This window comes from Bubalus kerabau, chromosome 21, assembly GCF_029407905.1.
Source record: "Bubalus kerabau isolate K-KA32 ecotype Philippines breed swamp buffalo chromosome 21, PCC_UOA_SB_1v2, whole genome shotgun sequence".
NCBI lineage: Eukaryota > Metazoa > Chordata > Mammalia > Artiodactyla > Bovidae > Bubalus > Bubalus kerabau.
The window spans coordinates 11,353,319-11,641,676 of NC_073644.1; the positions used below are offsets into that span (position 1 = coordinate 11,353,319).

The window sequence follows — 288,358 nt, forward strand, 5'->3', positions numbered from 1 at the left end:
TTTATTCAGGGATATTTTTCCCTCAGTGAGAAACAGTAGAAATTGGCAGCATACCAAGTAGTCTGATTCAGCAAGAATGCACCTGGCAAACTCCAGTAATTTTATTTCATCCTTTAAGGTTTTTTGCTGTGAAAGCTATCATGGGTCACATAGTAGCTGGAGACAGGGTGCTCATGCAAATTTGATTTTAGTTCTTAACTGTCTTATATCAACTATGTTGATTCTTTTTGTCCGTATAGAAGCCATATGTGTCTCTTGGCTATATGAGTCATGCAAGCAAGACTTTTAGTTATCTTCCTGTATACATTCCTCTCTTTGTAGAATTAAAAACTAAGCCTACACGTAGGGGTCAATGGATAGATAGTTGATTTTAAATATAGAAACACTGTTTTAAATACAGGGTTAAGTTCCATAAGAGACTGAGCTTTAAAATACATTTATACAGGCATATTCTAAAAGTCAAAACCCTAAAAGCATTATCTGTCATGACTGTATACAGTAGTTCAAATATTTTCACCAGCTTTTGGCTAATATATAAGAATGAGCTATAAGTCCTCACAATAATCAACAGTAAACTAAAATGTATTGGGTTCCTGTACTGTCTTAACAATTAGGCTACATTTTTTATATTTTTATACAATTTCACTGTCAAAATAATTCATTATAGTAGATATGATATTCATATTACAGATAGAGAAGCAGAAGTTAAGATTAACTTCTTAAAATCTTGCATTTTCTAAGTAATCAAGTATGTTGGACTCTCGAATCTTTGCTTTATGCCCTCAGTTTGTTATAGAAAATGTGATACAGTTGTGAGACTGAAAATTTTTTGTTTCATGAGCATAAAGACTGTGACTCTGAGATTCATCTATTTTTTTTGGAAATATGATCCTTAAAATGGCCACATAAGATAGTGATAAACACCATCCCTTGGAATCCCATTATTTCTTCGCTGGAAGAAGTGCAAATTCAGTTAAAGACTCTTAGTTAGCAGCACCACCAGTAAAGCTGAAAATGACAATATGTGTGTCACAGAATAAGATGAATGAAACCACAGCCTCAACAAGACAAAAGGCTGCTAATAGTTCTTAACATTTCCAAGAAGAAAGTTGAGTATGGAATGGTGGTTTAAAAGTTAAACCTTTCAAGGTTAGTTGTTTTTTTATTTTTTAAATGTGTATGAGAGTGATGGTAACATTTAGAGGGATTTAATGTTATCAAAAAGAGCAGGTAATTCCTTGCTACGGGGAAGAGAGGATTTATTTCTGGCCAAAGGGAAAGAATGTTGATAAATATTTTGGTATTATACTACTGAGGAAAAAGGTGTCAGCTGATCAAATTTTGAATAAGCAAGCCAATCTTTGCTTTATGGTCCTTAAAAAAATGTGCCCAATAATGCCATAACTAATAAAGTTATTCTTAAGTTTTATCAATATGAATTGAAAACTTCCATGCCAAAAAATACATTGATTTCCAAAATCTTTTTTATAAGAAAAAACTTAAACTGAATATAATTTGTTGCTGTTTCATTAAGGAAATCTCCATTTATTTAATGTAACTTCCCTTATGAAACTTTATGCTTTTAAATAGATCTTATGTAAAAGTAATATAGAATGTGAAATTTCTAAAAATAAAAATTTGATATAAATTAATGCAAAACACCAGGATTAACAATGTAAAGGATGATAAAATACCATTTATTAAAATTACTAGTCACAAACCTGAATTCCATGCTGTTTATATTTTAACAGCATTACCTAATGTTTTTCTGGCTTGAAATTTTAATGTTGAAATAAAAGCTGTATACATTTTTGTATGTTTATTAAATGTAAATTTTGTTTAAAAGCAAGGTAGAAAAACAAAATCATAGGTGAGAAGCTGAGTCTAATTTTAATGGAGGGTCATATCTACGACAGATTGTTTTCATTAGTTAGAAAATATTCTGAATCAAAGTAGGATTTTTTATTCAGTGGCTACAGTGTCACAGGGATACCTCTCATAAAAATAAAACTGAGCATCAGATTTCCCACCATTCTTCCTCATACGGCAGGGTCTTTATACTGGACCCAGAGTTATTGTGTAACAACATGGATAGAAAATGAGCCATGGGGTCTGGAAGACATGGACTTGGAAGTCCAGCCCACAGTGTTCTGTAGCTGGCCAATTCCAGAACATTTGTGAACCTTGATTTATTTGTCTCCATAACATAATAGATAATAACCCTATTCCATGAAACCTACTGAGTTCAGTGGGCAGCACACAGAAGGAATTAAATAAGGGTGGCTATTTTTAAAGCCTGTTGCAAAGTAGTCTTTTTATATGATGAGATCACCTTGCTGCACAGGCATTTCATACCTATGGCAGGTGTGAAATCATACAAAGGACTAACTTGGTCATTAGGTGAATTCTTAGTATGAATCCTTGTTCCCAGGTCTTACCATATAAATACATTTTTGTGTGAGTCTTTCTAGTAGAATATGTGTAAGTATAAAGTGAGCTTTATACCTGTATTTGGCATGTGTAGCTGGAAACAATTTCCAGAAAAACCTTTTGGGTCATCTCAAAGCTCAGTGATCTAAAGGGAAGGCAGATCTAATGGAAGCCATGATTGTCTATTGGTTAAGCAATATACGTATAGTCAAATACCAAGTCAACTGTACTCTGCTTTCAAAGTAATATATGAACAGGCTTATAAATCTTTTAAATGTCATATAAATGTGTTATGCCACATGATACAAGATAAAACATCTGCTTTTCCAAGTAGAATAAGATGATTAAAATAATTCAATATGATAGATCCATGGTACCCTTCATAAATATTATAGAAAGTGAAATAAAACAATAAAGTTAACTATTGAGACCCTAATATAAATCATTAAACACACAGAAAAACTCTCAACAAGTTATTGAACATAAGTGAAGGGGGCTTCCCTGGTGGCTCAAATGGTAAACAATCTGCCTGCAATGCAGGAGACCTGGGTTCAACCCCAATGTAAATCATTAAACAGACAGAAAAACTCTCAGCAAGTTATTGAACATAACTTCACCTGAATTCTTAGCTTATCTGAAAAGAGGAAATCTGCATGGAAGAATATCAGTTGACACTTGTGATCTACAAATAGCGAGGTTGTAAAGGTAGCAATTCCATAGAGGAGAACCACTAACAGAACCAAGGTAATAACCACAAAATGGACAGTATTTAAGCTTTCCTATTCTACTTTTTTCTTTGGCTGTGCCACACGGCACGCAAGATCTTAGTTTCTCAACCAGGGGTCAAACTCGAGCCCCTGCATTCAAAGAGTAGAATCTTAATCACTGGACCACAAGGCAAGTCCCTTTTCTATTCTACATTTAAACTTTGCAGAACAACAGTCTTACAGCCAAAGGCATCATCTAAAACAAAAGAGAAATGTTAATGCACTTAAGAAGCCAAAGCATTAATAATGTAGACAAATATAATTTCTTTATTGCCTTCATGAGTCAATGTCAAACTAAATTTTGCTGTAGCTTTAGCATGTATGTGCTCATGGAAACAGCTAGTGTCTTATGTAGAAAACATTCTCCAACAGGGAATATGGCACAAGTAACCTGGAGGACATCCTGAATTTTAGATTAGCTTATAATTGTCTATTTTGCAGATATATATCTAACTTTAGATTTTAGCTCTCTCAAAATCACTTGTCAGAACAAAACGTAATCTTATGCATACATATAAACAGCCTGCTTGTGCTTTTGAATACATCATCGAAGCAGGAGTAAAGCTGTTAGTCAGAAGATGGGCCTGGGACCCTGAGACAGAGGTGCTGTGGGTTCTAGTTGCATGGCGAGAAGAGATACGTCAATGCAGAAGCGGTGGTGTCAGAACACTGCAGGAGTTCCTTTTGGCCTCTCTATTTTGGATCTCAAATGACAGGTCTATTGAACTTAAACTTTAATTGGCATCGTACAGTTTCTTTGAAACCATTCAGTTTAATACCAGTCCCGAGAGGTAAGAAAGTAGAATAAGAAATGTTAGATTTAGGGATGATGTTGCTATGGTCTGAATGTTTGTGGCCCCCAAAACTCACATGATGGAATTCTAATGCCCAGTGTGATGTATTAGGTGGGGCCTTTGGGAGGTGATTGGGGCAGGAGAGTGGAATCCTCACGTGTGGGCTTGTTGCTTAGTCGCTCTGCTGCTGCTGCTGCTAAGTCACTTAAGTCGTGTCCGACTCTGTGCAACCCCATAGACAGCAGCCCACCAGGCTCCGCCATCCCTGGGATTCTCCAGGCAAGAACACTGGAGTGGATTGCCATTTCCGCTCAGTTGTGTCCAGATGTTTTGTACCCTTAAGGACTCTAGCCCACCAGGCTCCTCTGTCCATGGGATTCTCCAAGCAAGAATACTGGAGTGGGTTGCCATTTCCTTCTCCACATAAGTGGGATCACCGCCTTCTTAAGAGAGACCCCACATTGCTTCCAGCCCCATCTCAACCCACGAGGAGACAAAGACGTTTGCCTTCCCCTGACCATGTGGGCACCTTCATTTTTGACTTCTGTCTTCCAGAACTGTGACAAAATCACATTTTGTTGTTGTTTATGAGCCTCCCAGTCCATGATCATTGTTATAACAGGCTGAGCATATTAAGGCAGAAATGGAGGTGGAGTTGTTGAACGTATTTTCAGGAATGAAAGCAGAAAGAAAATGGGATGGGATATATTGATACTTTGTGCTAGCTGGTCTTCCCCACCCCCCAGGATAGAAACAAAAGCATGAAAAAGGAAAAAATGATTTATTTTTAATGATACTAATGCTCTATCAATTTGATCTTACCTTATTTCTTTATTAAGTTTCACTTTAGATTGAAGAAAACTCTACTCATATTGTCACTAGAGTGTTTTGAGCGCTAAGATCTTTTCTTAATTGGAGGATGATTGCTTTAGAATGTTGTGTTAGTTTCTGCTATGCAATGTGAATCAGCTAGATGTACATACGGTCCTCCCTCTTGCGCCTCCCGTCTACCCCATCCCACCCCTCTAGGTCATCACAGAGCACCGAACTGAGCTCTCCGTGTTACACAGCGGATCCCGATTACCTAGCTGTTTCACACATGGTAGTGTCTATATGTCAACCCTGTTCTCTCAAGTTGTCCCACTCTCTTTTTCCCCCACTGCATACATAATTCTGTTCTCTACATTTGTGTCTCTTTTCCTGCCCTGCAAATAGGTTCATCAGTACCATTTTTCTAGATTCTGTGTATGTGTTAGTCACTTATTTGTGTCCAACTATTTGAGACACCCCTGCACCGTAGCCCACCAGGCTTCTCTGTCCATGGGATTTCCCAGGCAATAATACTGGAGTGGGTTGCTATTTCTTTCTCCAGGGGCTCTTTCCAACCCAGGGATTGAGCTTGGGTCTCCTGCACTGCAGGCAGAGTCTTTACTGTCTGAGCCATGTATGATATTTGTTTTTCTCTTTCTGGCTTACTTCACTCTGTAAAACAGTCTCTAGGTTTATGCACCTCACTTCAACGGACTCAAATTCATTCCTTTTTAAGGCTAAGAGTCCATTGTGCATATGTACTACAGCTTCTTTATCTATTCATTTGTAGATGGACATCTAGGTTGCTTCCGTGTACTGGCTATTGTAAATAGTACTGCTATAAGCTATAAGTACTGTGTCTTTTTGAATTGTGATTTTCTCAGGGTACCCAGCAATGGTTTCGCTCGGTCCACTAACTAGATCTTAAAGGTTTCCAACACACATGCAGAAAAGGTAATTATGTGAGGTGATGGAAGTGTTCAACTAACCTTATTGCAGTAATCATTTCACAACATACATGTGTATCAAATCATTCACATTGTACACCTTAAAATTCCACAATGTTACATGTCGATTAGATCTCAATAAAATCTGGATTTTTTTTTTAAGTATCTTTTGATACAAGAAATATTTAAGTTTGTTTGATGTTGATAGCTTATGGTGAACAGTGTCGGATTCATGATCTCCAAGGAAGAAAATTTAGCTTTGGGACTCGAGACCAGGCTTGACCACTCAGGGTTCTTGTGTGGCACTTTTATTACAGGGAAAAGGGGCAGAGAAAGCTTCTGACATAGACATCATAAGAGGGTGGAGAGTGCCCCCCTCTCTAGTCTTTAGCAAGGGAATTATATACTTTTTAATTAGTTATTACAATAAATCAAAAGAATGTCTCAAGTTTGTGAAAATTTTACCAGACCCACTCCCACGATTTACATTTTAGAGTAACAGGATTAGAATTTAACAATAGAAAGATCCTACCAGACTCCCATAATTTACTTTTGAAGATATCAGGATTAGTCAGAAGGTTTTCAGGAAGGAGAAACTGTCCTCAAGCAGGATACACTGTTGTTATATAATCCCTAGTACAGAGTTTAAACTGAGTTGTTTGTTGTATAATCATCAGTTCCAGGCTTAAAGGAAAAAAACAAACAAAACAAAAACTGTGACTTATATATATTTATTTATTTATATATATTATATATATTATATATATATATATATATATGTGACTAATACTAAGAAATGTAGAGAGAAAAAAAAAGTTCTTTCCTCCTCCTTGGGAATTCCAGACCTCTCTCTCCTTGGGGACCCCTGGACTTCTTATCAACCTGCCTAGGCATTGACTCTCTCAATGTTAAGGCTATATATTTTGCATAAAGAAAAGAAAACTAGGAAAGGAATCGGTGTAGTAAGGCTGATTCTGTAAGGTGGAGCAGGTGAGTTGTATAAAGATTAACAATGTCCTGTGTTCTAATGGGACATCCACAAGCTATTCCTTCCTTTGGTTTGATCCAGATTACTTGAATTATTTACTTTTTGTAGTTCTGTTGCTATTTTTCTCTGCCTCCCTCAAAAATAATTTCTGTACACTCAGTCATGGCAGAGTGTAATTTCCTTACAGATGGGAGCTTGTCTTCTGAAGAAATTAAAACACACTGAGCAGACTCTCACCCATAATAAAAAGCTACCAGAAGGTCTAACTGCAGTCACATACTTAAGGAAGTAGATGAAGCATCATTTCCTCTTTCCGCTTAGTATGTAAGAATCCAGAATAGTTTCTTGCTTCATGACTCTGAATATAAACATCATTTTCCTTTACAAAAAAGAAGCCTACGAAGAAAAAAAATTAAACATTGCTTTTCAAAACACTTTTTAGTGGTGGACATTTTATTAGTCTTGGGATGAGTGTTTTACTTCCCTTGAATTGGGAAACCACTCTTGGGGAATTTGAAAATAATTATTTCAATATAAGGGTGTAGAGCTCCTGAACTTGCATAATTTCCCATGAGAAAAATTAAATCAGGATTATGTAAGTAGATCACTACAAGTCCAACTGGTCCTGAGGCATTGCCTGGGAAGAAGTAAAGATGCCTTCCATGAGCCACAAAAACAGGCTGGCCTCAAGCTCTGCTCACCCCCAACAGTCTTACTTCAGGGATCATTTGGAGTAAGACCACAAATATATAAACTATCCATGGTGTTGAAAAGATTTAAACATGAAAAGCAATAAACTATTTTACCAAAACCCAACCATAGAAAATGAAAGGGAAGAAAATCACTGTATTAAAAGCAAGAGAGGTTGGATAATACCTAATCCATCTAGACTTGGCCTTCAGTGGAGCCAAGTGATTCGTAGAAGAAAACAAAATCAGCAGTGAGGCTAGGATTATTTGAATGAATAGCCTACATTCATCAAATTTTTCATATGGATGGTCATTTTTCCTTTCCCAAGACACCCCAGGAGGAATTATTAGAAGCCCTTTAGATTCCCTAGCCAAACTATAGTTCTCAGCCATGATATTCTCATGTTAGTACAAATAAGATAAACCATCAGCTAGCTTCTCCTCTCTCACTATTGTCTATACAGTATACTGATACTTTCTGTCCAGCACTCAAATAGTATGGGATCTTACTCATATTTTCATCTATTTTTTTTTTCCTTCCTGCCAACCCCCCACAAGCTCCCCTCACACTGACTCACTAAAACACCCAAACATCAGTGACTGTGTCTATCTCCTCTGTCCCCAGAGTATTCTTAAGTTAATAATGAAAAATTAGAACAGAAATTTATATGCATAGATGTTTATTGCAATAATATGGACAATATTTAAAGATTTGAAAGAAAAATGTTTAACAATAGAATAACTTCCAATAATATATTCATACCACCAGGGAAGAACATTCATACCTTCAATTCAGTTCAGTTCAGTCGCTCAGTCGTGTCCAACTCTTTGCGACCCCATGAATTGTAGCACACCACGCCTCCCTGTCCGTCACCAACTTCCGGAGTTCACTCAAACTCATGTCTATCGAATCGGTGATGCCATCCAGCCATCTCATCCTCTGTCATCCCCTTTTCCTCCTGCCCTCAATCCCTCCCAGCATCAGAGTCTTTTCCAATGAGTTAACTCTTTGCATGGGGTGGCCAAAGTATTGGAGTTTCAGCTTCAGCATCATTCCTTCCAAAGAACACCCAGGACTGATCTTTAGAATGGACTGATTGGATCTCCTTGCAGTCCAAGGGACTCTCAAGAGTCTTCTCCAACACCACAGTTCAAAAGCATCAATTCTTCTGCACTCAGCTTTCTTCACAGTCCAACTCTCACATCCATACTTAGAATATTATAATCTAAAAATGGTGTTTTAGTAATTTTAAATAGCAAAATATTTAAAAATAATTTTGTATAAAAATCAGGGTCAAATCTGCATAGATAAAATTGTGGTTATATTATGTAATCATGTAACTAGCATATAGATGTATATTTAGTATATGCATAAGTCTAAGAGTGTTTGTGTGTGTTGTATAGAACAGACATTATATACATGAGTATGGACTCCAGAGTCTGGCTGCCTGAATGTGAATCCCAGATTTGTCACTTAATAAGCAAATTACTTAAGCTCTCTTTCCCTCAGTTTAATCCTTTTTGAAATGTGGGAAATAAATACACAGTTGATATTGAGATTAGATGGCTGAATTCTACTTGTTGTTTATTTGCCAAGTTGTGTCCGACTCTTTGTAACCCCACAGACTGCAGCACAGCAGGTTTCCCTGTCTCTCATTATTTCTTGGAGTTTGCTCAAACTCATGTCCTTTGAGTCAATGATGTTATCTAATCATCTCATCCTCTGTCACCCTCTTCTCCTGCCCTCAGTCTTTCCCAGCATCAGGGTCTTTCCCGATGAGTCAGTTCTCTGCATCAGGTGGCCAAAGTATTGCAGGTTCAGCTTCAGCATCAGTACTTCTATGCAGAATTCTACTTAGAACAATGCATAACAGAGAGTAAATATTCAATTCTTAGCACTAGGATCCTCCAAGTACATATACACATTATAAGTACCCAAAATGAACCTATGCATACACATAGACACTTACAAAACTATGCAAAATCGAGCAGAGAGTTATCAGTATTTCTGACTTTTGAGATTGTGAATAACTTTTGTGATTACATGTTTTTTCTATTTTCTGTGGTTTTCTGGAATGTGAAAATATGCTTTCATAATCAAAACCAATTTTGCGTGGTATTTAAGAACAGATGGATTGAGTTACACACATATAGTACATATGCTTAAAATACAATATTGTATTAAAAATACAATACTGCTTAAAGCAATGCTCAGCATATAGGATGCCTTATAGAAACATGTATTAAGTTAATATAAATGGTAAATTGAGGAAATGGACATAGTAATTAGTAACTAGAGAATATTTAGCCCAAGGGATCTGCAAGAAAGGAAGTTAAAAATGGAATCGTGGAAGGTGAAATCACTCAAAGACTTAAGTATATATTTGATAGGCAACATCAAAGAAGCTTGTACAAAGTCAGAAAATCTGTGACAAGAAAAAAATAAGCTTCATGGCCAAATTTAGATTCCATATAAGCTAGGGAAAATAAGATCAGAGTAAATGGGATAAATTTGTTTGAAAGAGGAAAAACTTTTACATGATCCTGGAATAAGGAATACAGGGTTGGGTGTCAGTATGTAAAAATTTGTATTTTAAAAAGCAAAAAGTAGTCCTGTTTTTAATTTTCTGAGGAACCTGCATACTGTTTTCCATGGTGGCTTCACCAATTACGTTCCCAGCAACAGTACTGTTTCCTTTTCTCCACATCATCGCTAATGCTTATTATTTCGCGTCCTTTTGAAAATAGGCATTCTGACAGCAATGAGTTGCTATATCATTGTGGTTTTGATTTGCATTTGCTTGATAATCCAGCAATTCCACTCCTGGATATCTATCCAGAGAAAATGAAAACAGTAATTCAAAAAGATATATATGCCCTGACATTCATAGCAGCATTATTTGCCATGGTCAAGATATGGAAGCAACCTAAGTGTCTGTCAACAGATGAATGGTAAAGATGTGAAACACACACACACACACACACACACACACACACACACGTATTACTCAACCATAAAAGAGAATGACACCTTGCCATTTATGACCACATGGATGAACCTGGAGGGTACTATGCTTAGTGAAGGAAGTCAAACAGAGAAAGACAAATGCAGTGTATTTTCACTTATATGTGGAATCTAAAACATAATACAAATAAACATAACAGAAACAGACTCACAGAGAACAAACTAGTAGTTACCAGAGATGAGAGTGAGTGTAAAGGGTTGACAAGATAGGTGAAGGGGATTAAGAGGTACAAACTACTAGGTATAAATTAAGATACAAGTATATAATATATAGCACAAGGAATATAGCCAGTATTTCATAATAACCTTATAATCTATTAAAAAAAATGTCACTGCTATACCCCTGAAACTAAAAGTAATAGTATAAGGCAACTCTACTTCAATAAAAATAAATAATAGAGGCGTTGAAAATGAATAATCCACACACTCTGAGAAATCAAAAGCGAGGTGGGTGGGTGCAGGTTGCCTCTGGAGAAGGGCGAACTTGCAGAGAATGCTGGTGGCTGCAGGTGGAGACCGTGGGGAGTGGGCTAAGGATGGTGAAGACACTCATCTCTGATAAAGGTCAAGTGAGGACCCTGGTCTAAACCAACATACTTCAGAAGTGGTAACTCACGGATATATACATATATATGAAGAAAAGACATGAAGGCAAGGCTGGACTTTCACAGGGTGGATCATTTCGTTCCCACTTATATTTCCCTGATGCAGTTATTCTGTAGCTAATTAAATAATAGTTTCAGGCTCTCAAATACCTCATATGATTCAATGAAAATCTAGCAAAGTTTGAAACTTTCTCAATAATTCTATTTGTTGATATTACTAACAGTATAATATATATTTTTATAACAAGCAAGTATCTTATTTTACATTTAATCCCCTGTTCAAATAAGTTTCTCTAATATATGACTAGTTATGAAAGAATTTCAGGAATTAAATAAAAAATATCAGTTGGCCATTACAAGTTTTAATATACTAGTATGATAAAGTCTCTTAGTATCCTAACCAATGTTTATTAGATCTGTAAATATAGTGCTAATAAAATCCACCACATACCATTGGCCCCTCAATGAAAATATTTGTGGGAACTCATAGGTCCATGAAATTACATCTGAAAATTTTATTAATGCTGTCAACATTTCAGATTTTTAATTTAATATTTTTAATTTAATAAAAACACACACTAAATTTTAGATTCTATGGCAAAACCTTAAAATTTAAATTCTGTGGCCAGAATTAATATTTGATTATATGATTTAAATGGATAAGATATTTATCTTTATATACCCAAAGGTAATATATTTATTAAATTTAATAAATTTAGTAAATAAAGCTAACATAATGAAATGAGGTATAAGCAGATTTGGTAGTGTAAGTTGATTTTAATTCTTAACTATCTTAGAGGAGTTAAAAGCAACTTAGCTAATCTTCTTTCCTTTTCTCCCTCCCAGAATCATATCTTGTTCTTTATTTCTGCACTAGCAATTCTATTACAAATAGATAAATGAGGCATGAATATTATAGCAATTTGACTGACCTTATTTTCCATAAAGAGACAAAAAAGTAACAAATACAATAAAATACAATTTTGTGGGAGTTCTATCAGGAATCAGCTGGCATTTATGAGCTTGGTATTATTTTCAACCAAAGGGGAAATTCAGATTTGTATGGGTCTCTGAGATTTTTCTGCTTACAGTTAAAAAATGCAAATTCTGTCAACTTCCTGCTTACACACGTGCAAACCAATCCAAATAACTTAAACTACTTCCTTTTTATTTAATCTCTTTTCAAAATGGGAATTTCTAAAAGCAGAAGACATGTTCTTAAAAGTTGAAATGATGTGTCATCATTAATTTTTGCTATTTGAGGTTGTCAATTGCATATGTCATAGAAATGATTAATCATCAAAATTTAATAACCAGAAGTAAACACGGAACATCAACTGTGCTACTAGAAAATTATCTGTGATTGAATCAATATTTTTGTCTTCACATTTGAATGTGTAAGCAAGTTTTACAGCCAGAGTTCTATAGTGTTCTTGACAAACGTGGCAATAATAATAAGATAATATTGTAAATCTTTAAGAGCTGTGTGACTCTACTACTCAGTTTCCTAGACATCAACTCTGAGGTGCCAATTGATGATATAAAACTCAAATACAAACGTGCAGTATCAATGTCAAAGTTAAATCTTAAATCATGAAAAACACACCAACAATGGAAATCACTTAAAATGTAAAATTCAACAGAAATAGTATAGCTCATTGACATGATCTGCATTTTCTCCTAATCAGGACAATTTCAATAGAAACACTTTTTAAATTATAATTAAAGTTATTTAGCATGTAGCTATGGAAGGAAGAAAATACCTTATGTAAAACATTTAAATAAGGAAGTGGAAGTCTACACATAAAGGGCATTTTCAAACTGCAACATATGGAATTTATCAGAAAAATGAAATTAGAATGTACAGAGTTTCAGCTTAATTTTAAAAAGACAAAAATGTACCAAAAAGATGTTCATAAATATTATATAATAGATTGCAATTTAACAGTATACATTCTAGATGCCTTAAAGGATGATAGAAAATACTTAGGTGCCAATGGTTTATATTAGAATTGAAGAACAACATAGAATCTAATTCTCCCATATCCTGCATAATTTTTAGTTAGCTTAATCTGGTTATTGTGAAGAGTTAGACACTTACCCTTGAATTCAAGGCCATTTCTCTTGTCTTTAGAAGTCACTATGGGTACAAAAATGGGGAGACATTCCCTTAGATCAAATGCTGTCCTTTCACATTCTGAAGCATATTTCTATGCAAAAATATATCAGTGAACTAAGATATTATAAAAATTAGGATAATATATAGAGCAGTATTTAGTATTTGGAGGACATAAGTAAATGGGAATACCATAGTAGACCAAAAATATGAATGATAAATTATATTAATCCATCTATAGAAATAAGTTACATACTAAATATGTATATAAAGATCTTTTGTTTAAATCCATATCTTTTACCTGCCTCCAATCCTTTAATTCTTTTCACCAAGTTATGCTTTTATATGTTAAAAGAATATCCTGGCTATTGTAAACAGTACTGCAATGAGCATTGGGGTACACGTGTCTTTGTGAGTTATGCTTTTCTCAGGGTACATGCCCATTAGTGGGATTGCCGAATCATAAGGTAGTTTTAGTTTTTTAAGGGGTCTCCATGCTGCTCTTCATAGTGGCTGTATCAATGTACATTCCCACCAACAGTGCAAGAGGGTTCCCTATTCTCCACACCTTTTCCAGCACTTATTGTTTATAAATTTCTTGATTATGCACATTCTGACTGTTGTGAGGCAATACCTCATTGTAGTTTTGATTTACATTTCTCTAATAATTAGTGAATTTGAGCATCTTTTCATGTATTTGCTGGTCATCTGTATATCTTTGGAGATATGTCTATTTAGGTCTTTCACCGAATTCTTGATTGGGCTGTTTTTTTTGATACCGAGTTCCATGGGCTGCTTGTATATTTTGAAAATTAATCTTTTGTCAGTTGATAAGTTTGCAAAAATGCTTTGGATCTAATGGAAGCAGAAGATATTAAAAAAAAAAAAAACAGGTAGCAAGAATACACAGAAGAACCACACGAAAAAGATCTTCATGACCCGGATAACCATGATGGTATGATCACTCACTTAGAGCCAGACATCTTGGAATGCAAAGTCAAGTGGGCCTTGCTGCTGCTGCTGCTAAGTCGCTTCAGTCAGGTCCAACTCTGTGCCACCCCATAGATGGCAGCCCACCAGGCTCCCCCATCCCTGGGATTCTCCAGGCAAGAATACTAGAGTGGGTTGCCATTTCCTTCTCCAACGAACAAAGCTAGTGGAGATGATGGAATTCCAGTTGAGCTATTTCAAATCTTAAAAGATGATTCTGTTAAAGTGCTACACTCAATATACCAGCAAATTTGGAAAACTCTATAGTGGCCCCAGGACTGGAAAAGATCGGTTTTCATTCCAATACCAAACAAAGGCAATGCAAAAGAATGTTCAAAGTACCACACAATTGCACTTATCTCACACGCTAGCAAAGTAATGCTCAAAATTCTCCAAGCCAGGCTTCAACAGTATGTGAACCATGAACTTCCAGATGTTCAAGCTGGATTTAGAAAAGGCAGAGGAACCAGAGATCAAATTGCCAACTTATCATCAAAAAAGCAAGAAAGTTCCAGAAAAACATCTAAAAGACGCTTACTCCTTGGAAGGAAAGTTATGACCAACCGAGATAGCATATTCAAAAGCAGAGACATTACTTTGTCAACAAAGTTTCGTCTAGTCAAGGCTATGGTTTTTCCTGTGGTCATGCATGGATGTGAGAGTTGGACTGTGAAGAAGGCTGAGCGCCGAAGAATTGATGCTTTTGAACTGTGGTGTTGGAGAAGACTCTTGAGAGTCCCTTGAACTGCAAGGAGATCCAACCAGTCCGTCCTAAAGGAGATCAGCCCTGGGATTTCTTTGGAAGGAATGATGCTAAAGCTGAAACTCCAGTACTTTGGCCACCTCATGTGAAGAGTTGACTCATTGGAAAAGACTCTGATGCTGGGAGGGATTGGGGGCAAGAGGAGCAGGGGACGACAGAGGATGAGATGGCTGGATGGCATCACTGACTTGATGGATGTGAGTCTGGGTGAGCTCCAGGAGTTGGTGATGTACAGGGAGGCCTGACGTGCTGCGATTCATGGGGTTGCAAAGAGTCGGACACGACTGAGCGACTGATCTGATCTGATCTGATCTGCTTTATGCCAAAGCCTTTGTGTGGATCACAAGAAACTGTGCAACATTCTTCAAGAGATGGGAATATCAGACCACCTGACCTGCCTCCTGAGAAATCTGTATTCAGGTCAAGAAGCAACAGTTAGAACTGGACATGGAACAACATATGGTTCCAAATAGGGAAAGTAGTTTGTCAAGGTTGTATATTGTCACCATGCTTATTTAACTTATATGCAGAATATATCATGCGAAATGTTGAGCTGGATGAAGCACAAGCTGGAATCAAGATTGCCAGGAGAAATATCAATAACCTCAGATATGCAGATGACACCACCCTTATGGCAGAAAGCAAAGAAGAACTAAAGAGCCTCTTGATAAAGGTGAAAGAGGAGAGTGAAAAAGTTAGCTTAAAGCTCAACATTCAGAAAACTAAGACCATGACATCTGGTCCCATCACTTCATGGCAAATAGATAGGGAAACAATGGAAACAGTGAGAGACTTTATATTTGGGGGCTCCAAAATCACTGCAGATGGTGATTGAAGCCATGAAAATAAAAGACGCTTACTCCTTGGAAGAAAAGCTATAAGCAACCTAGTCAGCATATTAAAAAGCAGAGACATTACTTTGCCAACAAAGGTCCATCTAGTCAGTTATGCTTTTTTCAGTTAGTCATGTATGGATGTGAGAGTTAGTCTATAAAGAAAGCTGAGCGCTGAAGAAATGATGTTTTTGAACTGTGGTGTTGGAGAAGACTGTTGAGAGTCCCTTGGAATACAAGGAGATCCAACCAGTCTACCCTAAAGGAAATCAGTCCTGAATATTCTTAGGAGGGACTGATGTTGAAGCTGAAACTCCAGTACTCTGGCCACGTGATGTGAAGAACTGACTCCTTGGAAAAGACCCTTATGTTGGGAAATATTGAAGATAGGAGGAGAAGGGGATGACAGAGGATGAAATGGTTGGATGGCATCACTGAGTCGACGGACATGAGTTTGAGCAAGCTCCATGAGTTGGTGATGGACATGGAAGCCTGGCATGCTGCAATCCATGGGGTCACAAAGAGTCACGTGACTGAGCAAGTGAATTGAAGTTTGCAAATATTTTCTCCCATTCCGAGGGTTGTCTTTTCATCTTGTTTATAGTTTCCTTGACTGTGCAAAAGCTTTTCAGTTTAATTAGGTCCCGTTTGTTTATTTTTGTTTTTATTTTCATTATTCTAGGGGGTGGGTCAAAAAGGATTTTGCTATGCTATGCTATGCTAAGTCACTTCAGTCATGTCCGACTCTGTGCGACTCCATAGATGGCAGCCCACCAGGCTTCCCCGTCCCTGGGATTCTGCAGGCAAGAACACTGGAGTGGGTTGCCATTTCCTTCTCCAATGCATCAAAGTGAAAGTGCATGAAAAGTGAAAGTGAAGTCGCTTCGTCGTATCCGACTCTTAGCGACCCCATGGATTGCAGCCTAACAGGCTCATCCGTCCATGGGATTTTCTATGCAAGAGTACTGGAGTGGGGTGCCATTGCCTTCTCCAAAAAGGATTTTGCTGTGATTCATATCAAAGAGTGTTCTCCCTGTGTTTTCCTTTAAGAGTTTTATAATGTGTGACCTTACATTCAGGTCATACAGAATGAAGTAAATCAGAAAGAAAAAACAAATATATTAAAAGAATAGAAGTAATGACCACATGTGTATGTATATTTCTGTATGTCTGAAAACAGAACATTTAAAATTGTTTCAGGTAGCTGCTTTAAGAATGCTTTTAAAAGCATAGCTCCACTGAAATGTGAATGTGAGTTTCTTAGCTATACTATTAAATACAAGATAAGATTTAATGTACAATGTAGTTATTCATTCATGAGGTTGATGGAATTTATCTTTAATTTCCTTTTCTCACTGTACCATGAAGAAATAAACAGTCACAGGATAATTTCATATTTTACAACTTCTCATTCATGGAAACAAAAGATTTAGAGATATACAGATTATATAGAAAATAGCAGATTCATTCATTCACATTGAAGTTTGTCATCTCTAAATCAGAATAAGAGAATGATGAAGAAAATCTATTAAGAAACAATATTAATCAATATTAAATGCAAATAAGTAAGTGAGATGATTACTGGCTCATGTTCTTGTAAATAATGCAAGCATTTGTGTGCAAACACACATGGCCAAAAAAGATTAGAATCTTTGTTTGCTGTCTTGGAATTCCATCTTTTAAAATGTCAAAGCTTTCCTATCACAATATTCACTTTACCTTCAAAACTTAAATATAAGGCTTTACTCACGTCAGCATTTGGATTCTGAACTCAGAAATAAAAGAACAGAAATTGTGCTTTTGCTTCTATAAGTCTTATATACTATTACATTTTCAATCTGGATAGTGTAGGCTTCAAATATATGTTAACATACAAGTCTAGAATAATTGGTAAATCAACACTGAGGTAACATTTCCTTATTTCTACTCTCTAAAATGTCTTACTCAGTTTCGCCACCAAAAAGTTACCTTTTGCAAATGTTAAATACACAATATGACCTCTTTTATGAAATTTCAGCACAGAATTATCTAATCCAGCTGCCATGATAGTGTTTTTAAATAAAGGGAATGCAGTTAAGTATATAAGATTTCTTTAATGGTAAATTAGTATTTTTATATTAAAGAAAATATTTCTTATACATGTGGAATGTTCCAGACATTGTGCTAAGTGTTTAGTATAAACAAATGAGCAAGACAAAGAATATTCTTGAAATAATGGAATTACCTTTCTTTCTTTTTCTTTCTACCTACTTGTCCATCCACTGATCCATTTATTTAACTATGACATATATGTGTGGAAAACTGTTTATCAAAATAGCAAAAACATTACAGTCACAGAGGAAAAAAAAAGACTTGGTGTTTATTTATGTTCACTGTATTAAGTAATATAAATTGTAAGAAGACATAATCTCACCACCTGGCCTTGTTTTTAAATTTGTGATTTCTAAAATATCTAAAAGGAATGTTCACTGGAAAATGTTGTGGACATTCTTATAATATATTTGATTTTAATAGGAAATACTGTTCAGGGGTGTTTATCTATGAACAAGTCGAACACATTCTACTTGCTTGCTGTGCAGTTTTCCACAAGGTCAGAACATGGCTTATGATCTATGAAGCCAACATTCATTACCTTAATTATCATGGTTCTAAATGATTATCAATATCTGATAATGATTGAAGCCACTTCCTTTTTTTTTTTTTTTTGCTTTCAGAAATAGCATGCCTATTTTTGAAACTACTTTCTTTACTCCCTTCTATGTGAATATCAATACAATTTGATAAATTCCATGCGGATTTCTGTTGATATTCTGATTGGAAATGCATGAACTTAAAGATTAGTCTGGAGAGAAATGACATTCTTATTATAACATATTATCCATTGTTTTGGCTTGTTCAGAGCCATATTTTAAGTATTTTGTTCATAGATTTTGAATTGTTATTGGAATTTTTTCTTATTATCTTTAGTTAATTGAACTTTTATCAAGAAAATTTAACTTTTTATATAATGGGTCTGTACCTTGTCTTGGATATATGTTTTGTCTGTATATAATAGCACAATTGCCCCTTTCTTCTTGCTTATTCATCTACTGTGGTACAACTTTGAATAGCAGATTTATTGGTTATTTTTGCTATTTTGGTTTGTTTCTGAACTCCTAAGTTTAAATGATTCCCTGTAAATAATAATATTTGATATCTTTAAAGTAGAAATTCTAAGTAGAAAATGGAACTTCTCAGATATTCTTAGTTTTAACCATGAATATGGGTTAACATTTTAAAATTGTTTTATTATTTTTTATAATACTCATTCCATTTTCTGAGTTGAATTGGTAGAATATATTAATACATTTTTGATAGAGAACCTTTCTTGAATTCTGAGGATAAACACCATATGGTCATGATGAATATTTTATAACACTTCTAGGTTCCATGTGCCAAAATTATCGCTTAGAAGTTTCTCACCCATAATCATACATAAACCTGTAATTCTCTTCTCTTATACTATTTTTATCAAGTTTAAGTGTTAATAATTTCCTGTCTTATAACATATGTTAGGAAATGTGCTTTCGAATTTCTCTAAAATGTTTTTTTATCTGTTTCTTAAAGTTGATAAAACTCACCTATAAGAATAGGTTTTCCTACATAGCTTTCCTCCTTTTTTCTTGATGAGTTTTGTACAGACTTTTGATAATGATGAGAAATTCGGGAGATTCTTCAAGTGTCATGAATGTCTTTTCTCAAAACTTCTTCCCTTTGCTCTATAAGGGGGGAATTTGGTTCTTGCCACACTGAGTCATTTTCATTACAGCCCACATTTGGATCCAGAGACAGGCACACTCTTGCCTGCAGCTACACTGCTGTTTTACGTTTCTCTGTTGTTTCTGGCTAATGGAGAGTTTTATCTGTACCACTAAACATGCTTAGGTTTCTTAATGACTTTATAAAAACAGGTCTTATTTCTTACTGCTATGTTTAGAGAAAGCACGATCAATGTATAATCTTACCATAGCATTTTGAAAAGGACTGCTTACATATTCTCATGTCAGCATTTTACATATGAATGTGTAAATGATGGGTGCTATTAGATTTTAGTATCATAGCTAAAACACCATTATATCATATATGGTTTCTATTTTTACTCACCCAGAATCTTAAAAGGATACAATATGTAATTATACCACCAAACACTTCCATTTCCCCAGATTAATGAAGATCCATTGGCAGCAATTTGGAAAATGTAACTTACTGTGCTGAAGCAATAACTCATATAGTGACCCATAAAAGTTAATACAATTTTAAAAGGGTCTAATATAGTCTCAAAGAAGAGCTGGGAGAAAGTGGGTCACTCTGTCAGCAAACCCAACAAATACATCCCAAAGAATAGTGGTGATAAAAATGATTCAGAAACCGAGACCATGGTAACAAAATAATTCAGTTTTGCAAATTGCTTCATGCATATAGAAGCAAAGAACTGTGTCTATGATTAGTCTTTCATTTTACTTATTTTAAAAATATATATAAGAGCTCTTTAAAATTATTTATGATTACAGTGGGCAGTATTAGAACATTTCTCTTGAAAACTAAAAATGCTTTCAAATGTGTTTTCTCATTTGACCGTTTTACAATTCTGTGAGACAGAGTATAGATCTGTTTCTAAACCATGTACACACACTGAGCTAAAGTGCGTTAAGTAGATTTTCTATGTTACATGAGTTTTCTCATTCAAAACAGTTACTGTTTACTGTAATGCATACATACACACGAAGATTTTCATTTCTTTTTTGACAATAATGGGCAGATGTGAACATTGTAGTTAAAATTTTTCATGTATCTTTGTTAGTGTTAGCTAAAAGACTTTCCTTCCATAAATTTGTTTTTTTAAGTCTATATTTTGACTCACATTCAAAATTTCTTATAGTGCATGCAAATATGAATCATTAACTATGCACAGTGATAAACAGATCTAACATATAGTTCAAAGAATGCCAATGATGTTAAAGCATCCAAAATGGAATGTCACTTTGTAACACAGTAAGATGTAAGAATAATTTTCATTTTTAATTATGGCTTTAGTTTAATTTCAGAAGAAATATAAAAGGAAAAAAATGTGTGTATCATTGTCAGAATTCTTTTGTAAAAGTGAGAGACCACTTGCCATAAGATTATAAGTAAAACATTTCAATAGAAGGCTTAAATTATATAAATTTAAATAATTATATAAAATTTAATAAACTATATAAATTTAAAATAATAAGAATTGTCTGAAAATAGAATATAATTCCTTGTGAAATAGTCCCTGATTCTGTAATGAATAGTATAGTATAGGTGATGTTATCAAAGGAGTTATTAAATCAGCATGGTGGTTGGATAAGTAATCTTTATGATTTCTTCCAGTTCCAATTCTAAAAGAGTCTTTGAAAATTTTAATTATTAAACCTCCAGATGTTGACTTTGAAACCTCCTTCTTTCTGAAGTTAAATATTATATATTTTTCTTTAATTCAGTGAATGTTTCTGTAACACTTTTATATACCACGTACCATGTAATATCACTCGGCACAGAGTGGTAATTAAAACAAAGACACGATCCCTGTCTTCATGATGCTTACATATGGAAAATATTGATATTAAAAGCACACACCTGTATCTAAGTGGGAAATCACATTATGGTATGTGGCTTGACTAAAAGATTAGGATTCTGGGAGATTAAGAGTAAAGTTCTATGGGATCAGGAAATGTCTCACCAAGACAGTAACACTTAAGCTGTCACCTGAAACTGGAGAAAGAAGTCAGGGGAAGAATAATGAGCATGTCATGGTCATTAAAAAAAAAAATCAGGCTTCTAAAAGCATAGCTGTGGGTAAATTTTTGGAGATGCATAAATTTAAAAAAAATCAGTATTGCTGAAACATAAAGAAGAAACAGAGATGTGCATAGAAAACCATTTAGAAGGCTTATGTTGTCCCAAGTATTGGAAGGAGTTCAAACATTTATTCTTAAGTTTAATGAGAAGCTACTGAAAAATTTCACCCAGAGAGGGACATAATATGTTATATTTCTAGAATTCCACTCTCTCAAATATGTGCTGAAACTGGAGCTATGAGTTGAAAGCTAGTGTAGGAATCCAGGGAAGAGTTTATGATAATTTAGACCAGAGTAGTAGCAGAAAGATGGGGAGAAAATTTGAACATAAAAGATTTAATTGAATTTTCTGATTTATTGGGAGTGGCTGAAGTATATGTGAAGAACTAAGTTTTTGAGCGAGATGAAATACCTGGTATCAAACTTACCCAACTGCTGTAAATAGTTATAAAAATGGGACAGAATGTATAAAATATATATAAAAAGACATTTGAAAGCAATGGATTATGCCGTGAATTTTAGAAGGGAAGTATTTGAAGTGGGACCTACACTAAACCTTCACGTCTCACGAGGAACATTTTTCAAAATGCTGCATGGAGAAATAGAGCTCAGCAGAGAATACTGGTCTTAGTGAGTGCAGGAGACACAGATCAGAGTCTGGGACTGTGGGAGTGGCTGCGGTTTAGGTGGCAAAGTATCAGGAGAAAAGCAGAGAGACACACTCCAAACGTCTGCATAGAATATGTCGTAGGTCCTCTAACAGGTCCTGTGTGGACCATGTGCAAGACTCGATTCTGGAAGGTTCTGCAGAGAACAGATACTGAGGAGCTGAGAGCTTTAGAGATCTCACTGTTCTGGGGATAAGCTGAGGTTCCTTCCTGGCTGTACTGGAGAAACCTTGATATACACATTAAGACTTGCACTTGAGATACCAGAAACACTATTCCTAGAAGCAAAATCATGTAAGTTGTTGTTCAGTCACTAAGTTGTGTCCAACTCTTTGTGACCCCATGGACTGCAGCATGCCAGGCTTTCCTGTCCTTCACTATCTCCTGGAGTTTGCTCTAACTCATGTCCACTGGGTCATCCAAACATCTCATCCTCTGGGGATCAATTAAAGTACAGCGGTGCTAAAATGGATTAACACCAGACTCCAACCATGTCTTAGTCTGTTGAGGCTGCCATAATAAGACACCACAGGATAGCTTACAAACAACACACTTGCTGAGATACCTTATAATGTATGAATATTATACAATTTGAGGGCATGCAGTAAAATAATGAAATGGAAATGCACTTGAATTTGAGTAACTCAAAATTTAAATAATTCTGTATTTAAATAAGTATTTGTAAGGAATGCACTGTAAAATGTTATTGACATACATAACTTCCTTTTCCACACAATGTATTTCTGTTTTTCAGAAGACAGACATTCCAGAAATTCACCAGTCACAATCAAACAACTAGAACAGTGTTATGACTGATATTTTCAATAGAATACAAGTAATCTCTACAGAGATTATTTACATGCTCACATTTTGGAGGAAGGACACTACAGACAAACGTTAACAAAACAATGGCATATGCTTTTTATAAGCGGTAGGAAGGAACCATTTTAAGTTGTCCCAATGGAAGCCAAATTAATAATAATTAAGGAACATAAACTTTAAAAAGTTAATTCCAGACAATAAACTTCCCAAACAGGAAGGATCAGATTGTTAGACTGTGGGTCTCCATCTCTCACTTCTTCAGTTCTTAAATATGACAAAGGTCAGTTAAATCACAATAGCTGAACAGGGAAAATATATTTTCACCTTATGTCTTGATGATATCCATTTAGTATTAGTGAAAATACATTGTCAACAGAAAATAAGGGAAAAACCTATAATAACATGATCTCCAAAAATATATCTAATTGTGTTCAGTGATGACTGACCCAGAGACTTCTGCTCCACCATAGCTAGCTAAAACACAGGAAGAATAAACAATATGTTTCATATATGCATTCATTGAAAAATATTTTTAAGTTCTAAAGATTAACACTAATTTATATTAAGACATTCCTTCATGTCTCAATACAGAGCAGACAGTATGTGGTAGCTGTTGCTTCCTCAGTTATAACTGCAATTAATTACATATATTTGAGATTTTAAAATGTGCGTGCATTTTCCTATTACAGATGCCTAGAAGTATTATAATACTTCAGAAAACCATTTAGTTAGTCTAGTTTATCTAGAAGAGAAACTGACTGCTTTCTCTTATATGGAATATGAGAGTTAGTAGAAAATAAATTTTGCTTTTCCTCAAATGTTTATTGCTATTTCTAGAAGGAAAGGATTTAAATACTCTGCCTCCCAGCTTACTTCTGCACTTCAAGTGTGGTCATTAACCCTATTTGTCTATGAGGCAACAGTCATGAGGTAGTATAAATTGAGATGTATTGCTCTAAGTATAAAGTAAATATCAAAAAATTACAGCAGCCTTTTGTTATTAAGGTACAATTGACATATTAGTTTCAGATGTACAACCTCATGATTTAATATTCATATATATTGTAAAGTAATTGCCACAATAAATCTAGTTAGCATCTACAACTACACATAGTTAGAATTTGTTTCTTTTGATGAGAACTTTTAAGATCTATTTTCTTAGCAACTTTAAGTGTGCAGTAAGTGTGCAGAATTATTAACCCTAGTCACCATGCTGCACACTGCATGCCCACAATTTATTTTGCAATTGAAAGTTGGCACCTTTTGACCCCCTTCACCCATTTGACCCCTTTCCTCACCCTTAGAATCTGTCAACCAGCAGTCTGTTCTCTGTATCTGTGAGCTTCATTTGTTTAGATTCCCATCTAAGTGAGACCATATGGTTTCTGTCTTTTCTGACTTGTGTCATTTAGCATAGTGCCCTCAAGTTTCATCCACATTGTCCCAAATGGCAAGATTTTGTCTTTTATGAATACATAATAGTGCATTGTAAATTTGTATATACAGTGTTTTCTTTACTGCCTTATCCAGTGATGGACACTTAGGCTATACCTATATCTTGACTGGGCTTCCCTGGTGACTCAGACGGTAAAGAATCTGTCTGCAATGCAGGAGATCCAGGTTCGATCCCTGGGTCAAGAAGATCCCCTGGAGAAAGGAATGGCTACCCACTCCAGTATTCTTGCCTGGAGAATTTCATGAACAGAGGAGCCTGGAGGGCTACAGTCCATACAAAGAGTTGGACACAACCAAGCGACTGACACTTTCACTTCCCTATCTTGGCTACTGAAAATCATGCTGCAGTAAACATAAGGGTGAAGAAATTCTCTTGTTAGTATTTTCATTTTCTTCAGATAAATAACTGGAAGTAAAATTGTTGGATCACATGGTAGTTCTATGTTTAATTTTTTTGAGGAATGCTGTTATTACTTTCCGTAGTTTCTGTGCTGATTACACTCCTACCAGCAGTGCACAGAGCTCCCTTTTCTCCACATCTTTGCTGGCATTTGGTGTTTCTTGTCTTTCTGATGGTACCCCTCTAACAGATGTCAGGTGATAACTCACTGAGGCTTCTTTTTGCGGTTCCCTGATGATTAGTGATGCTGAATAGTTTTTCATGCACCTGTTGGCCATCTGTATGTCTTCTTTGGAAAAATGTCTATTCAGATACTCTGCCCATATTTTAATTGGATTGTTTGGTGTTTTGCTATTGAGTTTTATGAGTCCCTTATATGCTTTGGTTATTACCCCTTAACAGAATAATGATTTGCAGATATTTTCTCCCATTCCCAGACTGCCTATTTATTTTGTTGATGGTTTCCTTTGCTATGCAGAAGCTTTTCAGTTTAATGTAGTCTCACTTGTTTATTTTTGCTTTTGTTGCCTCTGTTTTTGGTGTTAGAATCATTGCCAAGACTAGTGTCAAGGAGGTAACTGCCTATGTTTTCTTCTAAGAGTTTTATTGTCTCAGATACTTACATTCAAGTCTTCCATCCATTTTAAGATACTTTTTGTGTATGGTGTAAGACAGAGGGAGGAGAAGGGGACGACAGAGGATGAGGTGGTTGGATGGCATCACCAACTCAATGGACATGAGTTTGAGTAAACTCCAGGAGTTGGTGATGGACAGGGAGTGCAGCAGTCCATGGGGTCGCAAAGAGTCAGACACGACTGAGTGACTGAACTGAACTGAACTGAACTGAAGACATAGGTCCAATCTCACTCTTTTGCATTTGACTTCCCGGTTTTCCCAATACCGTGTATGGAAGAGACTGTTCCTTCCCAAACATATATTCTTGGCTTCTTTGTTGTAAATTAATTGACCATATATGTGTCGGTTTTATTTGTGGGCTCAGTATTCAGTTCCATTGATCTGTGTCTGTTTTTATGTCAAAACCATAATTTTTTTTTTTGCTTACTATCACTTTAATATAATTTGAAATCACGAAGTATGATGCCTCCAGCTTTGTTCTTCTTTCTCAAGATGATTTTGGCTATTCAAGGTCTTTTGTGGTTCTGTACTAATTTTAGTTTTTTGGTGTGTATTTCTGTGGAAAATGTCAGGGGAATTTTAAGAGAGATTACATTGCATCTGTAGATTGCTTTTAGTAGGATGCTTTTAGTAATTTTAACTGTTAATTCTTCTAATTCATGATTATGGACTATCTTTCCATTTATCTTTTTTATATTTATTATAGGTTGATAGTTGGCAATATGTTGGATATGGTAGGTTGAGTAAAACATAATTTCAGAAGCTTTTTCCTTTTTAAAATGTGGCTCATATCTGGCTCACATTGTATTTCTGTTGCACGGTGACATTTGAAACTTTAATTTTTAATACTGAAAATAAGGAGAAGCAAGGATAGGTATTTTTCTGGTCAGCTCCTTTTCAGGAAACTCTTAATATGCTTTAGTGATGCTAATCTGCTGATCTACTCCATTATGGAAGCCACATAAAGTCTTAGAAATAAGAGCTGATGGTGTACATTAAACAATTTTCTGTACTTGTTTTTAAGGTAATTTATTACACTGTTTTATTATCTATTATTTGGTATTGACAATGCACTGCATTAAATCCCAAGTAACATTTAATTTACCTACAGCAACCGCAGTACAATTCTAGACCATAAACCATAGGAAAAAAATATGTCAGCAGTTGACTGTCATTGCATAACACACATTTATGGCTATAAAAGACTTTTACTCCAAGTACCAACTGGGATTATTATATCATAGTATAGCTGGGGTGGTATAAAGCATACCCCAAGGAGAGCCAAGTAGAAAACCTTGAACACAGAGGGCCTAAAGTCAACTATTTACGCCATATATCCTAAAGTCGTTCAGAGTCTTTTTCTTTCTTGCCAAGAGTTCCTGTCAAAATAGGAGGAGAGAATTATTCTGGCAGAAAAAAGATAGAAAGCACGGGTGGGAGTTGGAAGCCATTCACTGGGTGATAGAAGAGCTGACAAACTAAATGCTGCATGCTCCTCTGATATAAAAGGTGAAGCAAAAATTAAAAGTAGGACAGAAAGCAGACAGACTAAGTAGGGCTGTGTATGAGCCAGAACTACAGAGGAGGAAACCAAAGATCCAGATGATGCTTGGGTGGCCAGCTGGGTCCTGCCATTTCCTAATGGAAACCCTGTCTTCTCTCTATACCAAAAATTACTCTTTTCCAGTGCTGCTGAAATGCTTAAAGATTTTGTAATGTTTAATAGGTATTTTAATAGGAAGGTGTCAGAGTATTTCAAATATGACAAAGAGAGTGCTGCCAAATTGCTATAGATCTTCTTGCTTAAAAACCAACAGCTGGAACACATTTTATTCTTCCCCTCAGTCTCTCTGACTCACTGTTTAAATTGTCAAGGTAACTGTCATTTTGTGATAAGTTGAACTAGTGATGTTTTCTCTATCATTAGGATCACATGGTATGAAGGCTATGGAAATTTTAGAAAATGAATTGATAATAATGTAGGTACTTTGACCTGAATAAATATCTCCTCATATAAGAAAAGTTAAGTCAACAAAACACTTAACAGAAAAAAAAAATAACAAAAACAAATAAACAGTGAGAACATTTCATCCAAGGAAAAAAATATCAAGGAAAGAAAACGATATAATATTGTGAGAAGTTAGAATAAAATACAATAAATACCCAAAGAAAAGTTAAATTTTGAAATTCTATGTGTGTGTGTTTAATTCTGTTAGGAATCTCCTACAAGACGTGATGTGAGATGGCCTTTATGATGGAGATGGGACATTATTAGGGAAGCTGTTGTAGTTAATGACCAAAATGGTGGTGGGGGGGGGGGGTGGGGCAAAAAACTGTCTAACTTAAGAGAAAGACAAAAGCAAACCCATGAAACAGATTTTAAAATTGTCTTGAGTGCAGAACACTAGCAGCTATGAAAACTGAACAAAGTTGAAAAGCTGTCTCAGAATTCAGAGGAAACGACTATCTAAGAGTTAAAAGTGCATGGAGACTAGATTTATGGCCCAGGATGTGATCTATCCTGGAGAAGGTTCCGTGTGAGCTTAAGAAAAAGGTGAAATTCATTGTTTTGGGGTGAAATGTCCTATAGATATCAAGTAGGTCTAACTGGTCTATTGTATCATTTAAAATTTGTGTTTCTTTGTTAATTTTCTGTTTAGTTGATCTATCCATAGGTGTGAGTGGGGTATTAAAGTCTCCCACTATTATTGTGTTAATTTCCCCTTTCATACTTGTTAGCATTTGTCTTACATATTGCAGTGCTCCTATGTCGGGTGCATATATATTTATAATTGTTATATCTTCTTCTTGGATTGATCCTTTGATCATTATGTAGTGTCCTCCTTTGTCTCTTTTCACAGCCTTTGTTTTAAGGTCTATTTTATCTGATATGAGTATTGCTACTCCTGCTTTCTTTTTTTTTTTTTTTTTTTTTTCAGTTTCAATTCATTGGGAAAGCATTCTTTTTTTTTTTTTTTTTTAAATTTTATTTTATTTTTAAACTTTACATAACTGTATTAGATTTGCCAAATATCAAAATGAATCCGCCACAGATCTCTATTTGCATGGAGTATCTTTTTCCAGCCCTTCACTTTCAGTCTGTATGTATCCCCTGTTTTGAGGTGGGTCTCTTGTAGACAACATATATAGGGGTCTTGTTTTTTTATCCATTCAGCCAATCTTTGTCTTTTGGTTGGGGCATTCAACCCATTTATGTTTAAAGTAATTATTGATAAGTATGATCCCATTGCCATTTACTTTATTGTTTTGGGTTGGCGTTTATACACCGTTTTTGTGTCTCCTGTCTAGAGAATATCCTTTAGCATTTGTTGAAGAGCTGGTTTGGTGGTGCTGAATTCTCTCAGCTTTTGCTTGTCTGTAAAGCTTTTGAAACCCTCTTACACTGTTGGTGGGAATGCAAACTAGTACAGCCACTATGGAGAACAGTGTGGAGATTCCTTAAAAAACTGGAAATAGAACTGCCATACAACCCAGCAATTCCACTGCTGGGCATACACACTGAGGAAACCAGAATTGAAAGAGACACGTGTACCCCAATGTTCATCGCAGCACTGTTTATAATAGCCAGGACATGGAAGCAACCTAGATGTCCATCAGTGTATGAATGGATAAGAAAGCTGTGGTACATATGCACAATGGAGTATTACTCAGCCATTCAAAAGGATACATTTGAATCAGTTCTAATGAGGTGGATGAAACTGGAGCCGATTATACAGAGTGAAGTAAGCCAGAAAGAAAAACACCAATACAGTATACTAATGCATATATATGGAATTTAGAAAGATGGTAATGATAATCCTGTATGCGAGACAGCAAAAGAGACACAGATGTATAGAACAGTCTTTTGGACTCTGTGGGAGAGGGAGGGGGGGATGATTTGGGAGAATAGCATTGAAACATGTATAATATCATATAAGAAACGAATCGCCAGTCCAGGTTTGATGCAGATCCCAGAGGGATGGTATGGGGAGGAAGGTGGGAGAGGGGTTCAGGATTGGGAACACGTGTACACCCGTGGCGGATTCATGTTGATGTATGGCAAAACCAATACGATATTGTAAAGTAAAAAAAAAAAAATGATTACACCCATTTTATTTTGTTTTATAAATTCATTTTTAATGAATTAATGAAATAAAATCATCTTTAAAAAAAGTGCATGGAGATAATGTAATTGATACAGTGAAAAAACATGGCAAAGCAGACATCTACTGACATTTCTGAAGGAATAATTAATGATCTTGAAGTGGAAATAAAACAGAAAAATAAAAATACATCAGAAATAATATTGCATCTCATCTCTTTCTCAACTGAAATTTAAAGACTTGCACATGCAGATTAAATGTACTCTTCACAATTACATCTAACTTAAATCAACTATACTTCAATTTTAAAAAGCTACATCTAACTTACTAGCTACAAATTTACCTTGGAATAGTTCCTTTTCACAGAGTCAAAGAATAAGAGTAATGTTAGTACTTTTGTAGCAAAAAAAGGAGACAAACATTAAATTAATGACAGATATCTCTTGTATAACACCAGCATAGCAGAACAGTGTTTATTGATGACACTATTTTGTGAACCTAGAATTATGTTCAACCCCCAAATTGTTCTTCACATGTAAAAGCAACTGGAGCTGCTTATCCTTCTTAGACAAATTTATGAGACATGTCTCCCAGATTACTGAATGAAGAACCAAAATAAAGAGATCAGTAAGAGCCAAATCAAATGTCAGTTAAACTTTAATACTAGTTAAGAGTGCAAATAAAAATACTTAAATATGCTTTCATTTAAAAAATGCAAATACCAAAACATCTTAAAAGTATGGTCAACACAGAAAATATGAATCTGAGTCTGCTAAGTCACTTCAGTAGTGTCGGACTCTGTGTGACCCCACAGACGGCAGCCCACCAGGCTCCCCCGTCCCTGGGATTCTCCAGGCAAGAACACTGGAGTGGGTTGCCATTTCCTTCTCCAACGCATGATAGTGAAAAATGAAAGTGAAGTCGCTCAGTCGTATCTGACTCTTAGCGACCCCATGGACTGCAGCCTACCAGGCTCCTCCGTCCATGGGATTCTCCAGGCAAGAGTACTGTAGTGGGGTGCCATTGCCTTCTCCTGAGTCTAATCCCTGGTAAATATGAATTGGGAAGCGTGACACTTAGTCTAAGTTTAAATATATATGAAATTATGACTTTATTTAGCTGGATGGAAAAGATAAAGGAATTGTCTCTCACACAGATACCTCAATCACCTGAAAAGTGACATAAATTTAGGGGCCCAGCAATACCAAAGTGTGGAGTAGGTTGACTACAAACATCAAAAATGATGAGTCATTGATTTAAGTCTAAAGTGTAACAGTTACACGGGCTTCCCTAGTTACACGGGCTTCCCTAGTGACTCTGGTAAAGAATCTTCCAGCCAAGCAGGAGACACAGGTTTGATCCCTTGGTCAGGAAGATATATCCTGGAGGAGGAAATGGCAACGCACTCCAGTATTCTTACCTGAGAAATCCCATGAACAGAGGAGTCTGGCAGGCTACAGTCCACGGGGTCGCAAGAGTCGTACAATACTTAGTGAGCAGACAACAACAGTTATAAACTGAAAATCAGGGTAAATGTATTTAATAAAACTATAAATGTATATCTCTAGTTTATATATTTTTACTCAAGTAATTTCTAGACGGGCAGGAGGAACAAAGCCAAATATTAAGAAAGACAATTCTTCATGGTGGGAGGGGGATATTTAAAAATGTAATTTTATCCTTCACTTTATTACAGAGATATAATCACAGGGGTCAAGATTTTAAAAATAACTTAAATGACTTTTGTAGAAGTGAAAGCAAGAAATATAACTCCCAAGCCCAGTGCAGAGGAAAAAACATAAAAGCAATACTGTGCGGCATGATCCCTATAGGAAAACACAGAATGCGTAGACAACATCAAGCATGCCAAAGTCATAAAGAAAAGAATGCACACTAACTTGTGAGTTATGACATTTTTGTTACTATTTCAAAACCTGTAAAGGATGAAACATTGACTTCAAGTAACACCATTTATATTCTGTATAAAAGAGACACAAGAGTGGCTTTGGGGAAAGATAACATCTTACAGAAAACCCCAAACAAACGTTGGGGCCACCCCAATGTGATGAGAGAGGGAAAGAGTGGTTGAAGTTGTGGTGAAGAAGGGATTAAGTCTTCATCCAGTAATGAGTTCTCAAGAGAGAGTATAAAAAGAATAGTAGGAAAATCATGTAATATTGGGCTTTCTTTGTGGCTCAGCCTTTTCATACTGTTCATGGGGTTCTCAAGGCAAGAATACTAAAGTGATTTGCCATTCTGTTCTCCAAAGAGATCCAACCAGTCCATCCTAAAGGAAATCAGTCCTGAATATTCATTGAATATTCATTGGAAGGACTGATGCTGAAGCCAAAACTCCAATACTTTGGCCACCTGATGCAAAGAACTGACTCATTGGAAAAGACTCTGATGCTGGGCAAGATTGAAGGTGGGAGCAGAAGGGGACGACAGAGAATGAGATGGTTGGATGGCATCACTGACTCAATGGACATGAGTTTGAGTAAGCTCCAGGAGTTGGTGATGGACAGGGAGGCCTGGTGTGGTGCAGTCCATGGGGTCGCAAAGAGTCAGATACAAATGAGTGAACTGAACTGAACTGTGGCTCAACTGGTAAAGAATCCACCAGCAATGCGGGAGACCTGGGTTCGATCCCTGGGTTGGGAAGATCCCCTGGAGAAGGGAAAGGTTACCCACTCCTGTATTCTGGCCTGGAGAATTCCATGGACTGTATAGTCCATGGGGTTGCAAAGTCAGACATGACTGAGCAACTTTCACTTTCATGTAATATAGATATATGAGGATAAGTAGCAGGAAAAGCACCTAAGATACTTAAAAGTAGTGGGCTCTGGGTAATGAGCCTTTGATTAAAATAAACTTTTAAATTTCATGAAATAAAATGTCATAATTTATAGCTTCTGAGATGTGCATTTGCTTAAAAAGGCCTTCCCCAAATGACAACAAATGCTCATTTTCTCATAATACTTTCACTGTTTACTTTTGTTCTCTCTTTAAAATTTACTTGTAGTTTATTTTGTATGGTTTGTTATTGATGCTTATGTTACTAATTTAAATGATCTTAGGCAGAGGGCTACTGAACTCATTCTCTCTGTCCAAAATCATAACTCCATTTTGTTGTAATGAAAATATGAAAAATTTATTCTTTAGTGTTCAGCATTATTTTATAGGTATCATTAATATCACCAATGACATTATCGTTGCCAAACAGATTTAGTCAAGTTAAAGCATATTTTCTGTTTTTTTTTTTTGTAGTTGTTACAGAGTTTGAATTTTTAAAATATAAAGGGAATTTTATACAAGAGGGATTAATAATCCTTCCTCAGAGGCTTAACTGTAGTTCTCAGTGAGTGAGTGAAGTTGCTCAGTCATGTCCGACTCTTTGCGACCCCATGGACTGTAGCCTACCAGGCTCCTCCATCCATGCAATTTTCCAGGCAAGAGTACTGGAGTAGGTTGCCATTTCCTTCTCCAGGGGATCTTCCTAACCCAGGGATTGAACCCAGGTCTCCTGCATTGCAGGCAGACACTTTACCATCTGAGCCACCAGGGAAGTTCCTCCTAGTTCTCAGTGGATTCCTATAAAAGTTTCTCACATTGGCCAAGTGTCAGTAGAATGATATAATCCTACTGAAATCTGTGCTATTCATACTTTCCATCTAGATCTTTTCCAGTCTCTGAGATTGGGGCATTTGGCGGTACTGCCAAGCTATCAGGTCAAAAGCATTGATACCTCAGCACGGGTGTGCTGGAAAACACCCAATTACCTGGCAGTGGTCAACACTCGTCGACCTGTTTCCCAGTTCCCAAATGCTTGTACTAACTATTGCCATTTTGGGTGTGGTTTCTGAGATAAAACACCAGGTTATAAACGGAATCAGAGTCCCCAGAAATTATTCTCATTCCTACCATTTGATGGGAAATAAGTATAGTTGATCAAACCAATCAATCCTAAAAGAAATCAACCCTGAATATTCATTGGAAGGACTGATGCTGAAGCTCCAATCCTTTGGCCACCTGATGGGAAGAGGTGACTCATTGGAAAAGACCCTGCTGCTGAGAAAGATAAAAGGCAGGAGGAGAAGGGGACGTCAGAGGATGAGATGGTTGGATGGCATCACTGACTCAATGAACATGAATTTGAGCAAACTCTGGGAGATAGTGGAGGACAGGGAAGCCTGGTGTGCTGGTGTCCTTGGGGCTTCAAAGAGTCAGACATGACTTAGCAACTGAACAACAACAACAAAAGTACAGTTGATCCTTAAACAACTCAGATTTGAACTATGTGGGTCCACTTGTACAAAGAAATTGTTTGGTAATAAATAGTATAGAACTACAGGATCAGTGGTTAGTTGAAGCTACTGATGATGAGAAACCAGATAGAGAGGACTCACTAAAGTTATACATGGATTAACTCTAGAATTGTTCAAGGGTCAATTGTATTCTGTTATTCTTACATTTTCAAAAATTACCTCAATTTTTGTTACTAATGTGTGTACAATGTGTAGCCTCAGGGTGATTGTGACATTTGAATGAAAGTATTTTTTAGATTCCAAATAAGCATTCATACTTTCCTTTCATAAATAATGAGTCAGATTCTGGAAAACTTAATCCCCTCATACCACTGCAGGAATAACTATTAAAATTATATATCAAAGAACTGAATTCTATTCAACAGTTAGACTGAGAGCTGTTTCTTAGATGTCACATTTAATTTCAGAGAATTTAGGCCAAAATATTTAATACCTAGAGAAATTGTTAGATTTTGTATAAAAGCAGTATTTTCACTCAACCATAATATTCTGAGTTATCATTCACAGAGAATAAATAGACCTAAAAGCAAGCTAAAGAGAACTGATAAAATCTGATTTTATAACTGAATTGATCATACCTCTAAGAGTATAATGTTCATTCACAAAATTCCAATTTACGGATCTGAATACTATTATATATTTATTCTAAATTATAGCTTAATGTTAAAATGTCATTTTAGTTTTTAGTTCAGATTCCTCTACTTAATCATCTCTTGCCACAGAGTATTGCCCAGCATCTTTCTGAAAAATGTTTAATTTTGTTTAATGGTAACAGACAAATTGAAGAAACTGTTAAAAGTAACAAACTTAATTCCTTCTACTATCCCTTTATAGAAAACATTCTGAAACCTACTCATTGCCATTCTTCCTGAGAGCCTCTTACATTTATTTGTGGTGACCAGAACCAAACAGTATGGTTAGAATTAAATATGAAAGAAAAATGTATTACATGAATAAATTAAAAAAAATTATTACTGAAATCTTGGCCAATGAGAAACATTTCATTGATGTAGTTCTCATCTTTATTTAATATTTTTAATTTAAGCCTCATGAAATAATCATTAAACACATTGGCCTTCTATAAAAATGGCACAGTTCAGTTCAGTCGCTCAGTTTTGTCCAACACTTTGTGACACCATGGACCGCAGCACACCAGGCTTCCCTGTCCATCATCAACTCCCACAGCTTATTAAAACTCATTTCCATCGAGTTGGTGATGCCATCCAACCATCTCATCCTCTGTTGGCCCCTTCTCCTCCCACCTTCAGTCTTTTCCAGCATCAGGGTCTTTCCCAGTGAGTCAGTTCTTCCCATCAAGTGGCCAGAGTATTGGAGTTTCAGCTTCAGCATCAGTCCTTCCAATGAATATTCAGGACTGATTTCCTTTAGGATGGACTGGTTGGATCTCCTTGCAGTCCAAGGGACTCTCAAGAGTCTTCTCCAACACCACACTTCAAAAGCACAGTTAGCATACACTAAATTATGCTTGCCAGATCATAATTAAACAGGCTTTGTTGGAGATTCTTTTTTCTTGATTTATTGTAACACCTGACTTTTTATGGTTTTTTTTTCACTTTTTAATTGACATATAGTTGATTTACAGTGTTAATTACTGCCATACAGTAAGGTGATTCAGTTATGCATACACATTTTTATATATTCTTTTCCATTATGGTTTGTTGTTTAGTCACTAAGTCATGTCCAACTCTTTGTGACCCCATGGACTGTATCACTCCTGGCTCCCCTGTCCTCCACTATCTCCCAGAGTTTGCTCACACTCATGTCCACTGAGTCAGTGATGCATGCAACCATCTTATCCACCGTTTCCCACTTCTCCTTCTGCCCTCAATCTTTCCCAACATCAGGGTCTTTTCCAAAGAGTCGGCTCTTCACATCAGGTGGCCAAAGTATTGAAGCTTCAGATTCAGCATCAGTCTTTCCAATGAGTATTCAGGGTTGATTTCCTTTAGGATTGACTGGTTTGATCTCTTTGCAGTCCAAAGGACACTCGAGAGTCTTCTCCAACACCACAGTTCAAAAGCATCAGTTCTTCAGTGCTCAGCCTTCTTTATGGACCAACTCTCACATCCATACATGACTGTTGGAAAAACCATAGCTTTGACTATATGGACCTTTCTCGGCAAAGTGATATCTCTGCTTTCTAATATGCTAAGTTTGTCATAGTTTGTCTTCCAAAGAGCAAGCATCTTTTAATTTCATGGCTGCAGCCTCCATCCACAGTGATTGTGGAGCCCAAGGGGAGGGGAGGAAATCTATCACTGTTTCCACTTTTTCCCCATCTATTTGCTATGAAGTGATGGGACCAGGTGACATGATCTTAATTTTTTGAATGTTGAATTGCAAGCCAGCTTTTTCTCTCTCATCAAGAGGCTCTTTAGTTCCTCTTCTATTTCTGCCATTAGAGTGGTGTCATCTGCATGTCTGAGGTTGTTGATATTTCTCCCGGAAATCTTAATTTCAGTTTGTGCTTCATCCAGCCTGGCATTTCTCATGATGTACTCTGCATAGAAGTTAAATAAGCAGGGTGACAATATACAGCCTTGACATACTCCTTTCCCAATTTTGAACCAGTCTGCTGTTACATGTCTGAGTCTAACAATTGCTTCTTGTCCTGCATAAAGGTTTCTCAGGAGACAGGTCATGTGGTCTGGTATTCTCATCTCAAGAATTTTCCACAGTTTGTTGAGATCCTCACAATGACAGGCTTTAGTGTAGTCAATGAAGTAGATGTTTTCTGGAATTTGGTTTTTCTATGATCCAACCAATGTTGGCAGTTTGATCTCTGGTTCCTTTGCCTTTTCTAAATCCAGTTTGCACATGTGGGATTTCTCTGCTTACTTACTTACTTCTGAAGCCTAGCTTGAAGCTTTTTGAGTATTACTCTGCTAGCATATGGTTTATAATAGGATTATTGAATATAGTTCTCTGTGCTGTACAGTAGGACCTTATTGTTCATCCATTCTATATATAAAAGCTTATATCTGATAACACCAAGCTCCCACTCCATTCCTCCCCAATCCTCTCTCCCTTGGTAACCACCAATCTTTCTCTGCATTTGTGATGCTGTTTCATAGATAGATTCATCTGTGTCATACTTTAGATTTCACATATGTAATATCATATGGTATTCATCTTTTTCTGATTTACTTCACTTGGTATGATGATCTCTGTTTGCATTCACGTTGCTGCAAATGACATTATTTCATTATTTTTATGACTGAGTATATTGTATATTTGTAGCACATCTTTATTCATCTGTTGATGGACATTTAGTTTGTTTCCATGTCTTGTCTATTGAATAGTGTGACTATGAACATAGAGGTGCAAGCTATCATTTTGAATTATAGTTTTGTCTGGATATATACCCAGGAGTGGGTTTGTTAGATCATATGGTGATGCTATTATCAGATTTCTGAAGAACCTTTATACTGTTTTTCACAGTGGCTGTGGGTTCCCTTTTGCTTACATCCTCTCTAGCATCTGTTATTTGTAGATGTTTTAATGACAGCCATTATGACTGATGTGAGGTGATATCTCACTGTCATTTTGATTTGCATTTCTCTAACAACTAGCTACATTGAGCATCTTTGTCTCTTGGCTATGTGTATGTCTCCTTTGGAGAAATGTCTGTTTAGGTATCCTGTCCATTTTTAGATAGGGCTGTTTGTTTTTTTGTCATTCAATTGTCTGAGCTATTTGTATATTTTGGAAATCAAGCCTTTGTTGGTTGCATCATTTGCAAATATTTTCTCCCATTCTGTAAGTTGTCTTTTCATTTTCTTTATGGTTTCCAATAAAGTGCAAAAGCTTGTGAGTTTGATTAGATCTCTCTTTTTTTAAAATTTCTATTGCCTTAGGAGACTGACCTAAGAAAACATATGTATGATTTTCATTAGAGAATGTTTTGCTTATGTTCTCTTCTAGGAGTTTTATGGTGTCATGTCTTAGGTTTAAGTCTTTAAGCCATTTTGATTTTTGTGTGTGTGTGTGTGTATATGGTAAGAGCCCCCCAAAATAAAGTCTGACACTGTTTCCACTGTTTCCACATCTGTCTGCCATGAAGTGATGGGACCAGAGGCCATGATCTTCGTTTTCTGGATGTTGAGCTTTAAGCCAACTTTTTCACTCTCCTCTTTCACTTTCATCAACAGGCTTTTTAGTTACTCTTCACTTTCTTCCATAAGGGTGGTGTTATCTGCATATCTGAGATTATTGATATTTCTCCTGGCAATCTTGATTCCAGCCTGTGCTTCTTCTAGCCCAGCATTTCTCATGGTGTACTCTGCATAGAAGTTAAATAAGCAGGGTGACAATATACAGCCTTGACTTACTCCTTTTCCTATTTGGAACCAGTCTGTTGTTCCGTGTCCAGTTCTAACTGTTGCTTCCTGACCTGCATATAGGTTTCTCAAGAGGCAGATCAGGTGGTCTGGTATTCCCATCTCTTTCAGAATTTTCCACAGTTTATTGTGATCCACACAGTCAAAGGCTTTGGCATAGTCAATAAAGCAGAAATAGATGTTTTTCTGGAACTCTCTTGCTTTTTCGATGATCCAGCGGATGTTGGCAATTTGATCTCTGGTTCCTCTGCCTTTTCTAAAACCAGCTTGAACATCTGGAATTTCACAGTTCACATACTGCTGAAGCCTGACTTGCAGAATTTTGAGCATTACTTTACTAGCGTGTGAGTTGAGTGCAATTGTGTGGTAGTTTGAGCATTCTATGGCATTGCCTTTCTTTGGGATTGGAAAGAAAACTGGCCTTTTCCAGTCCTGTGGCCACTGCTGAGTTTTCCACATTTGCTGGCATATTGAGTGCAGCACTTTCACAGCATCATCTTTCAGGATTTCAAAGAGCTCAACTTTCCATTCCATCACCTCCACTAGCTTTGTTCATAGTGATGCTTTCTAAGGCCCACTTGACTTCACATTCCAGGATGTCTGGCTCTAGGTGAGTGATCACACCATTGTGATTATCTGGGCCGTGAAGATCTTTTTTGTACAGTTCTTCTGTGTGTTCTTGCCACCTCTTCTTAATATCTCTGCTTAGGTCCATACCATTTCTGTCCAAAATCACTGCAGATGGTGATTGCAGCCATGAAATTAAAAGATGCTTACTCCTTGGAAGGAAAGTTATGACCAACCTAGATACCATATTGAAAATCAGAGATATTACTTGGCCAACAAAGGTCCACCAGGTCAAGGCTATGGTTTTTCCAGTGGTCATGTATGGATGTGAGAGCTGGACTGTGAAGAAAGCTGAGCACCGAAGAATTGATGCTTTTGAACTGTGGTGTTGGAAAAGACTCTTGAGAGTCCCTTGGACTGCAAGGAGATCCAACCAGTCCATCCTAAAGGAGATCAGTCCTGGGTGTTCATTGGCGGGACTGATGCTGAAGCTGAAACTCCAATACTTTGGCCACCTCATGCGAAGAATTGACTCATTGGAAAAGACCCTGATGCTGGGAGGGATTGGGGGCAGGAGGAGAAGGGGATGACAGAGGATGAGATGGCTGAATGGCATCACCTACTTGATGGGCATGAGTTTGAGTGAACTCCTGGAGTTGGTGATGGACAGGGAGGCCTGGCGTGCTGTAATTCATGGGGTCGCAAAGAGTCGGACACGACTGAGCGACTGAACTGAACTGAACTGATATGGTAAGAGGATGTGTTGTAACTCTGATTTGCATGTGGCTGTCCAACTTTCCCGCTGCCACTTGCTGAAGAGCCTTTTTCCTTTCTGTATATTTTTGCCTCCTTTGGTAAAGATTTTGACCATAGCTATGTGGGTTTATTTCTGAGCTCTCTATTCTGTTCCATTGATCCATATGTCTGTTTTTGTGCCAATATCATGCTGTTTCAATTACTATAATTTTATAATGTAGTCTGAAGTCTGGAAGGGTTATGTCTCTTGCCTTGTTCTTTTTCTTCAGGGTTGCTTGGTAACTCTGGGTCTTTTCCACAGGAATTTTAGGATTATTTATTCTAGTTTTGTGAGAATATCATGGGTAATTTGATGGGGATCACATTAAATCTGCAGATTGCTTTGGGTATTATGGCCATTTTAACAATATTAATTCTTCCAATATAAGTGCCTGAAGATACCCTTCTATTTCTTTGGATTATCTTCAGTTTTCTTTATAATATTTTATAGTTATTAGTATATAAGTCACCTCCTTGGTCAGGTTTATTCTTAAGCATTTTATTTTGGGGGTGCAGTTTTTAAAAGTATTTATGTTCCCTTTCTAATATTTTAACTTCTATATGTTAATCTTTATCCTGCTACATTGCTGAATTTATCAGTTTTCGTAGTTTCTGTGTGGCGTGTTTAGGGTTTGTTGTACATAGTATCATATCATCTACATATAATGACAATTTTACCACTTCCCTTCCAATTTGGAAACCTTGTCTTTGTCTGACTGCTGTGACTAGGCCTTCCAGTACTGTGTTGTCCTGTTCCAGACTTTAGTGGGAAGGCTTTCAACTTTTCAGAACTGAGTTTTATAAGATACGTTCCCACTGTACCTACTTTGGTAAGAGTTTTTATCATGAACGGATGTTGAACCTTGTCAAATGCTTTTTCTGCATTTAGATGATCACATAGTTTTAGCCTTTTATTTATGTGGTGCATCACATTGATTATTCTGTGTATGTTGAACAATCCTAGTGAAAGTAGGATGAGTACCACTTCTTCATGGTGTATGATCCTTTATATATGTTATTGATTTGGCTTGCTAATATTTTGTTGAGAATTTTTGCATTTATAGTCAAAGATATTGGCCTGTAATTTTCTTGTTTGGTGATGTCTTTGTCTGGTTTTGATATTAGAGTCATGGTGGTTTCATAGAATGTCTTTGGAAGTGTTCCCTCCTCTTCAGTTTTTTGGATGAGTTTGGGAAGGATAAGTTCTTTGCATGTTTGGTAGAGTTCACCTATGAAGCCATCTGGTCCTGGACTTTTGTTTGTAGGGAGTTTTTAGATTACAGGTTCTATTTTATTTTTAGTGAGTGGTCTATTCAAATTACCTATTAGTGATTCATTTTGGTGGACTGTATGTTTCTAGATACTTGTCCATTTCTTCTAGGTCACTGAACTTTTTGACATATAATTGTTCATAGTATTCCCTTGTAGTTTTTTCTATTTCTGCAGTATCATTGCTGTGTCTCCTTTTTCATTTCTTATTTTATTTGGGTTATCTCTTTCCTTCTTGGTTAGTCTGGTGAGAGGTTTGTACATCTTGTTTATCATTTAAAAGAACCAGCTCTTTGTTTTATTGATTTTCTCTTGTTCTTTTAATATATATTTTATTCCCTCTCTGATCTTGATTATTTCTTCCTTTTTCTGACTTTAGGTTTTGTTTGTCCTTTTTCTAATTCTTTTAAGTGGTAGGTTAGGTTTAACAGGCATTGTTAACTCCATTTTACAGGTGAGAAAACAGAAACTTTAAAGGATGAAATGAATTGTTTAAATGTCTTATGCACGTCTGAGTTTCCAACCATCAGTTCTGTAATTCTGACAGGTCTAAAGTGAAAGGTCTTTTCCAATCCACAGACTTGCATATGACACTTAAGTTAATCATGTATTCATTAAAGCCACTGTTTCTCACCTATAAAGTAGGGATTCTAATTTCTATCTCATAAAGCAGGTAAGATAGTGCCTATAGGGTGAAAAATGAAATCCAATGTTAATATTTGTGTTTCAGCAGCCCTTTCTTATATCAGTATATTTTACTATGTGATTTATGCTTTAAATTTTGCCTGATTACATTCTCTTTAGAACCATTTTTATTTCTAACACAATAATGTAGAATTATATATTTGTTACTTTTGTTTATCTGAGGCATTGATGTAGCTGTTGAATAGGACAATCTCTTTCACATTATATTTGCCAAAGATTGATACCTCACTTTATGGTTCAAGCTGGACTGAGGAGTTATTTTCCCCCAACAGAATACATTCAAAGGTGAGATATGTTCAAATAAGAACAATATTACTTTCAGTATAGAAATTGTTTTCCTAGTTAAACTTACCAAGCTGCTTGTAGAAAAAATTATATTGGTCTGTTAGTTTGCTCTGAATAAATCTTTGTAGTGTTTTTGTTTCTTTGGTGGATATATTGCATATAATAGATGTATGAACATATCTCTAAAAATTATTCTTTTCTAACCAGTAGAATCTTCCTCCATGAGAGTAGAAATTTTCAATGTTCCTTCACTAGTTATGTTTCAAAATGAATATAAAATTTAGCCTTTATTTGAAGGTATAGAAACTAGATATTTGCAGGTAACATTAGAAAATATTACTATCTTCACAACAATTTATAAGGCAGAGAAAAATAGCCTGTGTACGTCTTTAGAAATGGGTCATGCCAACAAGATGAATATGTATTCAGATTAGAAACAGTATCATTCTCACGCTTTTCACTGTGTCTTACCTGAAGTTCAGCCACAGTGAAGAGAGTGGTACCAAGGTACCAAGTATTCTGGCCCGGAGAAGTCCATGGACTATAGTCCATGGGGTCACAAAGAGTTGGACACGACTGAATGACTTACATTTCACTTCACTTCCCAAGGTGAGAAGGTTTAGAGATCATTTCCTTCCCACACCAGCCACAGTTCTCAGTCTTAGAAGTAACCAGGGGCCAGGCCAGGGGGCACACAGAAGTTCTTTGCATTTTAGACAGAAATGTGTACAATGTGTATGTTCAGATCAGATCAGATCAGTCGCTCAGTTGTGTCTGACTCTTTGCGACCGTTGGACACTAATCTTTAAAGTCTAACCTCTAAAGCTCCTCTTGGGATCTGAAGACAATATCATATTTTCAAGTTTGATTTAAAGTAAGCTAACAACCCATTTCCTATGTTTCTATAAACCTCTCCAAGAGCACTGTCATAAGATAGAAATCACATATTCTGTATATATCATTTCATATTTGACATAAATCAGTGGTAATATGGAGAAGGCAATGACACCCCACTCCAGTACTCTTGCCTGGAAAATCCCATGGATGGAGGAGCCTGGTAGGCTGCAGTCCATGGGGTCACTAAGAGTTATACATGACTGAGCGACTTCACTTTCACTTTTTACTTTCATGCATTGGAGAAGGAAATGGCAACCCACTCCAGTGTTCTTGCCTGGAGAATCCCAGGGACGGGGGAGCCTGGTGGGCTGCTCTCTATGGGGTTGCACAGAGTCGGACATGACTGAAGTGACTTAGCAGCAGCAGCAATATAATAATAAACATTCCCCATTGTGATATCATTTTTTTTAGGTTGCTCAATATAAACTATGCTTCTGTTACTGTAATTCTGTTTTTAAATGTTTATATTTAAAACTGGTTGATATTACAATTAATGCAAAGGGGTATTCTTTAAAATAGTACTGAGGTTTCTTCATTAATGTGATTATGAGTGTTCTAATTAAAATATTTAGGTTTCAACTTTCTTTTATTCTGAGAGTTTTCTGATACGTACAATTCTAAGCATTTCCCTACAATGAGAGTTAATAATATTTAAACAGAAAATTTGACATTTATTTTACTGGTTAATGCCTATCTTTTTATATCATAATATTGTTCCTGACATTTTTCTAGTCTAATATATGGAGTTTCAGGTATATAATGTCAAGATCATTATTACTATAAATGCTGTCTAGTGAAAATGTGAATAATCATACAAAGACATTTCAAAATCAGTAAGAAAACATACCTAATAGGAAGCTAAGATTTATGTAGTTGAAGTCAAGGGCAAGTAGCATTAGTATTTAACATTTTTCTGGGAGGCATTTCCAAGATTTCTTTCCAGTATATTTTCTTTCCATAAAAATTTGCTTTCTAAATGTATTTTCTCTGGAGGAAATTGCCTCTTAAAAAGTAGAGTGAGATGAATAAACTAATATTTTTTGCATATTTATTAATGTCATGTGCTCTGTCAGATGTTTCTTAAACATTATTTTATTCAGTCCTTAAGGGGGTGTTCTCGAGTTCTACAATAAGTAACATGCTCAAGGTCACAGAAATAATAATATAGCAAAGTGTATCTGATTTAGCTGGAGGAATGTGGGCAGGGGCAAAGTCTAATCAGCTGGGGGCTAGAACTGTGAATTTTTGTAGATCTGATAATGCATATAGTGATTTTGCAGGAAGATGTTTTTTAAAGACATTTAATGGCACCCACTCCAGTACTCTTGCCTGGACACTCCCATGGATGGAGGAGCCTTATGGGCTGCAGTCCATGGAGTCACTAAGAGTCGGACATGACTGAGCGACTTCACTTTCACTTTTCCCTTTCATGCACTGGAGAAGGAAATGGCAACCCACTCCAGTGTTCTTGCCTGGAGAATCCCAGGGACAGGCGAGCCTGGTGGGCTGCCATCTATGGGGTCGCACAGAGTTGGACACGACTGACGACTGACATGACGTGATAAAAGTATTTGGGGATAAAATGTCATGATACCTATGCCAATAGAATCTGGAGGAAGGGGCACTGTGAAACTCCCCAGGACAATTCCTCAGGACAAGAGAGAGACCCAACAAACAATGGCCATTTCTCACCCCTGCTGAAGTATCAGGTATAGGAGTGAGGTTATTTTGGACATTCTAACCCCAGAGAGCTCTGTGGAATGCAGCTGCCAGAGTAAACCGCACCTCATCTACATGGAGGAGCAAACCCAAAGAACTGTGGTAAATGTATTAGGCAGTTAAATATTGGGGTTAATTCATGTTGCAGCACTAGAGATCTCAAACAGACATTGGTATCTGGACGTGAGATGCTGCCACAACAAAATAGGTGGCACTGGTTTAGGGACATTGACAAGTAGACACTGGAAAGATGGTAAAGAGGCTATTAGCGCTGGTGTAAAAGCAGTGAAGCCATTGCCACTGGAGACAGGGAGACATTTGTGCATTGTTGCAATGATGAGGAACAGTGTCATCTGTGAGCACATGGAAACTAAAACATGTGGTCAACCTGTGGGTCTAATCAGCAAGATTCCCAGGCAGAATGTCCAAGCCTGTGGGATGAGTGTTTGTAAGAGAAAAATAAGTGAAAAAAATAAAATTTTAAAGCAGATTTCAGAGGACATAGAGAAGGCAGTCTCAAAGTAGGAAATTGTCTCCAGGTAAAAATGAAATCAAATTGGCCAAACAATTTTTGTTAAGAACTAAGTGAGACTTAAGACAAGGCTTAATAGAACTTTACGGGTCGTGGGGCCCATCCTGGGACCCCACCCCTGGCAAGGGCACATGCAGTGGTCAGTGGAAGGCCACTGACTGGCCTCTTTGTCCCTGGGCCTAGAGGTAACGATACAGTCTTTTACAAAGAGACAAACTAGATGATCAGACAAGAGAAAGCTTTATTTACAAATCGATTAATAAATATTCATCCCCACTAATGGGAAAAGAGGAAGACCAGGTCCGCTACTTTGGAAATAGCGAGGTAGGATTACATAATGTTGTTTAAATAAATTTCTTTATCTAAAAACTAAACATAAATATGAATAAAGCAGTAAACTATACTTTATAAAAGTCTCAAATACTCCTCTATGTGCAATTTTGCGCTTTGCTTTTGTTCATGCAACTGAAAGGAAATCACAGCTTTATTTCCACCTGATTTATACCTTGATACTACTTTCCAATACTGGAGGACTTTTCCAAGACGTTACTGCAAACTATTTATCCAGATGAAAGTCAAAAGCCCTCTCAGTTTGAGCAACTTTGCTTTTCCTTAACGTCAGTCCCAGGTGATTCATTACTTTTCTGAGATTATTTGTATCAGTTGGAGTGTAAATCCATAGTATTTGACACCTCTGTCCACTTTTACCTTTTATGAAGAACTATCCCAAATTGATTGATATCTCTCTGGGCTGAAAACATTTTTCACAGAACATACCACTCCTACCATATAGATTATGCATATGTGTTTTTGTCTATCAATTACTTAAACCACTGCTTTACTTAAGTACAGTGATTCTCTTATCCACTGTCCAGTGAACTGAATGGCTTACAACTTATATTTTCTTACAAGTATTATAACTCCTTCTATTTATGTAAAATGTATTCTGAAAGCTCCTTTTGTCTTTCAGAAATTTTATTCCTTTAGAACTAAAGTTGATTTTGTGTGATATTTAAACTATCTTTATTATAATGTAACATTTATTAGGACAAATATTAATAAGAGTTAAGCAGCCTATATATTTAAGTTTATTTTAATGTTTCTAATATCTACATTACTTTTTTTTTTTACTGGAATATAATTGCTTTACAATGTTGTGCCTGCTCTATAATGAAGTATACATATGTCCCCTCCCTCCTGGGTCTCCTTCCCTCCCCACCCCATCCCACCCCTCTAGGTCATCACAGAGCACCAAGCGAGCTCCCTGTGTTTATAGCAGGTTCCCACTAGCTATCTATTTCACACAGGGTAGTGTGTATATGTCAATCCCCGTCTCCCAGCTTGTCCCAACCTGCCTCACATCCACATGTCCATTCGCTATGCCTGTGTCTCCATTTCTGCCTTGGAAATAGGTTCATCTGCACCATTTCTCTAGATTCCACATACATGCATTTATGTATGACATTTGTTTTTCTCTTTCTGACTTAACTTCATTCTATATGGATGGGCAGACTCTGGGCCATCCACATCTCTACTAATGAACCCGTTTCATTCCTTTTAGTGGCTGAGTAATAGTCCATTGTATATATGCACCAAATCTTCTTTATCCATTCATCTGTCATTGGATATTCAGGTTGTTAAGGAAATTACGAGGGATAAAACATCAAGATTTCCTTATCTAAGGTCCCAATCTTGAATTCAACATGTTTTATGAAATAATTACCGATTTTGTAAGTGCCTAAGTTTAATTTCCAAGTTTTCATTTGTTTCTTTCTGTTCATTCAAAGATCTCTGGAGCTTATGGATCTGATTCAGGAAATCATCAAGCTGAAAGCAAAATAGAAAAATGCTTCAGGTATGATGACTGAAATAAGAAAATCTCTAAAAACAAGCCTGTTTGTTGTGTAACACATTCTTAGGCATGAAATTATTTTGTATATATGCATGAATACATAGTAATATTATTTTTAATTATAAAATTAGTTCACATATTTAATAATAAACATCCACATGGACTCTAGAATATTTGACAGAATCTTTTCTATCTTGGCACTCTTGCCTTGTTTCTAACATGGGCTCCCCTACCTTATTATTACCATGACTTTGCAAATGGTTCTGTTTTCATGTGTGTATTTATACATATACTTAAGTATAGTATATACGTGTGTGTGTGTGTGGTAAGTTGTGTCTGATTCTTCATGACCTCATGGACTGCAGACCGCCAGACTCCTCTGTCCGTGGGATTTCCCAGGCAAGAATACTAGAGTGGGTAGTCATTTCCTTCTCCAGGGGATCTTTCTGACCCATGGATTGAATTCGTGTCTCTTGCATCTCCTGCACTGGCAGGTGGATTCTTTACCACCGCACCACCTGGTAAGTTCATAGGTACAAACAGAAATATCCTTTAAAATGTATTCTTTTAGTTGTTTTTAACTTACACATAAAAAAATGGGTATTATGCTGTTTATAATTATCTGATACTTCAATTGCTAAGACTCATCTACATGAGTGTCTCTCTGTAGCCCTGTTCTGTTTTACACAATTATACTGCACAATAATGCTAAGTCAGTAACCACCCTCTTGTTCACGAGTAGTAGACTGTCTGCAGCCTTGAGCTGCTGTGGACTTTTGTGTGCGTAACTCCTGATGTATATGTGCAATGTAGTCTCTGAAGACATATGTAGGAGAATTGTCAGGTTATATTTTTTAATGTTGAATTTTATAAAAGATAAAGCTAAAATGTCTCCCAAAACAGTTTACTAACTTACCTCTCAAAGGCAATTAGATGGTCTCCTGATTGTCAAGTACTGGGAAAGATGTGCTCAATGTGAGATGTTAAAACTTTTGCCAATCCTTGCTAAATAAATTATGGTCAATACCTCTTTATATTTTTATTGGTTCAGTGTCTTTCTTATTCCTATTCAGGTCTTCTGCTCATGACTCTGTTTGGAGCTCTTTTCTTTTTTCAACCTGTACCTGTTTGTGCTGTAATCTTGACACTAACCCTTTGTCAGTTGTAAGTGTTCCGAGTATCTTCACCAAGTATTATCAAGTTTACACCTTATTTTTTTCCATTTTATTTAAGAGAGCTTTGGATAAATAAATGTTATTTTACTAAACATTTATCTATTTTCTTTTACAGTTGGGATGTATTTAATGATGCTAAAAATACTTCCCTATTCAAAGCTTAGAAAAATATTAATCTATATTGTCAACTAAAATTTGTTAAGGCTTTGTATTTGTCATTTAAGTCCTAGATCAAGATGGGATTAACTTTTCTATATGGTATGAGGTATTGTATTATTGATACAATTTTATTTTTTATCTAAATAAGCATATTGTAATAGTCAGTTAGTTGTTAGCCTGAGTGGAGTTTCCATGGGGTAGGTTTTGGATACTTTTACTGTTGTCTTTTCTTCACAAGATCTAGCAACCATATTCATCCAGTTGAATATTTCAAAATCATCTGGACATTTTCATGGATATAGAAACAACTTTAAGACAAAAATCTTACCTCTCCAAAGACTGCTGAGCTGTGGCACTAGAGTAAAATAAGGTCAGTGTGATAATTTTGATTATTCTTACAATTTTATTAAATATGAAATCTTTCTTAGTATGTATTAAAGAGTCAAAATATTGCTAAATATGAAAACTGATACCAATTCTCCGATTCCTTGGCCAGTGTTATTCAAGTTAAAACATTTTAAACAGTAGAATTCTATAGAGTTGAGTTGGTGGTATTATCTTCCAGGAATAAAAAGCTATTTCTTTTCATAACTTCATGGAGTAATACCATTCTATAAAACTTTTCCTATCAATTATTTGTGCCCATGAAGTAAACATTGTTAAAGTATATCAAAATTAACTCTGAAATAATTTTTTTATTTCTGAATGTCAATCATTGACACAATTTTAGTAATACCCATACTCTTCTGACATCCACAATTTTAAAGTTTATTTTCTTACCATAAAAGTTCTCTCTTATCTAACCTGTGCAGGTTTTTGTGGACTTCGCTTTTTCTTGTTTCTACTTTATATAAATGTTGAACCAGAAAATTTTTTTTTACAGATCTTCTACATTTCTCTAATTCTCATTTTTCTGCAGTTAATGTAACATGTATTTAATATATTATGCTTATGTTGGATTTAATCACTGTATTTTACTTGAAGTTATTCAAATCAATAGTGTTATCTATTTTGTTAGAGAAATGTTACAGAAGTATTTATTAGAGTACAAATATCTATGTATTACTTAAAAGTTCTTACAAACTTTAGTTCAGTTCAATTGTTCAGTCATGTCCGACTCTTTGTGACCCCATGGACTGCAGCATGCCAGGCCTCCCTGTCCATCACCAACTCCTGGCACTTGCTCAAACTTATGTCCATTGAGTCGGTGATGCCATCCAACCATCTCATCCTCTGTTGTCCCCTTTTCCTGCCCTTAATCTTTCCCAGCATCAGGGTCTTTTCCAGTGAGTCAGTTCTTAGCATCAGGTGGCCAAAGGATTGGGAGTTCCAGCTTCAGCATCAGTCCTTCCAATGAAAATTCTAGTAGGCCCAGACTATTTAGCATATAGACTAATTTTGCCTCTTCAGTCTTACAACCAATTTCATTATTTAGGGAGGAATCAATGCTCAACATTCATGATTCATTAAATATTTTCTATCAGGATAAAAATGATAAGAATAAAATAATAGGCTAATAATGATTGACAATTATTATTCTGGACTATTAGATTATTTCATATTTTCATACCCTTCCAAATATCTACTTGGAAAAAAACCCATCTATTTGGCATTACCTGGGACAATTCCCAGATGACTTAATGAATCAATGAGAAATATTAGCTTCTTGTATTTTTTTCAGTTTATAAATTTTCATCTTTTATTCTACCCTTTTGGACTTTAGGAATGCCAATGTGGGAAAATATGAGAACTAACTGGACAACTTAATTACAGATAGCTATTATTAGATATTTAAGGAATATTTTGGTACAACAAAGAATAAAGTGTTGAAGCTGAAACTTCAATACTTTGGCCACCTGATGCGAAGAGCTGACTCATTTGAAAAGACCCTGATGCTGGGAAAGATTGAGGGCAGGAGGAGAAGGGGGTAGCAGAGGATGAGATGGTTGGATGGCATCACCGACTCAATGGACATGAGTTTGGGTCAACTCCTGAACTTGGTGATGGACAGGGAGGCCTGCTGTGCTGCGATTCATGGGATCACAAAGAGTCAGAAACAACTGAGTAACTGAGCTGAAGAATAAAGAGCTTAAGTTATTTATTATATTTGAAACTGGGATAATCGGAATAAATTTGTAATGCATTTTGGAAATGTATGCCAGAAGTGTTGACATTCATGTTTTTAAGAAGTTATCATGTATTGAAATGTCTGAAAAATAATATGAGACACACAAAAGCTCTTTTTGCTCAAATATTTTTCATTATGTTCATGAAAAAGTCAAATTGACCTGAATGGTTACAGAAAGTTTCATGTTTAATTATAGTTCATCATTCTGATAGAACATTTTGCTGACATTAAAATGTTTAACTAGGCTTCATAATGCTATTTCATGATATTTAACTTTGGTTAAAAAAAGCTCACAATATTATGAGTAATGCATTACATTTCTTGTATGAAATAACATATAAAGAAAAAACAAAATGATACAAAATACTGGTGGAAATGTTCTTCGAAATCTGTTAAATGTTATTTTTTATTGTAAATTTTATAAAAATTTAACTTTAAGGATGTTGAAAATGCAATGGAAAATGCCCAATGTGGAATTCAGTCCTTATCTCAAAGACTTGGTTCGCATCTGATTCTAATCACATGTGCTATGCTGCTTCAGTCATGTCTGACTCTTTGCGACCCTATGGACTGTAACCCTTTGTCCATGGGGATATTCTGGGCAAGAATACTGGAATGGGTTGCCATTCCCTTCTCCAGGGGATCTTCCTGACCCCAGGGATCAAACCCACATCTCTTATGTCTAATCACACAAACTAATCTACAACAAAGGAGGTAAGAATATATGATGGAGAAAAGAATGTCTTCAATAAGTGTTTCTGGGAAAACTGGACAGCTGCATGTAAAAGAATGAAATTAGAACATTCTCTAACACTGTGAATGCATGGAAAGTTGCTTCAGTTGTGTCTGACTCTTTGCTCCCCTATGGACCATAGCCCACCAGGCTCCTCTGTCCATGGGATTTTCCCGGCAAGAACACTGGAGTGGGTTGCCACGCCCTCCTCCAGGGGATCTTCCTGACTCAGAGATTGAACCCAGGTTCTTCGTCTCCTGCATTGGCAGGTGGGTTCCTTACCACTAGTGTCACCTGGACTCAAAAGGGATTAAAGCCCTAAATGTAAGACCAGATACTGTAGAACCCTAAAAGAAAACACAGGCAGAACACTTTTTGAGATAAATCACAGCAAGATCTTTTTTGATCCACCATTGAAAATAATGAAAACAAAAGCAAAAACAAACAAATGGGATCTAGTTAAACTTACAAGTTTTTGCATAGCAAAGGAAAAAATAAGCAATGAAAACACAGCCCACAAACTGGGAGAAAATATTTGCAAATGATAGGATGGACAAGAGATTAATCTCCAAAATATACAAACAGCTTATGTACCTCCAGAGCAAAAAAATAAATTTAAAAAATGGACAGAAGATCTAAATAGACGTTCCTCTAAAGAAGACATACAGATGGCCAAAAGGTAAGTACATGAAAAGATACTCAACATCTCTATTAGAGAATGCAAATCAAAACTACAATGAGGCATCACCTCATACTATTCAAAATGGCCATCACCAAAAATTCTACCAACACTGAATGCTGGAGAGGGTGTACGGCACACTGCTGATGGAAATGTAGACTGGTGTAGCCACTGTGGCGATCAGAACGGAGGTTCCTTAAGGAACTAAAACTAGGGTACCATCTGATTCAACAATCCTACTCAGGCATATATCCAGAGAAACCACACTTTAAAAAGATACACGGACCCCAATGTTCACTGCAGAACTAATTACAATAATCAAGACATGGAAGTAACCTAAATGTCTGTAGATAGACGAATGGATAAAGAAGATGTGGTACATATATACAATGGAGTATTACTGAGGAATAAAAAGGAGTGAAATAATGGCATTTGCAGCAATATGGATAGATCTAGAGATGATCATATTAAGTGAAGTAAGAGAAAGACAACTATCCTATGATATCACTTGTATGTGGAATCTAAAAAATGATCCCACATACAAATGATTCCACTACAAATGAACTTATTTACAAAATAAAAAAGACAATCCTAGAAAACACACTTATGGTTACCAAAGGGATAAATTAAGTTGTAATTAATATATTTATACTATTATATATAAAATAGATAATCAACAAGGACCTACTGTATAGCACAGGGAACTCTACTCTGTAGAATCTATATGGGAAAAGAATCTGAAAAAGAACAGATTAGATATATGTACATGTGTAACTGAGTCACTTTGCAGTATACCAGAAACAGAACATTTAAGTCAAATATGCTCCAATACAAGATTTTTTAAAAGCAAAAACAATCTAATTAAAAACCAAAATCACTATCAAATAAAAGTGACAGAAGTTATTTTCCTCATTCACAGTTATAAATTCTGATATTAAGTAAGGAATGAACTGTTGGTGAAATCTCTCAGAGACTGTGAGCTTCTTGCAACTGATGCACATGCATACACACACTTTCCCTGTCCCCACTTGTGCACCAGATGCCATCCTCTTTCACCTACTCAAGGTCACACATACTTTCATCAATACAGGGTGCTCTCTCATATATTATCCTGTTTTTTCTCTATTTGATCATTCCATCAGGGACTTTGTACTCACTGTTCCTTCTTCCTGGAACCTCTGTTCAACAGTTATCTGGATGATTAACTTTCATTAACATCTTCCACGTATTTATTCAAATCTGAGGCCAGACATCATATTTAATATTGCAGCCTGCATTGAAAACAAGAACACTGCTTTTTTCCCCCAGGAGTCATATGATTTATATATGAATTGTCTTGGTCTCTGTCCACTGGAATGAAAATTCCTTGCAAAAGGGATATTCATTTTATTCATGTATAGATTTCAAGTGCTTAGAATAGTTTTGCATGTATAAAAAGAAGAATAAATGGATGCTGGGTAGGCTAAAGCAACAGATGCCCTTCTACTTTTGTTAAATGTCTTTGCCAAGAAAGACCATAATTTGCAAATTCTATAGCCTTGATGTCCTGAAACTTCCATATACCAGATAAATTCAGTTCAATATTTATTGTTGAGTACATAATAACTGCATTGTTCCAATTGCTTCTCTGGTAAGGCCCCAACCAGTGTGGCTGAAATCTGGGTAGATTCCCAAAAATTTGTGATTCAAGAAAAATATGCTTAAACCATGTATACAAGCTTGATCAAAATGGCAATATAACAAGGTTTGGCTATAGTCTAAGACTTAGTCATATGGAGACAGTGACTTCAACTAAAAAGGACTTGCAATTTATGTAAACTATTTATCTCTATCCTTGAAAAGAGAAAAATGAAATAAAAACTAGAAAAGGAAAGCCTGTTAGATGCTGCAGACAACAGCTCATAGACCCATTTTTATTTTTACTATAAATCCTTACCTAAATCTAACTGGAAAGGATTGATAATCAGTTTTGATTAATCTTTCCATTAGTAATGGAGCAGGACTCATTCCTGTCACTGAACTGACATGTTTAGTATTGGGTCTTCTGGCCAGTCTGCTCCAGGGCATCCATAGTGGGGTGTCTTCATAAGCTCTCCAGTTCAGGATTTGATTAAGGTAATGAAGGATCGCACAACTTCAGGTAAGTGTTGTTGCTGTTCAGTAGCTAAGTCGTGTCCGACTTTTTGTTGGTGGGACCATAGCTCACCAACCTCCTCTCTCCATGGAGTTCTCAAGGCAAGAACACTAGCGTGGGGTGCCCTTTCCTTCTCCAGGGGATCCTCCTGGATGAGGGACTGAACGTGTGTCTCCAGCAATGGCAAGCAGATTCTTCTACCACTGAACCACCAGGGAAGCCCTCGGGTAAGTGACCTGTTAACAAATTCCCTAAACTCAACTCATGTAATGAAGAGTCTTTGTAAGGAATAAGTGAGTATGACAACTTGTTGACTGTAAATGATTAGTACAGACTAATTTTCCAGATATTTTTAATTGGAACTGAAATATTCTGAACCACTTAAGGAATATACCACAATATACTGTTTACCTGGAAAAAAAAAAGATCAAAATCAATAGGAACATTTTACTGAAACTTCTTGGTGATCTCTGATGGAAAGTGGTTGTTGCCTTTCAAGAAGTTTGCTAAATATATAGCTTATGTTACATGATTCTACATATTTTTCAATGTCAGAATTAATTTCAAGTTATGAAATATTGCTATCTATATGAAAATGATGAAATGATTTATTGCCTACTAGGCAATTGTCATATGTTTTAAAAATGTGAAACAAGTAAGCTATGCATTAATGTAATCATTGAAATATTTGTTGAACTTTGAGGTCTGTAAACGATAAATTTGCTAATGGGGTAAGGTAACAGTACAGTTGCTATAGGGTTCACAAAACTAATATATCTCAACTGAATAATAATTAAAGTCTTTAGAGCAAAAGGAATGTTCACTTTTAAATGAACAGTTCAACTGAGTAACTTGATGAAGTGACACATGGTTCAGATTTGAGAGATTTCCATTTTAAGAAACTATATTTTGGGAAACCTAGAGATAGTTTCTCTAAGTGGACCTTACAGTGAATGAAAGACAAAAATTATATTCCCAGTAATTTAAATCAGTTACTTCCCCAAAGGCTTTATTGTTATCTTAGTAACAAAAACAAACAGGAAAAAAAAAATCCAAAAATACCTACCAAGCCAGAATAATTTTCCAAGTGACTATATTTCCTTCTTTTGGGGAACACATGTGGATATATCTGTGAAAAAACCTCTACATTCCTAGCAACAACAAAAGTATAAAAACAGTAATAGAATTAGAAAAGAATAAATTTGGAGAACTGACACTTTCTGAATTCAGTACTTACTAAAACTGTAGTAATCAAGGCAATACAGAAGGACAGACATTTAGGTCAGTGGAATAAAAGTATATCAAGAGTACAGAAAAAAGGTACTACATTTAGGGTCACCTGGATTTTGACATGAGTGTTAAGATATTTCAATGGGATAAAGAATTATCTTTTCAACAAAGAGTTCCAGGAAAACTAATAGTCACAAGCATAATTTTGAAGTTGAACTCCTACCTCACCTCAGTTAAAAAAATTAACTCAAACAGGCTTCTCTAGTGACTCAGCAGTAAAAGAATCCACCTACGATTCAAGAGACAAGGGTTTGATCCCTGAGTCAGGAAGATTCCCCTGGAGAAGAAAATGGCAACCCACTCCACAAATCTTGCCTGGAAAAATCCATGGACAGAGAAGCCTGGTGGGCTACAGTCCATGGGGTTGCAAAAGAGTTGGATATGACTTAATGACTATTAATAAACAAGAGCTCAAAATGAGTCATAGACCTAAATATAAGATCTAAAACTATAAAATGCTAGGAAAACAGGGTAGTAAATCTACAGGGCATTGAAATATTCAATCTTCTTTTACACAAAACACCATGAGCACAAGTAACAAAAGGAAAAAATAAACAGACTGGACTTGATTAAAATTATTTCTAAAAGTTTCAAATGAAACTATCAAGAAGTTGAAAAGTTAATATAAATATCAGAAAGTATTTACAAATCATGTATCTGAGAAGGGGCTTACATTTAGAATATACAAACAGAACAAATCAATTTTTTAAAAATGGGCAAAGAACCTTAATATAAATTGTTCCCAAGAAAATCTACAAATAATCAAAAGTCATTAAGGAAATTCAAATCAAAACCACAATAAGACACCACTTTACTTCTATGAGTTGGTTTAATAAAATAAAAGATGAATTCTGATAAATGGTGGTGAGAATGTAGAAAAATTGGAACCCTCAAACATTGCTTGTGAGAATGTAAAATGGCACAGTCACTTTGGAAAAGAGTTTGGTGGGCCTTAAAAATGTAAACACAGTTACTATATGATACAGCAATTCCAAAGGAAATAAAAATGTACATTTACACCAAAGCTTGTAAATAAATGTTCATAGTAGCATTATTCATGGTAGCCAAGGAGTATAGCAACCTATATACTTATCATCTGAAAAAGGAAAAGCTGTAGTATAGCCATACAAAAATGAAGTATTGATCTATGCTACAGTATGGATGAACTTTGAAGACATTATGCAAATTGAAAGGAGTCGATTACAAAAGGCCATCTATTCTATGACTCTATGTGAATGTCTAAAATTGCACGGAGATAGAGAGTAGACTAGTGATTGCCAAGGGCTGGGGATAAAGTGAAGATGGAGAATGACTGATAACGGAAAGTTGGATTAAGTAATTGTTAGATAACGCTATGATTTACTAAAAGCCATGAACTGAACACTTCAAAGTGTAATTTTATGGTATATGAATTAGATCTCAGAAATGTTAACATAGACAATAAGAATAAATATGGCATATTCCCATTGCTGTAATATTTATATATTAGGCCAAACAAAAATTAATTCTAGGGTAGCTATAATAGAAGGAAGTCAATTGAATATATCCAGTAATTTCAGATCTCTTAAGAATGTTATCTTAAATAACTGTTATCACTTGAATCTAGAATATTTCATTGCTTTACCTCTATATAATGAACTCTTGAATTGGATGGACTTGATGCCTTAAAAGTCTAATAGTTATTAGCACTGCTTTAAGATGTATTGACCTACATAATCTTATGTGACTATTTATATACAAAGCATTCTATTAAACAGTTCATTTTAGCTCAGTTATTTTTCTTTTCAATAAATTAAAGCTGTATGATGGTCAGTGAGAGCTAAATGTTTGGCATCCTACCATGCTGATGAGTCTTAATTTATGCCCTGAGGGACCAATACTGAGAATTTGTTCAGAGTACCATAGCAACTGTAGAATCAAAGCCATGATATTATGTGACAAATTTGTAGTTGAGAGAACACTACAGGATTCCATTGGATCACCTGGGGCAGCAATATTACAAGTGTTTACCATGTAGCATCTTGATAAGGGAGACTTAATTGGTGTTAATTTTATCCAAATTACAGACAACTACAGAGCATCTATTTCCATAGAGTGGAATAGTCTCATCAAAATGTGTGACAAAACACTAAGAGTATTTAATTTGTAAGCAGTATCTCACAAGGGTTTTGATATGGATCTTTATTAAAACTGACTTCAAGTTGCATTAAATGACCAATATCTAATGTGCACAGAGAATAATAATATCTTGTCTAACAGCAAAGGAAGACAAAACATTGTCAAATAATATTAATTTTCATGACAACAGTGTTTGTATTGGATCAGCATCTTGAGGTATATATTTCCCACTTTCCTCTTTGAGAATCTCAACAGTTGAAAACATTATTAAAGTACCCAGGGGGCCAACAATCCTTCCTTCCCTATTGTAAGTTACTTAATTAACACACAACAGATGTCTACTTTCGAAAGAAGCTTTTCAAGAGCAGTGGACTATGTGCCTATTTGCCCTTGGGTATTGGAGTGAATTCCAGCATCATGAAACTTAATGAAGAAATGAAATTGCCATTTTCATCCAAAGTTTTAATCTCTTATCACAGGTATAGAATCAGCAGGTTTAAATCAAAACTAACGTTGAATATGGGTACAAAAATACAATTATTCTTCATTATTTTAACTAAAAGAAAAGGAAATTGCAGAAACATCAGTTATAGAAATGCAAATATGAAATGTGATTAGAACTGGAGAACTCTTAAAGTAATATAAGCATTAAGAACAAGAGAATTCAGTACAAAACCACTCAATTTTACCTAACATCATTTGAAAACTCTTCCTCACCTCTTTATACTCAAGCAATTTAGCCCACTTAAAACAGTGCCTGCCACCCTATCGGCCACATATACTGGTGACAATCTACTAGTAGTCAGAGAAATCTGTTTCTATTAATACAATAGAGTGTATTAGTGTGGTGCTGCTAAGTCATTTCAGTCGTATCCGACTCTGTGCAACCCCATAGACGGCAGCCTACCAGGCTCCTCCATCCTTGGGATTCTCCAGGCAAGAACACTGGAGTGGGTTGCCATTTCCTTCTCCAATGCATGAAAGTGAAAAGTGAAAGTGAAGTTGCTCAGTAGTGTCAGACCCTCAGTGACCCCATGGACTGCAGCCTACCAGGCTCTTCCATCCATGGGATTTTCCAGGCAAGAGTACTAGAGTGGGGTGCCATTGCCTTCTCCTGAGTCTAATCCCTGCTAGGCTCCTCTCAATACAAAGTCATTTTACAATCCCTAAGATTCTTACATGTTAAAAATATACAAAGTAGGTAGTCAAATATTTCTAAGTCTTAGGTTAAGACACATGCAGAGCTGAAGACATGAAAACAAGATTGAGATCAAGAAGCACAGCAGAAGGTGAAACCCAAGAAACACTGATTTTTCTAGAAGCCTAGAGAGTAAGTTACTTTTAGAATGGGATTGATTGTGTCAAATTACTATGATATTTTGAGGAAGATGAAACCCAAGAATGGAGCTCTGGCTTTAAAAATGTGGAGCACATTTGTGACCTTGACAAGTTTGCATTGGTAAAGAGGCAGAGATCAAAAGTATCACTGTTATGATTAGAGACAGAATGAAGGCTATGAAGATAAGAAGTTAATATCATACATCTCTTTCAAGGATTTGCTGTAAAAGGAGGGAGTAAAATGTAATAGTGGCAGCAATGAGGTATGTAAAGGAAGTTGGTTTATTTTAAACATTATATATGTAAAATCTTTATACATGCATATGTATATACATGTGAATGTATACATATATATGTAATTTATTATATATGTATATATAAAATATTATATATACATATTATTTATATGTATATATAAAATATGTAAAATATTTACCACATATAGAAATTGAGAAATTTCATCCATAGTACCCTGGGATTTCTTTGGAAGGAATGATGCTAAAGCTGAAACTCCAGTACTTTGGCCACCTCATGCGAAGAGTTGACTCATTGGAAAAGACTCTGATGCTGGGAGGAATTGGGGGCAGGAGGAGAAGGGGACGACAGAGGATGACATGGCTGGATGGCATCACTGACTCGATGGATGTGAGTCTCAGTGAACTCCGGGAGTTGGTGATGGACAGGGAGGCCTGACGTGCTGCAATTCATGGGGTCGCAAAGAGTCGGACACGACTGAGCAACTGATCTGATTTGATCTGACCAGGTATATAGGCAGAATATAGGTGTTCCAGTTGATATAAATTAGTTGAGTAGATGTGATGGTGAGAGTGCATATTCTGTATTCCACATTCCTGTTTGTCTTTTTCCCTCAGTAAATTCAGCAGAAAGATTATCAGCTCAGAATGTGGAGGAGTGAGGAGGGAGTGTAAAAGAGAGAGGAAGTGAAATAGTCATTTAGAAAAGTTAATGCTAGAACACTATAATGCTACTTGAGATGAATTTAAACCAAGACCTGTTAGCATAGCACTTGGTTCTCTAGTGCCATATGCAGCTGCAGACAAAGCAGAGGGTTGCATTCAACCAGAGCTTGAGTTTCACAAGTGAATGTGTGCAAAAGATATGCAGGCAAGGAGATGGAGGTATAATGCAGAGAAAGGATTATAATGTTGAGACATCACATTTACGAGTAAGGACTGAAATAAAAAATGGAGGTGGATAAATGACAATGTAAAGATAGTATCAATAGACTGTATACTCCAAAGGGTTGAAGTTTTGTGCTTGGTACTGAAAAAATTAAACTGGAAAGATAAGCTTATGTTTGGAGAGTCTGAGACCCTGAAAAGGGTGTAGTAATTGATGAAGGCAATATCAAGTGTGACCTTGGGAGTAGGCTGGTAATGTCGAGTGAAGGACAAGATAATCTGAAAGGAAGAATTTGAGGAACTGAGAGGGCACAGTGCTAAAAGCTGTTGTTTGGGATACTGTGCTCAGTGATAGAGTTAACAAGAATAGAGGAGTGACATCACCAAGATGGCGACAGAGGGTGTTTCTGATTTCACACCCCCTCACAGGATGAACCGTTGGCAACTATTCATGGACAAGGCACCACCAGAGAAAATCCCAGGACACAGGAATGAGGCTGAGGTGTCCCCTGCACCAGAGAGACCGAGACAGACAGTGTTGGAAGGTGAGAGTAACAGCCACACACTGACCACACTGCCGTGCCCCCAGGCTGGGGCAGTGCACGGTTCCTGTTACCTGAGGCCGTAATGGATCATGCCCTCTTCTCCTTTAGGAGATCTGCCCTAAAAACCCCACCCACATGACTGCAAGAGCATTTTCTGATGGGGATGACTGTGCACCAACTCCAAGGACTCCTGGATGCTTTAGACTCATGCTTAGAACACACATTTTGGATTTGTCTGGTGTAGACTCTGTACCAAAATGGTCTCAGTCTAGATCTGACATCATGGTTCTGACTTCCCTCCCTCCCCAACCTCCAGAGAAGCATTCTGGATCTCAGCTCTGACTCTGCTCTACCTTCTACTTCTCATTAGAGTCCTGCCCCATTGTATTCGGAAATATGATCACCTCTGAAACATACAATTCAGTTATTTGATGCACCGATTTCACTCCCAAAAGTGATGGCTTTCAATCAAATATGCGATTCCCAAGAAGGAACAGAATTATACTTCTTCCTTTCCTAAGCTAATCAGGTACTTGAAGCAAACAAAAACACCAGAACCCTAGTGTGCTTTTTTAAATTGATAACTTTAACCAAAAATAAAATATTTTCTGCTATTTAAAGCAATAAAATATGAAGCTATAGTAAGAACATAGATATTATATCTTTAGGAGATGGCTGTATTTATTCATCTTGCATTAAAAAACACTCAGTTTTCCTCCATGAAAGGAAAAAGAGACCTGTTTGTTGTGCCGCTATAAATTTTAGTTCTGCATAATAGTCATCATTGAAATGCTTCAAATTACAAATTTAAATATGCCTAATTTTCTGTGGTTTGTAGTTTATCTGATTTCTGAACTACAGCAGAGCCACAGAAATGAATAGTTATACATCTGGTTTGTGTATCTTTTTAAACTTCCCAAGTTGTTAATTTATTATAGCATGATGGAAAAATGACTTATAAGAATTTCAGTCTTAGAGTTCTTAGTGTTTAAATACAAGTAGTCATTTCTTTTTTAATTATTCCAGTTTGAGCAACTCTAAAAAAATAATTTAACTTTTCACATGAAATAATCAAAATGTCATAATAAATGACTTACTAAACATCTTTTAAATGACAAAACTTCAAAATAAGACAAGTTCAAATATCATAATTTTTATTTTAGAAAGTTAAAAAAACAGGCGTATTTGAAAGTAATATAATTCCACTCTTGACATTTGTTTTTACAAACATAATGTTAATATCCTAAATATGTCATTTTTCTCATTATGTATTCCGTATGAGAAAATTTTAAGGATTTTAATTCTTTTGACACAATAGAATGTCCCTTGTTTTATCTTACCAAAATATTTGGAATAGTTTACTATTAAGCTCAATTGTGGTTTTTGCAAGGCAAGAATATTCTGATTAGAGCAGAAAAAAAAAAAAAATTGTTCCTGAATGTTCCCTTTGAAATGGCTCACCAGGGACTTGAAACACTAAGTTTTTATCAAAATGCCTGGTAATCCAATATAGAAACCAAGATCCTAAAGAAAACTCTCTCTTTAAATGTTCATTTACAGAGAATAATATTGAATGCAGTGTTGCAAAATTGCTGTGCAAAAAATATGAAACTGTATAAAACCAGAGGATATATTTTTAACATGTATTTCAGCACCTGAATTGGTATCTTAACTCTTCTTCTCCACATCTGACTATGGTCTTGTCATTTACTCATTCAGATTTCTAAAATTACTGTAATTAAAGGTCTAATTTCAGGATTGTAGTAAGATTTATATGAGATAATAATTATATTAATATCTATATTAATGAATGAGTATAATTGATGTTTAGAAGTTTATAATTAGGATTAAATATTATAAGATATTATGTTAAATACTGGAACATTCAATTAAGCACTGTTATATACTGTAAGATTAAACACTGAATATTTGATCTGGGACAGATTAATTATGCACAATTTTTCACATTTTAGGAGATGGTGTTTTACTTTCCTCAAAGGTTTCATTAAATCAACTACCCCCATTTCAATGGTAGAATTTATGTAATTCCACAGATTCTTCTTCACAGACAAGGAAAGGGTATCCATCCCAGAGAGGCTAAGTGATTAGCTTGAGATCACACCACTTGTAATACACGTGTCTGTTTATTTCCACATCGAAATCCAATCCTTTATGTTGCCCACTCTACCATATGTGGTATCATATACTCAGAAACTAGATATGAGTAGTGTTAAGAAAGACAGGTGAAAGGATATACTCAGTCATGGATCAGAAAGCTACTACCTTTTATAAAATCATCTGCATCTCTTTTCACTTCACATGATTAAGATCCCTAGGCAGATGGGCTCAATAAAGGACAGAAATGGTATGGACCTAACAGAAGCAGAAGATATTAAGAAGAGAATGCAAGAATACACAGAAGAACTGTACAAAAAATATCTTCATGACGTGATTATCTTCAAGATAATCATGATGGTGTGATCACTCACCTAGAGCCAGATATCCTGGAATGTGAAGTCAAGTGGGCCTTAGAAAGCATCACTATGAACAAAGCTAGGGGAGGTGATGGAATTCCAGTTGAGTTCTTTGAAATCCTGAAAGATGATGCTGTGAAAGTGCTGCACTCAATATGCCAGCAAATTTGGAAAACTCAGCAGTGGCCACAGGACTGGAAAAGGTCAGTTTTCATTCCAATCCCAAAGAAAGGCAATGCCAAAGAATGGTCAAACTACTGCACAATTGCACTCATCTCACACGCTAGTAAAGTAATGCTCAAAATTCTCCAAGCCAGGCTTCAGCAATACGTGAACTGTGAACTTCCTGATGTTCAAGCTGGTTTTAGAAAAGGCAGAGGAACCAGAGATCAAATTGCCAACATCCGCTGGATCATCGAAAAAGCAAGAGAGTTCCAGAAAAACATCTATTTCTGCTTTATTGACTATGCCAAAGCCTTTGACTGTGTGGATCACAATAAACTGTGGAAAATTCTGAAAGAGATGGGAATACCAGACCACCTGACCTGCCTCTTGAGAAATTTGCATCCAGGCCAGGAAGCAACAGTTAGAACAGGACATGGAACAACAGACTGGTTCCAAATAGGAAAAGGAATATGTCAAGGCTGTATATTGTCACCCTGCTTATTTAACTTATATGCAGAGTACATCATGAGAAATGCTGGACTGGAGGAAGCACAAGCTGGAATCAAGATTGCCGGGAGAAATATCAATAACCTCAGATATACAGATGACACCACCCTTATGGAAGAAAGTGAAGAGGAACTAAAAAGCCTCTTGATGAAGATGAAAGAGGAGAGTGAAAACGTTGGCTTAAAGCTCAACATTCAGAAAACGAAGATCATGGCATATGGTCCCATCACTTCTTGGGAAATAGATGGGGAAACAGTGGAAACAGTGTCAGAATTTACTTTTTTGGGCTCCAAAATCACTGCAGATGGTGATTGCAGCCATGAAATTAAAATACGCTTACTCCTTGGAAGGAAAGTTATGACCAACCTAGATAGCATATTCAAAAGCAGAGACATTACTTTGCCAACAAAGGTCCATTTAGTCAAGGCTATGGTTTTTCCAGTGGTCATGTATGGATGTGAGAGTTGGACTGTGAAGAAAGCTGAGCGCCGAAGAAATGATGCATTTGAACTGTGGTGTTGGTGAAGACTCTTGAGAGTCCCTTGGACTGCAAGGAGATCCAACCAGTCCATTGTGAAGGAGATCAGCCCTGGGATTTCTTTGGAAGGAATGATGCTAAAGCTGAAACTCCAGTACTTTGGCCACCTCATGTGAAGAGTTGACTCATTGGAAAAGACTCTGATGCTGGGAGGGATTGGGGGCAGGAGGAGAAGGGGATGAAAGTGGATGACAGAGGATGAGATGGCGGGATGGCATCACTAACTCAATGGATGTGAGTCTGAGTGCACTCCGGGAGTTGGTGATGGACAGGGAGGCCTGGTGTGCTTGGATTCATGGGGTCACAAAGAGTCGGACACGACTGAGTGACTGAACTGAACTGAGTCGTCTGCTGTAGAGCAGAGTACCCCCTGGTGCCCATCCAGATGTGTCCACTCACCCTGTGACCTAAGGCCCAGATGCTCCTCTTCTCAGCCCCCAGGAACAACCTGCAACCAACACCCTGTACCGAAGCCCTCTTAGATCTGTGTGAGACTCTCCCTGGGGTATGGACCAGACACTGAGTTGACACAAGTTAAAACACATACACACGACACAAAGAACAAAATGTAAAAACAAAAAAAAAACAAAAAAAAAACAAAAAACATTTAAAAGCAGTCACAAAATCTCATTAAGTGGCTGCACATGGAAAGAAGGGGATGGGAGTGGGATGTCAGTATAAAAGGATATGTAAATACAGAAGACAGATTTGCATGAAGAATGAATGGTGCTGAGAAGTGAGACTAACTCAACCAAAGAGGAAGAAGAAAAGTGATTATTCTTTGCTGTGTTGTCTATTGTTGTCTTTTTTCCTAATGAGGTTTTTATACCACTTCCATTTTTCAGAGCATAAATGAGTGGAAACAATAGAACTGGATGAAAAATGCTAATAAAGTATCAGACATTGTTCAAAAGAAGAATAAAAATATGTTGTTGTTCAGTCACTAAGTCGTGTCTGACTCACTGTGACCCCATGGACTGCAACACGCCAGGCTTCCCTGCACTTCACTATCTCCTGAGTTTGCTTAAACTCATGTCCATTGAGCTAAAAGTATTGCCTCGAGTTAAGAGGAGAGGGAAACACTAACAAATGATCATGCTCGAAAGTGTTCCATATAACCTGTCCTTAAAACATGCTGATTTTACTAGGTTCTTATCACACGCTATATTTTCTACACACAAATTGAAAGAGTTTCAGCTTAGAATATAGCACACATGATGCATTTGGTTTGTTATTAAGTTCTAAAGGGGATTTTACCTTTTTTTTCCCTCCTAGTTTTTTGATTGGCAAATAAAATAATAGAACATAGTTAACACGAGAAAATACAATTTATAATATGCAGAGCATGAATCAACATAAGTATAAAGAATTCCAAAGCAAGGCAAAGCGAAAGTCACTCAGTCATGTCTGACTCTTTGTGACTGTAGCCTGCCAGGCTCCTCTGTCCATGGGATTCTCCAGGCCAGAACACTGGAGTGGGTAGCCATACCCTTCTCCAGGGGATCTTCCTGACCAGGGACCTAAGCTGGGTCTTCTATATTGCAGGGAGATTCTTTACCACTAGTGCCACCTGGGAAGCCCCAAAGCAAAGCAAAGTGAGGTATATATTATTTTGACTAAGGAGATGGAGCATTACTAAAGTAATGCTCAAAACTCTCCCAGTTAGGCTTCAATGGTACGTGAATCAAGAGCTTCCAGATGTTCAAGCTGGATTTAGAAAAGGCAGAGGAACCAGAGATTAAATTGCCAACATCTGTTGCATCATCAAAAAAAGCAAGAGAGTTCCAGAAAAACATTTACCTCTGCTTTATTGTCTATGCCAAAGCCTTTGACTGTGTGGATCAAAACAAACTGTGGGAAATTCTTCAAAAGATGTGAATACCAGACCATCTGACCTGCCTCCTGAGGAAACTTTTTGCAGGTCAAGAAGCAACAGTTAGAACTGGACATGGAAAAATGGGCTGGTTCCAAATTGGGGAAGGAGTACATCAAGGCTATATATTGTCACTCTGCTTATTTAACTTATATGCAGAATACATCATGCAAAATGCTGGGATGAAAAAAGCATAAGCTTGAATCAAGATTGCTTGGGGAAATATCAATAAGCTCAGATATGCAGATGATACCACCCTTATGGCAGAAAACAAAGAGGAACTAAAGAGCCTCTTGATGAAAGTGAAACAGGAGAGTGAAAAAGTTGGCTTAAAACTCAACATTCAGAAAACTAAGATCATGACATCTGGTTCCATCACCTCATGGCAAATAGATGGGGAAACAATGGAAGCAGTGACAGACTTTATCTTTTGGGGTTCCAAAATCACTGCAGATGGTGACTACAGCCATGAAATTAAAAGACGCTTGCTCCTTGGAAAAAAGATATGACATACCTAGACAGTGAATTAGAAAGCAGAGACATCACTTTGTCAACAAAGGTCCATCTAGTCAAAGCTATGGTTTTTCCAGTAGTCATGTATGGATGTGAGAGTTAGACCATAAAGAAAGCTGAGTACCAAAGAATTGATGCTTTTGAACTGTGGTGTTGGAGAAGACTCTTGAGAGTCTCTTGGACTGCAAGGAGATCAAGCCAGTTAATCCTAAAGGAAATCACGATTTCCTGATTATTCATTGGAACCTGAATATTCATTAGGAGGACTGATGCTGAAGCTGAAGCTCCAATACATTGACCACCAGATGCGAAGAACTGACTCATTGGTAAAGACACAGATGCTGGGAAAGATTGAAGGCAGGAAGAGAAGGGGATTACAGAGGATGAGGTGGTTGGACGGTTTGAGCCTTCTCAAACTCAATGGACATGAGTTTGAGCAGGCTCCAGGAGTCAGTGATGGATAGCAGCCTGGTGTGCTGCAGACCATGGTGTCACAAAGATTTGGACATGACTGAGCAACTGAACTGACTGAAGGAGATGGAAGTACGGGTCTAAGGCTTAAGGGGAAAGTAAAGCCCAGGAAGAAGCTATGTTATATTCTTTTAGATAGTAAGAGGGAAAGTTCAAAATTCTGAGTCTTTGGGCTTGTTTTCAGTTCTAAAAATACACATGCCAGAGTGGCACAACTTGGGATGCTGCTGCTGCTGCTAAGTCGCTTCAGTCATGTCCGACTCTGTGCGACCCCATAGACGGCAGCCTACCAGGCTCCTCCGTCCCTGGGACTCTCCAGGCAAGAACACTGGAGTGGGTTGCCATTTCCTTCTTCAATGCATGAAAGTGAAAAGTGAAAGTGAAGTCGCTCAATCGTGTCCGACTTTTTGCGACCCCATGGACTGAAGCCTACCAGGCTCCTCTGTCCATGGGAGTTTCCAGGCAAGAGTACTTGGGATGGCTTGTCCTAAACCCCTTTAGGGACAATCTACGTGGTTGGTAGGGTAAAGAAAGAGCAGGATCATGATAAATGATTGCAGGAAGTGGTACCCTTCAAACTATCCACAGAAAGAGGATTTATTAGGATTTAGATTAGCTGTGTATAGTGATGAGGATGCAAGACTTCTGCTCATGTTATAGTGCAATGATGTCTTTATTTTAAGGACACTTGAGACAGTTTTGGGCTTTCCTGGTGATCTGATGGTACAGAATCTGCCTGTAATGCAGGAGACCTGGGTTCAATTCCTGGGTCAGGAAGATCACCTGGAGACGAGAATGGACAGTTTTACTGAAAGCTGGCCCAGTTAGGGGCACAACTGTACTGGTCTTTGCCCATATATTCCAGTTGAGGTGTCAGATGATAAATAATTAAAATGAACACATAAATAGCCTTTAAGCACTGGAAGGAAAAGAAATATGGCCAATTCTTTCTTGCAGCCTATAAATACCACCATCTTGACACTGATTTTGCACATTTAACTTTAAACATTTATGTTGGGCTATCCCCAGGGACACTATAAACCTCTTCTGGGGAAGAACTCAGGTGTATTTTAACATCTAACACAGAAATTCAGTTCAGTCGCTCAGTCATGTCTAGCTATTTGCGACCCAATGGACTGCAGCACGCCAGGCTTTCCTGTCCATCACCAACTCCCGGAGCTTGCTCAAACTCATGTCCATCGAGTCAGTGATGCCATCCAACCATCTCATGCAGGAGGCAATAAATGGACTGGGCTGGTTTTTGCAGTTCAGTTCAGATCCTGAATCACTGGTCACCACTTCTGTCCCCACATGAACCTGAAACTGGCCACTTTATTATTTATTTTTAACCTTAACCTGAAACACTTACCACATCTTTTTCATAGATAAATTCAAATTTCAGTCTATCACCATTCTCACAGTCTTAAAATTAGCAGAGTGTAAGTTAATGAGATTTCACCAAAATATATTTAGGGCTAGGAAAGGTCTGTGCCCTTCCAAATAAAGGCTTGTTTAAAAATCAGCTGTTAATTTAGATAATTAATGTTCTGTAGGTTTGAACAAAGTGTCTCTCACATTCATCACTGCTGATGATATCAGACTTTTAGAAAGATACACCTTTTGACACCAAGAGCATTAAAATGCAAAGCCAGAATTAGCTAAACGGTAATAAGGTGATTAAGGTGATAATTACTAAGTGTAAAGCCACGCCGACAAATGCATTTAGCAAAACACTAGCATCTTGAGTGTAAACTTACATTGTTCATAGTATCTTATTCTTTCCACCTGTTTAAGTGATTTTCCATCTTTTGAACTTCTCTCAAAACTAGAAGATCATATCAATTAGTTTTGCAAATTACTATGATACAGGTACAAACTACAATGGACTAAAAGCCTGGTTTCTGTAGCAAGCCATTTCATTTATACTCTACTGGTAAAATCTGTTACTGTAAATGTGTGTATTTGGTGGGGACCAAAGTTACGAATTTGAATTTCAATGGTGGCAGTCTTTTCTCCTTAGAACAGGGGTTCTGATAAGTCATTAGAAAACAGAATCATTTAAGAAGTATTTTAAAAACACTCATGCAGAGGCCCCACCCATAAAAATTGACTTTGCTACTAGAGATAAGTCTTGAGTATTAATATTTTTACAACCCAATCAGAAATGAGCAGAAAACCTAAATAGAGACTTCTCCAAAGAAGATGTACAGATGGTCAAGAGGCACATGAAAAGATGCTCAACATCACTAATTATAAGAGAAATGCCAGTAAAAATTACAATGAGATATCACCTCACACCAGTCAGAATGGCCATCATCAATGTCTACAGACAATAGATGCTGGAGAGGGTTTGAAAAAAGGGAACCCTCTTGCTCTGTTGGTGGGAATGTAAACTGGTGCAGCTACTCTCAACAGCAGTATGATGGTTCTTTAAGAAACTAAGAATAGTTTCCATATGATCCAGCAATCCCACTCCTGGACATATATCTGGAGAAAACCATGGTTTGAAAGAATACATGTACCCCATTGTTCACTATAGTGCTGTATACAATAGCCAAGACATGGGAGCAACCCAAATGTCCACTGACAGATGAACAGATAAAGAAGATGTGGTATATTTATACAATGGATATTACTCAGCCATTAAAAAGAATGGAATAATACCATTTGCAGCAATATAGATGGACCTAAAGATTGTCATACCAAGTGAAGTAAGTCAAATATCATATGACATCTTCTCTATGTGGAATCTTTAAAAACAAAATGAACTTATTTACAAAACAGAAACCAATTTACAGCCTCAGAAAACAAAACAAAATGATTACCAAAAGGAAAGGTTGGGAATTTGACCTTGACATAAACACACTATTATATTTAAAACAGATAACCAGCAAGGGCCTACTGTTGGCACAGGAAACTGTATTCAATATTCTGTAATAAACTAAATGGGAAAAGATTTGAAAAAGAGCAGATACATGTATATGTATAACTGAATCATTTTGTTGTACACCTGAAATTAACACAACATTGTTATTCAACTATACTCCAATATAATTTTTTAAAAACAGATCTAAGGTTGAAAAAAATAAGATATTTCAAAGGGTTTTTATTGTGCAGACAAGTTAGACAATCATATTAGACTGTGACCTTTACACTAGGAATATATTTGATCTATAGCTGAGTACTTACACCAAATCTTAGTTCAGTGAAGAAATCCATGAACTCTTGGAAGCATGAAAGTCATCTCAAAGTTAACTGATTCTTCTTTCCCTTATCATAGAGCTTTTATCTGTCAGTTACCATAGGCTCCTTCTCATCTGCTTCGTTTGTGAATTGTAGGTATCTAGGACTTTTCCCGGAAAACGCAATGGCACCCCACTCCAGTACTCTTGCCTGGAAAATCCCATGGACGGAGGAGCCTGGTAGGCTGTAGTCCATGGGGTTGCGAAGAGTCAGACACGACTGAACAACTTCACTTTCACTTTTCACTTTCATGCATTGGAGAAGGAAATGGCAACCCACTCCAGTGTTCTTGCCTGGAGAATCCCAGGGACGGGGAAGCCTGGTGGGCTGCCATCTATGGGGTCGCACAGAGTCAGACACAACTGAAGCAACTTAGCAGCTGCAGCAGCAGGATTTCTCCGGTGGCTCAGACAGTAATGAATCTGCTGGCAATGCGAAAGAACTAGATTTGATCCCTAGGTTGGGAAGATCCCCTAGAGTAGGGAATGGCTACCCAATCCAGTATTTCTGCCTGGAGAATTCCATGGAGAGAGGAACCTGGCAGGCTACAGTCCATGGGATCACAAAGAGTCAGACACGACTGAGCAACTAACACTAAGGGACTAAGAACTACTTGATCCCTGATTTATATCTCTTTTAACACAGAAGAATCACTGAATATTTTCAAAGTCCTCTTACTAATAGAATCTATTATTAAAAAATATATAGAAAAATCAAGAGTAGGTATTGAGCTACAATAAGGGAATAATCACTGCAGATGGGACTGCAGCCATGAAATTAAAAGATGCTTGCTCCTTGGAAAAAAGATATGACCAACCTAGACAGCATATTAAAAAGCAGAGACATTACTTTGCCAACTAAGCTCCATCTAGTCAAAGCTATGGTTTTTCCAGTAGTCATGGGATGTGAGAGTTGGACTGTAAAGAAATCTGAGTGCCAAAGAATCAATGCTTTAGAACTGTGGTGTTGGAGAAGACTCTTGTGAGTCCTTTGGACTGCAAGGAGATTCAACCTGTCCATCCTAAAGGAAATCAGTCCTGAATATTCATTGGAAGGACTGATGCTGAAGCTAAATTCCAATACTTTGGCCACCTGATGCGAAGAACTAACTCACTGGAAAAGACCCTGATGCTGGGAAAGATTGAAGGTGGGAAGAGAAGGGGATAACAGAGGATGAGATGGTTGGATGGCATCACCGACTCAATGGACATGAGTTTGAGTAAGCTCCAGGAGTTGGTGATGAACAGGGAGGCCTGGCATGCTACAGTCCTTGAGGTTGCAAAGAGTTGGTTACAACTCAGCAACTGAACTGAACGGAATAATAATATATATAATATATAATAATAATGGCCACACTAAGGAAAGAGTTTAACAAAAAGAAGCAGTTTAAATTGAAGGTAAATCCAATTAACAACTTGGCAAACTGAGTAATTAAATTCTTAGCTTTATAAATACATCATTTGAGATTTGAACTTACTTTTGCAACAGTTAAGATGCAGTTAAGATTTTACATAACTGCCAATATTTCCACAGTTTGACCTGTCATTTATAGGCAAAGAAAATTAGTAATTCTGAATGTATCAAGAGCCATATTATAGTCATATCCTTTAACTCAATAATCCTACTTCTGTTCATTCAGTTCAGTCACTCAGTTGTGCCTGACTCTTTGTGACCCTGTGGACTGTAGCACACCAGGCTTCCCTGCCCATCAACAGCTCCCAGAGCTTGCTCAAACTCATGTACAATGAGTCAGTGATGTCATTCAACCATCTCATCCTCTGTTGTCCCCTTCTCCTCCTATCTTCAATCTTTCCCAACATCAGGGTCTTTTCCAATGAGTCAGTTCTTCCCATCAGGTGGCCAAAGTACTGGAGTTTCAGCTTCAGCATCAGTCCTTCCAATGAATATTCAAGACTTATTTCTTTGGGATGGACTGGTTGGATCTCCTTACAGTCCAAGGGACTCACAAGAGTCTTCTCCAACACTACAGTTCAAAAGCATCAATTCTTTGGCACGCAGCTTTCTTTATAGTCCAACTCTCATATCCATACCTGACTACTGGAAAAACCATAGCTTTGACTAGACAGACCTTTGTTGGCAAAGTGATGTCTCTGCTTTTTAATATGCTGGTTAGTTTGCTCATAGCTTTTCTTGCAAGGGGCAAGCGTCTTTTAACTTCATGGCTGCAGTCACTGTCTCTCACTGTTTCCATTGTTTCCTCATCTATTTGCCATGAAGTGATGGGACTGGATGCCATGATCTTAGTTTTTTGAATGTTGAGCTTTAAGCCAACTTTTTCATTTTCCTCTTTCACTTTCATCAAGAGGCCCTTTAGTTCCTCTTTGTTTTCTGCCATAAGGGTGGTATCATCTGCATATCTGAGGTTATTGATATTTTTCCGGGCAATCTTGATTCCAGCATGTGCTTCATCCAGCCCAGCATTTGGCATGAGTACTCTGCATATAAGTTAAATAAGCAGAGTGACAATAATACAGACTTGACACACTCCTTTCCCGATTTGGAACCAGTCTGTTGTTCCACATCCAGTTCTAACTGTTGCTTCTTGACCTGCATACAGATTTCTCAGGAGGCAGGTAAAGGTGGTCTGGTATTCCTATCTCTTTAAGAGTTTTCCACATTTTGTTGTGATCCACACAGTCAAAGGCTTTGGCATAGTCAATAAAGTAGAAGTAGTTTTTTTTTTTTAATTAATTTTATTTTATTTTTAAACTTTACAAAATTGTATTAGTTTTGCCAAATATCAAGAAGTAGATATTTTTCTGGAGCTCTCGTTTTTTCGATGATCCAACAGATGTTGGCAATTTGATCTCTGGTTCCTCTGCCTTTTCTAAATCCAACTTGCACATCTCGAAGTTCATGGTTCATGTACTGTTGAAGCTTGGCTTGGAGAACTTTAAGCATTACTTTCCTAGCATGTGAGATGAGTGCAATTGTGCAGTGGTGTGAACATTCTTTGGCATTGCCTTTCTTTGGGATTGGAATGAAAACTGACCTTTTCCAGTCCTGTGGCCACTGCTGAGTTTTCCAAATTTGCTGGAATATAGAGTGCAGCACCTTCACAGCATCATCTTTTAGGATTTGCCAAAACTCAACTGGAATTCCATCACCTCCACTAGCTTTGTTTGTGTTGATGCTTCCTAAGGCCCAGTAGACTTTGCATTCCAGGATATCAGGCTCTGGGTGAGTGATCACACCATCATGGTTTGCTGGGTCATGTAATCCCAGTTAGAAGACTTTTTCTTCCCAGTGGGGGATAAAAAGTCTGTACTTTTGAATCTTGAACTTGGAAGTTAATCATCCTATAACTTACAGTTGGCCCTATATGTCTGCACTTTTAACCAACCATGGACTGGGTTGTACTGTAATATTTACTATTGAAAAATATCTTCCTATTAAGTGGACCCACACAGTTCAAACCCATGTTGTTCAAGGGTCAACTGTACATGACAATAGTCATGGTAAAGTTATGTTGTGAAAAAAAAATACAAATGACATTCAGTAAAGAAGGGTTGGTTTATTAAATAATTTATATCCAAGGAGATAAATATTACACCCTTCCTTGAAATACCAAGTATGAAAAGTACACAGCAGCAAGAAAGCTAAGGTAACTGACTGAGTATATTATTTGCAAATGATGACTGCACCTCTGCATAAAATTGCCTGGGCATTTGAAGTTAATATACACTGAAGTAACAGGATACGATGGTAAGATAATAGCTGATTTTTTTTCTTTTCTTTTTCCTTCTTTATATGATATGGTATTGCTTTGAAAAATTTAAAATAGTCCTTGGCAAGCCTTATCTCATTCAGTCCTTCTGTCGTCTTAATACTAGTCATACAGTGTAGAGTACCCATGTGTCATAGTAATTGTTTATATTATACTCCTTGCTTCTTAGGTACTGCCTTTTTGGTCTCTACTAACTTTGGTTACTGCATCATTATATTATTCATCAGGCTGCTTTTCACACCATATTTATTACAGTGGTCAGTTATTTTGGTATTTTAATGTGGATATATATGTAATTATTTCTGCCTTACAGTAGTGAAGTCTCAATTAAATTTTACCATTATATAATGTAATATATATATTCACAAAAACTTCAATGAAATGATGAGAAAAGAATGTTTAACTTCTAATAAATACATGTCAAATTAGATTTGGGGGTAATTTGCTTAAAGAAAACCAACTCGTTCAAACAAAGAATTTTTTAATTTGCTCCTTCCTTTAATCAGACCCTGGGTTTTCTCTCATGGGCCTCCAAATATCTATTTCTCTCTACTGTATAGAGGATTAATATCTCATTTTCATTTATTTGAAATTTGTTGACTTGTGGGAGTCGGGAACTTTGTATTTGACAGTTCCAGTTAAACATTAATCTCAACTAATTGCAATTTGAAGAATTTGCTACTGTGAAATTAAAAAGCTCAGCAGTGAAACTGACAGAATTTTCTTTGCTTCTCAATGATAAGTCAAATTACAGAAATGTTGGCTGCTATCTAATGCAAAATCTTATTTCCATAAGGAATATTTTCATGCCCAGCCATCAGAAAGAGGGATGACCTTTAATCAGAGAAAAACTGAAGACTGACAACTGCAATTAAGTAGTCCAGATTACAGACCCATGAGAGTTGATCCTGCTTTGGATCAGTCACCCCTGGTGATCAGCTGGTTGGATGTAGAGGTGCAGAACATTGAACTATTTTATGTTTTGAACGTGTATTTCAACATCTATTTTTAAGTTTCAAACATGATGTCCAAATACTTATCCACAAGGAATTATAGTTCGAAAAGATTCTATTTCAAAACCCCACAAATTCCATTTGCCAAACAAGTCACGTGCCCACCATTTATGCTTGGGAACTGTATTCCTTGCACAGACGGGGCAACAAGTAGTAAAATACACACCTATACCCTTTCACTCCTTCCCCAAGAGAAATTACCCAAGCAACCTTTCAACCACAGCCTAGGCCTCGAAGATCTGCTCTCTATATTACATCTCGATATGCCTTCTCTTGTTCCAGAAATCTATGTGCTCAAAAGACAAGTAATTCACACCCTCAACATCCTACAGGGCAACTACGGCAAGAAAATTACAATATTTCATACTGATAAGAGAAATAGAAGCTATTTATAAAATCTAACTTGGCAGATATTTCAAGAAGCTCATATTTTGCTCATGGGGAAAGCTGTTGTGTTTTGCCTGGGCCTTCCCAGGTGGCTCAGTGGTAAAGAATCTGCCTGCCAATGCAGGAGACCCAGGAGACACGGGTTCAATCCCTGCATTGGGAAGATTCCCCTGGAGGAGGAAATGGCAACCCACTCTAGTATTCTTGCCTGGAGAATCCTGTGGACAAAGCAGCCTATCAGGCTACAGTCCATGGGGTCACAAAGACTCAGGCACAACTGAGCAACTAAGGCTAATGCATGCTGAGCAAGCCTCCTGATAACAGTTGCCGAGTCACTGCTTTTCTAATGTCCTTGGCGTTGTTCTGAAGTTGGTCTTTCCTCACTACACGTTGTGTCCATATTTGAATATGGCTCTGGACATTACTCCCTGTGTTCTGGTGTTGACATCATTGCTCAGCCCACAACCTTTGGAGGAACTGAAGGTTCTTTTAGATCTTGAGAAATCAGTCTCTCTTATTGCAGGCTGAAAACTCATTTGTCAGCATATTTTTCACAAAAGCTTACAGCCTTTTTGTTTTTCTTTTGATTTCAGTAAATTCCACAGGTCAGCTGTCCCATGTATAATTCTCTGGCAGACGTTGATTGTCTCTGAGCTACCGGTAGTTGCCTTGAATCTGTGGGATATTCTGGGAGAGGCACAATATGTCTTCTCCCTGTGCCATTTTATTCAACTTCAAGGGTTTACAGAAAATGACCTTAATGAAGAGCATTTAACAACAGGCTTGAAAGCCACACCACTGAATTGGCCCTTGCCTAGAAGCTCAACCTTAAATAATGTTCATTGCTCAAAGCCATGCTCAGTTTTCTGTCTCAGCGTTTGCAAATGAAAATCAGACCCTGGCAGTCACAGAAGTACTTAAATTTCTGTATTACCTTACATATCTCTTTGAAAATTCAACAAGTCTTTTCTGAATTCATCTTTCCTTTGGGCACTTGTCAAAGGCAATAGTAGCAAACAAACAAAAATATTAGCCACATACCTATTCATCTAAAAACCACAAGCTCATTCTGTCCATCATCTGCTTTCCAAGGCATTACAGAAAATAATGTACCAAAGCTTTTGAGACTCCACAAAATGGGTTGTCTTCATTCTCACCTGCAATAAGCTTTCTTACCACCTGCAGATAGCACCAGAGCCAATGTCATGTAATTTTAACAGGCCGTTTTTGTTTGAAGGACTATACCAGTCAGCCTTAGCTAAGTTTTCCTATAGTAACAAACAAATCCAAAATGTCAGTGGCTTACCACAATAAATATTGATTTTTGTTTTACCCATGTGGATCCATCTGGGTCCATAAGGGCTCTGCTCCATAGCCTTCCTGTTTCAGAATTCGTGCTGAGAGAATGATGTCAATTTTGGACCTGCTAGCCTCATGACATGAGAGACGGCAGGAAAAGATACATGGGAGAAGAGGCATGTTGGGTTCACAAAGCTTTGGATGGTGAGTGGCACACGGAGCTTCTGCCTCTTGGGCAAAGCAAACGTCACACGTGCCAAGACTGACATTGATGATGTGGAGAGACTGATGCTCTTACAGGGAGGGGCAACTAATATAAGCCTTCTGAAGACCACAGCTGTTTTTAACATTCCACAATTAGACGGCTGAATCGGATCTCTTGGAACTAGTACTTCATTAGCCCTGGAACACTGTGTATTATCACAGTTTCCTTCCTGATGATTCAGTCCCAAGCAATTTCTTAAAGCTGATATTGGCAAACACAAAGGTTTATTTACCACCTCCTGCAACAAATGCATGTATATCAAAACTATTCACAGGAATAAATGCTACAATGAAGTAAAAACCCCAAACCACTCTCTTGAGACTGCCTCTATTCCTCTTCTGACTTAGTCTTCCACAGTCCAGCTTCACCACCCATGTACATCATTAAAAAGAACATGTACATCTTCATAAAAAGAGACATCAAGGATAAAATGCCCATGGACAAGTCAGCTATAGTCAGATCAGGGGGTGATATGTGAGCCTCACACTGGTCAAATAATTCTATTTTCATGGATGTTATTAGATAAGAAGATCTGGTTTGCTTGACTGCAAACAGATTGGATGAAAAATTAAATCTTCAAAGGGGGACTGTGCTCTGTTATTGAATCACCCCTTGGAAAAACAATTTCCATTTTCTTTTTTTAATTTCCAACTGTTTGGCAGTATCTGCAAACACACTTTTTAAACCAGGGAACTAATTATTTTTGCCTCAAAAGTTGGCCGACAGGAGCAGACGCAGTGCCTGGAACCCCATCTGAAGTAGCTGCCGCCATGGGTGATGGATGCTCTCACACGGACAGGGGGCACTGTTTCTCTCAAGAAAACTCTCTGTGTTGTTTGTAACTGCAGCTGAAATCCTCCCGGTCACAGGTGTACCGTTAAGGTATCACATTCTTAAACATGCCATAGACCATTAGGTAGTTGACGTTTCACGACATAACTGAGGTGCCTACGTTCTTTGAACATCAGAAAGCACTGGAGAGGATATATATATATCATATCATAATCACAACATACATCATGTTTCTATAAGATGTAAAATTGAAGCTTAAAACACAAACTTTTTTTTTTGCAAAACAAATAGGAGATATTTATTATGTGAATGTGTAGGAAGGACAGGAGGGACTGTGAAAGGGCTATATTTTAGTAGACACATTTGCCTGCAATGTGGGAGACCTGGGTTCGATCCCTAGGTCGGGAAGATCCCCTGGAGAAGGGAATGGCAACCCACTTCAGTATTATTGCTGGAGTATTCCATGGACAGAGGAGCCTGACAGCTCCATGGGGTTGCAAAGAGTTGGACACAACTGAGCTACTAACACTTTTTGTTCAAAGAGTCCTAAGGATTTTGTTATTTGTTCAATAATCTCAGCCAGCCTTGTGGTTTTAAATATTGTGTATTAACACATGACTACCACCAGGTTTATATCTCCAGCATTAACTGCTCCTCTGGATGTCTCTATATATCTGATTTCCATTAAAACATCAAGTTTTGTGCTTAAAAAAAAGGACTATAACTGAGATAAACCTTTATATCAAGGCCAATACACAAATAACTTATTCTTTAAGCCTAAGCACTCACCTACAATCTTCAGTGTATATTAATCAAACAAATGTTCAAAATCAACCTAAACTTGATATGATAAAACTGCTATATTTATCATACTCATCAATATGAAACACAGCACTATAACAAATAAAATCTTCAAAAGTACATAAAAAAACATCAAGTTTTAATGATACCAATGATACCATGCCCACCCACACACACCCCCAAGCTAAAACATATTTGAAGCTATAGGGCATATGTAACAAGTGCCCAACTAACACTACAAAACAAGCATGTTGTCTATGTAATATTTTCCTCTTTCCTTATGCTTTTTAGTTGATTTCAAATTTAAAATGTGAAGTTTTTATATCAAGTAATGCCATTTGCTAATAAAAAAGAAAATGTTTTTTCTATGCTATCAAATGCTATTTTGAATCTATCTATAATGTGTTCCACTTAAAAAGTACCTTGTCTTCTTTTTGGTTGAGTCCGCATTTTAGTTCTTCTACTCGAAGTCTCAGTTTCTTTACTTCGGCTTCATTTTGATCCATGAGGTTGTTGGCATGAGTCAATTCTGCTGTCTTTGCCTGGTACTGTCTGCTTAGCTTACAGTAGGCATGCTGAAGGTCCACGAGTTCCTTTCAAAAGAAAACAAGGATCCCATTATTTATAGCTTGCTCTGATAAAATCAGAGGATGGGCAACTTCTTTTGAAAAAATAGAAGAACACTTTAGGAAGAATTCAGATGGGCATCTTTTCATCTGGAACTCTACCTTTCTGCAGTTAAACATTATGATTGTCATTGTTCAGTCACCCAGTTGTGTCCAACTCTTTGTGACCCCATGGACTGCAGCATGCCAGGCTTCCCTGTCCTTCACCATCTCCTAGAGTTTGCTCAAGCTCCTGTCCATTGAGTCAGTGACGCCATCCAACTATCTCATCCTCTGTCACCCTCTGCTCATCCTGCCCTCAATCTTTCCTAGCATCAGGGTCTTTCCCATATTTTCTATATTATGATTAGCATATAACGATAAGTGGAAGATGTATTTCTGTATGGCGAAAATACAGTGCAACTCTTTATGCACTTGAGTGAATGACCCATTTTTCATGTTATGCAAATTTAGTTTTTATGTATGTTTTCCAAAAGAAATCTTGTATCCATAAATGAAGAATAAGATGTAATAAAAATAAGAACAAGAACTGTTCATCTGATAAATCAGTCTAAGTATTAAAAGTTAGCAGACTATCTGGTTTTAGTTATTTCTTTAAGAACAAAGTTTTAGTGCTGCCGTATCCATGCCGAAAGCACGTGAATGTGGCTCAGGGATCTGAAGTAAGGGGCCCATCTGGGGATAAACCAGAGTGAATCCACCATGAAGGCACTGATTCCTAACCAACTTTGTTATAATCAATACTGTAAAGAAATGAATTAACAGGTTACATTAATTGGCTTCAGATTGGAATTAACATAGCTTTTCATTTTTAGTTCAAGTTTGCTGTGCAAAATTAACAATATTGTAATTGTTGAAAACATCTTTATTAATACTATGAAGAAAAAAAAGCCTCTAGTTCCTCATAATGTTATAGTACTTTAGGAAAGTCTCAGAACATTTCTTTAACTTCCTGAAAAACACTGTCATAGTACTTATAAAAATAATGCATACAAAATACAAATAATATATAATACACATAGAAAAGCACGTGAGAGGGCACTAGTTAAAATTGTATGGTCAAAAATTTTTGGGACAACTAGGTAGACAATTGGAGACCTTTACTTATATACTATTACTACCACTAATAAAAAAGAATCAGATTTAATAGTTTTAAAAAGCCATAAAGTATTGGAAAACACTGGACAAAAACTTAGATACTTTTTTTAAATTGCCAATGGGGAAAGGTTTTCTATATACCATCATGAGATCACAGAATAATAAATTTAATCATAATAGGTATACAGTGTGTGTATAGCTAATAAAATAGTCTGTCCTACACAGAAAATGCTGTAACAAGGGACAGGTCTCTTACTAATGAGTTATATGAAGTCTATACCAGTTAACTTCATATAAAATATGGAAGGTCAGAGTTCACATGAAAGCATACAGAATATGTTAAACATTGAAAGCCATTCATCCTCATCCAAAACTCAGGAAACACCTTTCCAATTTCTGTAACATACTGACAAGACAAAATTATAGAAATGGAGGAGAGATTCATGGCTGCTGGGGATCAAGGGTGGAGGGGAGGGCAGTTTCAGGCGAGCAGGGGACGTGGTGAGGGCAGATCAGGGATCCTCGTCTTGATGAAAAGTTCTGTGTTTTGACTGCATTGATGTTGATATCCTGATTGTAATATCCGACCATAGTTTTGTAAGGTGATACCATGGGGGGAACCTAGAGAAAATACACACAGATCTCTCCATACTATTTCTTATGTGAGTGCGTGCTAAGGTGTTTCAGTCATGTCTGACCCTGTGACCCCATGGACTGCAGCGTGCCAGGCTTCCCTATCCTTCACCATCTTCCAGAGTTTGCTCAACCTCATGTCCATTGCGTTGGTAATGCCATCCAACCATCTCATCCTCTGTCACCCCTTCTCCTGCACTCAGTCTACAATTATATTAAAAAAAAAAAAAAGTATAATGAAAGGAAACACATCAAGGTGCTGTTCCTCAAGTCTTCAGACTGGCAGGATTAAGTGTGATAAGATAATCTGTTGGTAAAACATCACAAAATCATGATTAATGGAAATATGTTGCCAAATTCTTTAAAATGAAAAATGTATGTAAACCCCAACCCAGCCATTCTGCTTCCAGAAATGTGTTCTACAGATAGACAACATGGTTGGGTGAGATGCTGTGTCCATGTAGATATGTAGTACAGAATTCTTTTTATGTTAATAGTGAATGATTAGAAACGAATGTCATACCATCATATAGAGCTGATTAAATAAAAAGCCATTAAGCCATTAAATATAATATGGCAGCCTCTTGTATATGGACATGATATCTCCAAATATTCTATTAAGTAAAGGAAAACACAAAAGAATGTGAAGCACATGTTATCACAGGGAAGAAAAGCTGGTGTGAAGTGAACTGTGTTATCACACCATTTATTACTGGCCGCCTCTCAGCCTCCGTGAGATTCAGAACTCCAGTTAGAACAGGTGAAAGTCCTGCAGAGGCGGGAAGAAGGTGTGGACTGCAGGGCAGGACCTGGGGAGAAAGTACTGACCGCTCTCAGGAAAAGGCAGAGAAGGGCTTCATGACAACCAGTCACCCATCACACTTTCCAGTGTCCCCTGACAATGTGAATATCAGACAGCTGAGAGACTCCTGGAATCTTGCTGCTGTCCTGCAAGGCCTGGCCCCTCACAGGAGTCAGAATCACAATCAGTGATATTTAAACCCCAGCAATGCTGATGGCAGCTGGAAAGAGACCTCGACAGGTAGCTAGACACCTGCTGACAGGCAGACCCACGATCCCTTCCCCTGCCTCACTGTAACAGTGCAGTTTATGGCTTCACAGCAGTGTTTTATCAAATGACACCCCAAACCACATTTATTAATAGAATGCAAACAGACTTCTCCTTTCTTCCCTTCAGAATACAATTTCCCAATGCCAAATTATATACCTGATGGTTTCACATTGAGATATGCAACAGGGAACACAGTTCTATTATTTGGAATGAAAATGGAGCATTTAATGACAGATTTTCTTGATCTGTCACAAACATAAAGAATCTGCCACAAAAATAATGCAGAGCTTAATGGAAGGGTTGTCACAAATTTGTAAAAGGATGGCTTTTTCTCAGGAATTATGCACCTAGTTGCAACTACCTAAATACCTTTGTAATTTAGTAAAACTATTTCTCCATCCATGCTGTGGCTTTAGGCTTGTACAGTTCACTTAATCTGGTTTAAATTGAATTAAGTAAACATAAGTGGCTTTTCAGGTGGCACTAGTGGTAAAGAATCTCCCTGCCAATGCCGGAGACTTAAGAGACACGGGTTCAATCCCGGTCAGGAAGATCCCCTGGAGGAGGAAATGGCAACCCGCTTCAGTATTCTTGCCTGGAGAATTCCATGGACAGAGGAGCCTGGTGGGCTACAGTCCGGGGGTCGCAAAGAGTCAGACAGAACTGAAGTGACTTAGCATGCACAAGTAAATATAAACAACCTTTGAGATGTGCAGATAGGAAGAAAGGAAAGAAAAACTTTGCTGTTGGCAATACAAATTCCCCCCAAGGATGTGTCATCCTTGTAGGTAGATTTGTGGCCTTCATGATCCACGGTGAGGCCATTTGTTCAGGGAAGGTCACCTTATTCTCAGGCCTAGGAGGTGGGTGTGTTAGTCAATGCCTATTCCCTGTGAGTGGTCCCCAAGCCTGCAGCATGGGAACTCCAGCCAAGATTTACTTAATTATTAATAGAAGCTCAGGACTTGGGACCCAGCAACACTGGGTGACAAGCCCTCCAGGTGTTTATGACTCAACACAAAGTTTGAGGACTGCTAGTGTATGCCTGTAGTAAGCTTTACTCTTAGCAGTAATTGTTTTAGACAAGTAGACAAAAAGTAAGTGAGCAATGAAATGTGAGCAGTCTCCTAGATGGGAAGAGGCGATGTAGAATTTTTAGCACTTAAAAGGAGGATACATGCCTGGGGGTACAACAGTCTGGGCCAGTAGGAGAATCTTGCTTACAGCTGAGGTCGAGCAAACCTGGCCTGGCCTGGGCACATTTCGTTATGAGAAAATATATCAAATGGTATCTACAGTCAAAATATTTAAATTATGTTCATAGGATACATTTTACTTTGTTCTAAAAAAGATTAAAACTGAATTTCACTTTGGGAGAAAAATATTTCATTATTAAAGATATTTTTAAAAAATCAGTTTAAAAACACACATATAAAAAGTCAGTTTAGGATGACGGTATGGTCAGTCAGGTCTGACTCTTTGTGATTCCATGGACTGTAACCCACCAGGATCCTCTATCCATGGAATTTTCCAGGCAAGAATCCTGGAGTGGGTTGCCATTTCGTCCTCCAGAAGATCTTTCCCACCCAAGGACTGAATCCTAGCCTCTTGCATCCCCTGCATTAGCAGGTGGATTCTTTACCATTACATCACCTGAAAAACCTAACTCCTAGACTATTTACGTAGGGTGAAAGACTTTACCCGCTTCCTGAGAAATCTGTATGCAGGTCAAGAGGCAACAGTTAGAACTGGACATGGAACAACAGACTGGTTCCAAATTGGGAAAGGAGTACATCAAGGCTGTATATTGTCACCCTGCTTATTTAACTTATATGCAGAGTACATCATGAGAAAGGCTGGGCTGGATGAAGCAAAAGCTGGAATCAAAGATTGCCGGGAGAAATATCAATAACCTCAGATATGCAGATGACACCACCCTTATGGCAGAAAGTGAAGAGGAACTAAAAAGCCTCTTGATGAAAGTGAAAGAGGAGAGTGAAAAAGTTGGCTTAAAGCTCAATATTCAGAAAACTAAGATCATGGCCTCTGGTCCCATCACTTCATGGCAAATAGATGGGGAAACAATGGAAACAGTGACAAACTTTATATTTGGGGGCTCCAAAATCACTGCAGATGGTGACTGCAGCCATGAAATTAAAAGATGCTTGCTCCTTGCAAGAAAAGCTATGACCAACCCGATAGCATACTAAAAACGGAGACATTACTTTGCTGACAAAGGTCCGTCTAGTCAAAGCTATGGTTTTTCCAGTAGTCAGGTATGGATGAGAGCTGGACCGTAAAGAAAGCTGAGTGCTGAGGAAATGATGCTTTTGAATTGTGGTGTTGGAGAAGACTCTTGAAGAATCCCTTGGACTGCAAGGAGATCCAACCAGTCCATCATAAAGGAAATCGGTCCTGAATGTTCATTGGAAGGACAGATGCTGAAGCTGAAACTCCAATACTTTGGCCACCTGATGAGAAGAACTAACTCACTGGAAAAGACCCTGGTGGTGGAAAGACTGAAGGTGGGAGGAGAAGGGGATGACAGAGGATGAGATGGTTGGATGGCATCACTGACTCAATGGACATGAGTTTGAGCAAACTCTGGGAGCTGGTGATGGACAGGGAGGCCTGGCATGCTGCAGTCCATGGGGTCGCAAAGAGTCAGACAGGACTGAGAGACTGAACTGACTGACCTATTATCACTAAATTCTTCACATACTTTCTCCTTTTCATATTTCCCCTATTCAGTTTCTGAGAGGCTATGCAAATGGCCTGGGACTAAACTAGCTCTAACAGCTCCCTGCTCTTTTCATTGTTTCAAAACAGTATCTCAGCTGCTTGGCTTTAATCTTGTCAGTCCTTATCTTCTAAGACCTCACAAATTCTTTGACATTTAATTCCATTAAATCATCACCTCGCCCATTTTACTTTCTGGAGAGAAACTGGTTTCTTCTGTGATTTTCAAAGCTATGACCTGTGCTGCTATAGACTCATACGTTTGTTTTCTTGAGATGAGATTCTCCCACTACCAGTTCTCTGTATATTCGTTGCAGTAAAGGCACTCAGGATCACAAACCATATAATCCCATGCATATGTTGTGTTTGATGCTTTTATCTGAAATCTCAGTTTCCCCTGTGGTTGCTGACAGGCCTTCAGCTGGAAGGCATCCAAATGGATATTCATTTAAAAAGTTAATAATTTGCATATTAAAAGAATAAGTCACTAATAAAGATCCATATGGACTTTTAGAGCAAGCTGATTCGAATATATTTTTAAAGGTAGAAATACATAAAAACCTGATGTGATATATTCATATTTTATTTTGGCAAGGAAACTTCTGAATAGAAATTAAACATATGTAAAAATATATAATACTAGAGAGTATTTGTCAGTATGTAATCCTCCATAAAGCCAAAGCTATAAAACTGAACAGTAAATAATTCATGATCATTTTATAAATCGATATGATTAATAATGTTGGGTCTCAATACAGAAAATAAGCATACACAATATGTTTGTATACATAGATTTTTGATAGGGTAACATTAGTTCCTCAGATAGAATGACTCTATTTCCAACAGTGTGAAAAATTTGATAGCAAGTTTAAAAATGGCTTATAAAATCATATATTAGTTTCTGCTCTTGTAAGTAAGGATATATTGCTTTCTGAAAGTGAAGTGTTAGTTGCTTAGTCATGTCAGACTCTCTGCGACACCATGGATTGTAGCCTGCCAGGCTCCTCTTTTCCATGGAATTTTCCAGGCAAGAATACTTGAGTGGGTAGCCATTCCCACTGAGAAGAACCAGGGGAGAAGAACCAGGGGCTCTTCCCAACCCAGGGATCAAACCTAAGTTTCCTGAATGGCAGGCTGATTCTTTACCAGCTGAGTCACCAGATAAGCCCATAGTGCTTTCTACCTAGCATTAATATTGTAGTTAATACATGACTATGCCAAAGCCTTTGACTGTGTGGATCACAATAAACTGTGGAAAATTCTGAAAGAGATGGGAATACCAGACCACCTGACATGCCTCTTGAGAAACCTGTATGCAGGTCAGGAAGCAACAGTTAGAACTGGACATGGAACAACAGACTGGTTCCAAATAGGAAAAGGAGTACGCCAAGGCTGTATATTGTCACCCCGCTTATTTAACTTATATGCAGAGTGCATTGTGAGAAATGCTGGGCTGGAAGCACAAGCTGGAATCAAGATTGCTGGGAGAAATATCAATAACCTTAGATATGCAGATGACACCACCCTTAATGGCAGAAAGTGAAGAAGAACTAAATAGCCTCTTGATGAAAGTGAAAGAGGAGAGTGAAAAAGTTGGCTTAAAGCTCAACATGCAGAAAACTAAGATCATGGCATCCTGTCCCATCACTTCATGGCAGATAGATGGGGAAACAGTGGAAACAGTGGCTGACTTTATTTTTCTGGGCTCCAAAATCACTGCAGATGGTGATTGCAGCCATGAAATTAAAAGACGCTTACTCCTTGGAAGGAAAGTTATGACCAACCTAGACAGCATATTGAAAAGCAGAGACATTAGTTTGCCAACAAAGGTCCATCTAGTCAAAGCTATGGTTTTTCCAGTGGTCATGTATGGATGTGAGAGTTGGACCGTAAAGAAAGCTGAGTGCCGAGGAATTGATGTTTTTGAACTGTGGTGTTGGAGAAGACTCTTGAGAGTCTCTTGGACTGCAAGGAGATCCAACCAGTCCATCCTAAAGGAGATCAGTCCTGGGTGTTCATTGGAAGGACTGATCTTGAAGCTGAAACTCCAATACTTTGGCCACCTGATGCGAAGAGCTGACTCATTGGAAAACACCCTGATGCTGGGAAAGATTGAGGGCAGGAGGAGAAGGGGACGACAGAGGATGAGATGGTTGGATGGCATCACTGACTCGATGAACATGGGTTTGGGTGGACTCCAGGAGTTGGTGATGGACAGGGAGGCCTGGCGCGCTGTGGTTCATGGGGTCGCAAAGAGTCGGACACGACTGAGTGACTGAACTGAACTGAATACATGAAATGTTGAAGTTTAACTGATTTCATTTTTTAAGATTTTCTTTTTAATGTGGACCATTTATAAAGTCTTTATTGAATTTGTTACAATATTGCTTCTGGTTATGTTTTGGTTTTTTGGCCATGAGGTATGTGGGATCTTAGTTCCCTGACTAGGGAACCCACACCTGCTGCATTGGAAGGTGAAGTTCTAACCACTGTCCACCAGGGAAGTCCCTGAAGTGAACTGATTTTGATTGTGCCAAGCTGACAGAATTAAAATGCATTTTCTTATATTAAATAACAAGTGAAAGGCTGGTAAAATGCATCAAATAAGCTCATTTGCATGCATCAATTTGAAGGAAAAACAAAATGAGATTGGCAAACTTTTAAGTTATTATGTTATTTTGTTCGATTTTTAAAAATAATCATAGAAAATTAGAAAATTTTGGCATCTGTAATTTCAAGCATGTATAACAATAGTGTATTGATATGTAGAGAACTTGAAATTAACAGTATAATATATGATTCAACTATACTTAAAAGAGAGAAGCACTTAGAAAATTGGAAATAACTTGCTCATGGTCTGTTGATAGGCTTGTTAGACTCCAGCTGTGAGTAATAATGCTATCAACAAGAGCAGATTCTCTCTTCTCAAAAGTTGACTCAGACACATTGGATGGTTATTACAATCAATTTCATCTACTTGAATAAAGAATTCACATGCTCATCCAAATTAGGTACATTATAAAAATATCTTGCACCACCTGCTTATTAGGATAAATGTCAGTATCTATTTATATCTTCAATTCTGACCTCAAGAAGTACAGAAATCAAAAGAATGTATATTTCTGCAGAATTCAGTGTTATCCGTAAACATGTATGATACTTGGTGACCTATAACACGTTTAAAATGAGAACATTTTTGTGGTCTTAAGTGGCATCTTTAGAGGGCTCACTTAATATCTTATATGTTAAATGTAAATAGAGTGGTTTTGGTGCTCTCTGTAGAACTGACACAATATCAGTCATTCATTCAATGAGCATGTACTGTCTACTATGTGCAAACGACTAGCATAAAAATAAACAAGGCAGAGACGATCTTTAACCTCACAGATGTTAGAATCCAGCAGAAATAATAGGTTAGACAATCAAACAAGCAAATTTTCCCATTGTGACAAGTACTAAGAGATAAGCCAATAAGTGGATAGGAGGGAATGATTTATGAAAGGTGGTTGATAAGCAGGAAAGACCTGGGGTGAGAGGATACTGTCCTGGGCCCTCCAGGGCCACCTTCAGGAAGGAGGATGGATTCCACCAGTTACTGGAAATGTCTCATCGCTGCCCTTTCCCCTTGGCTGTAAGAAACCTCCTTGCTAAGCCACACCCCCTTTCCAGGGCAGCCTGGTCAGGAGCTACTCTTCTCACCCCAATTTGTGATAGCTCCAGAGATCTATGCACTTCCCATTGACTCAGATGGTAAAGAATCCACCTGCAATGCAGGAGACCCAGGTTTGATCCCTGGGTCAGGAAGGTCTGCTGGAGAAGGGAACGGCAACCCACTCCAGTATTCTTGCCTGAGAAATCCCATGGACAGAGGAGCCTGGTGGGCTACAGTCCATGGTATCACGGACTCAATGGACATGAGTTTGAGGAAACTCTGAGAGATAGTGAAGAACAAGCATATGGCAGTCCATGGGGTTGCAAAGAGTCAGACACAAGTGAGTGAGTGAACAACCACCACCCAAGATCTATCCCAGCTTCAGAGGTACTCAGAGGTACTCCTGCTATCACTTTACCCTGGTCCGAGTTCTCTCTGCCCTTTGCCACCTGGTCTCTCTCTCCATAGGTGGTGTACTCCCTAATAAACTTCCTACATTTTGTTATCTGTCTCATAATCTTCCTTCGGGCTGGCACAAATGCCAACACTCATTTTCCTATGGCTGTCACTTGGGAAGATATGATTATAGTCAAAACACTGTATTATATACTCCAAGGTTGCTAAGAGACTAGATATTAAATTTTCTCACCACAAAAACTAAACAATTATGTAATATAACGTTGGTGTTAACACTATGGTGGTAATTATATTGCAATATATAAATGCATAAAATCAACACATTGTACACCTTAAACTTAAGTGAAATTATTAAGTCAATTACATCTCAATAAAAACTACCCTTTCTACAAAAGAAATACAGTACAAATACCATGGATGGAAAATAGATGATGGAAACTTTCCTGAGAAAGTTAAGCAAAAAGGGTGCAAAGCCAAGATATAGAAGCTACATGTGACATCAGTCTTTTGTATGTGTAGATGTGTGTGTGTGAGGTCCACAGATTGAAAACCAAACATTGGAGTTTGTGTGAATTCAATGCCATTCGTGCTTATTCAGAATGACAGGTAACTAAGCAACTGATCCAAAAAAAAAAAAAAATTGTTTGCTGAGCATCTACTAATCTCTTAAATAGTCAGTTATGTCAATATTCCCAATAATATTCAATTATTTTTTTGAAAATATAAAAAAGCTTCATTAACTTTGACTTCTTTTTAAATCCTAGTTTCCTCATCTGTAAAATGCATACAATAGCAATTTCACAGAATGGTAACCTATATTTTTTTTAACCATTTATCATTTATTTATTATTATTATTTTTTTTTACTTTACAATATTGTATTGGTTTTGCCATACATCAACATGAATCCACCACAGGTGTACACGTGTTCCCCATCCTGAACCCCCATCCCACCTCCCTCCCCATACCATCCCTCTGGGTCATCCCAGTGCACCAGCCCCAAGCTTCCTGTATCCTGCATCGAACCTGGACTGGCGATTCTTTTCTTATATGATATCATACATGTTTCAATGCCATTCTCCCAAGAATGGTAACCTTTAAATGACACAATAGGTGTAAGTCATTTGTGAAACATTAAATGTAACAGGATAGGAAGACAAACTGGCTAGGCTATGTTAGTTAATTATCAAATGAAAGAGTAAGGCGAGGTGTCAGTAATGCAGAGGGAATAGAACAACTCAGTGATTGCCACCAGCAGTTGGGTTCTTTTCATCTTTCTGCTTGGTCACCCTTAGCTCATATGTGGACTTTGTTCTTAAGCTTTATGTATTATAATCCCAAAATATCTGTTGAATCTTGCTGGGAAGCAAACAGGAAGTAAAGGAACAAAGATAAAAGTGGTTTTCTCCAAGTGAAATTTTGCCTTTTTTGTTGACAGGGCAACCTCTCAATGCTAGGTTATTGGGGGAAAAAAATGACCAGAAAAATTTGCACAAAAATACTGAGCAAAATAAAAATATAAAAATGTATTCAAAGTTAGTCATACTGTAAATGAACTGAGAAACAAAAAAAAAGCTAGGCAAGATTATTAAAGCACAGACAGTGGGAAATAAAAACATATAAAGAAATGAACAGTAGACTTATAATCTGCAGCAACAAGAAACTTTATTACAATAAATACAATAATGTCTTCAGTTGCTGAGTAACCTAGAATTCTAAATCCAGCTAAACTAATATGTGAGAGGCAGGGCAAAATCAATTTAATTTTAGGCAGAGACAGGGTTTTCCATCCACATTTTCTTGAGGAAAGAACTCAGACAGGATGTTCTTTGGGAATTTATCTTTTCACAGTTCTTGAAATTCATCAAATCCTTTCCTGTCTCAGAGTATTCAGAGATGCTTTTCCTTTTGCCTACAAAGAGCTTTTGCAACTCCATACTCATCTGCCTCCTAATTATCATTCAGGTCCCAGTTTAAATATGATTTACTCTGAAATGCTTTCTTGATTACCCAAATGTGAATAATGACTCAGAGTATTATTTTCACTTATAGTTAATTTCCTTTATAGTTTTTATTGCATGTTGAAACTTGTACCTGTTTTTGCATTTACTTAAGATTCTTTTATCCTACTAGGTAGTCTCTGGTGGCTCAGACAGCAAAGGAATTGCCTGCAATGCAGGAGACCTGGGTTCGATCCCTGAGTTAGGAAGATTCCGTAGAGGAGGAAATGTCAACCCAATTCAGTATTCTTGCCTGGAGAATCCCATGGACAGAGAAACCTGGTGGGCTACAGTCCATGGTGTTGCCAAGAGTCGGACATGACTAAGCAACTAACACACACAGTTAACATATATTTAATGCACTTATATATGTATAGAAGAAACAATTTAGCCAGGTAGGAAGGTGAAAATTAATTAGTTGTCAGGTCAACAGAAAACTGGAGCTCTAACTCAAATTTTGGAAATAATGAAATATAATACAAATTTTAAAGAGACAGTCAAAGCTGTTACTAACAGAAATATATGATCTTAATTTAACTACAAAAAGATATATATATATATATATATGTATGCACATACACATACAAAGGTGTGTGTGTATATATATATCTTTGTATATAAAAAGCAATCAATTCAAACTGTTGGATACAGCATACCAAATTATCTGAGGAAAATTGAAGGAATGAATTATTAAGGATAGAAATACTCTATTACAACAAAAATTTAAAAAATAGATTAATGAATAATTAGCATATTGGAAAACAAGCAGAATATTACAGAACGACTATGAGCTAACCTAAAGAAAATTTAAAAAAGAACACCTTGGAAATATTCAAAATTGGAAATGAACTGATATCTATATCAGATTAATAAAAATAGGAGTTATTTTGTTAAGCCTTGCCTTTCAGTGGGACACCGAGACTAAAGTCTGGCTGCTAAAATGTGGAAGGATGTGGTTTCTATCTCTTCTAGCTCTAAAAAGGAGACACCCCATGGGAACTTCCTTACCTAAGTACCTGGAACTGCAGGGCTATAAAATGATGGCACTAAAACGCTGACAATTACAGATTTCTGAGTCACTACATGGAGAAGACACACCAAGGAGAACCTCCTGACTTCAGTGGATTAAGAAATGAACAAAAAGTAGGCTTGTATCAGCTGCAGAGATCTGGGCAGTTGTCATGTGCTGTCCTAATTGGAGACGGAAATGGCAACCCACTCCAGTATTCTTGCCTGGAGAATCCCATGGACAGAGGAGCCTGGTGGACTGTAGTCCCTGGGGTCGCAAAGAGTCAGACATGACTGACCGACATGAATGTGTGCTCAATCGTGTCCAACTCTTTGTGACCCCTTGGACTGTAGCCCACCAGGTTCCTCTGTCCATGGGATTCTCCAGGCAAGAATACTGGAGCAGGTTGCCATTTTCTTCTCCAGAGGATCTTCCCAGCCCAGGAATCAAGCCCACGTCTCCTGCTTCTCCTGCAGTGGCAGGCGGATCCTTTACTGCTGAGTCACCTGGGAAGCCCATCCTTACCAAGAGTCTAGCACAATAATATTAAGTGAAACCAACTAACATCTTTAAAAATTTTTTGACTTAATTTGCTGGCAGTTTTAGTGCACATCAAAAGGTTCTAGGCTTTTAGTCATTTTTAAATTGACTCATTCTACAAAAGAAAAAAAATGTCTCTCAGATACACCATCAGGGTTACTAGGATATGGCTTTTTCTTTTTGTGGTCTTTCCCTTTTAACTGTATAGTCCATCAATTATCTGAAGAGTATAAAATAGGGTTTGGAACAAGGAAGGTGCTCAATCAATGATAAATGAGTGTATGAACAGATGAATATATTTACAATGTCTCATTGACTGATGAAGCAAACAAAATGTGTTTATGATTCTAGACTGCATGCAGGCTGGATTGTACAGTGCATGGGAAAAGAAAGAGGTTTTCTCTCAGATGGTGTGAGGCAAGTCAGAAGCAGTTAGGTGGTGTCTATCAAATCTGAAGAGGTTTGTACACAGCTGGTCCCAGGCCAAGTGAAAAGAAATAGAAGAAGCAGAAATGAACATGAAGAGTCCAGTCAGAAGGCTTCTGAGCTAATCTAAGAGGTGACTCGGATCATCCCCCTCAGGTTATGTCAATATATTTTTTATTTGGTTTGGCATAAGGATAGCGGCCAATAACCATCCAGCACCTGCAGGAATGAAACAGTGAATGAGAGGAATTGATGGACAGCGGCTCTGTTCCTTACAGTCGGCTTCCCAGGTGGCTCAGTAGTAAAGAATCTGCCTGAAACGCAGGAGATGGCAGTTCAATCCCTGGGTCGGAAAGATCCCCTGGAGGAGAAAACGGCAACCCACTCGAGTATTCTTGCCTGGGAAATCCCATGGACAGAAGAGCCTGAAAGGCTACAGTCCAAGGGGGAAAAAAAAGACATGACTGAGTGACTAAACAACACTGGTGACAGGTAATTATTTCCTTTTAGTCAGAGAACCAAATCAAGGAGAAAGTGACAAGAAACAAATATCAAGATATTCTATCTGGCAAAAATAAGGCCTCTGCATTGGTGTTCTAATGTACCTAGAAAAGTTGCTGAGAAAAACTGTAGGACCTAGTCAGTAAGAATATACTTACATTTATATTACCTTTATGTATGGGTTTGTATATGTGTGCATCCTGAGTATATCTCTCTTGCTGCTGCTGCTAAGTCGCTTCAGTCGTGTCCGACTCTGTGCGACCCCATAGACGGCAGCCCGCCAGGCTCCCCCGTCCCTGGGATTCTCCAGACAAGAACAATGGAGTGGGTTGCCATTTCCTTCTCCAATGCATGAAAGTGAAAAGTGAAAGTGAAGTCGCTCAGTCGTGTCCGACTCTTCGCGACCCCATGGACTGCAGCCCACCAGGCTCCTCCATCCACGGGATTTTCCAGGCAAGAGTACTGGAGTGGGGTGCCATTTCCTTTTCCAGAGTATATCTCTAATGTAACTCATATGCTGACACAAATTAGTTCTTATGACATGCTGCTGCTAAGTCACTTCAGTCGTGTCCGACTCTGTGCGACCCCAGAGACGGCAGCCTGCCAGGCTCCCCCGTCCCTGGGATTCTCCAGGCAAGAACACTGGAGTGGGTTGCCATTTCCTTCTCCAATGCATGAAAGTGAAAAGTGAAAGTGAAGTCGCTCAGTCGTGTCCGACTCTTAGTGACCCCATGGACTGCAGCCTACTAGGCTCCTCCATCCATGGGATTTTCCAGGCAAAAGTACTGGAGTAGGGTGCCATTGCCTTCTCCATCTTATGACATAGGCTGAATAAAAATGTCTGCTTAATAGCAGGTGCTAATCACCCATTCAATCTACACATAATAAAATTTTGTAATAGTTGGCAATATATTATAATATCCATAACATATCCTGACTCTGTGATATTTAAATATTTCCAAAGAATTGCAAATATGACTATTTAAACCCTAGAACTAAACCATCAGTTACAAATATAATTTAGTATTCATACAGCATTTCGTGTCTCTAGAGAACATACAGATATTAAGTTAAACCCTTAATGGTTAGTCACCAAAATTGTAGATGGAATCAGAAGTTCTTTTTCTATTTTACAGGCCCCCATGGGGGAATAAAGAGAGAGATCATTGACTCACCCTCAGTGGGGAATGCTCACTCCCATACAGTTTTTTCTTAAAGCCATGCACACTTAGCTAAGCAATGCTTTATAACCAAGTTTCCAACCTTCTCTCTACCCACACTGAGAGGCCTGTAATTGCACAAAGCCACAAATGTTCAGAGAAAATACTTTCCTGTGGAAAATGTTTAATTTCATTCGATAAATCAGGCTTTCTCCAAGTCCTCCGTGCAGCCCTTTTATATGAAAATGGCTCTGCACAAACTCTCTGGATAGATAAGGCTATTGCTTTTGCTCATAATTCTGGAGAAATAAATTATTTAAATAAAATAAATAGACTTGTGTTTTGAGATTTATAGACCCAATAGCCAAACAACTCCTCCTTTCATTTGCGTAAGAGAAAGAGCATAAGGGTCAATAATGGAGAGAAAAAGGAGATGATCAGAAAGGCCAGGAGACCCATGGGAATGTGCTGTGTGGCTCAGGAAACTCAAACAGGGGCTCTGTGTCAACCTGCAGGGGTGGGACGGGGAGGCGGGGGGAGGGGGCTCAGGAGGGAGGGGATATGTGTGTGCCTATGGCTGACTCATGCTGAGGTTTGAGAGAAAACAGCAGAATTCTGTAAAGCAATTATCCTTCAACGAAATAAATAAATAAATAAAAAGACGCGGGGAGTCAGAGGCAGCAGTAGATGTGACAACAGAAGCCACACAGGCAGATACTAGGGACAGGCCAGTCAGGAACAGAGGCATCTCTAGAAGAGCAAAGGGCAAGGAAGCAGGTTCCCCCTAGAGCCTTCCGGGGGGACTCAGGCCTGTTGACACCTGATTTTAGCCCTGAAGATGCATTTTTGGACGGTAAGAGGAGATCTGTTTGAGTCACTAAGTTTGTAGTGATTTGTTACAGCAGCAGTAACACAACACTGTAAATCAACTATATTTCAATAAAATAAATTACAAACAAAAGAAAGGCCAGTAAAAGAAAACCCTAACAAGTGTTCATAAAAATTAATAGGAAATAACTTAAGATAAAGATAGACAAAGGAAAGAAAATTCTCAGAAGAGGAAATCCAACAATCCAAGAAATGAAAAAAAAGAGTAATAAGAATGTCAGTACAGAAATGGTAAGAAAGACACTCTCTTACACTGCTGAAGGAAAATGTAAAATTTCAGGACATTTTGGGGAGGATAAGTTACCAAAATATATCAGCAGGTCTTAACTCGGTTCTAGATTTTATAACAAGCAAGTTATTCTAGGAAAATACTATATAATATACATATATATGAATGAATGTGCATATAAATAAAAGTTTTGTGTTAAAAAATATTCACTCTGCATTCCTCCTAACAATAATATGCTAGAAATACTCTATATGATAAGGTTCTTATTGAAGAAGTAATAATTAATCCTTATACTGTAATATTATGAGCATTTATATGGGAAGAATTTTGATGACACTGGAATAATGAGGCTAATAGAATGTGGAATAACAAAGCACAGTGTTTTATGTGCGTAAGGATTCCAATGATGTATGCATACACCGCAAACACACAGTAATAAGATAGACGTGAAACAGGGGTTTTACTTTTGTCCAGTTTTGCCTAAGACCTCAACCCTGAGAATAAAATATTCTTAAGTGCCTCTCCTTCTAAAACAAATGACCAGAAAGAAAAATAAAAGTGTGGTAGAAAGCTGGTCCCACAGCCATCAGGCCCTGCCCACCCGGAGGGTCTGTAAGCCTCCTGGGTGGGTGACGGGTGGGGAAGGAGACGCTGAGAAGGCCTGTTCCCCTGGCCCTGGGGCAGTTTCTTCCCCAAGAAGCAGAGTGGAGTTCCCTGCCCCATGTGAAGACAGCGCAGGGGTGGGGAAGCAGAGAGCCATGTCACATGTGTCACCTGGCGTCTGGGGGACAGAGTGATGCATACTAGAAAAAGTATATTGCCATGGAGCAGGGAGAAGGTGTCTCGTTGGCAACTGCCTGTGCTTTCAGAATTTCGGGAAAAAGCAGAAAGGCGTGAATGTTTGGGATGAGTCTGAATGAGTCGTCCCTGAGAGAGGAGCTGGAATTGCTTCATTAAAAAAAAAAAATCCCCCCACCCCAGCGGGATGAGTGAGATGATACCAGCAAAACAATCCCACAGGAAAGGGACTGCAGGAGACGGCTGGTCAGGGGCTGACTGAGGAGGATGCTAAGCAGAGAGAGCCGGCACAGAGCACCAACTCATAGCCTGCCTGCTCCTCTGTCCTTGCTTCCAGCCCTGGACCACAGCCCTGAGAAGCGTGAGGCAGACTGGCGAGGGGGAAGGAGGGACCAGCATCCTTGCCGTGGGGCCACCGGCCTGATGGCAAACAGGCAATGCAGCTCTGACCCCAACGTCTACAAATGCAGGGGATGTTCTTTCTTTTTTTTTTTTAACATTAAAAAAAATTGGAATATAATTGCTTTATAATGCTGTTAGTTTCTGCTATACAATGAAGTCAAGTCAGCCATATGATTACATCTACTCCCTCCCTCTTGGACCTCGCTATCTCCCCATTCTAGATCATCCCAGAGCAAGGAGCTGGGCTTCCTGCACTTTAGAGCAACTTCCCTCCCCTTAGCTCTCTGTTTCACACTGGTAGTGTGGACATGTCAATCCCAATCTCCCATCTGGCCCCACCCTCCCCTCCCCACTGTGCCCACATGTCTGTTCTCTGTCTGGTTCTCTATTCCTGCCTTAGAAACAGGTTCATCTGTACCAATTTTTCTAGATTCCACATCCATGTGTTAATAAGCGATACTTGTTTTTCTGTCTGACTTCCTTCACTCCATATGATAGATTCTAGGCCCATCCATGTCTCTACAAATGGCCCTCTTTCAATCCTTTAAGTAATATCCCATTGTACATATGCACCACATCTTATCCATTCATCTCTTTACAGATGGCCAAGAAGCACATGAAAAGATGCTCAACATCACTAATCATTAGAGAAATGCAAATCAAAACTACAACAAGGTATCACTTCATATCTGTCAGAATGGCCATCATCAAAAAAATCTATAAACAATACAAGCTGGAAAGGGTGTGGAGAAAAGGGAATACTCTTGCACTATTGGTGGGAATGTAAATTGATACAGCCACTGTGGAGAACAGAGCAGAGGTTCCTTCAGTTCAGTCACTCAGTCGTGTCCGACTCTTTGCGACCCCATGAACTGCAGCACCCCAGGCCTCCCTGTCCATCACCAACTCCCAGAGTTCACTCAGACTCATGTCCATCAAGTTGGTGATGCCATCCAGCCTCTGTCATCCCCTTCTCCTCCTGCCCCCAATCCCTCCCAGCATCCCCCTGGAGAAGGGAATGGCAACCCACTCCAGTATTCTTGCCTGGAGAATTTCATGGACAGAGGAGCCTGAGAGTGGTTGCTATAAATGCAGTGGAGAAAATCTGAATCACTTTCTTATACAGAACTTATTCTAACTCCTGTTACTTATGTTTACCTACGTGACTGGTAATAATCATCTCATTTGTTCTTTTTAAATTTTGATGCTAAAAACAGGAATTCGAGTGAATTTAACATCTGTCATCACTACCTGATAAATGAGCTTTATTTCTTGTCATCTGTGCAAGATGAACAGTCCTAAGTCTCAGGAGGGAAAAAGTGCTTATGCAAGTATGTTCCTGATTTCTATAGGCCACTCTAAGTATTCTCCCAAGTTCACAATTGAAAATTAGGCTACAGATATTGTTTTCATATTCTCTTTTTACATTTTCATGCTATAGCTATTCAACAAAACTCAGGCAAAGCTTATGTAACACACTTTTAAATATAACTCTTTACATACAATATTGAACAGGGTTCAAGGGTCCCATACTGAACATTATACACAGCATTCTGAGTTCTGGACTCTGCTTTATATGCCTTGTTTATATGAGCCTCCCAGGTGGTACAGCGGTAAAGAATCTGCCTGCCAATGTAGGAGACACAAGAGGCTAAGGTTCAATCCCTGGGTGGAATATATCCTCTGGAGGAGGAAATGGCAGCCCACACCAATATTCTTCCCTGGAGAATTCCATGGACAGAGGAGCCTGGCGGGTTACAGTCCATGTGTTTATAGCAACCATCCTCAGGCTCCTCTGTCCTGTTTATATGGCATGACTTAAACACACATTCTTTGAAAATAATTTGTCAACCAGCTATGTTGTCAACAGACTCACGATTTTTAATTTCAGTAGAATTCTGTTCATAATTTTTAAATAAGTGAAATATATTAGGGGTTATTTCAGTCGGTGTAAACCCAAGTGTTACACCTACAGATCCTAACACAGTCTAGCACAGTTACAAGAGTTCCCAATGGGGTATTTTGAGTCAGTTGTAGTAAGGTGGATGAACCCAGGGCCTGTCATACAGAATGACGTCAGAACGAGAAAAACAAGTATCAGATACTAACATCAGAAAAACAAGTATCAGAAAAACAAGCATCAGATATATATATATATGGAATCTAGAAAAATGGTACTGATGAACCTATTTGCAGGGCAGGAATAGAGACTCAGATGTAGAGAAGACTTGGACACAACAGGGGAAGGAGAGGGTGGGACGAATTGAGAGAGTAGCATTGAAACATACACGCTACCACGTGTAAAACAGACAGCTAGTGGGAAGCTGCTATCTAGCACAGGGAGCTCAGCTCAGTGCCCCGTGATGACCTAGAGGGGTGTGATGGGGGTAGGTTGAGAGGGCGGCTCAGCAGGAAGGGGATAGGAAACTACTTACAGCTGCTGCATGCTGTCGTACAGCAGAAACTAACATTGTAAAGCAATTATCCTCCAATTAAATTTTTTTTTAAGAAAGGTAAAAAAAGAAAAAGTTCCTTCTACCATGAAAATGGTATATTTCTGCCAAAGGCATAAATGCCATTACAGATGCAAAAGTAAGGCAATGATAAGTGCAATTCTGTTACAGAGGAAGGCAATTTTCCTCTAAACTCCTTTATGTGGAAAATTTTCTTGAAATGCTATAAAATCAATATCATTGGATTCATATTGCTTTGATTATGCCTTTGTGTTATTCTTCAGAATAATTTTCACTCTTTCAAAAATACAGCTGTAATCATTCCCCAGTCAATAATTGTGCAAAATCAGTTTTGTACCATCCAAAAATCAGACGACTAATTATCTAACATTTTATGAAACTAACTTCAACTTGTAAATATGAAATGAAGGTCATTTTAAGGCAAAAAAAAAAAAAATCAGTGAACAGGTTTTCTCTTGTCAATAATAAATCTTAGCTGCTAGTCAACACCTGGTAATCGAATATTTTAGGTGATCCCTCCATAATACATTTTTTCAGAGCTTTTCACTTTAGATCACGAAAGAAGAGGACCCTGTTATTATGTTATTTCACGTGTAGTCGAAAAAGAAATATGCACATCGTTGCATATGCAGTTGAGATGGAGCCAATGCATCTGATCATAGGCTGGTAAAATAAGAAAAGTTGAAAACACTTGCTTGAGCTGCAAATGTCCAACTACCCGCATTTTCTGTGAATTTTATAGGGTCAGTTCATCTAAGGTTAGGAACAGACTCTCCCTGCAGTTGCATCAAACCATTTGGTCCATTAAGACCTGAGTTTAGCTGCCAAGTGACATTTTTCCCTGCATAATGTTGTCTGGCGTCTGCATTAATCAAATTAACTGGTCACTTGCCAAATGTCCACTTCACTTTGGCACGGAGATAAAGACTATGGGAGTGAGAGAATGATTTACTAAATGTCTGAAATTTACTAAATGTCTGAAAGAGTTTATATATTTACCCAGATTACATAAATTAGACTCAAAAATAACAATCACCCGATTAGAGTTCCTCTCAAATTAATGAATACTTCCAATTCTAAGGAAAAAAAATACTAAAAATGGAAATTGAATATTCTGGACACAAATAAACAGATGATAAAACGCACTTATTTTAAAAACTGTATTTTTAACTTATGGTGCAAATCTTTGTGGTTTGTGATGCTAAGTAGAAAAGACATGAATACATTTAAAACTTTTCCTGTACAGAGTAGTTATGTACAATTTTGAAAGAAAACAGGTGTGTGTGTGTGTGTGTATATATATAAATATGATACATTATTTTATATGATTAAGAAATATTTGATTAAATTGTTGCTGTGATATTTCACTAGGTTCTTAGTCATTTAACAAATGTTGTTGATTGGCAACTATTCTTAAGACTGTAAACCAGTCAATACTAAAGGAAATCAACCCTGAATATTCATTGGAAGGACTGATGCTGAAGCTGAAGCTCCAATGCTTTGGCCACCTGATGTGAAGAGATGACTCTAATGGAAAAAATCGTGATGCTGGGAAAGATTGAAGGCAGGAGAAGGGGACGACAGAGGATGAGATGGTTGGATGGTATCACTGACTCAATGGACATGAGTTCGAGCAAACCATGGGAGATAGTGAAGGACAGGAAAGCCTGGCGTGCTGCAGTCCACGGGGCCACAAAGAGTGGGACACAACTAAGTGACTGAACAACAACATCACTAAAAGAAAAGCAAATCGGTCTTGTAACAAAAGAGGGGAACTTATTTGCAGTCTTATTTGTTTAAAATATAACTACCTAGTTTTTACCAAAAATAAAAAATTTAAGTGTACTAGAAAATAGAAATTGCATTGATAAGCAGATGGAGAACACTTAGAAGCATCTGTTGTCTTTTAGGAGGGTAAAGCAATTTTCTTCCAATTAAAAAAAAAATATGTTGGGGAAAAAACAGGAATACACAGTCCAAGAGAGTATGCTTGGCTATAAAAACATCGCAACCAATGTGTTTAGATATGTACACATGCATGTGTGTGTAATTCTTCAAATCACCATATCATATACACACAAATCCATATATTAATTCTGATAAATCATAGATTAAAATATCCATATATTGGACTTAGTTTTTTTCTTACACTGTTGGCAATATATAAATGAGGATAACATTTTTGAGATATTGAACTATAGCAGTTAAGCATCATATGCTTTCAGAGAAAATTTTCTAAGAAGTTTCCTCTAGAATAGGCTATAATCTTATCATCAACAGATAATGGTGATATCTCACACCACACTAACTCTTTTTCAACCTCAAAAGAATCTCCTTTCTGTTTGAAAAGTTCTCTGACCTCCCACTGGTTTTTTTGTTTTTGTTTTTTTTTCCTAAAAGATTATAGTTTCTACTCCTTTTCAAACTCCAGCTTAAATGTGAGCATCTCATCTCCTGGCCAGGATGAAAGGGTTATGATATAATCTCAAAAAACTCTATATTGGTTCCCCTCAATACACTAATGAAACAGCAAGCTTTGTGAAGCCAAGGGTGTCATGTATTTTTTCATGGCCAAGTTCTTTTGCTGCCAAGTTCTTTCACATAACACAAACAGTTATTATAGACACTAAAAGATGCTTGCTTTGTTAATGAGTTAATGGCTTAGTTATAATAAATCTTGTTTTCAAATCCCTCTGGTCAATAGGTCCCAACAATTGGGTTCAACAATTCCAGTATTCCCATGTCAGCAGTTCTCTGACTGTATCGAGACCTCTAAACCACCTTCAATAGTCAATACATTTTGCTTTACTTCCCTATGGCCTTCATATCTCTTCTTAACCAGTATAAGTGCACATTAGTTCAACAAAATTTCTCTCTTGCAAACAAAATAGTTTTTCCCTGAGTCTTTCTCACCACCGGTTTGGCCAAGTGTCAAACCAACTGTGCTGAACACTGCCCACTGCACATTAATGGAAGATTCATTTCTCTAACTTCTAAGATTTTGTCATCAAATCTCCACGTTCTCTCAGCCTCACTCTCACTAATCATCTAAGTGGATACAGCATGGAGAAATGGAAACAGACAAGAAGTCCCTCTTCTTTCTGCCCCCAAGTCCACTCCTGACCTGTATCTTTCTTTCTGTCTTCTCTCCTCTGACAAAGGAAGAAACAGGTATTTTGCTATTAAGACCACATACTCATGGTCTGAGGCCTTCTCTTCTCACCTGCAGCATCACTGATTTTTCATTTCTCAGGAGACTAATCCTCTTGAAATATATAATATTTTTAACACCTTTAAATATTTTAGGGATATATGTTTGATATATTTAAATATACTAAGATCTCTAGATCATTAAATATTTTAAAATATCAAAATGCCCTTTCAGAATCAACCTCATTTCCCTGCCATATTGCAACAAAACTCCCAGAAAATACATATTCACTGTACCATTGTCTTACTTCTAGTGACATTATCAATCAACATTAATCAGGGTTTACTGTCTCTTCTCCAGCAAGACAAGTCTTATCCAGATCACTAACATGTTACAGCTAGCCAAGATCCTGTCCTTGTTCTAATCCATCTAGCTGAACTTAAAGATGGCTTTGGTTCTTCTTAAAGGATATCTGCCCCTTGATTTCTGGGGCAGCTCTTTTGCCTGGTTTTCCTCTGTCCCCTTCTTTCGCATTTGCTCTTTGTTCTTTCTCTACTAAAATAAAGGGTGTGATGTGCACTAAATTTCCCAGCTTAACCTTGCAGTTAGTCTGAAGGTTAACTGATCTGGTCTAATAGTGTGTCAGCATGGTTCAGAGGTGGGTGCCGCCTCAGGGAGCTCGGAAGAAAATGTTAAGACGGCTGCTTCTCAGAATGGAACGGGGTCACTCTCAGAGGGTCCCTGAGTGAATAAGAGAAAACCAGACGGCCTCCACATATAGTGTACAGTGAGCAAGAAATAAGCATTTGTTTTGGTAACTCTTGAAATTCCGAGGTGGTTGTTATTGTTATTATCATTATTCACCAGCGCAAAGGCTGCCATTACCATTTTTAAAATGGGTAAGTTCTGTGCTAATTGCACGTCACTGTTATTATAAGCTTTGTTTCTTTCATCTCTTCCCTTCTCCTCCCTCCCTCAATGTCCATGCTGAATTTTACATTATTTCAGAGTTTAAGTGCACCTGTATTTTCATCCAAAGCAATTATAAGTTTCAAAGGACTGTAGCTAATCATAATAGAGGCTAAAGAAAATCATGTTATAGTAATTCACTAATTTATATAAAACCAAATCATAACTCTCCTTTTCAAAAAGTAATCAAGTACACTAAAAGGTTGTTGCTATAAATAGTATCTCATGTACTGTCACATCCAGAGTAAATTTGGCTATTAATGTGATCATAAAATGCATTTTCTAAGCTATTCAACAAATATTTCAAATAAAAATAAGCTTTTCCAACTGCATATGGAAACAAATTAAGTACAAATTGATAAATCCAAACTAAAATAGTAGCAAATTGAATTCATCAGTAAATTAAAAGATGAAAAAGAAGTGCTTACTCTAGGATGGCAGAAATAGATTATTACTATTAGGAGGTTTTTTAATTTATTCTATCAAATCCTAAATGTGAGGGGAAAATCCTATATTGTCTTAATATAAGCCTAACAGCATTTGATTAACTTTTTTTTAGCCATGGAGTTTATTGTTTGAATATCTGCAATTATTATTCTATACACAAATGTTAATTTCTTACGAAACTCTGTGTGCCATATTGCTAGGTTACTTCAGTCTTCATTTTGTGCCACATTTCCATCAAGAACTATTTCTCCAAATCATAGTCTGCCTGATTATGTGTCGCTGTTGTTCAGTTGCTAAGTTGTGTTCGACTCTGCAACGCCACTGACTGTAGCCCACCAGGCTCATCTGTCCATAAGATTTTCCAGGCAAGAATACTGGAGCAGGTTGCCATTTCCTTCTCCAGTGTGATTAAATTTTTTTAAGGATAGTTTGCACAAACATAAACTCTTTAGTATCAAACAAGCAGGAAAAAAATCCAAATTTCCAGCAAACATTAGAAAGACAGTCTTTTTTGCTTTGTTTACAAAAACAAATCTACATCAAAGGTATCACAGCTGCCTATGTTCTAGCACTGCATATACGTTAATAATGATCAATTTTAAAAGAACGATAAAAATTATTTTTGGGGTAAAAATTCCAAAAGCTATTGGCCATGGCCTATCAGTTTCTGAATCACTAGAATAGTATAGAAAAGAATATCATAGTAGTCTCAGACCAACACAACAAAATAAAAAGCCAATGGATGTGGATAAAACAACCCCTTTCAGCAATAAAGAAAATTCCCATAGCAAAACTGATTGTCCTTTACATTAAAAAGGAAATTTAGTAAAATAGTTTTCATGCCAACTTCTGACATAGCCAACAAATGTAAAACAAATGATTAAAAATCAATATAGTGACAGAGAAATTTGTTTAAAGAAAATACAAGGCTTTGTTTCCAGTTTTACTGCTTAGTCTTTAATATAAAGTCCTAATTTAGCACTGAAGCTATTCATTTTCCTTTTTATCTGTTTTGTGTGATCTCATATTTGTCCTATTTCATCAGGACTTCTTTTCTGCACCACCTTGCAGGTGTAAAATTACAAAATTCAAATGACTTGCACTAAAATTCAGTGTCAGTCCAAAGTATAAAAATTCAGTAAATTAGAAATAGGATATTTAGACTCATAAAGTCTCCATAGAGAAAATGTGTTACTCACTCAGCCATGACCAGCTCTTTGCAACCCCGTGGACTGTGGCCCACCAGGCTCCTCTGTCCTTGGAATTCTCCAGGCAAGAATACTGGAGTGGGTAGCCATTCCCTTCTCTAGGCGATCTCCCAAACCCAGAGATCAAACCTGGGTCTCCTGCATTGCAGATGGATTCTTTACCACCTGAGCCACTAGAGAAGCCCACAATCATCATCAAATCACCTCATCATCACCGTTTGTTAAAACAGAGTAGGTGGGAAGCTCAAGAAGGGGTATGTGTATGTTGCTGCTGCTGCTGCTGCTAAGTCACTTCAGTTGTGTCAGACTCTGTGCGACCCCAAAGACAGCAGCCCACCAGGCTCCTCTGTCCATGGGATTCTCCAGGCAAGAACACTGGAGTGGGTTGCCATTTCCTCCTCCAATGCATGAAAGTGAAAAGTCAAAGTGAAGTCGCTCAGTCGCATCCGACTCTTAGCGACTCCATGAACTGCAGCCTACCAGAATCCTCCATCCATGGGATTTTCTAGGCAAGAGTACTGGAGTGGGGTGCCATTGCCTTCTCCAAGATATGTGTATGCTGCTACTGCTAAGTCACTTCAGTCGTGTCCGACTCTGCGACCCCATAGACAACAGCCCACTAGACTCCTCTGTCCCTGGGATTCTCCAGGCAAGAGTACTGGAGTGGGTTGCCATTTCCTTCTCCAGGATATGTGTATATTTATAGCCAATTCACAGTGTTGTACAGCAGAAACTAACCCAACATTGTAAAGCAATTACCCTCCAATTTAAAATGAAAGAAAAAAAAATAATAGCTGGCCTAAAATACCAGGGAAAAGCTTAGAATGCCCATTTTCAACCCTAGTTTTTAGTGTTGCCATTTAAACTTTGGACAAGTATATATTTAAAAGTTACAAATATTAAAATATGGGGGAAAATCACCATTTTTTGCATGAGAGTATAAACAAGCCAACCACAGATTATAAACTGAACAATATGAAAACACATTAGGATCAATCTGATTATATGTTAGAAAAATATATACAAACCATAGCATTTCTTGTGATCTGGAACTGACCTGAGAGGAACTATAATTAAAAGAAGATACAATTAATATAAGCAAAAAAGGTATAAAATACCTAAGAATAAATTGAGTAGGAAATACATAGTTAATAAATAAAGAACCTTCTCTAAATGGGGAAAAAAGACTTGAATAATGTAAACAGTTATTAATGATGTATACAGACAATCTCCAAATTCACAAATTTACTAAACCAGTCAATCCTAAAGGAAGTCAACACTGAATATTCATTGGAAGGACTGATACTGAAACTGAAGCTCCAATACTTTGGCCACCTGATGTGAAGAGCTGACTCACTGGAAAAGACCCTGATGCTGGGAAAGATTGAGGGCAGGAGAAGTGGGTAACAGAGGATGAGATGTTAAGAGAGCATCACCAACTCAATGGACATGAGTTTGAGCAAACTCAGGGAGATGGTGAAGGACAGGGAAGCCTGGTGTGCTGCCGTCCATGGCATCGTAAAGAGTTGGACACAACTGAACAACAACATCCAAACTCAATTAATTTACAAACTTAATGTCAACCATATCAAGGGGATCATTATGGGATTTTCTTTAGAAACACAGAAGGATAATTTGAAAAATTAGCTGCTAATATGAGTTGAGAAAAGAACCAAGAAAATTGAGAGAAATACACTGCCATCCTCACTACGAGTTAAAATGTAGTGAAGTCACAGTATTAAAACCAAGTGGTATTATGACAAAAACAGACAGATGAGTTTAAAGAAAGGAGAAACCCAGAAATATGTCTAAATAGTCACAAGATTTATGTTGTCTGTTGCTAATGAAAGTAAATTAATACTTTTCAAGTGACAATTTGGCAATGCAAATATAACTAAAATGGGTCCAACTTTGATTCAGTGATGGAAAAAGTAATAATCAGGTATATGCTAAAGAGAACCTAAATATTAGTATCACTTATTGAGCTTTAGTTACATGCATTACTCTATGTGCACTATGGGGCTTCCCTGGTGGCTCAATATGGTAAAGAATTCGCCTGCAATGGGGGAAACCTGGGTTTGATCCCTGGGTTGGGAAGATGCCCTGGAGAAGGGCATGGCAACCCACTCCAGTATTCTTGCCTGGAGAATCCCATGGACAGAGGAGCCTGGAGGGATACAGTCCATGAGTTGCAAAGAGTTGGACACGACTGAGCAACTCAGCACAGCACATGTGCACTATAAGGCATCCATTATAAATCATTTTAAAATCATTATAATTTCAGAAGAAAATGCAATGATTTTATAAAATATTCCTTTTAATTAAGGTTTGTGATATTTTCTGTATTTTTAAAAAATTTCTACTTGAATTCACATTTTTGTTATCAAAATAAGAAAATTTAAGAGTTGTTTAAAAATAATAGAGTACTATTCTGGGAACACTTAAGTAATTTTTTAATGTTGGCACTTAAGATTTGTAAAAATGTGTTAGATTTTCAGTACAATATTAAGTTTCATTAGTAAAATAGTTGGCTGTTTTTGTACAGATTATGTGCAAAGAAATAGGGATCCAAAATCAATTATTTGAAAGCTAAACCAAACCTAAAGAGAAAATATTTTATACTTTATAAAATTTATGCCATTTAGCAATGAAGAAAAAAATGTCCTTTAACTAAGGAAAGGCAATTTTTTATAGGCAATGTCTCTTCAGAGCACACTTCTCTGAAAGGTATCTGGATTTCTACTGAATCTTAAGAACATAACACTTCAGTCATTGATAAATATCCCAGGGAAGAAAAGAAAACAATATTGATTATGAGAAAGTTTGAAGAACTGAGGTCCCATGGAGTTAGTCTATACAGATTCATTGAGGGATTTTTTTTTTTTTTTAATGGGCCACTTTAGGAGATGAGATGTGCTTTTCTTCTGTACATAATAGGTAAAGGGTTATTGAATTACTGAATGAAAGAAATCATTTGTATAATGGCCAAAGACAAGTGAGTGCAAAGTTTCTAGGCAACTGCTTATGAAATCATATTATGAGCTAACAATGATGGTACACAGAAAGCCCATCAACCTCAGGAAATATTCTCAAACCACATTCATGAACTTGGAAACAGACCTGGAGTTCATAGCCTTAATTTATCATGTTAGCATCCTCTCCACAAGACAAAAATATCCAACATATCCCAATGATACACTTCAAAAGACTCAGAATCAGTTTGACTACATCTATGATAATAACTGTTTGGAGATTAAATTAGAAAAATTAATTCAGAGAATTCCCAAACATTATTGTAAACTGCACAGTAGGTATCCGCTTCCCTCCTCCAACATTTGGTGACAGTCTAGATGCACAAGGCTTCCCAGGAAACTCAGTGGTAAACAATTTGCCTGCCGATGCAGGAAACGCCTGAAGTGCAGGTTTGACCCCTAGGTCGGGAAGATCCCCTCGGGAGGAAATGGCAACTCACTCCAGTATTCTTGCCTATAAAATCCCATGGGCAGAGGAACCTGGTGGGCAACAGTCCTTGGGGTTGCAAGGAGTCGGACATGACTGAGCAACTAAGAACTAGATGGAAATACAATGAATTGCTCTATAACCTTATCGTTTTCTTAAGACACAAGTAATAAATGAAGTATTTCATAACCAAACCTGCTTTCCCTTGACCTATGGAATGCTCAAGAGAAAATAGTGACTACAAACTTTAGCCACAAGAAGACAGGGGCATTCAAAATTCCCAGAATTAATTAATCATGAAAGATTAATCTCATAGTATAAAAGTATAAATAAAGTTGGCATTTGTGCCTTGGGTAGATGCTTGTTCTTCCCATTGTACTTTTGGGGCACTGCTTCTGGTAATCTTTCCACCATGACATGTTTTAAATTCATAATTAATTTGTATATCCCTGGAGGGATTGTGATGTCTTATAAACCTTTAAATTTCTCATAGCTTTTAGCACAGTGCTTTTCAACATAGTGTAGGGGTGAAGGACATAATTTTGACAGATTATATACATTATCTATTAAAAAAAAAAGCCTATCTAAATGTTTTAAATGATTTCTGTTAAATTTTACTTTTAATAATGATTTCTGGAAAAATATCTGACTGTTTATTTCAGATCAATAACTTTGATATTTTATTTTTAAAAAAAGTATTCAGTAGTTGAATTTTATTTTAAATTTTATTAATAAAATGGTTAAATATAAATCAAATTGACAACATAAATGATGATAAAAGTTTGTAAAGTCAGCAGTGATTCAGAGTTGGCTCCTTGTAATAAGCCTGAGTTTTTCTTTGTATCTTTTATATAGAGTGGCTCAGACCTTGCAAAGATTGGGCGCTGCAGAAGTTAGACGCAGTGGATTCAATGTTTCTTGATTTTGCAAACAGCAAAAAGCAAATCTGTGACTATTTTGTTAGAAAAAAAAATTGTTAGCACTTAAAAACTATTTCCAAAACAGTAGGCATCTTTGTCATGATTTTGAAGATTTTTTTTTTTAAAGAAAAAAAAAGAAGTAACCTTTGTGGGGGGAAAAATGCTATTTTTGCAAAAATAAAAGGGCTGAAAGAATCTTGCTGCCAAGTCGCTTCAGTCGTGTCTGACTCTGTGCGACCCCATGGACTGCAGCCTACCAGGCTCCTCCATCCATGGGATTTTCCAGGCAACAGTACTGGAGTAGGGTGCCATTGCCTTCTCCCAAAAGAATCTTAAATGGTATATATTTTTAAGAAATAGCAATTTAAGGTCTTGTGAAATAACAGTTACAAAATGTTTTAATAATGTGTTATATTAAGAAGTTTAACTAAAACCAGTTTTAAGCCTCCTGACTGAAATCAGATATCTTGCTTTTGGTTGCTCATCTTTATGTTGTTTTCTTCTTAGGCTTGTTCAATAAACAACAAGCCAGCTCTGAGACTGGTTAATACCAGTCAACTACATCCTGCAGTATTAAAACTATTACTAAGATAAAAGCGATTTACTATAATATCTCATGGCTGGGTCAAAGAAATATATTATTTATTAAGACCATGTCTAATTCTGCATACAAAGCAAACTGGAAGATAAGGATCAAATATGACTCAGAGAAATATATAAATGGTTGTATGCTCAGTTGCTAAATTAGATCAGACTTTTTTGCGACCCCATGGACTGTAGCCCATCAGGCTCCTCTGTCCATGGGATTTCTCAGGCAAGAATACCAGAGTGGGTTGCCATTTCCTTCTCTAGGGGATCTTCCCAACCCAGGGATAGAACCCATGTCTTCTGCATTGGCAGGCGGATTCTTTACTGCTGAGTCACCAGGGAAACCCATTACCAGACTACCTACTATGCAAATCTCACTAAAATAACATTAGAAATCTACTGCTTGTATATGAAATCCTTTTTTAAAATGAACACAGTCCATGACTAAGGAATTCATAAAAGTCCTACATGAGACTGCAAATATATGTTCCTTTTCCTTTACTATAGGAGATCTTTTAGAAGTTCTCCTTAACCTTTAAGCAAAGAGACAACACTTTTGTTCAAAGAGCTAAGAAAACTATACAAAGTAGAGACAGTACTGTCTAAAAGAGCAAAATTCACTGTGTCAATATTTTTTCAGTTAAATATGAATATGATAAATATAGAATCCCTAAAATTTTTATTGTTACTAGCATTAAGTTTGGAGAAGGCAATGGCACCCCACTCCAGTACTCTCGCCTGGAAAATCCCATGGATGGAGGAGCCTGGAAGGCTGCAGTCCATGGGGTTGCTGAGGGTCGGACACGACTGAGCGACTTCACTTTCACTTTTCACTTTCATGCATTGGAGAAGGAAATGGCAACCCACTCCAGTGTTCTTGCCTGGAGAATCCCAGGGATAGGGCATCCTGGTGGGCTGCTGTCTATGGGGTCGCACAAAGTCGGACACAACTGAAGTGACTCAGCAGCAGCATTAAGTTAAACTTATAGTAATATGTATTATACCACTAATATTAAATGTCTTTTCATGCATATTTCTGAACCAAAGATCAATTTAGTGAAATCTACTGACAAATTTGTTCAAAGTATTAGCACCTATTGGGTTAATGGGAGTTTTAAGAGGTGTAGGGCTTCCCAGGTGGCTCTTTAGGTAAGGGGTAACAAACCTTTCTCAGTAGTTCACAGCAAGTTTGGACAAATGGAAATCAAAACATTTGAGAACTCTGTTAGGGAAGCTGATTTAGTTGCAGGATGATAACAGAATTCCTAACATATGTGGAAACAAAAGACCACAGTTTTCCCTTGGACTAGGAAGTGTAAAGGCATGTTCCTTTATGGCTCAGCTGAGTGGTCTGGACAGGGGCTGTGATGGCAGGCAGACCAGGGGAAGGGAGGCAGGGACCTGTGGGTGCCTCTGTCCTGCTGCCAGAAATTACGATGAGATGCCTTTCCCCTCTTCTATGACTATGGAAACTTACAAGGAAACATGAACTAAGGATAAAGAGTCCAGATCCCAAATTCCAATACTGTCTTTGAAGAAAGAATTCAAAATACTATTCCAAAATGTGGCTATGTTTTCAAATATTCACCTTTCTAGTCACCATTCTAACATTTCTAATGACTTTGTTCTGTGATGAAAGGAGAAGAATCACCTGCATGTTGACTTATCTTGGTCTTGCGTACTGGCATTAATTTTATCAGATATATTTGTTGGAGACAGTGTATTGAAGGGGATAGAATAAAAGGAGAGAGGGAAAGATAGAAGGAAAGAGAGAAGAAAAAACTTTTTACAGAAAGTGATCCTATAATTAATTATTTATTAATAATTATTAATTAACAATTATTAATTAATAATTGGCAGGGTCAAACTTCAAAGTATTGACTTTTTTCCTATGGAAGTATTTGTGTGTATTTACATGTGAATTTAACTTCACTAGGTAATTGCTGGGAAGGACAGAGAGACAAATGGATGAAGACATGAAAGAAAAATTATAAGCAAGTAGAACTGAATGTTAGTCTGAGAAGCAATAATGAATGATAACCAGTTTCTTAAAGCAACAGTCAGATGAAGAAGCAATTCTAATTACTTAGAAATAAGTAATTTGAAAATACTATAATTATGTAATTTGAAGATACTTTTGAAAGCACACTTTTAGGTCCATCTACCAGTAACAAAAAGAAGTCTGGAAAAATTGGAGCTAATCAGAATGAATTTGATTAAAAGCTCATCAAAAAAATTTTTGATAAAAGATATTTTAATATAACATTACTATTCCTACAGTGTTCTTTTTAGAAGTAATGTTTTTATATTCCAGGTACTTATTCCACTTTGTTTTTCTTGAATATTGCTTCCTTGATTGTAATATCTGTGTTTAGATTTATATACATATTTTGCTGCACACTAAGATCACATTTAGTTTACTTCCCCCTTGAGTCAAATTATGAGACTCATACATAACATTTTTCATATTGCACCTTTAATCTAAGATGCAAGGATTATCCTAGGTACCTACTACCAAAATCATTACAAATTCCACACATGTTGTATTTAGCTTATTGAAGTATTTCATATTAAATAATTAAAAAAAGAAGTATATTGCATTCAGAAGATATTAACATCAATATATTATTAATCACTATGTGCTAGAGGCTACTCTACGCTAAATACAAATGGGAAATCATCTAATTCTCAAAAAAGTATCCTGGTACTATTAACAACACAATTTTACAGATGAGGAAACAGGTAAAAACAAGTTAAACATTTCCAAAGGAACACTGAAATTTTACAGGAAAGAAAGGATTAGAAACCAGCAGAAAAAATAAAGAACACAATTTGAAAGATGAAGTCTATATGTACATATTTTTAAAGAATAGCACATAAGAATCTAAGCACATTGTCTTCCCAAGTTTGGTGTGAAACAGAAGCATCAGTTGTTTTTTTAACAAGGTATGAAAAAATATTTTTAAAAGAAAAAATATGTAAGATAGAAAAGCATGAATATGTATACTATTTCTAATTTATAGAAGCTCTTGTTCCTTATGTTTTGATTTATTTAATCTAAAAATAAACCCCTAGCTATATAAGAAATGGGATATCCAAAGAACTTGAAAGATAAAGAAATAAGTGTTCTTTAAAGATTTACTGCTAATACTGTATCTCTGTTTGCTGTTGAAATACAGTCAGTCTATGATTACCATAGCAATAAATATGCTAAGTATTTCTCATTTGCTAATATATTTTATGAAAGTCTCTCATCCTGACAGCTTAAAAGGAACCTAAATTTCTTGTTCTCAAATTCAATAAGGAAAATAGCCAGGGCTGATGGATTTACATGATATAAGATTTGCTGAAAAGTAATGACATTATATTTCAAGGCTAGATAATTTGCTCTTACCAGAATAAATATGTGTACATAAGTTACAAAATATTTTTATTCTTGTTGAATTATATAATTTTTATACCCATGGATAAGGGGGGCACTAATATTTTTGATGATTATATATTTCTCACACTGATAGATGAAAAGATCATTCACCAAAAAAAGGTCTTGTTATACAAATTGATAATGCAAAAGAAAAATTCTAACTAAAGTACTAAGAATAGTTTTTGTCGAACTATATGTATGGAAAAAAAATAAGACCCTGAAAAATAACACCCACAAAATGAATTTGTGGCATATATTTTATCACTGTATATACTATGGTAATTAAGAGGTACTGATGGGACTACCCTGGTGGTTCAGTGGCTAAGGCTCTGTGCTTCCAATGCAGGGGACTGGCCTCTGGACAATGAGCGAAGATCTCACATTCTATGTGTGATCACACACACACAGACACACGCACAGAAAAGACACACACAGACAGACACACACACCTTATTTACTGGGTTAACAAGTATTTAGGCAGCTACTGTGTACCAAGGCCTGTGTAGTTATGAACAAAATAATAGGAATTGAAGTATTTAGGCAGCTACTGTGTACCAAGGCCTGTGTAGTTATGAACAAAATAATAGGAATTGACTTTTTATAGCTAGTGGCTGCTGATAGGGAATTGGGAACAAACAATAAAATACAAATCTCTGCTGAGGGAGAGGCAGGAATACACATGACTCTATTGTCTTTGGAGAAAGGACAGGAACCCGAGAAAAAGTCACTTCCCTCATACCAAGTTCTCAGGGTCTGCCTGAGACTGAGATTCAATCAGAACGTTACCCTCCCATTCCTCAATACCACACATAACAAAATAACAGTCAGACACAGCAGTGAGAGCTGAAAGATGATTGTCCCTGGGGAGCAGTTCAGAGGGATGGACCAAAGTCAAGGGTTGATTAGATATTGAGAAGAACCTTCTGACATATTAAGCAGCACCCAAAACACCCCAAATCAGAACAGATTAATACAACACACTCTCTGTATGTGTGTGTGCACTCACTTGTGTCTGACCCTTTGCAACCGCAGGGACTGCAGCCCACCAGTCTCCTCTGTTCATGGGATTTTCCAGGCAAGAATACACTCTGTAGGACTAACCAAAGGAAGGGATTGTTCATCTCCAGACATAAGAAAAACAAGAATGTATGTATTTATTGTGCCACACAACTTTTCCATAATTCAACAAAAGACTGATTTATATAGAATGGCTAAAAACACAGTTTGGAGAGAGAAAGCAGTCATGAGAATGAGACTCAGCTAGGTAAGACAGAGTTGTGGGAACTATGGAAAGAATCATGACACTAAAGATAGGTCATTAGAAATTAACTGAACTGAAACAGTAAGATTAAAAATAAAAGTGGGAAAACAGCAGAGTATCCAAGAACTGCAGGAACATGTCAAACAGTATCAAACATCAACGTGTCAATGCAGACCACAAGGTGTGTGTGTGTGTGGCGGGTGGAGGGGGGGGCGGTGCTCAGTTGTGTCTGATTCTTTGCAGCCCTGTGGACTGTAGTCTGCCAGGCTCCGTGGTTCATGGAATTTTCCAGGCAAGAATACTGGAGTGGGTTGCCACTTTCTACTCCAGGGAATCTTCCTGACCCAGGGGTTGAACCCCATGTCTGCTTCATCTCTTGCATTGGCAGGCGGATTCTTCACCACTAGCCTCACTTGGGAAAGCCCATCAACTAGTGTAAAATCACACCGAAGTGTCAATGGGAACCACAGGGTGTGTGGTGAAAATGAAACCCTCCACCCATCAGTGGATGCCAACGGAAGAGGCCTTACAGGAAGCCTGAATTTCTACCCCTGCTCTGCAGTAATGAGGACCCTGTCTCAATCCCATGTGATAGCAGGGGCTGAACAGGCAAACGGGGCTTTCACCAAAGCTTGGAAGTACCAAGGTGGTATACCCCTCCACCTCCTGAGGCAGTGGTAGACAAAGCCAGATAAAACAAGGTTAAATTGAGATCCAGAGTCTTAGCACATGCCTCAAACATTCAGATTTCAATAAAAGAAAAATCACCCATCCTCCCAAGAACCTGGAAAATCTCAACTTCAGTGAGAAAAGATCATTAACAGACATTGGTACTGGGATGACAAACAGAATTTTCTGACAAGGGTTTTTAGATACCACCATAAAAATATTTCAACAAGCAATTACATACAGTTGAATTACATACAGTTGAAACAAATGGGAAAAAAAATAGAAACTCTCAATAATAGAAACTCTCAATAAAGAAATAAAAATACAAAAAAAGAATCTAATAGAACTGTAAAGTGAAATGTATAATAAGTAAAATTAAAAATCAATGGATGGGCTTGATGACAGAATACAGGGGAAAGAGGGGGAAAAATTATTGCACTTGAAGATGGAACAACAGAAATTACCCAATGAACAACAGAGAGAAAACAGACTGGAAAGAAATGAACAGAGCCTCTAGAACTTGTGAGATGAACATGGAAGGTCTAATATTTGTTATCATTGGAGACCTAGATAAGAGGAGAAAGAGATTGAGGCTGAAAAATCACTAAAAGGAGTAATGGCTAAAAAATCACTAAAAAGAGTAAAAGGAGTCTCTAAGTTATAAACTTAGAGACTCAAGAAGGTGAGCAAAGACCAAACAAGATAAGTCAAAGTAATTCATGCCAAGACACATAATAGTGAAACTTCTGAAAACTAAAGACGGAGAAAATCTTAGCAGCAGCCATAATAAATAACCCGTTGCCTACTGGGGGAAAACATACAAATGACAACAAGTTCTCAGAAGAAACCAGTAAACAGATAGAACAAGGCTCAACATTTTTCAAGTGCTGAGGATAAAAAAAATATTTGGCAGTCTAGAAATCTACTTTAAGCAAAATTATCCTTCAGGAATGATGAAAATATTCACAGATAAAAGAATTTGTGTGCAGCAGACCTATGCTAAAAGAAGGCTAACAAAAGTTCTCTGAAAAGAAAGATAATAATTTCAAAAATAAATCTTAGAACATGAAGATAGAAGAAAGCAAAGAAGAGGGGGGGATGTAAGTATCATAGACTTTCCTTCTCCTTCTGAGTTTCCTAGACTATGTCTGACAGTTGAAGCAAAAATTATAACTGTCCAATGAGGTTCTCAAGGTTTATAGAGAAAATATTCAGAGAGTGTTGCTATAAATGGAGTCCTACAGGGATGTAAAAGTGAGTTTCTATACCAATTGGACTTTAAATGGTGACATCAATAGATTATGTTATATATGCATATGGTTTTGTTATTGTTGTTAAGTTGCTAAGTCAGGTCTGATTCTTTTTGCAACCCTATGCTCTTCTGTCCATGGGATTCTCCAGGCAAGAATATTGGAGTAGATAGCCATTTCCTTCTCCAGGGGATCTTTCCAACCCAGGGATCAAACCTGCGTCCCCTGAATTGGCAGGTGGATACTTTACCACTGAGCCCCCAGGGAAGCCCTATGTTATTGATAATTTCACCAAAATAAAATTATTATGAACCAAATGTTTGTGCACCCTCCCCTTCCCAAATCATATGTTGACACCTTAACCCCTAATGTGATGGTATTTTTAGGCATAAATGAAGTCAGAGTGAGGCCTCATGATGGGATTGGTGGCTGCATAAAAAGAGGAAGATCTCTCCCCCTGCCCCGAGCCCAGGCACAGAGGAAAGGTCACATGAAGACACAAGAAGACTGCAGTCTTCAAGTCAGAAGAAAGAGTCCTCACCAGACCCCAGTCACGTCAGCACCCTGATCTGAGACTTCCAGTCTCCAGGGTGATGAGAAACTGATTTCTGCAATTCAAATCGCCCAGTCTATGGCATTTCGTTATGGCAGCCTGAGCTAAGACAAGGATGAAACTGGAAATCTTAAAACAAAAACTAAATTCACAAGTGATTCAATTTTACTGATTCAATAATCAATAAAAGCCAAATCATATAAAAGAAGCACCACATTAAACACAAAGTATTCCATTCAAAGAAACGGAGTTAAAAGCAGAAAAATTTAGATTAACATTAATAACCTCAGAGAGATGCAAGAGAAATTTGTATCAATAAAAATGTTAACCTGAGATTTTGGAAACTGGGATTTGGTCCTGGAGTTTAAACTGATACAACAGATGAGCTGAATAACAAAAAGGTACAGCTGAAGAGTACACTTGTTAGCTAAAAAATCAAGTCAAGGAACTCCCTAGGATGTCCTGAAAATGACAACTTATAGAAAGCATAAGGTGAGATTTAAAAGCAACAGAGGGCATATCAAGCACTTTAAATATCTACTTAATTGAATTTCCAAAAGAAGAAGCACTGGTGGTTATATAACATGTGAAGCAATGGAGATAGAAGCTTTCCATAACTGAGGACAGACATTACTTCCTGTTCTGAAAGAACCTTCCACGTTTCGGATTTGACATCTCTGCCACAACGTATCTGGTGTTCAGGGCCTGAGAGTCATCAGCAACATCTGAACCTTCTTGGAGCAGTCATTCAGCTCTCAGGTAGAAAAAGAAAGACCTTTGTAGGTACTTAGACTGTACCACTCTGGACAATACCATCTATGGAATTTATCCAGAAAAAGCAGAAGATTTACTAAAATAAGCGCATGTATGAGAGAGTTTGTATCTCCACATATAGTTGTTATATGTTATTGCAACAGCTGCTATTTTTTTAATTATAAAAAAATATTCTCTAAGTAGAATCCCAGATGACTGATGATGGAGAGCAACAGAGAACAGACGGAGATAGAAAACAGGAAGATGTAAATGATGTCATGGTGGGCAGGAAATATACTTATTAATTAACATGGGGTAATAAGAAATATACCTTTTATGTTAATATTTAAAGGTGATCACTTATATATATAGGATATATTATTTGCCTATTTTTAATAAGCATATTCTATTTCTGTCTTTTTATCTGGCTAACAGGAATTCCCTATATAGACACTTTTTCTTACTGACTTTAAAACTGCAAATATCTTGTCCCAATCTGTGGATGTGTTTTAACTCTCACTGAAGTTTCCTGCAGAAATCTTTCATTTTTATTCATACAAACAGACCATGTTTTTCCTGTGATTTTTGCTTTAGAATTTTCAGAATTTCCTCCTCATGACAAAGTCATGAAAATATTCAACTAGCTTTTTATAACATTATGGTTCTGCTGTTCATAGTCAAGTCCACAATAAATCTGGTTTATCTTCACATACTATACGACATGCTTTTCTCCACACCATCTCCTGAAGAATCCTTGCTTGTCCCACATGAATCAACATCAATTTTATAATGTATCAAGTTTCCATATACACATGATCTGTCTCCATTAACTTTAGTCTTCTCTCCAGTCATGAGCAAGCACCACAATACCTGACAAAGGACAGAAGCTAATTCTCAAGGAAGGAAAGACAAGATGGGTTGATCTGTGTCTGCAGAAAACCCAAATATGGTGGATCAGACAGTAAAGAATCTACCTGCAATACAGGAGACCAGGGTTTAATCCCTGGATTGGGAAGATCCCCTGGAGGAGGGCATGGCAACCCACTCCAGTATTCTTGCCTGGAGAATCCCATGGACAGAGGAGTCTGGTGGGCTACAGTCCATGGGGTTGGAAAGAGTCGGACATGACTGAGAGACTAACAACTTGTTCAACTTTCAGAGAAGAAAATTCTAATTTACTAGTAAAAGAAAAACCCAAGTAAAACAATGATATGCGTTTTTTGTTTATATAGAGAAAAGGTCTGAAAAGATGCAAAACAAACTGAAATAGTGGTCAACTGCTTCTGAAAAAAGAATAGAATGAAGGGTATTATCAAGGGTTAACTTTTGTTTAGTCTATATTATTTGAAGTTCTTAACAAAAAGTGTTGATGTTTGACTTGCTTGATTACATATGATGTGAGATTAACTCAGAGTCTCTCGCCCTCCCTCTCTCCAATCACCTCTTCCCACCTTACAACTCTTCCTCCCTCTAGCCTCTCTAGTATGTAAGACTAGTACCTATTTTCTCTGTATTTACAACGTCTCACCTCCTGGGAGCTCTCCATAACCTCCTGACTTATTGAAGTCACAGCACTCCAGATTTTACAAGCACAACCAGTCTCTCACTGACCGGGCCTATGGGCTTACAGATCTTTTCCCCAGATGAACTGGAAAATCCCTGAGAAAATACCACCAGTCCCCATGCTAGCACCTGATATATGGATATGTACCCCCAAAAATGTAACAAATGAATATAAGGACACAAGAATACAGGAGTGAGTTGAGGAAACAATGCCTTTAAAAAATAGAAAGGATACTTTGGATATGTTGGCAGGGTAGGAAATAGAGAGCCATATAATGCCTTTGAGGACTGCCCTGGTGGCCCAGTGGTTAATAATCCGACTGCCAATGCAGGTGACATGGGTTCAATCCCTGGTCCGGGAAGATCCCGCAAGCCAAGGAGCAACTAATCCCATGTGCCATAGCTACTGAGACCTGTGCTCCGCAATGAGAGAGGCCAGCACTATGAGAAGCCTGTGCCCTGCAATTAGAGAAGGCCTGCATGAAGCCAAAAATAATGAAATTGCTTAGAATAAATAAATAAATGTTTTTGCTTAGAGGAAAATCACTAAAAACAACTGCTGGAGCCAGTGTGTAGGAATCATCGAAAGCAAGCCTAGATCTTGCCACCAGAGATGGGCTTGAATTATTGATGCGAAGATAAAGAAAATTTAGATGATGGACCCCTGACGTGTAAGGAATACAAAAACAGGATTTGAACTGCACTTCCTTATTTGACTCTAAGCTCCATGAAAGCAATGACTTTGTTGGATTTACTATTATGATCAATATATACCAGGCCTAGCCTAGGACCTAAATGTACGCGGCCAATATATAATTATTGAACACTGACTGGAAAAAGTGGATAGACTAGAAGATGGACAAAATAATAATCAGTAAGTCAATACATATCCAATCAATTTCTGCAGATAGGCAATGGTATAAAAGGATGTTATAATAATAACTATTTTGAGTCTGAAATAAAGAAGAGTATGACTGTCATTGAAAAGCATGTTTTGTATGGAGATGGAAATAAAGAATAGATCGTGTATTGAGGTGTTAGTGAGTCATGCAAGGACATTCACTTCTTGGATAACTTGAGGTAGGGGGTTGACCTGAGCATGAGAAAACCAGCCCGAAGACATGGATTTTTAAGTTGCCTCTGTAGAGTTCAGCTTCCTAGGTGGCTCAAACAGTAAAGAATCTAGATATTTGGCAAAACTAATACAATTATGTAAAGTTTAAAAATAAAATAAAATTAAAAAAAAAAAAGAATCTAGCTGCCAATGCAGGAGACACAAGACTCAAGTTCGATGCCAGGGTCCAGAAGATCCCCTGGAGTAGGAAATGGCAACCCACTCCAATATCCTTGCCTGAAAAATTCTGTTGACAGAGGAGCCTCATGGGCTATAGTCCATGGAATCACAAAGAGTTGGGCACAACTGAGTGCCTGAGTACCTGTGTCTTGTAGAGTTCAGAGCTAAATCTAAAGAGACTCCAGAGGGTAAATGGAACAAAGCTGTGTTTGCTTTTCAAAACTATATCAGAAAACTAAGGAAACAAATTACCTCAAAATACTTAAACTAAAGTAAAACAAATCTTAGGATGGGATACATTCTGGAATACATTAGAAAATATGAGAATTTTAGAAATGATTTAGAATATCACTTCAAAATAATGTTTATGGCTGCTCTTTGGAAAAGCAAAAGCAAATTCTCCAGGATACTATAGCAGAAACATCTAGTGAAAGAAATGTTTGTACAACATATATTCAATATACAAAAATAATGTTTGCAGTAAAATGTTCAGAGATCCTACATCTTATGAAACTTAAAAATAAGCTTAGAGTCCCACAGAGGGTTTTAGATTTTAGATATATAAAATCAGGTACAACTCTACTAAAATCTACAAAAAGGTATGTTAGTTGATATTAAATTATACCTTTTGGAGAACTTAAATTATAATATATCTTCAAAAATGCAGTTCTTATATGTGCATACACATAACACCATTTGTAGAACGATCAAGTATAAGATGAATTTCAAAGCCTCCTATTTAAGAATTCAATTTTGTTGGCAGAATAGCTTGATAGGTACATTCTAACTTTTAACAATAAATGCTATCCTAAAAATTCATATAAAGTTAATCACATACTAAGAAAGTGTTATGTAAAGAATACTGCTGTAAATTCATTTTAAAGAAATTAATATGTCTTAATACCAAAGTGTGAATGTTCAATAATAACTGAAAATTTTCCCGTCCCATTTTTATCTGTGTTTGAAAATATAAACATCATTATTTCCACATTCATGTGAATTATCTTGTACACAAACAATTCTGTATAAAAAACAATCCTCTCACACTTTGAAAGCTCTTTTGAGAAAATCCAAATTTGCATTTATTTCTATGTGTGGCAACGCATTTAATGCATCCCTTTTGAGTTAACAGAAAAATACATTTGTTTTATAACATCAGTTAGGTAGTAATTCATTTGTTTTCTAATATTTCAAACTTAGACAAAAATCTTTCACTCTTAAAAGGCAGTGGAGTATTTGTTTTGGGGCTTAGTTCAGTGAGGTGAAGTTCAAAAAAGGAAAATGATGAGTCATCATGTTTTTCTCCACTAATGGAAAATATGGCCTTGTGCTCCTGTGATGAAAGGCAGGTGAGGGTCAGTGTCAAGGAGAAACATCCAAAGTCAGGCTCTTCTGCCAAGATTCAGGGCAGTGGCAATATTCATCACTAAAGGACCTGGCAACTTCATTAACATTTCACTCTCAAGATGTTTCAGGAATTCAGTGAAATTCGTAAGAACATTTTCCATTTAAGTAAAAAGGTAAAAATTGCCCCCCACCAACTTCTAAAATGGTTAAATAAAATTTGTATTATTTATTATATTCAAATATAGAAGGTTGGGGGTAGAGTCATGAAAGAAAGAATTAATTTCCTACATAAGTAGCCACCTGGAACCCATAAACTCACTGCAGGAAACTTATGTGTGTGTTCAGTCGCCTTCTACTCTTTGCAGCCCCCACGGTTTGTCGCCAAGCTCCTCTGTCTGTGGAATTTTCCAGGCAAGAATACTGGAGTGAGTTGCCCCCCATTCCCTACTCCAGGGGATTTTCCCCAACCCAGGGACTGAAATTTGAGTCTTTTGTCTCCTGCATTTTAAAAGGTGGATTCTTTGTCACTAGCACCACTTGGGAAGACACTATTGTGTAAAATGCTTTGCTAACTGATAATGTGTAATACAGGGTTTCCCTCATGCCAGATAAAAAATCTGTGTGCAATGCAGGAGACCTGGGTTCAATCCCTGGATTGGGAAGATCCAGGGAGAAGATCCGGCTGGAGAAGAGCACGGTTTCCCACTCCAGTATTCTTGCCTGGAGAATTCCATCAACAGATGGAAATGACAACTCACTCCAGTGTTCTTGCCTGGGAAATCCCATGGACAGAGGAGCCTGGTGGGCTACAGTCCATGGGGTTGCATAGAGTCGGACATGACTTAGTGACTAAACAACACAATTTACTGATATACTCCATTGACTTTCCTATATGTGCTTTAAAATGCAAAGTAATCTCTTCTCTGCCCCACTATGCAATCCTCTGAAAGTATACAGATTTTTTAGTATGCTTTCCTAAAATGAAGTACACTTTTGTGTGACTATCTAGAGTACACCTAATAAGCAAAATCATTTTTTCAAAAATTGTCTTTAAACAGTTTATAAAGAAGCAACATGCTTTGCTATGCACCTGAAAATATCACAACACTATTAATCAGCTATCCTCCAACATAAAAGAAAAAGTTAAAAAAAATAATACTATATGAAGAATCAGAATGAGCTTTAAGAATGTTTCTAAATCAATATTTGCTTTACAAACAGGTGACTTTTCCAGTTCTAAATTCAAAGCAGTCTAGTATTGGCACTGCTTTCTGATGAAGAGGAAAGAGAGCCAGTAGAGGCATTTAAGTTTGTCTTTGCAGGAGTCATCTTGTCTTATAAATTAATATATACTAATAAAATAGTAAAACATAAACTGTAAATGAGTATAACATACTAAACATAAACTATAATATAAATACTAAATATAATGCTAACTATAAATATAAAATACTATAAGTAAAATATGAACTATAATGTAAAATACTAAAATACAAACTATAACATAAACTAATATATACTAATATAATACTGAAATATAAATTAATCCCAAGTAGAGATTCTGGAAAATTATCTTATGCAGCAACAGATAGCCTTACAAATGGTCGAAAAGAAGATATACAAATTTTCGTTACTAATATTAAAACTACATACATAAATGAAGGGGCTTCCCTGGTGGCTCAGCTGGTAAAGAATCTGCCTGCAATGCGGGAGACCTGGGTTCGAGTCCTGGGTCAGGAAAATCCCTGGAGAAGGGAATGGCAACCCACCCAGTATTCTTGCCTGGAGAATTCCACGGACAGAGGAGCCTGGTGGGCTACAGTCCATGGGATCGCAAAGAGTCAGACACGACTGAGCGACTAACACTTTCACTTTACTTTCATACATAAATGTATCAGCATTTGGAAATGCTGCTTTAGCCAATGGTTACCATGGCAGGGCAGATGGTAACTAAAGCATTTCAAAAAAAAAAAAAAAAAAGCTGAAGCATTTCAAAAAAAAAAAAAAAGCTAAAGACATTTAAGTTTATAAATTCCTTAATCAGAAGTGAATTCCAATGTCTCTCCCACAGTGGCATGGAGAGCAGAATCCTAATTGGATTTAGCAGGGAAGACTTAGTTCAGATGATTCTTTTTCCATTGTATGAATAACTGTTGGCATAGGTCATTACAGTCTGTAAATCTCAAGTTTTCCTTTTGTAAATCAGACTGTTAACAACAGATCCACAGCATTATTGTAGATTCATAAATATTAAATTATATAACATATGCAAAGTGCCTACTGCAAACTATGGAAGATAATGGATGCCTGAAAGTGTCTTTTAATTTTTACATCTTCTTCGATGTAAATACTATTTCTGTATTATCGAATGTAAAGGTACCTTTGTTATAGTCTTCATGCCTACAAAAGGAATAAAGGTTTATATTTTAATCATTTTAAAGTTAAATATAAATGCTGCTGTTGCTTAGTCACTAAGTCATGTCTGATTTTTTGAGATCCCATGGACTGTAGCCTGCCCATGTGATTTCTCAGGCAAGAACACTGGAGTGGATTGCTATTTCCTTCTCCAGGGTATCTTCCCAACCCAGGGATTGAACCCATGTCAGGGTCCTGTTTTTCCTGAATTGGCAGGCAGATTCTTTATTACTGCACCACCTGGGAAGCCCCCAAATGCAGTCCTTTAAAAGTCATCATATTTGATGTTTCATTTTATAGATATTGTCTAGTACATTTTTATTAGTTTTCAGACGCATGGAGAAAGTGAAATAAAGCTGCGAGAGTAGTTCTAGTCTTTGTTAGAGCAGCTGGCGAGATATTTCCCAAGATCAGCATTTCCTGTGGATGTTATGTCATTGCTATAAAGAGGCACTTCATGTCAACCCTGTGTCACTGATGGGACTGTACTCAAGGGCTATGATGTTTTCACACTGAAAACGTACACATGTATCACTGCAAATATTCGAGTAAAGAATGCCAACGGGGAGGCAAAGAAGTCATAAGTCAGACATTAAAGGATGAAGCAATCCAATGAAAACCACAGCATTTTAACGCCATGTAAGTACATTCAGATAATGCTCCAAAAGTTATCAAATTATCCTAGAAGTCAATTTTCTCCTTAGAGCTTCAGGAAATCACCATTGTTAATGGTGGGAGATAATCACAGGAAAGTAAGATTTCTTCAGGCATCACCTGGTGTTCTTCCCCTCTGAATATCATAATTGGTTCTCCGGAGGAAGCATTTTTATGTTTACTTGACTTATTCCACAACAGCAAAGTGGCTCAGATGGTAAAGAATCTGCCTGGAAGGCAGGAGACTTGGGTTCCATCCTGGGGATGGGAAGATCCGCTGGAGAAGAGAAAGGCTACCCACTGCAGTTTTCTTGTCTGGAGAATTCCATACACAGGGGACCCACATGGGCTACACTCCATGGAGTTGCAGAGTCTGATACAACTGTGGGTGACTAACCCTTTCATTTCAACTTACTCTACAACAGCAAGTAAAGGAATACAAAACAAAATTTTTGTAGGCAAAAATAATGAATCCAATTGATCTAAGCAAAGCTTAGAATAGATCCCAGAACAAGCTTTTTAATTACTTATTTCAATCTATCTCTTTCCTAGGACACAAAAACTGATCATTTAAACAAAAATGAATTCCTAAATGTAAACGTGACTCCCCTTTAGTAAAGACTCAGTTCAGTTGCTCAGTCGTGTCTGACTCTTTGCCACCCCATGGACTGCAGCACGCCAGGTCTCCCTGTCCATCATCAACTCCCAGAGTTTACTCAGACTCATATCCCTTGAGTTGGTGATGCCATCCAACAATCTCATCCTCTGTCATCCTCTTCTCCTCCTGCCTTCTTCTCCTTCTGCCTCCTGCCTCCTCAATCTTTCCCAGCATGAGGGTTTTTTCCAATGAGTCAATTCTTCACATCAAGTGGCCAAAGTATTGGAGCTTCAGCATTGGTCCTTCCAATGAACACCCAGGACTGATCTCCTTTAGGATGGACTGGTTGGATCTCCTTGCAGTCCAAGGGACTCTCAAGAGTCTTCTTCAACACCAGAGTTCAAAAGCATTAGCTCTTCAGTGCTCAGCTTTCTTTATAGTCCAACTCTCACATCCATATGTGACTACTGGAAAAACCATAGCCTTGACTAGATGGACCTTTGTTGGCAAAATAATGTCTCTGCTTTTTAATATGCTTTCTAGGTTGGTCATAGCTTTTCTTCCAAGGAGCAAGCGTCTTTTAATTTCACGGCTGCAGTTACCATCTACAGTGATATTGGAGCACCAAAAAATAAAGTTTATGACTGTTTCCATAATTTCTCCATCTATTTGCCATGGAGTGATGGGACCAGATGCCATGATTGTAGTTTTTTGAATGTTGAGTTTTAGTCAGCTTTTTCACTCTTTCACTTTCATCAAGAGGCTCTTGAGTTCCCCTTCACTTTCTGCCATAAGGGTGGTGTCATCTGCATATCTGAGGTTATTGATATTCCTCCTGGCAATCTTGATTCCAGCTTTTGCTTTATCCAGCCTGGCATTTTGTATGATGTACTCTTCATAGAAGTTAAATAAGTGGGGTGACAATATACAGCCTTGATGAGTCCTTTCCCGATTTGGAACCAGTCTGTTGTTCCATGTCCAGTTCTAACTGTTGCTTCTTGACCTGCATACAGATTTCTCAGGAGGCAGGTCAGGTGGTCTGGTATTCCCATCTCTTAAAGAATTTTCCACAGTTTATTGTTATCCACAAGGTCAAAGGCTTTGGCATTGTCAATAAAGCAGAGGTAGATGTTTTTCTGGAACTCTCTTGCTTTTTGTATGATTCAGTGGATGTTGGTAATTTGATCTCTGGTTCCTCTGCCTTTTCTAAAACCAGACTGAACATCTGGAAGTTCACGGTTCACATACTGTTGAAGCATGGCTTGGAGAATTTTGAGCATTACTTTGCTAGCGTGTGAGATGAGTGCAATTGTGCGGTAGTTTGAGCATTCTTTGGCATTGCCTTTCTTTGGGATTGGAATGAAAACTGACCTTTTCCAGTCCTGTGGCCACTGCTGAGTTTTCCGCATTTGCTGGCATATTGAGTGCAGCACTTTCACAGCATCATCTTTTAGGATTTGAAATAGCTCAACTGGAATTCCATCACCTCCACTAGCTTTGTTCGTAGTGATGCTTCCTAAAGCACACTTGACTTTGCATTCCAGGATGTCTGGCTCTAGGTGAGTGATCACACTATAGTGGTTAGTAAAGACCATTACACAGTAAATTAAATTCTTTCTACTATTTAAAATGATACATAAATACAACAAGTTCTCCCATGACATTTATGGTGGTAATGAACCTAGTGTAATTTTTTTAATCTAAATTTCTAAATGTGATATTAGACTGTTTTAAAGTATAGGAAAGATATGATACAAAGGAGATCAAACCCATCAATTCTAAAGGAAATCAACCCTGAATATTCATTGGAAGGATTGATGCCTAAGCTAAAGCTCCAATACTTTGGCCACCTGATGTGAAGGGTGGACTCATTGGAAATTATCCTGATGCTGGGAAAGATTGAGGGAAGGAGGAGAAGGAGGCAGCAGAGGATGAGATGGTTAGATGGCATCACTGACTCAATGGGCTTGAGTTTGAGCAAACTCCAGGAGATAGTGAAGGACAGGGAAGCCTGGCATGTTGCACTTCATGGTGTTGCAAAGGGTTGTACATGACTGAGCAATGAAGCATATGATGAAGTGAATACTCATGAACCCAACCAGAGGCTTAAGAGCTGGAGTGTTACCAGTACTTTTATGTTTCTACCTGTGTGCAGCTGTGTCCCATATTCTGTCTGTCCACTTTCTCCCCAAAGTAAACATGATATTCAGTTTTATGTTGATCATTCTCACAGTTTTTAAGCACCAGTTTCCCTCTTACGTCTATTACAGGTTACTAACAAACACTGTTTGATACTGGGTTAACCAAAATGTTCATTTGGGTTTTTCTGCAACATCTTAAGTTCACCAAATGAACTTTTTGGTCAACCCAATATTTGTAAAACTGTAATTATCCTGGATGTTGTATTTTGAGACTTGTTTTCTCGCTCAATATGTTTCTATGATTCATCTACGTTGCTGAACCCAGCTTTAGTTTATTTTGTTCTCATTCATCTAAAATGTCCTGCTGTATGTCTGTATCACTATTTTTCCACTGTATTTTTAGAGGTGTTGGGGTTGTTTCTATGTTATGCTACTTTATACAGTACTTCCACATCTTTGGTCTCCATGTGCAAGGGTTTTGGTATGACTTGATGTTTAATGCCCAAATTGTTGATTCATGAGTAATGCAACCTGAAACAAAATAATGAAAAATTTCTCACAAGTGGTTGTACAGTTTTAGCTTCCCAACAACAATTATAACAGTTTGTTGACATAAATACTTGATGGCACTTGGCAATAATTTTAAAGCTTGATAATGCCAAGTCCTGATAATACTGTGTCTCACTGGGGTTGACCAAGGAGTAACAACTGCCCATATTTTTTTTTACCTATTGAACTTCACCTTGAGCAAACTTTAAGTCCACCTTCTCTCGTCACCATAGGCACCTAAACTTTGGTTTGTCACCAAATTTGATCAAGTACTGAATCACGAATGTGGTAGACCATACCTGCTCCCCACCCTCAACAGCTCATTCTGAGAACTTTATTTCTTCCTCAATGATTATTTTATCCAAGACAGATGTGTACTCTGTTTCTCTGCTAATTTTTTGCAGGTGTTTTAATGGTAACTAATAAGTAATAAAATGCTTAGAAATACATTAAACATATAAAATCTTAAACTCCAAAGAACTGTAGGAAGAGAAAACACACACAAAAAAAACACTAAGAAACTGCTCTGAAAAAAATTTAATATATGTGCTGGTTTGACATTTCTTAACAATGGAGTCAAATTATTAAATCATTGACAATCAGTATTTTGTTTATATGTTGATGAACTTAATTCAAAGATGAATTTGGATGAAACAAATTGCTTTTTTAAGGGATAAAATAGTGATGTCCTCTTTTTCTTATTAAACTTGATTAACTTCCAGTTATGGAAAAAATACACATAATATCTCTATAAGAGAAGTTCAGAACAATTTAACTTTTTAAAACTATGAGCTAAAACTATAGTCCAAGCTTATATGTAACAACAACAACAACAACAAAAATTGGTGGGGAGAAGGGGCTTTACAAATGGACCTTGCTGGGTTTATTTTTTTCTTAATACTCTTGAAATTTAAAATTAAAATTTGTACATTTTAAATTGCTGCAAATAGGGTGATAAAATATTTCATTTCCAACCCTACTGAATGACCTCATCTCTATATCTATAGGCATAGATTTAACAGTTGAAAATTGGTCTAAAATGCTTAAGAACATTAAAGTAAAGCAGTTATCCTCCAATTAAAAATAAATTTTAAAAATAGAATATTAAAATTACTTGGTAAAATGTATCCAACATTTATCTAAAACTGAAACTATAAACACTTTCTATTTTTTAAAACAACTTATAATTTAAAATATTTATTTACTAGACTGTCAAAATTTTGAAGAGTTAAAGTTAGCTGTGAGTTATCCCATTTTAAAGAGGGGCATACAATCTGCCATCCTTAAAGTTACATAGTTTGCGGAAAACTACTTCATGAGTCAGTGGAGAAGCAGAATTAAAATTCAAGGTGCTTACCTCTTAGCCTAATTGATCCATTACAGAGTAGTATAACAATATAGTTTTGTTTTGTTTTGTTTTTAAGTTTACATGTATCTGTGGATACTGGTGGAAGGGAAATTAAATGATAAAAATCAGTATCTTCCTGACCATAAAAGAGTTTCAATAAACATATAAAGAAATTATGCGTATGTACCTCATGTTGTTCTACCTGTCAGTTTTATGATATAAAAGAGAAAACATTAAATATTTCATTTTAGAATCATTTAATCTTTTCAAGGGGCTTCCCTGGTGGCTCAGACAGTAAAGAATCTGCCTGCAATGTGGGAGATGCAAATCAATCCCTGGCTACCCGCTGCAGTATTCTTGCCTGGAGAATCCCATGGACAGAGGAGCCTGGTTGGCTACAGTCCATGGGGTCCAAGAAAACGAAATCATCCTTGTTTTAAAATATTTTACAAATAAAATACTTTGAGTGATTTCAAGTATTGTATTCATTAAGTGGATAAATTAAAACCTGAGGTCTGCTTACCACTCAAATTTAATTTCCCAAGGCAGACTGAATTCTCAAGTAGGACCAAATCCTTAATCAACTGCTTTACAGACACCCTGTCTGAAATTTCTCATTTCTGCTTCTTTCCTTATACTGTACATTTTTTCTTGGGACCATCTGCCCATCATCTGTGTTTATTTAAATTCTAATCATCCCCCAGGCAAAGTTAAAATTGGCTCCTTAACAAAACCTTGCAGCTAATTCTGTGTGTGCCCATTTCTTCCCCACAATTTTTGAACTCTGCACTGTCAATTGCACTCATCTGACTAATCACTTTTTGAAATTTTTAATGCTGTCACACAAATATTTACATTTCCAATACTAACAGAGTATCCTTACTTAGCTGATGATGATTGTCTATATTTTGTGTGGAAGTATATACATAATTCAAATTAGCTTATGCCTTATGTCCATAATTTATCATTAGCATGTTTCATTTTCACATAAAACATACTACTTAAAGAATGAATTTGTTCTTTTAGGTGATTAACACATCACTTCTGTAATAAATCAACCTAGGACCTGTTGCTATTAATATACTGATAAACATAAGAGGCTTATGCATTATTTTTTAAGAAAGTGCACAGACTATAAGAAGGATATTGCTTCTTTTACTTTTCCCACATACCTAGTTGTTGTTTTTCAGGTGTTAAGCTGTATCTGACTTTTTGTGACCCCATGGACTGTAGCCCACCAGGCTCCTCTGTTCATGTGATTCTTAGGCAAGAATACTGGAGTGGGTTGCCATTCCCTTCTCCAGGGGATCTTCCTGACCCAGGGATCAAACTTGGGTATTCTGAATTGCAGGCTGATTCTTTACCAATGAACCACCAGAATATATATATTCAATAGTTAACTAAAATATAAAATAGTTACCTAAAATATATATTGAATAGTTACATATATATATATATTTATATGAATCACTTTGTTGTATACCCTATGTTATCACAATACTGCAAATCAACTGTTTTTCAAAAATTTTAGTTATCTTGAATGTCCTCATAATCTAATCTTAATTAATCCTCATAATCATAATCTAATGAGCCAAGTAGGAAACTGATTTGGAATAGGAATAAAAATACCATCCTACAGAAATATAAAAGAAATTCCAGAAAAGAAAATTAAAAGGCAAACTTTTAAAAAATAGTTCAGTTCAGTTGCTCAGTCATGTCTGACTCTTTGCAACCCCATGGAATGCAGCATGCCCAGCTCCCCTGTCCATCACCAACTTCTGGAGCTTGTTCAAACTCACATCCATCAAGTCGGTGCTGCCATTCAACCATCTCATCCTCTGTTGTGCCCTTCTCTTCATGCCTTCAATCTTTCCCAGCATCAGGGTATTGTCCACTGAGTCAGTTCTTCACAACAGGTGGCCAAAGTATTGGACCTTCAGCTTCAGCATCAGTCCTTCCAATGAATATTCAGGACTGATTTCCTTTAGGATGGACTGGTTGGATCTCCTTGCAGTCCAAGGGACTCTCAAGAGTCTTCTTCAACACCACAGTTCAGAAGCATCAATACTTTGGCACTCAGCTTTCCTTATGGTCCAACTCTCACATGCATACACGACTACTGGAAAAACCATAGCTTTGACTAGACAGGCCTTTGTTGGCAAAGTAATGTCTCTGCTTTTTAATATGCTGTCTAGGTTGGTCATAGCTTTTTAAAAGTTATTTAGCTCAAATACTTTTTTTTTTAAGTCTGACATTTATCTAATAGTACACATGATATCTGGAGAAGGAAATGGCAACCCACTCCAGTATTCTTGTGGGGAGAATCCCATGGACAGAGGAGCCTGGTGGGCTACAGTCCACGGGGTCACAGGAGTTGGACACGACCTAGCGACTATAGCACCATACATAATATCGGGGTTCCCTGGTGGCTCAGGAGTAAAAGCACTGCCTGCAAATGCAGAAGAATCAGGTTTGATCCCTGGGTCAGGAAAACCCCCTGGAGAAGGAAATGGCAACCCACTCCAGTATTCTTGCCTAGAGAATCCCATCAACAGCAGAGCCTGGCAGGTTACAGCCCATGGTGTGACAAGAGTTGGACAAGACTCCACAACTAAACAACAATATATATGATACTACACTTTCTTCAACTTTAATTTTTACTACTTCTATAAATTGTATCAATAAAACTTTGTCTCCTGAAAGAAGTTTTGCAGCTTTCAAATGCTGTGAAAACATACAGAAGCCCACGTATAAAGCCTGTGGATGGAGGCTTTTAGCTTTTGATATTTTGAAATTTACTACTTCTCACATATTAACACCTCTGCACATTCAGAGGTGTATATTTTGAAGCACTTCTGCAGTCTGAAAAACTTTCTCATATCTACATTAGATAAAAATATTTTAGAATAGAAAACACTGCCAAGAGCATTCAGCAAGATCCAGCCACATTCAACCCCTGAAAGTAAGGATCGTAGGATTTAATGTCATCTCTCATTGCATAGAAAAGAAAGTGAAGTCACTCAGTCATGTCCAACTCTTTGCGACCCCATGGACGGTAGCCTGCCAGGCTTCTCCATCCATGGGATTTTCCAGGCAAGAATAATGGAGTGGGTTTCCATTTCCTTCTTCAGGGGATCTTCCTGACCCAGGGATCGAATCTGGGTCTATCCTTGCATAGATATCAAGTACTTTATAGCTAATGTAACTATTTCTAGGTTGTCAGCTTCTTAGGTATCATCATGTCATTATGAATTTATAGGAAAGTCAAAATACTTTAGCACTGACAAAACCAATAAACTGGTTAAGGACATATCTCTCAGATTTTGACATCAGAAATGCTTCTTGTACTTCAAGAGGCACCTGGAGTTAGTATTTAATGTAAAATATATGTGGTTAGTCCAATAATTTATTTAGTGGCCACAAATTCATAGCGGATGCTCAGTCAGAACTGCAATAGTATGATTGAGATACAAGCTTTTTACTGTTTTATTTTATTTTCATGAAAGGAGCATTAATAGGAAATACAGAGTAGAAGAAGAGGATAGCATATATAAGACAGAGAATTACATATGGGTGACACTTCTTAGTTAAAAAAAAAAGAGAGAGAGAAATAGTATTCCTGGTGGATCATGGCATCTAGTCCCAACATTTCATGGCAAACAGAAGGGGAAAAAGTGGAAACAGTGACAGATTTTATTTTCTTGGGCTCCAAAATCACCACAGATGGTGACTGCAGCCATGAAATTAAAAGATGCTTGCTCCTCAGAAGAAAAGCTATGCCAAACCTAAAACAGCATATTAAAAAGCAGAAACATCACTTTGCCAAAGGTCCATTCAGTCAAAGCTACGGTTTTTCCAGCAGTCGTGTACAGATGTGAGAGCTGGAGCATAAAGAAGGCTGAGCACCAAAGAATTGATACTTTCAAATTGTGACACTGAAGAAGACTCTTGCGAGTCTGCTGGAGAGCAAGGAGATCCAACCAGTCAGTCCTAAAGGAGATCAACCCTGAATATTCATTGGAAGGAGTGAAGCTGAAGCTCCAATACTTTTGCCACCTTACGCGAAAAGCCAACTCATTGAAAAAGATTCCGATGCTGGGAAAGATTGAAGGCAAAAGAAGAAGGGGTGGCAGAGGATGAAATAGTTAGATAGCATTCAGTTCAGTTCAGTTGCTCAGTCGTGTCTGACTTTTTGCGACCCTGTGAATCACAGCTCGCCAGGCCTCCCTATCCATCACCAACTCCCAGAGTTCATTCAGACTCACGTCCATCGAGTCAGTGATGCCATCCAGCCATCTCATCCTCTGGATAGCATTACCAACTCAATAGATATGAATTTAAGCAAACTCTGGGAGATAATGGAGGACGGGGAGCCTGGTGTGCTGCAGTTGAACATGACTCAGTGACTAAACAACAACCCATTTCTCCCGGAAGAATTGGCTTCTGATGGAAGGGTTCTTTAGTCATCAGAGCAGAAGGTAAAGAAGAGAGAGTGGATGGCATCCATCATGAACTTGGGAGATGAACAGATGATTAAATACTTATCCGAGGGAGCCTGTTTTCTTTATGAAATATAAAATAACATCTCCTGTTGCTCAGATAAACCAAGCATGGTCCCAACTCATAGTATCAGTACTTGCTGCTTCTTTCATATGAAACTACCCAGACCTGGGTAATGGCATGGATTGCTCCCTCCCTTGCCAACTGTACTCAAGTGACAAGATGCTTTCCCTCACCCTCCTATGCAAAAGGCGTGATCATCATATCCTATCTCCCATGACTCATCTCCATCTCCCCTGATTGATCACCATCTAGTACATGAATCCTTCCTTATGAATGGACCATAATCTGTATGAGAGCGCAAACTCTCTACAAAGTTTGAGTCACACGTATACCCAGCACCCAGAACTACCAATGCCTGGCCAATAGGTGCTCAATAAATATTCTGCTACTGGTAGAGAGGATACAGAGAGGAGAGAAGGCTGTTCAGAAGAGTTGAAAAGGTTTGAAATGGAAAGGTGTGGAGGCAGTGTGAAAGCAGGAGATGTGGGGTCAGTTTTCCAGGCAATTTGAGGACTGATTTCAGCCCCTGGTGATACAGTGATCATGCGTTGATGGTAGCACCATTTTCCATGTTTCATTAATTTCTCCAGATATACTTCAATTATTTGGCTCAGCATGGATAAGGCCAGAAATGGAAGAAAATAACATAAAGTGATATTACAGGATAGCATAGGTTAGATAGCAAATTTAAAAAAAAGGCATTATCATTGAACAGTAAAACCTATAGTTGGTAGAATTTAAGTAGTGCCTTAAAGGAAGTTATGCATCTTAGTTTTAATAGACGAAGGAGATTGGTATCCTGGGTTTAAGGGGGGAAAAATAAACAGGTGCAAAGCAATTTCTCTGTACACCAACAATGGGACTTTTATTGCAATTCTCACTTATTTTTATAATTGTAACTTGAAAGCAAATGTGCTAACTTCTTTCATATTGTCATGTGACAGTTCAGAAGCCATAAATTTCTAGTTTAGTTTAGCACATACACACACATACTCACACATGTTCTAATTAATCAAAAATAACTTAAAACATGTCGAGCTCCTCTTCTTGCAGAAAGAAAAATAAATATGTGTGGAGTTACTGGTAGCAGGTGTGGGAGCTTACAGAGGAAATGCTGAAAAATGGTTATCTATTAAGAGGAAACCACTTAAGCAAATATATCACACTTAAATTCCTGAACTTTATATGACCAATAAGTAACAGTTCAATAAACACAGAGTCAAGGAAACCACTGTAAACTAGTGACATGTGACCATCTCTTGCCTTTTCCTTATTTTTAAGCTCCCTAAGGTAATTCCAATGTGTCTGCAGTCACTATATTTTGGACCCTATAAGCAAGCACCAGGCATAATGCAAATGGGAGCTACAAATTCCATTCAGAGCTCCTAACCTTCAGTCTCTACTCACTCCAGTGATTCTATGACTTGATCACCTATATCATTGACCGTATGTGAGTGACAGGTAGCATTAGATGAGATGACGGTTTCAGAAAGTGTAGAGCACTGATACTCCTCTTTCTCTAGAAGGGTGCAAAACCATGTTATCCCAAGGTCAGTTCTGTCGCTCAGCTGAGTCCAACTCTGCGACCCCATTGACTGCAGCACGCCAGTCTTCCCTGTCCATCACCAACTCCTGGAGCTTGCTCAAACTCATGTCCAGTGAGTTTGAGAAGGCTCACACCATTCACCCATCTCATCCTCTGTCATCCCCTTCTCCTCCTGCCTTCAATCTTTCCCAATATCAGGGTTTTTTCCAATGAGTCAGTTCTTCACATCAGGTGGCCAAAGTATTGGAGTTTCAGCTTTAGCATCGGTCCTTCCAATGAATATTCAGGACTGATTTCCTTTAGGATGGACTTGTTGGATCTCCTTGAAGTCCAAGGGACTCTCAACAGTCTTCTCCAACACCACAGTTCAAAAGCATAAATTCTTCAGTGGTCAGGTTTTCTTTATAATCCAACTCTCACATCCATACGTGACTACTGGACATGACTACTCTGACCCCAAGCTCAGAGAGAAATAAATGCTTTGGTGGTGGTGGTTTAGCTGCTAAGTCATGTCCAACTCTTGTGACCCCATGGACTATACCCCGCCAGGCTCTTCTGTCCATGGAATTTCCCAGGCAACAATACTACAGTGGGTATTCGTTCCTTCTCCAGGGGATCTTCCAACCCCATTATCAAATCCAGGTCTCCCACATTTCAGGCAGATTCTTTACCAATTGAACCACCAGAGAAGCCCATCAAATGCTTTCCTTCATGTAAAAAACCCACTTATATTCATTCCTTTTCTCAAATCAGTGTTAAGGCATTGTTCATATTATGTTTATATAATAATGTGGGTTGTTTCCTGAAACACACATTATGTATTGAATTCTGCATTTCCCCTAAAAATACTGCATCATGTATAAGAATTGACTGGCCCATGGTGTATCTACTGGGGATTATTATTGCAATAATTAAAGTATGACATGCAGATAACACCACCCTTATAGCAGAAAGCAAAGAACTAAAGAGCCTCTTGATGAAAGTGAAAGAGAAGATTGAAAAAGTTGGCTTAAAACTTTACATTCAGAAAACTAAGATCATGGTATCTGATCCCATCACTTCATGGGAAATAGATGGGGAAACAGTGACAGACTTTAGTTTTTGGGGCTCCAAAATCACTGCAGATGGTGCATGCAGCCATGAAATTAAAAGACGCTTACTCCTTGGAAGGAAAGTTATGACCAACCTAGATAGCATATTCAAAAGCAGAGACATTACTTTGCCAACAAAGGTTCGTCTAGTCAAGGCTATGATTTTTCCTGTGGTCATGTATGGATGTGAGAGTTGGACTGTGAAGAAGGTTGAGCGCCAAAGAATTGATGCTTTTGAACTGTGGTGTTGGAGAAGACTCTTGAGAGTCCCTTGGACTGCAAAGAGATCCAACTAGTCCATTCTGAAGGAGATGAGCCCTGGGATTTCTTTGGAAAGAATGATGCTAAAGCTGAAGCTCCAGTACTTTGGCCACCTCATGCGAAGAGTTGACTCATTAGAAAAGACTCTGATGCTGGGAGGGATAGGGGGCAGGAGGAGAAGGGGACAACAGAGGATGAGATGGCTGGATGGCATCACTGACTCAATGGACATGAGTCTGAGTGAACTCTGGGAGTTGGTGATGGAGAGGGAGGCCTGGTGTGCTGCGATTCATGGGGTCGCAAAGAGTCAGACACGACTGAGTGACTGATCTGACCTGATCTGAGACAGCATATTAAAAAGCAGAGACATTACTTTGCCAACAAAGGTCTGTCTAGTCAAAGTTATGGTTTTTCCAGTAGTCATGTATGGATGTGCGAGTTGGACTATAAAGAAAGCCGAGTGCCAAATAATTGATGCTTTTGAACTGTGGTGTTGGAGAAGACTGTTGAGAGTCCCTTGGACTGCAAGGAGATCCAACCAGTCCATACTAAAGCAAATCAGTCCTGAATATTCATTGGAAGGACTGATGCTGAGGCTGCAATACTTTGGCCACCTGACGCGAAGAACTGACTCATTGGGAAAGACTCTGATGCTGGTAAAGATTAAAGGTGGGAGGAGAAGGGGACAATGGAGGATGAGATGGCTGGATGGCATCACCGACTCGGTGGACATGAGTAAATTCCGGGAGTTGGTGATGGACAGGGAGGCCTGGCATGCTGCAATCCATGGGGTCACAGAGTCAGACATGACTGAGTGACTGAACTGAATTGAAAGTGTGAAAGCAAAAGGGTTAGTCATTCAGTCGTGTCCAACTCTCTGTGAGCCTGTGGGCTTAGCCCGCCAGACTCCTCTGTCCATGGGATTTCCCAGGCAAGAATACTGGAGTGGGTAGCTGTTCCTTTCACCAGGGGATCTTCCAGACCCAAGGAATGAAACTCGGGTCTCCTTCACTGCAGGCAGATTCTATACTGTCTGAGCCACCAGGAAAGCCCAGGCTGTCCTCCAGAGGATCTTCCTGACCCAGGAATCAAACACATGTCTCTTGTGTCTCCTGCATTGGCAGGTAGATTCTTTACCACTAGCACCACCTGGGAAGCTCAATAATTACATATATGATTACAAAACTACTGAAGCATAATTTCAGTCACAGAATGGATTTTCAAGGTAAATAGTATAATATTGGGTGGTCCAGTTTGGAATGAAAATCTTTATCTCAGGAGTTTAATTTCTAGTTTTAAGAAGCCATACTGAAATATAACACAGGTATTTCATCTTCAGAGCTCTTACATCCAGCCAGATAAAAGTTTATCAGATGGGAATGTCTTACCATAGGTATATCCAAAATGTAACCTTACCATGCTTGAAATAATCAATAATATCTGGTTTGATCAATTATAAAAAAATTGAGAAATTTTTCTAAAGTAGTTAGATATACACTCTCTGTTATTTATAAGTTGAGTTGAAAGTTATTTTAAATGGCATTAAAATAAAATGGAAGATCAATTTATACTTGTGTGTGCATACATATATTTCAGTTCAGTTGCTCAGTTGTGTCCAACTCTTTTGACCCCACGAACTGCAGCATGACAGGCCTCCCTGTCCATCACCAACTCCCCGAGTCCACCCAAACACATGTCCATTGAGTCAGTAATGCCATCCAATCATCTCATCCTCTGTCATCCCCTTCTCCTCCTGCCCTCAATCTTTCCCAGTATCAGGATCTTTTATAATGAGTCAGCTCTTCACATCAGGTGGCCAAAGTACTGGAGTTTCAGCTTCAACATCAGTCCTTCCAATGAACACCCAGGACTGATCTCCTTTAGGATGGACTGGTTGGATCTCCTTGCAGTCCAAGGGACTCTCAAGAGTCTTCTCTTACACCACACTTCAAAAGCATCAATTCTTTGGTGCTCATCCTTCTTTATAGTCCAACTCTCACATCCATACATGACCACTGGAAAAACCATAGCTTTGACTTGACAGAACTTATTTGGCAAAGTAATGTCTCTGCTTTTCAATATGCTATCTAGGTTGGTCATAACTTTCCTCCCAAGGAGTAAGCGTCTTTTAATTTCATGGCTGCAATCACCATCTACAGTGATTTCGGAGCCCAGAAAAATAAAGTCAGCCACTGTGTCCACTGTTTCCCCATCTATTTGCCATGAAGTGATGGGACCAGATGCCATGATCTTCGTTTTTTGAATGTTAACCTTTAAGCCAACTTTTTCACTCTCCTCTTTTACTTTCATCAAGAAGTTCTTTAGTTTTTCTTCACTTTCTGCCATAAGGTGGTGTTGTCTGCATATCTGAGGTTATTGATATTTCTCCCAGCAATCTTGATTCCAGCTTGTGCTTCTTCCAGCCCAGTGTTTCTCATGATGTACTCTGCATAGAAGTTAAATAAGCAGGGTGACAATATACAACCTTGACGTACTCCTTTTCCTATTTGGAACCAGTCTGTTGTTCCATGTCCGGTTCTAACTGTTGCTCCCTGACTTGCATACAGGTTTCTCAAGAGGCAGATCAGGTGGTCTGGTATTCCCATCTCTTTCAGAATTTTCCACAGTTTATTGTGATCCACACAGTCAAAGGCTTTGGCATAGTCAATAAAGCAGAAACAGATGTTTTTCTGGAACTCTTTCACTTTTTCAATGATCCAGTGGATGTTGGCAATTTGATCTCTGGTTCCTCTGCCTTTTCTAAAACCAACTTGAACATTAGGAAGTTCACGGTTCACATATTGCTGAAGCCTGGCTTGGAGAATTTTGAGCATTACTTTACTAGCATGTGAGATGAGTGCAATTGTGCAGTAGTTTGAGCATTCTTTGGCACTGCCTTTCTGTGGGATTGGAATGAAAACACCTTTTCCAGTCCTGTGGCCACTGCTGAGTTTTCCAAATTTGCTGGCATACTGAGTGCAGCACTTTCGCAGCATCATCTTTCAGGATTTGAAATAGCTCAACTGGAATTCCATCACCTCCACTAGCTTTGTTTGTAGTGATGTTTCTTTTTTTTTTTTTTAATTTTATTTTATTTTTAAACTTTACAATATTGTATTAGTTTTGCCAAACATCGAAATGAATCTGCCACAGGTATACCCATGCTCCCCATCCTGAACCCTCCTCCCTCCTCATACTCTCCCTCTGGGTCGTCCCAGTGTACCAGCCCCAAGCATCCAGTATCGTGCATCGAACCTGGACTGGTGACTCGTTTCATACATGATATTATACATGTTTCAATGCCATTCTCCGAAGTCTCCCCACCCTCTCCCTCTCCCACAGAGTCCATAAGACTGATCTTTACAGTATACTAACACATATATATGGAATTTAGAAAGAGGGTAACAATAACCCTGTGTACGAGACAGCAAAACAGACACTGATGTAAAGATCAGTCGTAGTGATGTTTCTTAAGGCCCACTTGACTTCACATTCCAGGATGTCTGGCTCTAGGTCAGTGATCACACTATCGTGATTATCTGGGTCATGAAGATCTTTTTTGTACAGTTCTTCTCTGTATTCTTGCCACCCTTTCTTAATATCTTCTGCTTCTGTTAGGTCCCTACCATTTCTGTCCTTTATTAAGCCCATCTTTGCATGAAATGTTCCCTTGGTATCTTTAATTTTCTTGGAGAGGTCTCTAGTCTTTCCCATTCTGTTGTTTCCCTCTATTTCTTTGCATTGTTCACTGAGAAAGGCTTTCTTATCTCTTCTTGCTAGTCTTTGGAACTCTGCATTCAAATGGGTATATCTTTCCTCTTCTCCTTTGCTTTTCGTTTCCCTTCTTTTCATAGCTATTTGTAAGGCCGCCTCAGACAGCCATTTTGCTTTTTTACATTTCTTTCTCTTGGGGATAGTCTTGATCCCTGTCTCCTGTACAATGTCATGAACCTCATTCCATAGTTCATCAGGCAATGTCTATCAGATCTAGTCCCTTAAATCTATTTCTCACTTCCACTGTATAGTAATAAGGGATTTGATTTAGGTTATACCTGAATGGTCCAATGGTTTTCTCCACTTTCAGTTTGAATTTGGCAATAAGGAGTTCATGGCCTGATCCACAGTCAGCTCCCGGTCTTGTTCTCGTTGACTGTATAGAGCTTCTCCATCTTTGGCTGCAAAGAATATAATCAATCTGATTTCAGTGTTGACCATCTGGTGATGTCCATGTGTACAGTCTTCTCTTGTGTTTTTGGAAGAGGGTGTTTGCTATGACCACTGCATTCTCTTGGCAGAACTCTATTAGCCTTTGCCCTGCTTCATTCCATATTCCAAGGCCAAATTTGCCTGTTACTTCAGGTGTTTCTTGACTTCCTACTTTTGCATTCCAGTCCCCTATAATGAAAAGGACATCTTTTTTGGGTGTTAGTTCTAGGAGGTCTTGTAGGTCTTCATAGAATTGTTCAACTTCAGCTTCTTCAGCATTACTGGTCGGGGTATAGACTTGGATTACCGTGATATTGAACGGTTTGCCTTGGAAACAAATAGAGACCATTCTGTAGTTTTTGAGATTGCATCCAAGTACTGCATTTGGGATTCTTTTGTTGACTATGATGGCTACTCCATTTCTTCTAAGGGATTCCTGCCCACAGTAGTAAATATAATGGTCATCTGAGTTAAATTCACCCATTCCAGTCCATCTTAGTTCACTGATTCCTAGAATGTCAATGTTCACTCTTGTCATCTCCTGTTTAACCACTTCCAATTTGCCTGTATTCATGGCATATATATATTTTTGAGTGTGTATAAAGCAAGTACATGAATTTTCGTTACAGGAATGTATATTGCTAAGTGGAAATCAGAGACTAAACTCTCTAGCTTTTTTTTAGTATGTGTATATGTACATGAGAAATAATTTGTACACATCAACACAGAAAAGTCCTAGTAGCATATATAACAGGTTTAATAGTGGTTTGGTCTACATGATAAGGTTATGTATGAATTTCACTTTTGCTTCAGTGTATTCTGATTTTTACTCTGCTGTAAGTTTGGAATATGAAAAGTAATAAAGCCACAGAAAAACTGCAAAGTGTTTATTGGCCAAAGATACTTAAGAGCAACTAAGCCACTAAACCAAAAATTCAATAAAGTGTATTGAGGGAAAAAAATAGGAAAATGATTACATACACTATGTGGTAGAGAAGCAGAAAATAAAGTGGTCATTTAGGGAAGCCTATATTTAACAATGCCTTTCGTCCAAGGCAGCAGTACACAAGGTCAATCGTTTTAATATCTATGAATTAGATCAGAAAATATAGTGGTATCAGCAATATCAGGCCCCAATTACAATATCGACATTAGAAAGGACAATTCTGAAAGGATCCTCTCATAAGAACAAAGTGTATGGATGTGCTCTCTAGGGAATAAACAAGGACAAATTGCTCTACTGCTGTTGTACAAGAGATTTTCCACCACATTTATGAGGGTACCTTGAGGTTACATTGTAACCGCATGCTTCAGTAAACAACACTATTAAAAACAGTTTCAATCCATTATCTACTGAGAATCAACAAACTATAAAATACTCTGCCAGGCCGCAAAACAAAGTCAGGTCAAATAAACTAGGTGGCTAACTTTTATATTCATGTTTCTTAATGGTGGAATTAAAATGGTCAGTAAGAAATGATTTGTTCTGCATCAGAGATGTGGGTGCTGAAAATGAAGATATGGCTTTTAAAATTTTCATTTGCTCAGGATAAGCAAACCATACATGTGACCTTGAAAGGACTCATTTTGCAATTTTATTTGGTTATTTATACTGATTATTAGATTTTAACTTAGACTAGAGCTTACAAGGCCGATTATTCAGAGTAATTTTTTAATCAAAAGAATTTTCCCATACTTTTTCCCTAACTCAATTTCATACCTGTGAAATGTGATACAAATACTGATTTCATTGTTACTAGTGATATGATTAATCGGTGGATGTATGGCAGCTTTCATTTTTGTGCATGACTCAAAATGCCTGTTTTATTCAAAATTTTTAATAAATCTGTGTCATGTTATAAAAGAGACACCTATCCCCCCAAATTTTATTTATGAATAGCTGTAAAGTAAGCAGGAAATGTGTCCTGACACTGTAAACATACTCTGCTGCTGCTGCTAAGTCGCTTCAGTCGTGTCCGACTCTGTGCAACCCCACAGACGGCAGCCCACCAGGCTCCGCCGTCCCTGGGACTCTCCAGGCAAGAACACTGGAGTGGGTTGCCATTTCCTTCTCCAATGCAGGAAAGTGAAAAGTGAAAGTGAAGTCACTCAGTCGTATCTGACTCTGAGCGACCCCATGGACTGCAGCCTACCAGGCTTCTCTTGTCCATAGGATTTTCCAGGCAAAAGTACTGGAGTGGGGTGCCATTGCCTTCTCCAAACATACTCTAGAGCCTAGTAAATTACCAAACTAGACATTCAATAAAAGTTAGAGAAGTAGCAACACAATTGTTTGCAAAAAGATATGGGTAGGGTAATATTTGCCTAGTAATATAACAAGCCACTCGAAAATCAACCTAATATATATACTGATTCTACCAGAAACTTTATAAGTCATTAAGAAATACATGTACCCTTCAAGTTGAAATACTAGTAACTCATTATTTGGTTCAAAAAATATGTCTCTACAAAATCAAGACATCTCCACTGGAAATTGAAATTGCTTTCTGCCTTTTAAATTTTATGTCCACAAAATCATTTCATGCCTACATAGTTCACTCCACTATAACTGTATGGTTATTTTAACAAATAGGAGGGGCTTCCCAGGTGGCACAAGTGGTAAAGAAACTGCCTGCCAATGCAGGAGACACACATTGGATTTCTGGGTTGGGAAGATCCCCCGGAGGAGGGCACGGCAACCTGCTCCATTTTTCTTGCCTGGAGAATCCCATGAACAGAGGAGCATGGTGGGCTACAGTCCACAGGATCACAGAGTCAGACACAATGAAAGTGACTTAGCATGCACACAGTTGACCTTTTTTAGTATGACCTGGCAAGTGCAGGGGTCTTCTTTTATGGTACAAGGCAGAACAATTAATAAGACATTGCCCTTGCCTTCAGGAGCCCTCAAACTATCGGGAAGGCAGACAATATACAAATGAAGGTCTGCTGCTGCTAAGTCACTTCAGTCGTGTCCAACTCTGTGCGACCCCATAGATGGCAGCCCACCAGGCTCCCCCGTCTCTGGGATTCTCCAGGCAAGAACACTGGAGTGGGTTGCCATTTCCTTCCCCAATGCATGAAAGTGAAAAGTGAAAGTGAAGACGCTCAGTTGTGTCCGACTCTTAGTGACCCCATAGATTGCAGCCCACCAGGCTCATCCATCCATGGGATTTTCCAGGCAAGAGTACTGGAGTGGGGTGCCATTGCCTTCTCCAAAATGAAGGTCTAAAAAGGTAAAATCAATAAAGGAAGCATGGTCTTTTTATCCTTTCATGAATCATTCTCTTGACTATAAACTGCTGTTACGTTGGTTATCCTGCATTGTGAGAAAATGGGGTAGCTCCTCTGTATTTCACATTTATAAAATTATATTGCATTTTGATTTTTTTTGTATCTAATTCATGACTTCTCAGAAGTATTTATGCTATTGAGTATGCAACAAGTAAAAATGTCAATACTGAACATCTATCTAAATTAAAACTAACTTACAAGAGTGACTTCTGAAATACCCAACAGGCCCCTGTTCACAGTCAAGTATACTATTGTTAGCAAGGAGTTCTGCTACCTTGGGAATTAATGCAAGAAACTTGTAAAAGCAGAACTATGTTAGAGGTAACAGATACACTTCACAAGTAATTTGTTCACACTTTATTATACAAAAATATGTTTGGAAGAAATGAATTTAGATTTAACTTTTACCACATCCTCTACTTAACCTTTGGCTCATGTCTTTAATAAGGTAAATTCTAATTTAATTAGTACACTAAATATTATGCAATAATTTACCTGCCAAATGAATTTGTAATTATCTGACTCATAATTAAAGCAATGGTTTAAATTTCTAAACTCTTTAAAGTTTGGCTCAGCATGGTTATAAATGAATTTCTTAGTTTTCTGTACAACTAGTTTTAAATACCGTGTGCTTTCGTAAATCAGAGAGGGCAGTGGCAACCCACTCCAGTACTCTTGCCTGGAAAATACCATGGATGGATGAGCCTGGTGGGCTGCAGTCCATGGGTTCACTAAGAGTCAGACATGACTGAGCGTCTTCACTTTCACTTTTCACTTTCATGCATCAGAGAAGGAAATGGCAACCCACTCCAGTGTTCTTGCCTAGAGAATCCCAGGGACGGGGGAGCCTGGTGGGCTACAGTCTATGGGGTTACACAGAGTCGGACACGACTGAAGCAACTTAGCAGCAGCAGCAGCAGCTTTCTCAAATAGAGCTTAGTTAATAGGCCCATGTCTCTAGATTTTAACTTTTTCTTCCTATTAAATATTGTCTCTTGAGAAATTTGTATGCAGGTCAGGAAGCAACAGTTAGAACTGGACAGGGAACAACAGACTGGTTCCAAATAGGAAAAGGAGTTCGTCAAGGCTTATATTGTCACCCTGTTTATTTAACTTCTATGCAGAGTACATCATGAGAAACGCTGGACTGGAAGAAACACAAGCTGGAATCAAGATTGCTGGGAGAAATATCAATAACCTCAGATATGCAGATGACACCACCCTTATGGCAGAAAGTGAAGAGGAACTAAAAAGCCTCTTGATGAAAGTCAAAGTGGAGAGTGAAAAAGTTGGCTAAAAGCTCAACATTCAGAAAACGAAGATCATGGCATCCGGTCCCACCACTTCATGGGAAATAGATAGGGAAACAGTGTCAGACTTTATTTTTCTGGGCTCCAAAATTACTACAGATGGTGAATGCAGCCATGAAATTAAAAGACGCTTACTCCTTGGAAGGAAAGTTATGACCAACCTAGATAGCATATTCAAAAGCAGAGACATTACTTTGCCAACAAAGGTTCGTCTAGTCAAGGCTATGGTTTTTCCTGTGGTCATGTATGGATGTGAGAGTTGGACTGTGAAGAAGGCGGAGCGCCAAAGAATTGATGGTTTTGAACTGCGGTGTTAAGAGAAGACTCTTGAGAGTTCCTTGGACTGCAAGGAGATCCAAGCAGTCCATTCTGAAGGAGATCAGCCCTGGGATTTCTTTGGAAGGACTGATGCTAAAGCTGAAACTCCAGTACTCTGGCTACCTCATGCGAAGAGTTGACTCATTGGAAAAGACTCTGATGCTGGGAGGGATTGGGGGCAGGAGGAGAAGGGGACGACAGAGGATGAGATGGCTGGATGGCATCACTGACTAGATGGACGTGAGTCTGAGTGAACTCCAGGAGTTGGTGATGGACAGGGAGGCCTGGCATGCTGTGATTCATGGGGTTGCAAAGAGTCGGACACGACTGAGCGACTGATCTGATCTGATCTGATCTGATGCATAAAAGTAATGCTAAGCGCAGGCCACTGTGACTAGTGCTATGAATTGAAGGAACAGAGGATAGCAGATATTTTCTCCAAGTTTTGGAATTTATTTATTAAATGTAATATAATGATTATAATGCTGTATGGTCAGGACAGTTGGCTCTTTTTGGAACTTGATCCAACCTGGATGAATCATTAATTTCTTGAAAATAAGGTCCAGCCTTGGGAAATATACTGACCTCTAGTTTATCTCTATTATTCAGTCACCTGTGCTTTCTATTGTCTGTAAAAGGTACTTCATTAGCTACTATAAGCCAAAGAAATTAGCCAATTTATAATAAGTGCAATAAAATTAAATTGTATACTTTGATCCCAGGCTTCTATGTCTTAAGTGACTTATATTTTTTGTCATTATAAAGGTGAGTGTATATCCTTTTCAAATGCCCATTGAAATAATAATTATCAACTTTATAAATCTATAAATTATAATAATTTAGGTTAGATTATAAATTTTAATTTATAAATTATAATGATAAATTATAAAATTTTATAAATTATAAACTCTGCTCCAAGTTTACAAAAGAAAGAAAATTCTTATGTAATGAGGAATGACCAACTCCTAATGAGAATTCATTAATTTATATATCACAAGCTTCTTTTGTGAGACTTTCAGAGCAAATTTATATATAATCAGAGTTAGTAAGCATTTCCTGTAATGGACCATGAAATAATGTTAGCTTTTGTAAGATGACTTTCCCTTACAGTATGATTCATTAATATAAAGAAATAGTTTTGCTGAAAGATGGAATTATCTGTGGAATACTTTTGACTATAAATAAAAAGATGGAAAACATAGAAAAAGAAAAGATAAAAGTATGACCAGTATTATTTTCTGCTTTACTTGTAATACACTTGAAAATTTAAGCAGTTCATAAATATATTTCAAGGGATAAATATTTATGATAATAAATGCTTAATATATAGAATCACATAATTTATATGCCAAGCAAATATTCAGTAAATCATGATTGAATGTACTTTAAAAAATTGTGCCTCTTTGTAGAATTCTTATTTCACTATTTTTTTTTCAAATATTTCTAAATTCTCTAACTTGGTGTCATCTAAGCATTATTTCTCTACTCTCCAGAAAGATATCAAGATATCTAAAAGAATATTTGAAAATGGTACTTGAATTTTGACGTGGAAAAAACAAAAATAAAACCTACTAGATTATGTCACAAATAATGTTATCCATATGATCACTAAATAAATAGATACATTTTGTGGTAGGCAAAAATATATGTGAGAACTGGCAGGCCCGTATGTTTAAATGATTCATTATTACTCAAGGGTTTATGTATACTAATCAAGTGAGTTATTTAATACTGCCACTTAATCATAAAATATTAAAAGAGTCTGCATGTTGAGTGCATTGGGTTAATTTCATTAGAGTTTTAAACTATTGAAAAGGCAACTTAAAAAAAACAAGATGAGACTTCACCTCAAGAATGACTGCCCCAATCTTAAGGACCTGTGGCTAAAGAGTCCGTCAAAATTACCCACTTGCCCAAGAAAGTCAAATGTTATGAGTTAAAATATTAAGGGATCTAAAATTCTCTCATGGAGAAAAGTAAAAACCCTATATTATTTTGCTTAAAATTAAGAATATCTGTTCTCCAAAAACTCTGGGTAAAAATGAATTTATCTCCTTAAAATTCAACTTTAAATTGTGAAAAAATTCACAAAAAAGAAACATGAGAGCTGCCTTTAAGTGCTTACAGAAAGTTTATGGAGGAATAATTCCGAGTTATGGGGAGAGTGGCCTTTGGAATCAACCAGCCTTGAATCCAAACTTCAGTCTCCTCTCACAAGATTTGGGTCTTTCTTCTACCTCACTTTTCTCCTTTATGAAATGATGATGCTCAAAGAAAAACCTCTCCAGAAGATTTTATGAAGAGTAAGTAATACTTTTAAGTATTAATATAGAGCTGAGGAAACTGTAGTCATTCACATACATTGACAGAAATACAAAATAAAAAAGAAGGTGCACTATATTTTCAGCTGAAAACACCAAATACCTGGCTTAACAAATAAGACTAAGTGTCTGCCCTCAAGATGCTTAGTAGGCTTTAAATTTGTCTTACCATCCTCAAGCAGAAAGGAGGTTTAGAAACAGAGGGATCTTCCTGTGTCACCTATCAGTACAGCAGCGTGAGTGTCCTCAGGCATGTCTGATGCTTTGCGATCCCATGAACTGTAGCCCCCCAGGCTCCTCCGTCCATGGAATTTTCCAGGCAAGAATACTGGAGTGGGTAGCCATTCCCTTCTCTAGGGAATCTCCAACCCAGGGATCTAACCCATATCTCCTGTGCCTCCTACATTGGCAGGCAGATTCTTTACCATTCCGCCGCCTGGAAACCCATTCAATAAAGCAGAAGCGATTATCAAGTTCATCTGAGGAAGGCCCTCCATTTTCTTGAGAAAATTAAGACTGATTTAATAATCTGTATGTTTCATAGTGAAGACAGGTCTAGAACTAAGGTTTCTTACGTCTCATACCAATGTTAGGTACTTTTCTCCCCAAACCCCATTACCTCAAATCTAATCCTAGACATTTTTTTAAATGGATCGAATTCATCTCTAAAATTTTTTTCCAGAAGACTGTGTCACATAAAATGGAATAAAGGAGAAAGAAATATTAGTCCAAGAAATACACTTGAAGTAATTACATGCACCAGTATGCATTTTAAGGCATTTAGGTGGCTTTATCTACAATCCTCTCCAATGTAACTAATCCACAAGTACAATGTGTTATAGGAATTTTTATCATTTGGTTATTGTAAAAAAAAAAAAAAAAAAAAAAAGACTGCTTCTCAATTCAAAGTGGTTTATCCTGTATCTATACAAATATTGGTTAAAAAATATTTTTAAGAAGAATTCAAGGTGTTTGTATATTAGTAATAAGAGCCACTTAATATAAGATAAATGTATATTTAAATATTAAAATAATGTAACTCAAACATAAGGGACACAATCTAGACTAAATCTAGACTAAATTCACAGAAATACCAACAGATTATGTAATGTCAATACTGAATAAGAAAAAAAGTAAAATGGATTCAATTCTCCATAGTTAGTCAAAAACCCACTGACATGCTCTACAGAGTTGGGATACAAATTATCTTTGAAGAAGCTGACACAGAGATGTATATCAGCTCAGCACAGTTCAGGAAATATTCAATGAACATCCACCCTGTGATAGGTGCATGTCATTGAACTGAAATTTAAAGGCCACTAGCTGCTCGGCAATGGCACCCCACTCCAGCACTCTTGCCTGGAAAATCCCATGGACGGAGGAGCTTGGTAGGCTGCAGTCCATGGGGTCCCTAAGAGTCGGGCACGACTGAGCGACTTCACTTTCACATTTCACTTTCCTGCATTGGAGAAGGAAATGGCAACCCACTCCAGTGTTCTTGCCTGGAGAATCCCAGGGACGGGGGAGCCTGGTGGGCTGCCATCTATGGGGTCGCACAGAGTCGGACACCACTGAAATGACTTGGCGGCAGCAGCAGCAGCTGCTCACCAAAATCTGGTTTTGTCTTGCTCCTGGACACACAGCTAGACTACATTTCCCAGCTTCCCTTGCAGTTAGCCACAGTCATGTGACTATTTCAGCCAATGGTTACAAGAAGGCGTGTTCCAGGCCCCTTTCATGCTTGGTCATAAAGCCCTTCTACACATACTCCTGCTCTCCATAGTCTCCTGTCAGTCAGATGGAAGCAAAACAAACAAACAAAAAAACCCAAGAGCAAAGCCCTAGGATAGTGTTTCTCAAACACCCATTCCCGTTCACACTTCCCCAACGAGCCTTTTTAGGCCTCATTTTTTCCCCGAATCCTCCCTTCTCATGAAATTTTAATACCGTGGGCATATATCTGTTTACATACTGCGGCCCTTTAGAGGGCTACAAACTATTGTAATATTTAAAATATTTCACCTCCACCCCCAAAAAACAATTTCACCACTTTGACAATGAATACCTTAGTAAATCACAAAATGGAAGGTGTCAGAGTCCAAGTTAGATGGCTAGATGAGCATGATGTTCACTCCAATAAGTCAAGTCCTTATACTTTTTAGGTCCAATATGTTATAGCAGTCTAGACTACCCTAAGTAGGCTGGCACAAATGGGAGAAAGATCAACAACCTCAGATATGCAGATGACACCATCCCTATGGCAGAAAGCAAAGAAGAACTAAACAGCCTCTTGATGACAGTGAAAGAGGAAAAGTGAAAAGCCTGGCTTAAAACTCAACATTCAGAAAACTAAGATCGCGGCATCTGGTCCTATCACTTCATGGACAGTAGATGGGGAAAAAGTGGACATAGTGACCGATTTTATCTTCTTGGGCTCCAAAATCACTGTGGACAGTGACCAAAGCCATAAAAGTAAAAGATGCAAGCTCCTTGGAAGAAAAGCTATGACAAACCTAGACAGTGCATTAAAAAGCAGAGACATCACTTTGCCAACCAAGGTCTGTGTAGTAAAAGCTACAGTTTTTCCAGTAGTCAAGTATAGATGTGCGAGTTGAACCATAAAGAAGAATGAGCTCTGAAGAAATGATGCTTTTGAACTGTGGTGTTCGATAAGACTCTTGAGAGTCCCTTGGACTGCAAGGAGATCCAACCAGTCCATCCTAAAGGAAATCAGTCCTGCATATTCATTGGAAGGACTTATGCTGAAGCTCCAACACTTTGCCCACCTGATGCAAAGAGCCAACTCACTGGAAAAGATGCTGATGCTGAGAGAGATCAAAGTCAGGAGGAGAAAGTGATGAAGGTGGATGAGATGGTTGGATGGCATCACCAACTCAATGGAGATGAGTCTGAGCACACTCCAAGAGATGGTGAAGGACAGGGAACTCTGGCATGCTGCAGTTCATGGGGTTGCAAAAAGCTGGACGTGAGTTAGCGACTGAACAACAACAACAAATGTCTTTAAAATGTATTTATATAAAGTGCAATAATATGCTTTGTCTGCTTAGTCATACAATCTAACAGTTGGCCAAAAATAACAAACTGTAAAGCCTCTAAATACAAAACAAACAAAATATAATTTTTCTGGATAATACTGACTTACAGATCACATTGCCCTTTTTTAAAAAAATTTAAATTTATTTATTTTAATTAGAGGCTAATTACTTTACAATATTGTATTGGTTTTGCCATACATTAACATGAATCCACCATGGGTGTACACATGTTCCCAATCCTGAACCCCCCCTCTACATTGCCCTTTAAAAGTTAAAGTCTAACTACAATATCATCAGGCTATTAGTTTCTCCATTCAAACACAGAACTTTCTTCAAAACTAATGTAAGGGGAAGGTGCTTTGGGAGCGATGAAGGCCTTAATTACTACCCAGAAACTTTCTGAATCTCACTGTCCTCAGAACTGTGTCTATGGAAAATGAATCATCATTTCATAGACTATCCAAGAAATAGTAAACATAGTGGTAAAAACATTCCGCATTCTGCTAACTATAGAATAGTTAACTTCTATATTTCCACAAAAACATAGAAGCTTAACAAAACGAAATAAACTTAGAATCCTTTAAGTTCACATTTACCTTAGTTTTGGAATATAAAACAAATGCCAACATTTTAGAGATTATAGAAATGAAAGTAAATTATTTTTAAAATGTAAATTGTATATTCTATGCACAATGAATGCTTCCCAGATACAAATTGTCCTGATATATTTAATTAGGTAATGAAATATTATATCTTATTACTTTTGACAACTAAATTTCTGTTATTAATGTTTTCCTACATCATTTTAATTTTTCAAATATATAGGCAAATGAAGGTTCAGCTGAAATTCTATCAACTAATGGTAATTTATGTCATATTTTTTTAATTGGGAGAGAGGAATGGCAGATTTCCCAATTCATCTGTTACGGCTTCATGAGTGTGAAAAAAAATATTCAGCTTAAGAGCATGTGTCACTTAAGGAACTAAATTTATTGAATAAAAGTGACCATTTGATTTTCCAAGTATACAAAAATGGTGTCAGATTAAGATAAGTATAAGAAAAATCTATACCAAGAATTTGTGTTATGGTTAAGAAAACTGATGATCTCATGAACAAACAGTAGAACCTACCTTAAATTGTAAGATGGCTGGACTATCAGCATGTAAAAAAACTAAATTGATTGATCATGTTTCTAAATGAGCTATGTGATATAAAGGAAAATCAGAATAACTGGAGAGTTCTCTAACTGGTAAAATAAAACAGGCTTTTCAAATATATCACTTGTTTGAGAAAAATAAAGTGTGTGTACGCATGTATACAACTGCTATGGTGATTAGTGTTTTCTATAGATTTCTTGACATTGTACCTAATCAATATTCACTTTTACTAGGCTTTAGTAATACAATATCCCTAGATGTAACCAAAGAGTCATTTCTGGGATATAGAAAAATGAAGTAACCATCCCAAATGCTGATTTCTGATAATTTTCAAAGGAAATCCCTTAGTCAGTGCTAAAATATTTTGACCTTTATATTTATACAATTTGACAGTTATGGGCAGGTAGCTGACATGGTGCCTTCATATTGATTAAAACAAGATATTCCCCAGACAACACAGAGTAGAAGCCCTGAACCCATGACATGAGGAGCTCAGTACATCCTTAATTTGAGCCCCGTCACTGCCTGGACCAGGTGTCCTTCCACAGAACCCAGCCGTCAAGCGACACAGAGCAGATCCGCCTGCATGTCAGTCATCACCACCTTTTCACAACATGAGTTATTTTCCTCCAGATAGTGACTGTTGCCACTTTATCATAAACTAAACTATTAGGATCCACCTTTACTAGTGTTCTAAAAATACCTATAATAAAAATAGCCCGTAAAAATATGAACATACATTGTGCATACTTAAATGTCATAGAAATATGAATCGAAATATCTGGGTCCTTAACAGCTTGCATTGCCCTAAGTTTACTCATAGATCTTTCTGGCAAGGTCTGTGTCATAATCACAAGTCAGCCCTAGGAAACTTCTGATGTTACAGGAGAAATTAAAGAGCAAAACAAAAACAATAAACCAGACAAGTAAAAAAACTAATGCTATATAGGAGGCAACACGATTATTCTTTTGATTTTCAGAATTGTGTGAAACTATAGTAATAAATTTTGTCACAAAAATATTAAAGATAGGGTAGATTTGGGGGTTCTAGGTATACTACATATGCATATAATTTGTTCACTTTTAGAAGCCCAACTATGTTCCATATATTCCATCCCTCGTTGGTCTAAGAAAGGTAGGATCCAAGAAAATTTTATCAAATTATAAGAAATTCATTGTCTGAAATACTTAGCTATTGAGATGGTTTGTGCTTGGAAATATAACATCAAATTAAGTCAATGTAATTGATGCACTAACTTCCAGAAGTTTTCAAACAAGGTGGAAAGAAGGATTTAAGTTGAAATACCAACTTAAATTTCACACTGTTTTAATGCTTAAAATACTCAGGTCTCCCGGTGTTTCTGACTTGCTGAGGTGGGAACTGAAGCTTCACCGAGTCCACCAGCAGGGGCTTCCATAAAAGCCACCTTCTTGCCTCAGTAAGGCCAACACAAAGACAGCCTGGTGGAAAAACGGATGCTTTTATTTTATAAAGTGGAAAACTCGGCAGACAGTTAAAATGATTCCATTTCAGGTAGAAAACTCTTCACACCACCTTTCCATCCATTTGTTCAAAACTGAAGTCTTTAGTCTTGTGAGACACTGAAGGGTGTAATTAAGGCTTTACTAGCTTTGACACCCCTGCTGGGTAGAATTTTTGAGAGAGAAAAACCTTCTGCTAGGCTAAATTTTCTTCTCAAATTAAGACCTCTGTTCCAATCCAATAAAATTTTCATTGAGTTTTCAATGTCTTTTTCAATGTCCTTTATAGGTTTGAAAAATGTATAACTTTATACCTACTAATCTTTAGTTGTGATGATTTCAGAAATATTCGATTAAAATCCTAAATAACTTACTGGAAACCAATTTCTCATCTTCTAGCTGATCTGCCTTATTGCTCTCACCACCACTGCTGAGCACGCACCTATTCTGCCATTTCACCATGACCTCCAGCCCATCACCCTGTAATTCCCTATTTACATTATTAAGCTTAGGTACCAAAAGCTATCAGTTCAACTACGTGCCCTGCAATAACGGTTGTTCCTTCTATTCCACATGCCCAGAGAAGTATCAGTCAAACTCTTGATGGAAAGATGCCTGCATCAGCACAGGTCTGCTCTTCCTCCCAATTTCCTGCAATAGGACAGGTGACAGCATCCAACTGGGGCCAATACATCCATCTATGTTCAGAAAATTTGAAAGTGAAAGTCGCTCAGTCATGTCCGACTCTTTGCAACCCCATGGACTATACAGTCCATGGAATTCTCCAGACCAGAATCCTGGAGTGGGTGGCCTTTTCCTTCCCCAGGGGATCTTCCCAACCCAGGGATCAAACCCAGATCTCCCGTATTGCAGGCAGAATCTTTACCAGCTGAGCCACAAGAGAAGCCCAAGAATCCTGGAGTGGGTAGCCTATCCCTTCTCCAGTGGATCTTCCTGACCCAGGAATCAAACATGTGTCTCCTGCATCGCAGGCAGATTCTTTACCAACTGAGCTACCAAGTTCAGAAAACTTGAATTCTTGGTTATCTCCTTTCTGCCCAACAGTTCTAAAGACTACCTCTCTATGCATCAGCATTAAAAACTCATGTCTCCAATCAAAAAATGGGCCAAAGAACTAAATAGACATTTCTCCAAAGACATACAGATGGCTAACAAACACATGAAAAGATGCTCAACATCACTCATTATCAGAGAAATGCAAATCAAAACCACAATGAGGTACCATTTCAAGCCAGTCAGAATGGCTGCAATCCAAAAGTCTACAAGCAATAAATGCTGGAGAGGATGTGGAGAAAAGGGAACCCTCTTACACTGTTGGTGGGAATGCAAACTAGTACAGCCACTATGGAGAACAGTGTGGAGATTCCTTAAAAAACTGGAAATAGAACTGCCTTATGATCCAGCAATCCCACTGCTGGGCATACACACTGAGGAAACCAGAATAGAAAGAGACACATGTACCCCAATGTTCATCGCAGCACTGTTTATAATAGCCAGGACATGGAAGCAACCTAGATGCCCATCAGCAGATGAATGGATAAGAAAGCTGTGGTACATATACACAATGGAGTATTACTCAGCCATTAAAAGAATACATTTGAATCAATTCTAATGAGGTGGATAAAACTGGAGCCTATTACACAGAGTGAAGTAAGCCAGAAAGAAAAGCACCAATACAGGATACTAACACATATATATGGAATTTAGAAAGATGGTAACGACAACCCTGTATGCAAGACAGCAAAAGAGACACAGATGTATAGAACAGTCTTTTGAACTCTGTGGGTGGGGGGGGGGGGATGATTTGGGAGAATGGCATTAAAACATGTATAATATCATATAAGAAATGAATTGCCAGTCCAGGTTCGATGCAGGATACAGGAAGCTTGGGGATGGTGCACTGGGATGACCCAGAGGGATGGTATGGGGAGGGAGGTTGGAGGGGGGTTCAGGATGGGGAACACGTGTACACCCGTGGAGGATGCATGTTGATGTATGGCAAAACCAATACAATATTGTAAAGTAAAAATAAAAAATAATAATTTAAAAATTTTTTTAAATTAAATAAGTCTTTTAACAATGACAAAAAAAAGAGAGAGAGAGATGTTTTGAGTTAAATACAATTGAAGGGATGAATTTAAAAAGCTGGTTTTATTTAATTTCAGGCCTTCTCAGAACCCTTAATTCAGTAATAAAAGTGAATCTGATTTACTTTAAATCAATTAAATAAATTTAAATAAATTTTAAGTCATTTGCACATTTATTTATTTAATCATTATGTTACAAGATTTAAACATTCTTTTGAATAAGGTGCTTCTGTCATTTTATAAATGAGAAAGTTGAGCGAAATTGAAGTAAAATACTTGTGGAAGAGCACAGAGTTAGAGTTGGGATTTGAACATTAGTAATTATTCTCTGCGAGTCTGTGACTGTGAGACCCATGTTTCACAGCAAATTTGGCAAGAGACAGGAAAAAAAAAAAACTCACGTCTCTAATAAAAATTTACTCTATTACTCAATATAAACTGTTTCATTTCAGGTTGTTTTCATTTTGTAAAACTTCACAATCAAGGGGTTCTCTAGTGGTTCAGTGGTTAAGAATCTGCCTTGCAATGCAAGGGACACTGGTTCGATCCCTGATCCTGGAAGATCCCACATGCCACAGGGCAACTACCCCATGCACCAAAACTACTGAGCCAGTTCTCTAGAGCCAGCAAGCTGAAACTACGGAAGCCCAGTCGCCGAGAGCCTGTGCTCTGCAGAAAGAGAAACCATGGCAATGAGCAGCCTGGGTACTGCAACAGAGAAGCCCCCCTTACCTCATCTAGAGAGAGCCTGCATGCGGCAATGAATACCCACCCACAGTAAAAAAAAAAAAAAAAATCTTTTAAAAAATTTCACAATCAAATATCTTCAAATAGTGGTCTATAGTAGTTTCTTCCACTTCTTCACCTCTGCTCCAGTATATTCCTTTTCCATTCCAATGACTTCTGCCCCTGTTTCCTCTCTGAGAAGCTCCCACCAAGATCACCATGCACTCCTAAGTTCTCAATCCAGAGGACATACTTCGTTCCCCATGTTCTGTCTCAGCAGCACTTAGCAGAGGTGACCACTTCCATTTCCTGGAATCAGGGTTTTCCAAGCAAAACCACCTTCTTCAGTTTGCTCCTGCTTCTGATGCTCCTTCTTAGTCTCTTTGATCACCTCTACTGTGAAATGAAAATATCTCCTGCCATATTAACAAACAAGAAATGTCTCAGCCATCAGTGACTTTGGCCTCCAAATGTGAATGAGGCTTCCAAACCTGTGATCCAGGGGATGCTACCACCCCCCAGAGTGATTGCTGAGAAGCTGGGGGGACGCGAGAAGCAGCTATCTACTACTCCTTCAGGTGATGGGGGAAACAGGATTGGCCCCAGATTGGCCCCTGAGGTGTATATGAAAGGAATGAATTCAGTTGGCCCAGAGGCTTGCATCTTCCCCTATACAGAAAGCTACATTCCTTCATTTGATGTATGATCTTTGATGTTCAGACTGCCTGCTCCCTTTGTTACAAACTTGGATATAGCCTGATTTCCCCTCTGCCTCCTCAGAGCAGTCTGTCAGGGCTACTGAGATGCTGTCTCCCAGGCTCGGAGTCCTTAACACTCCCACCAAATAATGTATCTCTCTGCTTTCAGGTTTTGACTGTATTTTTTAGTGGCCACTACCTCCTCTAACTCCTTATCATATATGATTTCTGCGGGATCAGGGCCAGTCTCTTATTTTTGCTTCCTCCATTGTCAATTATTAACTTTTTCACCTTCCCATAGAATCATCACCTGCTTGAGTCCAAAACTCTGATATCCATACTTATCACCGAGACAACACTTCTGATGTCTAAGCTTACATATTACTCACAATGATAACATCATAGCCAAAATGTTTTGAGCCCTTTGTTTCTGTTTAATCATGAAGTCATGTCCAACTCACTGCGACCCCATGGACTATAGCCCTCCAGGCTCCTCCGTCCAAGGAAATCTATCACCAGGCAAGAATACCAGACTAGGTTGCCATTTCCTCCTCTGTGGGATCTTCCTGACCAGAGACTGATCCCACGTCTCCTGCTTGTCAGGCAGATTCTTTACCACTGAGCACTTACTCTGTGCTGAGAGGATGAGCGCTCTGAAGTTATCTCATATAATCCTCACAAATGCTCTGTAAGGTAAATGCTATTATTATCATCCCTTTATAAAGGGGAAAACTGAGTCTCAGATCAAAGATGCTCTGGTGGAAAAATCAGAATTCAGCAGCATCCCAAGCTTGAGTTGTTAACAAAACCTAATCACCCACTTATTGTCTGCAAATGAGATATTTGTTGTGCTCCAAACCAAACCCACCTAGAGAGAGTTGGTGCGTGCCTTGATCCCCTTCCCATTCCCTTGGGAAAAAACCTTTGCCAAGTCCTGTTCTTGCCGACAGACCACTTACTTCTCATCCTTAAATTATCTGCAGGTTATATAAGACCCTGCTTCTCTAGCAAGCTTTACTAACAAATAGTGCATTTTCTTTCTTGGTCACCATTATTTCCCAGAGGGAGGGAAAATATTTAGAATTATTTGACTTATGAAAAAAAGTCTAAATAACCAATAGACTAACTCTGTTTACTACTGATGTTACATCATGTGTAACTATAGAAAAGTAGAACTACAAACCTCTCATCATTTTTAAAAGCTATTAGGCCATTTCTCAGGCAGGAAAATTTTGGCTCAATATATCATATACTGGATAAAATAGATCAGTTACATGAGGACAGGGAACCGGGGAAGTAGAAACCATTGAGTATTGCCATCTAAATGCTCTTAGGCAGAAACTAAGTTTATCTTATTAACACAGGGCCTTTTGTGCCTGCCACAGTGCTCTTGCATTAGAGGCTCACACCTACTGAATAAATGAATACATGCTTACATAAGTGAATGAAAAAAACTTTATGGCAAGCATTATTTGTGTAATAGACATGATCTTATTTCATGCTCACAATATTTCTATGAGAATTTTTAATCAGGTATCTAACACTTGATGAGGTTTTAAAAAAACCTATCCAGGTTCTAAAACAAATATATGTCCGCTTCTGAAGTCTACACCTTCTCATGCACCACAGTGCTTTGCATTCCACATGCTACTCCATTTATCTTACTCAAATATTTCCAGGTAGTAGAAACAATTGAAATGTCAAATAAACTCTAACCTTTGACTTGTTTATTGTGTGAACTTTGTATTGTAAGCCATTGGCAGGAGATTATTTGACCTGTAAAAATCTTAAAGAGTGAACTAAAATTTAATGTTTTCCAGATTTTTTTTTAATCTTCCAAATGCTTTGGGTAATAATTTGTAATTTAAATTTAGAAAACAAGCATACATACTTTACTTATTAATGTACTCTATAAAGAACGATGAATACTAATTAAACCTGAATAAACCTTAGAAGGAAAAGTATCTCAAAAATGAAATGCACCTTAAAGAAGATATGGGGAAAAGGCAGTACCACAAAGATATTCATTACATAAGGAGATTTAATAATAACAAAAGTCACTCATGGAAATAAGAACAATCATTTTCATTATGGAAATATTTTCACAGTACTATGGGTATTTATGAGTTTTAATGTATGTGAAATAACACTCAGACATTTTCTAACTTTAAATCAATTGAACAGTTATGTCTATTATTGTTCTAAAAGAGAATTATATACTCATTAGCTCTTATCTCCTTTAAAAGAGGTAAGATTATATGTTTATAACCTTATCTTATAATCTTATAAGTTTAAAAATTTTACATTTTTAAAAATTATATGGATAGATACCAACAGCAAGTCAAAGAAAAAAATAGAGATTTTAAAACACTCCCTAACATCATACACAGAAACTCAAAATGGAATAAAGACCTAAATGTAAGACCAGACACTATAAAACTCTTTAATGAAAACATAGGCAGGGAATTCTTTGATATAAATCACAGCAATATCTTTTTTGACCCACCTCCTAGAATAATGAAAACAAAACCAAAAATAAATAAATGGGACCTAATTATACTTAAAAGCTTTTGTTCAGCAAAGAAAACCATAAATGGGACAAAAAGACAACCCTCAGAATGGGAGAAAATACTTGCAAATGAAGCAACTGACAAATTATTAATCTCCAAAATATAAAACAGCTCATGAAGCTCAATATCCAGAAAACAACCCAACCAAAAATGAGTGGATGACCTAAATTGACATTTCTCCAAAGAAGATATACAAATGGCCAACAAACACATGAAAAGATGCTCAACATCACTAATTATTAGAGAAATGCTGATCAGAATGACAATGAGGTATCACTTCATACCAGTCAGAATGGCCATCATCAAAACAGTCTAAAAAACATGCTAGAGGTTGTATGGAGAAAAGGGTACTCTCTTGCACTGTTGGTGGTAATGTAAATTGATACAGTCACTATGGAAGTTCCTTAAAAACTAAAAATAGAACTACCATGTGACTCAGCAATCCCACTATTGGGCATATACCCTGAGAAAAGACAAGTGCACCCCCGTGTTCATTGCAGCACTATTTACGTTAGCCAGAACATGGAAGCCACCTAAACATCCATTGACAGATGAATGGAAAAATAAGATGTGGTACATATATGCAATGGAATATTACTCAGCCCTAAAAAGGGACGAAACTGGGTCGTTTGTAGTGATGTGGATGGACTTAGAGTCTGTCATACAGAGGGAAGTAAGTCAGGAAGAGATAAATATCATATATCAGTGTATGTAGGTAGGATCTAGAAAAATGGTACAGATGAACCTATCTGCAGGGCGGGAATAGAGACCCAGATGAGGGGAACAGACATGTGGATACAGGGGCATGGAGAGGGGTGGGATGAACTGGGAGATAGAACCTGAAGTATGTGCACTGCCCTGTGTAAAATAGATAGCCAGTGGGAACCTGCCATACAGCACCGGGAGCTCAGCCTGGGGCTCCTTGATGACCTAGAGAGTGGATGGGAGTGGGGGTCCATGAGTGACAGGATACATGTATACAGACAGCTGATTCACTTTGTTGTACAGCAGAAACTAACCAACATTGTAAAGCAACTATACCCCAATAAAAAATAATAAAAATAAAACCTACTTTTCCCTAATGCATGTTTTACATAGGTATTTGATCTCATAATCTGATTCATTTATTGATGATACAAAGAAATAATAGTCATTTTAAAAGGCAGAAGCACTAATTAATATAAAATTGTAAAGATGGGGACCACATTTGACTAAAAGGCAAAAAAAAAAAGTTTACATTTCCCCTTAGTTACCTTTCTAGGTTAGAGTTTGAAACTTTCCTAGCCCTTACATATTTAAAAATAGTCTAAATTGTTACAGCCATTATTATAATGTACAATATTTAAGAAAACATAATGAAATATTCCTGCACTATATTTCTCACCAAATATTAGCAAAAGCCATAATATATCTGTGTTGGCTTGCTTTCTTTTCATCCTGATTTTTCATCCAGTTTTAACAACATTTTGTTAATTTATTATTCCCATTAGAGGAAACTCTAAATTTATAAATGCAATATCAGAATGTTTCTGCTTTAAGTGGTTTGTTTATAAAATGCAATGTGTTAAGACATTGGTATTTTATCAGTTCAGTCTTTTAAAAATGTCTCATACCTTTAGTATAGCTAGCGCACTACCAAAATAACTGAATGATTAGAACAGATGTGTGTCCACTGCAATGGAGCTCCCCAGTTTAACCAAAATTAAATAAAACAAAAATAAAACGTTAAAAAATCGATGTGTCTCATCTGAATTAGTGTAACCAAGCAGGATCCTACGGGACTATCTCAGAAGACTCCCACCCACATCCTCCACCTTCCTTTTGTCTGTAGAAAAACATCAGCCAAAAATAAATGAGAGAAAACGCAGAAAGAAGAAAACAGTCAAGTAAGATGAAATAATAATACTTTAGCCATTAAACAAAGTCAAGGACCTTTAGTTCTTCCCCAAAGGAGTATAGATAATGTTCTGAGCCATATCCTTTGAGCTATTTTTAAGATGCTAAAACCTTCACCAGGTGGAAGAAATTCACTATATGCTTCTCCAAAGCAAGTAGAGCCCAGATGGATTAGAACGGAAGGTTGAGGATGCTGACTCCCTATTACCTCACCACCAGCCAATCAGAACAACGTCCACGAGCTGATCACGTCCAGCTCCTCCAACACAAGACTCCTCAATACCCGCTCCCGGGTGGCTCATACAACCTTGAGGGCACTAGCTCTCTGTGGCTCCCCCTGCCTGGCAAAGCAATGAAACTTTCTTCCTACTTCACCCCAAACCCCGTCTTTGGGATTTAACCTGAAACCAGTACACTGGAGCCGCATTTTGGCAGCATTAATAACCACACATGGATACAAAAGGGAATACTTGATGCTACAGCCTGGGGAAGTTCTGGCACATAATAGAGGCTCAGGAAACAAGAATAAAGAGATGGTATTCACACACAGAAGGGAGGATGCTTTGGAGTCAAGAGCACCATGAATAAAAACTGGAATGAGGACACAGCTTACCTGGGGCTCCGTTTCTTTTTCTGATTTGACGACAACCCCATCCCTCAGTGGAGGACTCAGTGAGTAGAGAAGAGCAATCCTGGAGATGCTCACTCAGAAGAGGGTTGGAGGGATGAGGAAAATGGAGACCCGCATCCTGGGTTCTTTTCAGCCCTCTCCTGCTCCTCCCTCCCAGTGCGGCTGGAGGGCAGTCTGCTGGGCATGGTGATGATTGTTAAAATCAAAAACAAATGGAGCCCAGCCTCGAAAATTCCCTGAGCAGACAAAATCAATTTAGTTACACAAACAAGCTGAATGCACCTTATTTGGCCAGATTACAACAACTAGGGTGATTTCTTGCTTATGCGCCTGGAAAGCCTAAGGAAAACTTAAAACTGTTTCCCTCAAATTGATACAAGGTAACCACTAACCAATTCCCCATCACTTAAGAAAACTCTAACAGTATAATCCACCTCAGTGAAGCATCAACTGTCACCTTCTCCTCACTTACATAAACTGTTTTTCAGATGGTAAAGAATCTGCCTGCCAATGCAGGAGACACGGGTTCGATCTCTGGGTTGGCAAGATCCCCTGGAGGATGGCATGGCAACCCACTCCAGTATGCTTGCCTGGAGAATCCCATGAACAGAGGAGGCTGGCGGGCTACAGTCCATGGGGTCTCATAGAGTCAAACATGACTTAGCGACTGAGCATGCATGCCTCAGAATATTCTGAAGCTCCATCCGTACTGGTTTGAGGGCTCTTGGTTCATGAACAGTCTCTGGTCTGCATACAGTATTAAGCTTTTACTAATTACTACCTTGGTGATGCATGGGTTTTCTTCTGCTATTACTAGACTTTTGGCCTGATACGTAGTTACACTTTTGCAAATGAGCTCTGCACTGAGCAGAGGGGGCAAAGTCTCCTTCTGAGGTTATTCACTACTTTATACTTTATAGAAGAAGTATCTCTTCAAGTGAAAAGAACGTCAGCTTGAGGAAACCTTGGATGTCTGGGCCACTGTGATAGGAGGAGACCACGGAAGGGCCTCCAGGATAAAGGAGTAGGAGGGCTCGTTGCCTGTCAAGTCAGGCCTCCCTTCTGGGGTCTACCACCTGGCTGTACACTAACTAGAACCCTTCGGTGGAGGAGGGGTGCTTTAAAAAAAAAAAAAGATTGACTGGATTGAGCTCATGACGATCTGGGGAGTGGTATCTGAAACTTAATAACTCCTCCAAGTGAGGTTCATATGAAGCTAGGGCTGAAGAGCAATGGGATGCAAGGCACTTCTCGGAGAGGCCATGGGTGCGTGGAGGGTGGGAGGACCTAACAGAATGCTTATCTGTGGCAGGATCAGAGAACTGTCACGTGGGGACATTTGTTCTCCCTCATTTTTCCATTCTGAGTGCTGCCGCTGTCCCAGTCGCTCCTAATGTGTGGTCTTCAGACCAGCAACATCAGCGCCACCTGGGCCCTTGTTAAAAACACAAATCCAGTACTCAAGCCCCACTACAGACCCGAGCAATCAGCAAGCCTGCGGATGGGGACTAGTAATCTGGGTTTCAGGGGCTTTCCCGGTGGCTCAGTGATAAAGGATCTACCGGCAATGCAGGAGTCGCAGGAGATGCAGTTTCGATCCCTGGGTCAGAAAGATTCCCTGGAGAAAGAAATGGCAACTGACTCCAGTATTCTTGCCTGGAGAATTCCACAGACAGAGGAGTCTGGAGGGCTAAAGGGTCTCAGAGAGCCAGACAGGACTGAAGCAACTTAGCATGCACACACGCACAATCTGGGTTTTAATTAGCCCTCTGGGTGCTTCTGCAAGGAGATCCAACCAGTCAATCCTAAAGGAAATCAGTCCTGAATATCCGTTGGAAGGACTGATGCTGAAGCTGAAACTCCAACAGTTTGGCCACCTGATACGTAGAGTTGACTCATTGGAAAAGACTCTGATGCTGGGAAAAACTGAGGGCAGGAGGAGAAGGGGATGACAGAGGATGAGATGGTTGGATAGCATCACCGACGTGATGGACATGAGTTTGAGTAAACTCCAGGAGTTGGTGATGGACAGGGAAGCACGGTGTTTGGCAGTCCATGGGGTCTCAAAGAGTTGGACAGGACTAAGTGACTGAACTGAACTGAACTGGGTGCTTCTGGGCATCACTAAAACCTGAGAATCACTGGCCATAAGTAAGAGGTTGAAACAACCCAGCCAGGTTAAGGGGGAACAGGGTCAAGAGAAGAATTCATTTCTGCGGGGCTTGGCCAGAGCTCACAGGTAGGTAAAACCCAGTGCGAGCTAACAGGTAACAGCAGCGGGACTTAACACTGGAGACCAAAGTGGGGGCCTGGTGGATAAGAGTCAGTGGATCTACCTGCATCCTCTTGCATGAAAATGTCCTTTTGCGTGAAAAGCTGTGGATCCAACATGTTTTGCTGTTTTCCTATTGTTGATGTTGTTTAGTCGCTAAGTTGTGTCTGATTCTGCTATGCCAGGGACTGTAGCCTGCCAGGCTCCTCTGTCCATGGGACCTCCCAGGCAAGAATACTGGAGTGGGTTGCCATTTCCTTCCCCGGGGGATATTCCTGACCCAGGGATCAAACTCACATCTCCTGCCTTGGCAGGCAGACTCTTTAGAACTGAGCCACCTGGGAAGCCCTTACTGTTGTTGATATCGCCAACCAAATCTGCTATATAAGGAAAAACAGGAATGAGTCAGTAGAAATAGAGAAATCTGATAAGTGTTGGGGAGAAGGAGGGAGAGGAGGGCAGAGACGGTATCAGAAGTTATAAGACTAACTTTAGTAAAGTAGGAAGCTCAATAATTTCACTCCTAGGAGAGCTCCCTGATGGTTATGCCACCGACAGCAGTAAACATGGCAGAAAACGAGCACGTCATGAAGCCAGCTCCGCACAAACAGCAAGGTTTGCTGATGAGCCCTTGTCATGGTCAGTAATTTGAAAGCCTCCCCCTGGAAACCACGTATTCATTACTATGAATCCATCCACAGCACATGCAGGCAAGTCAGGTCCCCAGAAGCCATGGACTCTGTGTTGGTGGCTACTCATGTGTGATATCATTTTCCAGGTAATATAAACACAGCAAGCTTAATGCGGTTCCGTTATCAAGGTTGCTCCCAGCTCTTTAATTTCTAGTTCACAGGAAAGCAACATGATTCAAATAATGCTTCCCCCACCCCCCATCATCAGTGCAAACCTGCCTTTCAATACAGGTTCCTTTATTTATTGACTGTGTTACTTAACCTCACAAGATGTCAAGAGTAAAAGGAGAATGATAAGAAAAGCACCTATCAACAGATTTTATACGATGTCATGCTTGTACCATATCTAGCTCAAGGCATGGTACATTCTGTGTGCTCAATTAGTAGAAGCTGTGTTCTGTATATTATTTTAGCATCATGTACACTTTGTGTAGTTTACAGAGGTATTACAGAGAGGTGCATCCCAGCCCCGGCAGAGCGTCACATTCAAGGGGAAAGTCGTAGTACCACATGGTCCCTCTTGTTGCTGTAACAAATTTAACACACTTAGAGGTTTAAACCACACAAATACATCACCTTAGAATTGTAGACAGCAGAAGTTTGACAGGGATCTTATTTGGCTAAAACCTCCACTTTGAACTTCAAACCTCCAGAACTATCAGAGAATAAATTTCTGATGTTTGAGCAACCAGGCTTGTGATGATTTGTTATGATCACCCTAGAAAATGAATGTAGTCTTCTCCTTGGGAATCCTATTACTTCCAGCTACCTTTCATGAAGTTGAGGTTCCTCCTCATAGAGAATACACACTGACTCGTGCATTTGTAAGTTATTATCCGTATTACTATAATGCTTTTCCCTTTTCTGTTTATATACAGCACACACTTGAGAGCTAGAAGCCAAATATCACTTGTGGATCCTAATTCCCTGATTTTTCTTGAAATAGAAGAGTTTTTCTTTAACTTACTTAAACTACATTTTCCTTAAAAAAAGGTTTCTTGTAAAGACAATATTTGCTATTAATATTGCAATGGTTTTAATTTATTGGGAAATAAAATTTGAATTATGCAATTTTATTGGGAACTCAAGTCATTCTTACATGAAGAAGAAAATTCCTTGACCCAAATAATTGAAAATCCCAGGGACATCTTTTTAAGTGTGGTGACCTCTGTTCCAGGCTGGAAGCAGGAAGACACCCATCTCCTCCTGGGTTAGGGTGAATCCTGACAGTAAGATGCTTGGGGCAGGAGGGGAGGCCACTTTCTTATTTTAATTATTTTGAAATTAATTTTTTTTTTGGTCTTGCTCCACAGCCCACTCCAGTGTTCTTGCCTGGAGAATCCCAGGGACGGGGAGCCTGGTGGGCTGCCGTCTATGGGGTCGCACAGAGTCGGACACGACTGCAGTGAATTAGCCGCAGCAGCAGCCACGGCATGTAGGATTTTAGTTTCCCAACCAGGGATTGAACCTGTGCCTCCTGCAGTGGAAGCACTGAGTCTTAACCACTGGACCACCAAGCAAGTCCCCCAAGGACACTTTAATGCAGACCACGCTGAAGCCAGAAGCTCAGTGTGCCTCCTGGGCAGGTCCCTCTTCCAGCTCCTGCTCTGTCTTTCCCAGGTAGCTCCATGTGATGGTAAGATGCCTTTTACAGCTCTAAATCTACATTTTCTCGGGTCTAATTTTAACAGACAAGAAAATGTGTCTCTCTGAAAAATCTAAGCATCATTACACTTAATCGTCTCTGACATGGTTATTTGTTCATCCTAGTGTGTGTGCCCAGGAAACATAAATATTTTAATTAGCTAAACATGAATCATCTACTCAACCTGGAGGAAGAAGGGATGTAAGTCCTAATCTCAGGTTTGGGGATGGAGTTGAACCTAGTGAAAAATCAATGCATGTTCTAAGTATAAGCCGGTGAATAGAGATTGTTTACTCGCTAGATTTTATTTGACTCTTTGGGACCTCACGGACTGTAGCCCACAAGGCCCCTCTGTCTTTGGGATTTCGTAGGCAAGAATACTGGAGTGGGTTGCCATTTCCTTCTCCGGGAGATCTTCCCGACCCAGGGATCAAAACTGTGTCTCCTGCATTGGCAGGTGGTTTCTTTACCACAGAGCTATCGGGCAAGCCCAAATAGAGGTGAGAGGCCCCAAAATACCAACCACCCCCGAGGCTTTAGAAAACAGAATGGGTGCTGAATCTCCAAATGTATTTAAGTTTGTAATTTTTGCTTTGATAAAACAGAGATTTATATGTACATTTTATATCTTCTGATCTCAGATGACTGTATCATTCATTATGTTAATAAAAAAATTAGGAACTTCCTAATTGTCTTTATCATCTTAGATTTATTAATACTTGGCCTACCACAATGTCGTATGCATATGTGACGATTTCTTGTGTATATGTAGCTCTGCATGTCTGTGTATATAGAGAGGGGACAATGTAATATGCGGTTCCATACTGTGAGTGTGGCAAAGAAAAGCATCGCACATTCTTACAAACTAAGTGTCACCCTGTCCATGTTCTACTTGAGATTTATCTTCAGGTTGTATACCAATAAAAACTGTATTTCCAGAGTAAGGCAAACACTGACTGTACTTTAGGATGTTTAGAATAAAAATAGATGAGGATTCAGAGCAAAACATAGCCATTCTTAGGTAAAGAAATAATCGACAAGTATTTTGCAGAGCATGCTCACAGAAAGCTTTCAAAATACTCATTTGACACAGGCTTAATAACTCAAGAAGCTATGTTATATCATTATCATACTCCAAGAATAATCTGAATTGATGAAGAAAGTCCCTAAAACAACCCAGAACGGTGCTCTAATTTCAGGGCTGGTATATTTACACAGAGGAACAACGGGATCTAAGGGTAAAGTAACTTGAAAAGGTCATAAAATGACAGTTTGTTAGCTGCACCAGCGAAGTATAACTGCCAGCTCCTCCAAGGGGAGCACTTAGGAGCTTAATTTAGGAAATCCCACGACCCTTTTTTTGTGCTTGCCCTCCACTTTCACAGCATGTGAACTCAGCTGAGCTCGTCTCCTCCCTACACTCACCAGCCTTCCCTGAAATTCTATCACCCAATCAGGGACCTGGGAGGGAGCAGACACGAATTGTAGAGCCTCAGAGCCTCAAGTTTTCTTCCAAGTTTCTTCCAAGTTCAAGTCATCAGCTTTCTTTGGGAAAAGATTCCTCAAATCCAGCACTCTTCCCCTACCCCTGAGACAAAATGATCTCAGGAAAGAACATCCATAGTCTTCAAGGAACTTGTTTCCCCCCAAAGGTATGAACTTTACAAGTAGCCAAGGAGCTCTTGCCCTTCTTCACTTGGTGTGGAATGCTCTCATATCACTCTTCAGGTAACCGTCTCCTATCATCTTTCTCATCTCCATCTGAATCATCATTTCCCAGGAAGAAGCAATGACATGCATTCACTAATTTGCAGCATTAAACAGAGATGCTGATTCATCCCTGAAGATGTCTTTGTTGAGGATTTGACTTCACTGTAGTTTTCAGGACAGCTGTAGCAGCTGTACGTTGTGTGTCTTGCCACCCTTAAATCCCCATCTAGGCTGTGTCTGTCTGAAACATACAATAGATGATGATACCTACATTTTTTTCCCAGACTCCTAGTTCTTCCTCTTGAAATCTCAAACATTTGTACTTTCCTAAAACTCTTGTAGCTAGAGCTTCAGATTCAGATGCTAGAAAAGAGATGCCTTCAAGCCAGACTTGAATTTGGAGTTGATTTGTGCAGAGAGAGGCAACAGAAGTTACAAGACTGGCAGGCCCGGTCCTCTGGGAAGTCCTCTGACTTCCTATCCCAGCTTGTAGCTAAGTGAGTGATCCCGGAGGTGGAGGATGAAACAGGGACATCCAACCCTGATCAGAATCCTCCTGATGCCTTTCCAGCAGTGGGGATGGGAAACCAGTTTTCTAGTTATGTCTGTTGCATGGTGGTCTACAAGGAGTCTTTCCTATACATTCATCGCAGAGTCTGCTTCCTCAATCTTTCAAAATCATCTGATTCCTTGCATTATATACTTTTCTGTTATTTAATCTATTTTCTGAAACCTACAGTCAAACTCTGAGTGACACAGTATCTGGTAAATGTCTATTGAGCAAATCAATAGACTAATGAAATGGTAGATGCTACCTGACTTACAATGAAATATACCTATACTAGATGAGATGAGATAATCTGGACCTTTTATAAAGTCATGTCTTAATATTCCTCTTTTATTCTTTATAAATTATGTTTCAAACACATGAAATAAGTAGTAAGATGGATTACAACATTTGAAACTCATAGTCCCCACATCATAGAAAAAGCTGAAAAATTTTAAACTCATTTTTAAAAATTCTTCATTTATAGTTTCCTTACAACCATTAAAACTAAAAGCAGACTGGAGCTGATTTTTTTCTTAAAATGGATTACATGCTAATAAGCAAAAAGTGAATAAGACAAATCTAATAAGAAGAATGAATGAAAGGAATATTTCTATATGGTATGAGTTAGGCTAATAAGCAGTAACTCATTCAAATATAAAGACTAGAAAGCAATAAAACTCAGATAATTATCTGAAGAGTAGGACACATTTGGGTTTTAAAAATTTGTAGATCTGAATTTTTTTCTTTTCCTATATTGTGTATAGATCCAAATGATAGGTCTAATTATAAGATGCTTGTTACTATCACTTAAAAAAAAGCAAACACTCCAGCTACACTCCTTTCCCAGCCATCGTGCCAAATAAAGTTGCTTTGGGGAGAAACTGAATTAATTCTATCTGTCTTAAAGTAGGATAATTAATTTCAACTGGCTTAAGGTAAAATCATTCTTCTAATACAGACTCTGCCACCTAATTATTTCTCCATATGCTACTGCTCTCCTACACCAGCCTCAGCCTGGCACGGTGGGCCTCTCTCAGGTCTCTGCCCGTCCCCCACACTGTCAAGGACACGACGCTGAAACAGCCACTAGCCAGCCTCCAGTGCAAAGAGAATCAGGTTGTCAAGCAGTGGCGCAGTAGATCAGAAAACAAATTTCATTTGTGATGTTTATTTCAATTAACCATAACGTGTCTAAAATGTCCTTGAAAATAAATAGTTTAAAATTACCATTAACAGGAGATATTTATCCTAATCGCCTTCCTTCCTAAAGTTATACACATACATACATACACATAAATACACACACTCTTGCACACACACATACATTTCAATAATGCTATATCAGAAACAATCTGAAGTCATTTACAGTTATTACAAAGAATCTTGGGAACATTGATGTTAATGGTGATTTTCCAAATCTTACTGCACATAAAAATCACCTATTTATTGTTTTAAAATATATACATTTCTAGTTCCCAAGTCATATGCCTATTAATTCAGGATTTTTATTTTCAGACAGCACCCTATCTGGTACAGATAGGATCAGGATCCAACGTTAAGAAACACTGCTCTAGGAGATCAGAACATCTAATCTATTTTTAAATTCCTTCTTTTCACCATGTAAATTCTACCAAGCATACATAGAGTAACAAGCTTTCAGAATAATAGAAAAGAAGTAAATGTGAAATATGAATGTGATATGTAATTATTGCTTCTTGATTGATTTCCTATTCACTGCACTGAAATAGAACCACCCATACAAAAGAAAAAAAAGGAACTATGTAAAGGAAAATTAATCAAAACTAGTTTAAAAGCAAAGAAATGATTCTTGTTAGTTACTGATGTATTGGTGCTTCCTCTCCTCTTTTTTCCTAGAATTTAGAGAAAATTAGAAAAGCTGCCAAATGCTGTGGATATTTAAACACCATTAAATTAAGCATAATAAAATGATAGGGAAACAAAGTGATGGCCAGTGGCAGAGAAATATGAAATGAAAAACCTCTCAATTATGTCAACAACCATATTAAATTTAACTGTGTGAATTAAAAAGAAATAAATCCAGTAAGTGGAAAGAGTACACTAAATTGTACTAGGAGCCAATAGCTATTTTAGTAAAAAATAAACTGAAATTCCAAAGAAATATTATGTTGTCCTCATGAACCTGAATTAATGTCTTTATTTAAACCAGTAGCTAAATTTTCAAAAACATAACAGGATCAGGAATTTGGGTGTTGGAAGCATCTCAGGTATTTTTTCCAAACTTTTTTTATAAGGTTAAAAAAAACTAAACCACAAAGATTATTCCTCGACCAAAATCACTCAAATATTGAGCATAGACCCAGGATAAGAGTTTCATTCTTTCACTCGTTAATATTTGGTCCTATTTACCTGTTATATATGAGTTGAATCACACATTTAACAGTTACCACTTTCATTGAATAATAATGCAACATGCTCTCTGGAGCCTCTTTCATAAGGACAATAATTCTTTTCATGAGGGCTCTGCCCTCAGACCTAATCATCTCCCAAAGGCCCCACTTCCAACACCATCACATCAGAATTTAGGTTTTTATGTATGGATTTTGGAGAAACACAAATATTCAACAGATCTCAATATTTCCACAAGTCATCTATAGATTCAATGGAGTCCCTATCAAAATCCTTATGGCATTTTTTGCAGAAATGGAAAAGCTCATCCTCAAATTCATAAAGAATTCAATTTTCCTTGAATATACAAAATGATGTTGAAAAAGCAGAACAAAATTGGAGAAATCACATTTCCTGATTTTGAAACTTGCTATAAGGTGAATTCTCTGATATAATGGTAAACTTGTAAACCAATGGAATAGAAGTGAAAATCCAGAAAATAAACCCATACATTTATTAACAACTGATTTTCAACAGAAATGTCAAGACTATTCAATAGGGAAAAAACAGTCTGTTAGACAAGTTGTGCTGAGGTAACTGGAAATACATATGTAAAACAAATAAGTAGGACCCCTACCTTACAACCATATATAAAAATTAGCTCAGATGAAATCAATGATCTAAACATAACATGTAAAATTATAAAAGTCTTAGAAGATGACATAGGAGTAAATTATCATAACCTTGATTTAGTGATAGATTCTTAGAAATTACACCTTAAAAGTATGAACAACAAAAGAAAAAATATACTGGCACTCATCAGAATTAAAAACTGCATGCAAAAAAAAAACTGCATACATCAGAAGACACTATCAAGAAAATGAAAAGATAAGCTAAAGACTGGCATAAAATGCTTGCAAATCAAATATCTGAGAAGGGTTTAATATCCACAATATACAAAAAGCTCTCACAACTCAACAACAAAAAGGCATGGGCTAATGGCCTAAATAGACAGTGAAGAGGAACTCAAAAGCCTCTTGATGAAAGTGAAAGAGGAGAGTGAAAAAGTTGGCTTAAAGCTCAACATTCAGAAAACGAAGATCATGGCATCTGGTCCCATCACTTCATGGGAAATAGATGGGGAAACAGTGGAAACAGTGTCAGACTTTATTTTGAGGGGCTCCAAAATCACTGCAGGTGGTGACTGCAGCCATGAAATTAAAAGACGCTTACTCTTTGGAAGGAAAGTTATGACCAACCTAGATAGCATATTCAAAAGCAGAGACATTTCTTTGCCAACAAAGGTCTGTCTAGTCAAGGCTATGGTTTTTCCAGTGGTCATGTATGGATGTGAGAGTTGGACTGTGAAGAAGGCTGAGTGCTGAAGAATTGATGCTTTTGGACTGTGGTGTTGGAGAAGACTCTTGAGAGTCCCTTGGACTGCAAGGAGATCCAACCAGTCCGTTCTGAAGGAGATCAGCCCTGCGATTTCTTTGGAAGGAATGTGCTAAAGCTGAAACTCCAGTACTTTGGCCACCTCATGCGAAGAGTTGACTCATTGGAAAAGACTCTGATGCTGGGAGGGATAGGGGGCAGGAGGAGAAGGGGACGACAGAGGATGAGATGTCTGGATGGCATCACTGACTCGATGGTCGTGAGTCTGAGTGAACTCCAGGAGTTGGTGATGGACAGGAAGGCCTGGCGTGCTGCGATTCATGGGGTTGCAAAGAGTCGGACGCGACTGAGCAACTGAACTGAACTGAACTGAAGAAAAGACAGAAGTAGCCAAGAAGCCCATGAAATATTTTCAACATTTCTAGTCATGAGGGAAATGCAAATCAAAACCATAACAAGATTTACCACTTCACACCCAGTAGAATGGATATAATTTTTAAAAGACAGAAACAAAACCAAAAAAAAACAAGTATCACTGAGGATACAGGGAAATAAGAATTCTCATATGTTGTACTGGAAAAGTTATGGCTCGGTCAATGTAAAAAAAACACTGTTGGTCTCTCCAAAGTTATATAATTACCATATGACCTAGAAATTCTACCCCTATCTATACCAAAAAGAATTGAAAACCAGTCCCCAAATAAATACATGTACATTCCTGTTCTTAATAGCTCTGTTCAAAAGAACCAAAAGATGGAAACAATCCAGGTACCCATCAGCCCATGACTGGATGAAAAAATTGTGGTATATCCATACAATCAAATACTCTACAGCCAACAAAGAAAGGAAGAAAGTGCTGATCCTTGCTGCACAGTTCAGGGACCTCGCAAACCTTATGTTAAAGAAGCCAGACACAAAAGGTTACATGTTGTATGATTCCATTCATATGAAATAGCCAGAACAGGTAAATCCATGGAGACAGAAAGGAAATCTGTGGTTTCCAGCATCTTGGGAGAAATTCTTATATAATGCTTACTGGATTTCCTTTGGGAATGATGAAAATGTTTTAGAATCAGAAGTGGTTGTACAACATCGTGAATTTATCAAATGCCACTAAGATATTCACTTTAAAACAGTTTTCAGGGCATCCCTGGCAATCCAGTGGTTGGGACTTCGCCTTCCAATACAGAGGGTGCTGGTTCATCCCTGGTAGGGAGCTAGGATCCCACATGCCTTGTTGCTGATAAACCAAAAATGGTTAAAGCAGAGACAATATTGTAACAAATACAATGAAGACTTCAAAAAAATGGTTAGCTTCATGTACTGTGATTTCACTACGAGAAAGAAAAAAAAATTGGGAATGTCTCAGCTCTATTAAAGCTATTTGAGTTTTCCTCTAGTCTTATAGCTTTATTTTTAATTTGGTTTTTAATTTTAAGAAATATTATAACCATAGCATTTTGTCATTTTAAATAAGAAGCTACATATTATTTTTATCACTTTTTAAAATCAAACTAATATATAAATCAACTGATAACAGCTATGGGAACTGCCAATCATTTTATAATAATACAGCAGATTATTAGTAGTATGCCAATCATATAAAATACAAAATGAGATACAATTTCATATCTGAATATCACAACCTATAAAATTTCATGAAGTTCTAATTCTGTAAAATATAAGTGACCTAAAGAGTCAAAATTTGCATCTTCATTTTAATTGGTTATGGGATAAATGTTATTTATCTGATACATAAAAAGGAGGTTTTAGAGGCTGATAAAAGATCCCATTAACCCTACAGACTTTGTTGGCTCTCACATTTGCCTTGTAATAGAATAAAAGAGGATGAGAACTGAAGATAAATGAAAATATATAGTAAAATTTAAATAATGAAAATCAAAGCATAAACACACACATTCATTTAATGATCTGCTACACATTTGTGAGGATGTGCCAAACACATGGACTGAGACTTAATATTCATGATTTTAATTTCACAAGACATGACAGTATTTGGTGTTTTAGTAAGAGAAAGTAGAACTCCACATGCAAATAATTTATTCCCAGAAATGCTGCTTCATGCATATAAAATCTTATGTGTGCACTTTTGCTCCAGTAGAGAATCACAAAAGGGGAAGAAAACTAATACTTCTAGTTTAGAATTAGTTTTGCAGAAATCAATTCACTGTGGGTGTGTGCACATATGTGTGTGTGCCTGCATGTGTGTGTGTATTTGAGTGGAGGTGAAAGCAACCATATTATATTAAAGTAAATGCCACCCTATTTTGCAGTATATTGATTTATTTCAATTCAGTGGGGCACTTTCAGTAGATATCATCCTTATGATATTTGTAAGTGGTACTTAAGTATCTTTATTTCTGCTAACTTCAGAATTTCTTAGGCAAAAGGACATTGTTTTGCTCAATCTACATAATTCCATTCACCTTTGTTAAAATGTACACAAAACCGTGGATGTGTTTTTCAGTTTCATGAGAAAATAATTTATTTTGAAGAATGTCTTCTGTACCCTAGGGTTTAATAGTGTGGTATACATGCTATTCTTCAAAATAAATTATTTTCATTTTTATTAATAAGATATAGCATATTTAACGTATTTTTTAATATTTTTCCATATGTCTAAACGTCTCTATAGTTATATAAGTATTTACACTTGATCTTAGCCAAAAGGTTGAGAAGCGATACAGTTATATAAGTATATACTAATAACAATTTTAAAAGTTGAAATTTCTAGTGTATCTCAGAGCAAAGCAGAGTAAGAACAGCTAAAGAAAAACATAAGAAGATAATATAATAAATCTAATAACATCAAATTATAGTGTTCTATATTTATTACTCTAACAGCAAAAGAATAGGTATAATTATTGTTTATTCTTAAATGATTCAAGAAATTTATGAGTAAAAGAAGGCTTTGGAAGAATGATAATGAATGGAGGAAAGTTAAAGTTAAGAGAGCTGCCTGCTACACCACTAAATGGAAATAATACCTTTCTGAAGACAAAGTTGCTAAACAAAATATACATAGTGCCAATTCTGTTCAAAGAACAGACACTTTCAGTAAAGTAAATTCATTAGGAATTGACTTTGATGGCCTTTCCACTTTGGGATTAATTCATCATTTTCCTGAGACACATCAATTACCACTCTGTCACATTAACTTTCTGAGAATGACCCTGTATGTGACCTGAATGAAGGGAATCAGTTGCCAGAATGATTTAAGAAAACAGGCTTCCAAAGCGCTTCATGAGAGGCATGTCGACGAGCCATGGGGCCCTGCTCAGTAGAATACTGGCCACTTTTTCCAATGATGTCTCACTTGAAAAAGTATGGTTTGCAATGGAAAATACATATACTGCACATCAAGAGAATTAAAGCTTCACAAGCACAGAAATCTCTGCCATTAACTGAAGAAACCACATGAGCCCTACAGGGTAGTCTATTTTCTAACATTGTTAGGAATTGCAATTCTACTTTTCTCCGTTACAGCAAAATCATGACATATTTTGATAAATATCAAGTAACACGTTCTTGTTTCCTCTTCGGTTGTTTTGTTATGTTTTATCACGTTACGGTGGTCACAAACCCCACTTTTCCTTTCCTTTCCTTTCTTTTTTTAATTTTTTTAATTTTATTTTATTTTTAAACTTTACAAAATTGTATTAGTTTTGTCAAATATTCTCTGTCCTGAAGTTCAAAGAAGCGAACAGAGGGAGAAGCAGGACAGGTAAGAACTCAGAAAGGGATTCGAATTAGTGAACCTTACAGCTGTTTATTTGGCTTTTTTTCTTTTCACCGAACCTTGGGAAAGATGGTCCTTTCTAACACCATTCTCCAGCTAGGGTTTTATCATTCTAAAGGGATCTGCGGCTTTCAGTGTCTGCAGGCTGTTGTACACACAACCATGTACTTTCTAGATAACCCACAGCAATGCATGTAATTCTCATCCATAGAGATGCAGACTAATTTTGCCTAGTGGAAGTGCAATCTATGTCTTTATCCCTTGTGGGAAAAAAAAAATCCGTTTTGCATCTGATAACCAAATTCATTTATGCATTCTGGTTGCCCATTTGTCTATTTCTTAGATCCTTCATTCAACTGGCTATATCATCTTACTGGTTGATTCAGGAGTGGATGGATGAAATAAAACCTTTCACATGTGTTCATTTTATGTTTGTATGAGATTTATGAGTTTAACATTTTATATGCCAGCATCCATTTCCTCATCTTATTCATATACAGTATTTTTATGCATTTAGATATATGCTAATTCTATAGGGCACTTATATATAAATGTATATATACATATATATACAAACATGTTATTCCTATATGGTACTGATGCACATAATTTTACACATACAGATTAGTTTTATTGAAATAATGTTAAAACCACAGTTTGGATTTGTGTTATAATAACATCTACACGATTTCCTGGACTTTGGCTTGTTCTGTATGAAGCTTTGATTCATTTGATATTGAGAGACATCCGAACCTTGATATTTTGATCTGTAAAGATTTCTGTGGCCCCAGGGATTATGACCTGCAGCTGCTCCACGACAGGTAATTGTTTTGGTGTAAGTGCATGCGTGCTAAGTCGCTCACTCCTGTCTGACTCTTTGCAACCCTATGGACCATTGCCTGCCTGGTTCCACTGTCCATAGGATTTCCCAGGCAAGAAGACTCGAGGAGGTTGCCCGTGTCCTCCTCCAGGGGAACTTCCCCACCCAGGGATTGAACCTAAGTCTCTTATGTTTCCGGTGTTGGCAGATGGGTTCTTTACCACTGGTGCCACCTAGGACATCTTTAGTTTAATTAGTGAGTCTGAATTCTTAATGAAGAAGGTTAAAAAAAAATTCACTAACACCTCCTCCCAGCCATCAAAATGATATACACTGAAGGAATAGCCTTGCAATTGATGAGCACACCCAACGAGTTGTTCAGATCTTCCAAAATCTTCCTGGTTTCCAAGCTCTGTCTACTTCTAAACCAAAGAACTACATTGGTCCCAAGAGCCCAGATCTAAACTCAGAGTGGTCTGCTAACATGGTAAGGCACATTGGCATATATACCAGCTCCAAGGGCTTCCCCAGTGGTTCAGTGGTAAAATCCGCCTGCAAAGCAGGAGGTACAGGAGACATGGGTTTGATCTCTAGGTCAGGAAGATCCCTGCATGAAAGCATGGCAACCCACTCCAGTATTCTTGCCTGGAGAATCCCATGGACAGAGGAACCTGGATACAGTCCACAGGGTCGCAAAAAGTTGGACAAGACAAGCGACTGAGCATGCATGCACACACCAGCTCCAAACAGGCCCCAATCAGCCCTCATATTTCCTAACTGACACAGTTTATGCTATAACAGCTGGATATAACCAGAAAGGCATCAAAGTGGGATAGAATGAAGTACTTCTTCTTTCATGTTCCCGTTCCACTTTGCTCTTAGCCATCATCACAATGTATTATTGATAACAATGGATGTGTAATATCTTCCCAGACACACACTAAGCCCACGCTGGGCAAGGATAATGATTCAGTCATTTTCACATCACCAGCATCCAGAGCAGTGACTGGCGCAGGGTATAATACAAATAAGTGCTCGCTCTGTTCAGTGAATCAAAGGGAAACAGATATTTTGATGATCAAAACTTGCCCTGTAATTGAAATAATTCTGTGCTTTCGTGAGTGGCAAGCTGCAAAACATTCTCTACAGATTTATCCATTGTGTATATGTCAGAAGCATATACCATTACTGACGGTTTATGAATCTGTACAATAGAAAATTATGATCACTGACTATAACATTTAACTTTAGATATCTGCATCACCAAGTCATGAGACACTAACCCAATTTAATCTTATATTTGCAATAAATCCCTAAAATCACAAAGAATAAAGAAAAGTAATATGGAATTCAATTTTTCTGCCCATTTAGCTTTTACAGCTGATATGAATATGAACTACTGATATGACTCAAAAAATATGAACTTTTCAAACTCATTTTTAACTCATTGGTAAAGGAACTGAGTGAAAAAGATAGAACAATGCATTAAGGTACCATAGCTACTTTCATGGGAGAAACAGGAACAAGCTGTGTGTGTTTTGCAACATATTGACACTAACACATATACATTACATCTGCCACTGAGAGTGTTTTAAAAATCTAAAAGCCATGTATCAAAAAAATTACATCCATAGCAGTAAATATGTCTATTGGCTTTAGGACAAAATTCCAAAGCAAGCTAACTTTCCCAAAGTCAAAATTTGACTGTAATTCAGGTTTTAACATTTATGTCATAGCCTATAAAGGTTATTTGTAACATGATGTGTTTAATTGACTTAAAAATAATTTTTCTGAGACTAAAAAGAAATCAAAGAGGAATAAACCAGATACGTTTAAATGTTTATGTGGATATTTACCTTACACCAAAAAATCCTAATTGTATAGTTGCCCAAACTGATGGGGGAAAATACTCACTGAAAAATAAGATCAACTGCTTGGATAACTGAGACAAAACTATGACAGGAAACCAAACACACAGAGGTCCTTTCCGGACTTCATGCTTTTCTTCCTTTTGGAAAAGCTTGAAACTCTCAGATTTGTCATACTCTAACGTGTTCACACAAAATTTGTCAGGCTCTCTTTTCCTATGCATGAATAACATTTTAGATACATTTTATACTACCATGGGAAAAGATCAAACTATCAGATATGAGGTAGTACAAAAAAATGTATTCAGGCTTGAAGTTGTGAAAGTTAAGGCGGTACCCACCAGTCCTCAGGGCAGAAATACAAAGGAAGTGAGGACATTTGCTTCCAAAGAGCTCCCATACCTTGTTTTTTTCCTGTAGTTCAACTCCTGATGTCTTGAAATCAGGACCTTCCGAGTTTTCACTTAATCTATTTCTCCTGTGCAGGAGTTCTTCCATTTCTTTCACCTGGACCTTTAACCTTCTATTTTCTCTCTCCAGTCCTTGTTTTTCCTTTTCAAGTAGCTCCCTCTTGTCCCACTCAGATGTATTTTCAGCCTGCAATCTCTCTAGCTAAACACAGAAAACACAGAAAAGCAACATGTAGCATTTGCAATTGCCAAAGTAAATGTGTCCATTTACACATTAAGTTTTCTATTTTTTGGCCACATCCAAGGCATGCAGGAAGTTAGTTCCTCGACCAGGGATTGAACCTGTGCCCCCTGCAGTGAAAGTGTGATGTTTTAACCACTGAACCACCAGGGAAATCTCTACACAATTTTTAAAAAGAGAACTCTATTTGTCTGAAAGTTGAAAAAAACACAAAAGCCCTAAGATCAGATCATGTGCTAGATAAATTTACCTTTTCTCTTGGTTCATGGGACTATTTCTAGAACCAAACAGACCATATTTGTCAATTAAGTATATTAAGTGAGACATTGATGATATTTTGCCATCAATCTCCACTCAGCTGATGAGAATTTATCAGTTGAGAAGGAACAAAATCATTCCTTGGGCAATTTTGGTTGGATGGATATAGTTCATATATTCATTCACTCATTCACTTATTTACTATACCTTTCAACTTCCAGGCACTATGTTAGTAATTGCAAATATAGACAAGTGAATGTAATAAAATATCATAAATGCCATGATTAAAATACTGCACAATATAGTCAAACTTGCCTGAATGAATGGCTTATTTGATTTTCAGGGAATGGAGGTTGGCAACATGATTAAAATCAGAGGTATTTTAAAACAATTTGTTATGGGATCGAGGTTGAAAATTACTTGTTTTTACATTGTTAGTTTTAAATGGCTTAATAGCAAAGTGTTGAATAGTATTGCATTATTATAAAGTAGTTTCCATGACTTTAAATTTTCAAAGAGAAATCAACATTAAGAAAATGTTAGACTTCAATAATATATTTGGAAATTAATTTTGATTAAAAAGTCTAAAAACTGCTTTTTCATACACACATAATTGTGCCATTATTGTAGAAAATGTTCTGTTCCCAAATCTAAGTGAGGCTCTGGTTTCTGAAAAAAACAGGGAACTAAAATTACATTCTTGGCACTAGACCTTCTCTATCAATTAAACATAATAAACTAAGGGATCAAATTTTAGATGACGTGATTTGACATTTGGGGTGCCTGTTTGGGATATGAGGTGAAAACGGTATTTCACAATCCAATTTAGAACATGACATGATTTTAATTATTAAGATTAATGCTTAAACTTTTTGACTAGCATCACATCACTTATCAGAATGAAAATAATAAAGTCGTAATAAAAAGTCATCAACTTAGTGATGAAAAATTAATTTTATGAGAATAAATGTATTCTTGGTCAAGGACAAACAGGATGCTATGTCAAGTCTTTGTAAAACTTTAGGCATTTAAAAGACATTGCTGAATTTGAATTTATACCTAATAACAGATAACAAGTAGAAATAGAATGTTAAATAAATAATAGATGGCTTGAATGAAAAAAATCTAAATTTAAAAAGTTGAAGAAAGGAATTATATTAATGGCAATAACAACAAAACTTAAATAATGTTGTGTTATTATTTACTATTTGAAGGTTTTTATTGACATACCAATTATCTGATAAATTTAGGCATATAATAAACATCAAAAAAGTATGGGTTTGTGAAAACTGGATCATAAATTTTATTAGCAATTTTATTTTTTATTTCATCTTTAAAGATTCTTTCTTGTCAGATTATTCTTTTCTAAGAATCATACAAAATCTACTACCTTAAAAGTCATTCAATTAAATCTGAGTTAAAAGGATGAAGGAAATATCAGGTATTACTTTAAGCTTTCAGAGTATTTTGTAAGCAGTTCTAAAAACTGATCAATTTGAAATGGAATTCTATTGATTCACTTCCAATGATCAACAGAAAAATTCTAAAACATTTTAATTCTAACTGTATAACACTATGAATTTTAACTAATAGTGAAAGTGTTAGTCTCTTAGTTATGTCCAACTCTTTGCAACCCCATGGACTATAGCCCACTGGGCTCCTCTGTCCATGGAATTCTCCAGGCAAGAATACTGGAGTAGGTAACCATTCCCATCTCCAGGGGATCTTCCCAGCCCAGGGACTGAACCTGGATCCCCTGCATTGTAGGCAGATTCTGTACCATCTGAACAGCCAGGGAAGGAGAATCAAGCTAAAAGTATCTCAATAAAAGGAAGTAGGAGATGGATTTGAATATTCTAAGAGCCAAGAGTCCAATCATGACATATTAAGAGCTTAGAAGAGTAGGTATGAAAGCAAGTTAAACAAGCAGATACTTACACTTAGAAATAAGTGTGATTTAAAGGATCATTTGAGTTTCTTATGAAAAAAATGTAATATTGTGATTATTCCCAAGAACCAAATTGAGTCATTTATTTTATTCATATATATGTATATCAGTGTTTATGTATTTCCTTCCTTCCTTTCTTCCTTCCAGCTTTATTGAGATATGAGTGACATATGTGTACACAGCCCAACAATTTGGTCATTTCTAATCATATTCATCTATAAACCCAATCTTCACCCCTTGTCCTTGCTTAATGCTGCCGAAAGGACATCAGTAATAGGTTGCAATGAACAAAATAACTAGAACATAAGTTTTATGAAACCAGAGTTGGGCCATTTTGCTCATCATCTGGCCCCTGACACACGCTAGGTCAGCACTTCACAAGGACCTGCTGAAGGAAGGAAAACATGCATACTGTGTCTCTAGCAAGAAGCTCCTTTGTATTTCAATCACAGAAACTGGGCACAAAGCGAAATAAGAGAGCATCCTAGCAGAGCCAGTTACTCACTCACCAGTTCAACTGCCAATAGTATTTCTCAGCACATTTACTCTTAACTCTGATCACAGTTGTCATAGCTCCTTTGTATTGTGTGTGTGATAAGAGTCACGTAAAGACAGGATTTTTCAGTAGAATGACCTAAACTTGACTCCCAATTCTTTTTATCCCAAGACACTATTTTTCATTTATAAAATACGGAAAGTATTTCCTACAACTTAGTATTATGAGACAGGAATGATTTAGGGAAAATACTTATTAAGCTTTCAAACTCAACATAAATATTTCTTGTCATAAATATGTTTTCTAAAGAACAAAGCATACCAACAGCCAATTCAAATAATAACAGGTGAAATAGTGTATTATTTTTCAGCACATTTTATCAGGACAACAATCATTTTGTAAATGGACCTTGTTGACTGAGAAATCCCCCAACAGAATGCACTATATGACGTTCTTCAGGCCAGTGAGTGTCGCGTACAGACAATGTGCATGTTCCAGCAATAGATGTGCAAATATTCAGAATTTTCATTTCAGACAAGTTAGCTATAAAACCTCATTACAAGCACTGTGCTTTTGAAAAGAAGAGATCAAAGGCAGGAAGCTTGTCACTCCATAGCAGTAAAAGATGATTACCCTTTTACTGAGGACCTAATATGTTCCCGGTAAATAGCTCTAAGGTTATTTCTTATCCTTACCACCATCCTGTAAGTTTGTGTGTGCTACACCCGAGGAGGGAAACTGGGGTTCTGAAAGTAGAAGTAACGTCAAGGTGGACAAAGAGTCCAAGCCATGGTTCACCTAAGGTTCCTCTCTGCTTTCAATATGAGTTCATCCCATCCACACGAGGCTAACAGATACCTACTTGTATATGGATACAACCACATTCTGAATCCACTGTGCTGCACTGCAGTAAGGAGATCAAACCAGTCAAACCTAAAGGAAATCAACCCTGAATATTCACTGAAAGGACTGACGCTGAAGCTGAAGCTCTGCTATTTTGGCTACCTGGTACAAACAGCCAAGTCATTGGAAAACACCCTGATGCTGCAAAAGATTGAAGGAAAAAGGAGAAGGGGGCAAAAGAGGATGAGGTGGTTGGACGGCATCACTGACTCACTGGACATGAGTTTGAGTAAATTCCGGGAGTTGGTGATAAACAGGGAGGCCTGGTGTGCTGCAGTCCATGGGGTCGCAAAGAGTCGGACATGACTGAGCAACTGAACTGAATAACAGCTTGTGGTCATTCTAGACATCACTTTCTCGTTGACCTATACATTTTGCAGGTCATGAGATGGTTCCTTATGATTTCACACCTTTTAGAGTATCCTTATAATAAGTAAACATGAACTTGAGCAAACTCAGCTGCTAAGTCGCTTCAGTTGTGTCCGACTCTGTGCGACCCCATAGACGGCAGCCCACCAGGCTCTCCCGTCCCTGGGATTCTCCAGGCAAGAACACTGGAGTGGGTTGCCATTTCCTTCTCCGATGCATGAAAGTGAAAAGTGAAAGGAAGTCGCTCAGTCATGTCTGACTCTAAGCGACCCCATGGACTGCAGCCCACCAGGCTCCTCCGTCCATAGGATTCTCCAGGCAAGAGCACTGGAGGGGGGTGCCATTGCCTTCTCCGAGCAAACTCTAGGAATAGTAAAGGACAGGGAAGCCTGGCATGCTGCAGTCCACGGGGTTGCAAAGAGTTGGACACAACTTAGCGAGTGAAAAACAACAACAACAACGATGAAAAACTGTGTAAATATAAAATACTTAATAACATCTGCACTAGGAAATTAAGCAAATCATAAAGGGTAGACCCTCTTTATTTCCAAAATCTCTCCTAAAAGTAATTTTAGAAGTAGACAAACTGTCTTGGCCCCAGGGATGCTCTTCTCAGAGATTTTGACAGTTCTCAGTGTCTAAAGAACATGAAATCTGTGGAAATCACCTAAAGTAAGGTTTTCCACTCAACTGAGATTATGTTTCATGTTAATCAATGTATTTATTTTTTTCTAAAGGATTAACCACCATTTTACTTAAAAGTTATACTGACTATTGTATTATACTCTGATGGTTCAAATAAAATAGAAACTTAACTTTATTAACACTGAGCTGTAAAGAAGGAAAAAGTACATAGTATATGATTTATATGGGGGAAATAGTAGAAAAGGAGATGGTAGAATGAATTAGATCTAGAGTATGATGATAAAAATGAAATAGTGGCAAAAGTATTAATGAGAAACCCCTAAATCACCACTTTGTGTCAAGAATGACTTAGTGTAACAATTTTATGTTTTAATATTGCTTTTTTAATATCTGCTTTGGGGGGAATTTGACAAAAGAGATATATTGATGAATTCTTTCAAGAAACTTAATGAAGAATAAAAAATGAGTTTGTTTCGTTGATCAAACCAGAATCACACAAACTTTTTAAGTATTAAAATAAGATTGTTCATTAAAAAGTCTAATCTTAATATTATAATAAGCAAGTTAATTCCTTCCATTCATCTTTAATCTAAAGTCAGTACTTTTTACAGCCTCCTCTACTTAACCACTGGCTTCCAGTGACAGCTGTTGATAGATCAACTGTCCTTATGCAGGTGACTCTGAGTCTGGGCTCTTACTCTGCTGTTTCTTTAGTCTTCCAATCCTTACCCAGGTTCTACTCTATTTATAATACATATATATTATATTTATAAATATGATTTTTTCTGGTATATATACATATATATGTATACTTAATTGGTATACATATATTATTATATATGTACTATATATATATAATATATATATATTATATATATATATAAAAAATATATATATATTATATAATATATATACATTATATTCAACAGTATCCTTAAACTCTCATGAATTATATTTTATAGATTAGTTTGTGTTCTCTAAATAATTATCCTTCTGTGATCATTACAATTTTGTATCTTTCCAATTCTTATAACTTTATTACTTTCCTTCTTTTGTTGAACTGCCTGGCATCTGAAATAGAATATTAAATAAAAAGTGGTACCATGCTTCTGGTTTTGTTGTTCACTCGTTAAGTCATGTCCAACTCTTTGTGACCCCATGGACATACCAGGCTTCCTTGTCCTTCACTTTCTCCAGGGATTTGCTCAAATTCATGTCCATTGAGTCAGTGATACTGTATAACCATCTCATCCTCTGTCGCCCCCCTCTCCTCCTGTCCTCAATCTTTCCCAGCATCAGGATCTTTTCCAACCAGTCAGTTCTTCACATCAGGTGGCCAAAGTATTGGAGCTTCAGCATCAGTCCTACTGAATGTTCAGGGTTGATTTCCTTTACTGGTTTGATCTCCTTGAAGTTCAGGGACTCTCAAGAGTCTTTTCCAACACCACAATTTGAAAACATCAATTCTTTGGTGCTCAGCCTTCTTCATGGTCCAACTCTCACATCCATATATGACTACTAGAAAAACCACAGCTTTGACTATATAGACCTTTGTCGGCAAAGTGGTATCTCTGCTTTTTAATATGCTGTCTAGGTTTGTCAAGCTTCTAATACTTCATCATTAAATAAAATATTTGCTCCACAATTTTGTTACTCTATCACGTTTAAAAAATTCACTTTGAGTCCTAGTGTTTCCTATAATCATGAATTGAGTTGTAGCAACTGTTTTTTTAGGCAACTTTAGAGATAACTACATAATTGACTTTTTCTTGTACTCTGTTTTGTGCTGACTTACATAATAAAAGATCTAATGTTATCATATACCTTGTATTCCTGTGACTAATTTTTTATTCATCAAAATATTAAGACTACTCATATTTGGTTAATATTGTTGCCATTTATGTGTGAAATTGATTGTAATCTTCCTTGCTTATATTACCCTTGTCTAGATGCAGTATAAGGATTAAACTAATACAATAAAAAGAATTGGGAAGTTTTCCCTCTTTTTTTCTCTTTTTTAGAAGATGCTCTATAAAACTAGAATCATCTACTCAGAATGGTAGAATTTAACCATAAAGTATTCTGATGCTAGAGTTTTATTATCAAAAGTTTTAATTCATTAATTTTTAATTTACTTTATTTAATGTTATAAATGGATTTCAGCTTTCTATTTTTACAAGAGTCATACTGGGTAAGTTATATTTTCTGGTCAATAATTCATTTCATGTAAGATTTTATTTTTATTAGAATTCTCTCTGCAGAGTGGTTCCCTATCTTTGTAAACCTCTGAGCTATCTAAAAATTTTGTCCCTTTTTTATTACTAGAGTTTTAAAATTATATCTCTTAATTGATTTTGCCTGAATGCTCTTTTTTTCAAAAAACCAACTCCTGTCTTTGCTAACCCTATTCTACTTTTTTTGTATTAATTCCTAATATTGACTTTCCCTCTTTCTACATTCATTGTGCTTTTTTTTTTTTTTCTATTAGGATTTAGTTTGCTAATGTTTGTCTTTGCTATTGGGTTAATCTGGATATTTCAAGAAGCAACTCTTACAGCTGGCATTTAAAATACAATAAATTGACTGCGGGGACTGCATATGAGAGAGAATGGGGGAGAGAACAGTCAGATTGGGATCAGGAATGACTCTGCATGAGGCAGAGACAGGGAAGGAAGGCAGATTGGGTCTGATCATCTTGGACATCAGTGCCTTCCTCAGAAAGGGAGGTGAGGACACAGAGGAGTTTTTGAGTCAAAGTCATTAGTGGGAAGGGTTGCATGTCCCAACACCAGGAGGCCCGTCTTTGGCTGGGAGTTGTCTATGAGAAGCGCACTGTCATTCCCTGGATTTCAGACAAGGGCAGCTGGGGTTCTAGGTTAATTACACTCATTGTAATTGAGATCTGAGAAGCACTGTCCCACGGCAGACATAACCGTTTCCCAATATAGTCACTGATGTTAAAAATATCCCTGAGTTCTGCAGCATCCCTCAAGACTTCGTGTTTTTTTATCTTTCAGCCTTAAATTCCATTAAATTTCTCTTTGACCTATATTACTTAAATGTCCATTTTACAATATCAAAGAAATAAGTTTCTTAAAGTTATTTTTTCTATAAGCAATGCTATGATAAATGACTACCTGGGGTCAAAACAGAGTATCCTTTGGGGATCACATTGTTTAGAACATGACCATAGACTAAAACTTTCTTTCTCAACACAGCCTCCAAAAATCAAAAATGGAAAGAAATAAAATCACTTATTCCACGAGTATAATTTAGAGATGGTATAGAAACCTTCAGAGAAGGCAATGGCACCCCACTCCAGAACTCTTGCCTGGAAAATCCCATGGATGGAGGAGCCTGGGTAGGCTGCAGTCCATGGGGTCACTAAGAGTCAGTCAGACACGACTGAGCGACTTCACATTCACTTTTGACTTTCATGCATTGGAGAAGGAAATGGCAACCCACTCCAGTGTTCTTGCCTGGAGAATCCCAGGGACGGGGGAGCCTGGCAGGCTGCCATCTATGGGGTCGCACAGAGTCAGACACGACTGAAGCAACTTAGCAGCAGCATAGAAACCTTGATTCACACGCAACAGGAAAGATAAATATCCAAGAGCCACAGAGCATTCTCTGGAGACCAGGTGGCACAGTCAGAGAGACAGTGTGCAGAAGAGAGCAGACCAGTCAGGGTGGACATCCTGCAAAAGGAGACACCACCTACAGAGGGAAGTATTGATACTAACAAGGGATCTGAGACCTGGAGGATCAGAACTAGCAGCTGGTTTCCTCAGTATGTGTGGCCCTTAAAACCTTATACTCACCAGGCTGTATTAATGGGTACATGGGAAACCAATGTATTTTGAATACATTGCGCCTGCTTGCTCAGTTGATCAGTCAAGTCCAGCTCTTCTGCCATCCAATGGACTGTAGCCCACCAGGCTCCTCTGGCCATGGGAATTCCTAGGCAAGAATACTGGAGTGGGTTGCCATTTCCTTCTCCAGGGGACCTTCCCGACCCAGGGATCAAACCCAGGTCACATGAATCTCCTGCACTGGCAGGCAGATTCTCTACTGTGCCACCTGGGAAGCCCATTTTGAACACATCAAATGTAGTCAAATGTAAACACATCAAATCATTTATGCTCATTATGCCCTCATCCCATTTTATTTTTTTCTTTCAACCTTGCAGAAGTTTGAAACAGAAGGCTCTCGTCTTCTGCATTTGTACCTTATCTTCTTCCCATCTACTCATTTACTTTATGGCACATGCTTCCACAATGTCTCTCTTGATACGAAAGCACGTTTTCTAAGGGAAGCATTTTTGAGGATGATAATAGGAAAGTTCTCAATAAAATGCCTCTAGCATGAAACAGAATATTTGTCTCTACTGGAGATTTGAATCCTGATTCAGTGCAACTATACTGTAACATATGTAGTAAAGCCATTTTGAATTTGAAGCATTGAGGGGAATACTTAATATGAAGACACAAAAGTGTTAATAGCATTATAAAATGAATTAGCTAAATTCCGTTATTCCCCCCATGGAAAACAGTAAGCAGGATCTTGAAAAAACTGTACAGAACCTGCAGGCCAAGGGAACAGAAGTCCCAAATGCATGCATGTGAACCAAAGAGAATAAGACCCAGAGGGCATCACAGCAGAGATCTTAAGAAGCCAGAGGACACTGAGAAAACCCAAGGTCCCTCGAGGTTGGGATTTCAGAAATGTGCAGGGATTTCTGAAGACATAGGCTGATCCTGAGACTCTAACATTTAAGAGTTTTGATTAACGCAATTTCTTCTATTACCTCTGACATCCCAATCTTCAGCAGACTGTTTTCTACCCAATGAAAGTTAGTAAGAAATTTACAGTTAAAGACATTAAATCTCAGATTGTAATTAAATCACCAGCTCAATGGATGTGAATTTGAGCATACTCCAGGAGATACAGGGCTTCCCTGGTGGCTCAGACAGTAAAGAGTCTGCCTGCAATGCAGGAGACCCCAGTTCAATCCCTGGGTCAGGAAGATCTCCTGGAGAAGGGAATGGCTACCCACTCCCGTATTCTTACCTGGAAAATTGCATAGATGGAGGAGCCTGGCATGCTGCAGTCCATGGGGTCGCAAAGAATTGGCCACGACTTAGGGACTGAACAACAACAATTAAATCATCAATCTAACTTAGCCAGAAAACTTTCCCAAAGACCTAGTCATCTGGAAAAGATACTGCTGTTGAGATACCCAAGTAAAGACATTCAAATCCTGCATTTCACTCCACATCATTTATTTTTTTTAATTTTATTTTATTTTTAAACTTTACAATATTGTATTGGTTCTGCCATATATCGAAATGAATCCGCCACAGGCATACATGTGTTCCCCATCCTGAACCCTCCTCCCTCCTCCCTCCCCATACCATCCCTCTGGGTCGTCCCAGTGCACCAGCCCCAAGCACTCCACATCATTTAAAACCCTTTCTGAAAAAATAAAATCTGTTACCCTTTCTGAAAAAATAAAATCTGTTATTTGAGGCACTTAATATTTCCTGGATAAATAATCACTGGTTTTCATCCATTATTCGGTTTTATATTTATCAGTTTTCTGTAACTCCAGGACAAGTGACAGATTTCATCTTGGATAATTGGACTATTTAGACTTATATTTGTCTAAATGACCAGAATGCATATCCATGTGTGACAGTTTGATTTTCACCTTTCCAAGAATATTATTTTTCTCTGATGGTTTACTCATATCACATATCTTTTTATAGATTCTGGTTCCTGAGTTTCATCAATAAGAACTCAGAATGTGCCAGAATGCTTAAATCCATAACACTAACAGGCTTCTAAATTAACCTGCTTGCAAACGTCAATATCCTCTTTCAAAATTATATAATCATTTCTGATACATTCATCATATTCTCAGTAATCTAGGTTTCTTTGCTAGAACATGTAAAGTCAATAAGAGGTATGTGATACAAGTGATTTAAATGAATTCAAATCAATACCTATTGTGGCAATCTCAGAAAATTAAATTATGATGGCACCAGATTTCTAATTATATGACACCCTTCTCATTAAAGAAGATTCCATTTAAGTATGTCAGTAAATAAAGTCTCAGGTATTTCTTCATCTAAAATTCCTAACTAGCCCAACTACCCCACCATCACGCACATCGACTTTGTAGCTCCCCTAGAGTTGAACATATGCAATGAACTGTATGATTTTTTGATGAATCCTGTTTTCTCCCATTGAAGGCAGTTCTCTGAGGTCAGGCTCATTTATACTTTGGACACCACTGAATTACTATTAACAGATCCTAGCACAGCATGCGGTAAGTCGCTTTAGACCTGTCTGACTCTTTGTGATCCTAAGGACTGTAGCCCACCAGGGTCCTCTGTCCATGGCATTCTCCAGCAAGAATACTGGAGTGGGTTGCTATTTTCCTCCTCTAGGGGAACTTCCTCACCCAGGAATTGAACCAGTGTCTTCTGCCTTAGCAGAAAGATTCTTTACCACTAGCGCCACCTGGGAAGCACAGTGAAAGTGAAAGTCACTCAGTCATGTCTGACTCTTGGCGAACCCTTGGACTATGCAGTCCATGGAATTCTCCAGGCCAGAATAATGGAATGGGTAGCTGTTCCCTTCTCCAGGGGATCTTCCCAACCCAGGGATCAAACCCAGGTCTCCCGCATTGCAGGCAGATTCTTTACCAGCTGAGCCACAAGGGAAGCCCAGGAATACTGGAGTGGGTAGCCTATCCCTTCTCCAGTGGATATTCCTGACCCAGGAATCAAACACATGTCTCCTGCATTCTTTACCAACTGAGCCAGGGAAGCACAGGAGGACCATACATTATTTCCAGAATTAAAAATTGAATTTATAATTTAAGAAAACGCCTTGAAAACATTTTCTCTTTTAAAACAGAGAATAAAACACTTTCTACCCTCTGTGTTCCCCTACCCCCACCTTACCTTAAAAAAAATTTGGGAATGAATTGCTCCTAATTAGACTATGTTCCTCTCCTAGTAATCAAATTATTTGCACAAACAACATAACATATAGTTGAGTAAGAAGAAAAGGAGGAATTTTTTATCTACTGTCAAAAGCCTCTTGATGAAAGTGAAAGAGGAGAGTGAAAAAGTTGGCTTAAAGCTCAACATTCAGAAAACAAAGATCATGGCATCTGGTCCCATCACTTCATGGGAAATAGATGAGGAAACAGTGGAAACAGTGTCAGACTTTATTTTTGGGGGCTCCAAAATCACTGCAGATGGTGACTGCAGCCATGAAATTAAAAGACGCTTACTCCTTGGAAGGAAAGTTATGACCAACCTAGATAGAATATTCAAAAGCAGAGACATTCCTTTGCCAACAAAGGTCCGTCTAGTCAAGGCTATGGTTTTTCCAGTGGTCATGTATGGATGTGAGAGTTGGACTGTGAAGAAGGCTGAGCGCCGAAGAATTGATGCTTTTGAACTGTGGTGTTGGAGAAGACTCTTGAGAGTCCCTTGGACTGCAAGGAGATCCAACCAGTCCATTCTAAAGGAGATCGGTCCTGGGTGTTCTTTGGAAGGAATGATGCTAAAGCTGAAACTCCAGTATTTTGGCCACCTCATGCAAAGAGTTGACTCATTGGAAAAGACCCTGATGCTGGGAGGGATTGGGGGCAGGAGGAGAAGGGGACGACAGAGGATGAGATGGCTGGATGGCATCACCGTCTTGATGGACGTGAGTTTGAGTGAACTCCGGGAGTTGGTGATGGACAGGGAGGCCTGGCGTGCTGCAATTCATGGGGTCGCAAAGAGTCAGACACGACTGAGTGACTGAACTGAACTGAACTGAATATCCCAATATGTTAAAAAACAAAACCCAACTCTTCAATATATTCTCCTACTCAACAAAAATGCTCTAAATTTTTTTACAAGTCAAATTATGCAGTTAGACATGAGCAAAAGAGGGTGGTCTAACAGAAAAAGATTCAAGATAATCTCTAAACCCCACCCCAGACACCCTGCAAGTGGCCCAGGAGAGTTCATGGATAGGCTATTAATACAAAATAACCACAGATTTTTCCAACTCCAGGGTCCCTAGGCACACAGTGGATACAAACTAACCACAGGGGCTTCTCCAACTTGGGCACATTACACCTTGATGCACAGCTGTGTCCTCAAGTGACCTTAGGCAGCCTGGAGCCTATAAAAGGCTCATAAATATTCTATACATACATACATCTAATTAGAACAGGCTGAATTATGGGAAAGACATGAGCAATAGAGCCTGTTGCTTTGCAACTTGCAACAATCAATCAAAACTGTCATTCCATGCCCACCTAGATGAATATGTAAAAGCCTTGTCTTGAAAACCATGTATCTCATCATTCCATTGCCAGTCCCTCTCCTGGTTTGACTCACTTCTTCCTTGAGGTGTTCTTCTGTTCTTTCCTCAATAAACTAGTTTTTGCCACTGTAAGACTTCAGATTCTTCTTTGCATCCCTTACTAAGAACAGAGGCCCATGAGGAAGGATCCTCTTCGACCCTCCCTATTGTGTAACAGTCAGAACATTTCTTTGTATTACATTTATTTGCTGGCAATACTGCAGTCTTTAGCTGTCTCACCTGCTACTCCCTTTACCACTCACAGTCCTTACCTCTACCTTTCGTCTTTACGTAACTTCGATGCTATTCGTCCTTCACATCTCATCCTCAACACCTTTTCTATGAGCTCACACAGATCACTATTTTCCACCCATCTAAGTACCTAACACACTGGGTTTAACTGTCTGGGTTGGTTGGTTTGCTCCCCAAGGTGGCAACCACTCTATTGAAACCCCGGTGCTTAATTCTAATACCAAGCATACTGGAAATTGTTGATAAATATTTGCTGAATAAATGACTGAATTAGACAATGAGCGGATGAGCATATAAACTACTATTTCATTGCCTGGCTTTGTTTTTCATTTCACTGTCATTTTGAGAATCCAGTTGGTACGCACACATGGAGAAAATTTGCCTTAAACCCCAACAATGACACAATTGCTGAACATGAAAAAATCTTATGTTGCAAAATGTTTATGTTTTATCCTGCATATGCAAAATAAAGAAGACTACTTATATAATCACAAGTTAAATTTAACATGTTGCCCATCTGGGCCTTTTTGTCTTAATAAGCAGCATTTTAAAAGTAAATAAATATAGACATTCTGAAAAAGAGAAAAATGAATATATTTGGTTCCTTCAGCTTATATCATACTGCATTCAGTTAGGAGGAGGAAGAAAAAGAAATCATTTAAAGAGCATTGGTGGGAGGGAGGCTCTAGAGAGAAGGGATATGTGTATTCTTATGGTTGATTCATGTTGTAGGGTGGAAACTAACACAGCACTGTAAGGCAATTATCCTCCAATTACAAATAAATTAAAAAATAAAGAGCATATTCTCATATGATGTGAAAAGATTTTAATACGAATGAAGCATCAGAGAAAATGTGTCAAAGGCGTGGGGAGGGGGATACATCCAGTGCCACTGTGGGTAATTCACTAATGTCAGAAAGGGACCCTGTGAAATGAAGGACTATGTGGTAACTTTTAGGTTCTTTCCAGTTCCAGACTCTCATGGTGTTTGTCCATATGATCACTTGAGATTTGCCTAAGTGTCAATGTGTGAAAAGATATAATTCAAAACACTTAGTGATTCAAGAATAGGAAAGGATTCTACTCCTTTGGAAGGTATACAGACTAATTTTGGAGCCAGATTATTCACATTAAAAGATGCAATACCCCCAGCAAACATGTATTGGAGACCTATTTGGCACCAGAATCTGTGGTCACTGCAGTCCCACCACGCTCCTCTGTCCATGGGATTTTCCAGGCAAGAGTACTGGAGTGGGGTGCCATTTCCTTCTCCAGAGGATCTTCCCGACCCAGGGATCGAACCCAGGTCTCCTGCATTGTAAGCAAGACACTTCACTGTCTGAGCCACCAGGGAAGTCCTTACTGTAAGACAGTGCCCTTAAATTCCAAAAAGTTTACAGCTGAGGAGAGGAAGAACACATGCATATTATAGAAGTATCCTGAAGTCTTCTATGGGATACCACAGAATCATCTACAGTGTTACTAATGCATAAAAATCTGATTGTCATTCCGATATAGGATCTACAAAATGAAATTTGAATAACAAGGGAGAAAACATGTATTCCTTACACACCTACTACGTATATATAATATACAATGTTTAGTACTTCACATATATGGATGAATTAATCCTTTAGATGAGCTATTACCTAAACTCTATTTTGCAGACAATCAAACAGACTCAGAAAGCCTACGTAGGGACTTCCCTTGTGGCTCATAGGTAAAGAATCTGCCTGCCAATGCAAGAGACATTCGTTTGATGCTTGGATCGAGAAGATCCCACATGCCATGGAACAACTGAACACGAGCACCACAACTACCGAGCCTGTGCTTTAGAGCTGGGAGCAGCAGCTACCGAGCCACGTGCTGCAACCACTGAAGCCCGTGTGCCCTGAGCCCATGCTCTGCAAGAGAAGCCACCGCATTGAGAAGCCTGTTCACTGCAACTAGAGAAAAGCCCTCGCAGCAACAAAGACCCAGGACAGCCAAATATAGATAAAAAAAAAAAAAGTATTTTCTAAAAAAAGAAGAAGAAAACCTATGTAGTTGTTAGGAAGCCAGATGGCAAGAAAGTGCCAAGGTAAGAATTTGGACTCAGGTCTCTGGGACCCCAAAAATGGAAATAAAGATGCCTATTTTCAGAGGAGTATATAGAAAGGGTGGAACTTGTCATACATACTGAGAGAAGACTGGAAGTTTTTAACTGTATTTTTGAGATAATTGTACATTCTTAAGCAGTTGTAAGAGATGATCAAAATAAATCCCAAGTGCCCTATATACGGTTTGGCCCAGTGTTAACATCTTACAACTCAATAGTTGTAACAATGTAATAACCAGATGTCAACAATAATATAGTCAAAATAGGGGCCATTTTCATCAGAAGGATGTATCATGTTGCCTCTTTATGGCCACACACACTCCCCTCCAATCCCTCCTTCATCCCCTGAAACCACTAATCTGCTCTCTGTTTCGAAAAATTTGTAATTTCAGTACTGTAATACAAATGGAATTATGGGCTTATGTTATCTTCTAAGATTTTTCACTCAAAATGCTTTTCCAAAGATGCATCCAGATTGCTGTACAGATAAAAAATTCATTCCATTTAACTGCTGAGCTGTATCCCAAGGTATGGTTGTAAAGGCTTATTGTTTCCTCACTGAAGGTATTGTTTTTGTATCCAAGTTTTGGCATTTACAAACAAAACTACTTTAAAGATCCATGTGTAAGTGTGGATATCCGTTTGCAGGTATACATTCTCATTTCTCTGAGAGAAATACCCAGGAGTGCAACTTCTTGGTCATACGAGAGTTGTCATTTGGGAACCCACCAGACTGTTCTCCTATGTGAGCATATGATGTGCACTTCCTGCAGAAAGGTGCATGTTCTCCTATGTGATCATATGATGTGCACTTCCTGCAGAAAGGTGCATGTTCTCCTATGTGATCATATGACGTGCATTTCCTGCAGAAAGGTGCATGTTCTCCTATGTGATCATATGATGTGCACTTCCTGCAGAAAGGTGCATGGCCAGTAGCTCTGCATTCTCACCAGCATTGCTGCTGTTACTAATTTCTGTTTTAGCCATTCTGATAAGCATGTAGTTACAAGCGCACTGTGGTTTTAATTTGCATTCCCTTGATGGCTCATGTATTGACATCTTTTCATGTGCTTACTTACTGGAGACAATTTATCTTAGTTTTCTTTCATCTGAAAGTGTCCTAAAGGACACGTTGACTGGATATAGTACTTTGAGTTGACAATTCTTTTAGAATTTGGACAAGTGTGTGCTACTTTTTTCTGGCCTCCATGGTTTCTGATGCAATCTTCACCGTCATTTGGATTATTTCTTCCCATAGCTCAGGTGTAATTTCCTTCCTGTTGTCAAGATTATTTTTTCTCAATTATCCACATGTTGACTAATGTGTCTTGATGTGGACCTACTTGAGGTTATACTGATCGGGGTTTGCTAAGCATCTTGACTGCAGATTTGATCCTTTTCCTATATTTGGAAAATTTTCACTCTATTTCTTTGAGTAATATTTTTCAGCCCACATAATTTCTCCTCTCACATTGGCCTCCAGAGGCTTAAGTGTTTGATATTTGTTAGCATCCCACAGGCCCCCTACCACAATCCTTGTTAGCAAAGGCTTTTTCTCTTCCAGACTGTTTCAGACTGGATCCTTTCCCCTCTCCCTTCCATTCATAATTTTCTTTAAAATTGTAGTTACTATGCTTTTCCCTTCTAACCTTTCCATTTGTTTCTTATTTGTAGTTTCTATTTCTCTGGTGGGGCCAGTGGTAAAGAAATCACCATCAATGCAGGAGACATAAGAGACTAGGGTTCAATCCCTGGACTGGGAAGATTCCCTGGAGCAGGGCATGGCAACTCATTTCAGTATTCTTGCCTGCAGAATCCCATGGATGGAGGAGCCTTGTGGGCTACAGTCCATGGGGTTGCAAAGAGTCAGACATGACTGAGTGGCTAAGCACAAGTGGCTAGGCATGGCTACTTTTTCTATTTGTTTCAAGCATGGTTACTATTGCTGATTAAGGCGTTTTTATGATGGCCACTTTAAAATCCTTGCCAAGGAATGCAAACATCTCTGTCTTTGCAGAATCAGCATTTCTTGCTTGCCTTTTTCATTCACTCTGAGATATTTTGGTTCTTGATATGATGAGTAATATTCAGTTGTGTTCTGAACATATTCAGTATTATCTTATGAGACTCTATTTTATCTAAACATAGGTGGGTTCCTCAGACACACCATTCTGAAAGGTAAAGAGGCAGCACTAACTCATTACTTCCAGATGAAGGTACAAGTCCAGGTTCCCCACAAATCCCCACTGATACCTGGGTGGGGATGCCCCCTGCTGGAGGGGGATGGGAGTCCCTGCTTCCACTAGACCTCGTTAGCTGGGAGAGGGTGGAGGTGAAATACAGGCTCCCCACCTGATTTTCACTGACACCAAGGAAAAAGTCTGGAGGTCTCATTATTGCCCAATGGGGATGAGACCCTGGCTCCAACTGAGTCTTCAATGCCACCACTTCAGAAGAAAGGACTGAGCAACTTTCTACTGCCTTGCAAGAGTGGAAGTGTAGGCTCCCCGGTCAGCTTTATTAATGGGAGTTGAGGTGGAACACCACTGTTCTCTGTAGTTATTTCATGGGTTAGAACATTTCTCGTCTACAAGTTTCCTGTCTTGCTAAGCTGGCCATTCCCTGGTCCTTTGATTAGAGCAAACGGATTTCAGTTGTGTTTTGTTTTCATCTGGTTCTATTGTTATTTCCAGGTTTCTGGCCTCTTCAGCTCCAATTCTGGGATATATGCAGGGAAAAGAAAACCAGGCAACTGACCTCATGTCATTTCTTAGGTTCCCAGGTACCTGGCGGAAGGCCACTTGTCTTCAACTGGGCGAGTCCTTTATGTTTGCTTTACATATAGTGTTCAGAGTTTCTATGTGAGTTACTGAGTTAGTAGGGAAAAGTATGGGAAGACACCCTGGAGTGGGAAATGCCAACCCATTCCAGTGTCCTTGCTGGGAAATTCCATGGACAGAGGAGCCTGGCAGGTTACAGTTCCTGGGGTCACAAAAGAGTTGGACACAACTGAGCGACTAAACTACAACAACTAAGGGAAAAGCATATCGACTTAATCTTTCTGAAATGAAACAGGAATAAGATATAAATGTGTGAGTAGGTGAGAAGAAAAAACAACAAACCACAGAAAAGAAATACGAAATCAAAACTCCTGAAAATTTGAAACTGAATTGTAAGTGATACATTTTTTTTGAATAATACAAGATAAACTAATTATTTTCTCTTGGAAAATAACCCAAAACTTTGGCCTAAAAAATGTAATGCGAGTGTTTCCTGATTATGAGTTTGCTTTGGAGCAAGAGCTAGGTTGTAGAAAGAAGTAATGATTTCTTCACTAGGAATGCCAGTCCATGTCCATTCTAAATAAACTCTCCTTTCTAGTTCAAGGGGTCTTGATCTTAAATGTGGAGAAAAGATGAAATGCATTGGTTATGCATATGCATATATGCATGGTGATGTTAGTCTCTCAGTCATGTCCTACTCGTTGTGACCCCATGGACGGTAGCCCACGAGGCTCCTCTGTCCATGGAACTCTTCAGGCAAGAACACTGGAGTGGGTAGCCACTCCTTTCTCCAGGGGATCTCATTGATCCAGGGATTGAACCCAGGTCTCCTGCGCTGCAGGCAGATTCCTTACTGTGTGAGCCACCAGAGAAGCCCCATTAACACATCCATACATGCACATGTTAACATTTATTTATCAAATGACTCCATGCTTAGAGAATTCACCTCATCACACACTGACCAGAAGAGTCAATGTTTTAAATACTGTGGAGCCTTTTTTTAAATCAGGGCTGCATTTTAAATTTCTTTGACCAATCCAATTTCTAAGATCGTCATCAAACTACTTCTGAAAGAGGCTGGGCAGATTGAAAGACAAGCAAAACGCACTCCTCAAAGAGTTGGACACGACTGAATGACTGAACAACAGCAATCTCTGACTCAATGGGCATGAGTTTGAGCAAACTCAGGGAGATAGTGATGGACAGGGAAGCCTGGTGTGCTGCAGTTAATGGGGTCGCAAAGACTCAGACACAACTCAGTGACTAAACAATAGGTGAAAACAATATTGTTATCAAATTGGTGGGTATTAGCAACAAACAGTTTCAAAAAAGGTGTCCATGATACGTAAGAATCATCAATGGTTAGAAAATCATGATGTCTGATATGAAAACACTATTTTTTAATTCCAGAAATTAAAATCAATCACATTTCCAGAGTCATTGCTTTAGTAAATCCACAAGAAGAGGAGAAACCAAGGTAGCAATGTCAGTTACGAGCTGCTGAAAACACATGGCTTCAGGATTTAACTCAGAGCTGGTAACCTTTGCTAACTAAGCTCCTAACCTGCTGAAAATCTGACCTGAGTGTGCGTTCCAGAGAAATTGGAACTAAAGGAGAACAGAGGTAAAAGATGATCTCAATAACATTTGAAGTTATCTTTGTAACCTTGAGCAAAGTTAAGTTCTCTAGGATGCTTTCCATTAAAAGTAGCTAAGAATACACAGAACCTAAAAGTGTTAAAATATAAAATAAGATTTTATATTTCAACAACCCAGCAGTATATATTGATGTATACAGTAAGTTCTCAGCAAATGGTAGCTATTACAATAAACATTATACCAATAAAAATGAGCAAACAACTAGAAGTGTATATTTAGTTCAATAAAATACAAATTAAAATGATCTTTTTGGCCTATCAACTAGGGAAGTATTAAAAAACAATAATATATATTGTTGGCTATACAGCGAACATGCTTATACATTGCAGGTGAATACAAATATAAATTGATATAATTTTCTAATGGACAATTTGGCAGTGTGTATAAAATACTGAAAAAAATAAACATTCTTTTGAAAAAGTCTATTTCTAGGAATTTAACCTAAGCCATTTTTTGAATATCTAAAGATGTATCTGCCCATGCATATTTACTGCAGTGTTGATTACATGTGAAAGTGAAAGTGTCAGGCTCTCAGTCGTGTCTCACTCTGTGAGACCCCATGGACCATAGCCAGGTCCATAGACAGACCCCATGGACCACAGACAGCCTCCTCTGTCCACAGAATTATCCAGGCAAGAATACTGGAGTGGGTAGCCGTTCCCTTCTCCAGGGGATCTTCCCAACCCAGCGACTAAACTCAGGTCTCCCACATTGCAGGCAGATTTATATATCTAATAATAAAAGTAAGCAGATTAAAAAAAATAGATTATATTAAATTACAGTATAATCACCCAATGACTTTTATGCAAACATAAAAAGTCATGATATGATCTTAAGACCTAAATATAACCAGTGTAAAAAGTGAAACAATGCAATGGTTATGTCTTCTTTTCAAAAAAAAATCATAGCTTCTATTCTGGTTTAAAATTCAAATGAGCACATATACCCACCTACACAACACACACACAGGGGCTCACTGTTTCTCTAAGAATTTCTCCCAATATTTGTTTTCTTTTGAACAAAGTCTCCTTTCTTCAGTTTAATTCAACTGAATATAGCATTCAAGTGCACACAGCCAAAGACATAGCCAATTCATGTCTACATTAGCTTTCAGCATTAAGAGCTTCACTAAGAATTTCAAAATAGCAAAATTATGTCTCAGAGTGCTTGAATGTCTTGTGGAAAAGTGTATTTAGGTGGGCAAACTGTATAGAATTTAAGATACATAATTGAGCTCTATGGAGGTGAAATGGTTTCCTCAAATGAGTCTCGGAACTTTCTATTACACCAAACTAAAAAAGTTGCGCATCAGAGATCCTGTATTGCTATGGTTCCCAAAATATCCTGAAAATGACGATCTAAGACAAAATTGCCAGCTTTTTAGGGGAGTAAGAACACCCATATGTGACTTCCATGCATTTGTCTCTAAGTCCTAAATAAGCCTGTATTCTATGTGCTGTTCAGTACCTCGTCAAAGATGCTTCTCAGATCTCAGGGCCAAGAAGTGGTATCTACCCTGATGGTTTGGTTCCTTTTAGAAAACAAAAGTTAAAAGAGCCATCATTTGTTTTTCCCTTTGACGTAATTGTTAGGAAGAGATGTTTTCAACAGGTCGGTCTTTCTCATCAGGGTGTCTCCATATGCCCTGCCTCACCCAACACTCCTTATATGACTCAGAAGAGGTGACAAGGGAAAAACTAACCTCAGGCGGAGCTAACTACCTTGGCTAATTCCCAACAGTAAAGCACTCTGCCTCCAACACTCTTCCCCTGCAGTGTGTAAACTTTTGAAAAATCCTGTGTGGTAGCCAGTAATTCCTCTTACTTCCATTATTACAACCTGTAAACTGAGACTCAGAGGCTTAAGCAGTGGACCGGGATAAAGTAATCAGTAAGTGATGGAGCCATTTTTGCTCCAAAATCTATGCATTTTCCGTTGTCCTATATCACCTGATATAAAACACTGTGGTGTGAATTCAGTCTTGACAGAATTTTATAAGGGAGAAATCTTCTAATACAAATTACTTTCCTCCCAGTCTATTTTTCACTTGCTTAATTCCATTTCTTGAATTGTTCCTACACATTTGTATCTAAGACATCTTCCAGAATTACCTGTTACAAAATAAATAATTTATGATTTCCCAATTTTAATGCACTAACACAGTGTTCTATAAAGTAAAAACAATTTATTCTCCCCTCCTATCTCTAAGGATAATTCCTTCTTTATCAACAAGGCTAATAAAACAGAGTGTTTCATCTGAAAATTAACTTGTTGTTGTTGGTATGGGAGTGGAATATAGAGATTTCTCCTGTTTTACTTGGTATATCTAAGAAATGGATTAACTATAACCAAAATGACATTGTTCTGCCTACAGCTAGTTGCCAAAGGCCACGTGAAATTCAACCAGGAACTACATGCAACAAAACTTGTATGTCATTATTCCAGATAATATCTTAACATATCAGATCCCAGGCAGCTAATCAAAAGTTTAATAAGTGTTTATTTATAGTAAAATGTATCAGCTATAGGGTGCTTTTTTCAGTCAAATAATGTCTTTGTAACATTCAGGTAATTCAGACATAGTGTTGGACCAATATAATTTCACAGTATTTTAAATCACATTTTAAATCACCAGACTTCCTTGGTGGTCCAGTGGTTAAGACTCTGTGATTCCACTGCAGAGGGCATGGGTTCGATCCCTGGACAGTGAACTTAAGATCCCGTATGCCTTGCATTGTGGCCAAATAAATAAGTAAATCACATGTGAACTGATGTATTATTTTTTATTTTCAGCAGCATTCTTTTTCATAAAATAACCAAAGACTCCCCAGTTTTACTTCTTAGGACACCATATTATTTAATAACCTTCAGATATGCTTTAGTACACTACTCTATCCAAAATCTTACCTCTGCTCTTAACTCATAGAGCACTCTGTCATTGCTGTTTTGAGATTTTGATTCTTCCCTTATAAGTCCTGATACTTCTTCCATTTCATTTTTATGTTGACCATGAAGAATTTCAAACTGCAAAAAGAAAAATTCATAATCACAAATTACAAAGGCTGGTTCCAGGATTATTCATATTAGTCTTTCATTTTGCTTTCAGTTTTTGTGTGTGTGTGTGTGGAATCTGATAGGTTTTGTTGTTGCTATTATAGGTTTTGCAGTTGAACTGTGTACTTCTTTACACTTGCAGCTGAAAAATTCTGTGTTGTTGGAAAAGTAAATCAGCTAATCTTCATTAATCTAAATCCACCACTTGAAAATTAGACAAATCTTCATTACTTCCACAGATTCTTAATAATTGACCAACTGGATTCTAACCTAATCCAATTAATTCTGATCTTTCAGTGTTGAATATCAGTACCATAGTATTCTTTGTAATCCTACTTATGTATATTTGCTATGAAATATAAATAGTGCATAGATCGTAGCAGAGATAAATTTGGGCACTGGAAACAATACATCTATATGACACTCAAGTTTGTAAGACATATGTAGAACATCTATAGAAGATGCCAATTAATTGCCATAGAAAAGTATGGCAGGAAAATGACATAAACACACTCTGGTACATGCAGACAATGGAATATTGTTCAACACTAAAAAGAAATGAGCTGTCAGACAAATGAAGAGCATGGAGGAAATTTAATGCATATTACTAAGTGGAAGAAGTCTCTCTGAAAAGGCTACATACTGTATGATTCCATCTTTATGACATTCTAGAAAAGGCAAAACTATGGAGACAGTAAAAAGGTCAGTGGTTTCCAGGGACTGGAGGAGGAAGGGATGAATCCTTGGAGCATAGAGGATTTTTAGGGCAGAGAAATTATTCTGTATGATAAACTCGAATGATGGATACATGTTGTTACAATAGTGGAGGTCACTCAGTTTTGTCCAACTCTGAATCCCGTGGACTGTAGCCCACCAGGCTCCTCTGAATCAACTCTGAATCAACTCTGAATCCCGTGGACTGTAGCCCACCAGGCTCCTCTGTCCATGGGATTCTCCAGGCAAGAATACTAGAGTGGGCTGCCATTCCTTTTCCAGGGGATCTTCCTGACCCAGGGATGGAACCTGGGTCTCCTGCATCGCAGGAAGATTCTTTAACATCTGATCCATGAGAGAAGCCCATATAGTTATACATGTATAACATGTTGATATATATTTGTCTAAACCAATAGAATGTATAACACCAAATGAACCTTAAAGTAATTTGGGTGACTGTATGTCAATAAATGAATAAATGGGGTGAAGGATTTTGATAATGGGGGAAGCCACATATGAATGTGGGGTGGGAATTATATGTAAGTAAGTGTAAGTGAAAGTCACTCAGTCGTGACCCACTTTGCAACCCTATGGACCATGGTCTACACAGCCCATGATATTCTCCAGGCCGGAATACTGGAGTGGGCAGCCTTTCCCTTCTCCAGGGGGTCTTCCCAACCCAGGGACCGAAACCAGGTGTCCCCATTGCAGGTGGATTCTTTACCAGCTGAGCCACAAGGAAAGCCCAAGAATGCTGGAGTGGGCAGCCTTTCCCTTCTCCAGCGAATCTTCCTGACCTAGGAATCAAACTGAGGTCTCCTGCATTGCAGGTGGATTCTTTACCAACTGAGCTATCAGGCAACACCACATTCCATTCAATCTTTCTGTGAACCTACAACTACTGGAAAAAAAAATTGTCTATAAAAAGAAACATAAGAATGAGAAAAATCCTAGAAATGCAAACAATGATTTTTCCCTATAGCTGTTCTTAGAAGTTTTCAGCAGAATCATAACATTTGATATACATTTAATATATGGATATATGCACATGTGCTTTTTGTTTTGTTAACATGTTTTCTTCATACTATGTAGGTAAATGTTTCCAGAATTAAAATTACATAATTGGCATACTACCAGACAATAAATCAGAATATAAAACCATCATTATATCACTTATGTAAAATTTTTAAATAATGTTACTCATGTTATTATTGTTAATAATAGTATTGTGTGCTTAGTCACTCAGTCATGTCCAACTCTTTGTGACCCCATGGACTGCAGCTCACCAGGCTCCTCTGTCCATGGAATTCTCCAGGCAAGGATACTGGAGAGGGTTGCCATTTCCCACTCCAAATAGTAATATTAAGCATATACTAATCTCAAGAAACCAGGCTTGATATATAGTTCCTTACTTAATGCTGACAGTAATCCTTTGTGTTAGGTCTGATTATTACCCCTAAAAGAAAAATAAACCATATTTTTACTAGGCTTAAGTAACATTCCCAAATTCACAAAGCTAATAACTGGGGGAAGAAAATTTGAGAACATTCCTGCCAAATTCATTACCTGAGTTATTAATCATAAACCAATGCTCCATCTATAATTATAAAACTTAGTGTCTTAATAATGTTCTGAAAAGCAATAAGCTTATAGAAATAGATAGCAGAAGGAGCATAACAGAAGACACCAACACCCCAACATACTAGAAATGGACCACAGTGAAAGGAGGAGCTGATTTGCCAACTACACAAAGGCTCCACGTTCAGAGCTGGTAATGTGGAAAATACACCATGCGAGGCAGAAGTGAAACAGGACGCCATGCAACAAAGTCCAGTAAAAGGCTGTCTCCACACGTTTCCCTCCACTTTCATGTCGGTTAAATAGACAGCGTGGCATTAATCTCTGGCCAAAATAAAATAAAAGTCACTTTTCTAATAAAAGAATAACAAATTGCAACCAACAGGTTTGGGACTGTGTTCACCAGAGTAAAATTTAACTCATGCTGGTAATTGAGTGCCCCTTACTTCAATTCTGAGATCTTGGTCATTACTTCCCAGGGAACTAGATCAATAATCAGCCCTTCCATTGTCAACAGAACTTTCAGTAAACCCCTCAAAGGAGAGAAGAGGGAGGAAAACACATTTTCATACATGGCAGTAGAGGGAATCCACATCAATTACCTAAAATAATTCCATTTTCTTTTTTTCTTTTTTTAATTTTATTTTATTTTTAAACTTTACATAATTGTATTAGTTTTGCCAAATATCAAAATGAATCCACCACAGGTATACATGTCATTCATCATTGTGAGTGGAAAATCAAGGACCTCTGGACATAGGTAGAGCCTCAAGAGTATTAAAAAAATGTGACAAGGACTAAAGAATAGAATGTCTGATGGAAAAAACAAAACAGGAAAAATGATACAATTTGAGATATGAAAGAGAATGTTTTATTAAAATTGTAATCACTATCTTGAGTAAAAAATGAATACATAATTGTTTTTGTTGTTCAGTCCCTAAGTCATGTCCAACTCTTTGTAACCCCATGGACTGAAGAATGCCAGGCTCCTCTGTCCTTCAATATCTCCTGGAGTTTGCTCAGATTCATGTCCATTGAGTCAGTCATGCTATCTAACCATCTCATCCCCTGCCGCCCCCTTCTCCTCTTGTCCTCAGTCTCTCCCAGCATCAGGAAAGAATGCCTTTCCAATGAGTCAGCTCTTCGCATCAGGTGGTCAAAGTATTGGAGCTTCAGCTTCAGCATCAGTCCTTCCAGGGTTGATTTCCTTTAGGACTGACTGGTTTGATTTCCTTGCAGTTCAAAGGACTCTCAAGAGTCTTCTCCAGCACCACAATTAGAAAGCATCAATTTTTCAGTGCCCAGCCTTCTTTATGGTCCAATTCTTACACCCATACATGACTACCAGAAAAACCATAGCTTCGACTATACAGACTTTTGTTGACAAAGTAATGTCTCTGCTTTTTGATATGCTGTCTAGGTTTACATATTTATAAATATATATTACATTCATAAATTAAGGACAAAGCAATTTCAAATTTTAAAGAACAATAAAACAACATTTTTAGCACATGTTTAGTCATTCTTCCTTCAGATAAAATTTACTAGAATAGTTATAAGACAGAGTTAAATATTGGAGGGTACCCATTCCCTCGATGCCTTCAGTCCTTTGGACAGCTCATGCACACTCGTGGTATTGCACATATATCAGAACTCTAACAACCTCCAAATGTCTAGTTCCATCCTGAAGGTGTTCCCCTGAACTCCTGATCCACACACCCAACTTTCTACTTATCACTTCCATAGAATTCCAAAGCTTAACGTTTTGAAAAGACTAAGTACTTCTTCAAATGTTCCTCTGCTGTGCTGTGCTTAGTTGCTCAGTCATGTCCTACTCTGCGCGACCTCATGGACTGTAGCCCACCAGGCTCCTCTGTCCATGTGATTCGCCAGGCAAGAATACCGGAGTGGGTTGCCATGCCCTCCTCCAGGGGATCTTCCCAACCCAGGGATTGAACTCAGATCTCCTGCATAGCAAGTGGATTCTTTACCAGCTGAGACTCCAGGGAAGGGCAAGAATACTGGAGTGGGTAGCCTATCCCTTCTCCAGGGGATCTTCCCAACCCAGGAATTGAACCAGGGTCTCCTGCATTCCAGGTGGATTCTTTACCAGCTGAGCCTCTGGGGAAGCCCTGTTCTTTGCCATCTCAGCAAATATCACTTCTATCCTTCCCTTTGATCAAGCCCAAAATATTTCACTTATGCTTAGTATTTTTTCTTTGATGTGCCATATTCAGACTAAAAATAAATCAACTGAACTTAGCCTTCACATAATTTAATAAATCAATTCACTTTCTAAGTTCACCACTACTGCCCCAGTCAACCACCATGATCTCGGTTATTTTAATAAGCTGCCGCACTCTCTGCTTCTCCTTGTGGATCTGTATTTTCTTTCTCAAAACAGCAGTCAAATAAAGCTTTTTATAAAGTAAGTCAAATTATGTAATTCCTGTATTCAAATCTTTCCTCAGGCTTCCCAATCCATTCAGAGTATAAATCAAAATCTTTATTAACCTCTTGGTTCTATAACCCTCAGTTCTGGTCTCTATTTATTCCAACCCCTGATTCTAAACCAGCCACTCTGACCTCATGTTTCCTACAGACTTCAGACAAGCAAGAACAAAAAAGAAAATAAAAACAATAAATAAAATATTATAGAGCTAAAGCAATTAAAATATAACAGAAAAAATGATTAGCATACTAAAGAAACAACTTTACTCCCTCCTATTAAAACAATGAGTTATTTTCTTTAACAGGTTCTTGCTGGGGGCAAATCACTGAATTCTTCCCAGCCTTGTTTCAAATAATGAAAACGCAAAGAGTGGAAAACAAAACGGAATTCTAGTTTCCTTCCTACTGTAAAAGATTCTAGAGTCACGGAGTTCCCGAACCACACCTTGCTACATTAGAAATATCTTTGTAACATAGGTAAAGAAAAAAATGAGTTATTTTGATAATTTAAAAATATTTTTAACTCAAAACCACCTTAATTTTGCCACTTAGCTCTTCAACTTAAGGTTTAAATTAATGGTATGTGTTTCGTCTTTCAGTCTTGTCCGACTCTCTGCAGCTCCATGGACTGTAGCCCACCAGGCTCGTTCATGGAATTTTCCAGGCTAGAATACTGGAGTGGGTTGCTACGTCCTACTCCAGAGAACTTTCCAGACACAGGGATCGAACCCACGTCTCTTGTGTCTCCTCCATTGGCAGGTGGATTCTTTACCACTGGCACCACCTGGGAAACCTTTGGATTAATGGAGCTATAACTAAAAATCTCTATTTAGCAACTGAAAAGTTAAAAGTCATGGACAGGCAGATGCTAAAAGTTATTAATTCAGCAGAATTATGAGTGTCATCCACAAACGAAATATCACATTAGTTAAATTGGATATGACAGAAATAGGAGGTGTCTGATAAAGGGATGAGTCAGCAGCAGCAAACATTTTCCAAGTTTATGTCCTTTTATGTAAAATTCATTTAAGTGTAGTCTCTTGCTGCAATAGTTTTTTTTTGAAATTGCATCATAATATAATTCCAAAATTCCTCTTCAAAGTTCCTCTTTTCATACTGCAGTATTTGTGAAAGGTTAAATCAGGCAACTTATCATATCTCTGACTTCAGAAATATCTGCCATAATTTGCTTCTGGAAAATTAGCAACATTACATGTAAATGTTTACTTTAATACATTTAGATTAGCATAGAATGGAAAATCTTTCTGGGGAGGATGTCTAGAAAACAAAAATATTGTGTAACATAAATAAAAATATTTTCTTATTTAATTGGATAATATAGGAGAAGGAAAATGCATTCAATGTTCAGTTAATCACCAAACATCATGGTTTCTTTCACTTGTATATTTCTCAACTTTCCACATCTCTGCACATCCCCCACCAAGCTTAGGTCATCTGCTTATTTCTTTCTGGATTACGTGACAGACTCAGAACCGTTTTTTACACCCATGCCTTCCAATCTCTTCTTTACACTAAACTTTGAGTCATTTTTTATTATAATCATATTGACCTTGGTCAACACACTTCAGTGGCTCTTCCCATTGCCTTCATGTTGATACATAACATTTATAATTTGGCTTTGGGGATAAGTATTGACTATCAGCTAGTTCAGAATATATGACCAAGTGTTTAACAGTTAGGCAAGTGAGGATACCAGATTCTCATGAAAAGTGAGGAATGTAGGAAGGAGACTGCCCCAGCAGAAGGCCACGCAGGCACCTCCCTGGTGCTCCAGGGGTTATGACTTCACCTTCCAATGTAGAGCATACAGGTTCCATTCTGGACAGGCAGCTAAGATATTACATGCTCAAAGCCAAAAAAAAAAAAAAACACAGAAGGAATATTGTGACAACCTGAATGAAGACTGAAAAAAATAAATGAGGAGAAGGCTTTCCAAATGCCACTGTCCCAGGGATAGCTAGCAACAAGGTTCAGCTCTTTCAAATAACTTGAATTAACCATAAGCATACAGAGAAGCCTCCAAAATTTCATCACTTATAGATTCAAAACTTAGTCAAATATTCTTTTAAGTAAAATTTACCTAATTCCCTCCCTCAGCCTGAAAAAATGGTAGTAAACAGACTAAAGGATGTGTAACTACCATTAACGCAAATTTTACTCTATCTTTCACGTCAAAATAAAACACTGATTTTAGTGGTCTTTAAAACTGTTTTGCTCTCATGCTAAAGTATCCTTTACCTTTTTAAAGTGTGTCTTATGTCTGGCAAAACTAATACAATTATGTAAAGTTTAAAAATAAAATAAAATTAAAAAAAAGAAAAGAAAAAAAATAAAGTGTGTCTTAAAATATTATATTTATTTAGAGTCAAAAAATAAAATTTCTGGTGAATTTTAACTATTGACATTTTAAGTAAAATGGTTGTATCATGCTTCACACTGCTGCTGCTGCTGCTAAGTCGCTTCAGTCGTGTCCAACCCTGTTGGACCCCATAGACAGCAGCCCACCAGGCTCCCATGTCCCTGGGATTCTCCAGGCAAGAACAATGGAGTGGGTTGCCATTCCCTTCTCCAATCATGAAAGCGAAAAGTGAAAGTGAAGTCTCTCAGTCATGTACAGCTCTTCGCGACCACATGGACTGCAGCCCACCAGGCTCCTCTGTCCATGGGATTTTCCAGGCAAGAGCACTGGAGTGGGGTGCCAGTTCCTTCTCCAATGCTTCAAGCAATGACATATAAAAACTACATAAATGTGATATTCACTCTCATTTGTTAAAAAAATTATATCATTAATTTTATTTCTTAAACTTTTATTTCTATTCCTTCTCTTTCATGTCATCACACTGTAACATATGTTTATACTTGAAAAGGTTTTTACTCTATAAGATGCAATAGAAATATGTACATAAAATATGTATGCATATATTACGATTGTAATGTTCCAAATATTAAAAAGTGTATCTTGGATTGAATTATTTTAAAGATTATTACAGGTACATGGTTTTGTAAAAATAAGACCAGATGGCACATATTGTGATATGTAATTGTTAAATATAAATTAATCCTTTACTGGCAATGCATCTTTTAATGAGATGGACACATTTTTCCAATTCATTTGTGTATCCATGGATGAAATTACTTATTGATAGAAATGAAATAAGAATTATCATCAGTTTTATTTATTCTTTTTTAAATATGAACCCTGAGAAAGTTGATCACACATCAGTTTGTTAGTGCTACGGGGACATCCAAAAACCACATGCTTCTTATAGGAAGAACACACTACCTAAGAGAACACTCTGAAACAATTACTTACATTAAACGTATTGATGCAACCAACCTTTAATAAGAAATATAGAGGACAGAGAAACATATTAAATAGCACCACAGGATGCAATCTCTAAACCCCAAAATAAAACTTTACAAGATAAGTGACTTGGCTTTTTAAGTCAATTATAAAAAGGAAAAAAGGAGAAAGAAATATAAAGAAAAACCTACATATTAAAACACACTTACAAAGACATATCCAATTAAAATGTCTGAGCTTCATTTGAGTTTTTATTCAAATGAGTCATCTGTGAAAATAAAATTGATGTTTATTTAAAAACTGGACATTTGAACACTGAGTATTTGATATTAGCAAAGTAATGTTAATTTCTTAGGTTTGAAAATGATATTGCTGTGTTTAACAAAAAAAGAGGCCTTATGTTTTGAGATATAAATGAAAGTGCTTCCAGATGGAATAATGCAATTGGGAATGGGGATGAAGATCATAGAGGTTTAAAAAAGTCCAGCCATGAGACATAATTACTAAATATAGTGTATGGGGTCCATTGGGGTTCTTTATAGTATTTTCTGTTTTTGTATATAGAACATGAAACTACAGAACATTAAAGTTTTTAGGGAGGCAAAAGCATGTTTTAGATTTTTAATTTTAGAAAACAGGATTTTTAAGGATTAGCATTGTTTAATTCTTAATTAAACATTGCCTGAAGCTGCACATAATTACCATAGTGTAAGACTAGAGGAAAACAACAGAATGGGAAAGACTAGAGATCTCTTCAAGAAAATTAGAGATACCAAGGGAACATTTCATGCAAAGATGGGCTCGATAAAGGACAGAAATGGTATGGACCTAACAGAAGCAGAAGCTATTAAGAAGAGATGGCAAGAATACACAGAAGAACTGTACATAAAAGATCTTCATGACCAAAATAATCATGATGGTGTGATCACTGACCTAGATCCACATCCTGGAATATGAAGTCAAGTAGGCCTGGAATTCCAGTTGAGCTATTTCAAATCCTGAAAGATGATGCTGTGAAAGTGCTGCACTCAATATGCCAGCAAATTTGGAAAACTCAGCAGTGGCCACAGGACTGGAAAAGTTTTCATTCCAATCCCAAAGAAAGGCAATGCCAAAGAATGCTCAAACTACTGCAGAATTGCACTCATCTCACATTAGTAAAGTAATGCTCAAAATTCTCCAAGCCAGGCTTCAGCAATACCTGAGCCTTGAACTTCCAGATATTCAAGCTGATTTAAGAAAAGGCAGAGGAACCAGAGATCAAATTGCCAACATCCGCTGGATCATGGAAAAAGGAAGAGGGTTCCAGAAAAACAACTATTTCTGCTTTATTGACTATGCCAAAGTCTTTGACTGTGTGGATCACAAAAAACTGTGGAAAATTCTGAAAGAGATGGGAATACCAGACCACCTGACCTGCCTTTGAGAAACCTATATGCAGGTCAGGAAGCAACAGTTAGAACTGGACACGGAACAACAGACTGGTTCCAAATAGGAAAAGGAGTACATCAAGGCTGTATATTGTCACCCTGTTTATTTAACTTATATGCAGAGTACATCATGAGAAATGCTGGGCTGGAAGAAGCACAAGCTGGAATCAAGATTGCTGGGAGAAATATCAATAACCTCAGATATGCAGATGATACCACCCTTATGGCAGAAAGTGAAGAGGAACTAAAAAGCCTCTTGATGAACATGAAAGAGGAGAGTGAAAAAGTTGGCTTAAAGCTCAACATTCAGAAAACGAAGATCATGGCATCTGGTCCCATCATTTCATGGGAAATAGATGGGGAAACAGTGGAAACAGTGTCAGACTTGATTTTTTGGGCTCCAAAATCACTGCAGATGGTGACTTCAGCCATGAAATTAAAAGATGCTTACTCCTTGGAAGGAAAGTTATGACCATCCTAGATAGCATATTCAAAAGCAGAGACATTACTTTGCCAACAAAGGTTCGTCTAGTCAAGGCTATGGTTTTTCCAGTGGTCATGTATGGATGTGAGAGTTGGACTGTGAAGAAAGCTGAGCGCCGAAGAATTGATGCTTTTGAACTGTGGTGATAGAGAAGACTCTTGACAGTCCCTTGGACTGCAAGGAGATCCAACCAGTCCATTCTGAAGGAGATCAGCCCTGGGATATCTTTGGAAGGAATGATGCTAAAGCTGAGACTCCAGTACTTTGGCCACCTCATGTGAAGAGTTGACTCATTGGAGAAGACTCTGATGCTGAGAGGGATTGGGGGCAGGAGGAGAAGGGGACGACAGAGGATGAGATGGCTGGATGGCATCACTGACTTGATGGACATGAGTTTGGGTGAATTCCAGGAGTTGGTGATGGACAGGGAAGCCTGGCATGCTGCGATTCATGGGGTTGCAAAGAGTCGGACATGACTGAGTGACTGAACTGAACTGAACTGAAGACTAGGAAAAATCAAATAGTCATGTTTGAATATATTTATTATCCAAAAAAAAAAAAAAAATATATATATATATATATATTTATTAGGGCTAAAGTGTGTGATTTAACTTCACCAAGTAAGAAATTAGTACCAACTTTGGTAATAATGAAAGAATATCTTTCTTTTCTGCAAAGTTTTAGAAACTGAAATGTTTTTCTTTGTTTTCCTGTTTAGTCTCCGTCTCTTGATGACCTATACATCTGATGATCTATGTATCTGACCCTGGTAGCTCAGCTGGTAAAGAATTCGCCTGTAATTCAGGAGATCCCAGTTCAATTACTGGATGGGGAAGATCCCCTGGAGAAGGGATAGGCTACCCACTCCAGTAATCTTGGGCTTCCCTAGTGGCTCAGATGGTAAATAATCCACCTGCAATTCAGGAGATCTGGTTTCAATCCCTGGGTCTGGAAGATCCCCTGGAGGAGAGCATGGCAATCCACTCTAGTATTCTTTCCTGGAGACTCCCCGTGGACAGAAGAACTTGACGGGCTACAGTCCATGGCGTCCCAAAGAGTTGGACACGACTGAGCAACTAAGTATATGTACCCGAACATCTGTCAAAATCAAAGTTTTCATTTAGAAAAATAATATCATTTAAAAATGTTAACCTCTTGCTTCAGACATGCATAAAACAGCTAAATGTTAATATATTTTCTTATGGGAAACAGATGGAATAGGAAATGGCAACCCACTTCAGTGTTCTTGCCTGGAGAATCCCATGGCCAGAGGAGCCTGGCAGATTATGGCCCATGGGATCACTAAGAGTTGGACACAACTGAGCAACTAAGCATGTGTGGGAAACAGAAAATTATGCCTCCTAACTTTTTTCTAAAAATTAGAAAATTTTTCTAAACATTAGAAAATTTAACCATTAAAAAAATCAGTATGTTTCTTTATTGAGTTGTCATAGGAATAATTGGTAAGAAGGCAGATTATAGAAACTCAATTTAAAAATCTACATAAGTTGAAAGAAGCCATTTCAAGTTGCACTTCTATGAGATGTCCAGCATGGGTAAATCTACAGTACTACATTAGGTCAGTCATTACCTAAAGCTGTGGGGATTTTAGGGAACTAAGAAGTGACTGCTGAAAGATCTGTTTCCTTGGTGGCATAGATGGTAAAGAATCTGGCTGCCAACATAGGAGACATGGGTTCGATCCCAGGGTTAGGAAGATCCCCTGAAGAAGGAAATGGCAACCCACTCCAGTATTCCTGCCTGGAGAATCCCACGGACAGAGGAGCATAGTGGGCTACAGTCCATGGGATTGCAAGAGTTGGACATGACTTAGAGACTAACCACCACCATGACCAAGTGAATCATAATGGGAAACAGAATAACTATTTATTCTTCAGTAAACCACGGAGAAGGCAATGGCAGCCCACTCCAGTACTTTTGTCTAGAAAATCCCATGGGGGGAGGAGCCCGGTAGGCTTCAGTCCATGGGGTCGCTAGAGTTGGACACGACTGAGCGACTTCACTTTCACTTTTCACTTTCATGCATTGGAGAAGGAAATGGCAACCCGCTCCAGTGTTCCTGCCTGGAGAATCCCATGGACAGAGAAGCCTTGTGGGCTACAGTCCATGGGGTCACAAAGGGACAGACAACACTAAGCACTCATGCACGCTAAAGGATCTAGGGTTTCTTTCTCAACCGATGATGATCATGGTGACAGCTGCCCAAGTTGCAGCACGCTCTTTACAATGAGTCGCATGGTATGTGAATTGTATCTGTTGTTGTTGTTGCTTAGTTGTTAAGTCATATGTGACTCCCAATGGGCTTCAACCTGCCAGGCTCCTCTGGCCATGGGATTCTCCAGACAAGAATATTGGAGTGGGTTGCCATTTCCTTCTCCAGAGGATCCTCCCAACCCACGTATTGAACCCACATCTCCTACATTGGCAGCTGGATTCTTTACCACTGAGCCACCTGGTAAGCCTGAATTATATATAAATAAACCTATCAAAATATGTAAAAAGGAAAGATTAATTTAATCAAAAGAATTACAGCAATTAAATCTTCTAATTTAATTTTAAGTCACAAAGAACATATGTTAGAAGCATTCTTAAACAATCTGAAACACAAGTTTTCACCTCTTTAATTTGTCTCCTTGGCATCCCTATTTTAGGAAGAATCAAGAAGCCTCCTCATCCACTTCTCTTTGTAGATAATTTATCATTGTGAATGTGATTCAAAATCAATTCAAAGATTTCATACTTAAACTCTCTCTGTCAATATTAAAATGGCACTCGAACTTTTGCATATGATGCTGTTTGTAACGTAATTACACTTCTCTTGGAAACATTCCATTTTACATGATTTTTCACTAATTTGGTGACTTGAAACTTGTTAATATGTTCTTCCTTTCCCCTAACATATGGCATTTCAAAATCATTGGAGATTTGAACCTGATCTGTATAAGTCTTTCCCATGATGAAAGAGCTGAGAAAATCAGTTTTCTTCTTTGGGATTTTGTGGCTTTTGTATAAACAATGCATTATCTAGAATCAGCGAAAACCATCTATGTAGTGAAAAAAAAGTCAGAACAATGGAAAATAGGCCAGAAGTAAGATGTCATAAACTATATAAAGCATTTCTTTCTTTTTATATTGATGTGACTAGCTAGGAGTACATGTAGCTCTTTCAATGCCAGTTATGTTAATACAAGTGGAAAAGAGAAAAAAAACCATTGAGCAGAAAGAAACTAGAACTTGCAGAGGGAAGATATGGTCAGGTTATGGATTTTTTGGTAAAGTTGATGTATTTTGGTTCTTTAGCGAAACAGACCAAGACATGTGTGTGTGTTCTCTGCTACTTGCATGTAGGTCAGACTTTTTGTTTATTCAGGTCTTCAACTTATGAGATGAGGGCCACCCACATCAGGAAGGGCAATGTGCTTTACTGAGTCTACTCATTCAAATGCTACTTTATCTCAAAACACACTCATGGACACACTCAGAATAATGTTTGACCAGATACATGGGCACGTGGTGGTGGCCAAGCCAAGGTGAGCTTTAATGTGAAATTATCACAGCGGGTTTTGGGGATTTCCACACTTCCCACCCTCCTCTCCAGGTCATGTTTTAGAGCAGCAGATATCAGTTCAAGGTGTGCAGCAGGATAATGAGCTTCTAAATACACAGATAATCATCACTCATAACCAATTAAATCAAAATCTTTCGAGAGATACCTAGACATATATATTTTAAAAAATTATTTTCAGTTGAATCTAATGCATTTTGCTAACTTGGTACAATTGAAGAAAAAGATTATTTACTCTTCCTTTTATAATATCCAGATTATCCACGTGAGAACCCTCGTGAGATTTCATCAGCACCTCCTTTTGTGTATACTAGATGATGTTAACGTGAATATAGAATTATATATTCCATTGGCTTTGATCGCAACCTCAGAACTATATTACAAAAGAAAACTGCCTCAAGTGAGAATTACACATTCTAAAGTGCATTTCAAAGAATACTCTTTGTTCTACTGTGTCATCTGCGCCTTTTCAGTTCTCCCATATGATCTCTGTAAAAATACCAGCTAACAGAGCCTTCTGTCTTTATGATTTCTCCACTCTCTTTAAAACTACTGGTACTAATTAGGATGCACCAAAGCCTAGAAGAAGAGGGCGTGATGCTCTGAGTCTCCACCATGTCCAGAGCTCTTTCTCATCTGAGCAGCTACGCTCAGTTCCTCCCACATAACGTGCCACACTTGGAGCTGCTATCCTGGACACAGCCCTGAGGATGCCTTATTCAGACACTGCTGTTTAGAAGGTGATCAGTGGCCTAGAAAATAATCTAAGACTGGAACCCATTTACCAGGGGGTAATAATTAGGGGACACAATGGTGGGAGGAGAGCGGGTACCAATTGAGAGAATAGCATTGAAATATATACATTATCAGGGGTAAAAAAGATAGCTTCCCAGATGGCACTAGTGGTAAAGAACATGCATTCCAACACAACAGATGTAAGAGACTCAGGTTCAATTCTTGGTAGGGACGATAACATGGAGGAGGGCATGGCAACCCACTCCAGTATTCTGGCTTGGACAATCCCCATGGACAGAGGAGCCTAGCAGGCTACAGGCCATAGGGTTGCAGGGAGTCGGATGTGACTGAAGCGATCTTGGCTACGGGGTTTTTGTAGGAAAAAAAAAAAAACAAACGGGAAATTGTTGTACAACACAGGAAGCTCAGCACCGTACTCTGTAATGACCTTGAGGGGTGAGATGAGGGGCGTGGGGCGGGAGGGATGTTCCAGAGAGAGGGGATATATGTATACTTATGGCTGATTCATGTGTGTTGATGGCAGAAATCAACACAACATTGTAATTATTCTCCAATTAAAAACAAATTTGTGAAAAATGGAAAGGGATTGTGGAAGTGGTGGTTTAGTCACTAAGTCCTGTCCGACTCTTGCAACCCTACCAGGCTACTCTGTCCGTGGGATTTTTCAGGCAAGAATACTGAAGTCGGTTGCCATTTCCTACTCCTGGGGATTTTTCCAACCAACGGATCGAACCTGGGTCTCCTGCACCACAGGCAGATTTAATACAGTCCATGGAATTCTCCAGGCCAGAATACTGGAGTGGGTAGTTGTTCCCTTCTCTAGGGGATATTCCCAACCCAGGAATCGAACCGGGGTCTCCTACAATGCCGGCGGATTCTTCACCAGCTGAGCTACCAGGGAAAAGGGGTTGAAAACCACATAAAACCCTGGACATAGAAGTTCATACCAGACTTGTCCATAATTGCTAAAACTTGGAAGCAACCAAGATATGATGAATGCATGGAGCAGAGGATTTTTAAAACGGTAAAAACACTACATTTGATAGCATCATGGTGGATATATATCAGGATACGTTTGTCACAACCCATAGAACGTACCCTAAGGTACATTCACACTGAGACTGAACCCTAGGGTAAATGGTAGACTCTGAGTGATTATGTGTCAATGTACTTTCATCCTTGGTAAAATGTGTACCATTCTGTTGAGTGATATTGACCATTGGAAAGGCTTTTATGGGCAGGGACAGGAGGTATATGGGAAATCTCCACTATGGAGAACAGTTCAGGGGTTCCTTCAAAAATTAAAACTATAAGTACCATGTGATCCAGCAATCCCACTTCTGGATATATAACCAAAATAATTGAAATCAGGGTCTCTAAGAGATATCTGCACGCACATATGTGGGTGCACGCGTGCATGCTGTCGCTTCAGTCGTGTCTGACTACTTGCAGCCCTAGAGACTGTAGCCCACCAGGTACCTCTGTCCAAGAACACTGGAGTGGGTTGCCCCGCCCTCCTCCAGGGTATCTTCCTGACCCAGGGATCGAACCCGGAGCTCCTGCATTGCAGGGGGATTCTTTACTGCTGAGCCACCAGGGAAGGCCCTCCTCATATTTACTGCAGCATTATTCACAACAGCCAAGACAAGGAAACAAGCCAAATGTCCATGAACAGTCAATGAATAAAGACAATGAGGTACATACATACAGTGGAATCTCATTCTGCCTTAAAGGTAAGGAAATCCTGCCGTTTGCAACATGGATGAACCTAGAGGAAATTATGCTAAGTGAAATAAGTCAATAACAAAAAGACAAATACAGCATGATGCTCATATGAGGTATATCTAAAACAGCCTGATTTACAGAAATGTAGAATAGGATGGTTGGAGAAGGCCATGGCACCCCACTCCAGTACTCTCGTCTGGAACATCCCATGGATGGAGGAGTCTGGTAGGCTGCAGTCCATGGTGTCGCTAAGAGTCAGGCAGGACTGAGCGACTTCACTTTCCCTTTTCACTTTCAGGCATTGGAGAAGGAAATGGCAACCCACTCCAGTGTTCTTGCCTGGAGAATCCCAAGGACAGAGGAGCCTAGTGGGCTGCCGTCTATGGGGTCGCACAGAGTCAGACACGACTGAAGTGACTTAGCAGCAGCAGCAGAACAGGATGGTTACCAGGGGCTAGGAGCAGGGTAAGGAAAAATGAGGAATTGTGTTTAAATGAATAGAAAGTTGCTGTTGAGCAAGATGAATAAGTTCGAGAGATCTGTAGTCCAGCATAGTACTTGTAGTTAACAATACAGTATTGCAGTTGTTCTTTAGCTGCTAAGTCACGCCCAACTCTTTTGGACTGTAGCCCACCAGGCTCCTCTGTCCTTGGGATTTCCCAGGCAAGACTACTGGAGTGGGTTGCCATTTCCTTCTCCAGGGGATCTTTGGATAATGGGCACGAATTTTTCAGATTTCTTTATATCACAGTTTTTAAAATGGTGTACTACTCATTCCTGTTTTATAGCTGCTTCCTTCACTCAGGTGTATACAATCAATACCTTTGATGTCAGTATATACATAGCAGAGCTGACACGAGCAGAATGCCTTGATCCAATCTCCTTTTCAACATGAAAACTGCCTTGCAAGTAAAAAAAAAGCTCATGCTATTTACTAAAAGCTGGCTCCTTATCTCCAGAATGGTCTTAACTGAGTATCCCTGTATAGGGATTTCTTCCAGGAAAAGATAAAACCAGAATTTTTGGATTTATGAGGCATACATCACTGGAAAGTGTCCTGTCAGCTGGAACAAAGAATAAAGATGTTCACAGATAGACTACTAGCCATGGCCACTGTGTAACTCCCTTAGAGACCTTTTCTTTTATCTTTTCAATCCTCTTTAATCATCATTCTCAAAGTATTCATTTGTGTAGGTTAATTAAGTATCAGCTGACTTCTTTGTAATATATTTAAAATTTTAAATTAGTATTGGTTAACTTAATCAGATGCTAAAACATCTGATTTCAACCTATCATTTTTCTTTACCACTTTATGTTTCTATTAGTACAAGTAAAGTAGGTTCTGAGTAGCCTAATTTTCTTTCATAATACTTATAATAGCCTCAGAGTTAAGTCAGTCATATCAGTGTTCTGAGGGTTACCTTGACGATGTCATAAATTATCCACTAGTAGTTCAATTAATCCTGACTTACGTAATTTAGTGCTTACATTATTCTTAACTACGTTTGTTTAAAAGGTCTTGAAGGCACTTGTATGAGCAAAGTGATATCCCATAGGCTTCATTGTTCTTATACATTTATAGAATTCTAATATGGTATTTTATCAGTATCACTCTTTCTCCTGATAAGCTAATTTATGTCTTGCAAAGAACAAGTTGAACAGATTTTCATGACGCATGGGACGATAGACGTGAAGGTTCATTTCAGAGCCCTGGAAAATCTAAAATCTTCAGCGATGTACGCAGCAGCCTCTTAGGTAATAAGAAAACTAGTCTAGGATTTCACCTACTCTCCCCAGGTACTGCAGTGTTCAAGAATCTGCCCGCCAACGCAGCAGACACAAGAGACTGGAGTTCTATCCATGAGTCGGGAAGATCCCCTGGAGAAGGAAATGGCAATCCATTCCAGTATACTTGCCTGGAAAATTCTGTGGACAGAGGAGCCTGGAGGGCTACAATCCATGAGATCACAAAGAGTTGGATACAACTGAGCGACTAACACTACAAGTATTTAAAACAAATATTTATAAAAGAACACTGTAAATGATAAACTACTAGGGACGTTGCTATTATCACAAGAAGATAGAAGATTTCTAAACAAAGTCCCTAAAAAGACACCAGATAAAAGAACAAAATTTTCAAAGAAAGATTAAAAAGTTAAAATTTCATATTTAGCTTAAGGCCAATTTCAAAATACTAGCCGTTTTCTCTACATATAGTAAAAAAAAAAAAAAGCTTCATTTATGTAAAGAATTAGTTACTTATTGTTAAAGCAAGGTATCATCAGTCAGTTCAGTTCAGTTCAGTCACTCAGTCCTGTCCGACTCTTTGCGACCCCACGAATCGCAGCACGCCAGGCCTCCCTGTCCATCACCAACTCCCAGAGTTCACTCAAACTCATGTCCATCGAGTCGGTGATGCCATCCAGCCATCTCATCCTCTGTCGTCCCCTTCTCCTCCCGCCCCCAATCCCTCCCAGCATCAGAGTCTTTTCCAATGAGTCAGCTCTTCGCATGAGGTGGCCAAAGTACTGGAGCTTCAGCTTTAGCATCAGTCCTTCCAAAGAAATCACAGGGCTGATCTCCTTCAGAATGGACTGGTTGGATCTCCTTGCAGTCCAAGGGACTCTCAAGAGTCTTCTCCAACACCACAGATCAAAAGCATCAATTCTTCAGCAAGGTATCATACTTATTTGTAATTGATAATACTTATGTGAATATTTGATTCTCTATATTATGAGTTCCATAAAAATGGTCATTACAGCACTCTTGGAATTAATAATCCAATTTCAAATCAATATTCACAGACTCACAGAGGGAAAGCTGACTGAGTATTAAATTCAGCATGGGAACAGCATTTTGAATATAACCATCTCTACTGCTGCTCATTGTCTAAGTTGCATTTTAAATACCTATTAGATTTTACAATTAAATTCTCATATTTACTCTTCTCTAAATGTCAGTGATTTAAGAATGATTTCCCTCTAAAGCACACCACACTTTCAAATACATTTAAAAAAAACTTGGTCTATTAAGCACATCTGTTTCCAACTCGAAAAACTGCTAATCTCTCCATTAGCAGTTTTTAGCCAGGCATGTATTTGTTTGTAAGTTTCAGGCATGTAAAAAGAATTATGCAATATTCAAAAACTTTTATAGATGAAAATCTACAGTGAAAGGAAGGGTCATTTATCAGAACTATTGAGAAGTGGAGTAAGAAAGGAGAATTCACATGAAGTTCCAGAGGATGTATCATGCTAACTTTATCTGTCAATCAACTTATTTGAATTTTAAATATTTCACACTTATAACTCTGTACAATGACCCTTCTAAATGTACTGTAAGATTCCTGTCTCTTACAATCTATTATAAAACAATTAAACAAAGAATCTATAAAAATTACATGTGACTAAGTATTTTTACTGTCTAATTTTTTTTAAACATTCTATAATGTTTTATAAAAGTAAATTATATGTGTATACTACATGACTTCCAAAGTCTCTGAATATCACAAACTCCCTTTTAGGACATGGAAAGAAATATTAAAAAAAAAAAAAAAATCCCATGTAGGGATTTCTCTGGTGGCCCAGTGGTTAAGACTGTGCTCCCAATGCAGGAGGCCTAGGTTCCATCCCTGATCAGGAGACTAGCTCCCACATGTCATAACTAAGGCCTGCCACTGCCAAATAAATAAATAAACATATTTTAGAAAAATAATTCCATGTAAATAAGTCAAACAATATTTTTTAAATCTCTGTTAACTTTTCATCCTCTTTTTTCATTCATTGCCACTTTTCTTCATTTTTCAAATTTTTAGTTCATTTAACTGAAAGATGCATTCAAAAGTTCAGACACTTAAATTTTCCTCAACAATTTTGAAGCTTCCTCTATTCCAGACATTCTATCATTTTATCTAGGAAAAGGATCACATATGTTTTAATATACATTTCTGCATGGGCATCAAAATATAGACCCTATTTACACTGTGAAATTCTATGTTGGTTTTATTTTTTTCTCATCGACAAAGCTGTGTTAAGCAATTTAAAGTAGACATTTTCCAATTTGATACCCTCAAATATCATCTTTGAATAGAAATCATTAAATGTTTTAAAATATAATTACCATTTTGTAAACCAACTGAAAACCATGAGCTTTTTCAAAAACAGTTGCTTTGGAAAAGCTAAATTGATGTTATCAAGTCTGCACTGCCCACTAGTGGCAGGAGACTGTAAATGCATGGTTTCAATTAAAGATGCATTCTATCTTTATTAATTTTCTCAATCAGATTTAGAACTCATTCTAAGACAAATACACGTACATCCTAAGCATAACATGTTTTTTGCGTTATGAGATATTTTTCCTATAGAACATCAATTTAATATCAGTGTTCACACCCAGAGACATCGTGTTCACTTAGGTACCCATGAATATAAATATAAATTCACTGAATCCATCATAAATGTGTTTATATACATGCATACATCACATACATAATCACAGTTTAAGATGGGGAAAAAACCCTCTGACAGTATTACATGAATTCATAGGGCAGAAATAAACTTTATCTAGCTTAACTTTTGAAAATTTACATCTCATTGAGAAATGTTACCAAACTGTCTGTGGTTCTCACAGTTTGAAATTATCTTTATTTAAAAAATGGCTTTTAGGCAGGAGACATTGGGTTGATGCAGCAGACTAGTTGTAAACCTGTGAATGATGATAACTATGCTCTACGAATGTCAGGATGCCTGCAAAGGACCCATAACAAGAGGCAACAAAGGTCCGTGCATATTCCCTCACTGTATTTCGGCAGACTTGGGTCAATGACTCCACACTTTATCACTTGCTGGAAACAAACCTGCAGCAACATTCATATGGAATTTCAGAAACAGAAACTATTGCTTCTGATGGAACTAGTGGAGGAGTGTTTTAGATTAAGGCATGGTTACATAATATTTTGATACACAGCCTCTTTAGACACCAACAGATCGTACGTGTATCTGTTGCTGTTCAGTCGCTAAGTCACGTCCAACTGTTTGCGACTCCATGGACTGCAGCATACCAGGCTTCTCCGTCCTTCACTATCTCCTGGAGCTTGCTCAAACTCATGCCCGTTGAGTCAGGGATGCCATCCAACCATCTCATCCTCTGTCGCCCCCTTCCCTTCTCCTCCTGCCTATAATTCTTCCCAGCATCAGGGTCTTTTCCAGTGAGTTAGTTCTTTGCATCAGGTGGCCAAAGTATTGGAGCTTCAGCTTCAGCATCAATCTTTCCAATGAGTATTCAGGGTTGATTTCCTTTAGGATGGACAGGTTTGGTCTCCTTGCAGTCCAAGGGACTCTCAAGAGTCTTCTCCACCATATATGTGTATGTATAGCACACATATGAACTAAACTGTAATTCATTTGAGAGCATTTAGCATGTCAGTACTTTTGCTCCATATTTTGCTTTACTTTGCTCTGCTTATTATTCTATCTCACACACTTGCCTAGCACAGTGTCTTAGTACACAGAATACACACAATATTATTTAAATAATGAATATTAATAAATCATGGAAAGCATTCATGACAGCATTTTATTGATGAAAGCACAAAGGAATTGTATAAAGGCTAATGGCTAATTCTGAATAACTATAATGCCAATATGAAAAGAACCTAAATACATTTGAGATAAATGAATATTTTCAGACAGCTTTATAAAAGAGTAAGATAAAGCTGGTTATTATAGATGCTCTGATATGATGGCATCTTCGGCTGTCTATCTCCTCATATGTGCCAGAACTGGATAGTTAATTGTGTCATGTGGCTGATCATTAAAAATGTGTGTTATTTTTAAAATATTCATTAAAAATGAATGTATTCATTTTTAATGTATTCATTAAAAATGTAGAACAAGATTTCTTATGGCTCAAGCTTGATTCCACTGATTCCACTATTGATACAGGAGTTAAAATATCTCTTACAGAGGGAATTCAATCTGTTAACTTCCTTTTCTCTGTCTATTCAGTCTTCTGCCCACCAGGTTACACATGGAACAGAGAAAATACTTTCATGCTCCCTTTACATCGTACACCTCCCTACCTGTTTCAGACTTTTTGCCTTTGATTCTTTCAGTTCTTCATACTTCCATTTCCACACAGACAAAGCCGACTCCAGTCGTTCTATCTCTTTTTCCAAAGATAAGCGCATTCTAAATAGAGAACCAAAAGCGAAATAGTCTTACAATTTAAAAACAATTTTAGGAATGCATTCAATTTTATATTTTCTATTTTTCTAATTTTTGATATTTACATATGATCATTGTCATGACAGAAAACTTTCTTTTAGCTTATTAAAAATTGCAAATATTGGATAAAAGTCAGTTTAATTTGTTTTTCTGCCAACTGGCTTTACAGTAGTTTGCTGCTGCTGCCGCCGCTAAGTCGCTTCAGTCGTGTCCGACTCTGTGCGACCACATAGACGGCAGCCCACCAGGCTCCCCCGTCCCTGGGATTCTCCAGGCAAGAACACTGGAGTGAGTTGCTATTTCTTTCTCCAATGCATGAAAGTGAAAAGTGAAAGTGAAGTCGCTCAGTCGTGTCCGACTCTTCGCGGCCCCATGGACTGCAGCCTACCAGGCTCCTCTGTCCATGGGATTTCCCAGGCAAGAGTACTGGAGTGGGGTGCCATTGCCTTCTCTGTTACAGTATTTTAAATATACTTAATTTGGCTTTGCCAGTATCAAATAATTGACTTTCTGCCTACTTTCTCCTGCATTGTTCATTCATTTCTTTCAATGCTTCTTATTCATATTGTTTCCTTACAAAGGAGGTATATATGTTTCTAAGTTTAACGTGGTTTTAATCCAACTTCATATTGTGACTGTATATGAAGAATTCTTTGATATGACAGAGAATACTAAGGAGCGCACCTAACGATTTAAGTAATCAATCATTTACTGGAGATACAAAAATACTGTATTTTTTGAAATTCTGTTTTAATAATTTCCCTGGGATTTTTAAATTAGTTAAAATAATTGAAATTAATTTCTCTATTTGTAGAATAAGTGACAAAACTTGAATTAAAATCTGGTCCTTTAATATCTCATCACTGATTATTTTTCCCATGCCCACATGTCTGTTAGAGTGAATCACTGAAAATAATTGTTTATTTCTGGTTGTAATTAACAAAGGTCAACCTTTACAAATGGCCAGTCCTCATCCATGTAGTAGATTGTATGGGGTGCATGGTAAATCGCTTCAGTCATGTCTGGCTCTTCGAGATCCTATGGACTGTAGCCCACCAGGCTGCCCTGTCCATGGGATTCTCTAGGCAAGAATACTGGAATGGGTTACCATACCCTCCCTCCAGAAGATCTTCCTCATCCAGGAATCAAGCCTGCATCTCTTATGTTTCCTGTATCATCAGGTGGGTTCTTTACCTCTAGCGCTACTAGATTACTGTTATAAATACTCATTTTCTCTCTTCTGCTTCTATGGACAGAGTTGCTTTCCCCAGCCCTCAATTCTAGGCTTTGACAATGAGATATTAGCCAAAGTGACAGATTGCAGAAATCTGAACTGAATTTGTGTGGTTAGGCTTCTTGTCTTATGCCTCAGCCATCACTGTGGAAAGAGCTTCCCCAGGAACATCTGTCCTCCAAATAAACATAGCAGAACTGAGTCCAACCTTACCAAGAAGCCAAGCCCAGTTGGACCAGTGGAGGTCAGCTGACCTTGCATCCACCTGGACAAAATACACTGTTGTCCCAAGTCTCTGAATCATAATTATCTTTTTATGCAGCTGAAGAGAGCTGATATAGGAAATGATACTAACAAAATGAAAAATATGTAGACTTAATTTGGGGATCAGATGGTGGACAAAGCTGGGGAAAAAACAGTGGTAAAACATAAGAAGCTAGAAAAATAATGATACATGTTTTATGTTGTGGTGGACACATGGCAAAATTGTCACTTGCAGTGTCTTAGAAATAGAAAATGTGCCTGACATTACCAATGGAATGTCATTTCCATATTTACAAGAACTATGAATCTTCTAGCTAGCAATACTATGAAAATAATTTAAAATACAACTAGGCCATAACATATTAGTTTAATTCAGTCAATGGGTAAGAAGCCCACTGAGGGCACTCCCTGGTGACTCAGTGATAAAGAATCTGCCTGCCAATGCAGGAGACACAGGTTCGATCCTTGGGTCAAGAAGATCTGCTGCAGAAGGAAATGGCAACCCACTCCAGTATTCTTACCTGGGAAATCCCATGGACAGAGGAGCCTGGTGGGCTACAGTCCTCAGGGTTGCAAAGCGAAACAACTAAACAACTATAACAGCTGTTCAAGTTTATGAATCAAGTCATAAAATGAGGGGATGTAAAAGAATTTGTTATGGCTCTGCTGCTGCTGCTAAGTCGCTTCAGTCATGCCTGACTCTGTGCGACCCCATAGACGGCAGCCCACCAGGCTCTGCCATCCCTGGGATTCTCCAGGCAAGAACACTGGAGTGGGTTGCCATTTCCTTCTCCAATGCATGCATGCATGCTAAGTCACTTCAGTCGTGTCCAGAAGACTCTGTGCGACCCTATGGACAGCAGCCCACTAGGCTCCTCTGTCCATAGCATTCTCTAGGCAAGAATACTGGAGTGGGTTCCCATTTCCCTCAACCCCGTGTTATGGCTGGTTACTTCACTTCAAAAGACTCAATTATAAAAAAAACGCCAGCACTATTTATAGGACTATATTTTGGAATCTCTTATTAACACAGCAAATACATTGCAATGAACAAAGAAAAATGTTCATTTTTCTCAACCTGAACTGTTGAAGTTGAGGACCCAAAAAGACTCCAAAAATTCTGATAGATACACAGACCTAGCCAGCTGATGACACCCCAGTTGCTTACCATGCTGTGATTTTTGCCTTAGTAACTCTGTCTGAGATTTCAAGAATAGTACTAAGTACAGAAACAATGAACAATCTTCCAAATACTAATATTTTGTGTTGAATACAGAAAGAATACATAAAAGTCAATTGTACATTAACATATATGTTTGGCATTTAGCTTTTGAAGTTTTAGATGATAAGGCATATTTAAATATTTGTAAGTATTAACCTGAACTTGTAAATTTAAGTTGAAAATATAATAAAATTGTACTGCTTATGATTTCAATAAAATGTTTAAGAATCACTGTATTTACAATTTTAATTTATTAGAATTACATGAGTAGAATATGTCACTAATTGATAATTTCAAAAAGGAAAAGGAAAACCTTAAATTAATAAAATAAGTTTATTAAGGGATATTAACCAACTATATTTGTGTAAAGAAGTGCACAGTGACAAATTTTCTCAAAATTAATTTTGAGAATTAATATATTTATAACTGGAATATAAAACTAATACTTGAAAATTTGAGAAAAGTCTGAATTTATAAATTCAAAATTACACATGTTGAGAAATCAACATCAGCTTGTAACATCACACTTTAATAAATCAGATTATAATGTTAGCAAAAGAAGCTCATATTAACTTTAAAATGATTTATAGTTACTGTATAATAAATGCTGATCCTCAAAAATGTCATCAGAATTATTGGGGTAGCTATATACTCAAGAGTTTTATAAGAAGTTCAAGAAGAACCTTTCAAATGATATGTCAAACTTTTAATCTTAGTTTGATGTATAAAATATATAGTATAAAGATACAACTATATTTAGATTATATCTAGATTCAGAATAAGTAACCAAAGCCAGTTCATGAAAGAAAAATAATTGAATTTTGCAATAAAATGAATACATAATCATTTGTATTCTTTATTTAAGGTAGATTGGTCATATTTAAAATACATTATTTCTCTCTTAAGTATGCATCTTAAATAAAAATACTAACAGTTATTAAAAGTTATTATTATTTACTTATTTAATAAAAGAATATGATAAATAGAATAATAAATTATTTATTATTTAGTAAAAGAAAATTATACATTTTCTTATGTAAAAGGGTACAATTTAGTCAGAGAAGTGAGAGAACAGGCAATTCATTAAAATTTATTTAATAGCAATGTGGTGCTTGGATTTTTTTTAGCATAGCTTTATTAAAAAAAATTGTGACTGTTTCGAGCATTAGGCCGTAAGGACAGTAAACACTTAAATTTACGTAACAAAGGGCATTCTTTAAATCCTTAATTTTCTGACCTAATCCATTTGTTCTACATTTCAGAGAGATTTTCAAAATTGATAATTATACTTAAATTTATAATTGGAATTTAAGCTATCTTCATAACTACAAGAAGGTAAAAAAGAAAAACAAACCTAATTTACTTTAAAGGATATTGCATCTTTTATGCACAGATTCTTTAAAAAAACAAAATTACTAAGACAAAGCTCAGAAAAAATACAATATTTTAATATGATTATATAAACTTTTAAAAATCAAACTGCTAAAATATATGATATTTCATGATCTAAAAATAATATATGAACCAAAATGGTTTTATAAACAGATATGAATATGTGATTATATTTCCATGAAATCTTTTGATACTTTGTTAACTGTCCCATGATGATCAAATAAGTGAGCATAAATTTTAAACATCTAGAGAAGAAGATTAATCAAAATATTTTTCAGAAATAAAATCCTTAAAATATTACTATCTGACCATATATATTAATTCATTTCTGAAACCTGTGTGAAATTTCATTGTAAAGTATCTAGTCAGTATTTTCTTAGAGACCTATAAACGTCATTTTTTTTTGCCAGGCAAAAGTAATTAATTCGTAATAAGATCTAGATATACAGTTTCCATTAGTCTAAAATTTAAAGTTAATATTACATGATGAATAATAAAAAATTATACAAATATACTTTTAATATGCAACATATTTGTCACTTTGTGATTTCACTCCTATTTATAACTACATCTTTCAGCAGTAACATCTCTCAATATCTTTCATTTTCAGCATCTTTCAACAAACAGTCAAAGCCATATATAGGTAATTTAATTAGAAAAGCGATGACTTTAAAGAATACTGTTAAGCTCGGAGATGCCCAAGAGGATCAGAGACCAAGGCGTGGAGGCACACAGCCAGGAGAAAAACCCACCTCATGTCACAGAACTGGTCCTCAGATGCCCCCGCTGCCTGTTGCCTTACATTATCCCGGTATCAACTATGTGTCTGACAAACAATACACTCCGATCAGCTCATTTAAGCAGAAAGGGATATTAATAGCACAAGGAATCTCTGGGAGAGCCAGAAAAGCAAATGGGGAACGTGCAGAGTCAGAAACACCAGAGATAAAGCCATAGAAAGTCTTCCTGCCAGCACCATACTGCAGTCACCTTTTAGGCACAGACATCACAGCACGACCTCAATACCCCCAACTCAAGTCACGGGATGGTGTCACCAGACACAAGAGGTCACTTGGCTCTGAAAACAAGATGTGACCACATCCACTGTCCTCCCCCCCCCACCAGGTTGGATTCTGGCCCACTCTTTTTGGAGTAATGCCTTCTGCTAAAATATCCAAATGGCTATGTCAAAGGTCTGCAGCCTACCTGCAAAGGGAACTGAGGTAGAAACGTACTAGCGTTTTTAGAGCCTATACAGACAGACAGAGTCTCTCATAGGTATAGGACTGCCCAAACACAAAAGAGATACTTTACAGTTAAAAAAAAAAAAGGCAAAAAAACACAAAAATTAACTTGAAATGGATCAAAGGCTTAAATTTAAGTTGAACTTAAAGAAACAGAGATGTACATATGTAACCATGGCTGATTCATGTCGAGGTTTGACAGAAAACAACAAAATTCTATAAAGCAACTATCGTTCAATAAAAAAAAAAAAAAAAGAAAATCAAAAAGAAAAAAAATAAAAGAAACAGAGAATAGAGTGGTGGATGCCAGGAGCTGGAACGTGGGCAAAGCAAGGAGATGGGATCAAAAGGTACAATAAAATGGGCTTTCCCTGATGGCTCAGCAGGTAAAGAAAGAATCCACCTGCAATGCAGGAGACACAGGAGATGCAGGTTCAATCCCTGGGTCGGGAAGATCTCCTGGTGGAGGAAATGGCAACCCACTCCAGTATTCTTGCCTGAAAAATCTCACACACAGAGGAGTCTGGCAGGCTAGAATCCATGGGGTTGCAAAGAGTCGAACACGACTAAGCACACACGCACTTTTCCAGACTTGCATGAAATTTTTCATTATGTTAATTGAGGGACACACATATACTCACATCCGTGTGTGTGTGTGTATATATCTATATTTCTATCTCATGCTAGTCACTGGAGCATTTTCAACTTGGGATACCATCTCACCAATATTTAAAATCTAATTTTATTACAGAAAAACACAACATTTAATGAAGCAAAGCAAAACTCTTCTTATATTGAAAACAAATTAAGAAACATGGGTAAACCTATGCCTGATTCATACTGATGTTTAGTAGAAACCAATACAATACTGTAAAGCAATTATCCTTCAATTAAAAATAAATTAATTAATTACATTAAATTAAAAGGGAGACTAAAACTCAGATTAATCAACACAAAGCCAGCACTTTCTAAAGGATGCAGGTGCCACCTTCAGTTTAACTTTAGAACTAATTCTAAATGCTAAAACACTGCATCAGAATAGTTCATCTCATCATCTCTCTTCGGAGAAGGCAATGGCACCTCACTCCAGTACTCTTGCCTGGAAAATCCCATGGACGAAGGAGCCTGGTAGGCTGCAGTCCAAGGTGTCACTAGGAGTCGGACACGACTGGGTGACTTCACTTCCACTTTTCACTTTCATGCATTGGAGAAGGAAATGGCAACCCACTCCAGTGTTCTTGCCTGGAGAATCCCAGGGACAGGGGAGCCTGGTGGGCTGCTGTCTATGGGGTCACACAGAGTCGGACACGACTGAAGCGACTTAGCAGCAGCAGCAGCATTCTATGTGAGGATCAGTTTTCCCTCTGTCATCTCAAAATTTCTACCTGGGAAGTCATTTTTTAAAAGAGATCATAAATATACAAGTTCTTAGTACACAAGCAACTTCCAGATACTGAGCGATTATTTATCAAACTGAACAATACTCAGAGTACAAATAATAGAAAAACTTAAGTGTTTTCGATGAGGGGGTTCTAGTCAGTGATGATGTTGGCAATGAGTCCCTGAGTTCTCTAGGTTAATTGTTGTACTCTAGTCAAGAGAAATTTCCCACTAAGTGGGAACATAGAAAAAAGTACATTCCCATCTTCTCAACTCCAGCCACCCACTCACTGAGATTCCAGGAGGAAGAATTTAAAAAATTAGACAGATTTATTGTAACAGTGTATACTATATCCTTGGGAAACATTCTCTTATATAGAAGAAAAAAGAAGATTCTGCAACTTCCTTCTGTGGATTGCTGGCTAATGTTAATTCATGGACTCTTGGGACTATTTCTTAAAGGGAGAGTAAGGAAGCAAAATGGAATCAAAAGTCCCGTTTCCACCTTCATTCTCTCTAGCCTGTCTACAGTTTATATATACAAGCTGCTGAGAACTGGAGGATTTACTTACCGTGGGAATTATTCATTTATCCCAGGAAGTCAAAACATAAATGATGTATACATGAGGGCATGTGTACAAGTGAGAGTGTAAAGACACAAAGGTGCATCATTCAAGCTGGCACCTTGGGGAGTTTACATGTCGGAAACAGCATTTTCACATTATTCCTGTTACGATATGTTGGTGAAGTAATGCAAGTGGGTTGGAGAGAAGTCTATAACCACTAAAAAGTTAAATCCTTCAAGAAATGAAGCCTGGAGGTTAGAACTTGACTGAGACTTGTAGTTAGAGAGTAAATTAATTGTTAATATGGGTGCAGACTCTTGCAGAGAGAATCCCCATGAACAGAGGAGCCTGGTGGGCTACAGTCCATGGGATCGCAAAGAGTTAGACGTGAAGGAGCAACTAAGCACAGTACATGGGTGCAGGCATAAAATTCAATTTTATTCTCTTTTGCTACTAATGTTGATCACTTCTGTTAGGAATTTACACTTGGTAGTAGAATAATAAATATTTATCACCTACACAGATACTTGTGTTATCATAATCTGTGCATATGGTGAGGTACAAAGAATCTGAAAAAGGGAATTCGTGGTAGGAATAAATGTCAAAGGGACTCACGAGAGGCTTGTGGCTGGTATAGAGCTTAGAGTATTTGTGAGAGGTCTGTGTGCATACTTACCACTGTTTCAATCCATTTAAACCAGGGGAATTAAAACCATTATATAATATATAGTTATATGCATACTTAGTGATAATATTGGAGAAGGCAATGGCACCCCACTACAGTACTCTTGCCTGGAAAATCCCATGGACGGAGGAGCCTGGTAGGCTGCAGTCCATAGGGTCGCTCGAGTCGGACACGACTGAGCGACTTCACTTTCACTTTTCACTTTCATGCACTGGAGAAGGAAATGGCAACCCACTCCAGTGTTCTTGCCTGGAGAATCCCAGGGACGGGGAGCCTGGTGGGCTGCTATGGGGTCGCACAGAGTCGGACACGACTGAAGTGACTCAGCAGCAGCAGTATCCTTCCTCTATACCCCAAATGGTCAATGAAGACAGCATCTTTTTTTGGCAATCAATACCTCACAAAATTGTCAGCTGTCCATTATGAATATTAACGTATCCAACTTTACTGACTCACTGAAATCTATGAGTGCTGTAAAAGTTAGATAATACACAGGCTATTTTAACCATATACATTAGTAATTCAAATATAATAAAGGTGAATCTACCAGAGATGATGAGAACAAGGCTAAGATAAAAAAAAGATAAAAACTAACATGTTATAACTTTTCAAAATTCAAAAAATGAATATAAAATTCAACACATTTTTAAATATTAGTAATTAATATTTTAGTCATTGGTAAAATACTTTACCAAATGGCCAGCTTACAAGGCTTCACAATTTTAAGAAGTTTGAAAGACAGACTTCATTAAGGAAGACACTGATTAGTACTTACTCCCTTTCTTTCCATAAGACTTTTTGGAAATCATCCAAATGCCCCTGCAAAGCTGAAATTTCAGGCATTTCATTCTCCAGAGGCAGATTTATTGCCTGCAGTCTTAATCCAGGTCTCACTGTACAATTTTCAGAAACGCCATTCTTGAATAAATCAGGACAGTCTAGACTGAGTTTCATCTCCTCACTTAATTTTAATGGGTCAATAATCAAACTCGCTTCCTGAAAGAAAAAAAAATACAAAACAATGGTTAGTGTTGAATTTTAAAATTAAATGTATAGAAATCATGAAAAACACATTTTTGAATGGAAATAAAATGTTATGATTCAACGTCAAATTTTTATTTTCATTTATTTATCATTCTCTAATAGTGATATATGGTCAAAGTTTAACTTATAATTTCTCAGGCTTTTTTTCCCTTTCAATGTCTTACCTTATTCTAATAAAACAAGTATCCCCACAGTGTTTTAAAAGTTTTCATTTACAATGAAATCTACATTATATCTACCATAAACCCTATACATTATGGAAAAGCTTAACATTTTAGATGGAATCATAGAAGAGCAAGATATTATTTTTTTGTTTTAGAGGTAGAATTAAATAGAAAGGAGTAATAATATAAACAGTAAATAGTATAAACTATTTAAAGAGATAACATGAATTCATAGTTTCCTTAAGCATGTTCTGTGGGTTGTTAATGAAAGAAAGTGAAAGTGAAAGTCGTTTAGTCCAGTCCAACTCTTTGCAACCCCATGAACTATACAGTCCATGGAATTCTCCAGGCCAGAATACTAGAGTGGGTAGCCTTGCCCTTCTCCAGAGAATCTTCCCAACCCAGGGATCGAACCCAGGTCTCTTGCATTGCAGACGGATTCTTTTACCAGCTGAGCCAGAAGGGAAGCCCAGTATTTATCAAATTACAACATGACCCTGCAATCCCACTCCTGTGAATATACCCAGAGAAAAACATGCCCCAAATGATACATGCTCCCCAGTGTTCATTGCAGCACTGTTTACAATAGCTAAGACATGAAAGAAACCTAAGTGTTCCTTGACAGAGTCATGGATAAAGAAGATACATGTATACAAGGGAATATTACACAACCATTAAAAAGAATGAAATAATTCCATCTGCAGCAACATGGATGGACCTAGAGATTGTCAGGAAAAACAACACATGTATAACTGAATCACTTTGCTGTACAGTAGAAATTTACACAATACTGTAAATCAACTATAACTCAATAAAAAAAATTTTTTTTAAAGAGGAGGAAATTTCGACAATAGACACATACAGAGGAAAACATGTGAAAACACAGGGAGAAGACGACTGTTAGCCAAGGAAGAAGGCCTCAGTGGAAGCCAGCCCTGCAAACACTTTGATCTCAGACTTCAAGCCTCTAGAATGGTGAGAAAATAATTCCTGTTTCTGAAGTCACCCAGTCTGTGGTCCTTTGTTCTACCAGCCTAAACAACAAATCCAGTCACCACTGGCTTTGCTATCTTCCCGCCCCTCCTTGTGAGTAGACATAGCATTCACATATGTACACAATCTCTGGATTCTTCTCCTGACCTTACTATTTGCGTTCTCCTTGGTGGGAAATTCTCTTTTTCCCAAACACTCTCTGATGGACTCACACGTTTTGGAACCAATTTGCAATGGGTCTCTCTGTGCACGGGCCACTTCGGGGAAACCAGGAAGCTTCCGGTCCTGGGTGGCCTCCACCAGATGCGGCAAAGGCTGCTTCTTTTTCAGAGCACTCAACTCCTTCACGGCCATGTCTAACTTGATTCTGAGTTGCCTGCCTTCCTCCCTGGCGCTGTTCCTTTCAGCTCGAACTTTACTCCACTTTTCTCGCCAGTTAGCGGTGCAGTCCGACCACCACCGCATGGTCTTCTCCATCTGAGCGGCGCGGGCCTTGACCTCCTCCAGCTCCCGCAGGCGAAGCTCAGCGCGGATATCCCACTCGCTGGTACTCCAGGAGGGAGCACGACCACTGCGGGTGGCAGGAGACTGCGGCCCGAGAGGAGATGGACAGGAGCTGCCGGGGTCCCCGCGGGCCGGGGCAGGTGCCTCCAGGTCGCACGGTGATCTAACGCTCGACTGCTGCATTCCGAAGATGTGTGTTTCCTCGATTAACCGATGAATGGAATCTAAATTCATGTTTATCTTTTCAGGCCTAAGAAAAGACAGAGAACATAATTGCATTTGAATTTCCTCTGCAATGATAAGAGCAAGACCTACCTAAAGTTGACGGAAACGAGGCATCTTTTCAATACTGCATGTTTTTCCTTCTCTGTAACTAAAAATATAGAGGAATTCGTGCGTTCGTAATTATCCTCAAAGAAACAGAAATTGCTCCCATTTTATTTTGCCGAACAAATACAAATAAATATGCAGAGACCCAATTGGGGCTAGCGTGGGACATGAATAATTCATTTTAACAAATCCGGTCCTTTTCAGGTAATACTTATTGCAATACACATTGTCCATTAACTGCTCAATGGTCCCCTATTCCCTGCTAACTAAAGCACGATTTGTTCAAGTAGAAGGCAGAAGCTATTGATCTCTGGAAGGGTAAAACCCTATTTCATCCCAGGAGGGGCTAAATCATGAGTGGTCTAAGTCTTCCATAACAGACACCCATTTAACTCTTAAAGCAACATATTATGACTTGGCTCTGGCTGATGAGATGTGAGGGGAAATCTGCTAGAAAAATGTGAAAATGTGAGAATGAGAACGCTTTCCTTCTGCCTTCTTCCTACCTGAACAAAGTCATGATCTAGAAAGACAGCAAGTGTAAAAGCTGTCCTGTAATGTTAAAAATGGTGGAACAGGAGAGAAAGTACCCGATGTAATGATGGTGCTGCAGCGTGGAGCATAGCAGCCATGCCTCTAGTCTCCTTGCTCTGTGAGAACCGATTACCCGTATTTATTTAAGCTCTGATGAGTTTTCTGTTACTTGCAGTCATAATGACGTCTAACTGATACATGAATTAATTTCCTACCATGGCTCATATCATTAGAAGTTCAAAAAAGAAAATATTATGAGTAAGATGTAGTCTTTGTCCTTAAAGACTTTATAGTCTAAATTTACAATACATAATATGCCCATAAAAATATTTTTAATCAGATTTAGTATTACATTATGTGTCAAATCAACGTTATCTTCCTAGGGTGTTTACAGGGTCCTCTAAGGAACACTGCTAAAGAAATGATGGACTGTTCTCCAGAAATTTAGAGGCTTCACAGATGGCACTGAACACAGTCTCAGCAATTTCAAAGCTTTAAAAGGGAATTAAAAATAGTTTCAAGTATAAATAGCAAAGACAAATTAATTGGTAAATGCAAACCTTTCTTATCAGTATGTACACCCATTACCTTATTCAATATAGCAACATAGCCACATTGAGGATTTAGCAAGTGGAACGTTTTCTTTAAAATAAATGCTCAGAACATGCAGGTTAATTTACAAACTCATAAAGTTCTGTGTTTGTATAAGATTACCCATTTTTATTATCAAAGATTTTTCTGGTGTAAATAATCTTAGATAACATTTCATATTCATGACATTAGTTACTCCCTTTTTCATTTCCTTTTATATAGTTACAGATCATAAACTGCCTTTTTATGAACCATCTATTTAATCAACTGAAGGGGTTTCATTATCTCAATTAAGTTACAAAATAAGCTTTGATTCACTGGAAAAAACAGACGATATAATATTAAATGCATATTACTTTCAGTTGTGGTAAAAAAAAAAACACACACACATTTTAATAAGTATTCTGTAAAGATGCCAAACCAATTCACTCCTTATTATAGTATTTATGATAATAATATAGATTCATGGTAATTATTTTTGTTAGCATTAGTATATGTCCAATCATATTTGAATTAGTCCTGACTTGGAGTAAATGTTCCTTTCATTCACTGTAATTCAGAGGCAATGGTAATATAACTGACCAAGTTTCTTGGACCTTTAGTAAACCAAGACCAATATTAAAAAAAAAAAAAAAAAAAAGAACTCTTAATCACAAGCATGTACTGTGCCATGCTCACTCACTCAGTTGTGTCTGATTCTTTGCAACACCATGGACTGTAGCCCGCCAGGCTCCTCTGATTCTCTAGGCAAGAATACTGGAGTGGGTTCCCGTTTCCTTCTCCAGGGGATCTTCCTGACCCTGAGACTGTGTCCTGTTTCTCCTGCATTGGCAGGTGGATTCTTTACCACTGAACCACCTTGGTATCTGTACATATATATATTTATACATATAAATATTTAATGCTATATTTCTTTTGGTAGAAATTTCCAAATGAAGACAGAAAATTTATTTCAACATATTAAATTTAACCATACTATTTAAAAAAATAAATCAGTATCATAAAATTGTAATGTCCTTAAAATGTCTCATTAACTTTTATCTCACTCGTTTTTTGATGACTTGATAATTGGATTCTGGTACATGGAGATCTTACCTGTCAGTTAACTATGTATTTTTTCACATCTGACTAAACAAAATTGAGTGGGATTTAATTATTCAGCCCTTCAACTTGAACAATATTTCCTATCCTAAAGTGTTTTTCAAGCAAGTTTAAGTGGAGATATGTAATCCTTATGCGTATTTATTAAAGCATTCATTTTTCTCTATACATTTGTACCTAATGTTCACGTTTTATTTCAGATGACTATGAAAGCCTTTGTCAGTGTTTGTAGCACAGAGCCTTTGATATATGGGAAAATATTCTAATGCTTTTGAATCTGGTTTCTTATATTGATTTTTGCATAGTTTTTACCACACACACACAAAAAAAGGAGTGGGGAGCACCAGGAAACTCTTGGAGGTGATGGACATGTTTATTATCTTGAAAATGATGCTTTCATGAGTGCACACATAGGGCCAAGCTCATCAAATTGTGTACAGTAAATACATGCAGTATTTTATACCAGTGACACCTCAATAAAGCTGTTTTTAAAAATATCAGGCTGCCACGATTACTGCAAGTAGTTTTGAATGCAGTATATAGCCATATTAATAAAATTTGATGGGTCCACAATGTATAGACTATATTACTAAATGCATTATTTCTTGCCCACGAGGAGTTTTATGTATGAGACATTGGACTCCAGAGTCTATTGGTGCGAGTTCTGACTGTCATTTTCTAGGTAGGTGATCGTGTACAAATCACAAATTGCCTTTGACTCATATCCTTATTTGTAAAGGAAAACAGAATTATCATGTGCCTTGTTGAGTTCTTATGACTACTAAATGGGAAACTGCATACCAATTGGCTAGCCCAGGCAAGGTGACTGTTATTCTCAGTGCTACACAAGTCACTCATATGTCACCATGGACAGTTGTACTATTTAATTTTTTCAGTTTCTTTCCTCTATTTTGGTTTAGTTTAAAACAAAAATAATTGGCCACATTGTGCAGCATTCAGGATCTTAGTTCCCCCACCATGGATCAAACCCATGACCCTAGTACTGGAAGCAAGGGGCCTTAACCACTGGACTGCCAAGCAAATCCTCTCCTTCCCTCTCTTTCAAAAGAGAAAAGTGAAAGTGAAAGTCACTCAGTTGTGTCTGACTCTTTGTGAGTCCATGGACTGTAGTCCATGGGAGTCTCCAGGCCAGAATACTGGAGTGGGTAGCCTTCTCTTCTCCAAGGGATCTTCCCAACCCAGGGATCGAACCCAGATCTCCCACACTGCAGGCAAAAAGCTGTGCTTAAAGATTAGGGATAGCAACAGATAAATGTGTGATTTATAAAAAAGGTCTGAATATCATGGAATAAGGAGGTATAATCTCAAGTTTTATAACATGAATATTATTCAGTGAAATGTTCAGTACTATAATTATCTCTATCCCAGATATGAAGAAACTAGGGCTGAGGGTCCTGATGCAGGTCAGACTTGGTCCCAGTCCAAGTCAGACACTCCGGAGTCAACCCACAGAAAAACGTATGGTTATCCAAGTGAAAAGAGAGCCGGGGAGAAATAAATTAGGAGTATGGGATTAGCAATACAAACTACTATACATAAAACAGATAAACAACCAAAACTTACTGTATAACACAGGGAACAATATTGAATATTTTATAACAATGTATAGTGGAAAATAATCTGAAAAAATACATGCGTATACACATAACTGCTTCCCTTGTGGCTCAGACGGTAAAGCGTCTGCCTACAATGCGGGAGACCCGGGTTCTATCCCTGGGTCAGGAAGTTCCCCTGGAGAAGGAAATGGCAACCCACTCCAGTATTCTTGCCTGGAAAATCCCATAGATGGAGGAGCCCTGTAGGCTACAGTCCATGGGGTCGCAAAGACTCGGACATGACTGAGTGACTTCACTTCTATACATATAACTAAATCACTTTGCTGTGTACCTAAAACTAACTCAATATTATAAATCAGCTATACTTTATTAAGGAAAAAATTAAAGAAAAATGAAAGATAAAAAGAGAAGAGGTCAGTCCATTTGGGGAATTAAGGAATTTTGAATCCAGGGCCAATGCCTTTCCATATCCACTCTGGTGAGATCCTCTTTTAGGTTAATTCATAAACACGTTGGGCAGAGTTCCATTCTGGATATTTTTATGTTCAGATAGCTCCCATTAAACCATCCTACAAGTAGTCAGCTGATCCTTATGTTGTGTTTCGAGTGAATTCATTCTCCTCCTCATTGCTTAAAGGAGCTGCAAGGTCTGGCCTTGTCCACTGCTCTGTGCTTCGGCCACCCTCGTGTGTCTGTTCCTTGCACAAACCTCGCCTCAGTGATCTCCTCTGTGGAGCCCAATTGCTAGGCAGGAGCCCAGTCCCCTCTCCCCACATGCCCACCACCCCATCCCTCAACTAGCAGCTCATGGGCCTACGCTTGCCTCTCTCCCATCCCTTGAGGCCCTACATCTGAGGTCCTCCCTTTGGCCTCCTCTGTGATACTGACATGTCTTCTGCCATCTTGGGATCTTGCTAATTACCAACACCAACCAATCAAGCTAACCATCACAAATTTTAACTCTCTTTGAAAGAAATAAGCAGTGTATTGTGATTTAACACACACCTACGTACTGAAAAAAGTCTCTCTCATACAATGTCTTATGTTATCAGAAGAATGAGGTTGACCAGAAATAAAAGCATTTTTGGCAGAAGTTACTTTATCAGAGCAGAACAAAACCACATCCAAAGAGATTTTTGTTTTATTGTTTATACTTATTGCTTTCCATTAACCTATAGGAAATGAATTCTAAATGAAACCTGTCTTGGGTTTTTTTTTTTTTTCCTAAGAAGTATAGGATCTCTAATGTACATGAGATAATGTTAACAAAAGCCATAAGCAAGGAGAAAATAGATTGATTCAGATACTAAAGATAATGCTAAGGAACATTTGTTGCTATATACATGATGCCATTCACTGTGATAAAAAGAGAAAAAGAAGAACCAGTTTTTAATATTCAGGAAAGTAAAACATCATATTGCACTATAAAATGTGGCCTGTTAAACATGTACAAGTGATTAGCACGAAAACCTATGCAATTTGTACAGGTCAAAGCAGAAAAATACAATATATTTTTAGGAGTGTTTTGCAAGAGAACACTAAATATTAAATGTGAAGATTGCAGTTGTGATAGTGAGATAAATGAAATAATTACAGTGAATGACAATATAACATCACGTCAATATAGATCAAGTGTTGCTCACAATATTTTTTAAAAATCCATACACAGTGTCAAATTATACAGACAGTTATACTCTATGTTTGTTGATGTGAATTCAAGATTTTAGAATCATATAGAAGCAGGAAATACTTGCACAAAGAAGGCAACTAAATAATATAAAATAAATATGTACAGATTGCCTATAAAGCTTACTTTATTTTCTAAAATCAGTATAGCATAAAATAAGCACAAATGTAAACATTTAAAAACATATATATATGTTCTCCAAAAGTCATTATTGAATTTAAATTTCATTATCTGATAAAATAGAAATCATCTTTATTTTAAAGAATTGGAACTCATGTGATAAGCCCTGTCTTTTCTTAGCCAACTATTCATTGCTTCCTATCTAACTTCTTACTATTCCTTAGAATTGTTGAAGCCATGTATCACTGTTTTATATCAATGAGATGTTTTTTCTTTAGGTTTTCAGGAAAAATTATTTGAGGAAAATAATGTTTCTAAAATAATGCTCCATGATAAAAAATTAACCTCATTTCTTATAAAATAAATTATTTCAGAATAATCTCTCCACATAGCATCTTGATATTATTGTTACCATTTCCAGATAATATCAGTGTTTTCCACATTTTTAGAGGCTAAAAAAAGAATTACTGTTACACATTAAAAGATAACCTTTTGGGTCACAGGTAAACTTATCAATCTTACTTCTTTGGAATGTGATTGTAGACATAAAGAAAGATCCAAAATCCACAATCCACTTTATAAAGTACCAAGGTATCATTTGTAATGAGTCTTGGGAAAATAAAATTTCTGGGGTTTGGCAGGCTGATCACCTAGAAGTTTTTATAGTGGTCTGCCTGCCAAGCACAAATTTAGGTTCAGATAATTTAGAATTTCTTGGAGGATAGAGCATAATTTAACTACTCTTCTGTAGTACCGGGGACATCAATCAGGTTCAAGAAAGTTCTGGTTTAAAATATTTATGAAATGTCTCACCTGTAAACAAATATTAAGATAGAAAGATACTTTATCTAAGATTTGAGCTTATAGCTTAAGTATATTTCTTCTAACAATACATATAAAATCTATGCTACTTACTATTTATTTGTATGGAAGCCTGACACTTGTTGAATTCCTTAGCATTTTTTAGTATTTACGCTTATTTCAAGGTTTCAGTGAAGGAAACCACAAACTACCCCAATTTTCTCATGTAATCTAATCCAATTTAATAGTGCCAACTAAATAAGCCAAAATATCCGTTGAGATTTTGAGCCAAAAACTGAAATTAGTATTAGCTGCAGTAGAGCTAGAGAGCCCAGTCGAATTTATTTTCATGTAAGAATAATCTTGCCACAATATCCAGATGTCTCCAGGTGGCTAACAGGATGCACATTTTATTGGAAAGAACAGCAAAAACCTGGTCATGTCAAAGATACTACCACCTTCTAAAGGTGAGCAGGTGGCACTGAATCTGGAATTTACATTGCGGTGGGCATGAGTTTGAGCAAACTCCAGGGCCTCCTGCCCAGTGAAGGGCGGGAAAGCCTGGCGTGCTGCCTTCCATGGAATTGCAAAGAGTCGGACACAACTAAGCAACTGAACAACAGCAACAATGTTTATACCATTTTGTGTAACTTCAGAGACGTTAAATAGTGTAGAGGACTATAAAGCTGTGTCTATAAATATTAGTTAGAAAATTAAAATAAAATCCAGAAGAGCATATGCCCAACAACTCAAAATTCTAATTATTAAGTCATAACGTGAGAGCAAATGAACCAATGAAATAACTCCTATCAGTTTCATGACAAGCCAAGTGGTACTGGGAGGACCTATGACTTCCTGTTGTTGTTTTTTTTTTTTTCTGTTTGTTCTTTATTTAAAAGCTATTCCTTTGTTAAAATTGTTTTAATAATCTAAATTGTTAAATTTCCTTTAACATAGAATTCATCAATATTTTCCATTATTTATGTTCATTTTGTGGTGAATAAGACCACAAACCATCCCAATTTTGCTATGCATTTCCTAAGCAAAATTCCTAAGCCATTTATGTCATTCCCATTTGCTCTTAAAGAATGTGTGTGGCTAAGTCAGAAATTCTTCATGGATCTGGTTACCACTTTGTCGTGAACAAGAGAAAGGTCTTCTCATGTCAGTAAGATTCAGCATTTTCTCACACCCATTTGATGGAATGTGTGTTGCTGCCAAATTGCTCTGCATCAGCTGACCAGCAAGTTTTCACAGGCTTAAAAATGAAATTTGGAGAATACAACCCAAATGGCTGTCATATTTACTTTTGAAATGCAGTTATAACAATTTTTAATAAAAATATTTATTCTTTGTCTGTTCATCACTCAGTCATGCCCAACTCTTTGTGACCCCTGTTCAATTTTCCCAACAGTATATTCTTTACATTAATAATCCAAATTGACTAAAATATCACTTCAAAAAGCCAAGAGGAAAAATTGAAATCAGAAGCAGAAATGTCCTAATGTATCTGCATATTTGTGAGCTTTATCTATATGTGATATTCCCAAATACTTTGTTTCATTCACCCTATTTTTTACTAAGGGCTTCCTGGGTGGCTTAGTGGTAAAGAATCCACCTGCAATGCAGGAAATGCAGTAGATGCTGGTTCAATCCCTGGGTTGGAAAGAGCCCCTGGAGGAGGGCATGGCAACCCACTCCAGTATTCTTACCTGGAGGATCCATGGAGAGAGAAGCTTGGCAGGCTATAGTCCATAAGGTCACAGAGTCGGACCCGACTGAAGTGACCGAGCATACACGCACACACTTCTTACTAAAGCAAAATAATATTCACACAAAGGCTTGCATGATATTGTTCGTGAGGCTCTATTTCTTAAACATGATCTGGAATTTAATTTTCAGTGTGACGATCTATGACCATATTGGTGGCAGAGATTAAAATTCGCCCTTTTGAATGTTCAAACAAAAAGTCTTATAAAGTCCAACTCAAGGAAATCACAATACTATGGATTCTTCTTATGCTATAGGGAGCATACAGGAGAGATGGGACAAGATTCAGTTTTATTCTGGACAAGAGAAAGACCAGACTTAAGGAACCCACACCCCCTAGAGTTCAAAAGGTAACTTGTCAGCCCTTGAATTTCCAGTAACTCTTTGTAAGAGCTAATGAGGACTTCGTACCCAAAATATTTGCCACAGCAATCTTCAGAAGTGTCAAAATTACCCCCTAAGAAGTTGTCAAAGGTTGACAAATATTGCCATCTTTGCCTTGATGGTCAAGTAAAACAATATTTTAAATACAGAACTTAGTATTTAATTTTAGGCTTCCCAGGTGGCACTAGTAGTAAAGAATCCACCTGCCAGTGTACAAGCAGGACACACAAGACATGCGGGTTCGATCCCTGCATCAGGAAGATCCTCTGGAGGAGGAAATGGCACCCCACTCCAGTATTCTTGTATGGAATATTCCATGGGCAGAGAAGTCCAATGGGCTACAGTCCATGGGGCCACAAAGAGTAGGACACAACTGGGAACAATTTATTTATTCAGTATAATTATTAGACAGTGCCATGACAAAATGTAGAAAGAAAGTTTAGTTGCTCAGTCATGTCTGACTCTTTGTGACCCCATGGTCTGTAGCCCACCAGGCTCCTCCGTCCACGGGATTTTCCCGGCAAGAGTACTGGAGTGGGTTGCCATTTCCTTCTCCAGAGGATCTTCCCAACCCAAGGATTGAACCTGGGTCTCCCACATTGTAAGCAGATGCTTTACTGACTGAGCCACCAGGGAAGTCAAATAAAATACACTTAAGTTCAGCTAAGGGGTAGTAGACAATTCTGCAAATAACTACCATAGTAAATGAAAGGTTGTTGTTGAATCACGCGAAGACACCGGGATTCTTGGCCCCCCGGAGGAGAAGAATTCAATCCGGGGCCAGAGACGAGGCTTGATCACTCAGAGCTTTTGTGTAATAAAGATTTATTAAAGTATAAAGGAGATAGAGAAAGCTTCTGACATAGGCATCAGAAGGGGGCAGAAAGAGTACCCGCTTGCTAGTGTTAACAATGAAGTTATATAATCCAAAGAATGCCTGGAGGTTGTAAAGACCTCATCAGACCTACTCCCATAATTTACATTTTAAGATAACACTGTTCTCAGGAAAGATACATCCTTGTAAAGACCAGGTCTACTCCCATAATTTACATTTTAAGATAATAGAAGGTTTAATCCAGAGACTGTCCTTAGGCAGGATACATTATTGTTATATAATCCTAAGGAATGTGGAGAAAGAAAAAAAGTTTGTCCTTTCTTCCTCCTTGAGAATTCCAGACCCCTCTCTCCTTGGGGACCCCTAGACTCCCTATCAACCTGCCTAGGAAATGACTCTCTCAGTAAAGGTGGTATATTGGGGGCTTCTTAGGTGACTCAGTGGTAAAGAATCCATCTGCCAATGCAGGAAACACAGATTTGATCCCTGGCTCAGGAAGAGCACCTGGAGAAGGAAAAGACAACCCACTTTAGTACTCTTGCCTGGGAAATCCCAGGCAAGGGAGGAGCCTTGCAGGCTACAGTCTCCATAGCATCGCAAAAGAGTCGAATATGACTTACCAACTAAATAACAACAACAAAGGGGGTATATTAGTTTTCTGTTGCTCCTGTAGCAAATTACCACAAACTTAATGCGTGAAAAACAACACAAACTTATTATCTTACATTTCTAACGTTCGGAAGCCTGAAATAAATCTCTCTAGCTAAAAATTTCCATCCCTGTTGGGTCATTCCCTTTCACACACCAATTGCATCCTTACCACCTTCCTCACCAAGTAAGTGTCCTATTTCTCTATCCCGAGGACCAAAGAGACAATTATCACATGTGTTTGTTTCCACTCTTCATTTCCTCACATCCCATTTTCTCATCTACCCATTTCAACTGGAAATCTGTACACACTACTCCATAGAAATCCCACTTGTCGAGACCACAATTGCCAAGTCAGACACTCATCTTTTCCCTTGCCTTATGGGACTTCAGTAACTTTCAAAACAATTGAAAATTCCTTGCTTTTTAAACACATGTGTCTTTTGTTCTCCTTATCACCACCTTCTTCTGATTATTCAGCACTTCCTCCCACTTGTTCTCCTTTGTTTCTCCCTGCTGCTCCTCCCTAACCCACTCCAGTGTTCTTGCCTGGAGAATCCCAGGGACAGGGAGCCTGGTGGGTTGCGCCTTTGGGGTCGCACAGAGTCGGACACGACTGAAGCGACTTAGCAGCAGCAGCAGCTGCTGCTCCTCCCTACATAGTGGAGAGTCAAAGCTTGATGACACTAAAGAGAACACCTTTGCCATTGACCCTCAAATTCCTAACTCTAATCGCTCCATTTCACCTGAGCTCTAGACCAATGCAGTGCAAAATTTTCTCTATATCTCCACTTGGTGTCTAATTGGAATCTCTATCTCAACCTTAACATTGACCAAACTGGACTTTTGAGCCCCAGCCCTCTGCAAATTTGGGGGTTTTCCCATTATTAACATCACAGTAGGGCCTGCCTGGTGGCTCCGAGGGAAAGAATCCGCCAGTAATGCAAGAGTCACAGGAGACACAGCTTCAAACTCTAGGTCAGGAAGATGCCTTGGAGGAGGGCATGGCAATCTACCCCAGTATTCTTGTCTGGAGAATCCCTTGGACAGAGAAGTCTGGTGGGCGAGAGTGCGTGGGGTCGTGAAGAGTAGGACGCGCCTGAAGGGACTTAGCACTTATGCACACGAGCATCACAGCAAATGGCACCACCATCCATCCAACAGCTCAAGTCAAAATCCTAGTTTCTCTCCGACCCACACATTGTCAGCAAGTTCTATTGTCTTGTTCCTTCAAATTATTTCCTAGATCCAAGCACTTCTCTCCACCTTTGCTGTCTCTGTCTTGTGAAAACAATCACCCCCTCTCTCAACATTGCTACTATTGAAATGTCTGCTAATACTTTATCCAGCTGGTATGCAGCAGCCAAAGAATCCTTTAAAATTTTAAGTATAAATGTATAACTCTCTAATTAAAACTTACCATTGCCTCCTTGTAACAATTAGAATAAATGAAAACATTTAATCACAGTCTCAGTTTCACATGATCTGGCTCCAGCCTCCCTCTCAAACCTCAATTTCTACCACTTTCTTCACTTTCCCCTTCTTGATCCGGTTAAGTTGACCTTCTTCCTGATCCTTAAAGAGACCTTGCTCATTCCTGCCTTTGAACCTGTGAGTGGAATGTTTTTCCCTAAATCCTTGGATCTCAATATGTGCTGCACTGAGCATTTAAAATTTTAAAGGCATTGAAGCTATGTGTATATACATATATATATATACACACATATATACACACATGTATACATGTTATACATATATATACACATGTAGTAAAATGATTTTAAAAACACCTTTAATGTATGTTTTGCATGATGCTTATGGAAGTTCTGTTCAGCAGGTATGAGTGCCTTGACCAATGTCAAAAAACCTGATAAGTCTAAGACACAGGACTTAATTGAGATCTTTCATCTCAAAGTTCAGCACTATTGCCATTATATTGAATAGTTTCTTTCACAAACGTTCAGGATAAATATCAGCACCTGACCCAAACACCACAGCAAAAGTGTGTGATCTCATTGTCTCTTAATTTAAGAAGACTTAGGGCTTTGGGGAAGAATTTAGTTTCAACCCATTGAACCATCCACAAGGCTACAGACCTCAGCAGCCAATATCACTTTCCGCGTTACTTGTAACAGAAAGATCTAAACGCCAGGAGGACTGTTTGAAGAAGAAGGCTGGGTCGTGAACACTCCAAGCCCTGTTCTCACAGCCTAAGTCTCAAAACAAGATTATCTTTTGGAGCTCAGATTTCCTCCATCAACATAGCTTTAAATTGCTTGTTCAAAAGAAGAAAATTAAGGTATTTAGGCCTCAATACCCTTAAGGTGCTTTTACAAGCAACCTCCAAAAATATATACCATATATGTGAGTGTTCATGTATATACATGTGTTCGTATACATGTATGTATACACATGTATGTATATACAATGTACCTTTGCATATCTATACATACAGAAAGCACATATTTTAACTGCCTTGTGCATGTTTTTAATAGTGGTATTTAGGAGCTTGGACTATAATTTTGTGTGTATTTAGGAATGTCAACAGTACTTGGAGAAAATGATTCTTTCATGACAGATCACTTTTCTGTTTAATATATTTTAGCTATAATTATACAGGGGCAAAGACTTAAGGGAAAATCATAGTTACTTTCAGTATATTTTGGATAGTAATTTCTGTTTCACTATTGTTTCCAAGGTTTATTTCACATGCTTATAAAGTCTTTTTCAGATTCAAAAAATATAAGGTATCTGCAGAGACTATCAAACTCTCAGTAAATGTTCATTATAAGACCATAAATTAATAATCACTAATATACACTAAGATTATATTTTACATCCAAATCCTACATGTTTACTAAGCACGGTTTATGCTATGATAGAAAAGAGCAGGGCCTATTTGAAAAGAGTAGACTTTTAAAAATTACTTGACAGATCTGGTTAAATAGAGGCAGATGTGCAGTTGAGATAGTTTGCTGAACATTCATTTCTGTTAAATAGTTAGTGATAAGACACAAAATTATTTTAAGAATTAATAAGAAAACTAACAAATTTCAAAAGTCAAGTACAATTTAAGATTAAGAAAATTTACTGACTCTGAATTAACATTAACCAGAATTGTTTTCAATGTTTTTCAATGCCACTGTTTATCTTCAACTCTCTATTTATGGCATTTAGATTCAAAATGAGAAAAATTCTTGGCATGGTACAGAATCTACACATTATTAATGTATGTTGAAATCCAAATTGAAAATTTTTGGTTTCTGACTTAGTCTAATCTTGCCAAAAGATCCTTGAAAGAAGTAGTTCAAGAGAGTTCTCAGACATCAAATATAATAAAGAAAAGAGAAAAGAAGTCTAACATATTAAATTATAACATGTGGATGGAATTTCCTTTAAATTACTCATGAGTCTAAACCTTAAGGGAAAAGAATTTTTTTAAAAATACTTTTGAGGTTTCCATAACACAAAACATTTGAAAGTTAGACAGGGAATTCAAATACCCTAAAGACAGGAGAGATTTCCACTCTAATATTGAGTAAACTGAACCTTATTGCCTAGTATTTTGAAATATCTGTACTTTACAATTAAAATGTCAATCCTTATTATGTGACTTTGTAATAAATATTAATGACTATGTTAGTTGAGAGGCTTCTATTTGTTATTTGCTTTTACATTCTGGAGCCAGAAAAACTAAGAAATCAAGAGAAAATGCAAAATAAGGAAGGTATATACTTTGTTTATAGTTGAATTTTTATTGAGATAATTGTAAATTCACGTAGAGTTAAAGAAACAATACCAAGATAACCCATGTACTTGTGAACTAATTTTACCTACTGATGACATCTTCCAAAACCATGTGCAATGTCCCAACCAGGATATTGAAATCAAAACAATTCATTGATCTTATTCAGATTTCCTCAATTTAGCTTGTACCCATTTGGAAATCAACCCTGAATATTTATTGGAAAGACTGTTGCTGAAGCTGAAGCTCCAATACTTTGGCCACCTGATGCAAAGAGCCTACTCATTAGAAAAGACCTTGATGCTGGAAAAGATTGAAGGCAAAAGGAGAAGGGGTCAGCAGAGGATGAGATGGTTAGATAGAATTATCAACTCAATGGACATGAATGAGAAAACTCTGGGAGATAGTGAAGAACTGAGGAGACTGGTGTGCTGCAGTCCATAGAGTTGCAAAGATATGGACATGACTTAGCAACTGAACAACAATTTTGTTTGTGTGTTTTTTCTATACAATTTTATCACATATATGGTTTGTGTATCCACTCAAGACACAACCCACCATCTTCATGTCCTTCACCCTGTCCCCAATCCTTGTAAACCACTAAATTATTTCCACTTCTAAATGTTCTCATTTCTAGAAAATAGAAAGAGAAATTAAGGAAAAAATTCCATTCACCATTTCAATGAAAATAATAAAATACTTAGGAATATATCTACCTAAAGAAACTAAAGACCTATATATAGAAAACTATAAAACACTGATGAAAGAAATCAAAGAGGACACTGATAGATGGAGAAATATACCATGTTCATGGATCGGAAGAATCAATATAGTGAAAATGAATATACTACCCAAAACAATCTATAGATTCAATGCAATCCCTATCAAACTACCAACGGTATTTTTCACAGAGCTAGAACAAATAATTTCAAAATTTGTATGGAAATACAAAAAACCTCGAATAGCCAAAGCAATCTTGAGAAAGAAGAATGGAACTGGAGGAATCAACCTGCCTGACTTCAGGCTCTACTACAAAGCCACAGTCATCAAGAGAGTATGGTACTGGCACAAAGACAGAAATATAGATCCATGGAACAAAATAGAAAGCCCAGAGATAAATCCACGCACCTATGGATACCTTACCTTTGACAAAGAAGGCAAGAATACATTATGGAGAAAAGAGAATCTCTTAAACAAGTGGTGCTGGGAAAACTGGTCAACCACTTGTAAAAGAATAAAACTAGAACACTTTCTAACACCATACACAAAAATAAACTCAAAATGGATTAAACATCTAAACATAAGACCAGAAACTATAAAACTCCTAGAGGAGAACATAGGCAAAACACTCTCCGACATAAATCACAGCAGGATCCTCTATGACCCACCTCCCAGAATATTGGAAATAAAAGCAAAAATAAACAAATGGGACCTAATTAAAATTAAAAGCTTCTGCACAACAAAGGAAACTATAAGCAAGGTGAAAAGACAGCCTCAGAATGGGAGAAAATAATAGCAAATGAAGCAACTGACAAACAACTAATCTCAAAAATATACAAGCAACTCCTGCAGCTCAATTCCAGAAAAATAAATGACCCAATCAAAAAATGGGCCAAAGACCTAAACAGACATTTCTCCAAAGAAGACATACAGATGGCTAACAAACACATGAAAAGATGCTCAACATCACTCATTATCAGAGAAATGCAAATCAAAACCACAATGAGGTACCATCTCACGCAGGTCAGAATGGCTGCTATCCAAAAGTCTACAAGCAATAAATGCTGGAGAGGGTGTGGAGAAAAGGGAACCCTCTTACACTGTTGGTGGGAATACAAACTAGTACAGCCACTATGGAGAACAGTGTGGAGATTCCTTAAAAAACTGGAAATAGAACTGCCATACAACCCAGCAATCCCACTGCTGGGCATACACACCGAGGAAACCAGAATTGAAAGAGACACGTGTACCCCAATGTTCATCACAGCACTGTTTATAATAGCCAGGACATGGAAGCAACCTAAATGTCCATCAGCAGATGAATGGATAAGAAAGCTGTGGTACATATACACAATGGAGGATTACTCAGCCATTAAAAAGAATACATTTGAATCAGTTCTAATGAGGTGGATGAAACTGGAGCCTATTATACAGAGTGAAGTAAGCCAGAAAGAAAAACACCAATACAGTATACTAATGCATATCTATGGAATTTAGAAAGATGGTAACAATAACCCTGTATGAGAGATAGCAAAAGAGACACAGATGTATAGAACAGTCTTTTGGACTCTGTGGGAAAGGGTGAGGATGGGATGATTTGGGAGAATGGCATTGAAACATGTATAATATCATATGTGAAACGAATCGCCAGTCCAGGTTCGATGCATGATACAGGATGCTCGGGGCTGGTGCACTGGGATGACCCAGAGGGATGGTATGGGGAGGGAGGTGGCGGGGTGGGGGTTCAGGATGGGGAACACATGTACACCTGTGGTGGATTCATGTTGATGTATGGCAAAACCAATACAATATTGTAAAGTAATTAGCCTCCAATTAAAATAAATAAATTTATATTAAAACACAAAAAAATAAATAAAAATAAATGTTCTCATTTCTAAAAGTTTATCATCACCAAAACATTATGAAAGTTTAAGAATGCATCATACAATCTTTAGAGACTGACAGTTTCACTATTCACTCTGTGCAATAGTCTATAAATTCTCCAAGTTGCTATAAGCGTGCATACTCTGGGTTTGGGTTTTTGCATGATTTTATTGCTGAGGAGTATCCCATGGTAAGTATGGGCCACTGTTTGTTTAGCCTGCTGACCTACTGAAAGACATCTGAGCTGTGTTTAGTTTTTGGTGATTAGAGACAAAGCAGCTATAAACATTGATATACATAGTTTTGTAAGAACATAAATTTTCATTTCTCTAGTATAAATGGCCATGAGTTCAACCGTTGGGAAATAAAGTAATAGATGCTTTAGTTTTATCAGAAACTGCCAAACTGTTTTCCAGAGTGTTTGTACCATTTTACACTTTCATCCTCTCTAGCATGGGTGTTGTCACTAATTTTTTTCATTTTAGTCTTTCTGATAGGCATATCTTAGTGTGTCTTTAATCTGCATTTTCTTGATAGGTAAAAAAATGTATTTTTGTGTGTTTATATACTATAATGTATATAATTTTTGATGAAACTTCATGCCTTTTGTTGTTGTTGTTCAGTCACTCAGTCGTGTCAGACTCTTTGTGACCCCATGGACTGCAGCATGCCAGGCTTCCCTGTCCTTCAACAGCTCCAGAGCTTGTTCAAACTCATGTCCATCGAGTCAGTGATGCCATCCATCCATCTCGTCCTCTCTCATCCCCCTCTCCTCCTTCCTTCAGTCTTTCCCAGTAGTCTTTTCTAATGAGTTGGCTCTTCACATCAGGTGGCCAAAATATTGGAGCTTCAGCATCAGTCCTTCCAGTGAATATTCAGGATTGATCTCCTTTAGGATTGACTGGCTTAATCTCCTTGCAGTCCAAGGGGCTCTGAAGAGTCTTCACCAACACCACATTTCAAAAGTATCAATTCTTCAGTGCTCAGCCTTCTTTATAGTCCAAGTCTCACGTCCATATATGACTCCTAGAAAAACTATAGCTTAAACTATATGGATCTTTGTCACCAAGATAATGTCTCTGCTTTTTAATACTCTCTAGAGGTTTGTCATGGCTTTTCTTCCAAGGAACAAGTGTCTTTTAATTTCATGGCTGCAGTCACCATCTGCAGTGATTTTGGAATCCCAAAAAATAGTCTGTCACTGTTTCCACTGTTTCCCCATCTATTTGTCATGAAGTAATGGGACCAGATACCATGATCTTCGTTTTTTGAACGTTGAGTTTTAAGCCAGCTTTTTCACTCTCCTCTTCCACCTTCATCAAGAGGCTCTTTGGTTTCTCTTTGCTTTCCGCCATAGGGTGTTAACTAATACAATTATGTAAAGTTTAAAAATAAAATAAAATTAAAAAAAAAATAGTCATAACTGTATGTAATTCCTTCCCATGCACTGGACCTAGGCCTAATGACCTCACTCTCAGATCAGATCAGATCAGATCAGTCGCTCAGTCATGTCCAACTCTTTGCGACCCCATGAATCGCAGCACACCAGGCCTCCCTGTCCATCACCAACTCCCAGAGTTCACCCAGACTCATGTAATCTTGTAAAAGTGATGGGGTATCACTTCAGAAATTATGTTAGGAAAGGATACCACCTCCATCTTGGTAGCACTCTACCAACCCCTTTCTTGGTCATTCTGATGAAGCCAAGAGCCACACCATAAGCTTTCCTGAAGAGGGACTCTCACAACAAGGAACTGGGGGCTTATCCTGGTCATCAGCTTATGAAAAATTAAACCCTGCCCACAACACTTTGAGGGAGCTTGGAAGCAGATCCACCCCAAGTTGACCCTAAATATCACTGCAGCCCCAGCTGACACTTTAACTGAAGCCCTTTGAGAGAGTCAGAGATAGACCACACCTGATTCTGAAGCCACAGAAATGATGAGACCATAAATGCTGTTTTATTAAATAAAGTCACAAAATTTTGGTACAGTTTGTCATGCAGCAATACAGAAAGACAGCCCATGACTATTAAATCCCTTCCTCAAATCGTCAATTATCATGGCCATCCATAACAATTCAGTGTAACCTCACACAAAAGTGTAAGTACTTAAGAAATGTTAAATTTTACCAATTTAAGTCAGTATCAATGGAAAACTTAAATGATATAAAAGAGGGAAAAGAAAAGAGTAAATATTAATCCAAATGCCAATCATAGGTTAAGAGAAAACATATTTTATGATGTTTCTTCAGTCAGTGCTAAAATGTAAAGGGTTCATGGCAGTACAGATATATTGTATTTAAGGGAATAAATGTAACAAATATTATGTTTTTGCCTATTATACTTCAATTGAAACTTAGTGCAACTTTAGAACTTACAGACAGCTTCAGTTTATTAATCACTTTTCTAAAGTTTTGGTGTTAATTTGACAGCAGAGAAAAGTTTCTTTACAGATTACATTGAAATAGCTAAAAGACTGCAGTCGGCACAAAAAAATATTGAATTGTCTGAAAAATCAACTTTTAGTCTCTGTTGATATTTGGGACGTCAAAAGCCACAAGGGAGAAATGTTTGGGGTTTTCAGGTTAGTATATTTTGGCCCTTTGAAGAGGTAATGGTAACAGGAAATATAAACTGACATTCAACAATGCCTTTAACAAGTTAAAATTAGAAAATGAGGGCAGAGTACAATTCATTTTCCTAAAATATTTCTCAAGAGCACATGACTGTCTACAATTACAGAAGACTTGAAGTTGCTAGTACATTTAATTCAGTGCACATAATTTTCTTCTCTAGTGATAAGTAAAAATGGACATGCTCATTTTTACATTTTAATATGCTGATAAGTTAAATTATTAAAGGTATCTCTTCCAGTTGACAGCAAAATATTGTTTTGCTTTTGGAGAAAGAAAACCTGTCTACTAGTTGTTTAGAATTTTTCTTTTTTTTTTTTAACCACACCACGCAGCATACAGGATCTTAGTTCCCTGACCAGGGATCCAACCTGTGCCCCCTGCACAGAGTTTTAACCACTGGACCACCAGGGAAGTCTCACCCATTTTTTGAGTGTGAAGTACAACCATATGAGAAAATCTTTCTATCCAATAGCACTTTTTGAAGTCCAGTAGTGCTTATTTTGAATACATAAGGCAGCATTAAAATCATGAGGTTTTGCAATTTCGTTCATCAAATTTGATTTGGGGATAATTGGTTTTCTAATTACTAAGCACTTAAAATATTTTATAATTATCTTTAAATAAGAATAATTTTTTTCAAATTGAATGATAGATTAAATTATTTGCATCTTAAATTGAAATTTGGAGACAGAGAAAAAGAGAAAAATGTGAAATTGTCAAGAATTTTCCTAAGCGTTGCACATATATTAGCCTTTTTAGTCTGACTATTCTGCATTATTCAAATGATGACTCAATCACACTTCAATATTTTTATTTTTCTGGATCAACTTTTTTCCAGTAAAATCTACTATACTTTAGGAATGTAATTAAAAATCAGTTTTTAAAAATTCCCTATTTCAAACTAAAATGCCAATTTGACATGTTAAATATTTATCCATTTGCATCTGTAAAATCTGTTTTAAACAATAAAAATATCCATTGTTGGAAAACCTCACAGCAGTTTTTGTGATATTGGAATGAGCTCCACAGAAAATGACTATCCATGCTGGGTAATGAGTTATTCTCATTTATAGCATTCTAACTGTATGAATTAGATGCCAGTTCAAATTAATTGATCTGACTGTTGGCTTCCTCAGGAAGCTTCCATAGTCATGACTTTTATCACGTCCCCTCCTATGATCTCTGAACATTGATACTCATCCTTCATAAATGTATAACAGAGTTGTGGTCCATGTTTTAAAATGATTTGCTCACTCTCTATCTCCCCCACTTCCCTGGTGGCTCAGATAATAAAGAATCTGCCTGCAATTCAGGAGACCCAAGTTCAATCTCTGGGTCAGAAAGATCCCCTGGAGAAGGGAACGGCAACCCACTCCAGTATTCTTGCCTGGAGAGCCCTTGGACAGAGGAGCTTGGCAGGCTATAGTCCATGGGATCTCAAAGAGTTGGACACGACTAAGTACTCCACTTCTTCATTATCCCTCCCACTGACTAAGCTGTGAGTTCACTATGGGTAAGGACCATATTTGCTTTTCATTCCATTCCCAGGGGCTAGCACAAAGCCTGAGTTAGGATGGATTTTAAGTAAATATGTATTGTATGAATGAATGAATGAGAGATATTTAATAGAAAAGAGTCTCTAAAATCCAGCAAAGTTTATTTATAATTAATTTATAAAGACAATATATTCATATCAGAAAATGACACTAATTTTTCACAAACTTTCCCAGATAAAAGAAACTAAGTGAACACACCCCAATAACTTTATCAGGTCAAAACAACCTTGATATGAAGACCTGATAAGAACTTCATGACAGATAGCTCCCACAAAAAAACATACACAAAAACATTAGGAAGAAAAATCTGGTGGTTAACAGGATTTATATAAAGCAAAGGAGTTGACTATATTCCAGAAATATAAAAGTCACTTAGCATTTGATTACCAATCATTAAAATTCATGTAATAAGTTATATTAACAAAATAAATAAGAACAATCTCAAAAGGTAAATAAAATGCATTTGAAAAAATTGAACATAAGTTGATATTTTTTTAAAACTTTAGCAAATCAAAAATAGAAGGGAAATTATGTGAGATGATAGCAATCTGCCAAAAACCCAAAGCAATAGTCTTTAGTGGTGAATTATTGAAAGCATTCCCTGGCAAATCATAATTGAAAAAGGGGTACCTGCAAAAACTACTACCGCTCAGTATTACACAAGAGGAGAGGTCTTAGCAAGTGGAAAGAAACAGAAGTAGAGAGGCAGAAATGAAACTGTCATTTTCCTACAATATAATTGTATTAGTAGAAATTTTCAAAGCAGTCCACAAACTATAGAAATAATAAGTGAAGTTAGTAAAGTTGCTGGATATAAATTCAACATATGTATTTCTCAGTTCTAGAAACTAATATATGTATATCCAATGTTAAAAACCAATATTATTTTACAATAGCATCAACTACATCGAAATAGGGATATAACAGAAGATATGAAAGTATATATTCTATAAACTGCAATATGTTATTGGGAGAGACTAAGGGCTAACTAAACAGAGGAATATATCATGTTTATGAATTGGGAAGCTCAAAATTGTAAAAATAGCACAATTCATACAAATTAACCTGTAGATTCAATGCAATTCCAATCAAAACCCTCAGAAGGTTTATTTTGTGGAAATTGAAAGGTTGATTCTAACATTCATTTGGAAATAACAAGAGTTAAAAATAGCCAAGAAAAAGTTAAAGGAGAATAAACTTAGAGGAATTAAATGGATGGATGTTAGAACAATATAAACCTATAGTAATTATGACAGTGAGGTTGTTGGCCAGAGGGAAGACAGATGAATGGAGGAGAGAGAGTCCAAATATGGACCCAGACCAGTGTGGCCCTTGATTTATGGCAGTTCTGTTTGGAAATTTATTTCCTTTTCTTCAAAAAAAGTGCCAGCTCAAACATCTATCCACATGGAACTAATTCCTACATCACACCAAATAAAAGATCAATTTCAAATAAAGCATTGACCTATAAATGTAAGAGAAAACAATAAAGCTCTGAAAGTTAACTCAGAAAAATCATTGCCTTTCAGTAAGCAAAGATTTCCAACTAGGACAGTCAACGCTGACCATAAGGTAAATAATTAAAAATAAAGCTTTATTAAAACTAAGAATTTCTGTTCAAGAAAAGATACTGTCAACAGAATGAAAAATGCAAACAATAGATTGGGAGAAGGTGTTACCCATAGGTATTCTCACTAGGGATTCACATCTAGAATGTATAATGAATTACTATAAATCTTCAAGAAAAAGTTAATGTGATTTCTTGAGACACGCTAGCTGGGAAAGATTGAGGGCAAGAGGAGAAGCGGGTGACAGAGGATGACATGGTTGGATGGCATCCTTGACTCAATAGACATGAGTTTGAACAAACTCCAGGAGATAGTGAAGGACAGGGAAGCCTGGCATACTGCAGTTCATGGGGTCGCAAAGAATCAGACACAACTTAGCGACTGAACAGCACTGGGAAATTTAAAAATATATACTTCACGAAAGATGATATTCACATAGACAATAAACACATGGAATGGTCTGACATCATTAGTTATCAAGGAAATGAAAATTAAAACCACACTATAAAACCACTACCCATAAGAATAATTTTACATTATTCCTAACCGTTCAAGCTTCCCTGGTGGCTCAGATGGTAAAGAATCTGCCTGCAATGCGGGAGACCTGGGTTCGAGTCCTGGGTCAGGAAAATCCCTGGAGAAGGGAATGGCAACCCACCCAGTATTCTTGCCTGGAGAATTCCACGGACAGAGGAGTCTGGTGGGCTACAGTCCATAGGGTTGCAAAGACTGAAGCAACTTGCACGCATGCACAACAGCTCAAAAGTGATCTTGTTTATAGTCTGTAAACTAAAAATGGATACATACATTTTGCTATAGTCATGTGATAGAATGCTATATAAGAGTAAAAATGGATTCATGGGTGCCAGAGAAAGAAGCATCTCACAAAATGGTAAGTGAAAGAAGCTGGTACAAAACGATCCATTCTGCATGATCCCATTTATAATAAATTCAAAAAGAAGTAAAGTTGCTCTCATGACAGGGGTCAGAATAGTGTTTACCTTTGGGGAGAGTGGGAATGATAGACAGCAGGCATGAGGGAAGGTTAGAGAATGCGTACAAGTTCCTATTGTTTATTTGAGCTGGATGGTGGCTAGATAGGTATGTCCTTTGTAAAAATTCATTGAGTGACTTATGGTTACAGTTTGTTCACTTAACATGAAGTCATCAAGGCCAAACGCCATCATTTAGAGAATCAGAAAGAAGCCAGTGGCCAGGTGCTGTCTTTACTACACCTCCCCAGAGTTCTAGGTGTCAAGAAGCAGCTTTTAGGTGAGGCGGCAGAAGAAACATAGCAAAGAGAATATTATCATCACAACACAGTAACGTGAGCTCTAACAGGAGCTAGTTGCTGGTTGAAAAAGAAGCACTATTGTGTGAGTAAGAATTTGTCAGTCACACAAGGGGAAGAACATGACAACGTGGACCAGTCCATGTGGTTCACAGCCCTCGCAAATTGCAGATCCATCAGTTCTGCTTGTAGTCCATGGAAAGCCAACACCTTGCTTGAATTCAGTGTTTCTCAACTAGTTGTGGTGAACTAGAGTGGTTTCGGAGAAGGCAATGGCACCCCACTCCAGTACTCTTGCCTGGAAAATCCCATGGACAGAGGAGCCTGGTAGGCTGTAGTCCATGGGGTCGCCAAGAGTTGGACATGACTGAGCGACATCACTTTCACTTTTCACTTTCATGCATTGGAGAAGGAAATGGCAACCCACTACAGTGTTCTTGCCTGGAGAATCCCAGGGACGGAGGAACCTGGTTGGCTGCCATCTATGGGGTTGAAGAGTCGGACATGACTGAAGCGACTTAGCAGCAGCAGAGTGGTTTAGTGTGGAGATTTAAAATGGGCATAATATACAGAAATGCCCTGTAAAGTCACTGTGTTTAATTCCAATCAAGTGGTTGATGAAGTTTGTACCTATAGAATACAATTAAGACGTTCACCTGTTTTTTTCCCCCTCAATCATGTCTCTTTAATACAAGGGGACATACCGTAATGCACTAGTCAACTCATAGTTTAGTTATCTAACTACCCAGATTAAGTTCTCCAGATGTTTCCTTGCCTTAAGAAACTGCTGCTGCTGCTGCTAAGTCGCTTCAGTCGTGTCCGACTCTGTGCGACCCCATAGATGGCAGCCCACCAGGCTCCCTGTCCCTGGGATTTTCCAGGCAAGAACACTGGAGTGGGTTGCCATTTCCTTCTCCAATGCAGGAAAGTGAAAAGTGAAAGTGAAGTCGCTCAGTCGCGTCCAACTCCTAGCAACCCCATGGACTGCAGCCCACCAGGCTCTTCCGTCCCAAACTAAGTCTCATTAAAACAATCATGCTCAGATGATCAGAATTTCATTATCAATGGAAACAAAGACACAAGTGAGAGCAAACAAATGGTTTGTAAAGTCCTTAACAAATCTCATGACAGAGTAGTCATTCAGCCTTTTCCCCCCTATACACACACACACACACACACATACACAGTCACACACAACCCCCACACACACCCTTAATGATCATTTGCTTGATAACATTCCTCAGTTATCTTTCTTGCATTTTTTATTTATTTTTTATTTTTTTAACTTAATTTTATTTTTTAACTTTACAATATTGTATTGGTTTTGCCATATATCGGAATGAATCCGCCACAGGTATACATGTGTTCCCCATCCTGAATCCTCCTCCCTCCTCCCTCTTGCATTTTTTAAACTATTCAGTTTAAATAGATCACCAGTGAAATTACCTAGGCCTGCTTTAAACTGGTGTGCATTAACAGCACAAAGATAACTGGACTTGAGGGAAAAAGAAGTGAAAGCAAACTCAAGCACTTCCTCCATCTTCTTGGAACACACTTCCTTTCTCAAACATTTGGGAAACATAAAAACAGAATCCAGATAATTATTTTGCTATTCAAATGCTAAAATCAAAATGGAAAATGTGAAAAAGAAAGTAACTGATATTTTGGAAGAAGACTAAACTCAGATGTCAATTTCCATTTGTTCATCATGTTTACAATGGCCAGATCTACTTTTAAATTTCTAGTAATCTGTAACAGCATAAAAAATCTAATCTCAGAGTCCCTGGTCTCCTGGATCTCTGTTGAATAAAATCTAGAGAACTAACTCATATTCTTTTCTACTTTGAGATTATCTGTACTATTACAAACCAAAAGAATTCTCAAATATAATAAGCATTTCATAAAAGTAATAATAAATGGAAATAGAAAATAGAAAAACACATGTAACATTTTATAGTAACAGATTGTCCCTACTAGTAAAATAAATTCAAGATAACAATTTTAAAAAACTGCTTTTTTTCTAAACAGCAAAGGAGTAAGTATTCTGATTACCTTGGGAACTGTGCTGGCTTGAATACAATGCACAGCTTTTTTTATTTTTTTCTGCCATGATGGGAAACAAGAGAGGAGTCAAGCACATCTTATTAATCATAACAGAAGAAGTTAACATGAATACAAAAACATTTTATTTCTAATTTTGCTATACAATAAAGTCAGATCCACCTCTTTTCCCTGTTTCCTGCCGCTTTTAGCCATTATTCCTGATTTTAAAATAACTTTTGGCTCTCAAAGAAAATTTCTGCAATTTCTTTTGTTACTATAAAAAAGTGAGAAGGGAACAGGCAGAAAGGTAGTGGAAAAGGACTTGATTTAACTTCTGACTGGGTGTTAAAATTTTGGAGAACTTAATTAACTTTTCTCAGATTCAGTTTTAGCAATAAGCCTGAAGAATACCTTATCAGTTTTCTGTGAGAATGCAACACTATCATATATGTAAAGATCTAGGTATGATGTAGACATTCAATAAATAGTAGCTATTATTTTATGATTCTTTTTACTACATAAAATTTCCTTTCTGTATGTCATGAATTTGTGACTAAAATGAAGATGCATGATATAGAACCAATGTTCACACATTTCTAATTGCTTAGTACCAAAACTTCAGTTGAAGCTAGAGGATATTATCCTGAGAATCTGTTTTTTGAACAATCTATTTTCTATGCCTCCTTTGGGCAATAAAATGTCTGGTAAAATGAAATCAGGGGAAATGAGATTATTAAAATTGAGAAAGCAAAGCACTTCAAGATGAAACAAAGAACAAGATATAGGAATGTAAACAATCCTACTTCTGAATTATCAGAAGCTATGGGAACAATGAAATGATAAATTGAAGTAAGCAACTCAAACTGATTTTTCCCTGGTTCCTGCACAGATAAGATTCATGTTTCTTAGAGTGTGTATAAACAGAGGCAAGGCTACCCTAATCCTGTCATCAGCAGTCAGCTTACACTTGTACTCTACAAGGTATGCAGTCTAGATAAAGACATGTCTTTTGCCTTTAAAAAATGTGGGTGAAGAAGTTGACAATAAACATAGAGATCCCGTGTGTGTGTGTGTGTCTGTGTGTGTCTAATAGTGGTGAAGGCTGGCTAATATAATGAGAGAACGATGGATCTACACTATATTTCATCGCCAGACTGTTCTTCCTTTATCGGTGGCCCCACACATTGGTTCATTACTTTATTCTGGATTTATGATACCACAGAATAATTGTAATACATCTGTTTCTACCACCGTCTTATGAGCTTGAATCTTATTTATTCTTCTCCTTATAGTGACTAGAACATAGAACATATTCATCTGATTATTCCAGAGGGGACTAATGCTGCTGCTGCTAAGTTTCTACAGTCGTGTCTGACTCTGTGCGACCCCATAGATGGCAGCCCACCAGGCTCCACCGTCCCTGGGATTCTCCAGGCAAGAACACTGGAGTGGGTTGCCATTTCCTTCTCCAATGCGTGAAAATGAAAAGTGAAAGTGAAGTTGCTCAGTCGTGTCCAACTCGTAGCTACCCCATGGACTGCAGCCCACCAGGCTCCTCTGTCCATGGGATTTTCCAGGCAAGAGTATTGGAGTGGGGTGCCATTGCCTTCTCCAGACTAATGCTACTCTTTTCATTCTATTAGAAACGAGCTTACAACTGCCAAAATGCATATGCATGCGATTATGTTTATGTATGTCCATTGTGCCACAACAAATCTTATTTCACTAATCTGGAATCCTCAGGCTTCTTGGAAATGAAAAATGTATTTCTTGTGTGTATATGTGTGTGTATTTATGTGGAAATGGAAAGTGTGAATTTTGCTGTTTCAGGGAGGTTAGAGAAAACTCTATATTTCTTATTCTGTAGAAGATTAACTCTGGCTTTCCTCCATTTTTTCCTATTAGTTAACGTCACCAATACCCCTTCAGTTGTGCAAACCAAAAATTTAGACTTCCTTACTAATTGTTCATCATCCCCTGTACTCAATCAATTACCACATCCTCTTCATTTTACTTTCTGAGAAGTTTTACCTCTATATTCACTTTTCTCCATCTCAGCCCCCTTGGTCCAAGTACAGTCATCTCACTCTTGGATTACTGAAATAGATCTGTGACTGTTTCCCTTTCACCACTGCTCACCACTCAATAACCGGAGAGATATTTTTATATTTCCCATTTGATTATTTCACCTTTGCTGAAAATCTTTCAATTGCTTTCCCACTATTTTTTATTGAAGTATAATTGATTTAGAGTGTTGTGTAAGTGCTTTCCCATTACAGTAAGCCCCGTTACATATGAATGAGTTCTGTTCTGAGAGTGCATTTGTTTGAAAGTCCAATTTGTTTATAAGCCCAACAAAGTTAGCCTAGGTACCCAACTAACACAATAGGCTATGTAGTACTACACTATATTTACAATGCTTGTTGCACAAATAATACAAAACAAACACACACAAAAAAACAAAGAAAACACATTTATTCTTACAGTACAGTACCTTGGAAAGTACCATAATACAAAACAATAGCTGGCATCCAGGGTCTGGCATTGAGTGAACAAATAAGAAGAGTTACTGACTGGAGGAAAAAGAGTAGGTTGGAGATGACAGATCTTAAGGAACGTCAGCAACAGGAGACAGAGGGCAAACTGCAATCTCACTCACACAGGAAATGATTGGACATACGAACACCAGCATCTTGAAAGTTTTCCATTTGAAGGTTCATATGTAGGGGACTTACTGTATTTTTAGGATTAAGGGCAAAGTCCTTTGTACAGCTACACCTGTCTTACCTGCTGGTCTCCTTTCTATTCCTCTCCTTTTCAGAATTTCCAAGTTTCCTTTGCTTGATTTCACTACTCATTCTAGCCAAGCTTTTAGTCTTGGATGATTAAAATAAATTCCTCTGGTGTCAATGCTCAATTCCTATATGTTAATTCTTCAGAAGGAATATTTCTTATATGAGAAATGCAGTTCTAGTTTGAACTAAAATATGCATGTTTCATTATTTAAAAATATAAAATTATGCAGATTATGCATAATTTTTGCTTTATTTTTTGCTTTAATGCATTTCCCCAAATATTCTGTAGCAAACAAAAGCAGAAAAAGCCTGATGAATCATTAATATTAATGTTCTTCCTTTTTGTATTTTGTGCTAAGTGCTAAGTTACTTCTGTCGTGTCCGACTCTTTGTCACTCCATGGACTGTAGCCCACCAGGCTCCCCTGTCCACGGGATTTCCCAGGCAAGAATACTGGAGTAGGTTGCCATTTCCTCCTCCAGGAGATCTTCCCAACCCAGGGATGGAACCCCTGTCTCTTTTGTCTCCTGCATTGACAGGCAGGCTCTTTACCACTGGCACCACCTGGAACAAATTTATTCAAAACATGAATCTACTCAGTTAACACTCATCATCTGAAAGACATAACAGGTTCTACATATATGTAATGCTAACATGTAGAGAGACTATTAAAATTATTTATTATGTTCTTTAAAAATTCTTCTATTATTTTAACTTCACCACCACATGAAAGTTATTTTCTAATGTTTTATAACATCTATAGTCCAGTGATCAGATATAGTCATTATTTCTAAATGAATATAAAGCTCAGTGAACTTAAAATGAAAAATTTTTCTGAAATAAATGCTTTGGTTAACATTTAAATTTTTGTCACAACACTCATTTTAAAATATAATACTTTTCATAAAGTAGAACGAAGACTATTTGACATGTTAATGTAATGTGGATTTTGAATCTATTTTAAATGAAATTATATTTTCCCATTAAAATACTGAACCTTCCTAATAGAAATATGGAAAGCTTCTTTTCCTTTCTATAAACCCCAACCATGACTTAAGCTTTTGCAATCTTCTTTATTTTCTACACTAGAGTGTTTAAGAATAAGAGATTAAGCACTCATCATGTGATGATGAAAATCTAATACTATAAGCATATTTTTGCCTATACCTTATGAGAGTTTTACTTTCATTTGAAGTCAGTAGGAGAATCTTATATTTAATTCCATTGTGGAAACCTTAAAAGGTACCTACATTTGGTGACTGAATCATTTATCTATTTACGTGAATATGCTCAGTCTAATATTTGTCTCTTCCAGATCCACACATTCATTATCTGATTCAGCTTCTCTCTCTACCTGTGAGAGTCAGATGGCTGTGCTTCATGCTCCATGAAACCCAAGGTCTTCACCTGTCATCTCTCCCAAAAGCCTTGTACCTTCCAATCACTTAATCACCTTGGCTCTTCCTTTCAAAACTCCCCCTTTCTTAAAGTCTGCATCATATCAACACAGAAAGAAAACTGTTCTCCTGAACCTTTCCATGGGGCTGTATACAGTTTTATACATTTAGTCTTCTTAATGAAGAAAATTCTTCAAAACAGTCTCTCTAAAAATTTCTAAATTTATACATACCCAGAGAGTAACCTGCACTCAGTAAGCACCCCAAAATATTGCAGAACTAAAACACTCTTGGGAGAGATTGAAGGCAGGAGGAGAAGAGGCGACAGAGGATGAGATGGTCGGATGTCTTCACAGACTCAGTGGACATGAGTCTGAGCAAACTCCAGGAGATACTGAAGGACAGATGGGCTGTGGTCCAGGGGGTCGCAACAAGTTGGACAGGACTTAGCAACTGAATAACAACAAAACACACTAACACTAGAGATTTTATTTTCTAGGTTGTTAAAGCAGATTGGGAGTAAATTTTGCCTCAATTTTCTTTCTAATGACATTGTAGAACTGAAAAAAAAAAAAAAAACTTTGGGAAATTTTGTTGTCCCATTTTCTTTGTAATCAGATAGAAGCCACATGTGTGATGCATAACCACCTCTGAGCAGGGCTTCACCACCTGCTGAGTGTGTTGATGCAAACGCCTGTTCATTATGAAAGTTCTTCACTGAAGTTTACAAATAATTTTCTTGGTTAAAAAAATAGGTAGGTAGAATCTAATTCCTCTGAAAGACGCTGCTTACTACTTCTTTCTGAAGTTTTGGTCCTTATTAGGGTTTTGTTTGTTTTTTGTATTTTTTCAGCGTGACACACCCTGTTCCAAAATGAACACTCTCCCAACAGCTCTAAATGTGACCAGAAAATTATTACACAATCTAAAATACACATAATTAAAAACAAACAGTGGTAAATAGATAGTGTTAAAAGATAAACTGAGGCATATTAAAAGTATTAAGACTTTATTTGAGCAAAATTTAATTCAGGTAGTACAAAACCAGAAGATTTCACGGATGGAGGCTGAGGAGAGACTTTTATAAAGAAAAAGTGGAAGCAAAATAAGGATTGATTAGCTGTAGTTTACCCCAAGTTGCCTGTTTGTGATTAGTTGTCCTTATGTTTCAATTCAGTGACCTTGAGGTATTAATAGGCTTAGATTTTGTTTTGCATCCACAGGCCACCACGGCATTTGAACCCCTTCATCTAAAGACCTCCTTGTTTAATTAATTTAATGATAGTAATTTTAAGATTTCTAAAGTACCATGTTTATCTCCAGTTGTCTTTACTTTTATTTTCATTCAGTTAAAGGTTTTAAAATTATTTCTGCAACTTATATGAAGGGCAAAATGAGACACACAAATCAGGAAATGAATGTGAAACAATACATTTTGAGGATCGTTTTACTAAAAACATACACATGCTTATACAATAATGTCTGCTTATTTATGCATGCTGCTAAAGTAGAACAACATAATTTTTCAGCTTTTGAGCCTTGAATATTCAGGCATTCACTCACCTATGTGAACTGTTAGTTGCTCAGTCATATCTGACTCTTTGTGACTCCATGGACTAAATAGCTTGCCAGGTTCCTCTGTCCTTGGAATTCTCCAGGCAAGAATACTGGAGTGGGTAGCCATTTCTTTCTCCAGGGGATCTTCCCAATCCAGGGATCAAACACAGGTCTCTTGCATTGCAGGCAGATTCTTTACCGACTGAGCCACAAAGGAAGCCCATCCATTTACCTAATATTTACTGAATTTTCTCCAGGTTCCAGGCACACTGTTCCAGGGGTTGAAGATATATCAGTAAATAAATAGATTCAAATAGCCATCCTCATGGAGCTTACATTCTGATTACACGTGAAATATCCTCATGGAAATTCAAGTCAAATTCAAGTATATTAAATTTTTGTCTCCAAAGATTTACGTGTAGCAAATGATCTAGATGCTTCCACTTTTTTAAATATAACAAAAAGTAGGTCCTGAACCAAACAAAACTAATTACTTTAAGCATGTTGAAAGAACTGGAAATAATAGAATTGCATAAACTATAACACAGACTAACCCAATTCTTGGAGTTTAATCACATATTCCTGATTAATCTTCCAAATATAAATATTTACACGTGTTCGGTTCTTCTTTCTTGATGGAAAATGAAGAAACTTTGGGCTGAGAATGAACTGAACTTTCAAAAGTTCTCAAAATATTTTAAACAGGAAACCAGCTGCCTCCACCCACCCATGGCAATATGTTCAAAGTACAGAACTGCAGGAGTTCAGTGAAGGCTCTGACGGCTTCAAATTATAAGTCAGATGTAGTCCTTGAATTGTATGCCCGTGCAAATAAGATTACAGAAGACGCTGAGAAAATAAAATTATTAGTGAATATGGACCTCTCTACTTTCACAATTATGTTGTTTTCTTAAAACACATGATTAATTTGGTTTGAAATCACAAGGCTCTGAATAGGAGTATTATAAACTGCAGAGAGTATATTATACCTCTTATGACATGAATGGAAAAAAATATAAAAGGAACATGCAAAATTGATTTTGTATATAATTAAAACTATGCATTTATAGTACTATATTTATTTATGGTATTAAGAATGTTAAACCAATTGTGTTTTTCTTGCTAAAGAGTATTTTAACTCTAAGAAAAACTGAATTGAAATAATATGTGATTTAGTCACTAAGTCATGTCCTACTCTTGTGACCTCATGGACCATAGCCTGCAAGGCTCCTCTGTCCATGGGATTCTCCAGGCAACTGGAGTGGGTTGCCATTTCCTTCTCTAGGGGATCTTCCTGACTCAGGCATCAAACCAAGGTCTCCTGCATTGCAGCCAGACTCTTTACTGACTGAGCTACAAGGGAAGCCCCTGAAATAATATAGAAAAAGCAAAGGAGAACAATGAAATTGCTCAAAACTGAACATTCTTATGTAACAAACTGAGGTGTATTAATATAGGCATAGATTTCATCACAAATTATCAGAACAGCAGCTAATAAGATGTTGACATTTAGAAAAAATGGTGACTTCTTATCTTAGTCACTGTCACTAGATTTATAGCCTATAGATCTATGGACTCTACTAAGATAAAAATAATATCAATCCTACATTTTGTTCTAATTCTTTAAATTTTAATTAGTATAAAACAAGTAATCAGTTTTCAGATATATCATTGGGGAGAAAAAACCTTAGCCTCAAAAAACAGATATGGTGGTTGTATAATACTTAAGCTACTCTTATAATAATATATCCAAAATCTTGATTTCACTGAGAACATTTCATTTGTAAGGTTCTGTAATTTTAGAGGGGCTTACGCAGTGGATCAGTGGTAAAGAAACCACCTGCAAAGTAGGAGAAGCAAGAGATGTGAGTTTGATCTCTGGGTCAGGAAGATCTTCTGGAGGAGGAAATGGCAACCCACTCCAATATCCCGTGGACAGAGGACCCTGGTGGGCTACAGTCCATGGGGTCCCAAAAAGTGGTAAGTGAGTGAGGATGCACACATGTAATCTTAAGAAAGAAAAGACATGAACTATTTAAAGATATAAAAATGTTAGATTTTTATTTGAAGATTAGTTACTCTATGAGATTGTGTAACTTCTTCCCTGGCTATGCTTTCTCCATTTTAGCCAAAATGTATTAGTGATTTGTTTAGACATAGAGTTTCTCAACTTCTCCAATTATCTTTCTAAGGGTTGATGATTCTGTTTGGCTTTTTTTTTGGTTCTTTGGCATAAAAACAGATAACACTAAAGAAAAAAAAACAATTTAACCATAAAACAGTTCTTAGCACAACTGCTAATTGATCCAGAATCAGTTTTCATGTGTTTATTTTATTGTATGCTTAGTTTTCTTATTTCCTTAGTAAAGACAAGGACTTAGATTAAAAATGTCAAAATAACAGGAAGTTAATAGCCAGTGTTTATATTTCTCAAAAGATCTGGCATTCCAGCCCCTAAAATAGAAAATGTAAGACATATGCAAGGAAAACTGCAAAGAGCTGAAACCAGATTAAACTCAAACTTTTTTTTTAAACTTGCTTTGCTTATATTTACCTTTCAATCATATAAAAATTTTTTTCTTCAACTCTTTTCCAGGTAATCATGATGATGCCACAATTTAAAATCTTCCTCAAAAACTCTATTTTTACTTTTTTTTTCCTCTCTCTGCTCTCCAAGATTTTTATCTTTTGCTTAATTCATAAAAAGAAGGGAAAAAAAACTAAGAAATGTGTGGATTCCTAGAACCTGTGTTTCATCATTTTTATCATTTCCTGCTTTTCATACCAATTAGGTTTTCTAAAAAAAATACTGGCACCAGTTATTTCCACAGGTCACCATATGTCACATACTTCTCAGTATCACAAAAATATAGCTATGGAATATCATCAGAATGGTATAGTGAAACCCAGAGAATACTGGGTTCAGAATCAGAAAACCTAAGGTAAACCTGTTCCTTGAGAAGGTCACCCAAAGACACATCTTCACTTATTTACAACACAGACATAAATATAATGCCTAAATATGACTTATGGTTGCTATGGGAACACTTTGTTTATACTTTGGGGCCTGCACTGTCCAACATGGCAGTCATTGGCCAGACGGACCTGATGAACCCTTGAAATGAGGGAAATGAGGGTCATCTGAACAGAGATGTACTGTATGTGTAAGTTAGACACAGCATAGCAAACGAAAATGTAAAATATCTCATTCGAAATTTTATATTGATTATATTTTAGAATAATATTTTAACATATGAGTTACAGAATTTTCCACATTTAGCAAATTGGAACTTTCCTGGTGGCTCTGTCCTTGATACAGGAGACACAGGTTTGATCCCTGAGTCTGGAAGATCCCCTGGAAAAAGGAATGGCTACCCACTCCAGTATTCATGTCTATAGAATTCCATAGACAGAGGAGCCTGGTAGTCTGAAGTCCATGGGGTCTCAAAGAGTTGGACAAGACTGAACAACTAACAAATTCACTTTCATTGAGTTAAGTAAACTATACTATTAAGTTACTTCCATGTTTATTTTCTGACTTTTTAGTGTAACTTTAAATTGTATATGTTGCTTGAATGATATTCAATTAGACAGTTCTACTCTAAAATATCTAAAAAAAACTAAGGGGTTTCTTTTTCATAGAGAGTTGTACAGGAGTAGAAAATTACATTTCAATTTTTTAATAAAAAAAATATGTTCTGTGCCTTTTGACAATATTTTTCTATCTTACAGAGGTTTTCAACCTATACTTCAAGTTTACATAATAACATAATAACAATAGTATTTACAAATATATGCTTAGAAACTGCATTCTATCGATAGTGGAAATCCAGATGAAAGAACTAATGCCTGTTGTTGTTCAGTTGCTCGGTCATGTTCGACTCTTTGCAACCTGATGGACTACAAGACGCCAAGCTTCCCTGTCCATCACCAACTCCCAGAGCTTGCTCAAACTCATGTCCATCAACATGAGTTGGTGATAGCATCAGTGATGCCATCCAACCATCTCATCCTTCTCCTCCCCTTCTCCTCCTGCCTTCCATCTTTCCCAGCATCACGGTCTTTTCCAATGAGTCAGTTCTTCACATCAGGTGGTCAAATTTGGAGCTTCAGCTTCAACAATATGCAAGCCTATATCTCTACAAAAACAATGACTTCCACATTGCTAAATCTAATTAATGTTTAATTCCAGGCTTGAAATTCCTGTCTTACTTGACCAATTAGTAGCATTTGTATAAGCTGGCCATTCCAACTTTCCAGATCATTCATTTACTTGGCCTCTAGAAAACCCGTTTCTCATGGTTTTCTACCTTACTGATCGTATGTGCTCAGTCATGCTTAACTCTTTGTGGCCCCATGGACTACAGCCCACAAAGCTCCTCTGACCATGGCATTTTTCAGGCAAGAATACTCGAGTGGGTTGTCCTTTCCTCCTCCAGGAGATCTTCCCGACCCAGGGATCGGACCCAATCTCCTGCATTGGCAGGTAGATTCATTTCCATTGAGTCACCTGGGAAGCCCCACCTTTCTGATTGCTGCTTCTTATTCCGCTTTAGCGAGTCTGTCCCATCGCACACTCCTGAGGTGTAAGTGCTCCAATGTTGAGCCTTTGTACTCTTTCCTCTTCCCCGGTGGCAATCAGTGTAGCTGAATGCATCTAGTCCTTTACCTTCAAACCCACCTACTTCCTGATGTGTACCACAATTATTTCTCCATCCTGAGATCTTCTTTCAGCTCTTGATTCATGTATCCAGCTGACAACATCAGCATTTCAATATTTAATTGGCATCTCAAATTTCACATGTCCAAAAAACAAATTCTTAACCACCACCCTCTAAACTATTCTTCCTCCTGGCCTCCCTCTGTCAGCAAACATTTTATTATTCCAGCTTCTTGGATCAAGCCAAGAGATCATCTCCGATTCCTCTTTTTTTCACACTGCACATGTAAGAGAGTGGTCCTGCTTATGGCTCCATGAATACTGGAGTGTTTCCCATCAAGCTGTGCTAATAGGTCAAATTTATTGTAGTCCCACATCCAAGCTTCCCTTGTGGCTCAGATGGTAAAGTCTGCCTGCAGTGCAGGAGACCTGGGTTCAATCCCTGTGTTGGGAAGATCCCGTGGAGAAGGAAATGGCAACCCACTCCAGTATTCTTGCCTGGAAAGTCTCATGAAGAGAGGAGCCTGGCAGGCTACAGTCCATGGCATCACAAAGAGTCAGACACGACTGAGCAACTTCACTTTCACTTTCACTTTGATCCAAGCTTCAGAAGCCGGTAAGTAGATTCATACAGGGTCAACATCCTTAGATCCATTTATTAAGTCATAGTTGCCACAATCAGTGTTTTCAGTCCACTCAATTGTAAGTTTTATAACTTAATCTCTGTCATTGTAAAAAGAACAGAGAAGCCTGGGCAGCATCTGAGAATGAGATGAGAGCAGCTCTATGCTGTCTGGTTTTGGCCTGACTCAGTTCTGCTGTTAGTTTAACCTCCAGGAGATCCTGAACTAAGGATGAAATGAAGGGTGGTCCAGTGGATAAGAGTCTGCCTTGCAATGCAGGAGACACTTCGGTTCCTGGCCAGGGAAGATCCCATGGAGCAACTGAACCCATGCACCACATCTACTGAGCCCACACTTTAGAGCCTGTGCTCTGCAACAAGATGCCACTGCAATGAGAAGCCCACTGCAACTAGAGAGTAGCCCCTGCCTGCCGCAACTAGAGAAAGTCCACACATAGTAATGAAGACCCTGTGCAGCCAAAAATAAATAAATAATTTTTTAAAAAAGATTTTTAAAAAGAGATGGAATGAAGCACACCTGAATCCTTATACAACACCTGCAATTACTCAAGCTTCTACCTAGGAAAAGCTTATAAATAGAATCTTCCAGAACTATGTTAAACTCCAGGGGTTGTCTGGTGCTTCCACTGTCACCCTTCGTCTTTGCTACAAAGGGTTACTATCCCCCGAGCACTTACAATATGTGAGTTATGTTTTTACCTCTTTCAGATGATGAGCAAACAGAAGAAAGGAATCTATGAATCTACACTGAATAATAAAGCCATTAGAACTTTGGCAGCCATCAGAAATTCAACTTTTGACATAATGCCTTCATAATCCTAAATTCATTAAGGGAGGAAATGAAAGACTCTGTGAAAAACCCTCAGAACTATTTCCATAAAAACTAAAGTTGTTTCAGGCTCCTCTTCATTGAAATATTGTCACTTTACCTCCTGTTACATTTCTAAATGGTTCCTGCATCTTAGAAACATATGTTCATGAGTCAGTGGCTGACAGACTCACTTCTATTTTTTTTTTGAAACTTTAATTCTACAAATTAAAAGCAAGCATTAGGATAAAATACTATTTGTAAGTTCTGCAATGAGCATATTTTTCCTACCCAATATTAAGGATATCTCTGTCTTCACATACCAAAAAAATGCTTCTATTAGAACTTTAATTTCAAATATCTGTATATCTTTGTTACATCTAACAGCAATTCTTGGCAAATGTCATTGATTATAAATCACACAGGTAATATTTACACATACAGAAAGATGAATAATCCTCTGCAAAACTATGATTTCAGTCAAATGGCCTTGAGCCCAACCCATCTTCTCTTTGATGGTCTGATTTTCTCCAATAAAATACCAATTTCTTTTTTTTAGTAACCAAATTCTCAATTCACACTTGATCACAGATGAGCATCTATAATCGGTGAGGCCACAGAGGATGGGGCTATACAAAATCCCCTCTCTGGGAAAGAGTCTTGGAAGTCAGCCTAGATCTAGTTACTTAATTTAATTGAATAATTATAATATCATAAAGCCAGTGACCAAAGCATTTGAAATGACAAATAATTTTAACAATGAAAAGTTTAAAAGGATGAGTCTTTACATTTCAACTATCTTCATCTCTTTGGATGCTTGCCAAAAGATATTACTTCAATAAATCCTACTTAAGTGATAGCAAGCTTCTAAAATAGTACATTTCTAAAATGATATCATAGAAATTATACATATATATCCAAAACTCATTATTATAACATAAGGAACTTTTATAATTTTATTTCATTAAAAATACTTAAAAATAGAGAAGAAGAAAATGAATGCTATTGAAGAAACTAGTTCTGTGCTCTTTAGAGGAAAAGCAAAATAATACGTTTAAAGTTTGGCTAATTGAAGGGGAAAGTATTGTTAATAGGTTCTATTCTTTTTACTACCTGTACACTCTTCTCAACATAATCTATTAGCAGCATAAATTTTATATATGCTCTTCACCCACTGAAATAAAACTTATAGGATAATTTTCTTTGGTAATAATTGTATCTCCATAATTTTAAGAAGATGGGGTCACTAGGCATTCATTCATAGCCCACATTTTAAAAAAAGGAATGCAGTGTGTTCCCAATGCCATTTCATTTCCAGTCACTTCATGTATTTCATTTGTGAATAAGTAATATTAGATGAAAATCAGAGATGAAATTTCCTTTGAGAAATCAAAATATATCTTCTTTGAGTATGAATACAACATTCAAGAAAATAACAGAGACAAACAAAAGAGCTGAATAGCCAACTTAAATGTAAAGAGTGCTTGTTTTCTTCTTTCTATTCCAAAGGCAAGAGCGGGCCACCTGAGGGGGATGTGATTGGCTTGGTCTACAGTTGTTGGAATTGATCTGCCTGTGGTCTTACCACCCGCTCCCGGGGCTCGCTCACCCCGAAGCCCACTCCCAACCATCTCGCTAACTCCTGCCAGATTTACATTCCTAAAATACCAGTGAAGCAGAGTGGAAGAGCTCTGGAGCCAGAAAGACATTGTTTGGAATCCTGCTTCACTTACTATATCTGTTGCTTTAAAGAAATCATCTAACATTTTTGAACATCAGATTCCTTTATGTATAACATGAAGATACTGTGTAAAATGAAGTTCATTTGATTGCATAGCTGTCAAAATTGTAGATACGTATGTAATTACCTTGCACACAGAAGCCCACTTACATGTTGAAAATATTTCAGCGATGAAGAAGAAGCTTATGGTTAAGAAGAATAAGATGATGAAGAAGGAAGAAGAGGATGAGTAGAAGAAATTTGCATCTTCAGAAATCTGTAATTGCCATCTCTGTATATTATATAAGGACAAAATTAATGTGTGAGTTGTAAGATGCTCCATAGCTCTGTCCTTCTTTCTATTGAGCACAGTGTCTACTACTCAAAAGGTATATTTTTTTTCTGCTCCAGTGAGATGGGAGCAGATGGGCTACTGGGATGATGGGCTACTCATCCCTAGCCTACCTGGCTCTATATTAATTTTTGTCTTAACACACTTTGCTCCAACCACTTCTACATTATAGAAGAGTCTTTTGGGTTGTTAGCTACTATTCAAGTTCCACTGATTTTTTTCTTTTTTAGATTATGAAAGTATGATAGCAGATTTACAGGAGACTTGGGAAATACAAAGTTACATGTAGTTCCACTATATATTACAATCATTTGTTTAAGTAGATAAGATTTTTAATTGGAGTTTCAGTATCAAATGCTCAAAAATTAATAGAAAGAAAAGTAGACAGAAAAGTAGAAGGGTACAATAGACCTGAAAAGTACTCTGAACCAATTCAATGTGATGAAGGTTTATACAATTTTCACACAACAGTAGGATACAAATTCTATTCAAGTTCCCATAGACTATAAACTAGGAGACACTGGAACATATCCAGGGAGATAAAACAAGGTGCAAAAATTTCATGGTTTAAAGGTATTAAAATCCTACATAGTCTATTCTCTTATCACTGTGGAAATTCCACTGATTTTTTAAACTTAAACTCAGGCATCCAGACTTTTCTTTCAAGATGTCTGTAAAATCATAAATTTCAAGGCTACACCCATAGTGAGGTACCACAAGCTATGTCCCTGTGTCAAAGAAATACTGAATCCAATGAAAACACATGAAAGCTTCAAAAGAGACCCCACTGAATGATGTTATCTCACAAGGAAGCTACTTTTTAAAGTTTTGGGGGAAATGCAATTCATAAACCTAAAACATTTTTCCAAATACTCAAATACACATTGATATTAAATCAATATTGCAAAATTACACAAAACTTATACAACTGTTGTATCACTAAGTTTTCAAAACTCCTTTCTAACCTAATGCTTCTGTAAAACTATGGAGAAAAGTCAGAATTAGAAACTAATTTATATGTGAGGATATTTGACAATAAAATGATTAACCACAAAATATTTAATCAAAAGTTGTAACAATGCTCTATCCCACAAAAATATTAGCAAACGTGTATTCAGATGATTGTAGAAAACAGGAAAGCTAGTGCTCCTATAAGCAAGACTATCAAGAAATATCACCGTGCATTTCAAAGCTATGTTACACATTTATAATTATATTGTTTAAAAGAATATCTCCTTTTTATTTCTATTTAACAGCTTTGCTCACTCAACCTTCATTTCATAATTTATCTTTGCAGGAAACATAAGCAAATACTTCCCAGAGGCTATGATTTCTTTAGTTCTGTAATGAATTTCTCTAAATATCCATTTCCTTTTATTTTATATAGGATTGTATTATTTTATGTCTCTTCTCCACACTACCCAGGTAACTTACATAGAGAAATCAATATTAGTGCTAAGTTTAAAGTATACTTTTCTGCTAACAGTGACAGGAATTCAGGACACAGACCAGCAAAATGAAAATAACTCTAAATGCACGAGGCATACGTAGGAGGATTTGCATAGAAATTCTACTTTATTTTTACTCTAAGAATATAAACTACTTCAAACACATTGGCTAACTCATTCATTTGGAACTACAAGACAAGGTCTTACTGTCAACATATTATCTTACTGTCTAAATTTAGAGTTGAAAAATCTTACCTGAGTTTTGTTAGTATACAGTGTATTTTTTTTTTTTTTTTTACAAAACTGGAAATGTATGACGAGCTGCCAGGAGAAATAATACCAACGTGGGAAATAGAAGAGGGAGGGAAGAAATCACGTCCACTTTAAGAAGAAACATCCATTCCCTCTGCTTTCCAGACCTATGGTAGTTTTGTTTTGGATCTTATAAGCAACTGTCTTTTTCTTTGCTCCGAAAACAACACAGGTTCTGCCCCAGCAGGAAAATATAAAAATTAAATAAAAAGCCACAAGGTTATTAAGCATCTTACCCTCTGGGCTGGCTGGGCTGCTCCGGCGGCTGAGTGTTACAGACACATGTGTAAACAGGAGAATTCCCTGCATCCTTTTCTCATCTGTATAGCTCTGGGGTCCAGGCCAACAGGATTATTTCCAGCATTAAGGCCACTCCACACTAACTCGAAGAAGATTCCCATTGGTTGTGAAGTTTTATCAAAACCAATACCACAACACCCTCCGTGGATCACAAGTGAGCGATCCAAAAGGAAATCGTTTTACTGTTCCCTAACTCAGCACCGTAATCCAATGCTTCTACACAACCTATTTGAAATTTTACTGTGCATAATAAAGGCAGAAACACTCACCCCTTCATCACCCACCAGTGTGTTTAATGTTTAATAGCAATTTGCATAACTTGCAGCAGTAACAGAAAAATTGGCAAAGCAAAAAGAATCTATCTACAAAAGATTTAAAGAAAGATTATAATGCAGATGACAGGAACAATAGGAAGCATCATTGGTTCAGTCTGATCTTTATTAGATTGTGCCCCCAAAGAAAAAAGAATATGTAATAAACCACTTGGGTACAGAAATCAAGATACAGAAACCATATGTCAGAACCTTTGATTCCAGTCGTGTAGGCAAGAACTGTGAGCTGCAGTCTCCTGGGCTGCCAAAGAGAGCTCTCTGGCCCTTGGCCTGGGGGGAAAAAATAAAAAAAACAAATGGAGTGACCTTCCAGCGACATGATGCAGCTGTCAGGAAGTGTTCTGATGAATGGGTGATGGCAGACCACAAAAAAAAATTTTTTTTCTAGTTGAATTAACAGCATGGAATGTCCAAAGTATTTTTCAGAGGAGAGGGCAGAAGAAACACAGTCACTGTATTCTTATATTAATAAATAGCATGAAAACAGCATTTGAAAGTTAGGGAGTTAATATTTTCAAATGATTTTATTCTTTCTCCCTTTTTAATCCAGAGGAATATTCGTGGCTGTATAACCTGCTTGTGCTTAGCCACTCAGCCATGTCTGACTGTGCAACCCCATGGACTGTAGCCCACCAGGCTCCTCTGTCCATGGGATTTTTCAGGCCAGAATACTGGACTGGGTTGCCATTTCCTTCTGCGGGCGATCTTCCCGACCCAGGGATCAAACTTGCATCTGGGGTGTCTCCTGGATTGCAGGCCGATTCTTTACCTGCTGAGCCATCAGGGAAGTCCCACTGTATAACAGATCCGTCATCTATTTTCTAGTGAAGAACATCCTTTCATTCTTCCTGATACAATGGAGGGATGACCGCTCCCCAACAGAAAGTGAACCCTCTGAGGTTTCCTTCCATCCTGTCTTTTTAGAAGATGTGCTCAGTTACTATACCCTTCTCTCACTGAACTCTCCTTTCCTCTGGGTTTTCCCCATGAGATCTTAAACACCATCAGTTCTTCGGTGAGTCTCAGGTATGCCAATGGATCTTGCTTTCAGGTGGGTCATCATCCCTTGTAGTTAGCATTCTCCTCTGTTTCACGGTAAGATAACTGAAAGACATCTTTACAGCCAAGAACACCACTTAATCTGCCCACTACTCCCTCTAGCTCACCAAAGTGACTGTCTCTGAAAACACATACTTGCCCCTCCACACACACAGGCACACGCATTCACACACAGGCACTATTTTTTATTTCATAGACTGCTCTCAGCCTCCGTGCTACTCGGCACCTATGTAGCCCTTGATATTGTTCACCACAGCACCGACGTGAAGACTTCTCGGATCTCAGCACTACATCCTCCTGGTCTCCCTTGTGACTGCTCACTTTTCTCTCCCCTCTCTCTGGAGGTGGCCCTTTCCCCCTCATCTTTACATCCTTCAGTGTGTCTACGTGTAAATCTATTACCTCTCTGGATAATGTCACCCATTCTAACGGTTTCAATGATCATCTTTCCTTCCGACTGATTTCCAAATACTTACATTTGGATCCAATCCTTTTCTGAGTCTCCAACACTCATATATATCAACACACTATACTCTGCTACTAGAAAAGATGACAATATAGCATCATGTTATTTAAAACTGAAATCATCATCTTTCCATGGACTAGCTGCATCGTTTGCCTCAGTAATGCCAACCTGTCTTACACTTTGCTAAAAAAAAAAAAATATATATATATATATATATATTCTGGACGTCATCCTTGACTTCTATCTGTATTCAATGCAGCATCACTTGCTTTTGATTTTACTTCAGTAGTCTGCCCAGTCCTCTCTCTTCCCCCTGCAACAATCCTGGTTCAGGTAACAGTCATAACCTGTCTGGATCACTGCAGTGTCTTCCAAAATGATCTCTCTGCCTCCAAGCTTGTTCTTCTACATCTTTAGTAAGAGCTCATGTTGTGTGTGTTAAGTCGCTTCAGTCATGTTTGATTCTTTGTGACCCAGACCTTTGTGACCTGTGGGCTGTAGCCCACCAATCTATGGGATTCTCCAAGCATGAATGCTGGAGTGGGTTTCCATGCCCTCTTCCAGGGGATCTTCCTGACCCAGAGCTCGAACCCACATCTTTTATATCTCTTGAATTGGCAGGTGGGTTCTTTACCACCAACGCCACTTATGAAGCCCTTAGTAAGAGTTACAGTTGCTTATTTCTAATACTCCTGCTACTTGAAATCTCTGATTTTTAACCATCTTATCAAATCCCTTCTTCAAAATACATTTGCCAGAATGCAACATTTCTTGATTAATGTTTAGTCTTGTACGCCACTATCCAGTCTCTGGAGCTAGAAACAATTTTATTATTCTTGAGTCCTCACTCCTCTTCACCCTTTGAATATGACAACACACTTTCATAGCAAATCCTGAAAGAATGTCTATTTGTCTATCTCCATTTCATCTCCCCCAGCTCTTTTGAATTCACACCAACCAGATTTATGTTTTAACACATCAATTATTTTACTGGCAAATTTGTAAATTAAGCCAGTAAAATCTGACTGTGTATGGAGGCACTGTCTCAGTTGGAACTGTGGAGTGAAGGCTCTCTTGTTCCATACAGCTTTACTTTCCTTGGGGTCAGAAAGTGGAGTAGGTGTCCTGCTTTGTCCTTATGGCCAAACCTGGCTCACAAATGCTTTGTTGACTGACAGCATGGTACCTTTCAGCATCGTAGAAGCAAGGTTGTCCCTCACCTCCGTCTTAGTTCAGACAGCACACTGCCACTACGACTTACCACACACACACACACACACACACACACACACACACACACGCACACCCCATTATGTTAACATTCCATATCCCATAAAAAGGAAGAGGCACCTAATTAAAAAGGAGGAGAAAATTCAGCCTTGGAGTTTTCATAATTTGCTGGCCAGTTCACAATAGCTTAAGGCACTCTGCACACATCATTTAAAGCTGATTTTTGTGTTTATTCCAGTTTCACTTTATATGTTAGGTCTTCCCGGTGAATTCTGATATTTGCTCACCAGTATTATTTCTCTACTTCCTCCCTACAAAAAGAATTTTTATTTTTGTTTGGGGCAACAGTGTAGTCAGGTTAAAAAGCAGAACAAAAAAACACCTTATGTTACCAAGACTCCCAGTATGAACACACTTGGCCACACAGTACGACTTTACCAGTGAGATGAGAGTGAGAGTCTGAAGAACATTTTTGGGGAAGCTTTCTCTTGCTCATGGGGCTGCCTCTTCCTTCCATGAACAAGGACAGGAGGCTCGAAGTGGAGAAGCAGTCTTCTTTTTTTTTTTTAACGTATTTATTTAATTTTAGCTGTGCTGGGTCTTCCAGAAAAGGCAATGGCACGCCACTCCAGTATTCTTGCCTGGAAAATCCCATGGACAGAGGAGCCTGGTAGGCTGCAGTCCATGGGGTCGCTAAGAGTTGGACATGACTGAGCGACTTCACTTTCACTTTTCACTTTCATGCATTGGAGAAGGAAATGGCAACCCACTCCAGTGTTCTTGCCTGGAGAATCCCAGGGACAGAGGAGCCTGGAAGGAGGCCGTCTAAGGGGTTGCACAGAGTTGGACACGACTCAAGCGACTTAGCAACAGGAGCAGCAGTGCTGGGTCTTCACTGCTGCACAGGCCTCTCTCTAGTCTTGAGGAGCAGGGCCTTCTCGGGGTTGGCTTCTCTTGCTGTGGACCAGGGGCTCTAGTGAGCACAGGCTCAGTAGTTGTGGCTCCCGGGCTCTAGGGCACAGGCTCAGTAGTTGTGGCGCTCGGGCTTAGCTGCTTCAAAGCTTGGGGGATCTTCCCAGATCAGGGATCATACCTGCGTCTCCTGCATCGGCAGCGGGATTCTTTACCACTGAGCCACCAGGAAAGCCAGAGAAGCATTCTTTAACTGATTGTAAGGTCACGAGGTCAGGACTTAGAAGGAAGTCACAGTGGGAAGGACAGGAGGAGCTGGGACCGCGGTTGGCTCATGTGGACTTTGGGGATGGGAGGAGCAGAGAAGTTATCCTTGTAACCCACTGGCATCAGGTTTCTCCTCCGGCCTTCTTTATTAGCATGGGAACTGCAGGCCAATAAAGAGCTGTAACAGCATCTAACTGCAGGAACCATGGGGAATAAGTTCTCATCAGAACGGACTTTCCTTGGGATCCTTATCACCTAGTTGAGGAAGGCTGAAGAAACCATGAAACTGAAAACCCCCGCAGCAACCTTTACCCAGTTTTACAGCTGCTTCTCACCGTCTCCACCACGAGGCCTTTCCTGATTCCTACGGAAACAGTTGATGCTGCAGCCAAAGGCGATGCTCATGACTTATTTATATGTGTGTTTCCTCAGCTAACTGTGAATTTTTTATTATTTTTATTTTTAAAAATATTTATTTCAGCTGTGCTGGGTCTGCACTGTTGCACACGGGCTTTCTCCTGCTGCAGTGAACAGGATCTACTCTAGTTGTGGTGGGTGGGCTTCTCCTCCTGGTGGCTTCTCTTGTCACAGAGCAGGAGCTCTAGAACGTGGGCTCAATAGTTGTGGTGCATGGGCTTAGTTTCCCCAGGGCATGTGGGATCCTCCCCAACCAGGGGTCGAACCCATGACCCATGTTGGTGGGTGGATTCTTAACCACTGGATCACCAAGGAAGTCTCGTAAATTTCCTAAGGATATAAGGCTGTGTTTGTCTTCCAATCTTTTGCAAATAGGAAAATAAGTCAATGAGTAAACGAATGAAGGTATAAATGGATAGGTGAATAAATGTATGGATGACCTATAAAAGCAATGAAGAAAACAAAATTAATGAGGGTATCTCAAGATGGGGCAACTTGTAGAGAAAATGAATTAGAAAGATATACTCTAAAACACTGAACTAGTGTTTGGTGATTTAAAATTTTTTCCTATTTTTTTTTCTGTTTTTATAATTGAAAGAATAGTGCCAAACATTACACGTGTATGCCTCTCACTGACCAAGTAAGAAAAACAGAAATATTGACAAAGTATGACAAATGGAAAAGATTTTCCTGTGGACCTTGGATTCAGCTGTTTTGTTAACTTTTAATTGTTACAATTTTAATATCATTAACAGTATTTTTAGGTTATCCTAAAGCCACGTATAATTGCCTCAGTAATGTTTTATGAATGAAGGGACTGACATTCTCAGAGACATGACTTTGAGGTCTATCTGATACCAGGGCCTCTTCTTTTTAAAATATGTTCTATCAGGGATCTGATTTACTTTTATTACATCTTTTGCCTTAACTTTTCCCTCAATTGAAAAAATACAAATAGAGTTGGCTTTGTATTACAAATTGTACGTTGTGCTTGTAAAGAAACTCTGGACACTGTGAGCCAATAATTTCCATTTCTAGAATAATGAGAGAGAAGTTATACTTTCTCTAACTCAGCAGTGAGACTCACACATTGACATGCAGATGTATGTGACTGATGGATGTGGATAGGCACAAATTAGTTTAATAAAAGATGTGGCTTCCCAGCCTGTCTCTTGATTGATGAAGGATGTATTTGCAGAGTGACAGCGTGCTCCATGATTTTGTGCATACTCGTTTCTAATCTGATTTCAAATCACCTAGTGCATTTCAATCACAACCAAAATTGGCTTCCTTGCAAAAAAAAAAAAAAGGACACTGTATATAAAGTGCTTAAAACAGACCCAACATTAAATAATTAAAGCTATCGTTAGTGCTAATTATTTTTTAAACCTTTTATTTTCTGTTGGGGTACAGCTGATTAACAACGTTGTGATAGTTTTAGGAGACCAGAGAAGGGACACAGCCATACATATACATGAATCCATTCTGCCCCAAACTCCCCTCCCATCCAGGCTGGCACATAACACTGAGCAGAGTTCCACGGGCTATACAGTAGGCCCTTGTTGATTCATTTTGAATACAGCAGTGTGTACATGTCCATCCCAAACTCCCTAACTATCCCTATAGTTAATTATTTTTTTAAAGTAGTCTGTTGACTTAATTTCAATGTCTTCAAAATATTTTAAAGCAAATTTTTTGTATTCTAAAAAGGAGCAGGAAGCAGATATGAGCACAATCAGTTTGATGATATAATTTCTTCTGTTGCCTCTCTGCATGGGAGCTTCATGGTCATGATCTTGCTCTGGTGCCCAACTCATAGGCCTAATGAAAACGATTAGATATGTTACTTGGGCTTGTATTAAGCATGTGGTGAACTTCTCAGTGAGACTTTGTGCAATTATAATAAATTCATCTTCGTGAGACGTTGAACAATCCTTGGGAATACGTACTTATGAGACAATGGGCCAGAGACAGTAATTTCCTTTTAAATCATCAGATATATTTTACATAATTAGGATTGAACATTCAGTCACTGGGTGTTGATCAAGCTCACAGAAGTCAGTTTGTCAGCTCTTAATTAATCACAGCGTGATAAACTTCATGGTTTGGAAGGATTTCTCAAACTCAGCACTGTTGACGTTTGGACTGAATAACGGTTATGTGGACTGTCTTGTGCACTGTAGGGTGTTTAGCAGCATCCCTGGCTTCTGCCCATTAGTCGCCAGCAGACCATCCAAATTGTGATGATAAGAATGTTTCCAGACATTGCCAACTGTCCCCTAAGGGGCAAAAACTCTATTGGTGGAGATTCTTTGTTTAGCGTGATGGAGCAGTGGGAGGGTGAGACCAAGCCACGGCTTTGCTCTGCGAATGAGCTGTCAGCTGTGGGTAAAGGGATTCTCTCATTCCCAGCCTTGTTTTCCCCATGTATACAGCCAGGAAATTGGACTGGATACTCCCATTAAGCTTCTTAATCTCTTTCTCTCTCACACACAGAGACACACACACACACACCACCACCACCCTACTCACACTTTTCAAACACAGTCCCTCATGCAATCTGTGCATGTTAGGGTATCAAATGCAAAGGGAATGAAAACAAAAATGTTTAAACATTACAGAAGACGTTTTTACAGCAGGGAACCCATTTCTAAGTCATTTTACAATGTTGTGATCAACTTTTCTTGGTGACTTAAACTCCAGAATGACCACATATTCAAAAACTAAAGAGTTTCTCCTTGATGCGTCTAAACTGATAATGCCAAGAATCATTTTTTCTTGAAAGAGTACAATTTAACATTCAGCGAGTGAAGTGTAACAAAGTGTAAAAAGTATGGCAAAGCTTCAGGAAAATAGGAGACCCTGAAGAAGGAAGAAAAGAGACTCCACTGGTAGTGAAATGCACTGAAATAATCCACTCAAAAATAAGACTTAAAGTAAAGCGCCTGTGGTATCTAGAGCTTGCTTTCCTGATCTCCATGCACACAGCACAGTGGGAAACCTCCTGAATCAGGCTCACAAACTCCTTGTCCGGGGTCCCTTCAGGGGCCAGGTCTGCTGGGTAACAAATGTCCCCTCTCCAGCAGCCTCCATTGACACCAACACCTCACCTGCAACATGGGGAGGTAAGGATTCTTCTGAATCTGCAAAAACAGACTCCAACAGAGCCTGGAATATGTGTGCATGTGTGCATGCTAAGTCACTTCAGTCGTGTCCAACTCTTAGCGACCCCATGGACTGTAGTCCGCCAGGCTCCTCTGTCCATGGAATTCTCCAGGCAAGAATACTGGAGTGGATTGCTATGCCCTTCTCCAGGGGATCTTCCCGATCCAGGGATCGAACCTGCACCTCCTGTGACTACTTCATTGTAGGTGGATTGTTTACTGCTGAGCCACCGAGGATGCCCCTGGCATATAGCATACACTCAATTAAATGGCAGGTATAAAAATAACGGTAACATCATCATCACCATTATCATATAGATTTGACTATACAGCAAACATGAAAGAAGTGAATGATATTCTTTTTATTCTAAGCACTTTAAAGGAGGAAATGTCCCTCAGGATTTTATTTAATTCTGGCAAAGCACTATTGCAAAATTCAATTTTTTTTTTTTTATTTCCAGCTATTGTAAATTAGAGTGTTACAGTGGCAACTCTGAACCGCCAGAGGGGAATTAACCTCTGATAAAGATCAAGCATGACTGAGAATATTAAACTCTAACACAGAAGCAAAAGATAAACAAAAACATTGGTTTAACTTAAGTAAAAATGAACTATGTAGAACCACTAGCTAATTAAATAAAGACACCGATATTTTCAATACATATATCCCATTACCCAGGCTTAATTTCTACTGACTTTGGAAAACTATGGGAGAAAAGAAATAAAGAATTGAGGTTCATATTTTTAAAAATACCTTTGAAGGCAATTTTGTTTTGGTATATTCCTACACAATAAGTATGCAGAGATGTATATGTTAATTTTTTCATGAATTTTAAAATGCTCCAAATCAATAAAAACAGAAACAATTTGGTGATGAGTCAAATAAAAATGTATAGTTTAATCCAATCCTTGAAGTTCAAAAATAAAAATATGCTAAAATTGTGCCTATAAACATGATTAAACATCTTCCCAAGAGAATTCAATGATGACAATGTATTTGGTAGGATAGTATAAGAACAGGACTATAATTGTTTCTTCAAGCAGAAATTGCATTGTTACTGGTTCAGATTAGAAAATTCAGACCAGAAAATTTATCTTTCTGGTTACACAACAGAAAATTAACAAAAGATAACTGTAATAAAGGAAGTTTGTGTTTTTATGATCTTTTATTTGTTGATTTTTTAAATAAACACTCAGAATACTTCAAGGACTATTCTATTTATAATATCTCTTAAATCTCAAAATTAAAATTAATTAAAAATAATTTTAGTGATAATGTATATTGTCACTTTACCTGAAATAATATACAAGGCTTGGCAATAAGTGTTGTTATGAAAAATCTTTTAAAATACCCATACTGGGTACTTTTGCCTTCTATTTATTCTGCAAATCTTTATACAGGCCAAAGTGAAATGACACTGCCAGCAACTTAAAAAAATAACAATTATATTTTAGTGTTTTGACAGTTTATTTGACAGAATTAACCCAAGAAATTATTTTTCACATTGGCTTTCAAAATGTTTTTAATGTAGTAGAAGCCTTTCTTTTAAGAATAAAAAATACAGTAATATTACACAGAAGTCTTGTATATCAAAAGTGGAACTTCTTCCATTAATGCTTGGAGGAAGGTTTGGATACCTGCCCACTTGGAAAGTCTCCTCATATCTAATTTCCTCCAACAATGGCCCTTGGAGATCATCCACAGACTCCCCAGACTCTAAGGAGCACTTTGGAAAACAACTAGTATAATAAAGTCATTATTTTACAGATAAAGAATCTTGACTTCAGCAAAGAAAAATTACATGTCCAGATTTTTTTGTCCACTCACTCAGCCTTCTCATATTAATTTCTTGAGTACTTAAATATGTTTTGGTCAAAAACATTTATTACATAATTAATGGATATTTCTTTTGAGAGATTAGAAAATACAAATAAGCATAAATAAGACTATTATCCCTGAACTCCATAATCAAATAAGTAATGAAGACATCTTGTTATATACCATTCATGATATCATTAATTAATCACTACAGATGACCAATAGATAATTTGTATTTCCTTTATCATGGTGGTGTTGCCCTGTATACCTAACTTTTATTGACATGGTAGAGTTTCTCTTCGATTCTTGGTAGAGCATGTGTCTTAGCAAGGTCATCAATGTAC

At 37.6% G+C, this 288,358-nt stretch overlaps 1 protein-coding gene across 1 annotated transcript; it reads right to left on the reverse strand.

Moving 5' to 3' along the window:
* Positions 1–9,167: 9,167 nt before the first annotated feature.
* CCDC102B (coiled-coil domain containing 102B) lies at positions 9,168–236,769 on the reverse strand. The gene is made up of 9 exons (XM_055559652.1): positions 236,178–236,769; positions 234,605–234,825; positions 225,698–225,806; positions 203,423–203,539; positions 180,480–180,689; positions 78,962–79,132; positions 46,881–46,984; positions 13,157–13,195; positions 9,168–9,276 (listed from the first exon to the last, which is right to left on the reverse strand). The coding sequence occupies exons 1-8, from the start codon at positions 236,766–236,768 to the stop codon at positions 13,186–13,188; spliced, it is 1,533 nt and encodes a 510-aa protein (XP_055415627.1). The 5' UTR covers position 236,769; the 3' UTR covers positions 9,168–9,276; positions 13,157–13,185.
* Positions 236,770–288,358: the final 51,589 nt, after the last annotated feature.

Coding starts and splice junctions, on each gene's coding strand:
- CCDC102B (XM_055559652.1), bottom strand. CDS start 236,768: ATGAATTTAGATTCCATTCATCGGTTAATCGAGGAAACACACATCTTC. Junction 203,540..225,697: donor AGGCAAAAAGTCTGAAACAG/GTAGGGAGGTGT, acceptor TTCTTTTTGCAG/TTTGAAATTCTTCATGGTCA. Junction 79,133..180,479: donor AACTACAGGAAAAAAACAAG/GTATGGGAGCTC, acceptor TTCTTTTGAAAG/GAACTCGTGGACCTTCAGCA.